The sequence below is a fragment of the Panthera onca genome, chromosome B3 (genome assembly GCF_046562875.1).
Source record: "Panthera onca isolate mPanOnc1 chromosome B3, mPanOnc1 haplotype 2, whole genome shotgun sequence".
Taxonomy (NCBI): Eukaryota; Metazoa; Chordata; class Mammalia; order Carnivora; family Felidae; genus Panthera; species Panthera onca.
In genome coordinates, this window is record NC_138344.1 from 52,069,567 (window position 1) to 52,294,608 (window position 225,042).

Consider the following 225,042-nt stretch of genomic DNA (forward strand, 5'->3'; position numbering starts at 1 on the left):
GCAGGCTCCAGGCTCTGAGCTGTTGGCACAGAGCCTGATGTGGGACTCAAACTCACAAACTGTGAGATCATGATCTAAGCCCAAACTGGATGTTTGAGCCCCTAGATAACTCATATTATTAAAGGAATATTCTACTTGGCATTATAGCTTACTTGCAGATTTGCATTTTTTAATAAAGTGTGAGATTCATGGAACAAAAAAATAATGAAAATAATAAAAAATAAAAAAGACCTCAAATCAACAATCTAACTTTACATCTTAAGAACTAGAAAAGGACCAAAAACATCCACAGTCATGAGAAGGGAATAATAAAAATTAGAGCAGAAATGGAGAACAGAAAAGATCAACAAAATCAACAAACCATTAGCTACCCTGAGAAAAAGAGAAAAGACACAACATAAATCTTAAGTGAAAAAAGGACAAGTTACAACTGATATACAGAAATAAAAAGGGGTAAGAGACTATAATGAACAAATTATATGCCAACAAACTAGATAACCTACAAGAAATGGATAAATTTCTAGAAACATGCAATCTACCAAGAGTGAATTGTGAAGAAATTAAAAATCCAAACAGACCTAGTAAGGAGACTGAATCAATAATCAAAAATCTCCCAAAAGCCTTGGACCAGATGGCTTCACTAGAGAAGTCTACCAAACAGTGAAACAATTAACAATTCTTCTCAAACTCTTCCCAAAAATTGAGGAGAGAATATTTCCAAAGTCATTCAATGAGACCAGCATTACCCTGATACCAAAATTAGACAATGGTGTTATAACTACAGGCCAATATACCTAATGAGTATTGATACATAAAGTCCTAAGACAAAACACTAAGCAAATCAAGTCCAACAGCACATTAAAAGGATTACACGATCATAATCAAGTGAGATTTCTGGAATACAAGAATGGTTCAACATATGAAAATCAATGTAATTCACCACATTAGGGACAAAAACCAGGATCATCTCAATATGTGCAATAAAAGCATTTCACACACCACCTTTTCATGACTAAAAAAAAAACACACACTCAACAAAATAGGAACAGAAGGAAATTACTTCAAAGTAATAAAGGCCATATATGAAAATCCACAGCTTAACATAATATCCAATGGTGAGAAGCTGAAAGCTTCCACTCTAAGCGTTTGTCTTTTTAAGGTTAACTGGAGTATAAATTCACAACATGTGACAATGATACTCATCCAGAAAATACCTGTATTTTTTAAAAGCTCTGAGAATCCAAATGAAATCAGTGAATAGGTCACCGGGAAGGTAGAAGTCTGAATATTAATAGAACTGGCTTTGTATATAAATAAGGAAGACAAATGGAAAAGGGAGGTTAAAGGAAAAGTGGTTTTATATTTGGATAGGTAAACAGGTAAGTTCTTGAACAAAGGAAACATGATGTACTGTAGAGCAAATACATTTAAAGGAGGTTCCTCTGCGTACTTCAAAGCCTCCAAGGGCACTTAATAGTTTTGAAATATATAAAACCTTATTCCATTTTAATGTGTGAAGGTAAATCAACAAGGTTTCTGTGTAGAGACAAAGAAGCTTTTTCTTTGAAGCCGTTTAGCCTAACATAGTCTAAAGTACAGCCACAATTTTGCTGAAAGGTGAGACTAGATAAAGAATTTGCTAGTAATTTTTACTTTTCCTGCACTACCCTAAAGAGTTCAACAGGAGCCATAGTTGCTGGCCATGTTTATTTGTCCTTTTCTTTGAACAGGATAACTAAAGATACCGACAGTATTCAATAAAATAAAATAGATGAAACAAATTCTAAGAGACTCCAACACCACATGCTATGTTTAACCTAATTTTATTCATGCTTGCCTTGGGATGGGGAACAGATCATTCAGTAAAAACATACAGTAAAAACAAAATATGTCTTATCATGTACAACTTTTAAACTACAATAATGATGTACCTTAATTACTTCCATGCACACAAGTCTAACATTACAATTTGTTTTGTTTTGTTTAAAAATAAACACAGTTAAGACTTCTAGGAGCATTTTATAATAAAGTAATTCCTAATGTTTCTTTGTAGATAGATCAAGCACCTCCAAAATACAAATTCCTATACACAGTGAGCGCTTTACTTAAAATGAATACGAAAGTAAATTAAGTACGTGGACAGCCTTAGGATGAGCCGACATTATATATTCAGCTAAGTAGGCAACAAACCATAGTGCCAAATGGAAAAAGTGTATTTGCAAATAAATTTCAAAAACTAAGTCAACTTTTTATAATTAAATACAGAAAATATACTGATTTTCTAAAATAAATAAGATGTGATGTAGTAACACTTCACTATAAAGAATGCATACCAGAACATTTATAAACGGTGCGTGAATCTTATTAATAGTTTACTACAATAAACGCTGGCTAAATAGAAGTGCATGTGTGAAGCACTATGGATGGTATATGTTTTGCCACATACTTTTGTTACCTTGAGGTAGATAACACATGTGTACCAAATTCGGCATTCATTTTCAGTTGCTGCTGGTATCATGTGTTTTAAGAAATGTGTACAGTATGAAAAACTTGAAAATACTCATGAATGAAAAATGTTTTAGGAAAAAAATAGATATTTTCATGCAATTATGTACAGTCTCACTGTGTAAATTTCAAGGCAAGATTTTTGTTTCCTGTAAAACAGATCATTGTTCTATGAGAGAATGTTTTTTACTTGTCTTAGTGCATTTCTTTTGTCTCCTCCTGCATTGCATTATTTTGCTCTATTCTTTATTTTTGTGTGCAAACGACATGCCAGTTAAAATGAAAACCATCTCACATGTAGAAAAAAAGTCTGGATTTTAAAAACCAAGAACTAATAAAATCCTTTCTAAATGACACCATATGATTCAAGTAAAAAAATGACTTAAACACTAGTAATAAAAAAGACAAAACACATTTCATGAAGAATACAAAGAGAAATGTCTGCTGAGTGTTTTAGTTCAGATGTTTCAGAATGCTGCTGTATGTCTTATGAGGAATCTGAGGGGAAGATTTCATAGCAGAAGGTGTTAAGGTGGCCTGGATTGACTTCAGTGGGGACCCAACTGGACTGTGAAACTGCGGGATGCCTATGGATTCGAGCTGCTTGTTAAAGAGGAACTCCCCACTGTTGTTCAGAAATCCTTCCTCATTTCCTCTCTCCCCAAGCTTCCCATCCTCTACTGGCTCAGTTTCTAGCATTTCGGTATCTTCTTTCCTGCTAAAGAACTTGTCCAGGTAACTGGTATAAGTGTTTTCCTTCTCAATTTGTTCATCCTTCCTTACCTCACAACAAAATTGATTTATAAGAAAACAGTCCTCCCCACCACCCACAAACTGGCTATCCCAAGACGACTGGTACAAGGCTTCTAACTGAGCCAAATTTGCCATGCCTTTTTCCTGTTTTTCTCGGCTTACTGACTTTGATATCAAACTTTTCAATTCTAGTTGGGACACTGAGCTATTCAAGTCATTCAATTTATCAACAACATCAGTAGGTTCATGTTGTGAACTAAGTTGAATAGTTCCTGCAATAAAGGAATCAAAGTCAAATCCCTGATTCTTTTCCCTTTCTTTTTCAGCCAGTTGCTGTGATGCTTCCTCTAGAGCTATCTGGGCTTTAACCAATCCATTCCTTTCACATTTTGACTTGCCTTTCTTATCAGACTTTTCTTTGCTTTGTTCTTTCCAATTGGAAAGATCTATGATAAGCTTGGGTTCATAATAATGGTTAACTTCACTCTCTCTCCAAACTAAGTTATCTAAATAAGATGATGACCTTGTTTTGTAGTTACAAGTATGGCTACACTCCAGATCACAATATTTGTTTTCATGATGATCTGGGTACTGCCAACAAGGCTCGGTAGAGTAATTCGTATCGAAAGCAGGATCCTCCAAATACTTCTCACGATCTCCATCCAAATATTTTCGAGGATCGACTTGTACTTCTTCTTCATCAGTGACATCAGACAGAGCTCTTGGGTCAAGCTGAACTTCATCAATATCAAAGTTGTTATGTATAGGCCAATCATGCTCTGAAAATTGGCAATCGTGGTACCTGAAAAAAATGAATACATTACTGTTAGTGCAGGGGTATGATTTCATTTTCAAATTCACTGAGTGCCTTTTAGGTGAAAGCACTCTGCTAGGTCTATGCAGGGATAACAGGAGCGTAACTCCTAACTTTAATGGATAGGTAAGATCTATTACTACATAAAGTAATAAAAGGCAATTTTGGTAATTACCAATGAAGCCTATGATTATAACAAAATTCTAAGCCCTCCATTTTTAAATTTAAGATGAAATACCATTTTACACTTATTCCATCTTTTCTCTATTTTTCATCCACCTCAAACACAGCTGCAGATAAACATCTGAGTGACTGGCATGTCTACGGTTCAAGTCCAACAGTTTCATACACAGAAAAAACACTTTGTGGCCACAAAATGAATCTCTAATCTTAATCAGGTCTCTTACAGATTTTCACTGTACTGGTACCAAGTCAGACTAGAAAAAAAGGAAGGCTTCCTAGAACTCATAATGAATAGAAAAAAAACCTCTCCATGTATAAGCACTACCAAATACGGTATCCTCTTACTGACATATCAGAGCGAGGTGACCATTCATGCCCAAGTAGCAGCAGACTGGGAGACACACACAAATGGTTGGGGGATGGGGAGGAGAGACTAGGAAAGATATTAGAAGACATCTGGTTATGTACCTACTATACACAGGTAGTAGAAATGTTCATGTGGACAAAATGGTCATTGGCAGAGGTGTGTAAACATACAAATACCTGAACATTTTAGGAGGAAAATGCAATGACTTCACAAACTAATTTAATGATTTTTCTTTTAAACAAAGAAATATATGAAATTTTAAAGTTTTACGACTGTCATTAGTGACTTAACACCTAGTGGCTAAATATCAAAATTATCTGAAGATTTTAAACAACATCGATCCATTATTATATGCTACAACCTTACTTTGAAGCAAAATTATACCTAAATTTCTCCAGAAATTTAGAAATCCTAAAAGAAAGCAGAGGGAAAAAAATCTTTAACTCAAATGTATGATGTTATCCATTTTGATATTTTATACTATTCAAAATAGAAAAGTCCCTTATACTGGACCTATGTTAACTGAAGTTTTTTTTTAATTTTTTTAGTGTTTATTATTTATTTTTGAGAGAGACAGAGAAAGACAGAGTACGAGCAGGGGGAGGGGCAGAGAGAGGGAGACACAGAATCCAAAGCAGGTTCTAGGCTCTGAGCTGTCAGCACAGAGCCCAACATGGGGCTCAAACTCACAAACCGTGAGATCATGACCCAAGCCGAAGTTGGATGCTTAACCAACTGAGCCACCCAGATTTCCCCTGAAGGTTAATTTTATGTCATTAGGAAAACAGATTTGAATAGCATATACCATGAATCAAAATAATTGCTATCCTAAGATACAAGAGATTATATGGAAAGATTTGAGACATTATGCAGATACCTTACTGGATTAAGGTTGAGTCTTGTCATCCAACATCTTAAATAGTAACTATTAATATTTAAATTACATAAAGGCTATTCAAAGATATTAAGTTTAGCAGAAACCCCAAGGGACCATCACTAATTATTTTTTTTAATTTATTTATTGTGAGAGAGCGAGCAAGCAAGGGAGGGGCAGACAGAATCCCAAGCCAACTCCGTACTGTCAGCACAGACCCCCACACGGGGCTCAAACTTTCAAACAGTGAGATCATGACCTGAGCCAAAATCAAGAGTCTGACACCGAACTGACTGAGCCACCCATCCAGGCGCCCCCCATCAGTAAATTTTTAAGAGATCTACATTGTCTTACCATAATTTAAAAATAAAACTCACATAATAAGTGGGCCGTGATCATATAGTAATTAGTACACTGTTGTGAAAATATAATAAATTGTATTTTTCTACCTTAGCATCAATTTACCTTTCCCAGTTATAAATGTGACTATGAGTTTCATCCATAAGCAAAATATCATCAACTTCATCTTCAATATGAAAAGGATGACTGGAAATTGGCTCATCCATTGGAAAAGAATATATGCTCATGTAAGGATGAGAAAGCGCTTCCTCTGCAGTCAACCGATCCATTGGGCTAAATGTCAGAATTTGTTCCAGGAAATCCAGTGCTGCAAAAGAAAGAGATAAAACACCTTAACTGTACTGGAGGTCTGCCAACCAATGTAGGGGGAAAAAAAGGGATTATACAATTAAAAGGTAAATTAATTTATCAGTGAAATAAAACTGATTTACAGATTAAAAAGATACCTATTCAATAATCTTAATAAATATTTGAAATGTACCCCAATCTCCTATTATGCTCAGTTACAAAAAAAAAAAAAAAAAGAATATATTAAGTTGAATCATCTGAAACTTCTATTTTTGTCAGTCAAAAATGGGCAAATGACAGCAATTTCATATGGTTCAACCTAATACTATAGGTCGTAATCTCAGCTCTGCAACTCACAAGCTTAACTGAATTACTCCCTAGCTGTCAAGAGCTAGACAGATTACTTAAACTTGAACTTCAGTTTCTTCATGTATAAAATGGGTATACTGACAGATATCTTATAAGGTATAAAAATTAAATGTAAAGCATAGTGTCTAGTGCTTAATAAAAAAACACTTTCCCCTTTCCTTCCCTTATCTCACTGACTAGCTGCTGTACTAATTTGTTGATCTCTGTCTCACATCAATCACTGGGCCTTCCTAAGCTGCTAACTCAGCGTGAACCACACTGTCACCAGCCTAAAGGTTACCCTTACACCACCACACACTTGTATGCCTTATGATTTATACCAATCTTCAACTTTGAGTGATTTCCCCCATCTACTTTCTCTGCTCCCTAGCCGTACAGGCCTGATGAAAGCTACATGCAAAATCACACCCACGGCTCACTACAAATTCATACTGTGGAATTGCAATTTGGCCTTTGCTATTGCTCAGCAATGTTCCACACCATCTCTTTACACTATCATTCTCAACAGATAAACCCGCTTCACATTTACCTCAATCCCTAGTTCTTCACTATGGCCTGTCACACACCCTCGTATCTTTACCTCTGTCTCTAAGGAAAAGATAATTCTTCCATTTTCAATTCCCGATTTCTCATTAATGTAAACAATAGCTGATTTTTTACAGCCTTTTATATTTTACAAAGTGTTTTCATATACATTATCTCATTCAATACTCAATCACTCCAATAAAGACTATAGAAACTAAGACTCACTGCTATTCAGGCCCTGCAGTGGCCCAGGGCTGAGGCCTCTTCCTCTCCTCCCCCTTATCCCCCTCTTATCATATTACCCTAATCTAGGAAGTCATTTCACAATACATCAAGCTGTTCTTGGTTGTCTTGCAAAAGAGTCTATCTTAATTAGCCCAGGGACCATGTGTCACAAGGCAAGAGAGACTCTAAGGCACAGTTATGAAGGGCTGACCCAGCACAATCACCATTCTCAGAGAGAAGGGAGATACATATCCCAATACACAAGAGGAATATACTCAAATCCCTAGCATTTGGGAACTGTAGGCAGCAGGTGGAAAGAGGAAGAGATAACAAAGAAACGAGCTAGGCTGAGCTCCCAAGTGCATGCAATATACACATACATAGACTATTTCCATAATTACAGAAAGTTCTATTGGACAGCACTGCTCTAAAGGAAATAAATCTATTTGCTATGATGGTGTTGAAGTGTGCTAAGACATAAAAAAAATTTTGATGTGAGAAAGCAAAAGGGAGGATGAGAGATAAGTATAGGGTGAAATGAAAAAAGATTATTTCATTGAAAGATGAAGACCACTAGGGTTCTGGGGCGCCTAGGTGGTTCAGTCGGTTAAGCGTCCGACTTCGGCTCAGGTCATGATCTCACAGTCCGTGAGTTCGAGCCCCGCATCGGGCTCTGTGCTGACAGCTCAGAGCCTGGAGCCTGTTTCGGATTCTGCGTCTCCCTCTCTCTCTGACCCTCCCCCATTCATGCTCTGTCTCTCTCTGTCTCAAAAATAAACATTAAAAAAAAAAATTAAAAAAAAAAAAAAAAAAAGACCACTAGGGTTCTTAATTGTCTTCATTATTACATGTTAATTCATATGTACTTAATCTTGTTTGGCTTTTTCCTCTGAAGATCATGAACAGAGTGGGAGAAAAGAACATGTATTTCTTATGAAGTCCCCATTGCCTCAGAATGTGCTCTGTTCCAAAAATAAAACTCCAATGTTAATCTTGATTAAGAAGAAACTGGTGTAGAGCACATCTACACAACGTATCTTTAGTCTCAGGAAATTTAAAAACTCTGCTATGCACTTGTATATAAGCATAGTTCCGCTACTTGTGAATACCAAGGATCTTTGGCTGATGGTTAATTAACCCATTATGAAAGACATACATCCCAGCCATCAGGCAAATATTCAAGTTGATTCAAAACCAACTAAGACATGGTCCTGACCCTAATGAGGGTAGGGGAAATAGAAGATTCAAGTTTGGCTAGCCTGCAAATGCTTCAACAGCAATGTCCTACATTATTACTAGCTTACCTCTGTGGATAAGACACAGCAATAGCGACAACGGCTCAAAGCCAATCAAGGTTATTCCTGAGCAATGTCTCTCAACCTGGCTGAGTGGGGCCACACCTGTAGAGGGCTTTAAAAACAGACACCTGCTCTACTCCCCACCCTACCTCTGGATTCTGACTGAACAGTCTGCATTTTTAAGAAGCTCCCACTTGGGACACCTGGGTGGCTCAGTCAGTTGAGCATCGGACTCTTGATTTCAGCTCAGGTCATGCTCCCTGGGTCATAGCATCAAGCTGAGTACAGAGTCTGCTTCAGATTCTCTCCCTCTCTTCTGCTGCCCCTGTCCCCATCTTGTGTTCTCGTTCTCGTTCACTCTCTCTCTCAAAAAAAATTCTCCCACAGAGGATTCTGAGGCACAGTCCAATGCTACGTGACTACTGTTCAGTTACGAAAAAGGGTGTCATGACATGGCTACAAGGTCAGGAGCAAGACAGCGCACTGGAATCTGAATGTGAAGATAAGACTTGAAGACTGGTTAGGAATGTAGAACTACTGAAAAGGAAGCCTACAAAACCTGCTGAAATTAAATACAGCTGCTTCCTCATTACTTAGGCATTTACAATATAGGTTCTAAGCACAAGTGAAGAAAACAAAATGTCATTATGATATCCCCATCCAGTGCCTATTTCTCAAAACACTTGCTACTTTAAAACACTTTGATACACACTAACCCAAACCACATATAGTGATCAGAGTGGGTAACATGAATAATGGATATGTAATTAAGAGAAACAACTATATATCCCTAACTTGATTCATGAAAGAACCATACAATACTGACATCGATGTATCTTAATATGATAATTCTTAAAAATATAAGACACAATCAACTTTTAAGAAAGATTTTCCTTATGTCCAATGCTCATCCTTAAAAAAATGTTATCCTGGGGCACCTGGCTGGCTCAGTCAATACAGCATGCAACTCTTGATCTGGGGGTTGAGTTCGAACCCCACATTGGGTGCAGAGATTATTTAAAAATAAATTAAAAAAAAATTATCTTACTACAGGTAACCACTACAAGAGTTAAAGACTTTTGTATATTATTTGTATCAACAAATCCTGAAGACATGTCACTCTTTTTTGAAACATAAAATTATTGTGTTAATGGTCAACAAAGTTTTGATTCTAAGTTCCTACCCCTTTCAAGCTTGCACAAATTCTCATATTTAGCACCTAATATTCCTAACACGAACCTGCAAACTCTAATGTAATGTGTTTGCTCATATGGAGTTTTGCTCTTTCCTCTACTTCCTTGCCCAGAAGCCTTTGCTTTCTCCCAACTCAATTCACTTTCATATGTAAATAACATGCATATTCATACCCAACTTACTTATCATATAACCCTCACAGAACATTCTAGCTTAATGAGGGACAGGGTTTCTAGATGCTCACCTATGCCAGAGAATCAGAGGTGCAAGCTAAAAAAATAGATGGAGTTAGAACCAGGAGAGGGGTTCAGTTTATTCAATTTGAAAAATTATTCAGAGGAACAAAAAAAGATATCCCTCTCTAAGATTCAGGGAAAGGGAAAGTAAGGGTTGAAATTTTAGATATATCTTAATGTCTAGACTTTTTGGGAATATAGAGATCCTGCTTGCATGCATGCATGTGCACACGTGTGCACGCACATGCACACACATACACACATACACCCCATTACATGATGGTTACTCTTGAGTAACAATACCTTCTCGACTAATTCCTGGAAGCAGCTGAGTTAAAGGTTTGTGTGGCTCAGTCATGTCATTTCTAATGTAAACTGGAATTACGCTGAGAAGCTCCTGACGATCTTCCTCATGTACTACAGGAATAGATTCTAAAATCAGCTGCATCTGTTCAAGTTCATGTGCACCTGAAATTAGATAAACATCAAATACAATATAAACATATTCCTCAATGCTTACTTATTTGAAAAAGACATTCTAAAGTTATAGGAAACTAACTTAAATACTGTAATGACCACTGGGAGGAAAACGGTTTTAACTGAATCTTTAATCAGCATGTTTCTTTACTTTGAATATCATCAATCTACTCAAAAAGCAGATCTATTCCGATTTCAGCTCACTGACATATTTACTTTTGGCTGCTTTGTTGCCATAAGAAATTGACCCTTTATGTTTAGCCTCAAATTAAGGCATCATAAAGTAGTGAAGAAAGCAATGAACTGGGATTCAAGACACATGGATTCTAGTCGTGGCTGTATCGCTAATTAACTGGCTATACCTCTGGACATACTTAAGATGATAAAGGCTTTCATCACCAGTAAAATGGATGGCTGGACCAGATCTGCACAAGAAGTTTTGTAGTTATAGGTTACACTCAGGTAGCCATTTCAGAACCAGTATTAAAGAAATAAAAGCGGGAAGAGGTGCCTGGGTGGCTCAGTAGGTTGGGTGCCCAACTTTGGCTCAGGTCAGGTCATGATCTCACAGTTTGTGAGTTCGACCCCGTGTCCAGATCTGTGCTGACGGCTCAGAGCCTGGAGCCTGGAGCCTGGAGCCTGGAGCCTGGAGCCTGGAGCCTGGAGCCCGGAGCCTGGAGCCCGGAGCCTGGAGCCTGTTTTGGATTTTTTGTCTCCCTCTCTCTCTGCCCTTCCCCCACTCACACTCTGTCTCTCTCTCTCAAAAATAAATAAGCATTAAAAACTAAATAAATAAAAGGGGGAACTTTAAGCTAAATGGTGACTAAAGAAAACCATTCAGTTTGCCTTTCCACGAATTTCTGGAATCCATTCAATCTCCCAAATTTTTCTTGGGGTTCCTACTATGAGCAAGGTACTTTAAAATACAGCTATGAGGGCACCTGGGTGGCTCAGTCGGTTAAGTGGCTGACTTGGGCTCAGGTCATGATATCACCGGTTTGTGAATTTGAGCCCCATGTTAGGCTCTTTGCTGCCAGCTCAGAGCTTGGAGCCTGCTTTGGATGCTGTGTCTCCCTTGCTTTCTTCCCCTCCCCAACTCACAATCTGTCTCTCTCAAAAATAAACATTAAAAAAAAAAAAAAGTTAAAAGAAATACACCTATGAAACAAAAAGACCAAACCTCTGTCTTCACGGAGCTTACAATCTAGTGGAGAAAAACAGATAATAACTCTGTCAACATTTATGTCAAATGCCATGAAGAAAAATAGAGTAAGCAGGGAGGATAAATAGCAGTGTTAGGGGCAGGATTATTAATTTATGCAGGATGACCAAGGAAGGCCTCCTTCCTTGGAAATGCTGAAAATTAAAGAAGTTGGAGAACACACCATGCATTCATATGGAGGAAAGGAGTTACAGAAAGATGGGGAAAGGCCCAAAGGCCCATAGGAGACAGAGGGCTTGTCCAAGAAACAACAATTAGTTAAGTGTAGCTGAAACAGAATGGCTGCAGGGAATAGAAGATAAAGTCAGAATGGTACCAGAACACAAAGGGTATACTTTATCCCGAATGTGATAGGGAGACATTACAGAATTTCAAGTAGAAAAATGGCACGTTCTGATTTATGTTTTCAGAGAAATACTATGGCTACTATGTGGTAATTAGGCTACAGACAGCAAATATTAAAGCAGGAAAGACAGTTAAAAATCCTGCAATAGACCAGGAGAGACACAGTGGTTGACTGAACCACAGGGAGGTGGGAAGCTAATAGAGATAATAACAAGCAGTTAGATTCTGAATATATTTCAAAGGAAGAGTCCATAGACTCTGTACTGACCAAAGTGAAAGATGAAGCCAAGATGTTTGCCTTGGCAACTAAAAAGTGGATCTGGTTTACACAGATGAGGAAGACAGCAGAAAAAGAAAGGAGGGAGAAATACCAGTTCAGTTTTGGATAGGTTAAATTTGAGATGGTATTAGACATTTCAGTGGGTGTCTTTTATTGCTCTGTTCATTTGAGGCCTCTATCTAATAAACATCTCCCTCATGCTGCTTTTGTTGAATGGCTCACAAATTTACCAATAAAGGAGAAGAGAATTAAAACTGGATCTTTCAAATCATTTTACATATAATTCTCATTAACTGTTTAAAGTTTACATGGGTGTAAGATCAAAATATTGTTATTTAAAGGTGTTGTTTAATCCAATTATTTTTATTGCTATACTTGAACAATTCTGAATATGTTGAATGAATAATCAATATAGCGTTAAGTTCTGACCCCATTTCAAATGACTTAGAGCATGATATAACAATTATAAACAAGCTAGTTTTCCTGATAAAATATTCATTATTGTGGCAGCATTAAAATATGTCCACAAATTTGGGTGCCTGGCTGGCTCAATCATTAGACCATGCAACTTTTGATCTCAGAATCCTGAGTTCAAGCCCCTCATTATGTGTAGAATCCACTTTATTTTATACTGTTTTCACGTTTATTTTTGAGAGAGAAAGATACTGAATGTGAGTGGAGGAGGAGCAGACAGACGGGTAGATGCAGAATCTGAAGCAGGATCCAGGCTCTGAGCTGTCAGCACAGAGCCCAATGCAGGGCTCGAACTCATTAACTATGAGATCATGACCCGAGCCACAAACACTTAACCGACTGAGCCATGCAGGTGCCCTGTAGAACCCACTTAAAAAAAAAAAAAAAAAAAAAAAAAGTCCACAAATTTTTTGGTACTCTTCCCTTCAAAAGGTGGAATCCAACTTCCCTCCCTTTGAGTGTGAGGTAGACTTAGATGACTTATTTCTAATGCATAAAATAAAGCTGAAATGACAGTGTGTCACTTTTGAGTCTAGGTCACAAAATGACATGCTGCATTTAGGGTCAACTGGTTTTTGACAAGAGGGCCAAAATAATTCAATCAGAAAGAATAATGTTTTCAGCAAATGGTGCTGGAATAACTGGATATCTACATCCAAAATAATAAAGTTAAATCCTACCTCACACCATATACAAAAATTAGCCCAGAATGGATCACAGACCTAAATTCAAAAGCTAAAACTATAAAATTCTTAGGGCTCAGGCAATAATTTCACATATATGACACCAAGCAAAAGTGACAAAAGAAAAAAAATAGGTAAAATAGACCTCATCAGAACTCAAATCTTTTGTTTCCAAAGACACCATCTAGAAAGTAAAAAGAGAACCTGTGGAATGGGAGAAAATATATTCAAATCATTTTTCTGATTAAATGATTTGTATCCAGAATATATAAAGAACTCTTATACCTCAAATATAAAATACAAACAACCCAATTTAAAAATACGCAATGAAGGGGCACCTGGGTGGCTCAGTCGGTTAAGTGTCCAACTTCAGCGCAGGTCATGATCTCATGGTTCGTGGGTTTGAGCCCCGCGTTGGGCTCTGTGCCGACAGCTCAGAGCTTGGAACCTACTTTGGATTCTGTGTCTCCCTCTCTCTCTGCCCCTTCCCCTGCTCATGCTCATGCTCTCTCTCTCTCTCCAAACATAAGCATTAAATAATTAAAAAACAAAAATATGCAATGGATCTAGATAGTTCTCCAAAAATGACACATTGTCAATAAACACACACTCAACATTATTAGTCATTAGGTAAATGCAAATCAAAACCACAATAAGATACTACTTCATATTCAAAAAGAATATAAGACAGACTACATTTTAATTAATGTTGGTGAGAATGTGGAAAAATAGAACCCTCATACACTGCTGGTGGGAATGTAAAGTGTTACAACCACTTTGGAAAATGGTCTAGCATTTCTTCAAAAAGTTAAACATAGAGTTATCATATGACACAGTAATTCTACTCTTAAGTATATACAAATCCAACAGAATGGAAAACATAAAACTACACAAAAACTGTTCACTGATGCACATGGTAGCATCAGTAACAATAACCAAGAAGGACAAATAACCCAAATTTCCAAAAACTGCTGAATGTATAACCAAAGTGTGGCACACACACAGAGTGGAATTATTTAGCCACAAAAAGAGGACATACTAATACATGTTATAACATGGATGAACCTCCAAAATATTACATTAAATGAAATAAGTCAGTCACAAGGCCACTTGTTACATAACTTATTTACATGAAATACCCAGAACAGGCAAATCTACAGAGAAATAAAGTAGCTTAGTGTTTGTCAGGAGCTAGAAGAAAGGGGAAATGGAAAGTAACTGCTAATGGTTACAGGCTATCTTTTAGGGGGGACAAAAATGTTCCAAAATTAGATGGTTATACAATCCTGTGAATATGCTAGAAAATATTGAACTGTATATCTTAAATGGGTGAAGTGTATGGCATGTGAATTACATACTGATAGGACTTTTTTTTTTTTTTTTTTTTTTTAAGATACAGAAGCTTTCTCCTTGCTCTCTTTTGGATCATTCATTCTGGGGGAAGCCAGCTTCATGAAGCCAACATAATGAAGACATTCAAGCAAACCTATAGAGAAGCCCATATGATGACAAACTGAGGCTTCCTAATAAGTCATGTGAGTAAGCTATCTACAAGTGGATCTTCCTGCCCCAGTCAAGCCTTCAGATGACTGCAGACCTAACCAACACCTTGACTAAACAAATCTGAGTTAGAACCACCCAGTGAAGTCACCTCCCAATTCCTGACACATACAAAGTATGAGATAATAAATGTTTGTTGTTTAAGCAACTACATTTTGAGACAGCTGGTCATACAGCAACAAATAATACAGTAATTATTCTACATATGTTGGAAGGTACTTGAGTATCAGGAATATAACCTCCAATTACAGTATTGTTTCTAGGAAAAGATTCAATCCACTCAAGCATTTAGTTTCCACGAATAACTGGTATTTTCTCAGTTTTCTAAATTGAAATTCAATCACTATGAGACATATCGGAAGAAATTTCAGATAAATTTACGGGGAAAACTACAAATGATTGGTCAATGTTACATAAGCTGAGTAGTGCAAATGTCAGCATTAAAAGAGAAAAGTAAGGGCATTTAGTCATACCATCCTTTCTTCAATAGTGTTCTCCTATGCACCCTTATCTTTCTTTTAGTAATCCTTCTTTTGTAAGCAGACCCTGCCCTTTCTTCTGCTCTTAGCATAATCTGGGAGTGGTGGGAGGGCCACTCTAAGTAAGATTGGTTAGAGAGAAAAACAATAATGTCCAAAGAGAGAAAAGACCTAAATCACCATCATGTCACTTCTCTAAAAAATCTTCAGTACCTTACTACTTCCTGTTTTTCCAAATGGAATTCTTCTGCCTACTTTCTAAGTATTCTGGCCCCATCTTAACTAGATATAGATATCTTCATTATTTGACACCTTGCTTCCATCCAACTTTTTGCACCAATTCTTGCATGTACACGATTTCTGTCATCAAACTTTTCTCACTGATTCAGGCTCATACCCTCATTTACATTACCACTTTTTTCTTTCTCTTCCTCTCACCAAAATTCTTCACTATTTCTATGTAGTGAAAAATCTCATAGCATCAAACTCAGCAAAAAATTCCTTGTTTCTGAAAGGTCAAAGGAGTCAAGCAACAGGACACGGCAGTTCAGGCAACAGGGATGATAGTAGACAAAGAATTACTGGGTTTTCAACAATAGCTAAAAATTTTGACTACGAGTGACAAATACTGACAGCATTATACAACTCAGGTATCATTTACCACAGATTACCAACAAGTATTATAAATCTAAAAATACAACATTATGTTTGGGGTGCCTGGGTGGCTCAGTTGGTTAAGCATCTGACTCTTGATTTTGGCTCAGGTTTCTCATGGTTCATGGGATGGAGTCCCACATGGGTCTCTGCACTGACAGGGTGGAGCCTGCTTGGGATTCTCTCCCAGCCCCACCTCCCGTCCCTCCCTTGCTCACACTATCTCTTTCAAAAAAACAGACATTGTACAAAAAAACAACATTATGTTTAAGATAAATACAAAAGAACACTAAAATTCTGACTATATTTGCTGTGTGAACAATTCAGTGAATATATGAAAAAGTTTTTTAAATTTTTTAAATATTAAAAACACCATTTTCTCTCTTAATATTCCAGACTACAATTGTTTTAAATCTTATATAAATCTTGCTTCATAGATACATGCAAAATTATTTCTCTTTTGGATAATTTTCCATATATTTTAAAATCTCTAACCTGCAAAGAGGGTTTTACCAGTCAGCATTTCAGCAAAGATGCAGCCTGCAGCCCACATATCAATGGCTTTAGTATAATTATTAGGAGAAAGTAAAAGACGTGGAGACCTGTACCATTTAGTAACCAATCCTTCAGAAAGATGACCCTGAAAAAGAAACAAAAACATAGTTCAGTTTTTTTCTTTAGCTGAAGAACAGTACAAAACTTGAATCCCTGATCTTAAAAACAAAACAAAAAACAATAAAAACGAATTGTGAGATCCTAACAAAATATAGCTGGTTTCTATAGTTTTAAGGCGCTTATACTTTTCTGGCTAAATAGGAGCTTAAACTCCCCCTGGGATATATAATCTATAAGATGATATTCACATGAAGTCTGCTGACCAAAATATACTGTAAGAATTTAGTGCTGATTCTAGGTCACACTTTCAAAACATGTTTCAAAAGAGGAGCTATTTTTCACTTCAGGTCTTAATTAAGGAGCAGGCATGTTTCAAATCAATGAGGGAAAGGTAGAGAAGAACACCAAAGGTGCTACTTCTAAACTAATGCCAAGCTCCTTACTGACAACCCACGGGACTGGCTCTACTACATATCCCACTCTTAATCAATTTTGCTACTTTACATTTATAAAGCATTTAACAAAAACAGTTATACATATATTGTGTTACTGCATCCTCAAAACAACCTTGAAAAATTATGAAGGTAGATGTTAACTAGGGGTTCTTTATAACCAAAGCAGCTCCACTTTATTATTTTAAAGATCAGGATCCCACAGATAATTTCATTTGAAAGTTAAAAGACCAAAGTTCAACTCAGAAAATACTCACTTCTTCTATGAAGGCAAAATGTTACCTAAAGTACAGTTACTATGAATCCCTTTAGCTATTCTTACTTCCCATTTTATCTTCATGCAAATTTAGATAGCAAACTAAATTAAGTGTGCCTAAATAAGGCATAACAGAATACTAGAGACTCAAAGGGACACAAGACATAAAAATTCTAATAGCATCCCCTCTTAACTTCAGATAGAACCACAATTCTGCCCTACACACTTAAGAACATATCCCAATTTTAAATAAGGGAGAGTTTCAGTTATAATAAATAACCATACACTTTTAAGAATTTTTATGTAATTAGGATCCCACTCCACCTTCCTTTTAAACACAGATTCTGACTGAAAGATCTGTATCAGAAAAAAAAAGGTACCATGGAAAGTTTAACACAGTTAAGGAAAAACATCTGTCATAATATAAAAGAAAATACAAGACCTATTCCTGATGATACACATCAGTTTAAAGATCTGTCTCAGCTGGCTTTGCACCTACCTTATGGGAATAATGGGGATCCATGATCCGTGCAAGACCAAAGTCACCTATCTTCAGCACCAAGTCTTCAGTATTAATGAAAAGATTAGCTGGTTTGAGATCTCTGTGCAGTACGTTTGCAGAGTGAATATATTTGAGCCCACGTAGCAGCTGATACATGAAAAGTCTGGCATGCTCTTCCAGTAAAGGGCCCTGCTCCAGCACATTAGCCAAGTCTGTCTCCATGTACTCCTGAACAATGTAAACACTGTTCAGTTCGGTAAGAGAGCCCACATCGTCTGTTAACTGGCTTCCACTAGGACCAAGAATTTCAAACACTTTCACAATGTTATCATGGTCAAGTCTTCTAATAATTTTGATTTCACGTAGAGCATGTTTGACACTTTGGGGATCAGTAAGGACAATTTTCTTGATGGCTACTCTTTTGTCACAGTCATTGTCTACAGCAGAAAAAACCAAGCCATTGCCTCCACAACCCAATGGTTTTAAGTCCATATACCTAGAGCCCAGATCAAAACCATGAATGTTCATGAGACTTTCAAATTTCTCTGCCATTTTGAAACCTCTACTATTGCCTTTTCCTTTCGAATTGTTGAACTTGTGTAAACAAGGAAGAAAACTGACATCAAAAGGAAAGATCTTTCAAAAAAGGAAAAGAAAAATAATTTTGCTTCCACAGCAAGATGATTTCTTGATGTTCATTGCATATGCCAACCAGGCCCGTTGAGTTCCCCTTAGATTTAAAGCTCAAAAAGCTCTACTCATATTGAGAATTAAAAAGATTGCAGTACTCATAGTTCAAGAAAGGGGCAGCAACTCTGCAGACATTTACAGAAAACACTCAAGAAACTCAAACGGAATGAAATGACATACTATGCACTCAGATTTACTGTGCTAAACGATTTAACATTTAACAAAAATGTGAATAAATATGCACACAACAGGCTTCTATGAACATTCTCCTCACAGTGCAGATACATTCAGTGTTGGACTGGTCCTGAGCAGCATCATTCTAAGGTGCTGGTAAGCACTATTTCCGTTATGCCTCTTTTCTTCCTTTGTTGCTGTGTATTTCAACAGGAAGCCCTGGTGGCTGTTGGTTAACAGAAGATGTCTTTTGTTAGTGATCAGGTGGCTCCAGCTCACCACAATCACAATCAAAGCTACCGTCCATCTTACTCTGATACAACCTAGAGGATGAGAAAAAAGAAGGAAAGAATCACCATTGCAGGAAATGCTCTTCTTACACCTTTGTTAAATGACACGAACTGAGCATTTAGCTATAAACAACTACTGGTACATTGAACTTATTTATTTATAGTCACCAAATGGAAAGATGACCCTCAATCAAAAATAGCTATCCATGTTGTAAGCAATTCACATGTACTAGCTCCGACTCTAGATCCCACCATACTAGATACTTTATAGTATTTACAGTCATTAGGTTGTACCATTTCTTAAATGCCAATGAATGAAGGAAGGTTCATAATTGTTTTACAGAGCTCTTTAGAACTTTTTGAGGACAACATTAGTAACATTTCCCTAAAACAAACAAAAAAACATAATGAGCCTGCAATGTGTTAGTCTTTGTTAAAAAAACATATTTACTTATTAACTATGCCAATCGATATCGAATAAACAAAAATCTAATAGTACAAATAAGAAATCTGCAGAGCATGCTCTTCAGTTTACAAAAGAGTGAACCTGAACAGTGAATAAACCAATAAAGGTGTTTAACTCTACCAGTAATTAGAAAAATCAAATTATTCGAGAAGAAAACATTTCAGATTAGAAAAACATTTTTAAGAGTTTGCTAATATCAAATCTGAGGAGGAATGTGGAAAAACAAGGACTTTCATACAATATTGGTGAGTTGAAATGAGTAAAAGAATGAGAAAGAGCACTTTGGAATAAATAAATATGTATATGAATAAGTACCATACCTATGATTTGGTAATTTTTCTTCAAAAAACATTCCCTAGAGAAATACTTGCAAATGAAAAAATGCCCACTTTTTTTTGTAGTGGCAAAATATTAAAAACAGCCTAAACTTTCAACAATTGGAGAATAAATGAACTATATTCATATAGGGAACCACTATATAATAGTAAAAATGAATAGATGGTTGAAATCGCCATACACTCAATTTAAAAAAGCAAACTCAAGACAGAAACGGACATGCTGAAACCAGTTATTTCAGGCTCATAAACAGGCACAATGTTACTTTATATATCTATGTCTATATAGATAGATATAAATACAGATATATGGCAAATGTATTAAAAACATGATTGGTAAGTAACAAATTCATGATAATCATTACTTTGAGCAATGAGAGAAGGGATTACCAACAGGGTGGGGTTACACAGTATGCTACAACTACATCTTTAATTCTTTTTTAAAAATATGTATGGAGGCATGACAAATTATTAAGAATTTAATAGAACTGGGAGGTATGTATGTGAAGAGCTCATATAGTGGGGGAAGACTGGCTGACAAATAAGCAAAACACAGATGTCAGATGGCAATAACTGATGTAAAGAAAATAAAAGAGAAAGGGCACAGGGAGAGTGGTTAGGGAATGTCTCTAGTGAGGTGATATTGACAGCAAAGCCCCAAAGCAGGTGGGCCTCAGGGGTGCTGTGTGGGAGTAACTGTTGTGGACAGAAGGGCTAGCACATCAAAGCCCCTGAGGGTGAGTATGTGTCTCCTGTCTGAGACACAACTAGGTGGCCAATGTAGCAGCTCATTTAACGCATGTAATACAGGCTAACTCTTATATGAAAAGGCTTGTTGTTGCTGCTGCTTTTTGATCTAATAGCTGGCAAAGGTGTACGTACAGTGTTATTTTCTGAATGGGTCTGAAGAAATTGGAAGTGGGACAAGTGCAATATTCATTTATTCAAAGGGCTAATCATTTAAAGGCAATGACAGACATGAAATAAAGCAGTCCATTCTGAACTTGAATTATGTGACAACTTTCAATCACCTTCAGCTGTGGCTTAAGAGAACTGCTAGCACTCTCAAACACATGAGCTGTTTCACAGTAGTGAAGCTTTTGTACAATAGGGAATCTGCCTTTATTTCCTGCCTTCTTCATATTGCCACATACCTCACATGTGGAAATACAAGATTCTGAAAAATATAAGGTACAGCTACTTGCCACAACCTGAGCAAACCACTTTCAAGAAATCCACAAACATCATAACTGTGTGAAAGAGAAACTGATGATACTGATAACTCAGAGTCTAGATAAAGGATCCTTATGGCAACAATTTCACAAAAATTGATATTTACTATCACTGAGTTCTTTTAGTAAATATGAGCACTTCTTGTATCTGATTAATGTTGTCAACAACATTAATAGCCTAACAGCTTTGTTTTACTCTAACAGAGATAGTTTCTTCTCTTTGCAAGCTTTTGTCTGCTTCTCAGAAATCAAGGAAAAAAACAAACAAGCAGACTCCGAAAGATTCTGTACCTTACCAGTTTGTGCAAAACATTTTAAAGTTAAAGTCTGCAAACAAACTTTTGAATTAAAGAATGTTTCAATTTTTAAAAGGCTTTAATTAATACTATCTCCCCTTCCCCTCAATTTTTTCTAGTTGTATACATCTTGGTACTTCCAATTCTCTACCAAATATCCTTTAAGAAACAGTACTTTTTTAATTTATTTTTTAGAAAAAGGGAGAAAGAGAGCACATGCGAGTGACAAAGACAGAATCTTAAGCAGGCTGCTCAGCCCACAGCCTGACACAGGGCTCAATTCTACGACCCTGGGATCATGACCTGAGCCAAAATCAAGGGTTGGACCTTCAACCGACTGAGCCACCCAGGCGCCCCTAAAAAAACAGTATTTTTTTAAGGCGCCAATATTTCTGAAATTTTACATTTCCAGTCTCCACCCCAAACAGAATGTTTGTTTCATACTTATCTTCTTGCCCTTGTGTAGACAATTCCTTAAATCTCAGTCAACTTTTAAGTTTTCGATAAATGTACTCAGTTCTACAGACTTGACATACAGAAAAATCTCTAAGCACTCTCTTAAGCTTCTAGTTCACTAGTAGAGCAATCATAGTCAAGCGCAAATAATTTAGCTTTGCTAAAAGTGACACCGCTATTATTGGACAGAATAGCACTATAACAGGAACTGCAGCCAGATGACTGGAGAGTCATAAGAACGCCAAGATCTCCACTCAAGGCCTCCACCCACATCTGCTCCCTTTAAATCGTAGTGAGACCCAGAAGCATCACAGACCAAAAACAACAAGGATGACAATGCCTTTTCAGATATCTGTGACTGGTCAGCACTTACAGGGGTAGACAGTGGGTAAAAAATCATATTGGGGAAGGCAAGGACTTGTAACCAACCTGAGAATCACAGAGTCCTCATTACAGATTCAGATGATGACTATACTGAAAGACTTGAACAGACTTTACAGAAACATGAGACCATTCTAGTGAAAGAAAGGAATGTTAATCACCAAAACTATAATTCTACAGTGAGGATTACACTAATAAAAAAAATGGGGGGGGGGGGGTAAAGCTATTCTTGCCCAGTGATCTACCTCACTGCTCTGTACTAGTCTTTAAAATCCTTCAATATCCATTGGACCAAAAGCTATTGGAGCAGGTTTTCATCCAGGAGCTTGGAAAGTAAGCCCACCTTAATCAGTAAGTTGGAGATAACGCTATACTTCTGCAAGATAAAGTGGATCCACTGAATGTTTCCAATTCATTCATGCTCCTTTCAGCAAGTATTTACTAATTATATGCTATGTACCTGTGAATATACTAGGTACTGGGGGTAAAATAGTAAGTAAAAACAGACTTGTGCCTTGACCTCATGGGGTTTACAGTATGATTGGAAACAAACAATAAACTAATAAAAGGAAAAAAGAGGAAGGCAAAAGGGGACAAGTGGTACCAAGGAATGGTACAGGATGCTGAGAACCTGCACACTGGGGGATCTGACCTAATTAAGGAGATCTGGATGTATGCCTCTGGAAGCCACAAAAAGGCAAAGGCCTCCCATGCTCACTCTTAGTGACCATGAAGTCAGTTTCCTCCTTATCACCCTGATACAAATCCTGATGTCTCCAACTACCTCCATCTTATAGGTCAATCATGGAGTTCTTTGGCCTGAATAAAAGCATGCAGTTACAACTTAACTGGACCAGCAGATTACTGCTCAGAGCACCCTCCATCCATATCAACAATCTCTAGAAATGTCCTATTTATTCCATTTCCTCTACCATCTTTCATGTTTAACTTCATAAAAGTCAAGTTCAAGGCCTAGACTCAGGAAAAGATACATATTCCTTCTTCATTTCCACATACTTCAAGGGAGGAAAAGGAAAACTAAGATGGGACAGTAAGTAACTTAAAATAAACCTTCCCAGCATCCTTCTAATTTCTCTACCTCCAAATGTTACCCACTCCTACCAAACCCAGTGCTGATACTGTGTTGCCTGGAGAGGGATCCTTAATTAATTTAAATTTTAATTAACATTAGCCAATGTTTTGTTTTGAACAACAACTAGGTAAATAAAATGAATTACAAGGAATGATTTATAAGAATAAAGATGGCTTTATGCTTTACCTTTGGTCTTCAGTGATCCACCATATAACAGAAGTAAGTCTTCTATGTAGCCTAGTTTGGGTACCAGCTTCCTACATTTATGACAGTTCCCTGAAACTGCATTGGCCACACAGATCTCCTCAAGCACTCCTTTCTTCCCTTAATCATCCTGCTTTCTGTCACTTAGCCTACCGCCAAGCCAAGAGAAATACAGGCACTGTGAGTCAAGCCTAAGAATATTCAGTAAAGTTATAAAATGACAAAGAAAGAAATAAAACAGTTAAATAAATAACTTCACTCTGCCCCATCTTCCCGTTCTATAGAAACTGGATTTTCCTTCCCTTCCTATATAAGAACTTGGCCCCCTATCAGAAAAGGAGTCTGGATGTACAAAGCAAGTTTGAGGTGAGAGACTTAAACATATAAAGGTTACTTATCTGGTTTTCTCTTCCATCTTCCACTCTACTGCTTATCAGGTTAAACGTTGACATGGGTCATCTGGCCTGATCACATGCACTGACAACTCTCCACCTCCCCCTCCTCAATGCCTCTTGCCTACTTTGCTCCTCTCTAGGGTCAAGTGAGTAACTTGAGTTACCTGGAATCCAGCCAACCTCACATCTCCTCAGCCAAAACCTAGCTGCTTTTGGAGAGAAGGGAAAGGTTGAGCTCTATTTACATTCACCTAGGACTATCTCTTAACCCTGGCACAGAGAGGTGTTGTCATAGCAAATTCATCCTCCCCTAAGATCATGTCTCAAGCTCTCATCAAAGCTACTAAGTTTCTAGGGCAGAAAAGGCCAAAGGTTACAGCTTAACTGCTTGTTCATATTCATTGACAATGCCCTTGCTCCTGATGTAGGGGAGCCCTAAGAGTTACCAGGGATCCCTCTCAAGATATGGAACTCAAGGAGGCTCATTGTGCAAACTAATGTCAATGAATGATCTTAGCCTTCTGGGGTGGGACGAAGGACCTTAAAACTAAAACACCAAAGCCTAACAGGCCTTGCCTACTATCAGTATCTGCTATAGAAGCAAACTTACAAAGTCAAAGAGGATTACTTGGCTTCAAAGTATCCAATTTTTTAACAACTCTTCTACTCCCAGCTTCTGTTCTTAAATTGTCTGATCCTTTGCCTGAATATACTTTAAGAATTTGCATTTGCCTTTAACTATTTAAAAAGCCATTATAAAATAAATGCCATTATGTTTATTTAGGTGCTTATCTCTACTTGCTATTTATTCTAGGGTATCCATATTAGAATATAAAAACACAGACCAGATAACTTGGTCAAAGAATCTCTCAAGACCCTTCCAACTCTAAGTCTATGATCTGTGGAAATACATACAACAGGTCTTTTACTTATCTGGTCTTTGTTCCCAAGCACTTCTTATGGTGGTATGCTCAGAATGGGGGAAATGTGATTGAAACTGCTATATACTAAACATTAAACAAATACAATCCTTTCTACAAATTTATGGCTGGAAATTTAAAAATAATTATAATAACCCTTCATCCCCTCTCCTATCTTTCTCTTGCCTGAGACCTCATTTCTAAGACTCCTCTCTTAACTAATGTTAAGGCAACACCAGAGCAAATATATAAGCAGGAGACAAGTGGGCAGCCTCCTCCTTCAAGTGCCTTTGGCCATATGAGGATTCCAACCAGATGAAAATTAATATAAATATCTGTAGTCAACATAGGTTAGATTACTGTACACTAACAGAAAATCCCCAACATCTCATTGACTTACAACAGAAGTTTTAAGTCATGCTCATGCAACAAGTCCAACGTAGCTGTCATCCAAGTTGCTGAAGGAACTACCAGCTCTGCCACTGCCACTCGATGGTGCCAGAAGGAAACAGAATGTGGGAATACCTCACTGGTCTAAAGCTTCCATCCAAAAAAGACACATTTCACTTCTGCTCACATTTTACTGATCAAGGCAGGTCACATGGTCAAACCTGCTTCAAGGGAGTGGGGAAATGCAATCCCAACATAGTCCCAGGAGCAGATAACCAAGATGTTTTGAACAGCTTTGACTGAAATAGCTTTAATTCTACCATCCATTACATTTTTATTCAACAAAACCTTACTGCATGCTTACCACATGCCAGACATTGTTTTAGGCATTAAGATATAGCAGGGATCAAAATAGTTTAAAAAAACAAACACCCTGACCTCATGGAGCACATACTCCTAGATCATTGTAGTAGATTCTTCCCTCGCCCACTAACATTTCTTCCCCCCCCCTTCTTTTCTAATAGTATTCTCCTTCCCTTGTCTTAGGCCATCCTTGCCCAATCTAATCTCATCTCTACTCTTCAGATCCCTCTACACTTCCAGGGCACCGTTCCCCTCCCCTTTGTTGCATGTAGCTCTTTTTTAAAATAAAAGGTTTGAGATTCAGTTGCTTTATTAATACTTTCTGAGCATAGTACCTGGTACTTGTAGGCATTTTAAAAACTGTACTGAGTGAATTAATGTAAATATCAAATTGTATTTGACAGTAAGAAGTTTTGGAGAAGATAAGCTCTATCCTCAATTTTTTCAGAATCAGATCATACTCTGACCTACCACAGGGGAACATCAGTGATGACTCCTAGATCTGGTACTTTCCTTTCCAGGCATTCCCCCCAGGAGCCTCACCCTATGGTAAACACACAGGTTTATCAACATGTGAAACAAGCTCACTCAGACTGAAAACAAAAACAAAAACCTTCAGCTTTGTTATAGTGCCTTTTTTTGTTGTCGAGGTAGTAAGAAGGGGTTGTACCACTGAAATAGAGTCTTATATTAGTAGACAAGCAGGATTCTATAGGAAGCCATTAGCCCATGTGATAGCAAGTAGGTATCATGAAGATATGGGAGACCTTGACATTATTCTGATTATTCTTCAGTTCATCCTAGCAGGCTCTATGGCATTTAACATCAAAGCTTTCCAGACTGCACATCAAACATAACTGCTGTCATTTTTCAGCTAACCCTGGTGAGGGTATGAAGAAGGCCATGCAAAACACTTTTGGACTCTCATCAAATGGACAGAACCACATACTTCATTGGAGAATAATACTCAATTAAAAAAAAAAAAAAATGAATCAGAATGGCATGTAACTTTCCTGGAATATCCTTCCTGGTTTGTTTCTCATTTTCTCCAAGGCTGAACAAGCTTACAAGATTAAAAAGCACAGTGTAAGTTTCCTGTCAGATTCACACTAACGTTTGGCACTACTGAAAAATTCCTGTCTGGGTTCACTAAGCCCATATTAAAAGGGGGTAAAAAATGAATTAAAGAGATCTGACATCTAGTTCAGGATTCAAGGCTAAATTAGCTGTGTATCAAAGTAGTCCACATTTCTAGGCCTCAGTTCCTCATCAGGAAAATGATGTAGCTAAACTACATGACTACTACAGCCTCTTCCAGCTCTAAAATTTTATAATTTTTTTAAGTTTATTTATCTTTTTTGAGAGACAGTGTGAGTGGGGGAGGGGCAGAGAAAGGGAGAGAGAAAATCCCAATCAGGCTCTGTGCTGCCAGTGCAAAGCCCAATGCAGGGCTCGAACCCATGAAACCGTGATATCATTCCTTGAGCCAAAATCAAGAGCTGGATAATTAACCAACTGAGCCACCCAGGTACAACCAAAGTTTTATAATTTTAAAGAAAGGTTCAGGATTTCCACTTCTGATTGGAATGCAGAAAATTACAAGACTCTATTACTCTCACCCTATAAACCACAATAAGTTGGATAAGCTACAATATTGCAGTTTTAAAACAAACTCAACAGGAAATCTAAAGATGCAAAGAAATCTAAATTCTAAAAAAATTTTTTTAATATTTATTTTTGAGACAGAGAGAGAGAGAGAGAGAGAGAGCGCGCGCGCACGCAAGCAGGGGGAGGGGCAAAGAGAGACACAGAATCCAAAGCAAGCTCCAGACTCTGAGATGTTAGCACACAGCCTAACACAGGACTCGAACCCACGAACTGTGAGATCATGACCTGAGCTGAAGTAGGTCGCTTAACTGACTGAGCCATCCAGGTGCCCCAAAGAAATCTAAATAAATTCTAGAAAACATTAAGCCCTTCATAAAAGAAGGACCATGGCATAACTATTCTCATTCCTGGCAAAGTAAATAATTTACCACTAACAAAACTGAGAAGAAACCAACCAAATTTATAACCAACTTTAATAGCTACATGTGGTTTCAGCAAACAGATTAGAATTCAGAGGAGGCCCAGCTTCAAGTCCCACCCGCCAACTCTTCCCCACAGGTCCTCACTGAGAACAAAAATCTGAGGGTAAGGCAGGAAAGCTGAGAGAGAATCTCATGAAGCATATGGGCCTCCAACACATCCAAGGCAGCTGCCCTCTGAGGGCGGTGGCGAGGGACAAGTCAGGAAGCAATGCATTCTGAGTATAAGGCAGATGTTCTTCCTAAAGCAAATAAACAGGGCAAAAACACAAAGTACAGAAAACCTGAAGTGGTACCAGAAAGCAAAGAAATGTCCAAGCAGTCCCACGAGCTAACAGCTAGGCTGAACAGACTCAGAAAGCTGACAGGGTAGAAATATATGAAGAGATAGTCAACAAAGACTTTCCAAAACTGACAAAAGACACCTACTCACAGACTCAACAACTCAATGCAAGGCAAGCAGGATAAATATAAAGAAATTCATACCTAGGCAGATCATAGCCAAATTGTTGAAAATGGAGGAGGAGGAAAAAAAAAAAAAAGAGCTCCTCTTAAAAGCAACCAGGTAAAAAAGAGTTAAATATATTAAGAGAAGAATGAATAGGATGGCTGATTTATCACTAGAAATGATGAAAGCCAGAAGACAACCTAACGTCATCTTTCAAGTGCCAAAAAAAAAAAAAAAAAAAGGAAATATTAACCCAGAATTCTGTATCTAGGGAAATACATTTCAAAAGTGAAGATGAAATACAGACATTTTCAAAGAGACAAAAGTGACAAGAATTGGTCTCCCTCAGACTTTTGCTAAAAAAAATGCTAAAAGTTCTTGGGCTGAAGGAAAATGACAACAAATGGAAGCTGCAGAAAGGAACAAAATCTCTGGAAGGGGTAAATAACTGGAGAATATAAAAAATCTTAAAACAAAACAAAAAACATCTACATGTTTAAATGTCTTTAAGAGATTACTGATTTAAAGCAAAAATAATAATGTATCATGGGGTTTACAGCACATGTAGAAATAAATTTTAAGACAACAAGAGCACAAAGTGCTGGAAAGGGGTGAACTGAATCATGCAATTCTAAGGTTTACAGAATTGGTGAAATAATTTATAATATTTTAAAAAGACTGTGATAACTAGTAAAAGGCTCACAGGTTATCCTTAAACACCTTCTTCCTTTTTGGTCATTATGTTTACTTAATAACATGTCCATCAATGGAGAGTAAAAGGAAGGGAAAAAAGGAAAACTAAATAAATCAACAACTGCAAGTAATGACTTAGTTTGTCAAGAGGTTCTTTTATACTTTTACATCAATCATAATATAAACCAATACATTAAATGTTACAGATTCATTGGTAATTCTGAAAGAAATGGAAATTAACCATGTTAATCAAGATATACATATTTTCATTGAAATAACAAACTTGATTAAGAATGTATTATGTGGCAACTATTGTACTGGACATATACTCTTATACTAAATCCTAACAAGGCTGTAAAATGGATTTTATGACCTTTATTTCAGACAATTTAAATAATGCATTCAACATCACACATCAATGAAAGAGCCATGATTTGAATCTCAGGTTGCAAACTAAAGCCCATGACCTTCTCTCAAATAATAATGCTTTTTTTTTTTTTACTGACCAGTAAACACTCCCCCACCTCTTACAGAGTACAATATATTTCCTACAGACAGGACACTCTTCTGTATAACCAAAAAGTAATCAAGATCAGGAAATTAACACTGGTATAATACTACTATCGAATACTCAGATCCCATTTAAGTTTCTGCAATTATACCAATAATGTACTTGAGAGCTAAAGGACCCAGGCCAGAATCACATGTTACATTGACAACACAATCTTTAATGTAGTTTTCCCTTTTAGAAGCTTAAAGGAATCAAACATTTTCTATAGTCCACAAAAATTTAATTTACTGAGTACCTGGCATGTGTCAGGCACTATTTGATATTAAGACAGTTAAGGTTCTTCTACTTCCAAAGAGTTTACAATCTAGTTTACAATCTAGTGAGGACAGATTAACAAAGAAATAACATAACTCCAGATTTATCTAAGTGCTATGATTGAGTGTCTGGGAAATGGCCATCTAAGAAGCTGAAATCTAAATAAGACGGTACCAGCATTGCTATGAGATGGGAGCAGAGCATTCCAAGCAGAAAAAACAGCAAATACAACCTAAAGAAGGAAAGAACGTGGTATTTTGGAGGAAAGGATGGCAGTGTAGCCACAGCATCCTGAGCAAAGAGAGGGGGGAGTGATGTGGAGTTAAAACTAGACAAGTAGAAAAATAACACATGAGGCTCTGAATTTTACAGTAAGCACAAAGGAAAGCTATGAAGGATTTAAGCAGACAACTGGCACAGTTTCATTTACATTTTAAAAAGATGAATTCTGGCTACTGGTAGGAGAATGGACTGAAGATAATAGAGTGAAAGTAGAACCAGTTAAAAGCTATTTTCAGTAGGCCAAGTGAGGTGATGGTGGCTAAAACTAGGATGGTAGCAATCAAGATGTAAAATAGGAGAGAGATTCAAACAATATTCTGGAGACTAAGAGAATCTGGTGATGGATTAGACATGGGGGGTAAGGGAAAGAGGATTTAAGGACAACACCTAGGTGCCAATTACTGAGATGGGGAAGACTGGAAGAATAATAATATGGGAAAAAGTTCTATTTTGGATATGTTAAGCCTATTTACATAGTGTCTGTTTAGGTAACTGAGTGGTAGTATCAGGTACACACTGGATAATGTCTGGAGCTCAGGTGAGAAGTCTAAATGTAAATCTGAGAATTATCCACAGTAGACAGTACTTAAGTTGAATGAGTCGACCAGCTGGGAAAAGAATTTAGAAAGGGTTGGGGGAGGCCCAGAACTAAACTCTGGGATATGCCAATATGTGGAGGCAGGTAGAGGACAGAAGCCTGTAAAAAATTTTAACAAGGTGTGAGGTAGCAGAAAAACAAGAATATATGTCTCATAAGCTAAGAAAAGCAGGTGAATATGCAGAAAACAGTAGTCAACTATATTGAATTCTATTACAAGATCCGGTAAGATGAATTTGGTAAATCAAAAGTCACTGGTATCTTGATTAGAGCAATTTCATGGGGTTGAGATGGTGACAGAAGCCAGTCTAGAGCAGGCTGAGGAGCAAAGAGGAGAGAGCACACAAAGACAACCCCTGAAATTTTGCTTCAAAGACAATCAGAGAAATGAGAAATTAGACAGTAGCTAGAGGAGAATGTGCAATCAATCAGGAGAGGGTATGTAACAGATTTCTATAGACATACTGTTCAATATGGTAGCCAATCAGCCACATATGGCTACTGAACAAATGAAATATGGTTAGAAGGCTGAGAAACTGATAGTTTTTCCTCAATAAATTTTTATTTAAATAGCCACATGTGGCCAGTGGCTACCACATTAGATAGTTCAGAGCACATTTATGTACTAATAAAGACGATCCAGTAGAAAGGGAAAAATTCATGATACAACCAAGAGATGAGTCCATAAGAAGTCAAGAGAAGGAAAGCAGAGCTCAAGTGGAAGAATCTACAAGGGATATGACACAAGTGAAGCAAAGCATGAAGTTACAGCAACCAGTGGAAACCAGTAAAATCTAAAATTACACTATGTCTTAAGCCTGGTTGAAATTTTAAGCATAAGACTAAATTACAGAAGGCCATAAAAGCTAACCAGGAGGTCTTAGGAAGGCAATTTGTATTTACTAAGTATGTATTAAGCGCGAGGCATTTTCAAAGTGACAAATTATTTCTGCTACTCAGAACTAGTACCTTGCAAATCTTATTTTACAAACAAAAGTACTGATACTCTGAGAGAGAAAACAACTTCACTGAAATCATATACATAGTAAATGTGAAGATCTGGACACTGGCCAGTCTGATTTACCTTAGGGTTAGTTCTTCCCTGTACCTAATGTGCGAAGTTAAGAATCAATCAATGTTTCTGCACCTGGAAATAATATAAAAAATGGCAGGGGTGCCTAGGTGGCTCAGTCGGTTAAGCGTCTCTTTATTTTGGCTCAGGGTATGATCTCGTGGCTTCTGAGTTCAAGCCCCGTATCGGGCACTCTGCTGTCAGTGCATGAACCCCTTTCAGACCCTCTGTCACCCTCTCTCTCTGCCTCTCCCCCACTTTCTTGCGCTCCTGCTCTCTCTCTCTCAATAATAAATAAAACATTTTTTAAAAATGGCAGATCAATCTGGCAGCTATCAACAAGTGCCAACAAGCCTGGAGGTACTAGACCAGAGGCAAAAACTATCCCCTCGATACTATCTACAAGATAATTAAGGCACATTTATTTAACAACTATTTTTAATTTTTTAATGTTTATTATTTTTGAGCAAGAGAGACAGGGTGTGACCGGGAGAGAGGCAGAGAGAGAGGCACAGAATCCAAAGTAGGCTCCAGGCTCTGAGCTGTCAGCACAGAGCCTGATGCTGGGCTCAAACTCAGAACCGTAAGATCCTGACCTGAGTCGAAGTCAGACACTTAACTGACTGAGCCACCCAGACGCCCCTTTAATTTTTTTAATCTGAGTGAAAATAACTTTATTAAGACAAACAGGAAAACATACATTCTTGCAACTTACATTATCTACTAAATACAACAGTATCAATCAGAAAACTGGCAGTACTTTATATTAACTACTAAAATCATATCTGGGTATAATGGAAAAGCAAGCAGTTAGAAACCATCTTTCCAATTTGTAAATGAAGAAGGAAATTATTTTTTAATATTTATTTATTTTGAGAGAGTGAGCGAGTGGTGTGGTGGGGGAGGCAGACAGGGAGAGAATCCCAAGCAGGCTCTATGCTGCCAGCACACAGCCCTACGCGGGCGGGGCTCAATCTCAGGAACAGTGAGATCATGACCTGAACTGAAATCAAGAGTTGGCTGCTTAACCAAGTGAGCCATCCAGGTGCCCCAAGAAGGAAATTATTAAACTGAGCCTAATCAGTTATTAAATTACACCTTAGATTATTTTAAATTTGGTGCAGGCAAAAATCATCTAGATCTGCACCGTCCAATATGGTAGCCACTAGCTACACGCAGCTATTTAAATATAATTAAAACAGGGGCGCCTGGGTGGCTCAGTCGGTTGAGTGTCCGACTTCGGCTCAGGTCATGATCTCATAGTTCGTGAGTTCAAGCCCCGTGCTGACAGCTCAGAGCCTGGAGCCTGCTTCAGATTCTGTGTCTCCCTCTCTCTCCGCCCCTCCCCTGTCTGTGCTTTGTCTCTCTCTCTCTCAAAAATAGACATTAAAAATAAATAAATAAAATTAAGTTAAACATTCAGTTCCTCAGGTGCACTAGGCATCATAAAGTGCTCAACAGTTACATGTGGCTAGTGGCTACCTCACTGGACAACAAAGAATACAACACTTCCATCATCACAGAAAGTTCTATTAAACAGTGATCAATTAGAGCTTCAATTTCCCTTTTGACTTTTTTCAGGAGACCCAATAAAAGGAGCAACTCAGAAAACCTGAATTTTCCAAATCAGTCACTAACCAGTTAAGCAACTAAATATACATCATTTAGCAGAGCTTCTAGAAATGAGTGTGCATTTGAATCACCTAAGAGTCCTGTGAAAATGTAGATTCTAATTCAGTAGGCCTTGGGATGGGGTGGAGAACTCTGCACTAACAAATTTCTGGGTGATGTTAATACTGCTGGTTCAGAAATAACACTGAGTACTAAGATGTTAGTTCTCTCTGGGCCTCGGGTTCCTCAGCTATCATGTACCTGGGGTAAGAAAATGGCCATGACTCCTCTGTAAATGCTAATATTTTATAGTTGATACAGAATTAAATGCAGAGATTTCATTCTCAGCAGAGGAAGTTTCTTCCCTGAAGTATTCTAACAAACAACTTTTGTGCTACCATTTTTTTCCCATGAAATGACATACTAACTTTAAATGAAAATCAATGGAAAAATCTGATTTGCTATATAAACGTTCAATCTGTGTACACTTTTAAATCCTTAAATAGATTTAAAGGGCTGACATGTATGAAAGACAAACCTTTTAAGAACCATCAGCGGGGCACACTATATTTTCTAAATACACAGCTTATGGAAGAAAAAACTTGATGCTGGACTCAGCCCATACCACTGTTACCTTAAAAGCATCAGCTCCACATGAAAAGCCAACTCCCTGGGAAAAGCCATTAACTACAATAACACTATGTTGTTTTGTTTTTGTAAAGTTTCAGTCAGGTCTCTGAGCAATAATACTGACCAAAATCCCCATACCACTAGCAAGCTACAGAGTAATGTTAACAGCCCACAAAACAGGCTGAAGGAGCTGACACAGGGCAGCCAACAATGCCACAAAGAACTTATTTTGAGACATCTATTTTAACAGGAGTCCTAGAGTAACACATGGTTCAAATGGGCAATGCGAACAAGGAACTGGACCGCAGAGGTGTGGCTCACCGTTTCATAAGGATCTCAAGGAAAGGAGACAGGCTAAGGTATCCAGTTTGTTCATAAATTCTGAATTATGAATGACAGGTAATTATCTATACTCTTAAAAAGATAATACTGCGGGGGGGGGGGGGAGCGCAGTCAGTTAAGCATCTTACTCTTGATCTCAGCTCAGGTCATGATCTCATGTGAGTTAGAGCCCCACATCGGGCTCTGTGCTGATGGCACAGAGCCTGCTTAGGATTCGGTCTCTCCTGCTCTCTCTGCCCTGCCCCTGCTTGTGCACCCACTTGTTCTCTCAAAATAAATAAATATACTTAAAAAAATTTTTTTTAAACCTGGAAATACAACATGTTCAACCTCTAGGTGATAGGATGTTTTGAAAATATACGATACTTTTACATTTGTATTTTTATACTTCCTTTAGTGGGAAATACAAAGTTTAAATTAAACTTCATTAAACTTCTGTATAAATCATGGAAGGATCTTCCAAAATCTTTCCAAAGATTTAATTCACATTAACAATACACCTTACTACCTGCAAAACTCTTCAAATAAATCACTTTGAGAAGAAAACCTAGGGGATGGGGAGTTTTTCTTCTCACTTTTAAAACAAACTGCTATTCTCCTCAATCTTTTTTCCCCCCTCAGTCTTATTTTAAGCCAACCTGCTAAATGGTGGCTTTAAAAACTCTGTCAAAATATCTTGTTACCAAATTTCAGTTTGAGTCCTAAATTTGGAACCTTACATTCTGCTGGTCTTTAAAAAAAAGACTGATGAGGGGTGCCTGGCTGGCTCAGTCAGTGGAGCATGGGACTCCTGACCTCAGGGTTGTGAATTCGAGCCCCATGTTGGGTGTAGAGACTACTTAAAAATTAAAAATAATTAAAAATAAACTTGGGGGAAAAAAGCACTGATGAAAAAGTGCCTATAACAACACCTACTTCAAGTTGTCTTTATTAAAACAGAAAATTCATGTAGATCAGGAGAAAGCACTATGTATAATTCTATCAGAGTGAAATGCTCATGTTCAGAGCTATATCCGATTAATATTTCTGCACCTTTACATTTATTTAAACTAACTTCTAGATATTAAAGATAACTTTTAAATTACCAATGAGAACATAAGGTTAATTTCTACCCATACCACAAAAGTTCTGTTTTTAAATAATCCTTAACAAATCTCTCAATAAGGGAAGAACTGCTAGTATCAAACGTTTAATCATAGCAACTGACCAGCAATTAATTTTACCTCTCAACAAACGTTACAAAATTCCACCTGTAGGTTATATGACCTTCTTTTAAAATGCAATTTAAGAAGCCATTACTCTTAGAGAAACTGTGGCTCCTCTTGAGAGAATTATGATGTGGACAGAAACATTTTAGCCCTATCATTTAAAAAAATACAGTGTATAAAAAAAAAAGGGCCACGTAGCAGTCCGTGGGCAGTATGAGTCATCATCCAACTCAAAACTTGCCACACTTCTAAGCTTCCTCCTACCAGACCCCATCCCCTTCAGTAATGTACCCTGAGTCAGCAAACCTTACTATTTTGTCAGTTATGAATTCTCACGATGCTTAAATGAACTTATGCAAAACACTGCAACACATTTAGTACTAACACTTGTCATGAGAACATGTGCTGTTTCTATCGCAAAATTAACTCATCTTCAAATCAATCTTCTTCAGATTCTTTCTTAATCACAAAGAGTAGCCAAACACTACATTTAATCCTCTTTTGCAAGTAAATGAACTCCAAAATATGGTCATATATAAAGGTTTTTATAAACAATTCCCTATTTCCCAGAGATTTTTTTTTTTTTTTTGCTTAACAGTAACATCTAAATAATAAAACATGTCCTGCTCAAATCTGGCATATTTCCTAGATGACTACAATTACTGAATTTAGAACACCAATAAGCAATTTTACAAGTTTCACCAGGCAATTCTTACTAAGTGATGTAACATATATATGTGAAAGGACTTTACACTCCTTGGCACACTGCAAGCAAGCCCTTCATAAACGTGTTTGAACAACGACTTGTTAGAGAGGTTAGAAATTCTTCCACCCAGTTCAAAATTACTTTTCACACATTAAAACCTGACATTTCTAAGAAGAAACTCTAGAAGCCGTTCCTTTTCAGGGCCAGGCCCTGTTTGGACCCTACATTCTTCCTGTCAGATTACTCTTTCCATCTCAGTTTCCCAACGCTTAAGAGAGAATATATCCAATCAGAACTTTAAAACAGAACAAGGCTAGAAGAAACAAGCAATCAGAAAATTACACTGAAGCTGTCTGAGCTCCATTTTGTCCCCCGTTAATTTTTTTCCCTTGACAAATCATCTTGCATCGTTAAAAAAGTTAATACTGACTTTTAAGAGCATTTTTAGCACTGAAGAAAACAACACGAATTTTGCTGCAAACGCAATAAAGCTTCTAATTCCACCACTTCATTGGATGTTTGCCAATGAGCAAGCAAAAGATAAATAAAACAGGAAAGGAATCAAAAAGATCCTGCTTCACAGAGCTCCCACCTAACACCTGAACCAGTTGAGTCTCGCTAAGCCAAGGAACAAAGGAGGCTAGAAGACCTTTACTTTTCAACGCACCTCACTAAATCAGATAAAAACGCACAGCCAAGTGAAGAGGCCCTTTTCAGTGAACTGACAAAACAAGTTTCCATTTGGGTACTTTCAAAGACCAATGCTCCAAGTCCCGAACGCAGCTAAGGAAAGGCTGCAGGGGGGGGGGGGGGGGGCTGGAGAAAAGAAATTAGGAATTCCGACTCGGACAAGTTTTCTGTACCTCATTTACAGCTACAACTCAAAACTTAAGCAGAAGACTTCGGGGCTCTGAGACCAGCCGGGTGAGTGGTGCGCGCTACGCAATTCGCCGAGTCCACTGGAGACTTTGCCCGGCCGGAGTCAGCTGAGGCCGAGTCACCGGAGTGGGATGGGGGAGGAGACGCGGGAGCATTTCGAAGGCAGCGTGCCAAGAAGGCGAGACTCCGCGCCACCTCACGCTCCCCGGGCCGCCCATCCCGGCCGCCGCCCCTCGCCCGTCGCTCGCCGCCCGGGGCGGGCTTCGAACCCGCGGAGCCCGGCGCGGGTGGCGGTGCCGCAGCGGAGCAGCGGGGCCCCGGGGCCGGCGGGCGCGGCCGGGCCCGGCAGCCTGCGAGGGGCGTGCCGGGTGGGAGGGGCGCGCCGGCCGCTCTGCCGGCCCCACGCGGGGACCCCGGCCCGCCGCCCGCCGGCTCGCGCGGGGACGCGCCGGCCAGGCCCGAGCGGGCGGGCCGGCGGGCGGGAGGGCCGGAGACGGAACAAAAGCGCCTTTGTTGAGCGGCGGCCGCCGGAGGGTCACACACAATGGAGGAAGGAGCCGGCTCCGCCGCCGCCGGCGGGCCCGCCGCGGCGCCCTCCAGAGCCGCCCCGCCGGCGCGCCCCGCACACGTACACACACACACACTCACGGGACTTCTCCGGCTCATCGAGGGAGTGCGGGGCCCGCGGACAGCCCCCAATGTCGGCTCAGGTCTCCGGCTGTGCTGGCGGCAGCGGCGTCTCCGAGGCTCTCGCTTTGCCGCAGTCGCCGCCATGTAACCCCGACCCGCGAGAGAGGGCGAGGGAGAGGGGGCGGGGTATCCATGAGCCACGCCCCCTCGCGTCACAGGCTCACTCCACGGGTTCCCCCGCCCCCGCTCGGCCCCGAGCGCCTGCACGCGCCGGAATTTCCAACGCTGGTGACTGGGTTCCGCGCGCTGCGGGGGCGGCGGGAGAGGCACGCGGTGTCATCAGCCACCTCAGGTGGGCTGGGCTGGGCCGGGGGCTGGGTGGGAGGTGGGCAGACGGGCCCTCTGTGCTCTGCCCTTGCCACATCACTATAGCACAAAGTGACCAAACTCCTTGCTAGTGTTTATTTGCTCACCTACTACGGGCAAGCCACTGGGCCATCCGAGAGGAGTGAGCCTTAGCCCGTGTGCTTAGGGATGGGCCGGGAAACAAGAAAGCCTGGGCCTGAAGACAGGTTGGCTAGAAGGTAGCAGCCTGAGTACGAAGCCAACACTGTTAGCGGCTAAAAGCTAAGAAGGTCATTAATTCTGCCTGAGGGTATGGAGGAGGGCTTCTAAGTGAGGTCGCCACGGGTGATCTTTCATCTGGACCAGAAGGAGCAGATATAACCAGAGGAGGCTCAGCTGGATCTGAAGGAGATATAACCAGAGGAGACGAGGGGGAGGGTGTTGTTGCGTTGGGAACAGCAAGAGAGCTAAAACAGGAAGGAGAGCACCTGGCTTGTTGCTGAGCTGGGACTAGGCCTGAATCAGAATTTGGGAAGGGGTGTACTGTGAGATGTAGTGGGAAATGTAGATTGGTGCCTTCTTGGGACTACTTGGATGAAAGCAAACTTAATTTTATTTACCATGACTTATTTGGTCCAAGGAGACTTTCCAGCATTTATGGGAAATTTATGTAGTTATTTATCAATTTAGAGACACGGGTCAGCACATTTTTTCAATGACTTAATAATTCCTGGTGAGGACCAAACGTTTGGTAGCCCCTTAACCATTATTATGCCCATCTTCAAGCTTGAGGCAAATAACCACTTTAAATATCACATAGTAGCTTGAAGTTAAGTGGTTGGGATAGAGCTGGTGTGTTCTATATGTTTTATATTTAAAACAGTATCATCTGAGTACCAGGTGTGAAGAGGTTGAGTAGATAAAACCAAGAGAAAGGGGGAGCCTGTTTCCAACCGCAAGATTTTGTGGATGCAGTCTCTCTGCAACAAGAGCTCCTTAGGTGTGACCATTACACATCCCTCCTGCCCCCGCAATAGGATACCCTCAGATCCCTGAGACACCCTTCCTTCCTTGTCCATCAATGTTTGATCACCAGCAGGAGATAGGAGGAAAACAAATAAATACTGCTTTTCCCTTGAGAGCTTGTAATGTAGTGTCAACTCCTGACATCCAGCAAAGACAACCAAAAGAACCTGTTGATCAAAGCCAAGTTTATTGCTTACAACAGTAAGTGATACCACTATGTTGATAGTCTTAGCATCTCAAAAAGGGATGTCATGCGTAGAATAGTTCTAAGATTCAGGGCATCTGGTTTAAGACAAGTCTTTTCAATGAAAGCATGATTGAGACTGGACTGAATTTATAATATCATTCAGGACGATTACAGGGAGGGGAGAGTTTTGAAGGGAGCCTAGAAGAGTAAACAATTGTTTGACAAATCCAAGAGTAATCTGTTGAGGAGCAGGCTGTTTATCCTGACGAAGGCTAGTTCAGTCAATAGTCTGTTGTTCAGATAAATGGACTTTGAGGAAATTCCTGAAACCGCAGTTAAGTTATTTGCAACTTCATCTTCTTGGGCAAGAATTTCTTGGAATTGAAGTCAAGTTTCTGTGAATGGTGGAGTTGTAAAGGCATGTTAATGTCATCGGTCTTCGTTCTCAATCCTATTGTGTGGCTGTAAATAGTTTCAGTTCTCAGTAGTTTTTCAAACTGAAGGCTATGATCCAGTAGTGAGTAGTGAAGTGATTTTGGTGGATTATGACTTGCATTTTTTCTTGTGGAAATAGAATAAAAAACTAGAGAGCATTGCCCATAATAAATGGTAAATACTGTTTTGTGAAACTTATGTTTCCATTATCTACTATATTTCAACAAATCTGAAATGTCATTAATCATGACATGCCATTATTTTATGTACTATTAAGAAAGTGAAAACAACACAAGTGAAAACTCTTATCAAAATATGATACTCTATTGCTGCATCCTGGTTTTAGAAATATTAACACAGAAGACCTATTTTCTTTTCATTGTTATTTTTGAGAGACAGAGACAGAGCACGAGCCAGGGAGGGGCAGAGAGAGAGGGAGACACAGAATCGGAAGCAGGCTCCAGGCTCTGAGCTGTCAGCACAGAGCCGACATGGGGCTAGAACCCATGAACGGTGAGATCATGACCTGAGCCGAAGTTGGACACTCAACCGACTGAGCCACCCAGGCTCCCCTAGAAGACTTATTTCTTAAAATTGATGAAATAAAGTATATATAAATGAGCCAATTGGATAACAGTGTAAAATGTATTTCTACTTATCTCTCATTATTGCTATGAACTATGCTGTTGTCAAAAGAGTCTGAAAGCCACTGTTGTAGTGGAGTCATGCAGGAGAGGATCGAGTAAGTACACCATAAAGCAGCATGAGATGATTACTTCCAGAACAGAAATGCAAATTACCTGCTCTTATTGGAAAGAACAATTAATGAGGACATCAGGAAAGCTTCAACTGGAAGAGGGAATATCTGAGCCTGGGCGTGATTCCATCAGGAAGGATCAGGGAAAAAATTTCTGAATGAGAGAGCAAAATGTACAAAGGCATGAATGTGCCAGGCACACTTTGGAAGTAGAAGAAATCTGACAGGCCTAGGGGAATGCAGACAAGTTAGCACCAGACTGAGAAGGCCTTGTTTGGATGCCAAAACTTTTGGATTTATGTTAAAGGCAGTAGGAGAGGCACTTAGATGATACAACGAGTACTTTAGAAAGGTAATTCTGCCATAAATGGGAAAGGTGGGTTAGATGAACAAGAAATTAGAGACAGGGAGAAGGTAGGAGAATCTATTGCTTTTTCTGCCCTGCATCCTTAATCTGGTAACAATACTCTGATGCCCTCTAAGGGCCACTCTTTACTGGGTAAGTCAGAATTCTGTCACAGTGACGGAAAACCCAATCCAAACTCTGGTTTAAACATGAGAGAAAAAGAAAGAGAGAGAATGTGTCTCTAGTGGGCACAGAAAGGGAATGACGATACAAGTGATAGTCTTGGGGCAGAATCAGCGGGAGTTGGTGAATGCTTAGATGAGTGAAGGGTAAGTCTCTAGTCACCCAGTTGCCCTCACTTCACCTGTTTGAATTTAAATTCCCTCATTAGACTACTTGTTTTATCTTTTTCCAACTCAATTACTATCTTCCTATTAAGATAAACTGCCAGTATCATGATTTGCAAGATGGAGGGCAAAACAGATTTTAAAAATACAGACCACTAAGCTTGATGCCAAACCCTGGAAATTTCCTAATATAAATCACAGAACACAGTGTGTTAGGGAAAATGTAACTATTAGTAGGAGTCATGGAGTCTTTTCAAGTAAATCATTACAAAGAAATACCACTTCCTTTCTTGATAGGATTATTACATTATTGAACAAATGTGTTGGTCATTTCAAAAAGTCAAGATACCTTTAGGTTGGGATGAGAGGATATGGGTTTATATTATTGCAGAGAAACGTTGATTGGAAGAATGCTGATTAATGGAGTGACACAAATCTTGAAGCCTTGCGTTCTCAAAAACAGCAATACACATTTTTCTTCCCCTTTTGCCCAGTCCTGAGTAATGTTTTTGTCAATGTTTTGAATTAAGATACTTAGCAAATTTAAGAACTCAGATCAGAATATGATAGACGACAGAATAATTACTCAAAATCATGGTTTTTACAGAAAGAGATGACATTTAACTGTAGTAAATATAAAGTATAGCCTCTTTGTTCAGAAAAGTCATTTGGAAAGGACGAGGACTTGGGAGATTCAGCTTGACTTGATAATATAGGGGTAAGTTACAGATACTCATGCGGTATGAGCAATCATAAAAAAATAATAATGACATGATGTAAATTGTGTTAAAGTGATACACCCAGCATTCAAATCACAGGGGTATCAGACCTATGCTGTTGAGCTCAGAATTTCTGAACTTTTTGTGTTCAAATATAGATATCACATAAAAAGTACTACCATACATAACAAATTAGGATTCTTTCAGAAGAGACATCCAAGAAAAGTGTGGAAATCTTATACTCTGAAAAACAGATGAGGGAATTGGGTCTATTTAACCTGCAGAAAAGAGATCTGCTAAAGGGTTGTTATGCAGAGGAAAGAGTAGATGTGTTTCGTGTTGCTTTGGAGTTCAGATCTAAACCATCAGGAGGGCTATTTCCAAGAGGAAAATTTTGGCTCAGTATAAGAAAGGACAGTTTTGGATATTGGAACTGAACCATAGTGGACAGGACTTCCTGGTGAAGTGCGGTGCTACATTGCCGGAAGCATTCAATCAGAAAACAATGGCCACCTGTCAGGGTGCTATAAAAGGAAATGAGGAAGGAGGGGCCTGCAGAGATGTGTAACATCCAAGGTCTTCTCTAACTTGAAGCTTCTATGTATCTATGTTTATACTCTTAATTTAAAATGATTGCTCTCTTAGACATGGTTTCTAAAAGAACACATTGTAATTTGATTTGTAAATAACTTTCCACTGAAGAAACGCATTGCCAAGTACAGTTGATTCTTTGTTCATGGTAGCTTTGTTCTATAAAGTCACCAAGAACACTGAATTAGTGACTGCTGAGCCATTGCTTCTAGGGGAAATAACAGGATTAGGATCCTGCAAAACTCTGGTCTCAACATTTTTGCCAATCAGTCATTGTATAATTTTGTGTTCTGTGTGTTTCTATTTAAAGACACCTAATTTAATATATATTGTTGATTCTTTAACATTAAACTCATGGCCAAAAGCACTATAACTCATGCTAAATGAAGAATATCTAACATATAATCTCTGAAAGGCATATTACACCTTTCTTATACTTAGGGACACTCGCCAGCACATCAGTATTATTCTTAGGGACCATTTTAAACAGCTAAATCGCCACCACCACCAACAACAACAAAACAAAAAAATATGGCACTAAATAGACCACAGAAAAGACACTTGCTTATAGTATGAGAGTTGATACAAGAAGGTAGACTACTGCCTTGTTCAACCTCTATGGAAACGTAGACATAAGGCAACAAATTTTTCACCACTCTTTGCATAACCACAAATGACTGAAAATGCTGAGTATTGATTTTGCTTTTCTTGTGTTATTAGTGGATTGGCATCTGGTTTACAGTGTACAGTCTTTGGAACAAATAAATTGAAGCAAGTAGTCAAGTTTGCAAACAGAATCTGCGAGTAACGAGAATTGACTATAGTTAAAAATTATGAAGAAACTGTCTTCAGTCAAAATCCATTAAAACTGTATGTAAAGTTCATTAAGAGGCAGATCAGTTGAATGCTTTTATGAGGTGGGAGACACCTATAAAGGAAAATCAAAGATCCTACATTTAACTTGATGGGACAACAAAGAGCTTACCCCTTGGGAGAATGGTAATAGCATCATTTGTCAAATTCCTACCAAGCAGCCTGTTTCGGGTAAACACTTTATAAACATTATATCATTCTCTTAGGCTATGATAAATGGGATTTTGTAGAAAAGCTGCAGTAAGTAAGCTACTTAAATTTTTTTAGATAAAGCCAGGCTTTCTGTGCAATAAAATTACTTTCTGAAACAAAAATTTGTACACTTCTTGAATAATGGTTATGTAACTAAACATTTAAGTGTACTGGGAAATACCTATTGGAGTAATTTTGAGAATAATCCGGGCTTCTGCCACATAACCACTGTAAATAGAAAGAATAGACATGATTTCTTTCTGCCCATCCACAGGGACTGATAAATATTTTCAACTGTGGGGACAAAGCAGCTTTCACTGTACAAGGTCATTCCCTTCCCTTTTGCATTCCAAAATAGACAAGCTATCTGTCACTTGGGAAAGAAGGTAATTACTATCTGTAACTCTAAGTAAACTTGTGTGGAAGATTTGTTTACATTCAGCATTCTGAGTACTCAAGTTATCAACTAGTATGTAGTATGATTTAGTAGGTCTGCCTTCCACAATCCCATCTCCCACCTTCTGTTTGACAAATATTTTGCCAGCTGGCAGTTGCCACTACTCAGACACCCTCCCCTGAAAATGTTATCATCCCTATAGATCCAGACCCACCTCTGGGGTCTTGACTGAAGCCATCACCATCTCTAACAATGCCCTAGGTATGGTGTCCTGAAACAAAAATAGCGAGGCCCTCAGGAGGCCTAAGATCCATCTGCCCACCCTGGGTGGCTCTATCTTTGTGAATGCCCGTGTTAGGCTGCCAAAGGCCTCTCCCCACCTCCCCCAACCTCACCCCCATGCCTCCCATACTCAGGGTGTTATACAGGACCCCACATTCAGAAAGACTATGCTTGTTTTAATACTCTACTGTTGCCATCTTGAAATTCCTAATAATTTTATCCTCCTTTTCTTAGTTTTTTATTTTTTGAGAGAGGGAGAGAGAGTACACACGTGTGTGTGTGAGCTGGAGAGGGGCAGGGAGAGAGAGTAAGAGAGAGAATCCCAGGCAGGCTCCTTGCTGGCAGTATAGAGCAGGTCTCAGGGTTTGATCTCACAAATCAGATTGTGAGATTGTGACCTGAGCCAAAATCAAGAGTCAGATGCTTAACTGACTGGGCCACCCAGGCGCCCCAGCTAATAATTTTATCTTTGAACTTCTGTTTTATAGTGCAGTTGATGGGACAATGGAGCATGCATGTGAGTAAGAGAAGCAATATGCACGTCCACTGTTCCTTGCTGCCCCATTCACAGAGAGCATTCTCCATGCCCCACAAGCACAGAATACTCATGGACCCACACTGTGCTGGAGTTCAGTGAAACAAAGCCAGTGAGTACAGGGGGTGTTATGCCCACAGCCGAGTAAGTGGAGGGGGCTGATAACTCCAAAAGGCCATGCTTTCCATTGAAACCAGAACTTGCTGGGGCGCCTGGGTGGCTCAGTCGGTTGAGCGTCCGACTTCAGCTCAGGTCACGATCTCGCGGTCCGTGAGTTCGAGCCCCGCGTCAGGCTCTGGGCTGATGGCTCGGAGCCTGGAGCCTGCTTCCGATTCTGTGTCTCCCTCTCTCTCTGCCCCTCCCCCGTTCATGCTCTGTCTCTCTCTGTCTCAAAAATAAATAAATGGTAAAAAAAAAAAAAAATTAAAAAAAAAAAAAAAAAAGAAACCAGAACTTGCTTTGAAACCAGAAAGAAGGCAATGGCATTCTAAGAAACACAAAAGACCAAGGAACCCTATTGTACCCTCTCTTGTGTTTCTTCCCTGTATTAGCCAACCACTTATGCTGAAAACATTTCCTTTTCCTTTCAGTCCTTTCTTCCTCCTCATGAAGGCAAAGGTAGACAGTCCTGGCAGAATGTGTATCAAGAAGTGAAATAATAATGGTTAAGTTAGTTTTCTGCGGTGTTCCACTGCTTTGGTAAGAACAAAATATATATGCATGTATGAGCTACGAAACAAATTGTGTCATTTTGGTGACTTCACATAGGAGTTAAATGCTCTTGTATTTCGAACTGGCATTGTTTATGGCAATATAAAAATTAATTGTGAAATCCATGCTAATAACAAAATATTTCCTTAGCACGATATTAAACAGTTATAATAAACTGTCTATCTAAATTTAAAACACCAGGACAAGTCGAGAGAGACCAGAAGGAAAGAAAAAACCTTTATGTTTTAGTACCTTTAGCTGCATTTGTTTTTTTCTTTTTGAACAAGGGACCCCAGAAATTATGTGTCTGGCTTTGATACAAAAGAATGCCAGCAGCCCTACCCTGAAAGGGGAAAGACTCCCTACCTAATGCCACTCCCCTCACTGGTGGGCTTAGGGCAGGAGAGGTGAGAGACTATCTGTGCCAGGTGGATAAGACATTCCAGTCTGCCACAGAGCCCAGCCACCCACACTAGGAGCTGCATTTCCTGTAGTAAACACACTGGCTTCATTACTCACGGAGGTAGGAAGTGGGGGAGGAAGGAAGACCTTGTTCAGCTGCTGGGGCCCATTTTCCCCATGGAAACAATGCCATGGTGTCCATTCTTCTCACAGAGTGGCATATGTGCTAAGTGGGCTCCTATGAGTGGGCCTGAGAACCTAACCCCGGTTTGTCACATTGTTTCTCTGAGGAAAGTGCATTTTCAGTTTCAAACAACCAAGTTAGAAATCAACTTTGGGGAACACATCTTGGTCATACAGGAGCTGTCTGTACCTTCCTCGCTCAGAAATGCTCACCACAGACAAGGATGGTGTCTGTCAAAACCTAGGTAAGCATTAAAGAGAAGGTTTATATTAAAAGTAAGAACTTTATCCTCTCGGTGGGATGAGGAGTCCAGTCCTTCAGATGTGTAGCTTGAAGAAGTTGATTGTAGGTTCACCAGGGATGATTGGTCTCTGGCAACCAACACACACCTACCAAACCCAAGAAACTGTGTACTGCAAACCAGATGCCAATCTACTAAGAACTTGAGAAAAACTGCCCAGTTGGACTAAAGATCTGTCTAGTCTGGTATTCTCTAATGATGGTTGTGAACCTCTGTTCTATTCATTGTGAACTCTAGTGTTGAGCATAGGCCCTGAATTTAATGTTCTCTCAATAAATGTTGAAAATGAAGTGGGGTTGCCTGGCTGCCTCAGTCGGTAGAGCATGTGACTCTTAATGTCAGGGTCATAAGTTCAAGTCCCACATTGGCCATGGAGCCTACTTTAAAAAAAATTGGGGTACCTGGGTGGCTCAGTCGGTTAAGCTTCCGACTCTTGATTTCATTTCAGGTCATGATCTCATGGTTCATGGGTTGGAGCCCTCTGTTGGACTCTGCACTCACAGTATGGAGCCTGCTTGGGATTCTCTGTCACTCCCTCTCTCTCTGCCCCTCCCCTGCCTCCCTCTCCCTCTCTCTCAAAATAAATAAATAAATGTCAAAAAAAATTATAAACAACACAGATGTTTAAAAAAAAGAAAATGAAGTATTTTTTAATATTGTAATTGCTCTCTATGACATAAAATTCAGAAAGGTAAGGATTTCCTCCAAATATCCACTTATTTAATAATTTTTTTAAAGCAACTTTCTTCGCAGGGAATCTGATTATTTTAGTTCCCCTTTATTACAACCTTATGTATCTACCAGGCTCTCTTTTTAAGGGTTTGGGGCAGAATTAGGTGCATGATTCCAGGTATTCATTATCATTATGTCAAATGTAGGATAAAACAATGTTTCCAGTTTTATTTTCCACATTCTTAGCACCAAGAGCTAGCATCATTCTATATGACTTTAGGAAACAGTCAACAATAACTCATGGTTCTCTTTCTTTCTTTCTTTTTTTCAGTAGGCTCCATGCCCAACATGGGCTTGAACTCCTGACCCTGAGATCAAGAGTCTCAGGCTTTACCAACTGGGCCAGCCAGGTGCCCCTGGCCTTTCTTGAAAATAAAGCATAGCTGCTTTCTTGTGGCTCCTTTCTTGAAATAAAGCATAGCTCCAAGCTCTTCTTTTAAGTATGCTTCAGATTAACAATCCTAAATACATTATTCAAAATTAGTACAGGATGAAACTTATTTGTCACACTTATGTCCACTCACATAGCTTTGTGCAATTTATCTTTTCTTCAGTTTGGATCCATCTGCTTGGTATTTAGTACCCCAGAGAGCTTCAGGACATCTCAGCCCAGTGACTTTTTTTTATATGAGTCTGCTTCCAAGCAGTCCCTAAAAGTCTTAAATAAGACAAGTCTTCCAGCAGTAATTCATGGGGGTTCCACTCTGAAATCAGAAGAATCCATCTGGTATCCTGCACTGACAATAGATAGCAGACCTAGGGACTGGTCCCAGTTCTGCCACTTATTAGTTGTTAGACTACAGGCAAATCATTTAATCTTATTATTTTTTAAAGTAGGCTTTACACCCTACATGGGGTTTGAACTCATGACCCTGAGATCAAGGCCTGAGCTGAGATTAAGAGTCGGACGCTTAGCTGACTGAACCACCCAGGTGCCCCTAATCTTATTTTTTTAATGGTATAAATAACACCTGCCTCACCTCCCTCCCAGGATTGTTCCAAGGATTACCTGAGACTGTGTCTGTGAAAGCACTCTGAAAATGCTAAACAACTGCATAAATAAGGGGTGTCATTAACATCGTCATTCAGTAGCTCACCTGGTTAAAACATGGTTTCCTGAAGGTAAGCCAGCTCTCTCTCCTTTCATTCAATCCATCCCACAGAGGTTCTTCTAGTGCCTATTTTATCCAAGATAGAACTTTTCCCCCACTTTCTTGGTAACTTGGGTAGGATTTCTTTTTCAATGTTTATTGTGTAAATTGGTAGACATTTTTTAAAAAGTGCAACGTCCACTCCGTGCTTATTTCTGTCTCAAAGAGATGTGGTCAAATAGTGAAGCAGGAGACACGCTTGAGCACGCTGCTGCAAAGGTGGAAGGCCAGAGCACAATCCCTACCCGCATCTCCCCCCAGAAAGCAGTCTTCTGCTACCCTCAGGCTAGGAGAGACAGAAAGGAAAGCCTAGAGGGGGTGCAGCAAAGCGGTTAGTGAAGAGAACACGAGGAATAACTGTATACAACCTCTCAGATCCCAACGATCAGTATTATAATAAATAGATTTACTTACATGAAAGCAGCTTAAAGCAAATCTCCTTTAATTTAGCCTGTGGTCCATTCAGCAAAGAAACATTTCTTCCATTTTTAGAAGCTTCTGATGGAGATTTATAGATACTGTTTCCAGAGGAAAAATAAAAGGCAAGTGATTCTCGGGGAAGAGAGGAAAAACACAAAATTTTTAAATGATTTAGCTGTACAGCAGGTTATGAAGGAAGGAAAAGGAAGAGATTAAAATGGTTCTTTCCCTCCTCCCTCTGTGACTCAGAGATTCATCCTAAAAATAATTTTCATTCCAGTTTGGGGAAGCTGAGCAAAGACTCACGTCTCCACATTCCAAGTTCCATGATGGCCTTGGAGAGGGAGGGAACCAAAGGAAGAGGAAAATGGGAAACAGTAACTATTAAAGGTAATCTGGAAAAGACTTTATCTACTCAGAAGAGGTGAGGTGAAATTAAACGCCAGGCTAGCTGTAATGAAGCAAGCATTTTCTGTTCTTGCCCTAGTCTGAGGTATGTCGTGTCAGCAAGGATGAAGCCTCAACTTGCCTTTCAGCCTTATTTCCTACCAGCTCTTCTGGTGATCAGTGTTTTACTCATTCAAATGAATTTTTGTCTTCTAACATCATTCCCCTTTCTTGTTTTTTTTTTAATTTTTATTTTTTAACTTTATTATTATTTTTTTTAGGTATAATGGGTCATTCCTCTTTCTTTGTATCAGCAGCAGAAGGTTCTTGTTTAGGTGTTTCTTTAGTCACATTTAATTGATATTAGTATGTTCATTTTAAAAAGAGATTTTTATTTTTAAGGTATTTCACACTTACAGAAAAGTTGTTCACGTAGCATACTGAACTCTTTTTTTTTTTTTTTTTAACCTGAACAATTGGAGAGTAACCTGACAGATAGCAACATGCATTGACCAGATGCCCTTCAAGGAAGGACTTGTTGCCCAGCCTTGGAGACTGTAGTCGGCACACAGCTGTCAACTTGCATTTCCTTCAGGGTTTGCCTCATCTGCAGAGAGCCATCTTGCCCAAGGAGATGCCCCTTTCCCAGGTGGCCCAAATCCAATGACTGATAATGGCAAGGATAGAAAGGCCTGGCTATTTTGGCCCTGTGGAAGACAACTTCAATGGCCATTTCCACCCGAGAGCTCCCAGTGGGGTTAGCTGAGGCTATCAGCCTGCAGCTCAGATCAACTTCTACCTCTCCCCACTCCTGTTTGCTTCCCCTCCTATCCACAGATGTTGATCCCAAGAGCTCTCCCTAATAATTATCCTGAAGACTAAAGTCTGCCTCAGAGTGTGTTCCTAAAACACCCAAACTACTACTCAGCCAGGACAGGTCTGAGAAAGCAGACAATAAAATGGAGTTTTGGATCTGCATCACTCACCATTCACCTGGTAGGAAGACCTCGTCACTGGTGATAGATGGAGGTCAGACGGTGACTGGCACAAGGTGGCAGCCCAGTTATTAAGATTTTCACCAGCGATGAATTGGGGTAGTATACCAGTGAAAGAGAATGTATTAGCTTTTGTACTGTGTGGAGGAGATAGTAACTACAAGGGGATTGAATGGTTATTGTGTAGCTCTCCTGAAGCTCTAGGTAAAGAAATGAAAAAGCTGAGAAAGTGACTAGCAGACAGCTGAAAGCCAAGTGTGAGAACCAGAAGGTCTCTTTCATAGCAAGTAAAGAGGCTTTCATAACCTGCAGTGGAGAGAACCGGATCGAGCTAAACCATTATGTAACCAAGAGCCAAAGGTTAAACTACCAAGTAAACTAGGTCTCCTATGCTAGAGATGCTGCTGTGGTTGAGAAGGAGTGAGACCCTGGCACATGGAATGGGGACGTCTGAGCTGATGCCCCCCAAAATCTTGAATTCCCAGATTTCTCTTGATCCTCGGAGCCTGAAGAAGTGAGCTACCCTTCCCTATTAAAAGCTGCACATTCCCTTCGCTTGAGAAAATAATGCCAAGGCCTCTCTCTGCAAGACAACATGTGACTCCTCAGTATCTGCCCCCACCTCCCCTCCTGTCCACTAAATCTATAACTAGGGTGACGTGACAGCATAACCCAGCTGGGGACATGCTAGGCCTGAGAAGCGAGCAAAGAAACTAGACCCCAAAGGAGCAAAAAGATCTAACCAGCATGGACTGCAGGAGGTGGCGGGAATACACATGGGACTAGATTCTGAGGATACTTGATCAAAGGGGATAGAGCATGAGATTAGATAACAATTTGTGTGTGCTCTCCCAAAGTCAAAGATTTACACTCTGATGTAAATCTTACTTGCCAGTAAAATGGCTTCTGTGAAGCATGGTAAAAGTGGTGGCCCATGCTGAGTGAGATCAAAATACCATAAATGTCTTGGCAGGTGGGAGAGGAAAGAATTAAAATGCTAAGAGAAATTTAAAAATAATAAAACATCTAGGAGTGAATTTAACAAGACTTGTACACTGAAGTAAAAAGGGGGGGGGGATAAATTTAATAAGACCTATACACTGGAGAGTACAAAACCTTGTTGAAAGAAATTAAAGAAGACCTAAATAAATGGAAAGATATTCCATGTTCTTTTATTGGAAGACTTACTGTTGTTTCAATGCTAATAACCTCCAAATTGATTTATAGATTCAATGCAATCCCTATCAAAATTCTGCCTGGATTTTTTTTTTCTTTCTTTTTTTTTTTTTAAAGTAACAGATCTTAAAATTCATATAGAAATGCTAGGGACCCTGAATAGCTAAAACAGTCTTTGAAAAGAACAAAGTAGAGTACTCAATTCCTAATTTCAAAACTTACTACAAAACTATTGTAACCAAAACAGCATGGTACTGGCATAATGATAAACATAGCATAAGAGAATAGAACTCAGAGTCCACAAACAAGCCTACATGTTTATGTGCAATGGATATTCAGCATTCAGCAAGAGTTCCAAAACAATTATTGAGGAAAGAATAGTTTTTTACACAAATGGTTCTAGAGCAACTAGACATCCCTATGCAAAAGAATGAGGTGGGACCGTTATCTCACAAGTGCACAAAAATTAACTCAAAATGAATTATAGATCTAAATTTATAAAGCTCTTAGAAAAAAATTAAGTAAATTTTTGTGACCTTGGATTAGGCAACAGTTTCTTAGACATGACATCAAAAACATAGCCAACCAAAGGTAATTTGGTAATTTGGGCTTCGTCAAAATTGAAAGCTTTTGTGGTTCAAAGAATACCAGCAGGAAAGTGAAAGGACAGCCCACAGAATAGGAGAAATTATTTGCAAATAATATATTTGATAAGACTCTAATATCCAGATATCTGTATCTATATGTATGTATCTATCTCTTTATTCAATAATAAGAGAAATAACCCAATTTTAAAATGAGCAAAGACTTTTAAGGGGGGCCTGGGTGGGCTCAGTCAGTTAAGCATCCGACTTCAGCTCAGGTCATGATCTCATGATTTGTGGGTTGGAACCCCATGTTGGGCTCTTTGCTGACAGCTGAGAGCCTGGAGCCTGCTTCAGATTCTGTGTCTCCCTCTCTCTCTCTGCCCCTCCCCTGCTCACATTCTGAGATACCATTTAGCACCAATAGAAAGACTGTAATAAAAAAAAAAAAAGGGAAAATAACAAATGTTGGTGAGGATGTAGGGAAATCGGAGCCCTCATATGTTGCTGGTAGAAATGTAAAATGATGCAGCAAATTGAGAAAACAGTGTGATAGCTGCTGAAATAGTTAAACATAAGGTTACCGTTTGACCCAGGAATTCCATACCTAGGTATATACCGGAGAGAATTGAAACATATGTCTGCACAAAATTTGTATCCAAATATCTATAGCAGCATTATTTACAATAGCCAAAAAGTGAAAACAACTCAAATCTCCATCAACTGATGAACAGATAAATAAAATATGCTATATCTGTACTATGGAATACTAGTCCGTTATAAAAAGAAGTGGGACTCTGATACATGTTACAACATGGATAAACTTTGAAAACATTATGCTAAGTGGAAGAAGGCAGACATAAAAGGCCACATATTGTATGATTCCATTCATATGGCATGTTCAGAAGAGGCAAATCCACAGTGATAAAGTAAATTAGTGGTTGCCAGGAGCTGTTGGTAGGAGAGAATAAGGAGTGATTGCTGACTGGCACAGGGTTACATTTTGGTGTGAAGAAAATATTCTAAAATTGATTGTTGTAATGGCTGTACAGCCTTGTGAACATACTAAAAACCACTTCAAAATGGGGAATTTTATGTATAGTTTGTGTTACCTCAATTTTTTAAAAAGGGTTCAGGGAAGTAGGAGTGCTGGTGTGGCCACATTATGTAAGATCAGAAAACCCACCAGATGACTGTTCCACAGGAGGACCTGGAGAATACAGTGTCTACCAAAGCAAAGAAGAATGTGTTGGTAAACAGCACTAGAATCACTGTGAAGTCTAGTGGTGGCTTGCTTTTGAAGGCTGGACTTATGGTAGGGGAAGCTGTTACAAAACTGATCTCCTCATTAGCAAGGGAGATCATATAACCCAGAAATGATTGAGCCAGGTGACATCACGCGACTGTCAGAAATCATGTGGATGCAATTAGGATAATGAGTGGCAAGATCAAAGTGGCAACCATGAGCACTTGACCTACAGAGAGTTATGGAGATAGTTAATAAAATATGGTGTCACTTGCTAGAAAATAGATGGGCAGCCAATAAGGGTACTACTCCTTCTGTATAAGCAAAAGAAAACAGAGGATGAAGGGAATGGAATATTTGGGAGCAAAGTTTTTATATACTGTTGAAATTAAATTCGTATAAAGATGTTAATTGTAATACCCCAAGGAACCACCAAGAAAATAACTCAAAATATACATATGTACTAAATAGGAAATGATGAGAGAATTAAAATGGTACATTGGAAAACATCTTTTTAGCACAATAGAAGGCAATAATATAAGAATGAAGGAATAAAAAAGACATGGCATATAGAAAAGAAAGCTAAGTGGCAGATGGGCAGATATAAATCCCTCATGTATAGAAGGACTCAGCCAGTTGATTTTGCCTCTGTTACTGACCACACTATTGCTGGCACAATGGATACGTGAATGAAGTGGCCATGGTGGCAGAGACTGAGGCTATTCTTGGCCCGATAGCATGGGTTCCCACTTCTCAGGGCTCATCTAGCTATTGCCACTGCTAAATGTCTAACTTGACAACAAGAGATCAATGCTGACTTCCTGATAGAGCACCAATCTTCAAGGAGACCAACTAAGCAATTGGTGGCAAGTTGACTACTTTGGGACCTTTCCACCTTGAAAGGGCCAGTAGTTCATCTTGCTAGGATGAAGACATATTCTGGGTAAGGGTTTAAATGTCTTATCTTCAGGCTTCGCCCTGGGCTTACACAATGTTTGATGCACCAGCAGAGGACCTCCCATAACATTGTATCAGATCTAGGAACCCAACTTACAGCACAAAAGGTGTGAGAGTGAACTCATGACAATGTTATCTACTGGTTGTTATCACTTATTTTAGCACTCCAAAGCTTCCAGCCTTGTAGAGCATCGGAAAGCCTTGCTGAAGGCACAGCTGAAGTATTAGCTTGGTTGAAATGCTATGAGTGCCATCTTCCAGGATACATTAAACCTATTGAATAAAAGATCTTTTGTGGTGCTGTAACCCCAGCAGGAAAAATACATGGGTCTATGAGACAAAATATGGAATTAGGAGTGGTCTTGCTTATCATCACTCCCAATGGCCCCGTGGGGAATTTATGCTTCCTGTTCCTGCTATTCTGTATTCTGCAGGTTCAGAGGACCTGGTTCCTAAAAGGAAAATATTTCTACCAAATGGTACAGCAAGAGTCACTTTGATTTACTAGCTAAAACTGCTGCCTGGGCACTTTGGGTTCCTACTATTCAGGAATAATTGGGCTGTAAGTAGAGGAACAATCTTGGCAGGGGTATTAACCCTGATCATCAGAAGGAGTTAGGTAAGGTTGCTGTTAAACAGTAAGGGTAGGAAAAATTATTTTAGCATTGAGACCATGTATCTGAATGCTTCCTGTTAGTCCCTTGCACAGTTACAATGGTAAATGAATAATGCAGCAAGGACATGGCAGTTAGGAACTCAGACCTCTCTGGGATGAGAATCTAGATCATGCCCCCAGGTAAGCCACTAAGACTAAGAGAAGTGCTAGCTGAGAGTGAGAGGGATTTAGAAAGGATGGTCAAGGAGGGAGGCTGTAAGTTTCAATGAGAGCCCTGAGACCAGCTACAGCAGGGCTATAGCTTGTCCTACAAACCTTCCTCTTCTAAGTCTCCCCAGGAGGAGAGGCTCATCAGAAACCTGGAGAAGCTACTCTTCAACAAAGATGAAGTGGATCCAAGAGCAGCACAGGGAATGAACATGGAGATGAGCCCCTGAGATTTCTCTTTGCAAGACTTCTTGTCCCGGCTCCCTGGAGGACTGTCAGCAGGCAGCCTTCAGTTCCCAGCTCCTGCTGCTGCAGACAGTTGCTTTATCAAAGCTCAGGCCCTTTGGGGCTAGGCCATAGCCAATTCTTGATCCAGGTCTGGGTTTAAAGCCCAGCCCTCTCAGCCTGGTTTGGGACAGTAATGAAGGGCCATTTCAGCTCCAGAGCTCCTCGTGGGGTTAGTTAAGGCCGCTGGGCCTTCCTTATACGCAGCTTGCTTTTTCCTTCTGTCTAAGCCTGTTTCTAAGCCTGACACCCTTCCACAGGTGTCAATACCAAAGGCACTCCCTAATAAACATCCTGGACACTAAAGTCTGACTCAGAGTCTTCTTCCTGCAAAGCCTAAACTGTGAAAATGCCTTGTCATCTCAAATGTGTTTCTTACTAATGAGAACTTTCATCTAGATCGCCCCAGTAGAACTATCAAAATCAGGAATTTAACATTGATGTATGAACATCGGTTCAAATGTCGTCAGTGGTCCCAATAATGTCCTTAGAGGAAAAGGATCTTGTCCAGAAATTATGCATTTTATTTAGTTGTCTCTTTAATCTTCTTCAATCTTGAATAGCTTCCTCATCTTTGCTTTCATGACCTTGACACTCTGTAAGATTACAGGCCTTTTTTTTTTTTTTTTTTTAAAGAATATCCCTCAATTTGGGTTTGTCAACTGTTTTTCAAGATTACATTCAGGTTAAGCATCATTGGCAGAACTAGTAGAGCAGTGATGCCATGTTCTTGTCATTGCATCCTGTAGGTTGGCACATGACTCTAATTTGTCCCATCACTGATGATGTGGACTTGATTAAGGTGATGTCTGCCAGGCTTATCCACTGTAAAGCCACCCTTTTCCGCATTATAATTTACTATTTTGCGGGGAAGTATTTTAAGGCTATAAAAACATCCCATTCTTCATTAAATTTCCTATATATTCTCTTATATATATCCATATTGGTTATGGAATCCTTATTTTATTCAGTGACTTATAATCCATTATGGTTATTATTTTGACACTGAGACTGTTACATATTTGGCCAGTGGGAGCCCTTTCTGGTTTGCTTCTTTATCCTTTTGACATACCTCCATTATTCTTTTTGCACTTCCTTGCTTGCTGCACAAGATAGTCCAAGCTTATTTTGTACTTTCTCTGCCCCAGTCCTAGAATCAGCCATTTCTTCATGGAGCTCTGGTTCCCTTTGGTGAAACTAAGGGCATTTAGAAACTAAGATCTCAACATTAGGTGTGCTCATTGCTATTGAGGTATCACTGTTCTCAAGCCCTTTCAATGGACAGAACTAGGGTCTATCTGAAATACATGACTGGATGTACATAAATACACATGTATATAAACATATACACATTTCTATAAACACATTTGCATCTGTATGTATATACCTATACATATTCAAAATCATGAGTTCACAATGATACCTCCAGTTCCAATTTAACACCAACTAATTCATTCTAGTTTTTCACATTTCATATATTTAACTACTGTCTCTACCAGTAAGAAACCTGACTCTCATTATCCTGAATATGATTACTTATTTAATTAATCCCTCTGCACATAAGCAACCTCCTGTGATTGCTCCTTTCCCTAGTGTGGACATGCTCTTCACCCTGCACCAGGCTACTGCTCCACCCAGATACCCACCACATCTTGCTTGGGCTCCAATGCCCCAAGATGGACCATCAGGATTTCCTCACCCTGATCTGACTCTGACACCTGTGCCAGGTGGCCTTCCTTCATGGATGCCCTTTCACCCAGCTGGATCTCTGCACCCACACTAGGCCTCCTCTCTTCCACTCCCCTTCCCTTGTACTATCTTACTGCCACTGAACTCCAACATCTGGCACCAGGCTGCCCCTCTGCAGGGACTCCATTCCTACTCTGCTCATGACATACTCTGATGTACCCCTCCTTATGGGAACACCCTTCTCATCCCACTAGGTCACTCCCTTCACAGATGCCCTTCTCACCCCTCCTGGGTTCTGACACTTGTACCAGGCTGCCCTCTTACCCAGATGCCCTACTTACACCTCTTGACTACCATGACTCCACACCCCTACCAAAGACATCCACCCTGCTTGGCCCGTGTAATGACTTTTGAATTGTTTTATGGAGAAAGAAGAAGAAAGAGAGTGGGAAAATGGAGGAAGAAGCAACAAAACATTAGTTCATCTTTTTTTTTTTTTTTAAGTTTATTTATTTATTTTGAGGGAGAGAGAGAATGAATCCCAAGCAGGCTCCATGCTCAGCAGAGCCTGACTCAGGGCTCCATCTCAGGACCGTGAGATCATGACCTGAGGGGAAATAGAGTCAGAGGCTTGACCAACTGAGCCACTCCGGGGCCCCTCAGTCATCTTTTGGTCAACTTTTAATAAAATAATTTTTCTGAGATTCACTTCCATTTTAGTTTTTGGCTAGATCTATTTCTGCCGTCATGTCTGTTAAATTTATATTTGTCAGGAAAGCCAAAGCTGCCTGCTCAGTGCATTCCTTATCTATGGTACCTACCATCTACCAGAAATATTACGGTTCACACAGGCCAATACATAACTGAAAGTCCTCCTCTCTCACCATTCTTTTCATTGGGGTTTTCAGGATAATATACAGTTACGGGCATTTATATTTGGGGGTAAGGGCATCTTGCTTCAATACTTTCTACTTTTCCCTGATTTCCTTTTTCCTCTTCCTAGCAGTACTCCATTAAGCTTGCTAGGTTGATTTAAATGGAACCTCAGTTGGTTTAACTTTGTGCTATACTTTTTCTCATAGGAAGGCATTTCAAATGTCCTAAAGCTACATATACCCCAGATCCCCATAAGAATGGATTATTTACCTCTCTTCAAATGTGTTCCAAGCTGTCCTACCTGTGTTTTTATTCATGCTGGGGCTCCCACCTGGTCCATCGTCTCATTGCTTCTCCAAAGTCAAAACCCTACATCCTGCAAGGTACACTTCACACACTACCTCCCACCAAAGCCTTTGGCACTATGCCCAATCCGGGACCTCCACAGAGCTCTGTATGCATCTGTGATGTGTATCCTTTTCCGACATGTTCTTTTTTGAAAAATATTTATTTATTTTTGGGAGGAAAGCAAGCTGGGGGAAGGGCACAGAGAGAGGGACAGAGGATCCGAAGCCGGCTCTGTGCTGACAGGCTGACAGCAGTGATCCTGATGCAGGGCTCGAACTCACGAACTGTGAGATCATGACCCGAGTTTAAGTTGGACACTTAACCAACTGAGCCACCCAGGCTCCTCTTTTCTGACATATTCTAATTACCATTCTTAGGAGACCAGAAGCTAGCTCCTTAGATACAGGTACCATTAATTTTTCGTATCTTTACCCCATGGAGGCCTTGCATGGAGTAGAAGCTCTACATATGTTTAATTGAAACCTAATAAGGGTTTGTATATTTTATATTATCTTTTCTTTGCATAGTACAGTCTTCAAAACAATTAAACTTCCTAGTAGCCCTTTCTGGCATGAGACCTAAATTTTCCACCTTACAGAAGAGAAAGATGTTTACTTTTATCATCCAAAGGACAAGAAAATGAAGCTGTTCATCTTTTTTTCCAACATGATGCAATAGGTTGCATTAGTATATCAAGAGATAAAATCTACTCTCAAAGCAAATTCATATTTGCCTACGGACACCTGTATTTTTATCCTGCCCAAATAGCACTCTAAGTTTTGAAGTTATTAAATACTGACATTGTCTCTAGAACATATGCATTTACTTTGCATAGTGAATAAAATTATATTTTCACCTGCAGAGAGATGGCCCCAATTCCTCACTCCCCATAGGAATTATGTAACTACAGTAGAAGACCGACCTGCTTCTTTTGTGTTGGTCTTAGCCTGGATTCTCATAATCTGTTCCAAAGTAGGGCATTATCAAAAATCTACTTTGTCCCATTTTTTTTTCTCCATTTAACTGTTTATTGCAAGGGCAATCCTTAGATTGTAAACACTTTGACTCAGAGGTGTCTTCTAACTCTTTTGCATTCTTGTGTGTGTGTTAATGGCACACTATATATCTGCAATGAATCATTTCACCGAATTACTCTTAGGGTGCTTTCTTCCCTAGGCTATCACTACAGATCTCACTATGTTAAATAGTCAAAACATGAACTTTCGGTGTTTTTCTCCTCATGCTTGATCCTCCTGGTTTTAGATCTCGTGTTCATCCCTACTGGTCTGATAGATATGGCACCAAGATTTTAGAGGCAGCTTGAAAAATTTTAAGCTCCTCTTTCTACATCATGCCACGAAATGGCAAAAACTTGGTGAAGAAAGAAGGGTTGGGGTCCATGAGGCGATCTCCTGTATACTAATAGAACTCTTGCTGACAGATACCTGTGGTAGGCTGAATCATGGTGCCCCAGAAAGACATCTATGCCCTAATCCCTAGATTGTGTGAATGTTACCTTATATAGCAAACAAGGACTTTGTAGGTGTGATTAAAGATTGTGAGATGAAGAGATTATTCTAGATAATCAGGGTGGACCCTACATACAATTTCATGTATCCTTTGAATAGGAAGACAGAGGGAGATTTGACATACAGAAAAGAGAAGGTAATGTGACCATGGAGGCAGAGATTGGAGTGATGGGATCACAAGGCAAGGAGTGTTGCCAGCCACTGGAAACTCAAAGAGGTAAGAAACCCATTGTCTTTATAGTCTCCAGAGGGAGCACAGTCCTGCTGTCACCTTTATTTAACCCAGTGAAATTGATGAACCTCTGGCCTCCAGAAATTGGAAAGAATAAATTTCTGTTGTTTTAAGACACCAAGTTTGTGCCCACCAGAAACTAATACTTAAAGACTTGGAGGGTGGGGAGCATAAAGAATAAACACAAACTCCATCCTTAAGTATCTATGAATTAAATAGGAGCAGTTTGTAAAATATTATGACCCAATGTGTGGTAAAATGCAAAGATAAATGCCAAAGTCAGGAAGTACTGGAGAAATTCAGAAAAGTGAGTAATCTTCAGTGAGGAGCTGGAGTAGATTAGGTGGGTTTTACTGCATAGGTAGATTGTGAAAGTAGGCCCTTGTACAAAAGGAGAAGACTTTAGATTTAATCCCCTGGACACTGGGAATTCAGTAACAAATTCTCTCCTCATTTTCTTTCTTTTTGCATTAGGAAAGTAATCTAGGCTTCTCTTAAAACATTTCATAGACATAAAAATTTGAATGTAAGATTCCCTTGTAATTCCAGTACTCCCAGAGAAAAGCTTTGCTAACAAGTTGGTATATATTCTCCCAGATTTTTTTCTGCACATATAGTAATAGGTTTATATAATTATTGCCAAAATGGGATCATGCTATAAATATTCTTTTGCAACCTGCCATTAAAAATTTTTGAACAAAATAAAAAGGAAAATCATATTTTAAGATGATTAACCTTTTGGCAACACTCATGTAGATCTCCCTAATCTGTCCTAATTACAGTATGTACTGTACTGAGGGGAGAAATGGAAACAAAGAAAGAGTAGCTAAAGGTTGTTAAAATAATCCGGGTAAATCAGGGTAGGGTCTTTGGCAATAACTGATAAAGTAAGGGATTGGAAATTTTTCTAGTGAGGGTCAGGAAATATATGTATGTATTTCAAGATCTTGGGCCACATAAATAAAAACTAATTTCTCCTTTTTACCTTTGAGAGAGGGAAAAAAAAAAAAGATTCCACTTATCCACATTTGAAGATAGCCATGCTCTCTGATTGTAGTAATAGCAATCCTAAAGGGAAGAAATTGCTTTCTAAGCAGTGATGGCAGGGCTAAGTATTTTATATACATTGATGTCTTTTCTGATTATGAAAGCATTACATAATTATGGCAACATGGAAAAAATTGGAAAGTAAAACAAAAAATAAAATTACCCAGAATTCCATCATTCCACTATAACCACTGTGTGGTTTTTGGCTTATTTCCTTTCAGACATTTTCCTGTGTAAAGGAATATATATGTGTATGTGTATGTATATATATACATATGAATATATATGAATATGTATATATATACATATGAATATATATGAATATGTATATAAATATATACACATATATACACACACACATATATATGAAGTTGAGATAATACTAGATACTGCTTTGTGACATGCAGTTTTTACCTGACAGTGTGTCATAAGCATTTTCCCATGTATTTCAATGTTCTTTTAAAAACCTTTGTTTCCCAAATTGGCATTTTGGTGGTGGTGGTGGTGGTTGCAACAGTGATACAATTTCATTATGAAAACTGGAAACAAACACAGCCGTATGTGAGGTGGAATATGAACACCTTCTCATAATGTCACGTCCCAGAAGTATAGAGATCTGGTGGAACATACTCATGCTTGGCTCATTGAGCTTCTTTCCCAAATCCATGTTCCATAACTATAGCTTGAAGTCAGTCATGGCAGGAATATTTACGCCATGGAAGTTGGCAAACATCAGTTATCAAGGCTTTTTGTCCTGGAGTGCTGGATGTTAAACTTTTACCACTACATCACTGTGTGTACCTTCCTAGACATTTAGTGTATATTTAAATATTTGTTTACATAAACATAGATGATTACCATAATAAGGTTAGTTATACATCATCTCAAATAGTTACAATGTGTGTGTGTGTGTGTGTGTGTGTGTGTGTGGTGAGAATACTTAACATTTATTCTCTTAGCAACTTTAAAATATACAATTCAATATATTTTTCAAAGATTTTATTTTAAGTAATCTCTGCACCCAACTTGGGGATTGAACTCACAATCCCAAGATTAAGAGTCTCATGCTCTACCAACTGAACCAGTCAGATGCCCCTACAATTCAATATTTTTAACTGTAGTTACCGTGCTGTACATTATATCCCTAGGACTTACTCATCTTATAACTGGAAGTTTGTACCTTTTGACCCCCTTCACCCATTCTGTCTCTTTTACTACCCCTGCCCCCAGACCCTGGCAGCCATAAGCTCGTTTTGTTTTTTTTTTTCTATGAGCTCGTTTTTTTTTTTTTTTTAAGATTCCACATATAAGGAAGATCATACAGTATTTGTCTTTCTCTGTATGACTTATTTCAACTTTGTATAATATTCTTAAGTTTCATCCATGTTGGGCATGGCAAAATTCCCTTCTTTTTATGGCTGAATAATATTCCACTGTGTATTTACCACACTTTCTATATCCATTCATCTGCTGAGGGACACAGGGTTTTTTCCATGTCTTGGCTATTATAAATTCTGCTGCAGTGTATATGGGGGGGGGGGGGCAAATATCCCTTTGAGATAGTGATTTCATTTCCTTTGGATATATACCCACAAATGGAAATGCTGGATCCTATACTAGTTCTATTTTTAATTTGGGGGGAACCCCCACACTGTAAAAAACATCCCATTTTCTAACCAGCTTTGGCAATCTAATAATATATAATGTTCCTCTCTTCAATACATATTCATGTACCTAATCTGTGCTACTTAGTATTTCACTGTATGACTGCATTATAATTTATTTGAACAATCCTCCACTGATGGGTGTTTTGAGTGGTTACAATTTCTGACTATTATAAACAAACTTTCAGTGAACATTTTGTCCACATATATTTGCATATCCATCAAATTATTTTCTCACGATACATACCTAGACATGGAAATGTTGAATCAAGGAGTATACCCATTTACAATTTAAATGGACGATACCAAATTGCCCTTTCAAGAGGCTGTCTTATTTTTCTACTACCTTCACCAGTATATGCACTGATACATATAATTTAAGTGATTGCATAGGATTTCAGTTTATGGATGTCTGATAACTTGTTTGATCCATTCCCTACTATGATGTTCCCAATATTTCTCATTTCTATGAACAATGCTATAATAAATACCCTTGTACATCTTCATGTGAATCTCTTATTTTCTCAAGATAAAGTCTTTGATACGGAATTACAGAGCCAAAGGTAAGAAATTTTTATGACATTTTGTCACTTTGTCATTTTGACATTATCAGATTCAGGTCAGTATTTGGAATTTAAAGTGGTGTTTAAGAATTTACTTGATGCTAAATAGAAATGAATACTTTTTTTAAAGTTTATTTAATTATTTTGAGATAGAGAACGAGCAGGGGAGGGGCAGAAAGAAAGGGGGACAGAGCATCCAAAGCAGGCTCTGTGCGGACAGCAGAGAGCCTGACACTAGGGCTCAGGCCCATGAACCATGAGATCAGGACTTGAGCCGAAGTCTGCCGCTTAACTGACTGAGCCACCCAGGTGCCCCAGAAAAGAATACTTCTTTTTTTTTTTTTTTTTTTTCAATATATGAAGTTTATTGTCAAATTGGTTTCCATACAATACCCAGTGCTCATCCCAAAAGTTGCCGTCCTCAATACCTATCACCCACCCTCCCCTCCCTCCCACCCCCCATCAACCCTCAGTTTGTTCTCAGTTTTTAAGAGTCTCTTATGTTTTGGCTCTCTCCCACTCTAACCTCTTTTTTTTTTTTTCCTTCCCCTCCCCCATGGGTTTCTGTTAAGTTTCTCAGATCCACCTAAGAGTGAAACCATATGGTATCTGTCTTTCTCTGTATGGCTTATTTCACTTAGCATCACACTCTCCAGTTCCATCCATGTTGCAACAAAGGGCCATATTTCATTCTTTCTCATTGCCACGTAGTACTCCTTTGTGTATATAAACCACAATTTCTTTATCCATTCATCAGTTGATGGACATTTTGGCTCTTTCCATAATTTGGCTATTGTTGAGAGTGCTGCTATAAACATTGGGGTACAAGTGCCCCTATGCATCAGTACTCCTGTATCCCTTGGGTAAATTCCTAGCAGTGCTATTGCTGGGTCATAGGGTAGGTTTATTTTTAATTTCTTGAGGAACCTCCACACTGTTTTCCAGAGTGGCTGCACCAATTTTCATTCCCACCAACAGTGCAAGAGGGTTCCCGTTTCTCCACATCCTCTCCAGCATCTATAGTCTCCTGATTTGTTCATTTTGGCCACTCTGACTGGCATGAGGTGATATCTGAGTGTGTTTTTGATTTGTATTTCCCTGATGAGGAGTGGCGTTGAGCATCTAGAAAAGAATACTTCTAATGACTACTATTGTTTTTGGAAACAATATCTCGTGGCTCTTGAATAACCTTTACATTATTTTCCCTTTAGTTTCTTCTTTGGTATTTTAGACCCAGGATTCTATCCTATTTCTCCTTCCAAATTTTGTTTCTGTGTAAAATGTCAGATAGAAAGTATATACATGTGTGTTTATGTACTGGAAATGAAAGGTATCCATATATCAGTATGAATCACTATTAACCTAAAATGTCACACCCATTTACAGGATTAACCCTGCCTGTCATTTCCTCAATGAGTAAGGAAATAAACTTCAGTCAAGGAGATAAAATCTTTCCTGGACTCTAAGAAAATTTCATCTTATGGAGCCTAAGAAATAAATTAAAATTTGCTACTTAATTCAAATGTATGACTTTAACAATAGATACATAATAATCAGGTACAAAAAAAACATTTTCTTGGTGTTTACCAGTCAGTCTTAAGAGAAAACAAGAGAAACCAAATGGTTTCTTCTAAGTTTTGTTAAAGGAAGTGTTTTTATTATTATCTAAAGTTAGTGTTTTTCAAACCTCTTCTCTCCTTCACACCACCCTCACTCCCCAAGTCAATTTTTTTGCTAAGGAAAAACTGATGGGGGTGGGGGTGTGCGCGTGTGCTGCTGGTTTTGCTGATGAATGAGGTCTCTGCAGGGTATACCATCACCATCTTGTGGCCTTTTGCCATATTACCACTAAGGGTTTTAATACGGGAATGCTTTTTTTTTTTTTTTTTTTTTTTGCAATTGCAAGCGTGAAACACACTGTAGCAATCTCTTTGTGGCAATCCCTCTGTGGATAAGATAAAATATGTTGAGCGCCAGAGCCAGGAGTTGCCACCCTTACAGGGAGATGATATCGCTGCACTTATGCTGATGATTCTAAAACAACCAACTGAATAAGGAAATCTAGTGAAGAGATTTTATTAGAGTAGCTTTACTGTAAAGTGACATTTTTCAGTTTTGCTTTGGGTTTGAGCCGAATTTGTTTTACTGCTTCCTTTGTAAAAATATTTGTAAAAATATCGGTTGGCAGGGCAGTTTGTAAATCTAACTTTTTTGTCTGTCTCTTTGGTTCTAACGTTGGGAGGGCGTTCCCACTTTTGTCTCAATATTCCCCCACCTTAGTACTATTTTATTATGTTCTTTTATAAAAATGTGTTGTTGTTTTTTCTCCTTTCCCTTTGTCTCTTTCATCTATTTTTCCTTCTTTTTTCTCCTGCCTCATACTTCCCATTTTGTTCCTTTGGTATCCTTGCTACGTTTCACTTTACTTAGCTTCCTGCATTAACACCCACAAGCACAGCGCCCCGCCTCCCCTTTCTGCGGCCTCCCCTTTCTTTGTTCCTTCTAATTCCTTCCCTGGGTGGTTGATGTTCCGGCTCTTTTAGTGTCTACTACACCGACGTCCTGTGCTTGCTGGGTAGGTCTTTTAAGGACATAGCTCCCTGGTAACCCTCAGGCTTCAGAGAGAAACCTAAATCCTACCTATTCAAGGAAGCCACTCTCTAAACCTAACCCTAGATTCAAGAGGATAAGTTTCAAAAGGACAACCTTTGCTTCAGTGCTAAGAAATGGTTCTTTACCTGACTCATTACTTCTTTTATTTTTTTTTTCTCAACTTAAATGCAACTTTTCATAGGAAGTGTACTGAGACATTTTCCAAGCCCATGTTTGCTGTCCAAACTCTCATTTGCATAGGGAACAATTATCAACTAGTGTTTTGCAGTTGGCACTTGGATCTAAAGTAAGTTAGTTTAAAGACAGCGAGAGGAAAAAAAATAAAGATGGTGAAAGGAAAGAGATTTGAGAAAAGGGTTTTCTATCATTTTGGAAAGCAGCTTAAATTTTATTATGAGATGTAGATTTCTGTCTTTTTCTTGACAGCCTGAAAACTCTCCCATGAGGTAATTAGGTTTACATTAAAAAACTTTTATAAATAAATTTATTTATTTATTTTATTTTGAGCGACAGAGAGAGAGAAAAAAAAAAACATGTGAGTGGGGGAGGGGCAGAGACAGAGGGAGAGAGAATCCCAAACAAGCTTCACACTGTCAGCACTGAACCGGATTTGGGGCTCTATCTCACTAATTGTGGTAGGGCATCTAGGGCTTGATGCAGTAAACTGTGAGATCATGATGTGAACCAAAGTTGCTCCTCAAATAACTTCTATCACTCCAACTGAGTAAACAGAGCTTCTATTAAAAAGTTACTTGAGGGGCACCTGGGTGGCTCAGTCGTTTAAGCATCTGCCTTCAGCCCAGGTCATGTTCTTGGGGTTTGTGGGTTCTAGTCCCTTTCCGACTCTCTTCTGTCAGCGCAGAGCCCCTTGGGATCCTCTGCCTCACTTTCTCTCTGCCCCTCCCCTGCTCGTGCATGCACCTACTCTATGTCTCAAAAATAAACATTTAAAAAAAAAAATTACTTCAGGCCCACCGTGGATTATGACAATAACAACTGTCATTTATTAGTCTAAGAACCCAATTGAGCCCTGGGTCGGCTCTGTGCTGACGGCTCGGAGCCTGGAGCCTGCTTGGGAATCTGTGTCTCCCTCTCTCTCTTCCCCTCCCCTGCTCACACTCTGTCTCTCTCTCTGTCTCAAAAATAAATAAGCATAAAAAAAATTTATTAGTCTAAGAACCCAAGATTTACTTATTCTTCAGAATCTGAAGACTTCTATAGTCATAGGATTCTAGATGCCAACGTAGTAAAAAAAACATAGTTGAATAAAGAATGTACTCTCTAAAGAAAAATTTTCCCCAATTATTCTAAAACTAATGCATGTTTATTGTAGGAGACTTGGAAAACATAGAAAAGAATAAAATACACTAGTCCCCTTATCTGCCTCCCAGTGAATGCTATATATATATACATATATATATATAAGTATGCTATATATAAATATATATACACTATGTTTTTTTCCTGTACATATATCTATGATAAAGTTTAACATAGAAATTAGCCACAGTAAGAGATGAACAAAATAACTAATAGCTAGCATTATTAGTAACTGTAGAATTCAAATATGAAGTTTTGTTTCGTGCTTTTTTATTATTTATGACAGTTTTTTCCTGCAGGATGACTATTTGTAATCTTTAGCTTGTTTACTCATTTTGCTGTTTTGGTTTCTGATCTGTCATGTTAATTAATATAGAATTTTGTGTGTGCGTATAGATTCTAAAACAAGTCTCACTCTTCTGACAACAATAAACAATGTTAATACAAAAGAAATAACTAATAGAACCATTATAGCAATGTAGTGTAATAAAAGTTATGTGCATATGGCCTCTCTCTCAAGTATCTTACTGTGCTGTACTCATTCTTCCTGTTGCCATGCTGTGAGATGATAAAATGCCTTCATGGTGAGATGAAGTGAGGTAAAGGATGTAGGCACTGTGACTTAGTGTTGGGCTACTCGTTACCTTTGGAGGATGCGTTAGGAGGGAGATCATTTACTTTTGGATGCGGTGACTTGACTGTGGGTACCTGAAACCTTGGGAAGTGAAACCAAGGAGAGGAGGGGACTGCTGTAAAATAAAAACCTGAGCATCCTGAGTTAACGAAGCAGTATTGACGTTTTGGTGTCTATCTTCTTACTATTAAATTTAATTGAATTTTGAACACAGTCACTGGGTATAAAACTCAAATGTGTCAGGAAGTACACAGTGAGTGAGGTTTTTCTTCTCTTCCCTCCTCCAGTCCCCTAGCTCCTTTTCTTGGTTTCCAGCTTTTGTTGCAGTCTTCCAGAGACAGTGTATCCATTTATATGGTACACACACACATTTCAAATGTGATGGTAGCTTTATATACACCATATTCAGAATGTTTTTCCCCCGGAACTCATGTGTCTTGGATCTTTCCATATCAAATGGTAAACTATTCCTCACTAAAATTATGACTGTGTGTGACATTTTAAAAGTCAAATAGTACTACTACACTTAAAATTCTCAGTGTTTACATAATTATGACCAAGCAAGTCTTATTAGCTGTGTAACCTAGGGAAAAACCACTTAGGTTCTCTGTTTCCTTCAGGTTCCTTATGTATAATATATTAGGAAAGAATAAGTTAGTTCTGGCCCAGAAGCCCTTAGCCACAATTCTGAAATCCAAAAGCTCTAAAATAAAAAGTACATAACATTTGGTAGCAAATGCTGCCGGGAACTGACCTAAAGCTATTTAAAGTTTTATCACTCTTAGTTTGGATTTTTGTACATTTTGCCATAGAAATTTAATTTTGATTTGGGATAGTCTTCAGACCTAATTAGATGTGTTGAGGAATAAATATATATGTGCTGTATTCCCTTTCTAAAATCTGGGAAAATATCCGAATCTTGAAACATATGTGGCTCCAAGAGTTTTGGATAAAGGACAATGGATCCATATAAAAAGCACTCACAACAGCTCCTAGCAGGTGTAGGTATTATGTGTTATCTCTTATTATTACCAGCTGAGCCACATAGCATTCTGTAGCCTTTGGAGGGCTACATTTCCTATTTCCTTGGAGGTAATAATTTCCTTGGTTTTCTGTTTGCTTAGTTTTTTTTTTTTTTTAATTTAAGTGTTTATTTATTTTTGAGAGAGAGAGACAGACAGACAGAGTGCAAGAAGGGGAGGGCCAGAGAGAGAAGGAGACACAGAATCTGAAGCAGGCTCCAGGCTCTGAGCCATCAGCACAGAGCGCAACACAGGGCTCAAACCCACGAACTGTGAGATCACGACCTGAACTGAAGTCAGACGCTTAACTGACTGAGATACCCTGGCTCTCCTCTGTTTGCTTAGTTTTAATGTGTCAGGTACAATTTTTTTTATACTCTAATTACAGGAAAATACCCATTCAAAATATTCAAACACATTAGATATGAATATACAAAACTAAGTGTATATATTTATAAATTTATTAGTGTATTATTTTATTGTGTCTCATCTTCCACCAAAATGCAAGTTTCTGAGAACAGATGCTTGGTCTATTTTGTGTTCTGTTGTATCTCCCGTGCCCACAATAGTTTCTGGCTTGGAGAAGGCACTTAAATCCCTATTGGATGAGTGACTGCAGCAGGTATTCCATTAGCTGTGCGTCCTTCTCAGACTTCTCTCTCTGGGAGCCTTCTGTGCTCTTGCTCCATTCTGGACCAGCAGCCTTCTAGGATCATAGGGAGTCCTTTTGCGTCTTTCCAATCTTGGGGTTCCTTTTCCTCTAAAGCTGTTCTCTTCCTTGGTTTAGTTCTTCATTTTGGTGGGTCACAATTCATAGACTGTCAAGTACTTTAGTAACTCTTCCAATTTCTATTGTTATATAACAAACTACCTCAAAACTTGTGGCATTCTGCCACAACACCCACTCATTGTTTTCTGGATTCTGTGAGATAAGAATTTCAAAAAGTCTCAGCTGGGCATTTGTGACCTGGGGTCTCTGACTGAGCTTGTCTTCAGACGGAGCTGGAACCACAGGAGGTCTACAGCAGCTGAAGGCTGGTTAGATATTTCTCTCTCTCTCTTTTCAGATATCTCTTTTTATGTAGTTGAGGACCTCTCCATTTGGTCTGTGTGTCTAGTTTGGGCATCTTCATGGTATGGCAGCCTTAGGGCTCCTTATATAGATTCTGGCTTACACAGAATATTATTATTCTTTCCTTGTACTTAATGATAGGTTGTTTGGATACAGAATTCTAGAATGAACCATTTTCCTTAAGGATTTTATTTTCTTTTTTTTTTTTTTTTTTAAATTTTTTTTTTCAACATTTATTTATTTTGGGACAGAAAGAGACAGAGCATGAACGGGGGAGGGGCAGAGAGAGAGGGAGACACAGAATCGGAAACAGGCTCCAGGCTCTGAGCCATCAGCCCAGAGCCTGACGCGGGGCTCGAACTCACGGACTGCAAGATCGTGACCTGGCTAAAGTCGGACGCCCAACCGACTGCGCCACCCAGGCGCCCCAAGGATTTTATTTTCTAACTTTCAGAATTGTTGTTGATAAATCCATTGTTAATTCCAGATCTTTTAAAGTTTTTATTTAATTTAATTTTTTTTTTTTAATTTGAGAGAGAGATGGAGAGAATGTGAGTAGGGGAGAGGAGGCGGGCTGAGGGGGAAGAGAGAGAATCTTAAGCAGGCGCCGCGTTCACTTCAGAGCCCAATGAATGGCTCAATCCCACAACCCTGGGATCAGAACTGAGCCAAAATCAAGAGTCAGACTCTCAAATGACTGAGCCACTTAGGTGCCCCAATTCCAGATCCTTTCTATGTCAGCTGACTTCTCTCTCTCTAGAAGCTTTTAAAATGTTCTCTTTATCCATAGTGTTCTGAAACTTCGTGTGAATCAGGGAATAGATTTAAGTAAAATAACATAAGTTTTGCTTTGTTGAATTTTACGTTCTGCTCAATTTTGTTTCGAAAAATGGGTTCCCTCCCATTACTTCAATAGTCTAGCTTGAATCAACCTGTCTTAGTCTACTTGGACAGCTTTGATAAAATACCATAGACTAGGCAGCTCATACATAACTGTATACACATATATAACTATATATACATAATTTGTTTCTTACTGTTCTGGAGGTTGGGGGGCCTAAGATCAAAGTGCCAGGATGACAGCATTCTGGTAAGGGTCCTCTTCCTTCCTCCTGGTTCACAGCCAGGACTTTCTTGCTGTGTCCTCCCATGTTGGAAAGGGCTAGGGAGTTCTGTAATGTCTCTTTTATAAGAATTTGAATTCTATTCGTGTGGGCTCCACCCTCATGACCTAATCACTTCCCAACTTCCCGCCTTCTAGTATCATTACTTTGGCATTGGGATTTCAGTATGAATTTTGAGGGGACACAGACATTCAGAACATAGTACTAAGAAACCTTTCCTGACAGACTGCCATTCATGTTGGTCATTTTCTGGCTTTCCATTCTTCAGGACCTGTATATAGTTTATAATTCTGAAACTTAAATTCTTCAGATGTTTTACACTATTTTCCCTCAAACTCGTGTATACACACACACACACGTTGCATAAACCATGTTTGCTATTATTTTTATATCCCTATACCACCCATTGCAGAGATCCAATTCAGCAAAGAATCTAATAAAGGCAGACTATGAGTGAGTGCTCCATAGCTTCCAAGAAATGAGCTGCCCCATTGTTGACTTATGGCTAGGGACAGAAACTGCAGGACTTCTCTCTTCCTCTCTAGTTCACACCAAATGGTTCTTTTTATTTTATTTATTTCTAATGTTTATTTTCTTGAGAGAGAGACAGAGCATGAGTGAGAGAGGGGCAGAGAGAGAAAGGGAGACACAGAATCTGAAGCAGGCTCCAGGCTCTGAGCGCTCAGCACAGAGCCTGACACCGGGCTTGAACTCACAAACCATGAGATCATGGTCTGAGCCCAAGTCGGACGCTTAATGGACTGAGCCACTCAGGTGCCCCACCAGCCTGTTCCTTTTAAAGGTTAGCTCTGGGGCACCTGGGTGGCTCAGTTGGTTAAGCTTCCAGACTCTAAGATCAAGCCCCTCTCTGGCTGCGTGCTGGGCATGAAGACTGCTTAAGATTCTCTCTCCCCATAACGCATCTGGGTGGCTCAGTCAGTTAAGCCTCTGACTCAGGTCATGATTTCATAGTTCATGGGATTGAGCCCATGATGGGATTTTCTGTCTCCCTCTCTCTGCCTCTCCCCTGCTTGCTCTCTCTCTCTCTCAAACTAACTAAATGAACATTACAAAAAGAGGGGGCACCTGGGTGGCTGTTGGTTAACTGACTTCGACTCAGGTTCGTGAGTTTGAGCCCCACACTGGGCTCTCGGCTGTCGGTGCGAAGCCGGCTTGGGATCCTCTGTCTCCCTCTCTCTGCCTCTAGCTCTTGCTCTCTCAAAAATAATAAAACATTTATTTTTTTTTTAAATTTTTTTTTTTTTTTTTTTTTTTTTTTTTTTCAACATTTTTTATTTATTTTTGGGACAGAGAGAGACAGAGCATGAACGGGGGAGGGGCAGAGAGAGAGGGAGACACAGAATCGGAAACAGGCTCCAGGCTCCGAGCCATCAGCCCAGAGCCTGACGCGGGGCTCGAACTCACGGACCGCGAGATCGTGACCTGGCTGAAGTCGGACGCTTAACCGACTGCGCCACCCAGGCGCCCCAAAAATAATAAAACATTTAAAAAAAAAAAAAAAAAGATTCTTTCTTCCTCTCCCTCTGCCCCTCCCTCACTGCTGCTTGTGCTCCTAGGCTTCTCTCCCTCTCTTTCTCTTATACTGTTTCAACTTGATGTGAACATAGAGTTTAAAAATCTTAAAGGTATTCTTGTTATTTTGTAAAAATACTTGTAATAATACAGTAATTGTGCTGTGTTATATAATCAGTCTAGTTGAACCTCTCTGGAGATATTGTGGGTGTATCAAAGGTCACAATTCTGAGGATCTATCTTCACCTTATGAAGGCAGAAAATGGGGAAAAAGAGACAACCTCTCAAAAATTTGGTAACAAGGTAAAGCTGCTCTGTAGTTGTTTTATTTAATCACACATTTGATAGATAAAATTCCCCATCCCTGTGAGCAAATCAAGAAATAATCTTAACACTCAAAATTAAATGAATGAAACACAGGGACACCTGGGTGGTTCAGTTGGTTAAGCATCTGACTCTTGATTTCGGCTCAGGTAATGATCTCATGGTTCATGGGTTTGAGCCCCATGTCAGGCTCACACTGACACTGCAGAGCCTGCTTAGGATTCTCTCTCTCCCTCTCTCTGCCCCTCCCCCACACATGTGAGCATGCTCTCTCTCTCAAAATAACTAAATAAAGTAAAAAAAAAAAAAGTTTTGAAAACACAAACCCAATAGGACGAACTTCTCTGAAGTGAAAAGATGATCTTAAATACTCTAAATATCAATGAAAGTGACCTGGGTGTAACCTCAGGCAAGCAGTACATCAATGATTGTGATTGATTTGGCTGAAATCTAGTTGACTGTATTGTATTTTGTATGAGGAAAGGCAATGAATAGAACAATGATCAGTATAAAGTAGAACAAAAACAAAAAAAGTAAAAAACCAGAAGTAATTTGTTTTGCATTTTTATTCAAATGAAATCAACACAAAGTCTATTAGTCACAAATATAGGCGCTGTAATTCAAGACTGAATAAGTGCACTTTTCAAAGATAGTACTCTGAATGAAAATGAATCACAAATCGAATACTTATAAAGTGATTCCGTCTACCTAGTCTTACACTTTCCATTTTAAACACAACAGCTCTAGAATTGATACCATATCCATTTGAACCCTGTCAGGCACTCTTATCTGCAACAAAAACATATAATCTCCAAATTAAAAATCCATATTGCTTGTCCAAGATCAAAACCCTTATATGAGACAAAACCCTTATCTGAACTAAATCAGGTAATAATTTAGCACAAGATGTACATTTTTTTAAAAAACCAAAATATAAGCTTTCTAAAAGAAGACCTAGTCTGTAACATATTCAAGTCAGTTCTTTCTTTAAGCTTCAGTGAAGCAAGAGGGTTTACCTAGCAGTAACCTATTATGAAAATTCTTACTGTCTGATTTTATAATGTACAATTATAGCCACATTTCCTACCAAAATAAAACATTTTGTCCGCAAAACGAACACAGTGGAACCCTCTGAATAGTGTTTTTCCAGTTGCATGCTGTAATCCACTAGTAAATCATGAAAGCAATTTAGTGGGTTCACTGCTTGCTGGCATTAAAACCAAAACAAAACAAAAGCTGAAATAGAATAAAGGAGAGTAGGAAATCTCAGGCAGCATCTTAGTGGTAAAGAAGTATTGTTTTGTGAAATATTTCATTTTATACAGTAAGTGTATAGTGGGTTAGGATGTAAAATTTGTTTGAGATACACTGCTCTGAAACTGTAGTTGTCAAAAAGCGGTCTGAAGAAGACCCTTTCAAGGGGTCTGAGAGGTCCTGTCTGTATGAGGCTAGATTTTCTTCACATGCCTTCAACCGAAACATTTCTCAGTAGACTGAATGTAGAAGCAGGTATGAGAATTAAGCTGTCTTCTAAGCCAGACATTAAAGATCTTTTCAAAACTGTAAAACAATTCCACTCTTCCAATTTTTTGGTTTTGAAAAGATTAGTCATTTAAAATTTTAAAATACTATTTATGTTAACCTGTTTGTTATTTACACATTTTGAATTTAAATTTAATATTTGAATTCAATTGCTTTAATTACTAATACGTTAAATAGCAACAGATATAACCTACACGAAATGCTCTATGGAGTTCTCAACAATTTGGGAACCGCTCGTCAATTTGAAACAAAGGACTTCAGGCCTGATTCGTGGCAGGTTTAACTCGGTCTAGGCCCTTCCGCCCAGCGACTCAAGAACCGCCCACGCCGCGGACACCCAGACGGGAGACGCCCCACCCTCGGTGAGAGTGCTCGCAAATAGGAACGGATATCGACTAAAGGGCGGGACTTATGCTCACAGTGGACCTGGTAGAGTCAATGAGCAGGCAAATACCAGGTCACAGAAGGAAAGGAGGCTTTCAGTGAATCTTTGCGACACTGTCGCGTTTCGTTGGTTCCTTGCCGTAAAGACAGCCGCGGAGGCGCCCCCAGCCGAGGCAGTGGCGGACGTGTGGGTCAATGGCGGATATGGAGGATCTCTTCGGGAGCGACGCTGATAGCGATGCTGAGCGCAAAGGTGGGGTCGGTTGGGCTTCAGGGGAGCGGTGCGTGTAGGGGCTTCTGCTGCAGGAGCCCGAAGGCGGTACGGTTCCGGGTCTGCGAACCCTGAGGCGCTACGGACCAGTGGTGGCGCTTCCTCCACGCCTGCCTCAGCGCCCCCTGCACTCCTGGCGGTACCAGCCTCCCTGGGCGGGAATCGGAGAGACGAACACGGAGTGTGAGGCTCGGGGTTCTTGGTGTCCTTGGACCATGCGGTGCTTGGGAGCCGGTGGGGTGAAGACGCGGGGCAGAGGTGGCGGCGCAGGAGAGCCTGCGCGGCCCGGGTAAGAACCTGGGGGTCCTGCTCTGTCCTGTTTTGCACAAGTGAGCGCAGAGTAAGATCTGTTTGTGAATGAATGGATAGTAGGTGCTCGGGAATATGGGTATGAGATGGACGAATTTGCAGAGGGGCTCAGAAAGCCCTCTTGATTGAAATCAGAGTGGCGTGATGCGGAGTTTGAGATGTCTGGGTGAGGAGGACTGGCAGGATACAGGGGTAGGGCTTTACATAGGCGTTATGCACCGGAGACGATGTGTCTTGTGAGAACGTGTGCAGAAACTGGAATTTCTTGAGTCTATGGTATTAGATGGAGAGCATATGGGATCTGTGTTTGGAGAGGAGAAAGGACTTGTTGATTAAATGAATGATTAGTGGTGCATGGAAGTACTTCTGGCACAAGGACTGTGGATGTTTGAGTTTGAAATATGAATAGGAGTTATTTGAAGTGACAAGGGCCCCAAGACCAAGTTCAGAATTCTTGAAAGCCCCCAGGCTCAAAGTAACGTTATCTGCTTTTTTTCCTTAGCAAAATGCATTATTGTTGTGGTTCTTTTTTTCTCTAACTCCAGTTTATTTATATTTTTTAGAGTGTAGTGAAGTGAGCACCAGGTGGAAATCTAGTGTGACGGCTCCACTGAGATGGGTATTCAGGAGGTTCCAGTTGGGATGAGTCTGGAAATACAGAGTCCTGTATACTAACTCTTGTTCCATTACCTTTGCTGGTGTTTTCTTTTCCCCCTTATTTTTACTTGTCTGTATCCCATTTACCTTTCAAGGCACAGTTCTATGTGAACTTTCCCATGACTCACTGTCATGAAGTTGTTCATTCATTCAATAAGTATTTATTGATCCCCTATTATGTTCTAGCTACTTCGGTGGGTGTCAGGGACAGAATGATGAAAAGGTTGTCTCCCCGCCCGTAGGCTTATGTGAATGCTTAATACATATTTGATAAGTAGTTGGATAGAAAGAAACAATAGTTTAGTAAGATGTACCCTGCATTGCTTTCCTGTTGCTAACCCAGTGTATGGAGAAGTGATGTGTGGAGATGGTTGCTTTTCTGGGCTTCGTGTTTTAATTTTGTGTGAGTCTGTTGCTGCTTTCTTCCATGTTACGGTTAGATAATAGGACGCTGTAGGATTGACTTACAAATCTGTCCTTGAAGATTGCTTTTGGTCTTGAAGGTAGTATGGATGTGACAGGGCAATTCCTGTTAAGCCTAGCATATTTCATTAGTAAGACAGTTGTGGAAAATAACTACACCTGACAAATATCTTGCTGTAACAATGGGTAAAATCTCTACCTAGGCTCAACATATTTCTTTTATGTATAATTGTGTCAGGTGTCTTATTTCTTTCAACAGTGTTTTGTAGCTTTAATTGTAAAAATCTTGCACCTCCTGAGTTCAATTTACTCCTAAGTATTCTAGTCTTTTGAATACTATCTCAGGTGAAGTTGTTATCTTAATTTCATTTTTGAATTGTTCATTGCTAGTGTATAGAAATATAACTGATTTTTGTATGTGTATCCTCTATCTTGCAACCTTGCTGACTATACTAGCTGTAATTGGTTTTTTGTGCGTGCATTCTTTAGGATTTTCTACATAAGAGATCTTGTCATGTGCAAATAGGGATAGTTTTACCACTTTTGCAATTTGGATGTTTTTATTTCTTTTTCTTGCCTAATTGCCGCAGCTACAACTTTCTGTACAATGTTGTATCCAAGTGGTGAGAATGGATATGCTAGTCTTGTTCTTGATCTTAGGGAGAAAGCATCCGTGCCATCACAATTACATATATTAGCTGTGGGTTTTTGTAGATGCCCTTTTTCAGGTTGAGAAAATTCCCTTTTATCCCTAGTTTGTTGAGTAGTTTTATCATGAAAGGGTGTTGGATTTTGTCAAATGTCTTTTCTCCATCAATTAAAATGCTCACTTTTGGGGGCACCTGGGTGGCTCAGTTGGTTAAGCATCTGACTTTGGCTTAGGTCATGATCTCATGGTGTGTTGGTTCTAGCCCCACATAGGGCTCTGTGCTCACAGCTCAGGGCCTGGAGCCTGCTTTGGATTCTCCGTCTCCTTCTCTCTGTCTCTCTGCCTCTCTGCCTCTCCCTCGCCTGTGCTCTCTCTCAAAAATAAACAAACATTTTTTAAAAATGCTCACTTTTCTTGGAGTGCCTGGGTGGCTTAGTTGGTTGAGCATCTGACTCTTGATTTCTGCTCAGGTCATGATCCCAGGGTTGTGGGATTAAGCCCTATGTTGGGCTCTGTGCTGAGCCTGCTTAAGATATTCTCTCTCTCTCTCTCTCTCTCTCTCCCTCCCTCCCTCCCTCCCCCCCCCTCCCCCCCTCTCTCCCCCTCCCCCCCTTTCCCCTCCCTTCCCCTCCCTCTCTCCCCCGCTCTCTCCCCTTCTCTCCTTCTGCCGGTCTTTCCCCTGCTTGGGCTTGCTCCTTCTTTCTCTCTAAAATTAAAAAAAAAAAAAAAAAATGCTTACTTTGCTTTAATTGGTTAATATGGTCACAATAATCTTGAACCACCATTTATTCCTAGGATAGCTCCCACTTTGTCATATCCTTTTATTTTTTTTTTTTATTTTTTTTTTTCAACGTTTTTTATTTATTTTTGGGACAGAGAGAGACAGAGCATGAACAGGGGAGGGGCAGAGAGAGAGGGAGACACAGAATCGGAAACAGGCTCCAGGCTCCGAGCCATCAGCCCAGAGCCTGATGCGGGGCTCGAACTCACAGACCGCGAGATCGTGACCTGGCTGAAGTCGGACGCTTAACCGACTGCGCCACCCAGGCGCCCCTGTCATATCCTTTTAATATGCTGTTGGGTTCAGTTTGCTAGTATTTTGTTTAGTATTTTTGCATTTGTATTCATAAGGCTTATTGGTCTGTAGTTTTCTTTATTCATGACATCTTTGGTTTTGGTATCAGGATAATGCTGGCCTCATAGAATGGATTAGGAACTGTTCCCTTTGCTTCAAAGAGTTTGAGAAGAATAAGCATTAATTCTTTAAACATTTGATAGGATTCATGAGTGAAGCCATCTTCTGGTCCTGGGTGTTTGTTGGTTTTGTTTTGTTTTGTTTTAATTTTTTTTAATATTTATTTATTTTTGAGACAGAGATAGAGTGTGAGCGGGGAAGGGGTAGAGAGAGAGGGAGACACAGAATCCGCAGCAGGCTCCAGGTTCTGAGCTGTCAGCACAGAGCCCAATGTGGGGCTCAAACTCACAAACTGTGAGATCATGACCTGAGCCAAAGTCGGACGCTCAACTAAATGAGCCACCCAGGTGCCCCTGTTGGATTTATTTTTTATTTTTTCCCCAGTAAGCTCTATGCCCATCATGGGGCTTGAACTCATGACTTTGAGATCAAGATTCAGACACTCTACCTACTGAGCCAGCCAGGCTCCCCTGAGATTTCTCTTTTTTTTTTATTTTAATTTTTTAAAAAATGTTTATTTCTGAGAGAGAGAGACAGAGTATGAGCAGGGGAGGGACAGAGAGAGAGAGAGGGAGACACAAAATCTGAAGCAGGCTCCAAGCTCTGAGCTGTCAGCACAGAACCCAGTGTGGGGCTCAAACTCATGAACTGCGAGATCATGACCTGAGCCCAAATTGGATGTTTGAGCCACCCAGATGCCCCGAGATTTCTCTTTTTTTAATGTAGGTGTTTACAGCTACAGATTTCCCTTTCAGCACTGCTTTCTCTACATCCCTTACCTTTTGGCATCCTGTATTTTCATTTTCATTCATCGGAAAATACTTGTAATTTGCTTTGTGATTTCTTCTTTGAGCCCGTGATTGAGTGCATTGTTTAATATCCACTTGTGAATTTTCGAGATTTGCCTCTGTTACTGAATTCGTTTTCATTCCATTATTGTCAGTAAAGATACTTCACATGTTTTCAACCTTCTTAAATGTACTGAAATTTGTTTTGGATCGTAACATATGCTCTAACCTGGAAAATGTTCAGTGTGCACTTGGAAAGAATGATGGTAGTGGAGTGTTCTATTGATGTCTATATGTGTGGTTGGTTTATAGTATTATTTGAGTTCTCTGTTTCCTCATTGATCTTCTGCCTAGTTCTGGCTGTTATTGTAAGTGGACTATTGAAGTTTCCAACTGTTATTTTTGGACTATTTCTCCCTTCAGTTCTGTCAGTTTTTGTTTTTAGGTGCATATATGTTTACAACTATTATATCTTCATGTCAGATGGGCCCTTTTATTTCATAATGTCCTTTTTTATCTTGTAACAATTTTGTCTTAAGATTTATTTTGTTTAATATTAGTATAACCACTATAGCTCTCTTTTCGTTACTATTTACATGGAGTATCTTTTTCCATCCTTTCACTTTCAACCTATTTGGGTATGCGGTTGCTGATGCATAGGGGCACTTGTACCCCAATGTTTATAGCAGCACTTTCAACCATAGCTGAATTATGGAAAGAGCCTAAATGTCCATCAACTGATGGATGGATAAAGAAGATGTGGTTTATATATACGATGGAATACTACTTGTCAATGAGAAAGAATGAAATACGGCCTTTTGTAGCAACGTGGATGGAACTGGAGAGTGTTATGCTAAGTGAAATAAGTCATACAGAGAAAGACAGATACCATATGTTTTCACTCTTATGTGGATCCTGAGAAACTTAACAGAAGACCGTGGGGGAGGGGGAGGGGGAAAAGTTACAGAGAGGGAAGGAGGCAAACCATAAGAGACTCTTAAAAACTGAGAATAAACTGAGGGTTGATGGGGCGGTGGGTGGGAGGGAGGGGAAAGTGGGTGATGGGCATTGAGGAGGGCACCTGTTGGGATGAGCACTGGGTGTTGTATAGAAACCAATTTGATAATAAATTTCATATTAAAAAAAATAATAAAGTGAGACTCTTGCAGATAATTTGCAAAAAAGTAAAAAATTAAATAGAAATTCATTTTGCCAATTCCTGCCTTTTCATTGGAGAAGTTAATCATTTCTGTTTAAAATAATTATTGATAAGGAAGCACTTTTGCCATTTTGCTATTTGTTTTCTATATGTCATACCTTTTTTTTTTTTTTTTTTTAAATTTTTTTTTCAACGTTTATTTATTTTTGGGACAGAGAGAGACAGAGCATGAACGGGGGAGGGACAGAGAGAGAGGGAGACACAGAATCGGAAACAGGCTCCAGGCTCTGAGCCATCAGCCCAGAGCCTGACGCGGGGCTCGAACTCACGGACCGTGAGATCGTGACCTGGCTGAAGTCGGACGCTTAACCGACTGCGCCACCCAGGCGCCCCTATGTCATACCTTTTTTGTTCCTCAATTTGTATATTGCTCTCCCCCCCCTTTTTTAAGGTTTTTATTTATTTATTTTGAGAGGGGAGGGAGGGGCAGAGAGAGGGAGACAGAGGATCCAAAGCAGGCTCCACGCCGTCAGTGTAGAGCCTGATGTGGGGCTCAGTCCCAGAAACTGTGAGACCATGACCTGAGCCAAAATCAAGATTGGAGGCTTACCTGACTGAGCCGCCCAGGCGCCCAGTCTATTTTTTTTAAGACTGATTTTCTTTTAGGGTACTATTCCTTCTTGTTTATTTTTCTGTATAGTTTTTAGTTTTTTTCTTAGCGGTTACTCTGGTGATTACAGTTAACATCTTGAATTATAATAATCTAGTTTGGATTAATATCAACTTAATTTTAGCAGTACAGGAACATTTTTTTCTACATAGTTCATCCTCTCTTGCCTTTGTTGTTATTGTCACAAATTACATCTTTATACATTGACTTCCCAGTGATGTGGTTTTATAATTACTGTTTTATGTTACTGTGTTTGAAATCTAATCAAGAAAGGAGTTCCTAGAAATACATTGATGTTAACTTTTATAATTACCTATTTAGTTTCCTTATTCTTTATTTCCTCACGTGGATTCAAACTGCTGTCATTTCATTTAAGCTGGACAGGCTTCGTTTAGGAGGCAGGCCTACTAGCAGTAAACTCTGTTTTTGTCTGGGAATGTCTCAGTTTTGCCAGTTTGTTTTTTATTGATGTGAAATTCATATAAAATTAACCATTTTTTAAATTTTTTTTAAAGTTTATTTATTTTGAGAGACAGAGGGAGAGTGCAGGTGGGGGAGGGGCAGAGAGACAGAGGGGTACAGAGGATCCAAAGAGTTCGATGTGGGGCTCGAACTCATGAACTGTTAGACCATGACCCGAACCTAAGTCAGATGCTTAACTGACTGAACCAGCCAGGTGCCTCTAAAATTAATGGTTTCAAAGTGAGCAATTGGGTATTTAGCACATTTACAATGTTTCCATCTTTTGGCTGTTTGAGTAGTGCTGCTATGAACTGTATTTAAGTTTATTTATTTATTTTTGAGAAGGAGCGAGCAAGTGCACAAGTTGGGGAGGGATAGGGAGAGGGGGCAGAAGAGCCAAAGCAGGCTCTAGGCTCAGCTGTTGGTGCAGGGCCGGATGATGCGGCACTCAAACTCACAAACCATGTGATCATGACCTGACCTGAAGTCAGGCACTTACTGACTGAGCCACCCAGGTGCCCCTGCTATGAACATTTGTGTACAAGTATTTGAATGCCTGTTTTCAATTCTTTTGAGTGTATACATAGGGGTGGAATTGCCGAGTCATATGGTAATTCTGTGTTTAACTTTTGAGGAATTACACCATTTTCCAGAAGGACCAGACCATTTTACATTACTACCAGCAATGTTCGAGGGTTTCATTTTTTTTTTCACATCCTCAGTAACACTTATTGTACATTTTTCTTTTTTTTTAATGTAGCCATCTCTGTTGGTGTCAAGTGATATCTCATTGTGAATTCAATTTGCATTTCCTAATGGCTAATGATGTGGAATAGACTTCTCATGTGCTCATTGGCCATTGGTATGTATGACTTTGGACAAATGTCATTTCACGTCCTTTGTCCACTTTTTAATTGTGTAGTCTTTTTGTTGAGTAGTAAACATTGTTTATGTATCGGGATGTCTGGGTACTAGACACTTAGCAGATACATGGTTTGCAAATATTTTGTCCTATTCTTTTTGTTGTTTTTTCAGTTTCTTGATAATGTCTTTTGTATAGAAGTTTTTCTTTTTGAAGAAGTCTGATTTCTGTATTTTTTTCTTCTGTCACTTCTGTCACGCTTTCATTCTGAAGTCTAGTTTTGCTGGGAATATAATTCTTGGTTGACAGTCTTTGTTCCAGTGTTTTGGATATGTTAACCCACTGCCTTCTCGTTTCCATGGTTTCTGACAAGAAATCATTGTTATCGAGAATTCCTTGTGTGGAACAAATTGCTTCTCTTGCTGCTTTCAGCATTCTTTTTTTTTTTTTTTTTTTTTGCCTTTGTCTTTAACTGTTTGATAATGCCGTGTGTAGGTGTGGATCTCTTTAATTTTATCCTATTTGGCATTCACTAAGTTTCTTGAATGTCTTTGATCACATTTGGGATGTGTTTGACCATTATTTCTTCAAATAATCTTTCTGCCCTTTCTTCTTCTGGGACTCCCATTATGTATATGTTGGTACACTTGATGGTATCCCACAAATCTTTTAGATTTTATTTTTCTTAATTTTTTTCTCTTCTGTTCCTCACTTAATCTTCATTGACTTCTAAAGTTTACTGATTCTGCCTACTTCCTGCTTACATCTGTTCTTTAGCTCCCTAATGAATTTTCACTTCATTTATTGTATTTTTCAACTCCAGAATTTCTTTTTGGCTCTTTTTAAATAATATGTTTAAAAAAAAATCTTTTTATTGATATTTTCTATTTGGTAAAACATCATTTTCATTGTCTGGGCTTCTTCTGGGATAGTTTCTAGCCTTTTTTCATACATATGGGTCATACTTCCTTGGTTCTTTGTATTTCTTTATAGTTTTTTTGTTGATAACTTGTCATTTTGAGTATTATAATGTGGTAACTCAGGAAATCAAATTCTCTCCCTTCCTCAGGATTTGTTGTTGCTGTTTGTTGCAGTAGTTATTGTTTAGTGATTCTTTTGAACTAGTTTAGTAAAGCCCACAATCTTTGTTGTGTGTGGCCACTAAAATCTCTGCCCTTTAACATAGTGGTCAGCTTGTGATTAGACAGAGATATCCTTAAATGCCTAGAACCAAAAACAAAACAACAACAACAACAACAACAAAAAAAACAAAATAAGACAAAACAAAAAAAAACCTCCCAGTCTTTGCAGTTGGGTCTCTGTGTTGGGCAGGCTTTCAACTCTCAACCCGGCAGTTTACAACCTGTTTTTGCCTTCATCTTTTGCTTTAAGCACAGAACCTGAAGGTCAACTGGAAGTGAGAGCTTAGTACCCTCTAAATTCTTTCCTGGGCATGTGCGCAACCCTGGGCAAGTATGTGGCCTTCCAGATCTCTAGGAATATGTGAGAGCTTGTAAAAGCCCTTACTCTCTGAATGATGTAATTCTCCAGCCTTTCCTCTTAATTACTTGCCCCAAAGCTTCTTAGTTAATTACTTGCCACAACTACTATCCATTATCCCAGGCAGTGGCAACTAATACATTTGCCTGTAAATGTTTTTGGTAAACATTCCTAGGTAGCTGCCTTTGAGAGACTTCTAAGTGAGATAAAGTCAGCCCTTTGAGCCAGTCCAGTGATCCACCAGGCAGATCAAAACTAACAACCATGATTCTTTGTGAATGAGGTCCCTTCTGCTCCCTCTAGTAGTGGTCCATGTACCAGAAATTTGGGCTATTTTTAAGGCATTATTGAGCTGGGGAGTTGGGGTTGGAGTGGAGGAACAGGATAAATTAAAACATCACAAAGTTTTATTGGAGTTCACCTGGTTTTTTTTGTTAAGAATTCCCCTGGTTGCTGCAGCTTTTGGTTAGTTTCCTGAGTAGAGAGAAAATTGATTCTGATGGTTTTTGACATGTTTTCTCATTCCTTTTATGTTGGGATTGACTTTTGGTGCTCTTTACCTTGCCTTTTTCACTGACATCATTCTGTGTTTATATGATCTCATAGATTCGGATTCTGGATCAGACTCGGATTCTGATCAAGAGAATGTTGCTTCTGGCAGTAATGCCTCTGGAAGTGAAAGTGAGCAAGATGAAAGAGGTGATTCAGGAAAGCCAAGTAATAAGGAACTGTTTGGAGATGACAGTGAGGATGAGGGAGCTTCACATCACAGTGGGAGTGATAATCACTCTGAAAGATCAGACAATAGGTCAGAAGCTTCTGAGCGTTCTGACCATGAAGACAATGACCCCTCAGATGTAGATCAGCACAGTGGATCAGAAGCTCATAATGATGATGAAGATGAAGGTCATAGATCAGATGGAGGGAGCCATCATTCAGAAGCAGAAGGTTCTGAAAAAGCACATTCAGATGATGAAAAATGGGACAGAGAAGATAAAAGCGACCAGTCAGATGATGAAGAAAAGATACAAAATTCCGATGATGAAGAGAGGGCACAAGGATCTGATGAAGATAAGCTGCAGAATTCTGATGATGATGAGAAAATGCAAAACACAGATGATGAGGACAGGCCTCAGCTTTCAGAAGATGAGAGACAACTGTCAGAAGAGGAGAAGGCTAATTCTGATGATGAACGGCCAGCAGCTTCTGATAATGATGACGAGAAACAGAATTCTGATGATGAAGAACGGCCACAGATGTCTGATGAGGAGAAAATGCAAAATTCTGATGATGAAAGGCCACAGGCCTCAGATGAAGAACACAGGCATTCAGATGATGAAGAGGAACAGGACCAGAAATCAGGTAATGCATTTATGAGAACCAAAATGGTTTAGTAGAAGCGTCCATATACAGCAGTGGTACAGTATCCATGCCCACCTTTAGTACCTGTTTTTCTCTTCTGTTCCTCCATTTCAACCCTTTCTAAGTGTACGTTTTGCTTTAAATTTTTCCCCCTAATAATCCATTTATTTTTATCTACCATCATTTGTTAATTGATGATAGATCAAGAAAAAAAGAGGACAGTCTTCAGGAAAGATATATGGTGCTTTAGTAGCTAGGTAATGAATGGAGTTGGTTCCATTTCTGTGGGTAACTGAGAAGCATGCCTCAGGTGAGAATAGATTTGCCTGGGGAAAAAAAGCAATGCCATTGAAAATCTCCATAGGGTAGTTGTACTGACTTGTAAATCTCATACTCCAGCTCAAGGTTTTTGAGATCCAAAATTTGATCATCCAGAGGTAATTAGGCTCCAAGGAGTTCATTCAAACTAGTCACTTATACTGATAGTATAAGAAACTAATTTATAAACATTGAATTGCAAAATTATTGATTTTGAGAGGAGCAGTTATTTCTCTCTTGTCATTGTATACTTGCTGTTGGGGAAAATCGACATTGGATACCAAATGGTAATATCAGGAGGTTGCCTGGGGAGTATAACATCCAGAAAATGAAAACGTGGCTGGATGATCTCAGTGAGCTTTAGTAGCTTGACACATGCATCCTCTAGAGAGATGTGCTTGGGTTAGAATACTTATTTCTTAAAGCTGCAGGAAACACATAGCCTAACTTTGGCTACTGACTCCCTTCTATAATAGTTATGTACACTGTTCTTCTCAAGTTAACACATTCTTCATATAGAATATTGAAATTTGGAGATCTTGTTTCTTTGCATTGTAAAAGTCACCTTGGTTAGGTTAGAATTCTTAAGTAATACCTAGATTGTTTCATTTCCATAGGTGATTGATTATACTCACATATTGATCCTGTCATCTTAGCTTAGATATGGGGGAGAGGGCCTTTAATCCTCTAATACATATTCACAGGATGGCATTCAAGACCACATTTTGGCATTATTTAGGAGGAGGCCAAAGAATTTCGAGAGATAGATAAAGGTCTATCTAGACTACAGGACTGCAATAAGTATTCAATAACTAGTTTTGGGTAGAGTTATTTGTACTGGTAGCAGAATCATTAAAGTTCATGCATTACTTCCCCAATAATAGCAGACTAACCTAAGGCTAGGGTTATGGTGGGGAATCTTATAGCTGGTTATTCTGCTTAACTCTTAACCTAGATCGACGTGGTTTTCTTGAAGTTGACAATTAGGGAAATAGTTGTACCATCCAGAGATAGTGACATACAGTTGACTCTTGAACAACATGGGTTTGAACTCTGTGGGTCTACTTATATGCAAGTTTTTCATTAAATATAGTACGTTATTATAAATGTATTTTATGATTTTCTTAATATTTTCTTTTTTCTAGCTTTGTTGTAAGAATACAGAGTAACATACCAAATGTGTGTTAACTGTTTATGTTGTCAGGAAGGCTTCCAGTCAACAATAGGGTGTCAGTAGTTGTTTTGGGGGAGTCGGACATTATTTGTGGATTTTTGACTGTGTGTTGTGTGTGTGTGTGTGGGGGGGGGGGGGGGCCCAGTGTCCCTAACCTCCATGTTCAACTGTATTTGTCTCTTCCATTGATTGCAATGTTTTTACCTCTGTTTTTCTTTTTTTGTAATGAGTCCTATATAAATTTGGTCATAAGTTTCAGTACCACTTTTTTCATTCTATCAGGTTTTTCTGCTTATAGAAAATAATGTTCCTTGAATTAATTTTATTTTTAAATTAACTACAGTTTGTATGTGTATGTACAGTTCTAGTAATGTTAACACATAAATATCTTTGTGTAACCATCCCACAGTCAGGACGCAGAACAGTTCTGTTAACCTAAGAAACTCCCTCATTCTGTCCCTTTTGTAGTCACATCCTTTCTCCACCACTGTCCCCTGACAATTACTGATCTGTTTTCTCACTGCACTTTTGTCTTTGGGAGAATGTCATTAGTAAAATGGAATCAGATGTAGTATGTAGCCTTTTTTCTTTAATTTAGACTTCTTTAACGTAGCATGATGCATTTGAGATTTATCTAAATTGTTAACATGTATCAGTAGTTCATTCTTATTTATTACTGAGTACTTTTCCATTGTATGGGTACACCACAGTTTGTTTATCCCCAGTGTTGCTTTTAAAGCACAGAATTCAAAGTTAAGATATGACTGTGATTATGAAGAACTTCTAATTCTACCCTTACAGAATCTGCAAGGGGCAGTGACAGTGAAGATGAAGTTTTACGGATGAAACGCAAGAATGCAATTGCCTCTGATTCAGAAGCAGATAGTGACACTGAGGTACCAAAAGGTATTCCAGTTACTTCTTTTACATATATATATATATATATTTCTGTCTCTTTCTTCATTTAACTGTAGTGCACTGTTGACTCTGGACATTTACCCCAGACTGCAAGATCCATGGGAAAAGAGTGTGGATACACTTAGTGTACACAGGGAAGTTGTACAGATATGAGAAATCATTTATGCTTAATCAGTTGGAGAAGAACCTGTTGCTGCTGCTTTTTTCTTCTTTTTTTTTTTAACCTAAGCTCTATGCCCAGCGTGGGGCTTGAACACATGACCCTGAGATCAAGCATCGCATGCTCTACTGATAGAGCCAGCCCCACCCCTCTGCTTCTTCATTTATAGTTAGATAAATCTGTTGTTAGGAGGCTGAGGCTTTGATTGAGGAGGCAATGTCCATTTCTTTAGTTTGACTACTGATAGTTTCAGGACAACTTGTTCTTAATTCCTTAGTAGGTTAATAACACAAGAAGGACTTGATTCTTTAAAGCTATGGGTTAGATGAAGAAGTCATAAAAACCCAGGATTAGGTAAGGTAGGTTTGTTAAAAGGATAAAAGATCTGCCTGTTCATCTCTATGGGTGACTGTTTCAAATGGCAGATTGCGGGGCGCCTGGGTGGCGCAGTCGGTTAAGCGTCCAACTTCAGCCAGGTCACGATCTCGCGGTTCGTGAGTTCGAGCCCCGCGTCGGGCTCTGGGCTGATGGCTCGGAGCCTGGAGCCTGTTTCCAATTCTGTGTCTCCCTCTCTCTCTGCCCCTCCCCCGTTCATGCTCTGTCTCTCTCTCTGTCCCAAAAATAAATAAAAAACGTTGAAAAAAAAAACAAAAAACAAAAAAAAAAACAAATGGCAGATTGCTGTACAATACAGATGTTAGTGTAAAAGTTTCCACAAACATAAATTTGATAGTTTCATTACACACAACCATTGTGTTAATGGTAATTAGGCATTAATGTTAAATAGCTTATATAAATTATTGTAAGTAACACTATAAGTAAAGCAAATAGAGGGTCAACTAGAGAGAAAAGGAGAGAGCTGGCAGAACAGGAAGTTGTGGGATTTACTTAAAGATCTTTGGATCTGTAGCTAGTGGTTATGTGCCTGGACTTTGGAATCAGATGATCCAAGTTAGAATCTCTGTGGCTCCACTTTTCAGCTGTATGAAGTTTGGTCAAATCAGTTATTTACTACCCTTCAGTTTTCTGATCTGTAAAAGGGAGATGATGCTAGCTGTCTTAGAGGGTTGGTATCAGAATTCGATATATTCATTCTTTTATTTAGCTCAGTTGTTTATTGGGAATCTGTGTACTAGTACTGTTCTGAGTGCTGGGAATGTAGCAATGATCAACATTCTGGTAGGGTCAGGGTAGGTTAGGGAGACTGATAATGACACGAAGTAAATTAAACATACAGTATGTCAGATGGTGTTAAGAACTAGGAAGAAAATGAATCAGAAGGGACATGAGTTGGGTGGTATTTTCATTTTGATTTTATCATACAGATGAACTTGGCAGAACCTGGACCTTCCTTGCCTCTCCTTTTTTTTTTTTTTTTTTTTTTTTTAATTTTAATTATTATGGCTTTATTTTTTTAGAGTTGTTTGTGTTTTAGAGCAGTTTAGGGTTCACTCTGGAATTGGGGGAAGATACAGAGATTTCCCACATACCTCCTGCCCTCACACATGCATAATCTACCTCATTATCAGCATCCCCCACCAGAGCAGTACATGTATTACAATTGGTGAACCTACACTGATACGTCATTATCCAAAGCCCATAGTTTATATTACGGTTCACTCTAGTTCACTCTTGGTGTTGTACATTTTGTGTGTTTGGACAAATGTGAGTGACCTGTATCCATCATTATGGTATCATATCGAGGAGTTAGTTTCACTGTCCTAAAACCCCTCATGTTCTACCTATTCATCTCTCCTTGCACCTAATGTCTGGCAATTGCTGATCTTTTTATTGATTCCATAGTTATGCCTTTTCCAGAATGTCATATAATTGGAGTTATATAGAACGTAGCCTTTTCTGATTGGCTTCTTTTACTTAGTAATGTGCATTTCCTCCATGTCTTTTATGGCTTGACCGCTTACTTTTTTTTTTTTTAGGACTGAGTAATATTCCTTTGGATGTACCAGTTTATCCATTCACCTACTGAAGGACATCTTGGTTACTTCCAAGTTTTGGCAAATATGAATAAAGCTGCTGTAAACATTTGTTTGCAGGTTTTAGTGTGGACATAAGTTTGCAACTCCTTTGGGTAAATACCAAGGAGCATGATTGTTAGAGCATATGGTGAGAGTTTGTTTAGCTTTCTAAGAAACTGCCAGGCTGTCTTCTAAAGTAGCTGTCGCATTTGCATTCCTGTGAACAATGATTGAGAGTTCCTGTTGCTCCACATTTTTGCCAGCATTTAGTGTTGTCAGTGTTCTGGATTGGGGCCATTCTAGTGTGTTGCCTCTCCTTTTTTTCAGGGATTTTTTTCTCCCCTTTGTCTCAGTAGCTCTCTCTCATGGTTTTATTGTAGACTATATCATTGCCAATGATTGTAACTGCTCTATAATCTCAGTTTCAAGCAGTCTACTTTCTGACCACCCTCCTATCTTTCTTTCACCCCCTCCTCTACCTTTTGTTTATTGGCTTATTACAGATTATTGTTGTTGTTTTACCAAACTTAGCTGAAGTTCTGCCTCTGATGAGAGGGGCCTGGATAGACAGGGGCCTGCATTTTTAAAACTTGAGGGACTGTGTAGAGAATAGGCCTGTATTGAGAGCTTGAGCCCCAAATGTGAGTATCTAGACTGTAGGAGGACATTTGGGCTCCTGGAGAATAAAGGAAAACGGAAGAACAGGTTGCAGAAAATGAAGGGAAAATAAATGTTTCCTCTACAGCCTTGCCTTTCCCTGAATTTGCCCCCTTCCCCCTCCATAGGTACTCTGGTCACATCTTTGAGAGCCAGGTTCAGAGTTGTGTTTGTGTAGTTTCCTGGTGCCTGGTCCAGAAACCTTGGGAATATGTGGAAGGGATAACTTTGAAGAACTTTTGTAATGTATATTAATACTGTGAATTTTCCCTCTATATTACAGATAACAGTGGAACCATGGATCTGTTTGGAGGTGCAGATGATATATCTTCAGGAAGTGATGGTGAAGATAAACCACCTACTCCAGGACAGCCTGTTGTAAGTAAAATTGCCAGGGTGAACTGTGCCCTTATTGAAGGCTAAGTAAATGTTTCAGAGATTAAGGATCTCTTTTATGCCAAGAAGAGGAAGTTGCTAACTCTTTTGCAATATAAAAGTACAATGAACAGATGACTTTCTTAGTTATGTAGGGAACACATGTTTATAAAGGGGAGTAGGAGTAACCACCCTGGTACATTCATCTACGGGAATGCCATTCAGCAATGAAAAGGTTGAAGTATTGATACACACAAGAACTTGGATGAAAGTCCAGGGTATGCAGTGTGAGAAAAAGCCAACCCCAAAAAGTTACGCACTCTATGATTCCACTTACATAGTATTCTTGAAATGACAAACTTACAGAAATGGAGAAGAGCTTAGTGGTTGCCTGAGATTTAGAAGGGATGAGGGTAAGGACAAAGTGGATGTAGCTATAAAAAGGTGATATGAATCTTTGTAATGATGGAAATGTTCTGTATTGATTATGTCAAGGTCAATCTGGTTGCTATATAGTTTTTACAAAGTGTTACCACTGGGGGAAACTGGATATAAAGAAAAAGTAAGTGCGTGCCTGGCATGAGGTTGGTGCCATGCTGTAAGAGAGGAGACTGCAGCGATCTGTGACTGGAAAAACTGATTTATTTTTTTTATTTTTTTAAATTTTTTTTAATGTTTATTTATTTTTGAGACAGAGACAGAGCATGAACAGGGGAGGGTTAGAGAGAGAGGGAGACACAGAATCTGAAGCAGGCTCCAGGCTCTGAGCACAGAGCCCGACGCGGGGCTCGAACTCACAGACCGTGAGATCATGACCTGAACCGAAGTCGGACGCTTAACCGACTGAGCCACCCAGGCACCCCTGGAAAAACTGACTTAAATGTCTTTCTTGTTCATGCCAAGAAGTGTGTACTGTTGATAATCTTCTCTCATTTTAATTGAAAGAGTGACTCTTGTTGGTGAATATGTGGAAGACAGATTTGTCACAAAAGGGTGTTTTTTTTTTGTTTTTTTTTTAAGACATCTTTTCTTACATTGATGCTTCTGAACTGATCTTGTTTCCCTTGTGGTTTTTGGTGGGGGCTGGATGGGTCGGGATGGGGACTGAGGGCTGTTTTAGCTCCAGAGCCCCAATATCCTTCTTGTCTACCTAAGTCATTAAAGTGTGGAAGTTGAGCTAGACTAGACCATTTCTAAGGTTCTATCAAGCTCTAAAATTCTGTTTCTTTTACTAGGATGAAAATGGATTGCCTCAGGATCAACAGGAGGAGGAGCCAATTCCTGAGACCAGAATAGAAGTAGAAATACCCAAAGTAAACACTGATTTAGGAAATGACTTGTATTTTGTTAAACTGCCCAACTTTCTCAGTGTAGAGCCCAGGTAAGGGGATCAGTTAAAAGTGTTTCTTTAAAAAAAAAAAAAAAAATTTTTAACGTTTATTTATTTTTGAGACAGAGAGAGACAGAGCATGAACGGGGGAGGGGCAGAGAGAGAGGGAGACACAGAAAATCGGAAGCAGGCCCCAGGCTCTGGGCCATCAGCCCAGAGCCCGACGCGGGGCTTGAACTCACGGACCGTGAGATCGTGACCTGAGCTGAAGTCGGACGCTCAACCGACTGAGCCACCCAGGCACCCCTAAAAACGTTTCTTAAAAAAAAAAAAGAAAAGAAAGCAAGAAAAAAGGCGTTCCTAGATGTTGGATAGAAATATGTGGAATGTTGATATTTTTCTGATTTTACATTAGTTGGCTAATCACAAAATGGAATATCAATCATGTGTCTCTGAAAAAGTAAGCATATCTGGTGATAGAAAAAGTATGGACTGATGTTAAAGGAGACTTTTAATGTTTGTAATTGTTTTTACCAGTTGATACGTTCTTATGAATTAATAGAGATTGCAAGCCTTTGGGTGTTTTTCAACTAGTGCAGCCCTGAAAAAGCTGAAATTGGGAGTGGTGGAATGTGCTAGAGATACTAAACGTGTCCACTTTAGCTGCCATTGTGGGTGTAGAAAAACTAATGGTTTGGGACAGTTAAACAGTGTTGATGGATATTATTCACTAAGTAACATATAAGTTTGGTTCATTTTTTTTTCCCTAGTAAAATGATGTAGAAAGCTAGAGCAGGTATGCCCTGTTCTTTGGAAGACATATAAAAGTAAAGAATATTTTGAATATTTAGCCTTGCTTTTCAAGCAGTATGTATTAGCACCAAATTTCAAGAAGGGGCAGTAATTTGAATACTTCCTTGAAATTGAACATGAAGATATTTATTTGACCATTATGATTTTTCATTATATTATGATTTTTAGTATAATGGAGTATGTTAATAGAGATGTTATTAGATAGCTGTAATGTTCCTTATAAAATATAATTAATAACTTTATTTTAAAAACAATTTATAGACCTTTTGATCCTCAGTATTACGAAGATGAATTTGAAGATGAGGAAATGCTAGACGAAGAAGGTCGAACCAGGTTAAAATTAAAGGTACTTTTCCATGTTTTACTCATTTAGTTTTTCCTTTTCTAAAGTAAAACCTGGGGATATTCACTTGAGACTTGAGCTTTTCAGAATAATTTATGTTTTTCTTTTCATAAACAAATTGTCTTTTCAGAATATTTTTAGGAAGGAAATATATAGCTTTTTCTCTGTAAAGGTGGCACTTTTCCATCATTGTTTTCACTCTTGTATGTTTTTGATGCTTAAATTAATTAGCTTTTTCCTTCAAAGTAAGTAGCATTGTGGTTTGGTGGTTAGAATGACTACCTCCATATGTACTGTGGGTTAAGTTCTAGCAACTTCCTGCAGGAGGATGTCCTTCAGGCTCTTTGATCTATGGATAAATAAATCATATACAAAAAGAATTTATTACTAATACCTTCTGGTTACCCTTTTGACTACTAGGAGAGATTTTTATTATGCTACGTTCCTATTAATGTTTCTCTTTGATATACTTTGTCTCTCCACGGAGGGCCTCTAATCTTTAATCAAGGAGGGTGTAGTTTAAGCAGATCTTTTAAAGTTGAATTGTACCAAAGAATTAGAAGCAGTTGAACTGGGGCGCCTGGGTGGCTCAGTCGGTTGAGCGTCCGACTTCAGCTCAGGTCATGATCTCACAGCTCGTGGGTTCGAGCCCCACGTCGGGCCTTGTGCTGACAGCCTGGAGCCTGCTTCGGGTTCTGTGTCTCCCTCTCTCTCTGCCCCTAACCCATTCGCATTCTGTCTCTGTCTCTCTCAAAAATAAAAATAAACATTAAAAAAAAAAAAAAAAAAAAAGGCAGTTGAACTTACAGTACTGTCACTGGAGCTATCCTTTTTCAATTCATAAATCCAAAAGATTGCCTATGTAAATACCTCATTTTTCAGTGGATATTGCATATGCTGTTTGAATGGTAAGTTGCAGTCCGGCATTCTTAAAATTCAGGGGCTGAATTTTTACAATAATTCCATCTCTTCAAGTGTGATAAATCTACAAGCATCTAAAGAACCTTATACAAGTTATTTCTCTCCAAAATGCATTGACTTCCAGAGCTTTTCAGTGAAATTTTACCAGTCCTTTTTTTTTTTTATTTTTTTATTTTTTTATTCCTTCCTCTTAATGGAAATATAAATCAAATGAGAAAATGGAAATAGACACCAATAACTTGCTCCGGGTCGCACAATTAATAGGTATAGTTTTTAGACTGTTATTTATTTACTTACTTTGCTGTCCTTTTTCTTGCCTCTTCCCTTCCCCCATTAGCTCATCTGTTAATATTTTTCCTTTGAGATTGTGTATCTATTGATATAAGGTTAGGACTATGAATTTTTCATGCTTGTTTTAGTGCCTCTAACATTATTTTACCACTTTTCATTATTTCTCATCATTTATATAAATTAATGTGGTAGTTTGTTATTAACTCCTTATTGATTTTTTGCATTTCCCCTTCTATTAGGGTACAGCAAATACCAATATATCTATTTTCAGGCCATAGAGTGTCAGACTCCAGTATAGGCATCAAAGATTATAAATGAGTGTTTTACTCTAAAACTTTGAGGCTTAGAGTACAAAAGGTTGGTGTGTAACTATTTTTTAATGGTGTGTGATGGAAAATAACCCTGGATGCTTTCTTTTTTGCTACATTATTTTTTCAAATATTTATTCAAATTTCAGTTAGTTAACATATAGTGCAATATTGGTTTTAGGAGTAGAATTCAGTGATTCATCATTTACAAATAACACCCAGTGCTCATCACAAGTGCCCTCCATCATCCATCTAGCCCATCCGTCACCCCCCTCCCACCATCAACCCTCAGTTTGTTCGCTGTCTTATTTATTTATTTAAATTCTCTTTAAATCCAATTTAGCATATAGTATAATAATTTAAGGAATAGAATATAGTGATTGATCATTACATATAATACCCAGTACTCATATCAACAAGTGCCAAGTGCCCTCGTTAATGCCCATCACCCATTTAGCCTGTCCCCCCACCCAGTACTCCTCCAGCAACCCTTAGTTCTATTTAAGAGTCTCTTATAGTTCGCCTCCCTCCCTCTTTTTATCTTATTTTTCCTTCCCTTCCCCTGTGTTCATCTGTTTTGTTTCTTAAATTCCACATATGAGTGAAGTCATATCATATTTGGGGCACCTGGGTGGCTTAGTCAGTTAAGCGGCGGACTTCAGGTCATGATCTTGCGGTTTGTGGGTTCAAACCCCACGTTGGGCTCTGTGCTGATAGCTCAGAGTCTGGAGCCTGCTTCAGATTCTGTGTCTCCCTCTGTCTCTGCCCCTCCCTCTCTCGTGCTCTGTCTCTCTCTCTCCCTCTCTCCCTCTCTCTCTCAAAAAAAAATAAAAATTAAAAAAAAAAGGGTAAGACTCATATCTAAATATTAAAAGAAATCATATGATATTTATCTCTCTCTTATTCCACTTAGCATAATACACTCTAGTTTCATCCATGTTGCAAATGGGAAGATTTCATTCTTTTTGATTGCCAAGTAATATTCCATTTGTGTGTGTGTGTGTGTGTGTGTGTGCGCGCGCGCATGTGGGTACACCACATCTCCTGTATCCATTCATCAGTCTATGGCCATTTGGGCTCTTTCCATAATTTGGTTGTTGTTCGTTGTGCTGCTGTAAACATTCGGGTGTATGTGCCCCTTCAAATCAGCATTTTTTTTATCCTTTGGATAAATCCTTAGTAGAGCAGTTACTGGGTCGTAAAGTAGTTCTATTTTAAATTTTTTGAGGATCCTCGTACTGTTTTCCAGAGTGGCTGCACCAGTTTGCATTCCCACCAACAGTGCAAAAGTGTTCCCCTTTCTCTGCATCCTTGCCAACCTTTGTTGTTTCCTGAGTTGTTAATTTTTCCCATTCTGACAGGTATGAGGTGGTACCTCATTGTGGTTTTGATTTGTATTTCCCTGATGATGAGTGATGTTGAGCATTTTTTCATGTGTCGGTTGGCTGTCTGGCTGTCATCTTTGGAGAAGTGTCTGTTCATGTCTTTTGCCCATTTCTTCCCTGGATTAATTTGTTTTTTGGGTGTTGAGTTTGACAAGTTCTTTATAGATTTTGAATACTAAACCTTTATCTGATATGTGATTTGCAAATATCTTCTCCCATTCTGTCGGTTACCTTTTAGTTTTGGTGATTATTTTGTTCTCTTTTTAAAAGTCTCTTACCTATTTTGACTGCTGTTGAAATAAAGAGGTCATGAAACCCAGAAAAAAAAAAAGAATCTTTTGTGTTTTTTTCCCTCTCTCTCTTTCCTCTTTCCTCTTTTTTGTTTATTAAATTTCACATGTCAGAGAAATATGGTATTTGTCTTTGTCTGACTTCACTTAGCATAATACGCTCTAACTTCATCCACATCATTGCAAGTGCCAGTATTTCATTCTTTTTGATGGCTGAGTATATTCCATTGTAGATATACACATATATATATGTGTGTGTGTGTGTGTATATATATGCCACATCTTTATTCATCAGTTGATGGACATTTGGACTCTTTCCATAGTTTGGCTATTGTTGATAATGCTGCTATAAAGATCAGATAATGCTGCTAAAAAGATCAGGATGCATGTATCCCTTTGACTCTGTAATTTTGTATCTTTTGGGTAAATACCTAGTAGTGCAAATTGCTGGATCATAGCGTGCTTCTATTGTTAACTTTTAAAAAAATTTTTTTTCTGTTTATTTTTGAGAGATAGAGCATGTGTGAGTGGGGGATGGGCAGAGAGAGGGAGACAAGGATCCAAAGTGGGCTCCATGCTGACAGCAGAAAGCCCAGGAAGGGGCTTGAACTCAGGAACTGTGAGATCATGACCTGAGCCAAAGTCAGATGCTTAACCAACTGAGCCACCCAGATGCCCCTATTTTTAATTTTTTGAGGAGCCTCCATACTGTTCTCCAGAGTGGCAATACCAGTTTGAATTCCTACCAACAGTGCAAAAGGGTTCCCTGTTCTCCACATCCTTGCCAACACCTGTTGTTTCTTGTGTTGTTAATTTTAGCCATTCTTACAGATGTGAGGTGGTATCTCATTGTGGTTTTGATTTGTATTTCCCTCATGATGAGTGATGTTGAACATCTTTTCGTGTGTCTGTTAGCCATCTGGATGTCGTTTTTGGAAAAATGTCTATTCATGTCTTCTGACCATTTCTTCACTGGGTTATTTGTTTCTTGGGTGTTTGATAAGTTCTTTATAGATTTTGGATACTAACCCTTTATTTGATACATCATTTGCAGATATCTTCTCCCATTCCATGGGTGCTTTTTTAGTTTTATTGACTGCTTCCTTTGCTGTGCAGAAGCTTTTTATCTTGATGAAGTTCCAATAGTTCATTTTTGCTTTTGTTTCCCTTGCCTCCAGTGACTGTCTTAATAAGAAGTTGCTACAGCTGAGATCAAAGAGGTTGTTGCCTTTGTTCTCCTCTAGGATTTCTATGGTTTCCTGTCTCACGTTTAGGTGTTTCATTCATTTTGAATTTATTTTTGTGCATGGTTTAAGAAAGTTGGACCCTTTGTTTCTTGAGTGATGTTCTGGAAACTAGCCTGAACATTTTTAAAGAGTTGGTTGGTGGTGTAATTCTTCAAAGAACAGGAATTGGGGTGGGGTGTCTGACTGGCTTACTCGGAAGAGTGTGTGACTCTTGATTTTGGGGTTGTGGCTTTGAGCCCCGTGTTGGGTATAGAGATTACTAAAAAAAAATAACCTTAAAATAAAGAGTAAGGAACCAGGTATGGTTTATATATTTCTATGAGGTCATCCATCTTTAAAGGTATTTTACTGTGTTTTTCATCCTGATAGGGTGGGACCTAGCAGTGTATTCTATCATAGCTTCATTCTAATTTGAATCACCTTGTATAATAGAAAACATTTTTCACAATGGCTTCTCAGTTAATAATGGCCCATATATGTGTGTATGTTTTTTTGTTTGAGAGGGAGGGTAGGAATAGGGATAGATTGTTTTGTTTTTATGTCTTTATTAAGGAAAATTTTAAACACATTACAAATATAATGAGAACTGTATAATGAACTCTGATGTAACCATCACTCAGTGGTTGGACAATTTTGTTTCATCTGTATTCCGTACCCCACCTTACCCAGACTTTTAAACAATCTCAGATATGTCATTGTATTTCATTCATGAATATTGAGTTCTTTCATCAGCCCGCTTGGTAGTTGTTTTAAGTTTATTTATTTTTTAATGTTTATTTATTTTTGAAGGAGAGAGAGAGCATGAGTCGGGGAGGGGCAGAGAGAGAGGGAAACACAATTAGAAGCAGGATCTGGGCTCTGGGCTATCCCATAGAGCCTGATGCAGGGCTCAAACTCACAAGCTGCAAGATCATAACCTGAGCTGAAGTCAGACGCCCAACCGATTGAGCCACCCAGGCGCCCCAGGTTTATTTTTTTAGTAATCTCTACACCAACCTGGGGCTCGAACTCATGGCCCCAAGATCAAGGGTCGCTTGCTCTTCCCATTGAGCCAGCCAGGCACCCCCCATAGTTGTTTATATAGAGAAGAATAAAAAGGAAAGTGGAAAAACTGGAAGGGAACCATTAGGACCGTGTTGCAAAGACAGTCACAGCTAACAGTGGACATCCAGAAAGTCTAAGTGGGAATGGGAGCAGCTGCTTTTCAGGTTGATGGTGGGGGAATAGGCATAGGGAAGCATGGGCTTAGATCAGTTTTCAAAATACTGACTTCTTTTTGTTGCCATCTTGATTCATATTCTCTTTATCTTTGTGAGTATATGTTTTTAAATTTTTTCACTCTCGTTTCAGTGGCTTTCCAGGATGCAGCAGTGATAAACTACATGCATTTAATGTGCTATGATTTCCTGGTAGTCCCATTGAGTTTAATTTCAGTAGCAGTGGTTTTCATTTTAGGAAGCTCTTGAATATTTTCCACATCTGCCTGCCATTTCCCCTACATGCAATTAAGATAATGTTAGACTCTAAACCTGCTCAAAAACTAGGGTTTTAATCTTTCCAGGGTGCTGCTTTTTCCTTACCCATATTTATTTATTTTTTTTTTTTTTTAATTTTTTTTTTTTTTTCAACGTTTATTTTATTTTGGGGACAGAGAGAGACAGAGCATGAACGGGGGAGGGGCAGAGAGAGAGGGAGACACAGAATCGGAAACAGGCTCCAGGCTCTGAGCCATCAGCCCAGAGCCTGACGCGGGGCTCGAACTCACGGACCGTGAGATCGTGACCTGGCTGAAGTCGGACGCTTAACCGACTGCGCCACCCAGGCGCCCCTCCTTACCCATATTTAGGGAGCTTCTCTATTTCCCTAGGTTTTTGGTCCCATATTTATTTGGTTTTTTAGCTGTGTGAAAGAACCTGCTTTATAGAGGAAGCTTCAGGTCTAAATTGCTACCTTCTGTGGCCTCAAGTCTTTATCTCTTGTCCCGATAGCTCTTATTGTGTCTTAACACATCCAGGGTTATGACAGACTTAGCATTAGCTCAAATGCTCTGGCATTCAGTCCCCTTTGTGATTCCAGCTCTAGGAGTTGAGAAATTCACTTAAGCTAATTGTTTTTCCTGTTGATAACGTTTCCAGCATCTCTAGGTGATTAAAACAAAAGGGTTTCAATGTTGTCTGTTTTTCTGTCACTACGTGTGTATGCTTATTCTACAATTCTATGTCTCTTGAGGAGAAAGGAAGCAGAAAGTACAGTACTCTAAGGCACTTGTGTTTTAAAACAGGTAGAAAATACTATAAGATGGAGGACACGCCGGGATGAGGAAGGAAATGAAATTAAAGAAAGCAATGCTCGGATAGTCAAGTGGTCAGATGGAAGGTGAGTCCAAAACACCTAGAATGCGACTAGGAGGGATCAAACTTTAGAATAAAACTTTATTTTTTGGATACCTCGTATTAAAGAATTTCCATTGCTAAGCCTTGGCATTGCACAGAAATCCTGAGGAAATAAATAGGTAGTTGAAGGTCGAGAGGGCTGGTGAAACACATTAAAAGTAGGCCAAAGATGTGATCATCCTTGCTGGCTATAGTATGGTTGTTTGGAAATGTTAGACCAGCTCCCCTCCCCATTGCATGCTGCTCAGAATAAGATGATGTGTCAGAAAAGCTACCTTCCACTGGGAAAGTAGTAGAGGCTGAGTAAATGTCATAGTATGTTTAAAGGCTGAATAAAAGTCATAGTATGTTTTCCTTCGGAACGTACTTCGTTGGTAAACATGAAAACAACATGTTTTGCTTCTTTGTAGGTTGTTTTTCTCATCCTGGCTTCTTTACTCTTTCCTTCTGAAAGTAGCAGTTGTATCACATTTTAAGTAAAATAAAATCGTAGAATGAAAGCTTTATGACTTTAATATATGAAGTGTTTCTTCTTTTCAGCATGTCTCTGCATTTAGGCAACGAAGTGTTTGATGTTTACAAAGCTCCACTGCAGGGAGATCACAACCATCTTTTTATAAGACAAGGTACTGGTCTACAGGGACAAGCTGTTTTTAAAACCAAACTCACATTCAGGTAACTATTATCAACTACAATATTTATTACGGTAAAAGCAGTGAATATAGATATTGTCCAAATTACTTGACTCCTGATTGAATATAACCTTCTGTATAGTTCACCAAAGACCAAGGTCTGGGTCTCAGCTCTGAAGATTCAAACGCTATTTTGTCAGGTACACTAAAAGTTGCTCTTTCACAGGGAACCAAGTCATGCTAATCGAACTTACAGGAGACTCTTATGTAAATCAGAATGTTAATTTATTCCAGTGGTTACTATAGCTTCCAGGGGGTCTAGAATACTTGCTGGTCAGTGTCTTTTTTTTTTCTTTCCCCCCCAATAAAATTGATCTGGAAGACTAACTGATAACTGGAGGTTGGTAGTGTGCATGTGGTCAGAGGAAAGGCAACGAGTTGGGCGTCAAGGCTGGGGTCCTGTTCTTTAGTCTGCTGTGTCCAGACCACTCTGGGGGTATGTCCCCCATGCAGCCCAGAGTACTCAGGTCAGCTGGTGAGAGCATTCCCCTTCTTTAGACTGTGTAGGCACTACGGTGAAATGTTCGCATTTTTCTTTTCTTGATTCTAAGCAAGTCATCCTCCTTGGGTAATGTTTATCTTTAGAGAGGACACAATAATCTTGATTGTGACTTAGCTTTTTGAAAACTGCAATTGTCAAAAGTCTAGTCTTCAGAATCAGACCTATATTTCAGTTCCATTTCCGCATATGCAACCTTGTGCAATTTTCTCAACTTCTCTGCCTCAATTTCCTAATACATAAAATCATTTTCATAGAGTAGCTGTGACAGTGAAATCATATAACTTGTAAAACACAAAACACTGTGCTCAGCAAATCTCCTTGAGTTTTTGTATTTACGGATTCTGGAGGGTGATAATGCCGTGTCAAGGCTTTTTTACTCCAGCTTTTGTTTCTTACTTTCTTTTGAGATAAGAAGGTTTCAGTGAGCCACAGAATGGAGAAATTTTGGAATCCTCTCACCTGGCGTGTGCAGTTTAGTGTCCCTGCCTATTTTTCCCTAGAGGATAAGAATGGTCTCTGGTCTGTTGTTTTTGTGATGTTGATGTGACTGGCTCACAAATGTATTTGGTAAACAGGCATTTTTGTTCATTTCTTGCAGACCTCACTCTACAGACAGCGCCACACATAGGAAGATGACCCTGTCACTTGCGGACAGATGTTCAAAGACACAGAAGATTAGAATCTTACCAATGGCTGGTCGTGATCCTGAGTGCCAGCGCACTGAAATGATTAAGGTACTTTTTTGCTAAGCTCTATCCTGGGATTTTGGGTACAGGCATACCTCAGAGAGATTGCGGGTTTGGTTCCAGACCTCTGCAATAAAGCAAATCAAATCGTTTTTTTTGTTTCCTAGTGCATGTAAAAATTATGTTTACATCATATTGTAGTCTATTTGAAAACAATTTTTTCATGTTTATTTATTTTTGAGAGCGAGACAGAGACAGAGCATGAGCAGGGGAGGGGCAGAGATAGAGGGAGACACAGAATCCAAAGCAGGCTCCAGGCTCTGAGCTGACAGCACAGAGCCTGATGCGGGGCTTGAACTCACGAACTGTGAGATCATGACCTGAGCTGAAGTCGGATGCTTAACTGAGTTACCCAGTCGCCCCCACCTTTTTGAAATCTTTTTATATCATACTGTAGTCTATTAAATGTTCAATAGCATTATACCTCCAAAAATATGTAGATACCTTAACTTAAACATATTTTTTGCTAAAATATGCAAACCATCATCTAAACTTTTTAGCAAGTCATAACCACTCATCAGAGATCACCATAACAAATATAATAATGAAAAAGTTTGAAATATTGCAAGAATTACCAAAATGTGACACAGAAACACAAGGTGAGCAAATAAATGCCGTAAGAAAAATTATGCCTATAGACTTGCTCAGCACAGGGTTGCCGTAAACCTTCAAAGTGCAATAAAATGAGGTATAGCTATATATTAAGAATAGTATTTCCCAAAACTTTGTTTCTCATCTCTTCTTTGAGTACCTTTTTTTTCTTTCCAGCTGACATGAACAGGAAGCTGGATCACTTTCCTAAGCATTTGGCAAACAAGAGTGATGTGGTGATGGTCATAAAACAGACACGAGGGTTTGGGTTTTCTCTGACCAGGTCCTCAGGGTTTAGTAACAAACTGATCACTGAAAGGATCTGAACTTTTGCATATAATTTCAAAGATTATTTAGTGAATCGATGTCAAAAGTTAGTGGAAATGCCAGAGATGTAGTCTAAAATAGAATAATAATAGACGAGAAGTTTAAGTGGGAATATGCCTCAAGGAGAATCAAGCAGAATAGCTGGTGGTTTTTAAGGTCTGTTTATAATGTTGTACCTACTAGGTTTTCAAATCCAATTAGCTACAAAGTCAATTCTGGGGCATTGTTTGTAAATGATGGGAGTATAATGCTTGTATCAACCCCTGTGGCCTTTTGTGCAGCACTTGCTTTAAGAAGCCGAATGCAGCAGTATAGTTTCATGCTTTCTCCTCTCTATCTTCTCTGATATCTGCTAGATCTCTCCCATTGCCCTTCCTGCTTGGTGTGGTTTTGTTCCTTGGTGCACCAGGGCACAGTGAGGCTAAGACACTCTGGTTGCCTCAGGGCCTTTCTTACCGATCTCATTATCAGACTCCTGTCAGACTCTGCTGATGATCTGGCCCTGGGCCCCTTATATTTTGTTCAAGGAGGCTGGTTAACTAAACCAGATTCATAGCAGTGCCTAACCTAATGGGGTGTAGGTACACTGGCTTTGGGGCCTGACTTCTTGCTCCACTACCCCACCTTTTCTGCTCAAGCCAACGCAGCTGGAGGAACCTTCAGACTCTAGTCTCAGCATGATTGGAAGAGCCCTCTGGATTACCTTACAAGATCCCCCCCCTAACCGTCTTCCACTTCCCCAGTTTCCATGAAAATGCACAAGGAATGAACTGGTTGGTTCTTAGTCGCTGTTATACTGAATACAATAGTACAACCTTAATGAAAAATTTGCTGCATAGAATGTTTACCAACGTATAGTTGTATGCAGTAACATAGAGCAATTAAATTAGAAATTCAAAGAAATGCCATAATCTCTCATATTGTGTCTCTGTCTTGTGAACACCAGTGTGTGGATCGCCAGGCAGAGAAGGGTGTGAAGGGTGTGAAAGTTCTACTTTGGGGCTCAGGGACCCTCCCCTGCCAGTACCTCCCCATCCTGTCATCAGGAGCGACGGGGAGCTCTCTGGGGTGAGGGGCCCTGACAGGAATATCTGAGCACCGTTGTACTTTGATGGAGCCTGAGCAAGTTGGGTTGTCTGTCTCAGGGATTAACAGAAACGGCCGCCCTCAGGCGTCCACTGGGCAAGGATGAGGTTCTTCAGGCTGGTTGCTGCTCTCCAGACTCTGACTGACGGGCAGCACAAGGGGACGCTGCAGCTCCCAGGGCCGTGCCTGTGCCAGTTCTGATCGGCCGCTGGTGCGAGAGAGCCCTCAGCCTCTTCACCCTGTGTTACCTTCACGCCTTAGAACTAAAGGGAGTGATCGCTGTGTGGTAACAGGTGTAGAATGGAGACAACTAGGTGTTATCCTGGGCTGGGCATTCACATATTCTTTAGAGTAAAAGTAGTTTCAGGTGGGCAGTAAACTAGTTCATTTTTCAAAGTTCACTATTTTATTTGCTTCTTTACAGAAAGAAGAAGAACGTTTGAGGGCTTCTATTCGTAGGGAGTCTCAGCAGCGCCGAATGAGAGAGAAGCAGCACCAGCGGGGACTGAGTGCTAGTTACCTAGAACCTGATCGATATGACGAGGAGGAGGAAGGCGAGGAGTCCATCAGCTTGGCTGCCATTAAAAACCGATATAAAGGGGGCATTCGAGGTGAGTGTGCAGAAGTTAAATTTCATAGTTTCAGGGTTCAGGAACTTATCTTTGCATTTGGCCTACTCTGAATGCCCAGTCACTGGACATTTCATCTTTAAGGAATCCGTGGAATGAGTGATACATTTCAAGAGTTATTGAACTAGACATTGCAGAATTCTTCCAGGTGAACCTGAAGGGGTGGGAACTGCTGCCTCATTCTTACTGAAGGAACAGAAACCTTGAGAGGTCGAGTAACTTGCCCAAAGATGCATAGTTAGTAAGTGGACGGTTCTTGAACCAGGCTCATCTGACTTCTGAGGCATCTGTCTCAGTCCCAGTACTGCATCCAGGGATTTCCTCACAGCCCGCGGCAAGGCAAGCTGCTGGAAAGCAGACTGAACCCGAGGTAGAAGACTTGTCCTGGGTTCCCGACCTGAGCCGGCTCTAGTCTCGCTTCTGCCACTCTTCTGTTGGATTGATGACTTCTCAAAAGTTACAATACCTACCTTCTATTAACCTCATTAGGAAAAAGCCAACCTATTAATAATAGTATTTACAATAGGAGGCTTTGAGAATTGAATGATGTAATACATATACAGTACTTTGCCCAGCACCTGGCACATTCAAGTACTAAAGAAATGAAACCTAAAACCATTGTTGTTATTCTTACTAGTCGTCAGCTTTAGGCAAATGACTTCATATCTCTGAATATCGTGTTCCCTTTCTGTAAAATGAGACCCTAATCCCCCCTAGGTCAGCCTGAGAGAGCTTTGGGAACCACTGTACAATGTAAGATACACCGTGGGTGACCATGCATCCTAGTTTTGTCCTTATTGAGTGACAGATTTTAAGAGCACTAAAATTTCCCCTCTGTCATCCTATAAAACACCTTTTTCCTTTCCTTGCAGTGACTGCATTTGTTCTGGTGAGCTATTTCATCCTTCTTTCCTACCTATTATTTTGGGACTACAGTACAGAGGCGATTTTTTTGTTAGTGCTAATTTCCCACAAAAAAAGATTAGTTACAGAAATAAACCACATGAATACTAAATAAAAACAAAAAAATCGAGGATGCTTTCAGTTCACGAGAGATTGAAAACCTACCTGACAAGTTCATTAGCATTCAGTTCCGTTCAGGCTCTGGGTTCTCAGACAAGGGGGTTGGTCTAAAGTCAGCTGTTCTTGATTCCATCCTGAGGTTCACCTGGGCTGGGGCATTAGCACAGACTGTTACTCCTCTCCATCTCCCTTTGAAACGGCCATCTGGCAACAAATGGTCTTCTCAGGACCGGGAGTCCATCCCTTGATTTGATTTTCAAAGCTTATTTTGGAATTTTTAGTTATCTCCCAGGAAAGAATGACTCAGGCGTCCATAGGTTATTCTGGAAGAATAATAGTGTTTGTGTCTTTAGTGACCTTGCACACAGCTTTTTTATTTTTTTTATTTTTTTATTTTTTTTAAAAATTTTTTTTTAACGTTTATTTTTGAGACAGAGAGAGACAGAGCGTGAACAGGGGAGGGGCAGAGAGAGAGGGAGACACAGAATCTGAAACAGGCTCCAGGCTCTGAGCAGTCAGCACAGAGCCCGACGCGGGGCTTGAACTCACGGACCGTGAGATCATGACCTAAGCCGAAGTCAGACGCTCAACCGACCGAGCCACCCAGGCGCCCCACACACAGCTTTTTTAATATTTAATAGTGGCCATTCTTGTATTATGAGAGGGTAGGTGCTTCATTTCAACATATTAAATCTTACATTTATTTTTAAATCCAAAAAATTTTAATGATTTGTTTCTTGCAAAAATATACAGAAGGAATGAAAGATATTCATCAGAAGAATTCAGAAATGAACAAATCACTGTCTGAAAATCACTCACAAATCATTCCTTTGCTTTCAGAGGAACGAGCCAGAATCTATTCATCAGACAGTGATGAGGGATCAGAAGAAGACAAGGCTCAAAGATTACTCAAAGCAAAAAAACTGACCAGTGATGAGGTAAAACCAAATTTGTTCAATTGTAGGGCGTTACCCTGTATGCTTGAGTCCACTACTGGAATGAAGAAGAACTCACAGCCCAGAAACACAGACAGATGTGTCTGTACACTTCACTGAGAAATAAATGTAGTGACAGGACCAGGAGTGACCCAGAGGGTCTGAGCCCTGTGATCAGGTGCGTGTTGGAAGGTTGCTCAGAGAGGAAGACCCCTCGCTGATGTTGAAGAAAGTGTTAGCTTGTGGGGCACATCAGCCAGGCGGGCATTTTAGGTGGATGAAAAGGCCTGTGAGAAAGTGTGCGGGGCCCTGAGATGGCAAGGCTTGACTAGAAACTAGATATCATTCAGTGTGGGTAGATCAGAAGGTTTATTTATCTCTTCTTTCTTTTGTCTATTTTCAATACATTTTTAAAAATTTTAATTTTTTAATTTACATCCAAGTTAGTTAGCATATACTGCAACAATGATTTCAGGAGTAGATTCCTTAATTCCTCTTACCCATTTAGCCCATCCCCCCTCCCACAACCCCTCCAGTAACCCTCTGTTTGTTCTCCATATTTAAGAGTCTCATGTTTTGTCCCTTCCCTGTTTTTATATTATTTTTGCTTCCCTTTCCTTATGTTCATCTGTTTTGTATCTTAAAGTCCTCATGAGTGAAGTCATATGATATTTGTTTTTCTCTAATTTCACTTAGCATAATATCTTCTAGTTCCATCCATGTAGCTGCAGATAGCAAGATTTCATTCTTCGTGATTGCCGAGTAATACTCCATTGTATATATATACCACATCTTCTTTATCCATTCATCCATCGATGGGCATTTGGGCTCTTTCCATACTTTGGCTATTGTTGATAGTGCTGCTATAAACATGGGGGTGCATGTGTCCCTTCGAAACAGCACACCTGTATTCCTTGGATAAATACTTAGTAGTGCAGTTGTTGGGTCATAGAGTAGTTCTATTTTTAATTTTTTGAGGAACCTCCATACTGTTTTCCAGAGTGGCTGCACCAGTTTGCATTCCCACCAGCAGTGCAAAAGAGATCTTCTTTCTCTGCATCCTCGCCAACATCTGTTGTTGCCTGAGTTGTTAATGTTAGCCATTCAGACAGGTGTGAGGTGGTATCTCATTGTGGTTTTGGTTTGTATTTCCCTGATGATGAGTGATGTTGAGCATTTTTTCATGTGTTGGTTGGCCATCTGGCTATCATCTTTGAAGAAGTGTCTATTCATGTCTTTTGCCCGTTTCTTCACTGGATTATTTGTGCTTTGGGTGTTGAGTTTGACAAGTTCTTTATCAATTTTGGATATTAACCCTTTATCTGATATGTCATTTGCGAATATCTTCTCCCATTCTGTCAGTTACCTTTTTGTTTTGCTGAGTGTTTCCTTTGCTGTGCAGAAGCTTTTTGTTTTGATGAGGTCTCAATAGTTCACTTTTGCTTTTGTTTCTCTTGCGTCTGAAGACGTGTTGAGTAAGAAGTTGCTGTGGCCAAGGTCAAAGAGGTTTTTGCCTGTTTTCTTCTCAAGGATTTTGATGGCTTCCTGTCCTACATTTAGGTCTTTCACCCATTTTGAGTTTACTTTTGTGTATGGTGTAAGAAGGTAGTTTAGGTAGGGGCGCCTGGGTGGCTCAGTCAGTTGAGCATCCAATTTCAGCTCAGGTCATGATCTCGCGGCCTGTGAGTTGAAGCCCCACATTGGGCTCTGTGCTGACAGCTCGGAGCCTGGAGCCTGCTTCAGATTCTGTGTCTCCATCTCTCTCCCTCCCCTGCTCATGCTCTGTCTCTCTCTCTCTCTCTCTCTGTCAAAAATAAATATTTTTAAAAATTAAAAAAAAAAAAAAGAAAGTGGTTTAGGTTTATTTTTCTGCATGTCGCTGTCCAGTTTTCTCAGCACCACACGCTGAAGAGACTGTCTTTATTCCATTGGGTATTCTCTTTTGCTTTGTCAAAGATTAGTTGGCTATACATTTTTTTTAATTAATGGAAACAGTTCTTATGGCAGGAAAACCTCTTTTCTTTTTCTTTAGATGAAGTACTATTTGAATAGTATTGAATAGTTCAATAAATTAAATTTCTATTGAAATAATAATTATTCCAAAGTAATTTTAAAATATCTTAATTCATACTTTTTTTTTTTAATTTTTTTTTTAACGTTTATTTATTTTTGAGACAGAGAGAGACAGAGCATGAACGGGGGAGGGGCAGAGAGAGAGGGAGACACAGAATCGGAAGCAGGCTCCAGGCTCTGAGCCATCAGCCCAGAGCCCAATGCGGGGCTCAAACTCACGGACCGTGAGATCGTGACCTGAGCTGAAGTCGGAGGCTTAACCGACTGAGCCACCCAGGCGCCCCTCTTAATTCATACTTTTAGCAGTAACCTTTTCAAATTGTAAGAGTACAGGTGCTGAAAATTTTAAGTCTTTTTTTGAGATATAAGTGACATATAACATTAGTTTTAGGTATTGTACAATATAGTGATTCAATCAGTATACGTATGTATTGCAAAATGTTCACCACAGTAAGTTTAGTTAACATTCATTACCACACATAGTTAACAAATTTTTGTTCTTGTGATGAGAACTTTTAAGGTCTGTGCTTTTAGCAACTCTCAAATATATAATACTGCATTGTTAAGTAGAGTCACCATGCTGTACATTCCATCCCCAGGACTTCTTTTAGCTGAGCCTTTTTAGATCTTTATCATTGGTGTTTTTGAATTGTACTGAGGTATCTATTTGGTTTTTACTTTTTCTTTTTCCTTTTTTTTTTTTTTTAAGTGTATTTATTTTGAGAGAGAGAGAGAAGGGCAGAGGCAGAGAGAGAGAGAATCCCAAGCAGGCTCTGTTGACAGCATGGACCCAACTGCTGGTTCAACTTCACTAACTGTGAGATCATGACCTGAGCCAAAATTGAGAGTTGGATGCTGAATTGACTGGACCACCCAGGGGCCCCTCCTTTTATTTTTCTGATTGGGATTTGTTCTGAATGTGAATTCATCATCAGTACTGAAAATTTCTCAGTCATCAATTCTTCTGTACTTTTCTTGCTGTCCTTTCTTTCTGAAGCCCTGATTAAATGCATTGTTTAAATTAAATTAAATGCATTTAAATTAAATTAAATGCATGTTACTCCTGTGTCCTCCACAACCCTCAAACCATCTTTCATGTTTCCCGTGTCTTCGTCTCTGCACTCTGGGGCATCTCTTCAGAGCTGCCTTCTAGTTCACTACATCTCAAGTTGTTAATCTCTGTCACTGAGGTTTTAATTTAGTTGTTTTAGTTTTCATCTGTAGAAGTTTAGTGTCTTTCTCAAATTGACTGTTGTAAAAACTCCTTCCCCAACTCGTATTTCCAATTTCTCCTTTTTATGTCTTAAAATGTTTTAAAGCTGTATGTAGTCTTTTATGTCTGATAATTCCAGTGTCTGAAATCTTTTGTATGTAATTTTATTGCCTATTTTCTGGCTCTATTTCTTGATGACTGACTTCTCTCACGTATTCTGTGATTAAATGATTGATTTACTTAGCTCAGCTCGATGGGAATTTTGGGTCCTAGATTGATGGGTTCCTACAAAGATGATTTAGATTTGCCTCTTCCAGGTGCATTGAGTATCAGCTACCTGGGATCACTTTAACCTATACTCTTGGAACTAGGTCTTTTTAGATTACCTGAAAGTACTAATTCTGACTTCATGTTATGAATTTTCTTAGAATCAGTTAATTAATTTTTCCATTTATTTTTTAATAATGACAGATATTATGTGATGGGATCATTCTGTGAAAGCAGCTTTCTCATACTACTTGGGTCTAGGTTATTTTTTTTCCTCCAAAATCCTGTTCATTCTTCAAAGAATTCAATTACATATAACCTTGTGAAAATTGAGAATGCCAGGTTTTTCTTTTATTTTTTTATGTTATTACTTTTTTAATGTTTGTTTATTCTTGAGAGACAGCACAAGGTGGGGGAGGGGCAGAGAGAGAGGGAGACACAGAATCCGAAGCAGGCTCCAGACTCCTAGCTGTCAGCACATAGCCTGATGCAGGGCTCGAACTCATGACCTGTGAGATCATGACCTGAGCCGAAGTTGGATGCTTAACTGACTGAGCTACCCAGGCACCTCTAGATAGAGGATCTTAATGATGCTTTTCCAGTGTGTTGCATTGTTGGCAAACGGGAATCCTCATCTAAGCAGATGCTGTTTTATTTCCTCGCAAGCAGAAACTGTGAACGAAAATTGAGAATTGCCATGGAACTTCTGTTTATTTCTAGTATTCTCAGAAATGAGATTATTAAATGTGATCCATGAAATAGCCTTCTTTTAGGCTGGAAAAACCTGTAACTGCCTGACTTAAAAATGCCTCTTGTGAATGCCTCCTGGCTGGCTGTTATAGGAACTGCCCTCTACCTCGTCCACATACTCTCTGTTAGGTGTCTTCCTATATCCCTCCCTTCCCCTTTTGTGACAACAAATTATTTCCTCTGCCTGGACCTCCCATCCCCTGGCCACTTTGTCCTCACTACCCCAGCTCAAGTTCTGGCTGTGGATTACAGTCAGGGAGAGGAGTAAGGCTCACACGTGCTCTAGGTCCCTCTCCCTGTTTGCGCACCAAACCCCATCCCGATGCCATGAGCCTGGGTGTGTCTTTGAAATGCAGGGGGATCTGCAGATTCTAAGTTCGCAGGGAACTGCCATTATCAGCAGAGGATATGGGGGAGAGGGCATGAGTCTGGATTGGAATGAACTGGACTATAGAATCTTGGCCACTTCCACGGCCTTGAACAAGTCATCGCATGTTTCTGCATTTGTTCCCTCATCTCTGCAATGGGATTTATATTTGCTGCTTGCACGGTTGTTGCAAGACCATAACATACGAAAGTGGATAGCACAGTGACATGTAGTATTTGAATAGGAAACATTAGTTTCCTTCCCCAACAGGGTCAGAGTTACAAAAAAAGAGAAAAATAGCTTTTTCCCCTCCCTTATTTTTGGAAGTGGTTACAACTTGAGAAAACCTAAATAACTTGAAAGGTAGAAAAATGGGTAAGAGGAGAACCTGTGGAAAAGGGACAAACCCAAGTGGAAAGAAACACAAAGACAGTGGAAGAGAAAGGATCACAGCCTGTTCTTAGCCTTCTCTTCAGATGGAGCAGGTGACCTGCTGAGAAGGATTAGAGTATGGTACCCAGTGGTCTGGTTCCTCTCCCTGCTTCTCTCATGGAACCTTCATTCTCCACATTGGCATCCCTGCCTTTCCTGTTAGAGGCCCTTGCCCTCTGTCTATGGGACCCTAGGTGACTTGGAACAGCATAGCCCCAGCTGCCTCTCTTTTGTAGGATTTCCTGTGATTGGGATTAGGAGTATATTTTCCCAGAAGCCTTTGACATTCTTGGTGTTGGTCTCATACTTTCAGACACTTTTTTTTTTTTTAATTTTAATTTAATTTATTTTTTTAATTTACATCCAAGTTAGCATATAGTGCAACAATGATTTCAGGAGTAGATTCCTTAATGCCTCTTACCCATTTAGCCCATCCCCCCCTCCCAGTAACCCTCTGTTTGTTCTCCATATTTAAGAGTCTCTTATGTTTTTGTCCCCCTCCCTGTTTTTATATTATTTTTGCTTCCCTTCCTTTATGTTTATCTGTTTTGTATCTTAAAGTCCTCATATGAGTGAAGTCATATGATACTTGTCTTTCTCTGACTAATTTCACTTAGCATAATACCCTCTAGTTCCATCCACATAGTTGCAAATGGCAAGATTTCATTCTTTTGGATTGCCGGGTAATACTCCATTGTGTGTGTGTGTGTGTGTGTGTATGTATGTGTATACACACACACACACACACACACACACACACCACATCTTCTTTATCCATTCATCGATCTATGGACATTTGGGCTCTTTCCATACTTTGGCTATTGTTGATAGTGTTGCTATAAACATTGGGGTGCATGTTTCTCTTCGAAACAGCACACCTGTGTCCCTTTGATAAATACCTAGTAGTGCAGTTGTTGGGTCATAGAGTAGTTCTATTTTTAATTTTTTGAGGAACCTCCATACTGTTTTCCAGAGTGGCTGCACCAGCTTGCATTCCCATCAACAATGCAAAAGAGATCCTCTTTCTCTGCATCCTCGCCAACATCTGTTGTTGCCTGAGTTGTTAATGTTAGCCGTTCAGACAGGTGTGAGGTGGTATCTCGTTGTGGTTTTGATTTATATTTCCTGGATGATGAGTGATATTGAGCATTTTTGTGTGTGCGTGTCGGTTGGCCATCTGGATGTCTTCCTTGGAGAAGTATCTATTCATGTCTTTTGCCCATTTCTTCACTGGGTTATTTGTTTTTTGGGTGTTGAGTTTGATAAGTTCTTTATTGATTTTGGATATTAACCCTTTATCTGATAGGTCGTTTGCGAATATCTTCTCCCATTCTGTCGGTTGCCTTTTTGTTTTGCTGAGTGTTTCCTTTGCTGTGCAGAAGCTTTTTATTTTGATGAAGTCTCAATAGTTCACTTTTGCTTTTGTTTCTCTTGCGTCTGAAGACGTGTTGAGTAAGAAGTTGCTGTGGCCAAGGTCAAAGAGGTTTTGCCTGCTTTCCTCCTCAAGGATTTTGATGGCTTCCTATCTTACATTTAGGACTTTCATCCATTTTGAGTTTATTTTTGTGTATGGTGTAAGAAAGTGGTCCAGGTTCATTCTTCTGCATGTCACTGTCCAGTTTTCCCAGCACCACTTGCTGAAGAGACTGTCTTTATTCCGTTGAATAGTCTTTCCTATTTTGTCAAAGATGAGTTGGCCCTATGTTTGTGGGTCCATTTCTGGGTTCTCTATTCTGTTCCATTGATCTGAGTGTCTGTTCTTGTGCCAGTACCATACTTCCTTGATTACAGCTTAGTAATACAGTTGAAGTCTGTAAGATACTCTTATTTATGTATATTCTTAGGTATGTTTTTGGTTAAACTCTGAGAGCTGGTTTATTAGTGTGAAAAAAATAAGCCTTAAAAACACTTAGTAATCGTAATTAGTCTTAAAGATAAATTGTTCGAAGACAGCTCCTTCAAAACCATGGGCAGCCTGTTGTGTCTGTATGGACTTGCACTTACAGCTGTGGCAGCAAACCTCGTTTCAGTGTGACAAGAGTAGTTTTGTCATTTGTTGCGTGTATACATGGCGCAGCGGTTTTCTGTAGCTCGGTTCAGTGTGGCAGAGTCCCACGTGTTTACCATTCACTGGCCTTTCGCAACCTCAGCCTCAGAATATTCACTCTGTTTCATCTTTGAGGAAGCTAGTTAAGCAATTCTGGAGTGTCATATTCTGGATAATTTAGCTATTGATATATTTGAACTCTATCTGTAAAAATTGTTTTTAGATAACTTCGTGAATTGTTTCTATTAGAACATCATATGTGATTTTTAAATTTTTTTTTTTAATTTACTTTTTTTAAGTTTATTTATTTTGAGAGAGCACATGCAAGCAGGATAGGGGCAGAAAGAGGGAGAGAGAGTGCACTCGAGGGAGGGACAGAGAGAGAGGGAGAGAGAGAATCCCAAGCAGGTTTTTCACTGTTGGCACAGAGCCCAACGCAAGGCTCGATCCCACAAACCGTGAGATCCTGACCTGAGCCGAAATCCAGAGTCGAACACTTAACCTACTGAGCCACCCAGGTGTCCCAGCATTGTACATGATTTTAAGTAATGCAAACTTGTGTAATAAGCTTTTAATTCAAATATTTTTAAAAAACCTTTATGATGTGAGTTTTTAGTATATGCAAAACAAATCATTAGTTTACAAAATTGATGGTCATTAAAATACTGAATTTTAGGTAATGAAGAGGTGAACTGCTGAGGAAGCAGAGAAAAGTTTAATCACCAGATCATTGTAAAAATATACAACAGGACAAGTGGCTATACAGGCAGACTTCTTTGGGAGAGCCTTGATCCTTTCCAGGGCAAACCTAGTTTCCAGTTTTCTGCATGCCCTTCTCCATGTACAAGGCCTTCCTTCCAAGGGATTGGTGATAATTGCTTAGCTCTTCCTTACAGCCCTGAAGTTGGGTTATTTTATAGTTACTTTGTAATTAATGCCGGTTAGTTGTCATTTTTGAATGCTTCTAGTACTTAGTAGATTTGAAAACTGGCCATGACCTTCACCACTGGCTTTATGCATCTGGTGAGTGTTCTTATTCTAAAAATTGTTCTGTTTTGTGTTTTCAGAGGATCATTCAGTTCAGAGCTACTTTTGACAAACCTTGTAAATATTCTCTATTGACTACTAGATTTTTAAAAATTTTCTTTGTGTAGGAAGGGGAACCTTCTGGAAAGAGAAAAGCAGAAGATGATGATAAAGCAAATAAAAAGCATAAGAAGTACGTGATCAGTGATGAAGAGGAAGAAGATGATGATTGAGGAAAAATGTGAAAACATTTTATGTATTTTTTGTACAGTTTATTAAATATGATGTAAACATGAGTTATTTTGATTGAAATGAATTGATTTGCTTTTGTGTAATTTTAATTGTAATAAAAAAAAATTTTTAAAGCCAGTCTCTGCTCAGGAAATCTACTTTTCTGAAAGTGAGTTGATTTTTGTATAAGCTTCACATGAGGCCTGAGGTTTCAGTGAACTCCTGCTGCTCTTTTCTTCTCCACCCCCTCATGAAGAAGCGTCCTGTTCAGGGCCAGGTGAGGCAAGTGAGGCATGCTTATGGGGTGCAGAGTTTTAAAGGCACGGAAAGAGCCTCTGTGATTGTTCGAGTTTGCGGGCTTCTCTAACACAGTACCACAAACTGGGTAGCTTAAAACTGCAAAAATGTGTTCTTTTACAGTTCTGAAGCCTAGAAATCCTAAGTCAAAATATTGACAGGGCCAGCCTTCATCTAAAGGCTCTAGGGAAGAATCTTCCTTCCTTTGTCCCAGCTTCTGGGGGCTCCTGGCAGTCCCTGGCATTTGGCAGTGTAACTCCAGTCTTTCCTTGGTCTTCACATGGCACATTTCCCCTTGTGTTTGTTCTGTGTCTCTGTATGTGTCCAGGTCTTCCTCTCCTTATAAGGATACCAGTCAGTGGGTTTAGGACCAACCCCAAGTCAGTGAACTTCGTCTTAACTAACTATATCTGCAAAGACCCTATTGCCACATAAACTCACATTGGGAAGTTCTGGGTAGATATGAACTTTGTGGGGATTGGGCGGGGGGAATCCCTGTTCAGCCCACTATAGTAATCAAAATAAATAATATCGTGATACAACATTTAAAAAAATTGGAACTAAGGCAAAATCCATGATGAACAAGATGTCATTTTTGTAAACAGCATCTGATGACTGGAATTAAGGTAAGGCAAGTGAAACGAGTTGCACAAGTACAGAGCTGGATGGATCCTCGCTTTACTTAAAATTTTAATATTTTCATGGGTTTTTCACATGGAGTTTTAAAAACATTGTGCTGCAGTTTAACTTGATGACTGAGATTCTGGCACCCTTTTTTCACCCACGGTGAATGTGTCACTTGTTGCATCCCTGTCCTGGCCCTCGTTTGTCACAGCATGATGCTTGGGATCCAAAGACAAGCACCCAAGAGAGGGAACCAGGGACAAGCTGTATTACCTTTTTTAGGTTTTGTGGCTAGAATGGAAAGTCACATTGAAGTCCAACACATTCTGTTCATTACAAGTGAGTCACTAATCAGAGGGAAATTTGAGTCGATGGAATGGCAAGGAATTTGCAGGTATGTTTTAAATTTAGCACGCACATATGTCTTTTCTGTGGTGTTCTTCTACATACACTGATCTTTCACTTATGAATGGATTCCACCCTACTTCTCGTGCTGTTGGTACAATCTGGGCGTGGTGGCTGTGGGAGGCTTATCCCGAAATCGGACCATAGAAAAGTGACATTGAAAGAGAAGGTCCTAAATCACCATTGTGCCACTTTCCTAACACCAAAACCTTCAGTCTCGTGCTGTTTCTTGTCTTATCAAGTTGAAACTTGTATGCCTGGGTTTTTTTTTAAGGTACTTATTTGGGAGAACAAGTGAGCAGGGGAGGGGCAGAAAGAGGGGAAGAGAATCCCAGGCAGGATCCAAGCCGTCAGCACAGAGCCCAACATGGGGCTTAATTGCATGAACCGAAAGATCACAACCTGAGCCAAAACCAAGTGTCAGGCACTCAATGGACTGAGCCACTCAGGCGCCCCTACTTTTTTTTTTTTTTTTTTTAAACTAGTAGGCATGTGGGTCCGTTATTATGCTCTTATCTTGCAAGCTTAGTGATGCTGGGACCAAGTTTCTGTAATCACATTTCATCTTTGCCAGTTGCCCCCTGTTAGGGGGCGCTGGAGGGAGACTGGAAGACTGGATAACAAATAAGAGATTGCTCCTTCCTGTTTGTTTATGGAATTTTCTAGAGGCTTCCTGTCAAGTTGCAGCTTTCCTAAGAGGCCCACAAACACTTCAGTCTCAGCAGAAGCAGTTCCTTCCCACAGCAGCTCTGTCCAATTTGCAGCTTTACCAACACTTGGAGAGCCAGCTTTATTGTACCTGCCCCTCCCAGAGGCATTAGTGCCAGCTGGACACTTTTCTTCCTCAGGTATGAGTTTCAGCTCCATACTGTAAGTTTTTAAGTTTAATAATTTCACCTCTTCTCTTTGTTCCCTCATTTCCAAAAGTGCTAACCTAAGTACAATTTAAAAAAATTTTTTTAATGTTTATTTTTGAGGAAGACAACAAGCAGGGGAGAGGCAGAGAGAGATGAGGGCACACAATCTGAAGCAGTCTCCAGCTCTGAGCTGTTAGCACAGAGCCCGATGCGGGGCCCGAACTCATGAACTGTGAGATCATGACCTGAGCTGAAGTTGGACGCTCAACCGACTGAACCACCCAGGCGCCCCAGTACAATTTTTAAAAAATTCTGTATAGATAACTGGTGTGTTTTCTCTTGCCCCACTTGGACCTGACTGGGTAGTCCAGGAAACAAATCCTCAAAGAAGCGATTGGTAGGTTAGTTTGGGTTTAAATGCAGGTCTGAGCTTCTCACCGACAGGCAATGGGATTGCTGGTAATCCATGATGTGGTGGCATGATGAATCAGATAATCTCCTATGTTTGAGGGCTTTAATGGCTGCTACACTTTGTTAGGCAGTAGTGATGATTATTTGGGCTGTGGTGTGGCATGGATGCTTCTGAGTGCTCTGGAGGACTTACAGAAGAAAATTACAAGCTTAGGTCTTTAAATATTCAGCTCAGGTCATGGTCAGAGAACCAGTGAGTTCATTACAGCCCTGAAAGAATCTTCTATCTCATAATCAGAAAGCCGAGGTAGCAGGATGTTAGACAACATTTAATTGTGCAATTGCAGAATTAAAACATTAATTGAATCCACAGCTTCTTGATATCTCTCATGTGAAAGGACATTGGATAGAGAAAGAAACTAGGAGCGGGGTGTCTGTTTAGATGAAGCTGAAAAGCTCGATTTCCTCGTCACTCTGAGAACTCCCTTGCTTTTGAGAAGTTTGCTTCCCTAGGTCTGAAGAAACTGATCTTTCCTTGCTTGAAAATGTTGTAATAATGTCACCTGGGGCAGTTTGTATTCTCCTCAAGGCTCACCCTTTGCATGCTGTCTGACCCACTTGTTACCAGCAGACCCAGCGCTACGACCTCCTCAGACTCTGACGAAGAAAGCACGAACTCCCAAATGAGGAAGAACTAGCTTCCCAAAAGAACGGCAAGATTTTGCTGATACAGGGAGAAGCCTAGGGAATATGTGTGGAAGTATATTCTAAGAATGTGAGATGAAGGACAGACTATAACACTAGCATGGGCCAAACTGGTTTGGGTACACTTAGGTACTCTGGATTTGATGCGTTAGCGCATATAGCACATAGTGAGACACGGCTCTGTAGCTGGTTGGTTAACTAAAACAAACTCACTGGTGACCTACTTGCAATAAAGCTTCCCTGGTATTATGTGGAGGGAATCCAAAGGCTTAGGGAGATGAGTGTTGGATTAGACATACCTTGTGTTACCTGCATACCATGCCTCACCTTCTCCAATTCTATCCCCTGAGAAGGCCAGATTAAAATAATAAACATTTAATATTTCACCATTTCTGAGGGTCATGATTGGTTTAGCAGGGTCGTTGTGGCTCAGGGTCTGTGATGAGGTTGCAATCAAGACATTGGCCGAGAACACACTATCTAAAGGCTTGCCTGGAACTGAAGGATCTGTTTCCAACATGGTTCACTCTTGTGCTGTTGGCAGGAGGCCTCAGTTTGTTGCCACGTGAGCCTCTCCGTAGCAGCTTGAGTGTCCTCATGGCAGCTGGCTTCCTCTAGAGTGGGTGACCTAGAGCAGGAGAGAAAGAGCAAGGCAGAAAAGCCACAATGTCGTGCCCTAGCCTTGGAAGTGAGGTTGTATTCTATCGATCGGATAGACCAGCCATGGTACGTGTTGGAGGAGACTATGCAAGGGCAGGAATACCAGAGGCAGGAACCACCAGAAAGTATCTTGAAAGCTGGCTGTCATAGCAGCTTTGCCTTCCACCAACCAACTTGGCCACCTTCCCTATCCAGAGACACTTGACGGGCTCCTGAGGGCTAGGCTCAGGGAACCAGTCTGAGGTTGGTTGAGTGGAGAGGAGATTTGGTTTATGAATCTTGGGAAAACGTCAAAGTGATGGGGTAAGAGCGTGTGAAAAACTTCAGTCAGAGAAATTAATGCTGTACATTTTCTCCCAACACTGAAAGTTATAGTAGGACCATGGATCTGTTTGGAGACATAGGTGACATTTCTTCAGACAGCGATGGGGACAATGAACAATCCATTCCAGGGCAGCCTCATGTAAGTACACTCAGTAACCTCAACAGGTCCCAGTGTTCAAAGTTAAACAAGCTTCAAAGCCTGATGGGTCTGACTCCTATGGGGAGAGGACATTGATAATTGAGTAGCAGTCTGAAACATCTGATAAATGGGTGACTTTCTCAGCTGTGTTGGGAATTTGTGGATATTAGAAGGCACCGAAGGAACTGCTCAGAAGAGGTTGATGCTAAACTTTAGGGGCTAAACTCTGAAAACTCATAATTTGAAAACCTTTGGCTTAAGTTTTTCTGAACCCAAACCTGTGCCAAAAAGCATGTGCTATTTGACTTCTCTGATTTTCTTTCTTTCTTTCTTTCTTTCTTTCTTTCTTTCTTTCTTTCTTTCTTTCTTTCTTTCTTTCTTTCTTTCTTTTTGAGAGAGAGAAGGAGAGAGAGAATTCCATGAGGGGCAGAGAGAGGAAGAGAGAAGCAGGGCACGAACTCACCTGCAGTGGGACTTGAACTCACAAACCGTGAGATCATGACTTGAGCCAAAGTCAGATGCTTATAAGCCACCCAGGTGCCCTCTTCTCTGATTTTAATAGTTACTTAGTACTGAGGGGTTGTACAGTTTCACAGTTCTTTTGTTTAATGTCTTATGCAAACTAGATATGCCAACAAAATAAGTATTTTTTTCTGGTAATGCAGGCTTACAGGTCTTGTTTCCCATGGTGGTATTGTTGGCGGAGAGGATGAAATTTTAGGGAGAGACTGGAGGGGTTACTGACTACTTTATTCCTAAAGTGGTGCCTGAATTTACTTCCTGTCACACCTGCATCTGCCTAGTATGGGAGAGCCGGAGCATTTCTATTTTTTTAATAAAATTCTTTTAACATTTATTTTTGAGAGAGACAGAGAGAGAGAGAGCATGCACGCACATGTGCACACGCACAAGAGGGGGAGGGGCAGAGAGAGAGGGAGACAGAATCCAAAGCAGGCTTCAGGCTCTGAGCTGTCAGCACAGAACCCAACACGGGGCTTGAACTCACACACCATGAGATCATGACCTGAGCTGAAATTGGATGCTTAACCAACTGAGCCATCCAGGTGCCCTCAGCTAGAGCATTTCTGATTTCACTTCAAGCTATCACATTCTGATTCTTCTCTTAGGAAGAACATGGAGTGCCTCAGGACCAACAGGAGGAAGAGCCGATTTCTGAAGGCAGAATAGAAATAGAAATCCCCAATGTCAACTCTGATTTGGGGAATGAATTGTACTTTGTTAAACTACCCAGATTTCTCAGCATAGAATCCAAGTAAGAGGACTGATTAAAGTTTTTTTTTCAAGATATTAAATAAAAATAAGTGGAATATAAGTGTTTTTTCTTATGAGTTGGCTAATCATAAAGATTAGACATTCCTCATCTGAAAGGATGATGCAGGTGTTTTTCACTAGCGTAAAGCTGAAAAATGAGGTTGAGAAAGTTTGCTAGAGAAATCATAAATGTTCAGTGCGAAAGCCACTGTGACTAGAAAAGACCATGATCTTGGACAACAACATAGTATTGGGTATTTTTCATGAAGCCTCGTGAGTGTAAGCTCTTATGCAATTAAACATGATACTTTCCTTTAAAAATGGTGAAAGATGGACCATATGTTATTTATATTTCAGAAAATGTAATTCTTCAAATAAGACTTCGAATTATTAGTCACATTTGGATTTTATTTCAGATGTGTTAAAATCAAATTTCAAGAAAGTACACTAATTTGCATACTTGCTTGAAGTTTTACATGAAGTGACTTGTCTACTGTGACTTTTTAAAAACACCTTGGGGCATGTTGTAAAGATTATTATTATTTTACAGCATTAACAATATTCATTACTAGATATGGCTAACCTGAGATTAAAAAACCATTTTTAGACCTTTTGATCCTCAGTATTATGAAGATGAATTTGAAGGTGTGAAAGTGCTTGATGAGGAAGATAGAACCATGTTAAAATTGAAGGTACCATTCTGTACTTGTTCCCTTTTTTTTTTTTTAAGTTTTTCATAAAACAGAGATAATGATTTGAGACTTGAGATTATGAAATGATGTTTTATGTTTACTCTTCAGTCAACAAACAACTGTTCAGACCAAGGTCTGAAATGTCTCTTCAGAATGTTTTTAGGGGGGAAGTTACATAGCCTCATAGTCCCTGTAATTGTCACTTTTCTAACCTTTTTTTTTTTTTTTTGCAGTTGTAATTTTTCAATGGAAGTAAGGATAAAAATTCTTGAAAATTGTTAGTTCATTTTTTAAAAATGTTTATTTATTTTTGAGACAGACAGAGACAGAATGCAAGTGGGTTGGGGCAGAGAGAGAGGGGGAAGCACAGAATCTGAAGCAGGCTCCAGGCTCTGAGCTGTCAGCACAGAGCCCGATGCGGGGCTCGAACTCACGAGCTGTGAGATCATGACCTGAGCTGAAGCTGGATGCTCAACTGACTGAGCCACCTAGGCGCCCCTAGTTACTTCATTTCGTATAAACATAGGTATATGGAACTGCCTCTACATGTTACAGTAGACTTCCCACAATAGAAATCTCTCAGGCTCTTTCTGGAAATTCAGACTATGTACAAAGAGATGCCTTGTCTTGAGATGTTTCCTCTTGAGAAGGCCTGGGATGGCTGTACACTCTACTGCTCACACAGGGCGTCACGAGCTATTGCCGGAGGCAGAACCAATTTTTACACTACCTTCATGATTTGGGGTTCCCTACTATATGGGTAGGACAAATTTGAACTAAAAAAACCCAAAAAAACAAAAAACAAACAGGGCAAAGCACAAGTCTTAATTGTTTTAATTGTTAAGAGTATCTTAAGTGTATATTCTTTTATTTACTTTTTTTTTTTTTTAACATAATGCCTAGAGCTTCCTTGTCTTACTAGGCCAGGCTTACTAGTCCTCCCTTCACTGGGTTCATAGCCCTTCAAGTGGACTTAACAGTAGGCAGAGATCTCTATGTTAACTGCCCATCTCATGTAGACCCAAAGCCTCATCCTTTCTTTGAACTTTTGGTGTGTCTGGTAATACCTCCATCCTGCATTGTCCTTGGCTTTTACCTCCACTGTTATAAACTAGAGCTTAGGAAAGATTAACAAATTTTTTTATTTTTATTTTTATTTTTGAGAGAGAGAGCACAAGCAGGGGAGGGCAGAGAGAGAGGGAGACACAGAATCTGAAGCCGACTCCAGGCTCTGAGCTTGAATGCACAGAGCCCAACATGGGGCTTGAACCCACAAACCACAAGACCATGACCTGAGCTGAAGTCTGACTCTTAACCAACTGAGCCACCTGGGAGCCCCAAGCTTAGGAAAGATTTAAACAAAATGGTTAGTTTAACCAATATCTCTAGGTATTCGTAGTAGGAGTGTTTCAGTGTTTCTTCATCAGCTATTTTGGAAGCTTCTTTTATCACTACATATGAATTCTTGGCACATGATTATAAGTCACTTGAGGAAATGAAGAACATGCAGTTTAGTTACACTCGTTTTGTAATGCCCTTGTATTTTGAACCAGGTGGAAAATACTATAAGATGGAGGAAACGCCGGGATGAGGAAGGAAATGAAATTAAAGAAAGCAATACTCGGATAGTCAAGTGGTCAGATGGAAGGTGAGCCCATAACGCCTGAAGAGCATTGACAGACCCGGAGGGAGGCCTGGGAGGCGTGGAGTTCTCCATGTGGGACCTTACTTTGGGGTCCTCTGTCACTAAAGAATTAACAAAATCTAGGCCTTTGGGAGGACACTTTAGAAATGGGACCAAGATGTGATCAGATTCATGGTATCTGCCTTATCCGAGTGAGCGCCCAATGCTCGTTCCCATGCGCCAGGTGCTACTGGACAGTATAAATTGGTATTTTGGAAAAAATGTTTCTGTTTCACTAATGAAATGGTAGAGATTGGGAAAGTGACAAAACTATTATGTCTCAAATGGGAAGGAGAAGGAGTTTTACCACCTTTTGCTTTAAAAGGGCATAAGTTGGGGCGCCTGGGTGGCTCAGTCGGTTACGCATCCGGCTTTGGCTCAGGTCATGATCTCATAGTCCGTGAGTTCAAGCCTCGCGTTGGGCTCTGTGCTGACAGTGCAGAGCCTGGAGCCTGCTTCAGATTCTGTGTCTCCCTCTCTCTCTACCCCTCCCCTGCTCATGCTCTGACTCTCTCTGTCTCAAAAATAAATAAAAACATTAAAAAAAATTAAAAAAAAATAAAAGGGCATGAGTTATTTACGGCATCTCTGTTTTTCTCACGAGTTCAGTGCACAGTTGCACAGCATTTTAAGTAAAGCCTATAGGGGAGAATGGGAATTGTAGGATTCGTTACATGTCCACCCCAGCACTGACCGGTGTCTCCTTTCCAGCCTTTCCCTGCATCTGGGCAATGAAGTGTTTGATGTCTACAAGGCCCCCCTGCAGGGCAATTACAACCACCTGTTCGTTCGAGAAGACACAGGTCTACAGGGACAAGCCGTCTTCAAAGCCAAGCTCACCTTCAGGTAACCTTCATACTGACGTGTTGGTACTGGCTGTTAAAGAGCAGCCAGGCCAAGAGGCCGTGCAGAAGGCCTGACTCAGCCCTGACATAATTTCGGGGTGCAGCTCACCACGGGACGTGCTCGGTTCCCATGCTGTTTTTTCACTTTTGCTACAAGTTGCTGTTTCTCAGGGAGCCAGTTCATGCTATCGAAATCACCACGAGACCAGTATGTAAGCCGGGAGACCAGTAAATGAATTCACCTTGGTCAGTGCACCCGGTAGGAGGCTTAGAGGACTGGTCTACGCAGCTCCGCGGGTCAGTGCCCTTTCCCGTGAGAGGAACACAGCTGGGAGGCGGGCCGATAGTGAGCGTGTCATTGGCGTGTGCATGCGGCAGAGGCGGGGGAGGGGCTGGACAGGCTGCGGCCTGACCCCAAGAGGATAGGCGCTGCACCCCTGTGCTGCGGCTGCCTTGTTGGGCGCTTTTCCTCCTTCGCTCCTTCGCGCATCTTGCCTCTGAAGGTTACAGCGCTGTTGTCCGTCTTGCAGCTCTCCTTGAAGTGGGGCACTTAACAGATGAACAGTGCGCCCAGGGTTTCTTTCTTGGGGTCACGGAAATGTCCTAAAATCAGATTGTTGTAATGGTTACACCAGTTGTAATTTAAAAAGTCGTTTACGCGGTGCTTGGGTGCCTCAGTTGGTTAAGCACCGACTTCGGCTCAGGTCATGATCTCGGGGTTCGGGGTTCATGGCTTCCAGCGCCCCGCCCCATCCCCCATTGGGCTCAGCTTAGAGGCTGGAGCCTGCTTCAAATTCTGTCTCCCCCTCTCTCTCTGCCCCTCCCCTGCTCGCTCGCGCTGTCTCTCTCTCTCTCTCTTTCTCTCTTGCGCGCGCGCTTGCTCTCTCAAAAATAAACATTGACAATTTTTTTCTAAAAAGTTTATTTACTTGTGTATTTACTTGTTTATTTACTTGTGTATTAACTTTCTAAAAAGTTATTTACTTGTGTATTAAAATGAGTGACTTTTATGATATGTAAATTATACTCAAATCTGTTGCTCTGTTTTAAAGATTAACAGCACTGAGGTTTAGACATTAACAGTGTCTGACTTCTGTGCAAGCTTGAAGAAGAGTCTCAATCTCACTAATTTTTAGTGTCCTTATCTGTAAATTGGAGATAATATCTACTTCACAGAATGGTGTGTCAGTTAAGTCAAATGATACATTAGATGGCATGCAGTGTGGAGACCTGGCATAATAAACGTTGTTCGGATCCAACCTCTTAATGAGCTTTTCTCCAGTGGTGTAAAAGACAAACAATTCTGCAGCGTGCTTTTTTCCCCGTTGTGCCCCGTGTTCCACACTCTTTATGTCCCATCTCTCGACAACCTCAGAGACTCTCCTAAGGATCATTCTTTCTTTCTGATGCACCACCAATCTGCCTCCCTTGAGCCAGGAATGTTTTCTGCACCAGCTGTTCCTGTCCTCTGGGCTATCGTGAGGCCTCCTTGCCTTGCCCTTCCTTCTAATTGTATTTCAGATAAAGAGACTTTTAGTTCTTGAGTCAGGACTTGTGGCCTCTGCACCACCCTCACAGACCTGAGATTTCACATCCCTTCTCTTTCTGCTTGTCATCAGGGATTTCTTTGTAAAAGCCCTTGACCCTGCCGCCTGCTCTCCTTTTTTCTCCACTTGGTGCTTCAGCCCCTCAGCATCCCCCCCGGAGAAGGGACAGAGGAAGGAACAAGAGAAGGAGGAAGCCTCAGAGTGCCAGGATCCGAGGCCCAGTGTCCTTCATCTGCTAAAGGGGAAGGGGTCATCGTCACAGCTGTTTGTGCTCTCGGTTTGATCACCTGTGATGTTCTTAGTCAACAGTGGGGCATTCTTGTCCATCTCCCAGCAGACCTCACTCTACAGACAGTGTCACACATAGAAAGATGACCCTGCTGCTTGCTAATAGATGCTCAAGGACGCAGAAGATTAGAATCTTACCAATGGCTGGTTGTGATCCTGAGTGCCAGCGCACTGAAATGATTAAGGTACGTTTGCTAAGCTCTATGCTGGGATTTTTTTTGGGGGTATTACAGGCTTACTCTCCAGAATATTAATTCACAATTTTGTATTGCCACAACCATTTTATTTCTTATAGTTATCAGGGAGCCAACTTAAACCTAAGTGTGTGGTTAACCCTAGTAATATCAGTGGCTTCTGGTGAGATGTAGCAAATCAGACACTCAGGTGTTCTCTCTCCGGTTCATGAGATTTCAGGGAGAAATCTGACAGGTTTTATGACAGGTATCATAAAACTTTGTGAGATATGAAGTGCTGGGAAGGTCAAAAGGACATTCCTGACTCACTCAACTAGGCTCTGTCTTGTGAACACCAGTGTGTGGATCGCCAGGCAGAGAAGGGTGTGAAGGGTGTGAAAGTTCTACTTTGGGGCTCAGGGACCCTCCCCTGCCAGCACCTCCCCATCCTGTCATCAGGAGCGACGGGGAGCTCTCTGGGGTGAGGGGCCCTGACAGGAATATCTGAGCACCGTTGTACTTTGATGGAGCCTGAGCAAGTTGGGTTGTCTGTCTCAGGGATTAACAGAAACGGCCGCCCTCAGGCGTCCACTGGGCAAGGATGAGGTTCTTCAGGCTGGTTGCTGCTCTCCAGACTCTGACTGACGGGCAGCACAAGGGGACGCTGCAGCTCCCAGGGCCGTGCCTGTGCCAGTTCTGATCGGCCGCTGGTGCGAGAGAGCCCTTGGCCTCTTCACCTTGTGTTATCTTCACGCCTTAGAACTAAAGAGAGTGATCGCTGTGTGTGGTAACAGGTGTGGAATGGAGACAACTATATTCTAAAGACAAGAATTGTAGTAAATGTAGGTTCAAGTGAGCACAGAGGTAGTTCATATTTTTAAGTTAAATGGTTGATTTGCTTCTTTACAGAAAAAGGAACGTTTGAGGGCTTCTACTCAGCAGACAGTCCATCTGTGGGAGGGGCAGAACCAGCAGGGGCTGGGTGTCCCCTACCAGGACCCCAATAGTGTCCATGAGGAAGAGGAAGGCATCAAAGCTGTGAAAAACCATAACCAAGGGGACCTTTGAGGTAAGCTGGGCATGGAGGTAACATTTCCTCATCTGAGGGCCACAGAGACTGATGGCCTTTTACTCTCTCTCCTGCTGTTACTTACTTAGGAAAACGGTACAAAGGCCTTTTGTTTTTATTTTGTGTTTGTTAGGGTCACTTTACCACAGAAAAGCTTAGCTGGGAAGGTAAGGCACCCCCAAAATAAAAAAATCAATTAAATAATTCTTGTTCTTATGGAGGGAAAATGTGTAATAAAGAGTTTGCTGCTCGTATAATTGACCCTTTATTTAAACGTTGTAGTTTTTTGATGTGATCATAAAACCTTTTGGGTGTTTAAAAGTGATGAATCTGAGAAAAAAACCTCTCATATCTGTCATTTCAGCATGTCTGCAAGTTATATACACTTTTTCTCATCAAAACTTTAAAAATGTTGGCTCTTCAAGGGAAAATGTAAGTGGGAAGCAACAATATTCAGAAGAAAAGCTCAGGAATAAACAGGTCTTCATCTTTGAAGTTCATTCCCACGTCTGGAGTTCGAGTTCTTTTGCTTTCAGAGGAATGAGCTAGAATCTATTTTTCAGACAGTGATGGGGATCAGAAGAAGAAAAGGCTCAAAGATTACTGAGAGCAAGGAAGGTCACCAGTGATGAGATAGAACCAAATTTGTTCAATTCTAAGGGGGTTTGTCCTGAACCCAGGAGCCAACTCCTGGACTAAAAATTTGCTCACAGCCCTGGGGCACAGACAGATGTTTGTATACTTCACTGAGACTCTGGGAGATTAATATAGTGACAGGACCAGGAGTGACCCACAGGAGGGTCTGACCCCTGTGATCAGGTGCATGTCGGAAGACTGCTCAGAGAAGAAGATCCCTCACTGGTGGTGAAGAAAGTGTTAGCTTGTGTATACACCGACCAGGCAGGCGTTCTAGGTAGATAGAAAGGCCTGTGAGGAAATGTGTGGGGCCCTGAGTCACCACCACACTCAATGGGAGAGGGACCGATAGCTCTGTGTGGTAGAGCAAGACGTCCATCATGTTCATCGTGGTAACTGGGCGTTCTTATTGTTTGGGTGTATGAGTAGTTGAGGATTATTCCATTTCCATGTTATTAAAATATTTTCCCTTTAATTATTTCCGTTTCTACTTATAAGTACAAATAAATTTTCAGTCTTAAATATACAAGGGAATCATATTTACCAAGTAAATATATAAGGGCAAAATGGGAATTATTGCCCATATGCCATATTAAAAAAAATTTTTTTTTAATGTTTATTTTTGAAGGAGAGACAGAACGTGAGTGGGGGAGGGGCAGAAAGCGAGGGAGACACAGAATCTGAAGCAGGCTCCAGGCTCTGAGCTGTCAGCACAAAGTCCAGTGTGGGCCTTAAACTCATGAACTGCGAGATCATGACCTGAGCTGAAGTCGGATGCTTAACCGACTGAGCCAGCCAGGTGCCCCTGCCCATATGCCATATTAATTAATTCACTGTTTTCTGAACACTTAACATGCTTCACTCCGGGTCTGGAATCACAGGTGGGAGTAAACATTTCAGTAACACAAATGTTGAGCATGTCAGTTAAGCGCTGGTCACCTGTCCAAGGGAAGCATTTGTTTTTCATGTAAAAAATAGATTTAAAACTTTAAAAGCATACTGAGAAAGCACATAAAATGCAAGCAGTCATTTTTAAAAATCCATAGGCTTTAAAATACTTTTAGATAGGGAAAGTGAAATGTTGAGGAAGCAGGAAAACATATTTTAAGTAGTATGATTGGAATGTCAGTACAGAGTGAGGAGGGAGTGTCCCTCCTGCCCTGACCACTGCCCGGGGGCAGCCCGGGGTTCGTATGGCCTGACCAGCTGAGACAGTGTCTGTGGAGATGGGTCGCTGCTGGGCGGTCACCTTCTAATATGAAGGACTGGCTCCCTCATCAGCTCAAGACTACTTTTTTGGGAAATTTTTATTTTAATTCCAGTTAGTTAACATAGTGTTACGTTAGTTTCAGATGTACAATATAGTGATTCGACACTTCGTGTGACACCCAGTGCTCATCACAGTGAGTGCCCTCCTTAATCCCCATCACCTACCTCCCACCTCCCCTCAGTTTGTTCTCTAGAGTTAAGAATCTGTTTCTTGGTTTCTTTTCCCCCCCCTCTTTGTTCGTTTGTTTCTTAAGTTTTACATGAGTGAAATATGGTGTTTATCTCTCTCTGATTTGTTTCACTTAGCATTATACTCTCTAGCTCTGTCCATGACATTGCAAATGGCAAGATTTCATTCATTTTTATGCTGAATAATATTCCATTGTATATACCACATATTCTTTATCCATTCTTCTAGTGATGGACACTTGGGGGGCTGCTTCCCTATCTTGGCTATTGTATGTAATACTGCTATAAACATCAGGGTGCATGTATCCCTTTGAATTACTGTTTTTGTATTCTTTGGGTAAATACCCAGTAGTGCAATTGCTGGATCATAGGGTAATTCTGTTCTTAACTTTTTGAGGAACCTCTGTATTGTTTTCCACAGTGGCTGCACCAGTTTGCAATCCCATTCACAGTGCAAGAGGGTTCCTTTTTGTCCACATCCTTGCCAGAACTTGTTTTTTATGTTTCTGATTTTAGTCATTCTACAGGTATGAGGTGATATCTCATAGTCCTTTTGATTTGCATTTCCCTGATGATTAATGATGATGAGTATCTTTTCATGTCTGTTGGCCATCTGTAGGTCTCCTTTGGAGAAAAGTCTGTTCATGTCCTCTGCCCATTTTTAATTGGATTTTTTGGGTTTTTTGGTATTGAATTTTATAAATTCTTTATATATTTTGGATACTCTTTATCAGATGTGTTATTTGCAAATATCATCTCCCATTCTGTAGTTTGCCTTTTTGTTTTGTTGTTTCCTTCATTGTGCAGCTTTTTTTATTTTGATGTAGTCCCAATAGTTTATTTTTACTGTTGTTTCTCTGGCCTCAGAGGACCTATCTAGAAAAAAGTTGCTGTGGTGGATGTCAGAGAAATTACTGCCTGTGCTGTCTTCCAGGATTTTTATGGTTTCAGGTCTCATATTTAGGTCTTTAATCCGTTTTGAATTCACTTTTGTGTATGGTGTGAGAAGGTGGTCCAATTTCATTCTTTTGCATGTGGCTATTCAGTTTTCCCAACACCATTTTTTGAAGAGACTTTTTTCCACTGGGTATTTTTTCCTGCCTTGTTGAAGATTAAGTGACCGTATACTTAGGGGTTTATCTCTGGGTTTTCTATTCTGTTCTTTTGATCTGTGTGTCTATTTTTGTGCCAGTACATACTGTTTTGATTACTACAGCTATATAACTTGAAGTCTGGAATTATGATACCTCCAGATTTGTTTTTCTTTTTCAAGATTGCTTTGGCTTCTGGGTCCTTTGTGGCTCCATACACTTTTACGATTGTTCTGGTTCTGTGAAAAATGCTGTTGGTATTTTGATAGAGATTGCATTAAAGATTTAGATTGCTTTGGGTGGTATAGACATTTTAACAGTATTTCTTCTTCCAGTATATGAGCATGAAATGTCTTTCCCTTTGTGTTCTCTTTCATCTGTGTTTTATAGTTTTTAGAGTACAGGTCATTCACCTCTTTGGTCAGGTTTATTCTTAGGTATCCCATTATTTTGAGTACAATTGTAAATGGGGTTGTTTTAATCTTTCTCCTGCTTCATTATTGCTGTTTAGAAACGCAACAGATTTCTGTACATTAATTTTGTATCCTGTGACATTGCTGAACTCACGTATCAGTTCTAGTAATTTTTTGGTGGAGTCTTTCAGGTTTTGTAATGTTTATTTAGTTTTGAGAGAGAGTGTAAATTGGGGAGGGGCAGCAAAAGAGGGGGACAGAGGATCCAAAGCGGGCTCTCCGCTGACAGCAGTGAGCCCGTTGCGGGGCTCAGACTCACAATCTGTGAGATCATGACCTGAGCCGAAGTTGGACGATCAAATGACAAAGCCACCCAGACGTCCCTTGGGTTTTCTATATACAATTTTGTGTCATCTGCAAATAGTGAAACATTCACCTTTTCCTGATTTGGTTGCCTTTTATTTATGTTGTCTAATTACTATGGCTAGGACTTAGAGTACTGTGTTAAATAAAAGTGGTGAGAGTGGACATCTTTGTCTTCTTCCTGACCTTAGAGGAAAGGCGCTCAGTTTTTCCCCATTAAGGATGATGTTAGCTGTAGGTTTTTCATAGATGGCCTTTATTATGTTGAGGTATGTTTCCTCTAAACCCATTTTACTGAAGGCTTTTACCATGAATATGGATGTTGTACTTTGTCAGATGCTTTTTCTGCATCTATTGAAATGATCATATGATTCTTATCCTTTTCTTATTGATGTGCTATATTAAATTGCAAATACTGCAGCATACCACCCTTGCAACCCAGGAATAAATCCCACTTGGTCATGGTTTAGTGAATGATTTTATTTTTTATTTTTATTAAAATTTTTAAAAATATTTATTTTAATCTTTATTTTTGAGAGAGAGAGAGACAGAGTGCGCGCAGGGGAGGAACAGAGAGAGAGGGAGACACAGAATGTGAAGCAGGCTCCAGGCTCTGAGCTATTAGCACAGAGACTGATTTGGGGACCTGAGCTGAAGTCAGGCATTTAACCGACTGAGCCACCCAGGCGCTCCAATGTTTGTTTATTTTTGAGAGACCGAATGTGAGCTGGGGAAGGACAGAGAGAAAGGGAGACACAGAATCCAAAGCAAGCTCTGGACTCTGAGCTGTCAGCACAGAGCCCAACGTGGGCTCGAACTCACAGACTGCGAGATCATGATCTGAGCTGAAGTCAGATGCTTAACCGACCGAGCCACCCAGGTGTCCCTATTTTTTAAATGTATTGTTGGATTCAGTTTGCTGAATCCAGTTTGCTAGTATTTTGTTGACGATACCTGAGAACTACTTTGGACAAAATTTCTGGAAATGTTTGATACTGAATTTTACATCTTATCTCCTATCTGTTTAGGAGGTGAGCCCTCCAGAAAAAGAAGAGCAGAGGTTAAAGAGGAAGAACATGACTCAAGTATGAAGTGTGTGCTCATTGTGTACAGTTGACCCTTGAACACAGATCTGAACTGCGCTGGTCCATTTACACACGGTTTTTTGATATAATGTATTTTCTCTTCCTTGTAGCTTTCTTAATAGCATTTTCTTTAGCTTACTTTATTATGAGCATAGTATATAATACATTAAACATGCAAGATATGTATTGTTATCAATAAGGCTTCTGGTAAAGAGTAGGCTATTAGTAGTTAAGTTTCTGGGGGTCAAAAGTTGTATTTGGATTTTCGACTGTGCAGAGTTTGGGCACCCCTAACCCCAACATTGTCAGCTGCATATTATTTTCCACAGTTTTTTAATAAATTTTTTAAGGTTTATTTTTGGGAGAGACAGAGCATGAGCAAGGGAGGGGCAGAGAGAGAGGGAGACACAGACTCCGAAGCAGGAAGCAGGCTCCAGGCTCCAAGCTGTCCGCACAGAGCCTAACGGGGAGCTCAAACTCATGAACCACAAAATCACAACAAGCTGAGGTCAGACTGGCTTCACTGAGCCACCCAGGTGCCCCATCAACAGTTTTAAAGCAATGATTAAATGACTTGTTTTGATTGAAATGATAAATCGAGTTGCTTTTGCATAATCCTAGTTGTGAATAAAAAATGTTCAAAAGCAAGCCTGTGACTTTAGAAGATCCATTTTTCCCAAGGAAGAAACTTGTTTTGGTAACTGTTTGCTCTGGGTCTTAGGTTTTTGTGCATTTCAGCTGCTCTGCCCCACCTCATCCTCCTGGTTGGGCCCAGAGGTGGGCTTAGGTTCGGGTCAGGTATCACATCTTCCCATATGTCCTCCTGTCCTGCCTAGCTGTGTTCAGGCCTCTTCTGTGCTTTGTCATCTCCACCGGCATGGCACCGCCACTGACCACCTCGCCCTGGATCTTGTCAGAGCAGGTACAGCATCGGAGGGCTCATTGGACACTGGGTGCTTTGCCTAGTGCTGAACTGGTCCTACCAGTTCTAGTCCTCAGAACAACGTGAAAGGTGGGTACTCTTATTTCCATTTTGGACCTGAAAGGTGGGGTCGAAAGAACTTTGAGACCTCTATCCAAAGCTTTTTCCTCCCAAGTAAAAAAATAAGCATTTTTGAGAGAAGGGTCATGAGCTTTTATATGGAACAATCACGAGGTTAAGCAGATACATTAGTGGCCTTCTGGAGAAAGACACCCAAAATACCTGAGATAAACAGTTACCATAAAATTTAGAGAAAAGAGCAGTGGGAAACAAAATACTAGATTTGACTCCTGGCTTTGTGACTGGCACACCAGGTGGAATATAATGGGTACCTGATAAGTATTTACTGAATGAACAAGCCAAAGGTCTTATCTTGGGCAAGTTACTTGACTTTCTAAAGTCCGTCTCCTCAACTCAGTGGGATTTGGACTTGACCATGTAAATCCTTCATGATTTACATAGTTTTTATTTCTCTAACTCCACAAGTTGATACTAATTGGATGTATTTTAAAAAACGTATTAGAGACTCATTCAGAACACTAAGCACCAGCACGGTTTAATCCTAAGGCCAGCTACTTCTCGCAAGGGTTGGCCCCAAGGCTCTGCTAAGTCTGCAAACAGGCCCAGGGCTGGGATCTCTAGGCCCTCAATCCTTGCAGATATAAAGGAAAGCTTCACATTTGAAGGACAAAAGATGTTTGGTGATTTTGGACCCATGAGTGGTCGGCCGCCCTCACTGGTCCCTAAAAGAGCAGAGGCCACTGCGCTAGGCCTAAGGACACTGTCTCTCCATGGCCACTCAGACTCACGGGAGCTGAGTCACCTGCCAGGGCAAGTGCCCGAGCCTCCTTACCTAGCCGAGAGGACAGGCAGCAAGACCTCCTGCAGGAGAAAATGAGCCCAAAGGCCATTCTCCCAAGGCCAGCCAATATTAAAGATGTAAGGGGACCGTGCTCGTTCGCAAAGGTTCCAGAGCTCTGAAAATGTTAATTTGCCACTTACCCCTAAAAGATTCCTCAAACCCTTTACAACACATTTCATTGATTTCCTCTTTTGCTTGGTAGATTTGGGTGACTGGTAATTAAGGTCTTTGCTGTAAAAATAATCTGTAGTTTATTAGAATTGGCTCCCATCAGGTCCAAAATGTGATGTATCATAGGACCCTGTTTCTTCACATTTGTCAGCTCAATTCACTTTTATGGACAGACCAGACTGAGAACTGATGGTATTTCAAGCACATGAAATTACTATTTTTATGGTTAGAAATGGTCAAGTATTGACAGTTTATGGTTTAATCTGAGTGGGATAGAATAACTGGGAAAATAATAAGCTTGTTTCTGAAAAGGCATGTAAGAAATGAACTTTAGGACATAGGAACTGAAGGGATTTTTTTCACACAGTCCAAGTGTATAGAATATTTGATAAACTTTATTGAAATTATTTCAGTATGAAGTCTAAGTTCTAAATGCCTACAGTACAGTTTTCAAAAGAAACTTGACTATTAGCCAAGTTTAATAATATTTTGTAATATTTATCAGTATATTTAATATCAGTAATATTGGAGTATCAGACTTAAGTGGAATTATAATGCAGAAGAATATAAGACCAAATTAAAATGATGTAAGAATATAAAAATCGTTGCTTATCAATACATCTTCTCAATTTAAAAATAGTGAAGTTTCTTTGGTAAGTAAGTCTTGTGGTGAGAATGACCGAAAAACATGAATGCTCAGCAAGAGCTGATGGAAGGCGCTTCTAAAGATGGTTAGACCCAAGAGCTCACAGCTTTGAGAGCAACAGTTGTTCTGGTACGTCCACATGTTTGGTTCTCGCAGGTGCCAGGTCTTTAGTTGAAGCCACTTCGCTTTTGAATAGTATTAAGGGCATTATACTAACTAAGGCAGAGAAAATACCATATGATCTCATTTATAGGACTATCTAAAAAAACTGAACTCAGAGAAACAATCGCCTGGTGGTTGCCAGGGCGTGGGGGTAGGAGGTGGAGGATGGGTGAAGGTGGTGAAAGCTACAAACTCCCAGTTATAAGATGAGTAGGTCTGGAGGATGGAATGTGCAGCATGGTGCCTGCAGGTGACAGTACTGTACTGCGTATCTCAAAGTTGCTAAGAGACTAGATCTTAATAGTTCACATCACAAGGAAAAATAATTTCGTTAAAACGATATGAGGTGACGGATGTTAACTAAACTTGGGGTACATATTTTGCAATATATACATAAATCATGTTGTGTATCTGAAAGTAATACGAAGTTATATGTTAATCATATCTCAGTAATACTAGAAAAAAATTTTTTTAAGTGAAGTGGCACTGTCATGGAGGAGCACGAGCACAGGACTAAACCTGCAGAGGTGGAAGCTACTGTGATTCCAGAGAAAGCACAGTCCTCAGACGTGTGGGAGGTGCTATGGCTCCTGACTCCAAGGGGAAAGTGAGACCTGCATGCCCTGGGAACACAGAGCCAAAAATAGAGAAGATTTTATGAAACCTTGTGAATCTTTTCATCTTATTTTTTTTTTTTTAGTGTTTTTATTTTTGAGAGAGCGAGAGAGAGAGCGCGAGCAACAGCGAGCAAGAGAGGGGCAGAGAGAGAAGGAGACAAAGAATCCGAAGCAGGCTCCAGGCTCTGAGCTGTCAGCACAGAGCTGACACGGGGCTTGAACTCACGAACCGTGAGATCATGACCTGAGCTGAAGTCGGACGCTTAACTGACTGAGCCACCCACGTGCCCCTCTTTTCATCTTATTTTAATGGCAAGGATTAAATATAATGTACAACAGAACATGACTAACATTTTATGAAAACAATTTTTCTTTTATAATTTTTATTATACTGTGGAATCCCCTTTTTAAATGAAGATACATCAGATACTGTCACTGGAAAAACCATTTACAAAGTTCTATTTACATGTAACTTTTCCAGAGTGCATCTATTGCACAAAGTGAGTATGTGGGTTACTTCATTCAAATAACAAGAATTTGCAATTTAATGACCAAGATAATTCTCCTTGAGATCTCTAACAATCTGTGAGTTTTTTATACACAAATGTATATTTGGTCTTTTAAATGACAGGCACCTTTAGGAATGTATTTCACCTATACTTAAGACTTCTACTAGATTTTAGCTACAAGTTTATAGCACCAAAATCCACTTTAATAATATCAGCATTAGTATTAATATTGATGTTTTTCAATACAATTTCATGTAGACATACTTGAAAAATGAGATCTTCAAATATAAAATTTTTCAAAATGGGCAATTAAAAGCCTTTAAACAGCAATTTAAAAATGCAAAGAATATTCTTTGATTAGATAACCAGGTAAGTTTAAATTGGTTAGCCTACAGAATGTATGGTCTTAGAAAAATCTTTGGTTTAAAAATCAAGACTATGTGAGAACCCTAATCTATTACAACGCTTTAGAGCTATATATAGAAATACTGAATGTTACTAAATGGTTAAGAGGTGCTGGAGTTTTAAAGATCAAAGTAAACACCAGTTTTCTCCCTTGTAGTTACAACTCTTGAAAAGATTTTCTGTATTCAGTTGGAAGAATGTTCAGCTTTAAAGATATTCATGAAATCTTTTCTTCAATTATGTAATGCACTGTCACAGCTGAGAACTGGAATGGTATCAGCTAAACACTTAACTTCTTCATACTTAGGTAAATAATCAGTGAAAAAGAGATTACCCGTAAGTACCATACACACACTATGTAGGGTCTCGCTTATGTCTATTAAAAAAAAACCTGATGATAGAAGGGGTAACATACTTATCAGTTCACTGACTTATAGACAAAGCAAGCAAGGAAGCCCTGGGTGCCTGCTCCGTGCTGACTCCCCATCCTGCTGGAAGGGTGCAGTCTCTAAAGTCAAGTACATTTCCAAAGTTGCATATGAAAAGGGGACACACACACACACACACACACACACAGAAACCCTTGCTAACTTGGAAAAAAAAAATCAGTGGTCTCTAACTCAAAGGGAATAGTGCAAAGTCGATCTTTGGCCCCTTTAAAACACTGGATATTGATTCAGAAAAACAAAGACACCCACTTCTTCTGAGGGAAGCTTTTGCCTGTTGAGAAGGGTTAATACCAGATCACACACAAGAAGCTGCCTAGCTCAATAAGTAAACTGTCCAGCCCAAGCCAAAGGAGTGACGTTTTATAATTCAATTTCAAAAATTCTTTTTAAAAGAATCAACACATCTATCCCTACTTTTAACTGGGATTCTTCCCTTTACTCCGTGTAAGTGATAGAGGATAGTCAGGCCTCAATTTTGGGGGTCAGGATTACTCAGATTTTTTCCTGCCTGCCCTCTGTAGCTGGGCCAACTCTGCCATCGTCTGCTCCAGGCGCTGCCCTGAACAGGTCCACATCCCACCATGGTACACCGTGCAAGTGCTCGTTTGAATACCGTGAGCAGTACGAAGAAACTTCTCTTGTGAGAGATTCCTTTTACACAATATGGACAAAAAAGCCAGATGATGAGAGGGAATATAAAAGTAGATGGATGAAGAACAGTTTTTCCTACTGGTTGGAAAATTCGTGGAGTGCCAATTCAGTGTTATTGATGTAATTCTGCAGTGCACACACAAACTTTCACGATACTGTGCCACAATTTATACACATGCCAGTTTCTAATTTACAGTAAGCATCAGTTTAAGTGACTATTTGGCATGTGCCTCAGACTTAAATTCCATCATGTTTGTTATCTTTGATGTCATGTGTTTAATAACCGCCTTTTTTCTTATTATCCTAAGTAACCAAGAGTTGACTATATGTATGCTTTTACAGGGAAGAAAACAGCTTGTCTACTTCGATGCTTTTTACTATGAGCTTTCACAAAAATTTAGTAATGCCCACATTATTGAAATAAAAAACTATAGTGAATTTAGCCATAACTGTCCTTTTAAACAAAGTACTAACCTGGCCAAGCTGATGACTTTGTTGAAACAAGTCCAGGTGTTGGTGCCACAGTGGACAAGTGCGGTGACCAGGAATGTGCAGAAGGCCCCTTTCTCTCCCCAACAGACCGGCTTTTCTCAGCCGATGACCAGATTTGGAGTCGTTTTAAAACTCTGGTATCTTGCTTTCTTGATAGAAGCAAAAAGCACACTCTTGCCAAGTTCATGTATTCTAAAACAGGACAGGGCTCCATGTGATGGAATAAGGAAAGCTGTGAATGTCTTGTACCTAACAGGTACAATAGCAATTCTAATGGCAGTAATGTCCCTTTTAGATTTAAAAAAGATCAGTCCTTAAAATGTTCATACTATCTACGTAAATGATTTCCTAAACTTTTTTTACAATTGCATTTTTAAACTCATGACTCCTCACAAACCATTTAAGCTAAATTAAAACTGATTTTAGCAGAAAGAAATAATGTTATAAAATACAAAATATCACCTACTATTGATTTTGCAATTTGAAACTGATAATGTAAACTAGAAAAAAGATACATGTAGTTAAAAAAAAAAAAAAAAAGATTTCCAGTCTTTTCCCTTCTATCCAGGAAAATTTTATATCTGACATCACCAACATGAGCCCTTGGTGACCTTTTAAAGTCTCCCAAAGATTGTATCTCGGTGGATTTACTGGTGGTCTCCTTCAACTCGTCTTTTGCGAACTGTGAAAAAAAAAGAGAGGATGTTAGAAATCCCTGTTACTTTGTACAGGGTTAACTTGCTTGTAACAAACAAGTTGCTGCAGAATCCAGTTATAGTTGTACTGACATGTAACGTCCATTTACTTGTTAAGCACTGAGGGGCTTCAAAATGAGAACAAAGACGTGTCCTCAGCTCCCCTGTGCTTACACAGCAGCATCAGAAATCTAAAATCACGGTCATCAATCACCTTTAAGTCATTGCACCCATTTGTTATTTAAAAAAATTGACACCTCTGTTAAAACGATGAATTATAAATTACTGTGTTGAATTTTGAAATGACATTCAGGAAGCTGGGGTTAGAAAGTATTAAAAGCAACAAATATTTGCATGCTCTCCTGATTAGGCATTACAATGTATCTCCTTAGTTTGTGAAAGAATATACCAAAAACATTTTTTTTTAAGTTATTTATTTATTTAGAGAGAGAGCACAAGCAGAGGAAGGGCAGAGACAAGGAGAGACAGAATCCCAAGCAGGCTCCGCACCATTAGCACAGAGCCCAATGAGGGGCTCAAACTCACGAACCATGAGATCATGACCTGAGTTGAGATCAAGAGTTGGATGCCTTAACCAACTAGCCATCAAGGTGCCCCAAACATTTTTCTCATTTTAAAGGTAAATGACTTGCTACTATTTCCCAAATTTTCTTTCTAGGGTCTCCTACAAAATGAACCAGGCTTTGACAAAACAACAAATACAAAGTAATGAAAGTCTCAGATCCTGGTAATGTGGTATAAGGTCACATGAGGGTACCATAATAAACTTTGGCCACCAAAGTGGTCAACTAATTCAGTGGATGGTGTACAGAAAGGCGCATATATCTCAGGAGTTCCCAGCCTCTTCACAGACTGATGACCCCAAACCATTACGCTGTACTCAGTAACAGTAGGATAGAGTCTTCAGGCAGACATGCAAGTGATGTGCATAAAAGCTTGTCTAGCTACTGGCTGGGTGCTAGCTAGAAAGTAAAAACCGGGAGATAAAAAGTATCAAGTTCCCACGAACATTTTTATAAATAATTAAGTACACCCCGGGCTCTAATTTTAGTTCATGTTAATGAAAAGCAGGTTTCCTGTGTTTACTGAAATACTAAGGGAAAAAATCAAATAGAGACTTGAGTCCTCAAATACAAACCTAATTCATATATATAGATCTCTGAAAAACAAATATCAAAAGGTAAATCAGATTAACTCTTTAGAGTAGAACATTTCCAAGAAAAATTTGAATTGCAGCAGGGTTTGGATGTTATTGGCAGACCATTTATGATGTTAAAATGCATGTTATAGGGGCTCTTGGGTTACCCAGTTGGTTGAGCATCTGACTCTTGAATTTGACTCAGGTCATGATCCCAGGATCATGGGATCAAGCCCCGTATGTGGCTCCTTGAGGAGTGTGGAGCCTGCTTCAGATTCTCTCTCTCTGCCCCTCCCCCCACCCACTCACATGCTTGCTCTCTCTCAAAATAATGTAAAATAAAATAAAATGCATGTTATTAAAAAATACATGTTGTAAACAAGATCTAAGACAAAGTGGAGCAAACAAGAAAGGAAGAAAATTAATTATGTGGTTAGCTAGTGTAAGGACAGTAATAGGAGACTCAAAGTTCAATCAAATATTGCAACATATACCATATAATCTCTTTGCTGCTACAGCTAGGACACTTCTTAGCTGGAGAGATGGGAGTAGGTAGGAGTATTTGGATGAACAGAAAATAATGAGAGGAAAAGATTATCAAAATCAACACTAAAGATCTGATACAGCCCGATTTGCAAGATGAAGAAAAACAATATGCCCAAGAGATTGTATGTTTCAAGTTTTGTTCTTTGGTATCTCTTTCTGGTGGCTACATAATTAGATTGCATATCAGAGCACATGTCTTTATGCTGGCAGCCTTGATCTGTGGGCAGCACTCAACGCAGGGCTCTAAAAAAAAGCTGCGGGTGCTAGAAGCACATAAAGTGCAAGATGGGTCCAAGAGCCATTTCCGACTCTTCTTTCTCACTTGGCATCTACTTGTTACAAGCAGGTCCTCGGCTCAGCCTCTAGACGAGAGGCTTATAAATCTGGCCCTATTAACAACTCTTTGGCAATTTCTTTCCAAAACCTACTCCACTAATACAGGTTCTCAATACTCTATGATCCATCAATTGCAAATAAGTTCTAACCTCATATCCTATCTCTGGAAGAGTAAATAGTTATTTTTTGAAGTATCATTTTAATCATGTATTTGGTGGCCTATAATGGCTCTCAAATGCCTCCCACAAAAAATCCAAAGAAATGAAGTTTCTTCCCATGTAATTTTAGTGCCTTCTACTAGCATTCCCTCTTAATCTGCTGACATCACTTTTTTATTCTGTTAGCTTTAAACAGCAAGTACTTATTGAAGAATTATTCTCAAGGCAGCATCCTGCAATGAGAGTCAGTTTTCAAACTCTACAAGCTGTCCTCAGTATATAAATAACTCGCTTGATCCCAAATCTGGGTTTTTATCCGCGCAATTCCCCCACTCCAGGAATGTCCTTATTCTCATTTCACGTCTAAAAATCTGGCTTGGATCAGAATGCAACAGCATGAGGTGGGGGTCTAGAGAGCTACCAACACAAAGCTGTCTGCTTTCTCTCAGTTCTGCTTCACGTCAGACCACACCTTCAACATGACCTCCTCATCTCTATTACACGTGGCCCCCGGCACCTACTCACCTGCATAATGTCAACTGAAAGCAGCCTAGGAAATAGTTTTTATGTGTTCTCTCATCTTTTGGTAGATTGTTGATTCTTGATGTAATTAGCGTGACTTTGCAAATTACACTGAGAATCAACAGTATACCAAACACACCAATTTCCTAAAATGCAAGAGGCTAAAATCTTCTATGGGAAACTAAGTCATTGAAGAACAGAAAGGGTTTGAACTAATACTCTTCAAAGTAATTTGGGTTGAGGGAAGGAGGCTGTAACATTTTCTGCATTTAAAGAATGCAAACTCAAATATGGTTGAAGCTTAAAAGAACTGCCTCACTTTGAAGTGCTATTCGGTTTAGGAAATGTTATTTTATCTCTTGTCTAAGTACCTGTTTAAAAAATCTTTCAGTGACAAACACAAAAGGTTCAATTTTTGGAAACATGTAGAAACAAAATTATAAGCATCATATTCTTTAATTCAGCCTTGGCCAGAACACTTGCATCAAACAGAAGCACAAGCCTCAGCAGTATTTCAGTGGGAACCAGGAAAAAAAAAGGGCAACGTCTGACGTTGACTGATGTGCACTGCGAGAGGACAACCTGCCCGGTAATGGCTGTGTCAGGGAGACCGGTAAGGACAGCCAACACTTGTGTGCCACACACTATAAAACTTGTATCAAAACTAGAATTACTCCATATTTTATCATGTAAAACTGGATTTCTGCCTAGGCCTGTTTGATAAAAAGGGCAAAAAACTTTCCTGTCATGTTGAAATCTTTAATCAGGAGGTGGCTTGTAACAGAGAACAAAATATTTGTTACAGGTAGCATTTATTATGTTTCTCGTAGAAAACCGTTCACTTAAAGCTGTGAAATATTTGTAAGCAGATCCACTAACCCAATAATCACTACAACTGCACTTAAACTGAACTCTACTTCAATCAATATAAAAAGGCTTGTGCAGATTTAAAAAACAAAGGCCAAGTAATTTGTGCAGATTTAAAAAACAAAGGCCAAGTAATCTGTGTTAACATTTTTTTTTAAAGTAAAAAAATGTTCCTCCAATACAGTAGCTTAATAATATAATTCAGAAATTTGATTTGAAATGCATATGTCTTACCTAAGTCATTGTTTTTTGTTATAGCATTAGCTGCCCTGGTTCGGGGTCCCTGCTGTGTAAACTGATAACCAAATTTAAGGATATTTGTATTTTCCTCAAGCATGTTGGCGATTTCCAATTCCACAGCTGTCCCCAACTGCTGCCTCTGGAATAATTAAAAATAAAGAACAGTATTAATAAACTAATTCAAAATATTTTTCGAGGTAAATCAAGACTAAGATATTCAGGTACATGCTGATTCTGTTGGTCTTTTTAAGTTTTCCCAATTCTTACAATATACATAAATAAGATAAACAAATCTTAAAGTTCAGTATATGATCATACAGACATCAAAAAATGAACATTACCAAAACAAGATACCACTTCATACCCATTATTACAGGATGACTATAATCAAAAAGACAATAACAAATGTTGGCAAGAATGTGGAAAAATTGGGAACCTCACACAGGCTGGCACAAATGTAAAATGGTGCAGTCGCTGTGGAAAACAACATGGCCATTCCTCAGAAAGTTAAACACAGCGTTACCACCAGACCTCGCAATTCCACTCCTAGGTATATGTCCATGAGAAATGAAAACCTATGTTCGTATAAAAATCTGTATACGAATGTTCATATCAGTATTCCTAACGTTCAAAAGGTAGAAATAACCCAAACAGATTATTTAGCCATAAAGATTAACTACTGATACATATTACAACATGGATGAACCTGCAGAATATTTTGCTAAGTGAAAGACAGTAGACACAAAAGACCGTATACTATATAATTCCATTTATATGAATTGTCAAAAATAGGTAAATGTGTAGAGACAGAAAGTCAATTAGTGATTGCCAGGGGCTGGTGGGAGGGGTGATGAAAATGTTCTGGAATTAGTGGTGATGGCTGCACAATTCTATAAATATGCTCAAAACCCATACTACAAATACTAAGGTAACATTCTGGATGCTTCAAATGTCTTCATCTGCTTTCAGGCCGCCACCTTCCCACAAGACTGCCCCAAAGCCTTCCTGCCACCTGCCTCCTAAACCCCCAGCCCCTACACAGCAGAGTGGGCTGGAGCTCCCACAGTTATCGCTGTAGAACACTGACCTGATTGTCAATCTTGAGCTCTGCCAGGGTTTCATTATCTCTCAAAGCATCAATCAGTGCTAGAATCCCAGCTCCTGTAATAAAGTTGGACTCCATATTTAAGCTCTTCAAATTTTTGTTCACTCTCAGCATATCTGCAAAAGCCTAGAAATTAAAGAAAGTATTTGAAGATAAAAATTGACAGCGTCTATCACATATTATACCTACTATAAACAAATACACTAATTAACAGAACAGCTTTGATGTTTCTCATTAGGTTGTTTTATCTTGACACACTACCTCACAGGCTTCACATGTATCTACTTTTCACAAGTACCCTGTCACAATATTTAGATTTGTCACTGTTGATAATATTCTCTGCTGCTGTTCACACTGTTATGTTCATTCACACCATATTCCTTGCTTCTTTCCCCTGTGTCTCTCAGTTTCTCTCAGTTTCTGGGTAGGACTAACTTCATCGAGGTCTCTTTGGAACAACTTTTCTTACTTAGGTCCTACTGCAGTTAGGTTACTGTGTCACCAAAGGAGGATAAATTGTGGATTGCTTTTCACGGCAGAGACCAGAAGGGATGCCTAAGGCAGAAGGCCAGAAAAGCTCACAGATAAGCAGAACTTAAAGTCAAGTTAAAACAACAGGCAAGAGGGGGCAGACAGAACTTGGGACAGGTATCTATTTCACTTTTGACACTACATAAAAAAGCTGGCTTTGAGATGGGAAAGATGGATGTGGGCAGCTCAGTGAGGAGACTACTGCAATAATCCAGGTGAGAGAAGATGGTGGCTAAGACTGACCAAGGTGGTAGTTGAGAAAGGGGTGAGAAGTAGTTGGATTCTGGAATATTTTGAAGACAAGGCTGGATATACATTTAAGGTGGTGAGAAAGGGAAGTCAAGGATGACTCCATTTCTTTCTGTCTTAAGCAAATGAAAGAGTGAAGTTGTCATTTAGTGAGACAGGAATGAGTGGGAAAGGAGCATGTGTGGGAGGGAAGTCAGGAGTTCGGTTTGGGACTATTTAGGATGTCTGTTAGACATCCAAGCAAGCTGTTAAGTAAGTAGGTGGACAGGAGTATGGAGTTCAGGACAGAGGCACCAACAGGGCATAATAACACTGGAAGTCAGCAGCATATATAGAAAATACACAGCAAAGAAACAGAGTGACATCAACTAGAAAGTGAGTGTAGACAGAGAAAAGAAAAGGGCCCAGGATTGAGCCCTGGGTCATTCCAATCCTTAGACGTTGGGGAGATAAGGAGCAACCAGCATAGGGACCAGAGAAGGGATGTTCAATGAGGAGGGAGGAGAATCAAAGGGAGTGATGGCCTCAAAGCCAAGTGAAGAAAAAGGTTCATACCTTAACCCAGGAATGCAAGGTTGATTTAATATGCAAAAGTTCATCAATATAATATACCAGATTAACAGAGTAAAGGACAAAAACCACATGATCATCTCAATAGACACATTGAAAGCAGTTGATGAAATCCAACACTGTAGATCCATGAATGAAATCCTCTGCAGATGTCAAAAGAAAGGTCTAGAACTTTATGCAGTGATATGAAAAGATCTCTAAGATATACTGTTGAGTGAAAAATTAAGTTGCAAAACAGCATATACTGCATGACTTCATTTATGTTTTTAAAAATTATAGAAAATTGGGGCGGCTGGGTGACTTAGTTGGTTGAGCATCTGACTCTTGATTTCAGCTCAGGTCATGATCCCAGGGTCGTGGGATGGAGCACCATGTTGGGCTCTGTACTGAGCATGGAGCCTGCTTAAGATTCTCTCTCTTTCTCTCTCTCTCCCCCCCACTTGCCTGTTTACACTCTAAGAATAAAAAATAAAATAAAATTGAAAAATTAGAGAAAAGAAATACAGGTGGGAATGCAAGCTGGTGCAGCCACTCTGGAAAACAGTATGGAGGTTCCTCAAAAAACTAAAAATACAACTACCCTACGACCCAGCAATTGCACTACTAGGCATTTATCCACGGGATACAGGTGTGCTGTTTCAAAGGGACACATGCACCCCCATGTTTATAGCAGCACTATCAACAATAGCCAAAGTATGGAAAGAGCCCAAATGTCCATCGATGGATGAATGGATAAAGAAGATACCACATTTTCTTTGGAGTGTTACCGGCAATCAAAAAGAATGAAATCTTGCCATTTGCAACTACGTGGATGGAACTGGAGGGTACTATGCTAAGTGAAATTAGAGAATGACAAAAATCATATGACTTCACTCATATGAGGACTTTAAGAGACAAAACAGATGAACATAATGGAAGGGAAACAAAAATAATACAAAAACAGGGAGGGGGACAAAAAAGAGACTCATAAATATGGAGAATAAACTGAGGGTCACTGGAGGAGTTGTGAAACGGGGGGATGGGCTAAATGGATAAGGGGCACTAAGGAGTCTATTCCTGAAATCACTGTTGCACCATATGCTAACTAATTTGGATGTAAACTTTAAAAAATAAAAAATGAAATTAAATAAATCAAATTATTTAAAAAAAAAGAAAAGAAATACAGGAACAAACCCATAAAATAGATTATGTACTGCTTAATAGCTAAATATCAACTGAAAAAAGAGTACGTCATGTTCATAAAATCAGTTTAGCCATCTCTGTAACATACGCTTGTATATAGCCATCATTTCAATATTATCAATAGTAGCTTACTTACAGCAGCAACAGGGTCATTGCTCCGGGTGGCTGCAAGACTGAAATATTTCACATGTGTGTTGGTTTCCAAAGCTTTTGCAAAATCTTTTAGAGTTGGAATTGGGATATTCTTGAAAGACAATATGTGAAATATTACATTTTAGTTTTCAAGAAATTCAGTCTATTAATTAAATATATTTGTACTTTTTTTTTTAAGTTAAATGTACTCAAATTATATACACATAGCATTTAGTCTACAAATGAAAACAAACAGCCTCCTTCATATCTATGTGATTTCTCTCTTATGGTACATCTGCTCAAACTGTTGATCTAGAGCAGAGTATATATCATTATTTCTCTAGCATTTAAAGAAATTTCCATTATTCTACACTCAACTATTTGGATTATAGGAAGTCAACACCTTAGTATTCAAAATGGATCCACTCTTCTACAGAGAGAGAAAGAGGTCACTTAGTTTAAGCTACAAGGCATTAAGTGAGATTAATCTTACACTACCTGAAATGTGGAAAGATAGACTTCTAGAAGGCACTAATTTCTTCCTTTAGTACCAAGACTACAATTCCCTGTAGCCTGGTTATTTTTTGACCATTACTGTTGATTTAGAATGTGAGGATTTTTTTTTTTTTTAATTAAAATTAGTGATCAACTAGAAATGTTAGCTTTTTCCAAGGCTTTCCTTCTTTTGCTCAGAGGAAGGAACAGCTGCTAAAGGAACAGAAAGGTCTTATTCTCTAGCTTCTTATAATTACCAGATGCTCCCACAGCCCTCAAAAGACATAAAATGAGGAATTAAAAAAATAATAAAATAAAAAGGAATTCTTAATGTAGCTCTTATACAATGACCATTACTCTAGAGATAATTTGAATTTACTCTTCATAAATTTAATTATCCCTAGGCCCTCCTACCTCATTTCTCCTTTACTCCAAGGAAGAGCTACATTTTTAACAACTCAGTAAGATCCCAGAAAGCCTACTTCTAGGTGTCTACTCAAGAGAAATGAAACATGTTTGCATGTTCATTATGTGTTTAATGGCTTTATTATAATCATCCCAAACCAGAGAGAATCCACAGGTCTATCAACTGGTGAATGGATAAACAAACTGCAGCATATCCACACAACAGAATACTGCTCAACAAACTGATACATCCAACCACAGAGATGAATCTCAAATGCATTATGCTAAGTGAAAGAAGCCAGACTCAAAAGACTACATACTATATGATTTCATTTGTAATGCATTCTGGAGAAGGCAAAATGATAGGGAAAGAAAACATATCAGTTGCTGTCAGGGGCTAGAGCTGGGGGCAGAAAATGATGACAAAGGGGAGTAACATGTTCTATATCTGTGGTGGTGGTGATCTTACAACTTATGCATTTGTCAAACTCACTGGACCTGTACATGAAATAGCGAGAGTTTCACTATATATCAATTATACCTCAAGAAACCTGATTAAAAAAAAAAAAAAAAAAAAAAAAAAAAAAGAACCCAAAAGACTAAAAAACTCTTTTTACTTTGAGAGCCAGAGAGATTTATGCTGACAGTCTGTAGGGTTTACAGGTTTACATGCTACTCTTTAAAAAGCAAGTCAGAAAAATATTACACCTTAAGCTCTAGGAATCTAAGCATACTGTTAGGACCAAAAACTTTACCTTTAAGTAGAAAGAATTACACTATATCAAAACTGCCCAAACTCTCATCCTACAGCTGACTCAAAGCAATTAAAAATTTTATTAGTTGCTTAGCATACCTACCTTTATATTATTCAAATTGACTTCAACAAGACGAACATCATTTTCTTTAATTCTCTTTAAAGTCTCTTCAACATTGGTTGGATTTGGTGGCTCATCAAATACTGGAAGAATCTTTTCACCTTTCACCACATCTGTAGTAACAAATGAAAAGAGTAAGTGTCTTATTGGCTGATACTATTACAGTGAATTCATATATGAACTTGATCACACACACATACATGCACGTTCAATAGAACTAACCAGAAAGCTCCCCCACCATTTCTAAAAGATCCGTTATGTGTTGACACATATTTAAAGCACTCAAATAAAATGTTATCCTCTTGTATTGTTTTCTCTGAGATTTAATTAGTAATTACTGTAAAAGCAGTAAGAATCACAGACTTGAAGAAACATAGCCTCGGTGAAAAGAGTAAAGTGAAGGAAGGATACATGACCTCTTTCTCTTACGGGGAGTACTGCATCTGGGGAAAGGGGGAGGACAAGCAGGAACAGGGAATGGGGAGACAGAGAAGCAACGGTATATAAAAGAGCTACTGAGACAGAAATCCCCCAAATTACTGCCCTCCTTCACTTCTATCCCCCAATCCTTCATCATGTATACTATACCCACACACATAGCCAAAATACAACTATGCAAAGTTGAAAGAGGACATAAAAGCCTTGAATCTTCTAATGAGATCTAAGTGCACTTTGATGTGTGTGTAAAGGTCTATGAACACGTGTAACAGGCAAACTTTTATGGATAAATTTTCTGGGGAGAAAACCTACAGCATCAGATTCACAAAGAGGCACATGACATAGAAAGATTGACAAGGTCACTGTCTGGCTTAGTTCTTCCTTTCTGCCTTCCTCTAGCTTTTTGTAGCAAAACTCATCTTAAGACAAAGTATACTGAATAAATTCCCTTCTTTCAAAATACCACACACATACACACATAGCATCCTGAGGAGATCAACTTAGATGATGGTCTGAAAATTATTTTCCTGAGGAGAGTTGAAACATCTGGGTGTATCTAGACTGGACATATATATTAAAAGGAAGTATGCACATTTTTTTCAGATTTATCCTGTAGAAGGAGAAGAGAGAATTTCAAGTTGTTCTGAAAGGCTGGATTAGAACAGGTGTAGGTTGCCAGGAGGCAGAATATGGTTCAATACAAGGACCAGCTTCCTATCAGAGCTCTGCTAAAAGGACAGAATGGGCTCCCTCTCACATAAGTTCAGCAAGGTAATCTTCTCCAAGACTATAGATCAAGGGGGCTGGAGAAAAAAGATTTCTTACCATAAAGAAAATTAAGTTCTATCTCAATTCTAAACTTTATAAAACCAAAATATTTCTTTCTTAATTCCACAGAATATATGTGTTTAAAAAGCTTTACTTCTGAATAAAGTAATGGATCCAATAAATGGAATGCTGAAACTATTAAGAAAGGCTCATGGGAGACTTTAAAATGGATGGATCAGGAGGCACCTGAGTGGCTCAGTCGGTTAAGCATCCGACCTTGATCTCAACTCAGGTCCTGATCTCAGGGCTGTGAGTTCAAGCCCCATGCTGGGCTCCACACTGGGTGTGGAGCCTACTTAAAAATTTTTTAAAAAGGGATGGATCAGGCTGCTAACATGTGAACACAATGATGACTTTTGGCACATTCCCCAAAGAGGAATGACCAGACTTGATATACGATTCAATTACCACTTAGGAAGCATTCTTGCCCCAAAAAACAAAAACCAAAAAGCTGCACATACGCCTCTAGAAAATAATAGTTTTCAGAAACATAGAAGACAGAGAAATATGTAAAATGATACCACAAGGGGAAGATGGTGATGGAGTAGGAGGACCCTAGGTTCGCCTCGTCCAATAAGTACAACTGGGTAACTCTCAGATCATCCTAAATACCCCAGAAATCAACCTGAAGACTAGCAGAACAAATCACAAGTAAAGGTAGAAAAGAGGCAGACTGAAGAAGGTAGGAAGGGTGAAGACACAGTTTGGGAGAGAAATGGATTTGTGGCCTCTGTGGTAGGGAGGGAGCTGTAATCAGGGAGAAGGATGAGAGGCAGACTAGCACTCAGGAAGGAGCACAGGATAAATGAGTCCCCACAAGCAACTGGCTTGGAAGGTGAGTGGGCTTGAATTTCATGAGTTCTTACAACCAGTGGGGCTTAAGGCCTGGATTTTTAAAGGTCAGTGTGCTTGGCTGTGGGAGACCTCGGAGGATATTGAGGCTGCTGGAGAGAAGACAGGCGAACAGCCTGTGGACATACAGCGTGGAAACAACAATCTGAAGAGCGCCTGGGACATACAGTTGGGAGGTTAGTTGCCTCATCTCAGATTGTGTCCCAGAGAAGCAGCATTTATGGACCTCTTCATAAAACCATTACCCTTAAGAAAAGGACACACAGCTGACTTTCCTAATACAGAGAAACAGGCAGAGAGACTTAGACAAAATGAGAAGACAGAGGAATCTGTCCCAAATGAAAGAACAGGGCAAGAACATGGCCAGAGATCTAAGCAAAACAGATATAAGTAACATGTCTGATGGAGAACTTAAAGTAATGACCATAATACTCACTGGATTTGAGAAAAGAGTGGAGGACATCAGTGAGACCATTACCACAGAGAAAGGGAATAACACACCAGAGATAAAGGGCTCAAAAAAAGAAATGAAAGACAGGCCTGAAGGAAAGAACAGGATGGAAGAAGCAGAGGAATGAATTAATGACCTAGAAGACAAAGTAATGGAGAGTAATCAAACTGAACAAAAGAAAGAAAAAATAATTATGCTTATGCAAAACGAAAATAGATGTAGGGAAGGCAGTGACTCCATCAAACATAGTAACATTCATATTATAGGAGTCCCAGAAGTAGAAGAGAGAAAAAGGGGCAGAGAATTTATCTGAAGAAATGATAGCTGAAAACTTCCCTAATCTGGGGAAGGAAACACATATCCACATCAGGAGGAACTGAGATCCCTCAACAAAATCACCAAAGAATTTCCACACCAAGACACATTGTAATTAAAATGGAAAAAAATAGTGATAAAGAAAAACCATTAAAAACAGCAAGACAAAAGAAGACAGTTACAATACAAAAGAAACCCGATAAGGCTATCAGAATTTTTCAGCAGAAACTATCCAAGCCAGAAGGGAGTGCCATGATATATTCAAAGTGCTGAATGGGAAAAACCTGTAGCCAAGAATACTCAATCCAGCAAGGCTATCGTTCAGAATACAAGGAGAGGGGTGCCTGGGTGGCTGAGTTGGTTAAGTGTCCAACCGTTATTTCGGCACAGGTGGTGATCTCGTGGTTCGTGAGTTGAAGCCCCACATTATGATCTGTGCTGACAGCGTGGAGCCCATGTCAGATCCTCTGTCTCCCTCTCTCTCTGCCCCTTCCCAGCTTGTGCGCTCTCTCTCTCTCTCTCAAAAATAAATATATTAAAAAATGTTAAGAATAGGAGAAATAAAGTTTCCCAGACACTGAAAGGAGTTCATGACCACTAAACCTTCCCAGCAAGATATATTAAAGGGGACTCTTTGAGTGGAAAAGAAAGACCAAAAGTGACAATATGAAGGTAGGAAACACAGAAGCAGTAAAAATGAAGATTTCTGTAAAAAACGAGTCAAGGAATTCACAAAATAAAAGGATATAAAATACGATACCATATACATAAAACATGGGGAAGACAGAAGAATGGGTTCAAACTTCACTACCAGCTTAATATAAACTGCTATATGCAGAAGACATTATATACAAACTTAATGATAACCAGAAATCATAAACTACAAACTGGGGTGTCTGGGTGGCACACTTTGTTAAGTGTCCAATTCTTGATTTCAGCTCAGGTCATAATCTCATGGTTTGTGGGTTGAGTTCTGCATCAGGCTCCACATTGACAGTATGGAGCCTGCTTGGAATTTTCTCTCCCTCTGTCTTGCAAAGTAAATAAACTAAAAAAAAAAAAAAAAAACCAAACTAATAGATATGCAGAGTAAAGACAAAGAAATCCAAATATATCACTAAAGAAAGCCAACAAACCATGAAAGAAAAGATCAGAGAAAATCTGCAGAAACAACCACAAAACAAGTAAGAAAATGGTAATAAATATGTACCTATAATTACTTTGAGTGTAAATGTACTAAATGCTCCAATCAAAAGACACAGGATAACAGCATGAATTAAAAAAACAAGACCCATCTATATGCTGCTTATAAGAGAATAATTCTAGACTTAACGACACCTGCAGATTCAAAGTGAGGGGATGGAGAACCATCTATCATGCAAATGGATGATAAAAGAAAGCTGGAGTAGCAGTGCTAATATTGGACAAAATAGACTTTAAAACAAAGACTGTAACAAGAGACGAAGAAGGACACTATATAATAAAGGGAATAATCCAACAAGATAGGACAATTGTAAATATTTATGCACCCAAAATGGAAGCACCCATATACATAAAATAGTTATTAACAAACATAAGGGAACTAATCAGTAATCATGCAACGATAGTAGGGGACTTTAACACCCCACTTACATCAATGGACAGATCATCTAAACAGAAAATCATCAAGAAAACAATTGATTTGATTGTCTGGACCAGACAGATTATTCAGAACATTCTATCCTAAAACAGTAGAATACACGTTCTTTTCAAGTGCACATAGAACATTCTGCAGAACAGATCATATAGTAGGCCACAAAACAAGCCTCAACAAATTAAAAAAGACTGAAGTTATACCATGCATCTTTTCTGACCACAACACTACGAAACTAGGAATCAACCACAAGACAAAATCTGGAAAGACCACAGACACATGGAGGTAAATAACATGCTACCAAACAATGAATGGGTCAACCAGGAAATAAAATATGAAATTAAAAAGTGCATGGAAACAAATGAAAATGAAAATACAAGGGTTCAAAGCCTTTGCAATGCAGCAAAATTGGTTCTAAGAGGGAAGTGTCTAGCAATACAGGCCTACTGCAAGAAATAAGAAAAATCTCAAATAACCTAACCTTACACCTAAAGAAGCTAGAAAAAGAACAAACAAAACCTAAAACCAGCAGAAGGAAGGAAATCATAATGATAAGAGCAAGAATAAATGATATAAAAACAAACAAAAAAACCCCACAATACAACAGATCAATAAAACAAGGAACTGCTTCCTTGGGGGAAAACAAAAACAAAACAAAAAAAACCTGATAAACTTCTAGCCAGAATTATCAAGAAAAAAAAGAGAAAAGACCCAAATAAAATCACAAATGAGAGAGAAGAAATAACAAACACTACAGAAATACAAACAGCTATAACAGATTATTATGAAAAACTATTTAAGCCAACAAACTGGACAACCTAGAAGAAATGGATAAACTCATCAACATATATAAATTACCAAAACTGAAACTGTTAAAAATGGAAATATTTGAACACAGTGATTATCAGCAAAGAAATTAAGTCAGTAATCAAAAAACTCCAAGAAATAAAAGTCCAGGGCCAGATGGCCTCACATGTCAATTCTACCAAACATTTGAAGAATTAATACCTATCCTTTTCAAACCATTCCAAAATATAGAAAAGGAAAACTTCCACATTTGTTCTGAGGCCAGCATTACCCAGATACCCAAGTCAGATAAAGACACCACAAAAAAAGAGAACTATAGTTCAAATCTCTGATGGACATAGATGTAAAAATCCTCAGCACAATACTAGCAAACTGAATTCTACAATACACTAAAAAAATCATTCACCATGATCAAGTGAACTTATTCCTGGGTTGTTGGGTGGTTCAATATTCACAAATCAATGTGATACAATGTGATGTGTCAATAAGAGAAAGGATAAGAAACATATGTTCATTTCAACAGACACAGAAAAAGCATCTGACAAAGTACAACATCCATTCATGATAAAAACCCTCAACAAAGTAAGTTTACATACCTCAACATAACAAAGTAAGTTTAAATACCTCAACATAACAAAGGCCATTGATGAAAAACCCACAGCTAACATCTTTAATGAGAAAAAACTGAGAGCTTTTCCACTAAGGTCAGAAACAAGACAAGGATGTCCATTCTCATCACTTTACCTTTCTTTTTTTTAAGTTCATTCGTTTTTGAGAGAGAGAGAATGCAAGCAGGGAAGGGACAGTGAGAGGGAGACAGAGCATGCCAGGCAGGCTCTGTGCTGCCAGCAGAGAGACAGATGCAGGGATTGAACTCATGAACTATGAGATCATGACCTGAGCCAAAACCAAGAGTTGAAAGCTTAACCAACTGAGCCACCCAGGCACCCCTCACTCTCACCACTTTTATTCAACAGAGTGCTGCAGGTCCTAACCACAGCAATCAGACAACAAAAAGAAATAAAAGGCAACCAAATCACAAGGAAGAAGTATAACTTTCACTATTTTCAGATGACAGGACACTTTATACAGAAAACCCAAAAGACTCCACCAAAAAATTGCTAGAACTGATAAACAAATTCAGTAAAGTCACAGGATACATAATGAACGTATTGGTTGTATTTCTACACACCAATAAGGAAACAGCAGAGAGATTAAGATGTCAATCCCATTTACAATTGTACCCAAAATAATAAGATACCTAGGAATAAACCTAACCAAAGAGGTGAAAGATCTGTACTCTGAAAACTATAAAACAATGATGAAAGAAACTGAGACAACACAAAGAAAGGCAAAGACATTCCAGGTTCATGGATTGGAAGAACAAATATTGCTAAAATGTCTATACTACCCAAAGCAATCTACACCTTTAATACAATCTCTATCAAAATACCAAGAGCATTTTTCACAGAACTAGAACAAACAATTCTAAAATATGAATGGAACCATAAAAGACCCAGAATAACCAAAGCAATCTTGAAAAAGAAAACCAAAGCTGGAGGAATCACAATTCCAGACTTCAAGGTATATTACAAAGCTTTAGTAATCAAAACAGTATGTATTGGCATAAAAATAGACACATAAATCAACAAACACAGTAGAAAACCCAGAAATAAACCCTTAAGTATATGGTCAATTAATCTTCAACAAAGCAAGAAAGAATATCCAACAGGAAAAAGGCCCTTCAACAAACGGTGCTGGGAAAATTGAACAGCAAACACACAAAAGAATGAAATTGGACCACCTTTTTACAACATAGCAAAAATAAATTCAAAACAGATTAAAGATCTAGATGTGAGAACTGAAACCATAAAAATCCTAGATTGAGCACTGGCAGTAATTTCTCTGACACTGGCTACACCAACCTTTTTCTAGATAGGTCCCCAGAGGCAAAGGAAACAAAAGCAAAAATAAACTATTGGGCTATATCAAAACAAAAAGCTCCTGCACAGAGAAGGAAACAATCAACAAAACTAAAAAGGCAACCTATAGAATGGGAAAAGATATTTGCAAATGACCTATCTGATGAAGGGTTAGTATCCAAAATATATAAAGAACTCATAGAGCTCAATACCCTAAACCCAAACAATCCAATCAAAAAATGGGCAGAAGACATGAAAAGACATTTTTCCAAAGAAAACATAGAGATGGCCAACAGACACATGAAAAGATGCTCATCATCACTAATCATCAGAGAAATGCAAATCAAAACTACTATGAGATATCACCTCACACCTGTGAGAATGGCTAATACCAAAAACATGAGAAACAACAAGCGTTGGTGAGGATATGGAGAAAAAGGAATCCTCTTGCTTTGTTGGTGGGAATGCAGACTGGTGCAGCAACAGTGGAAAACAGTATGGAGTTTCCTCAAAAAAGTTAAAAATAGAGCTACTCTACGGCCCAGCAATCACACTACTGGGTATTTACTCAAAGAATACAAAAACACTAATTCAAAGGGATACGTGTACCTCAATATTTATAGCAGCATTATTCGCAATAGGCAAGATATAGAGGCAGCTCAAATATCCATCAAGTGATGAATGGATAGATGTGTGTGTGTGTGTGTGTATGTATACACACACACACACACACATCTTTTTATATACATATATATGTACATATGTATGTGTGTGTGTATATATATATATATACACACACATACACACACATCTTTTTATGTACATATATATATATATACATATGTATGTGTGTGTGTATATATATATATAAAGGAATATTATTCAGCCATAAAAATGAATGAAATCTTGCCATTTGCAATGACTTGGATGGAGCTAGAGAGTATAATGCTAACTGAAGTAAGTCAATAAGACAAAGACAAATACTATATGATTACACTCCTACGTGGAATTTAAAAAACAAAACAAACAAGCTAAGGGAAAAAGAGAGAGAGAAACTAAGAAACAGACTCAACTATAGAGAACTGAAGGGTACCAGAGAAGAGGTGGGTGGGGGGATGGGTGAAATAGGTGATGGGGATTAAGAACTGCACTTGTGATGAGCAACAGGTGATTAAAATTAAAAAAAAAGTGATACTACAAGGTTGCAATCAGTCAAACTGAGAATGTGGAAAATTTGACATGACAACCCAGTTTCTTAAAGAAATGGATACCATGAAGAAAGGGGAAGAGAGGTTGAGGAGGGGAACTGTTAAGAGGGGGGCGCCTGGGTGGCTCAGTCGGTTAAGCGTCTGACTTCGGCTCAGGTTGTGATCTCATGGTTCATGGGTTCAAGCCCCATGTCAGGCTCTGTGCTGACAGGTCAGAGCCTGCAGCTTGCTTCAGATTCTGTCTCCACTCTCTCTGCCCCTCCCCCACTCATGCTCTGTCTCTGTCTCTCCAAAATGAATAAATATTAAAAAAAATAATAAATTTAAAAAAATTAAAATAAACTTAAAAAAAAAAGAAAAATCAAGTTCCAAGAAATATCTACAGTATGATCCCATTTTTGTAAAAAACAAGACTATGTAAACCGTGTGTGTGTGTGTGTGTGTGTGTGTGTGTGTGTGTGTGTGTGTATGTCTTTGTATGAACATAGTAGAAGTCTAGAAAGACATATACCAAACCGTTAACAACTAAGGTTAGGGGTGGGGAGAGCGAAAGGCATGATGGCTATGAACAAGGACACTTTTTCTTTTTTTAATGTTTATTTATTTTTGAGAGAGCAAGAGTGAGAGCAAGAGTGAGAGCGAGAGCGAGACAGAGTGTGAGTGGGGGAGGGCAGAGACAGAGGGAGACACAGAATCTGAAGGAGACTCCAGGCTCTGAGCTGTCAACACACAGTCTAATGTGGGGCTCGAACTCATGAATTGTGAGATCATGTCTTGAGCCAAAGTCGGATGCCTAATGGACTGAGCCAGGAGCCCCTGAACAGTGACACTTTTACTTATGTCATACACTTAGGTATTGCTCAAATGTGGTACAAAGATATGTATTACTTTGGTCATTTTAAAACATCCTATAAACTATTTTTTAAAAAGCCTTGCTTTTGGCTATTTAATACTGTAACAGATTAAAAGGTTCAGATTCGGGGGCCTGGGTGGCTTAGTCAATTAAGCATCTGACTTTGGCTCAGGTCATGATCTCACAGCTTGTTGAGTTTGAGCCCTGCGTTGGGCTCTGTGCTGACAGCTCAGAGCCTAGAGCCCGCTTTGGATTCTGTGACTTCCTGTCGCTCTCTGCCCCTCCCCTGCTCACACTCTGTCTCTCAAAAATAAACATTAAAAAAAAGAATAAAAAATAAAAAAATAAAAGTTTCAGATTCAGATGGTTTCTCCTGAATCTGATTTTTATAACATAGTTTCTTTGTTAACATTGTTGTGGTTTTCTTGAAAATCAGTAACACTGAAAATAAAATCTCAACAAAAGCCAAAGTGTGATTAGCTTTCATAGTGTTTACCACTAGTATTATTTATATATTTATTTTTAATTTTTTTTTCTAGTGTTTATTATTTTAAGAGAGAGAGATAGAGTGGGAGAGAGGCAAAGAGCGAGGGAGACACAGAATCCAAAGCATTCTCCAGGCTCTAAGCTGTCAGCATGAAGTCTGATGCAGGGCTTGAACTCACGAACCGTGAGATCATGACCTGAGCCAAAGTCTGATGTTTAACCGACTGAACCACCCAGGCACGTCCCATTAGTATTATTTAGTGAGGTGAGAATAGTTCCTATTACATTTGCTGACACATTAAGAATATTTAATACTCTATTTTCAATAGTCTTCTATGTCAATACCATCTAACTGGAATCTTAGGTTTCAAGTACTTATGTGTAACATTTGGTATGTATATACTGAAGTTGATACATGAAGATAACAAAATATAGTACATTTAACAAAGGGTTCAAATTCACAACACAGTACATGTACTCACTTGAGAAATGTTCTTGGTCGACACCATTACTACTTCCCACTATATTACATAACTGTGCATTCGTTATCAAATTGTGCATCCCAAGGATAGCTATAAATATAGAAAAAGAAAGTTATTTTTATTTCCATCAGTTTTAACCATAAAGAATTGGTTTTTCAACCAAAATTTTCTGATTTTAACGTTTTCTGAACATTTTCCTACTCAATTAAAATACAGATTTTGCAGCCCCCAAAAAAGGAGACAATGTGATTAAAAAATCACCTACAATCCCTTTCTCATTAATACTCTTTTATTTTCCTCTTCATTTTGGAATTTAGATCTCCCACATTTCCAAATTCAGACCTACAACTGGAGCCAGACTAATCTTAAATGTTAATCTATGCTTAGCTCCATTTGGTAGCTAAGAGAGAATATTGAAATGATCTGTGTTTGCTGTTAATACTTCGCATAAGGTTTTAGGAACAGTGCAAGATAGATTTTCAACCTAACCGTTATTTTTACATTTGTTAACTTTCATGTTAATTTACATTCATATTTTAGTTAAGGGTAAAATACCAAAAGTATAGTTGAACTCTCATCTGTGAGATTAACTAGCATCCCTCAAAAATGACAGGAGAGATAAATTTGGTTTTTGGTTTTGATACCCTTTTTGCACAAACATGGCAGAAGCTACAGTATGCCCCCAGCCCACTCCACCCTGATGAAAGCACCATTTACCTCAGTCCTGAGCACCCCAAGGAATAAGACACCTGCTCTGGCTGTAGACTACACTTTGTCCCTGTCCTGGGTCATTCCATAAGAACCATCACTCTTCTTTCACACATGTTAGCTCTTGGGGTTAGTTGGTGCTAAGATATCCCCATATGTCATATTTTTCTACCAAGGAAAATGGGTGTGTGCTGAGGCTGGTGGGGGAGATACTTGTCCAGATAAGAAACTGGCAATGATGAAAACAACAGGGCGGTTTGGAGTGTTCCGTATATACTTAAGAAAAGATGGGAAAGTGGTGAGTATAAATGCTTTCCAGTTATTCATCTTGGGGTCCTCTTTTTCTTCAAAGTTTATTATTTATTTTTAGTAATCTCTACACTCCATGTGAGGTTCAAACTCACAATCCCAAGATCAAGAGTCGCATGCTCTACCGACTCAGCCAGCCAGACGCCCCTCATCTCAAGGTCTTCTGATAAAATGGGACAGCAGTTGATGCTGGAGACTCTTTTTCAATGCTTAGATAGGACAGCTTCTAGCTGAGCACCAGCTGATGAAAGATTTTCATAAAGACTTTCAAATATGGTAACATGGGAAAAGATGTCAAATAATACAATACATTCCATTAACATAAAAAGTTCACCACTGACAGTATTTTAAAAACTGAAATCCTTTATGTCACATTTATAGTGTACAAAACAAAGCCAAATATGTGGTCACTGATTCAACAGCACTTTGCTAGGCAAAGGAAGCATCTGTATGACGTATACAGGGATGTGCTGGTACTCCCCTCCCCTCCACACTCATTCACAAATGTGTTTTAGGAGATACCTGCAAGGTCACACAATTCTGTATCAGAAGCACTTGTCAAAGCTTCTTCTAATTCTGGGTCAAGAGATACTTTTTCTTCTGGGAAAGTCTGTACAGGCTTCTGTTTAGGGATAAATATTTTCCCTGTAAAATAAAGCAGTTTGTTAATTCCAATACTACTGCTATGAACTAACTTATTACCATTTATTCTTCTAACAAAAATTATGAAAAGTACAATTGAAGCTGAAGGAAAAAGTCAACAAGATAAACAATTACAATAACATTTCATCTTCAATATGTATTATAAGTTTCCAGGGCAATGTTTGGCTGTACAAGTTGAAATGAAGAAAAAAAAAAACACACCTGAGGAATTCTATTTGTGAAATTAAAAATAGGATCTTTTTGGAGTAATTATGAATTACTAAACAAATAGCAAATTAAAAGATGAATATAGGAATAAATTTTAAGAATCTATAAAACTTTAGAGAGATTTAAAAGACCCTGCAAAATCCACTTTTTTTTAATTATTATTTTTTTTAGTTCTTATTTATTTAAGAGAGACAGAACAAGCAGAGGATGGGCAGAGACAGGGGGACAGAAGATCCAAAGCAGGTTCTGTGCTGACAGCAGAGAGCCTGGCGTGGGGCTCAAACGCAAAAACTGTGAGATCATGACCTGAGCTAAAACCCAGAGTCAGACGCTTAACTGACTGAGCCATTCAGGCACCCCTCCACTTTTTTATTCTTAAGCAACAAGCTGTTACAGTCACTTAGGGGATGGCAGAGGCAATTTTGATTCCAGAAATTCAAGATCTAATTGCAAAGAAATTCCTGTATGTTCTAAGTGGTTTCGTGAAACTTTAGGTCACCGTTCATCTAAGCCTCGATGGAAACTAACAAGGGTTACCTGATAAGAAACTATTATGTGAAAATCAGTATTTTGTTACCATATGTCCAAAGCAAGATTGAAAACATGAAGAGAATGAGAAGTGATAATGACACAACTGCTGATCAAATAAGATGTACTCACATGGCAGAGCCTGAGTTACTAAGATTGCCTCCAGTTTCTCTCCCAGGACACAAAGTGATCTGGAAAAGGCCTATGCATAGATTCACAGATGTGCCAAAGAAACTACCAGAGAAATATGAAAGAATATGTGGCCTGATGGATCTATGCAGTGCTCTATCAGAAGAATGTGGGTTTAGAATCAGTGAGTGTTGTGTACTTCTTCAAGGTACACATCAATTAGTGTACCCATAAGGAATCCCACCACAATAGACTGCTCCCAGGACTCTGGCCAAAACTGTTCAGCTATTTTCTGCTAAGCCCATCTAAAGGATCTTAATTTCTGATATTGTATGTTTTTTATGTTTAGCATTTCCATTTGGTTCTTTTTAAAAAAATAGTTTCCATGTGTCTGCTGAAATTCCTCATTTGTTCATGCGTGCTGTCTACCTTGTCCCTCAGATTTTTTGGCATTTGTTACAGTTATTTTTAAAGTCCCTAGCTGATAACACCAGGATCTGGATCATGTCTGAGTCTTCTATTGACTGTTATTTTCTTGAGTATGGGGCTATGTGTCTTATGATCTTTGACTACAAGCTAAGCATTTTTGTGTAAAAGTATGGCAGAAACTGAAGGAAAATCTGGCCTTTGTTGCAACTTTAGTTTGATTCAATTCCTCATTGGCCTCAAACATTTTGAATATAGGATCAGGACTTTCTCTTCAGCAAGGCCTTGTATTATAACCATGGTGAGGTTCTGGAGATGTCCTGAGCATCTTCCCTTTTTGAATGGTGAACTTTGAGAGATTTCTCTTGATATGTGGCCTAGGCCATCAGCTTTCTGGATGACTGCGGAGCTCTCTTTGTTTTCCAGTCCCATCCCCTAATTTTGGGGCCTTGGCAGATCTTTCAGGCCCTCTCGTCTTATCTGCTTTATACTCTGTGAAGTTGGGGTTGGCCTTAAAGGGATTTGTCCCACCCCTCCTGCCTCTCCCTCAGTCTCTCCCAGCTGAAAACCTATGCCTCAGGAATTTTCTCTTTGCTCTACTTTATTGCGTCTGTTCTTGTAGTGTCCCTGGCACTAAATGAAGACCTGCAGGAAAGAACTGGGGGTGCTGCACTATCCAATACGGTAGCCACTAGCCACATGTGACTACTTAAATTTAAATTAATTAAAATTAGAAATTCAGTTCCACAGTCACAGTTCAAATACTTGATAGCTACATTTAGTTAGATGGAGCTACCACACTGGTTAACATAGACACTGAATATTTCCATCATGGCAGAAAGTTCTAGTGGACAGCACTGCTCTAAGGCTTCTCTGGATTCTAATCTATCATCCAATCCATACACAGTCATTAAAAGTTTGTTAAAAGTAAGGCTGATTTCTCCTTACTCCTTTCTATGGTAGTTTTCTGTTTTTCCCTACATTTCATTCAGAAAAGAGAGAAGTGGGTCATCAATCTCAAAAAGGGTTTGCCACTTTCTAGAATCATTTATGTTTTGTGTCCTCAAGCTCTCCGATAGCTTTTTAAAAACTATAATAAATGCACTTAGGGGCACCTGGGTGGCTCAGTCAGTTGTGTCGGACTTTTGATTTCAGCTAAGGTCAGGATCTCACAGTTCGTGAGACTGAGCTGAGCCCCGAGTTGGGCTCTGTGCTGATAGCATGGAGCCTGCCTGGGATTGATATTTTCTCTCTCTCTCTCTCTCTCTCTCTCTCTCTCTGCCCCTCCCCTGCTCACATACATGCATGTGTTCTTTTCTCTCAAAATAAATAAATAAACATTAAAAAAACCTGTAATAATGCACTTAGACTGCTTGTTTGGGTTGGTATGTAAGAATAATAGTCTCTTGCAACTTTATACATCTTAGAAGTCTTTCTGGTCAAGTATTTTCTTATTTAAAAAATTGTATTTGGCCAATTTATAGTGTATTTGTATCAGTAAGGATGTTTTTTTTGTTTCCTTTTTAAAGTTTATTTGTTTATTTTGAGAGAGAGAGAGAGAACAGGGGAGGGGCAGAGAGGGAAGTAAAGACAGAATCCCAGGCAGGCTCCACACCATCAGTGCAGAGCCCAACTCGGGGCTTGAATTCATGAACCGTGAGATCTTGATTTGAGCTGAGATCAAGAGTCAGATGCTTAACCAAGTGAGCCACCCAGGCACCCCAGTAAAGATGTTTTTAACTGCATATAACAGAATACCCAATTAAAAGGGGTTGAAACTGGTGCTTCTCAAGCTTTAATGTGCACCTCACTCACATGGTGATCTTTAAAGTACAGATTCTGACCCACAAGTCTGATATGGGATGAGAGTTAACTTAACTCCCAGGTGATGCCGATACTGAACTACAGACCACTTTAAACAGCAAGAGTTCCAACAATAAGTATTTTTATCATCTCAGTAACTCCACATGTAGGTGGCTATAGGGATGGTTCAGCAGCTCAGTGCTGACATCAAGGATCTAGGCTCTTTCCATTTTTCTCTTTGGCTTTAATCAACATAGAAGCCTTTGTTCTCAGGCCATCAGTCTCAAGACAACCTTCGTAACACTAAGTATCAAGCCCTCAAGCAACAAGGTCAGGACAGGAAGGAAGGGCACAATTGTCAATTTTTATAAAGAAAACTTTTTATAACGTTTATAAGGAAAATTGTCCAGATTTCTCCTCTGGTGTCATGGACCAGCAATGGTCGTATGTCCAGTTGCAAAGGTGGCATTTTCAGTCTATTTCAGAGACAGGTTGTGCCAGTAAGAATGAAGGGATTTTTGCATTGTTACTTAATAGGCAACTACAGACTGTATTCCAATATTGCACCAGCTGAAGTACACCTCTGTGCTCCCTGGATTCCCTGAACATTTCGCTATAGCTACACAGACACATTCTGCATATTTGTCTGCCTTCTGTGAGCTTTTCAGGGGCATGGTTTATGTTCTCTGTTTATCCCTGTATCCTTGCCTGGCACAAAACGGGCAAGACAATCTATTGAATAAATAATTTGGTGACGACCTCCAGTTCAATCACCTCATTTTATAAAGTCTAACTTAAATAACTTACACAGCAGAGTTAATACTAGAACACAGGAGTGTCTCTTCCAATAAACTGGTGGCTTTCACTTAAAAAAAAATTTTTTTTAACATTTATTTTTGAGAGAGAGCTAGAGACAGAGTGTAAGCAGACAAAGGGCAGAGAGAGGGAGACACAGAATACGAAACAGGCTCCAGGCTCTGAGCGGTCAGCACACAGCCCAATGCGGGGCTCAAACTCGTGAACCACAAGATGGTGACCTGAGCTGAAGTCAGACACTTAACTGACTGAGCCATCCAGGCGCCCCTAAACTGGTAGCTTTCAAATTAACTTTTTAACAGTAGACTTTTTCCCTCAAACAAATACCTCAAATATATAATGGCATCCATAACTGATCGTGTTAGTACCAAATTTTGGAATTCTGATGATTAGACAATCTTTTATTATTGGTTCACAGACAAAGGCAAATCCAAATCATTACATCCTGATAATTCCATAGCACTTTTCTCAGTGGTTGATAGTATAATTAAAGTAGCATACCATTCATGCCTTTAATTGCCATTTCAGGATAATTACATTTTTCCTGAGCTTAGTCACTACATTTTCAACTGTCTATGGGAGGGGCTTCTAAAGATTGGCTGCACACTGGATTCACCTGTGGAACTTTAAAAAATTGTGATGTCCAAGTCCCAGAGATTCTGATTTAATTGGTCTGGTGTGTGAGACATCTGGATTTTTATAAACTCTCTAGGGACCTTAATGCATAGCAGTCAAGGTTGAGAACCACTAGATTATGGTATTCACTTATGAAACAAAATTACACAAACTATCAAATAGCTGCCCATGTCTTATTCTAGGGACCAATGGAATTTAAAGCATTATAAAAATCTAAAATGTTTATTTTTGTAATCCTCATCTACATTCCATAGAGGCATTATTCATATCTAATTTTCCCATAAACTTTTGCCAAACTTATAAATACAAAATTAATCTCATCATAAAAAAAACAACAAAGCAAAACAACAAAATTTTGAGGGCTTATGGAAATTTTCCTGTGATATACAATTTTTCTATTTTATACAGCTCTGAAACAGTTTGGTACCTCAGCTGGTGCTCCTCTTTATAATAAATTCTCTGTATATAGAGATTTTTGTTGTAGAGGTATTTAGTCTATACGATATTGTTTTTAACAGTATAAAAATTAAGTACTTCATATTCCTTCAGGGTTAGCTTAACATTAACGCTGTAAGACTTGTATTTTAATGCATTTTTACAAAATCTCGTTATAGAAAAGTAACAGTAAATAAATTTAACTTCATAACAAAATAAGCTAGGCAGAAATGAAGTTTAATATTATGAGTACAAAACCTAAGGAGATCCCCCCCAAATTAATTTATAGACTTAAACACTCCCTTTCAAAATCTCAGCTGACTTTTTTGCAGAAAATGACAAGGTGATGCTAAAATTCATATGGAAATCCAAGAGACCTAGGACTGCCAAGTAACCTTGAAAGAGAAGAACAAAACTGAAGGACTTACACATCCCAATTTCAAAACTTAATATAAAACTACTGTAATCAACAGTGTTATGGTGCATAAGGAAAGACATCTGGATCAATGGAATAGAAGTTGAGTGTCCAGAAATAAACCTTTTTTGTTAATGGTCAATTGAAGTCTGTAAAGGTACCAAGGCAATTCAATGGAGAAAGAACTGTAAATGATGCTGGGAGAACTGGATAACTACTTGCAAAAGAATGAAGTCAATCCCCTATGTCATACTTACCATACGTTAATTACCATATTAATTCAAAGTGGATTACAGACCTAGATGTAAAACCTAAAACTCTAACACTCATAGAAACAGTGATAAGAAGGGTACCTGGGTGGCTCAGTCAGTTAAGCATGTGACTCTTGATTTCAGCTCAGATCATGATCTCAGAGTCATGAGATCGAGTCCCGTGTTGAGATCGAGTCCCGTGTTGGGCTCTGCACTGAGCGTCATGCTTGCTTAAGATTCTCTCCCTCCCTCCCGCCCCCTCCCCCACTTGTGTGGGTTCATTCTCTCTCTCTCCCTCTCTCTTTCCAAAAAAAAAAAAAAGCAGTAAGACTAAATCTCCATGACCTCGAGTTAGGCAAAGGATTTTTAGATATGGTAGTATAAGCACCAGAGAAATTAAGTAGATAAGTGGTTTCCTAGGGCTGGGAATAGAGTGAGGAATGAAGACTGACTGCTCATGGATACATACATGGTTTCTTTTTGGGTGATGAAAATGTCCTAACCTGAAGACTGTGGTGATAGTTGCACAACTCTGCAAATACACCAGAGGTCATTAAACTGTATACTCCAAATGGGAAATTTTATGATGCATACTTAATAAAGACATTCAAAAAATGTACTAAATATAGGTTTTCTGCCTGCCTGAGTAAACTTATATTCACCCCCTAAAACGTAAAGGAAAAAGATAATTTTCTGAGACGTACTGAATCATACAGCAGGTTTGTACTTCTTAATCAAAATCAGCTGTTTTCTGAGAAATCATTAGCAAACTGCTTCGATCCCATAAAACAGGAAATGCCTTTCTTAACATGTGTCCTAATTTAGTCTTTCATCAGTTAGACTTAAGTTAAAAATCTTAATGACCATGAGATGCTGACAAATATAATAGATCTTTATAATGGTTAGTTTGGTTTGCGCCCCAAAATCGTGCAAGATGAGTGAAATGATAGGTATTTTGTATGGTGGTGTTTTTTGCAGAGTAAGGAAATGCACAACAAATTTGATACTGCTTTTAAAAAAAATTTTAAACTTATTAGTATTCCACTTTATTATGGTTATCTTGATTCCTTTGTGTTTTTTCAAATCATGGATGATTTCTTTAAAGAATTCTCCATCTCATTCTGATAAAATGATTTAATATATATAAAGGAACTGGTATATAATAAACATAATAGACACATTAATTCTTTTTTAATTTTTTTTAATGTTTATTTATTTTTGAGAGAGAGATAGAGCATGAGTGGGGGAGGAGCAAAGAGAGGGAAACACAGAATCTGAAGCAGGCTCCAGATTCTGAGCTGCCAGCACAGAGCCCGATGTGGGGCTCGAACCCATGAACTGTGAGACCATGACCTGAGCTGAAGTTGGACGCTCAACCAACTGAGCCACCCAGGTGCCCCAACACATTAATTCTTTATTCTTATTTCCCCTGGAATTTCTTGCATGTGTGTGCATGTATGTGTGTGTGAGAGAGACAGAGACAGAGACAGAGAGAGATAGAGATAGTTTTCCAAGACAAACTAACAACCCAATAAGATTAAAAAACATAAAGCTCCAAGTATCTTTATCAGTAGTTCTTAAACTTCAGGGATTGGAAACTGGTTATGCATGGTATTTCTGAGAAAGTTCCCTAAGCGATTCTGATAATTACTTATTCAAATCGATAACCACTAATCTGGATGATTATAGTTCTGAAAAGATTAGTATGAGTTACCCTGGACTAATCTAATTGGTTTTCCTCTCCTTGAAATATGGTCAAAAAAGCCCTAACTTATGACTCTATCTATCTAAGTGACTTTAATTTCTTTATTTAACGTAACAAAGTCTAAAACTGCAACTTTTAAAAAAATGAAATGACAATTCTTTATACTGAGGCAAAATAAGACAATAAACAATGACTAGGTCAGAAAACATCTCTCAGACAAGTATGAAATGACATGCCCCCCCAACCCCCAAATGAAACAAAACAAACAAAAACAGAGCTATGACTCTTGGTTGCTAATGTTAGAACAGTTCAGTAATGTTTATGTAACTACAAATGACAGCTAAGGAAATAGAAGAAACCAAGATAAGAATTCATGTAATAGTGATTTAAATGCATGGCACTTACCCAAACTCATGTTTGTGCCAAGAGGGAAAAAAAAAAAAAGGGACGATCTTGCCAAGACCGTTGTTTTTGTCACCAATCAGTAAGAGATACTGTTAACCATGTTAACAATTTTATTGCCGGGACCTTTCTTCACTAGTCCTCATCTCTTCTCTTTTGCTGTGATATCAAGTTACAGCTACCACAAATGTTAAGAAATTATCTTAGTCATAGCTCCCAGCCTTGGTGAGTATATAAAAGGTATAATAAAAAGAAACAGAGATGGCTCCTATTTATTTCATTTCTACAGAGGTGAAAGGCCCCTAGCTAGCTAATTTTAGTGTTTGTTTAAAAGCTACCTGTTCCAGAATGGATTCTAAGCAATTAGGCCACCTTTTGATCAGATGCACATAAACTTCAAATCAACCAAACTCAAGAATGAAGGGCAGATCCTGGAAAGGCATTTTTATTTTCACCCAAAGACACATGAACTTACTCAATACTGCAATAAATGCTCATTTATTCAGCAAATGTTTAGTGAGTTTGTATATACTAGATAATGAGCTAGAAAGACACTGTACGGAAAGTAAGAGATCTTTATTTTGGGGAGATAGAATTCTAGAGACTTCCATCTGTGGCCAAAATGAAATAATAAAGACAGGATTTATCCACATGCCTGAAACCCCAAAATGGACAAGATATGTGAAAGAAGTTTTCAAGATACTAATAATCATCACACAACCAAGGGCAGCGATCCCAGAGAGATGAGAAACAAAGGAAGCCCTGTGACTGCTCAGCTTCCTACCTGGAGAAAGTGTCTAGCTGCAGCCCAGGGAGCGGGAATCCAGGCAGGGCTGGGAGAACGTTCTGAACCGAGGAGACAGAGCTGAGGTCCAGAAAGACCAAAGTGGCTGTGCGAGGAGAGAGTTGCACAGAACTGGAGCTCCGGAGCTCTGCAGAGGGCTGCCTTTTCATACCCAGCAGAGCAGTATTCAGCACATGTGTGTGATGGAACTACTTGGGGCCAAGGAAAAAACACCTGAAAAAATTACAGATAATAGTGCCTGTTCTCATACAGGGCTGAGAGTAAGACGTGCTCCCAGCAACCAGACTATAAAACCTCATCATTCATAGAGCATTGGGTAAGCAGCTCACAAGTTACTGCAGTGGAGAAAAATTTAGCCCTAGACTGAATGAATACTGCTCCAGTCTCATCCAACAAATCTTAAAAACAAGTCCCTAGGGGCGCCTGGGTGGCTCAGTTGGTTGAGTGTCCGACTTCAGCTCAGGTCATGCTCTCACACTCCGTGGGTTCAAGCCCCATGTCGGACTCTGTGCTTACAGCTTTGAGCCTGAGGCCTGCTTCAGATTCTGTGTCTCCCCCATTCTCTGCCCCTCCCCTGCTCATGCTCTGTCTCAAAAATAAATAAAAACATTTAAAAAACAAAAACAAAAACAAGTCCCTAAAAATCAAACTGTTTCCAAGTGACTTAATCATGTCCCAGAAAGAAACTCAGGAATATGTACAGGGAAACCAAAATATCCAGCACCCAACAAGTTAAAATTCATAATGTCTAAATCCAATTAAAAAAATAACCAGAATGTAAGAAGCAGGAAAATTCCATCCATAAGCTAGGAAAAATAATCCAATATAACTGACTTAATAATGACAGATGTAAAATTAGCAAGTAAGGACATTAAAACTGTTATTATAATTATATTCCATATATTCAAAAAGTTAAGCAGAGACATGGAAGATATGGGGGAAAAAGGAGGAAAAAGGGAACAAAGAACTGATGAGACAACAGAAAAGATATTCCATACTAGCACTAACAAAAAGAAAGTAAGATTGGCTATATTAATATAAGACAATGTAGATTTCAGAGTAAAGAATACTTTGCCAGGGGTAAAAGAATACCAGAGTAAAGAATACTTTACCAGGGGTAAGGAAGATCACGTCATTGTGACAAAATGGTCATTTCATCAGGAGGACTTACCAATCCCTAAATGAACAAAAACTAATAACAGAGCTGCATAGTATATGATTCTGGAACAATTAATTGCAGTATTCTATATAGTATGTAAATTATACACTAAAATGTTGGAGGCAAAGGAATATGCATTCCCTGGGTATGGTTATCCAGGGGAAAGTTTCCATAAAACGAGGTCTTAACATGAGCGACGAACGATCCATCTGGCTAACTCCTGACCCCAAAGGAATAATGAGTAAATCATTCAAAAAGACAGTGATCGGTCTGAAAAGGAGACACCAGTCTGTGTTACTAAACTTAAGCAGCCCACTTCAAATACCAGCTTCATTGGTGGGGAAGAGCACTTTATACAGTGTCGGAGACGACCACTTTATATAGGTGCATATAAGGGAAGTTTAGATTTATAAGACATGAATACAAAAGTAAGAGCCCATCTTTATCTTCAAATTAGTGGCAACGAATTACCCACTGGCAGTTACATAAGCCTGTTGATTCAGGCAGGTTATAATCATGATCTTTTTGGTTTATAAAGGGATGAGGTCTGCCTTTTCTCCAAAGAAATCATGTACGCAGCAAGGTGAGGGAAGCCTCTTTTAGTGTAAGAGTAACTACATTAAGTTTCCTGGAAAGCTGATATAATTATGAATAAATAACTTGGAAAGTGTATTAAGAAGTTTTTAGTTTAAAACAATAAGGTTAAATTCACCTTTAGTAACAAGCAGGGAAAAAGGTAGGGCAGGTGGGATTTGTGACACTAAAACCCAAGGGCATTCCTTTCTCAGGGAGGGGAAGGAAAAACAACAAAAAGCATTGATGGCTCTTCCCTAAGGGCCAACAGGGAGAACAGGAGGCTCTGTGAGGAATGGAGGAGCCCTATCTGGGTGAGTCAGTGGCTCAAATGGAATTCTCTGGTGCACCTGAATGTAGTATACAAGGTGCAGCATGGCTCTGGTTCATGTGTAAAATAAGGGACACTTGGGGGACAAAACTCAGGCTAGGTAAGGGTGAAGGGTGATACTAGAAATGCAGAGGAAGACTCCTGGCAAAGAAAAGCAAAATGAGAGTCGGTAAGAAATATTAAAGAGTAGGGCAAATTAGTTCTCCAGGAGCCAAATTCATGGCGAAGATCTATGCCTTATCTATCCTGGAGACAGAATATTCAAGATACGTAAAAATATAATGGGAAATGCTAATCAGCTATATAGCCAGCACTCTGCATTTTCACTGTTTTCAGGAATGAGAAAGAATAGGATGAACACTCTCCTTCACCCTTGTCTTGGTCTCTACCACAGTTACGTGTTTTGTAGAATTTCAAGGAAAAAGAGGTAAAAAGCTTCCAAACATTTCAATATTATGTTTTTAAGTAAAAGGAATGAATATTGGAATGTTGTTTAAATTTTCTTAGGTGCTTTGTTTCTCAACATTTTGAACACAGTAGACTCGTAAGAAAGGCATTTTCTTTAATACTTGCCAAGATTACTTGTTACCATATCATACCTAGCACGAGCTTATTAGATTTAGATGAATTTAACAGATGCATATATGCATACTGTGAATTCTACTGTAATGATGCACTTAAAAACAATCCTTAATACATCTTTTGTTAGCTATCCCTTACTGGCTGCTTAAAACCTTCGTTTTGCTATTAATAAAACTACACTATTGGGGCGCCGGGTGGCTCAGTCGGTAAGCGTCGGACTTCAGCTCAGGTCATGATCTCACGGTTCCTGAGTTTGAGCCTCGCATCCGGCTCTGTGGTGACAGCTCAGAGCCTGGAGCCTGCTTCAGATTCTGTGTCTCCCTCTCTCTCTGCTCCTCCCCCACTCATACTCTCTCTCTCAAAAATAAACAAACATTAAAAAAAAAATAACTACACTATTAAAAGCAGAACATTTACTAGTGTAGGACACAAAATGTTCCCCCAAATGCATCTAGGATTAATTCCTTCTTCTCAGACGTTGGCATACACTTTCAATTTGTAAAATGTACAATTATAAACATTTCCCATATCACAAAATAAAATTACTTATTTATCTATATATAACCACTCTCAAGAATCCTTTTTAGTCTGTGATATCTTTTTAAAACATTTTGAGGGGTGCCTGGGTGGCTCAGTTGGTTAAGTCTCAGACTCTCGATTTTGGCTCGGGTCATTATCTCACAGTTTGTGAATTCAAGCCCTGCAGTGAGCTCTGCACTGACAGTATGGAGCATGCTTGGGATTATCCCTCTCTCCCTCTCTCTCTGCCCCTATCCCACCTGTGCTTGCTCTCTCTCTCAAAACACACACACACACACAAAACACAAAACAAAAACAAACAAAAACCAAAAAACAAACCATTTTGAGATGATCTAGAAAAACAAAATTTGGCATGAGTATACAGTTTCTGTCCAAAGAAAAAATCCTGAAATGTCCAATTTTCAGTTTTACGTTGATTCCCTTTGGTCACACCAATTCTGTGTAATTTTACCTCCACAAAGAGGGCGTGTCTTTCAGTGAACAAGTATAATTAATCATTTAATTAGTCTCAGAATAGGAGAAGCAGTCAACTTTAATGATTGGATAATCCTTTTAGTGGTTCCCAATTTTTTGCTTAAAAAAATGAGTGGTCATCTTTTTCAATCTTTGACAATAATTACAATGTGAGATCACTGTGTGATTTTGGCACATAACTTGGAACTAAGGGACATTGCTATAACATGCACTGGCAAAGACAGCTAATACTGTCATTGGGCACTGAATTCTGCAACATAGCATCTCAGTGTAAAAAAAAATTTTTTTTTTTAAGTTTAGAGATTAATGGCAGATTTTACATGTTCTAACTAGTCCAAGTACACAAAAAAGTAAAATACTTGCCTTAACAGGTTTGCAAACTTTTTTAACATAAAGAACCAGGAGAACCTCTACTGCCTAAAAGCATCCTCAATCTGAAAATCTATCTCCTATGAAATAAGCTATTAAGAAATTTGGGACTCAATCTAGGTATTTAGGATAAAAAGTCATAGGAGAGGCATCTTAAAAATCTTAAAAAAACATACACCTTAAAAAGAAAGAAAAGCTTTGGGATGTTCAGAGCTAAGAAGGCGATTCACATTTAGCTCAGTTGGAAGGTATGCTAATAAGATGTAGATGAATTATTCTCAGGATCTTCTAGAAAGTGATCAAGATCTTGAGGATGAGACCCAAAGAAAGGAAGGCATATTAGTGACTAAGGATAACTAAAGCTAACTGATTTAAGGATGAGAGCCTAGGGTAGATTAGAGAACATGAGCTGGCTTTTAGCTCTACAGTATTTCAAAGTAGAGCTCTACAACGAAAGTCTCCCAGTTGTTGAAGACTAATTTGTGCTTCTCCAGGTCTACGACACTGTAACATGGCTTCTAAGACTTGACCCACCCAGTCTAGGGTGGTAGTATTTGCTCCCATCACATGGATTCCTGAAATTCAAACCTCATTTCTGTGGTCCTGGACCACTCCTCCATGACAGAAATTAAAGTCCCTTGTTTGGTAATAACATCACACTTACGATCCTTTAAAATGACTACACCACCACAGAGGCACCTGGGTGGCTCAGCTGGTTAAGCATCCAACTCTTGATTTCAGCTCAGTTTATGATCTCACTGTTATGAGTTGCAGTCCCGTATTGGGCTCCATGCTAACAACATGGTGCCCGCTTGGGATTCATATTCTTTCTCTCTCTCTCTCTCTGCCCCTCCCCCCACTCACAGTCTCTCCCTAAATAAACTTAAAAAAAAAAAAAAAAATGACTACACCATAAAGGATTTTTATGGTGATTTCACTATACCCATTAACGAATCTGGTCCACACAAAAACTGTATGAATGAGGCAAAGCAGATATTCAGCCTGTATGATGCCTTTTACATAAATTTCAAAACAGGCAGAACTAATTTATTGTATTAGAAGCTAGGATGGTTGGGCACCTGGGTGGCTCAGTCAGTTAAGTGTCCGACTCCTGATTTCAGCTCAGGTCATGATCTCACAGTTGTGAGACTGAGTCCTATGGTGGGCTCCATGCTGAGTACGGAGCCTCCTTTGGATTCTGTCCCTCCCTCTCTCTCCTCCCCCACCTTACTTGCACATGTGCAGAAACAAAGATAGAAAGAAGCTAGGATGGTGGTTACCTCTGAAAACAAAGAGAAAAGTGGGAAGAAGCCGGGTAGCGACTACATGGCAGTGCTCACTATATAATCCACCAAGCTATATCCTTCTGATTTGTGCATTTTCTGTAAGCATGTTATGCTTCAGGAAAAAGTTCATTATTTTTAAAAATGCTAGTCTTAGTCATTGCATCATAGCTGCCCATAAATAGTATTCGACAAAGCTACAAGAAGCAGTAAAAATAGTGAATGTATTATAAAAACTGACTATGAATGCAAAATTACCTGCTTTTTAACTCAACTACTTCTGTTTACTTCATACCCAGCCAAAGTCTAAGAAATGAGATAAAAATTTTTAGAAGTTAGAAAATGGGGTGCCTGGGTGGCTCAGTTGGGTGAGCATCAGACTTCAGCTCAGGTCATGATCTCACGGTTTGAGTTAAAGCCCCACACAGGGCTCTGCACTGTAAGCTTTGGCTGCTCAGTCTCCCTCTCTCTGCCCCTCCTTTGCTCAATCTCTCAAAATAAATAAACATTAAAAAAATAATAATAAAATCTTTAAAAAAATATACAATTTTAGGGGCACCTGGGTGGCCCAGTCAGGTAAGCATCCAACTCTTCTTGGTTTCCGCTCAGGTCATGATCTCATGGTTTGTAAGTTCAAGTCACACATCCGGCTCTGTGCTGACAGCGCAAAGCCTGTTTGGGACAATCTCTCTCTCTCTCAAAATAAAATAAATAAACTTAAAAAAATAAAATAGGGGCGCCTAGGTGGCTCAGTCAGTTAAGCATCCGCCTCAGTTCAGGTCATGATCTCGCAGTCTGTGGTTGGAGCCTGTGTCTGGCTCTGTGCTGACACCTCAGAGCCTGGAGCCTGCTTCGGATTCTGGGTGTGTGTGTCTCTCTCTCTCTCCCCCTCCCCCACTCATGTTCTGTCTCTCTCTCTCTCTCAAAAGCAAACATAAAAAAAAAATCAAAAATAAATAAATAAGTTATAAAAAGAAACAAAATTATTACACACTCCAGCTGAAGGAAGATACATTTTTTTTTTCCTTGCCACCCATATTCCTTGCCTCTATCATTTCTCCCCTCTGATATTTTCTTGTTTTCCACAATTCTTCTCTACCTTCTTTCCTACTCCCTCTAATCCTCCAAGATCTTTCTCTAGGCAACTGGAGATTATGAAACAAGAGCATACTGGGAAGCTTCCTGGGTCAATTTAGGACAAACACGGCTCTTTCACATCTCTTATTTTCTCTTTTTGTCCTCAAATTCCTTATTTTTTTCTGCCATCTCTCTTCTCATATCTCTCCCTCCATTTCTACCTCCATTTGAGTCCATCTAAAACATACATAATAGTAAAATGTGATCAACCAATGTTTATTCTCATAGAGTCATACTCTCCTGTATAAATGGGATTGAAGCTATAAGCACTGTGACGTTATAGGTATGGCTGTCTGGATGAAAGCATAACCAGTAGTCTTTTCTGTTATAAACACAAAGGAACTGACATTTTTGTTCATCTCTGTGATTCTCCATACTTCAAAACTATGTATTGGTTTTCAATCCTTTTTCTGGCCCTAAACATTTGAGGACAAGACATTCCCATCTCTAACAGTAGTGTGATGGTTAACGTTATGAGCCAATTTGGCTGGGCATGGTGCCCAGATAATTGGTCAAATATTATCCTGGGTGTTTCTGTGAAGGTGTTTTTGAATGAGACTGACATTTAAATCAGTGGACTTTGAGTAAAGCCATATGTGGTGAGCCTCATCCAATCAGCTGAAGGGCTTAACAGAACAAAGACTGATCGTCTCTGAGCAAGAAGGAATTCTGCTAGCAGACTGCCCTTGGACTTGAACTGCAACTCTTCCCTAGGTCTCTAGGCTGTCGGCCTATCCTGCAGATTTCAAACTTAATAAGCCTCCATAATCACACGCGCCAATACCTTAAAATAAATCTCACCCCCTCCCCAACACAGAGCCTTTTGGTTCTGTTTCTGTTTCTCTAGAGAACTCTAATGAAAGTAGCTAAGATAATGATGCTAAACTAGAGATAAAGGGCTGAACTAGATAAACTAGTGAAAGAGCAAATGAGTTGGGGATGATAGATAATTTTAAAAAGGTTTAATGAAGACCTCGTGAATTACCCACTCAAAAATCATTCACTAGCCTTCCTCTGTTACAGAGGCTAGAATGCTAAAATGAATTTTCAAGTTTCCCTTGCCACTAAGGGGTAGCCACGTGACAGAGCTGTGGCCAAATTCCTGAGAAGGGCTTCCTTCCCAAATAAAAAGCTAAAGCCTAACTAGAAGAAAGCACTATGCTCTAACCTTCTTTCTGTCTGGATTACTAAGGATTCAGGTGTAAAAACAGTGCCTGGAAGAGGTAATCTGCAGATCCTGCAACCGCTGCCACCATTCGCCAGTATTCCACACATGATCTCCTCAACAAGGGTGCAAGCAGACTCTGGCTCTGCAGGCCAACACGCACTGAAAGCTGAGTAGCTTAATCTACTTCATGTTGTGTTATATATGGAACTTTAAAATATATGGCTATACTCAGTCTCCACTGAGGCTACCTAAGGTCAAACTCTGCAATGGGAGGGGCCTGGACTAGAAACTCTCCTGAAAGTAATGGTTATGAAGCATTGACAATTATAACTATGAATTACTAAGGAAGGCTGTAGGGTATCCTTTAAAAAGAGTCTTTGAAAATATGGCCTGAATTATTTTATGACAGTTCTCCTTAAAGACAGGAGTTAGAACAGAGCACTGCTTTGACATCATTTCCATTCTGAAATATACTAGTGAATTAAAATTTTTACCTCAGCACACTAGAGTGTTATATAAAATCACTGTATAATAAAATCTCAGAAATCATTCAGAAGGAACTTACTGGCCAAGTTGATGAAAAATGCAAATGAAGTGCCAGATTACTTGACAAGTTTCTAAGTCAACAGTGTCAGATGCATCTCTAAAAACATTATTTCTCCAGACCTACCTTACCTATAAAAAGAAAAATCAAATGCTATCGAATAATGACTTCAAAGTTTACCTTTTTTTTCTCCAGTGTAGGGCACATAGTCTTCCCTGTCTTTATGCTCCAATGCCTCCTTCTCCAGGTATGAAAGGAGGTGTTCTCTATCAAACGGCCCTGTGGCGGACTTTGACGTCTGGTTCTTCTGCCGGAACCCTGCAGGCAGAAGGGCATTCTGCCAAAGAGAATGAATCAGCCATTATGACCACCAAGAATGCCAACATTATATGCTTCCACAGATCACCCATTTAAGAAAGACTTATAGACCAGAATGTGATACTGGCATTAAATGTTTCATTTTAGGGCAGCAATGTAAAAGTGTTCTACACAAAGTTTTCTTTATTAGGTAGAATTCACTTACATTATTAAAATAAGCACATAAACATTTTCTTCAGAAAGTTCTACTAGAAGGAAACACTCCTTACTTTTTAAATGTCCTGCATGGTAATAAAAAATAGTTTTCTTAATGATTAATAACTGCTCAGCATATAAGCATATACAGAAAATAATTCTATTACAAAAGAATTCTAAATGATATATACACCATATTCCTTCATAACGACTTCTATTTCGTGGTAAAGGCTTTTTCATATAAACACATGCATTCCATACAGTAGGATATCAGAACATTAATGTGAAAGGTTCACTGTATGTATAGATGTACATCAGCACTAGGATGTACTGCAGCAACCACCGCCATTGCTACTCACGCACCAAGGCACATGGATGTCCTCCTAACAAGAGCTGTATCTCTGGGGTTCCATGTGGGTACAATCTTTTTGAGAGCATGGAGGGACTGAGAGTGGGGAAGGGGTGCAAGGTAATGGATTAAAGTTGTCTCTTGTAGTTCCTACTCTGAATTTTCACGAAGTCCAGGAATAGCAAGTGGCGATTAGACAATGTGAGCTCCATCCTTTTGCTCATCGAAAGGCAAGAGGTGGGGCACCCGGGTAGCTCAGTCAGTTAAGCCTCTGACTTCAGCTCAGGTCATGATCTTGCAGTTTGTGAGCTCGTGCCCCGCTTCGGGCTTTGTGCTGACACCTCAGAGCCTGAAGACTACTTCAGATTCTGTGTCTCCCTCTCTCTGCCCCCCCCCCACCCTGCTTGTGCTGTCTCAAAAATAAATGTTTAAAAAATTCTGATAAAAAAAAAGGGGGGGCGCCTACGTGGCTCAGTCAGTTAAGTGTCTGACTTCAACCCAGGTCATGATCATGATCTCTTGGTCTGTGAGTTCCAGCCCCACCATGGGCTCTGTGCTGACAGCTGAGAGCCTGGAGGGAGCTTCTGTTTCTGTGTCTCCCTCTCTCTCTACCCCTCCCCTGTTCATGCTCTCTCTTGCTCTCAAAAATAAAAAAAAAAAAATAAAAAAGAAGAAAGAAAGGCAAAGAGGTGATACTGCCTTGTCTCACTGTTCCTAGATATTCCTTTGCTTTAGAAATGGAAGGCAGCCCGGTAAGTCACACAAAAGGGCCAGCCTTCTTTTGCCAACACCTTCCATAATGCTGAATCTCATGGATTTTATAATTTTCATTATAAAGGGAGATCTTATATAGATAATAATAGGGAATATACATTTTATAACTAGAAAATACAGCACTTCAACTGTGGCCATTTGCTGAGATCCATAATAATTTTCATAAAATTCACCTTTGTGCTCTCCTCATGTAATGGTATGCATTATACAGAAAGGTCATCTATAAATATGAAATACAAAGGAGGTCTGTTCCTAACCCTGCACTAAGAATGCGTTTTGTAATTCAAAATTGTCTACAGGAAGATAATAAAGAAACAAGACTTCTACCCACCAACTCGGAAATTGAGAACTATGCATGAAGAATCCTACCCATTTTTACTTCCTAAAAAACTCATTTGTCTATTTACTTCTCTCCGTCTCCAACATCATTACTTTGGTCCAAGCTATGATCAAGCTGGCAGGGAATATTATACTAACTTCCCGACTGGTTTCCCTGGATCACATCATCCCTCATTCCCATTCCATTATCTCTTACCTTAGCCTCACCTCACATACCCTCCTCATTCTAGCCACACTAACCCTAGTTCCTTCCCTGTGCCTGCCACACACTTCGTTCTACCAAAGACCTTCTCTAGAATGCTCTGTCCACCATTTTTTGCTAGTCATTTTTAAGACTGCAGCTCCATTCCCCCAAAGAGGCTTTTCTTAACCTCCCATTATATGCTCTTATACTAATATGGTACGATTATTTAATTAATGCCTACCTCCCCCACTCCTACCAATCTGCATCATGAGGGCAAAGACCACATTTGTTTTGCTTACTCTTTATAACCTTAAGCCTAGCATAGTACCGGAATCTATTGGTTGCTCCCCAAATATTTACTGAATAAAGATTTGAGAACACTTTTAAAGAAAAATGCTCATTAAGGCAAATTAATCAAAGTTACTTCCCATCACCATCAATAATACCTACTGCTCTTTCATGGGGGTAGTAATGGAGTTGCACTACTCCACCTGCCAGGTCAAAATCATGTGAAACATAGGTTGTTTGGTGGTTTTTTTTGTAATTTTTTAATGTTTATTTTTTAGAGAGAGAGAGAAAGACAGACAGACAGACAGACAGACAAACAGCACAAGTGGGAGAGGGGCAGAGAGAAAGAGGGAGACACAGATTCCGAAGCAGGCTCCAGGCTCTGAGCTGTCTGCACAAAGCCAACGCAGGGCTCAAACTCACAGTGAGATCGTGACCTGAGCCAACCTCGGATGCTCAACCAATTGAGCCACCCAGGTGCCCCGAAACATAGGTTTTAAATGATACATTAGCTGGAATCCTGGCTCCTTAAATACATTTTTGAACACAAAATAAGTGACAGGTAACTGGCTTTGGAGGCTATAAACTCATCAACCATGCTTTATTAGGAGTATACTTTAGTCAAGTTACTAGATCATAATTATTTCATACCAGGTAAAGATCTCATTAAAATGACTGCCACTAAAAAGTATGTTTCTTCCTCACAGTACAATTTTGTTGTAATGATATATACTCCAAGCCTTGGAAATAATTTAAAAAAAAAATTAGCTTTTGCCTAGGCTGGCTGGCTATCTTGTAGAGATAGATGTTTTGAGAAAATGCAGTAGGTTGGCAAATAAATATACTGAATGCAGCATATGGAAAGTAAAACAGCCCTCCAAAATGTAACAAGGAACCATATACAACCTCTATCTGCCCTTCTCTTATCTTCTGAGATTTATAAGTTACAGTGGCTTTTCTCTGCCAGAAGTGGACACTACTACCCTTGCACTCTTTTCATACCTCATCTTTCACTGGCACTCTTGCCCAAAACTTTACCCACAAGCGGCATGCTGTCAATAAACATCGTTCTTCCAGTCTCAACTAACAGTATCTGAGGTTGGGGGAGTTTCAACTGGGGTTGAGGAACTGGCAAAATACACCCAGAGGTTTGAACTCAAACCTCCCCATAAACGAAGCAGGCCTCATGGTTTTGCAAGTAAGAAAATAGAAACCATCAGTTTTCACATGTATAGCATAGTCCAAGTATTAATAGGGGACTCACTGCAGTTTAGCAGAAAGGTCACTAGACTCTGCCAGGGAGCCATCAGGCAGTGAGGGATCCAGTCTCAGTTCTTTCCTTAATTGTAGTAACTGAATCAAGTCACCTAACTTTTGTTTTCTATCTATAAAACACAGGCAAGTGCTAGATCAATGTTTCTCAACCAAGGTGCTCCCACAGGGGACAAGTGGCAATGTCTGCAAACATTTTTGGTTGTCATGACTAAGGGGAGGAAGCATTAATCATGTTTTCTATTTTCTGTATTTTATGATGCTTTGCCATCTTGGGAGCTGGCTAATTCCTAAGGATAGCAAACAACTTCCTCGGCCCTCCACCCAGCAGTGGGCTTTCCAAATGAAAACCAACTAATCTGGAGCCCATATCCCAACCACCTCCTTTATCTCTCACCCAGCAAACCATTATTGCTCCTGCCCTAAATCACCCAGGACCAGGTAACTGGACAACTGGAGACTACTCCTGTGGCCCAGAGACCACTGAAATTACTCAAATTATCCAATCCTAAATTTGCTCAAACTTGCCAATCCCGTCTCACCCATTTCTTCCCTCGGAAACCACAAGAATGGTTCTGGGCCATACTTGCTCCTTGCTGCTTCTGCTTCCTGACGAAATCAGGTGTTTTCTCATGTTCCCTCTTGAGGACTATAAGAAATACACTCTTTTTTCCTCCATGTCTGTAATCTTACCAGAGCTAATTAAAAAAAAAAAAAAAATCCCAGGTACATTTGTAAACAGGGGGATGTGCTATTGGCATGTAGTGAGTAGAGGCCAGAATGCTGAACAACTTAACAATGCACAGGACAGCCCCCATAGCAAAGAATTATCCAGCTTCAAATGTCAGTAGTGTCAAGGTTAAGGAACTCTGGACTAGATGAGCTCTTAGGCTCCTGCCAGTTCTACAACCACTTGATTGAAACAGGTCTAAATAGGTTGAACTGTTTGTAGAAGAGACTGCTGTGACAGGATCAAAACAGCACTGTTATCCTCGGTTACCCCCAGACTTATGAGTACCACAAACTTTTCCTTGTGATAACAATTACAGTTAAGGGTTTTGATCTACGGTATAAACACATTAATGAAGTGCTGAAGTAATGCTGAAAAAAGGAGAATTTTCAATAAAAATTCAAAAACATTCCAGCAGGAAATAAATGTGTTGTAGTAACAAGAATAATTTTATAAAACAAACTCTATCTCAATTCTTAAAAGACACTAAAAATCAATGTCTCAGCATAAAGAAGCATGTAGTAAAGAGAAGAAACCTAGCAAATGACCCTTACCTTCAGGGTAAGTAGCCATAACCTTAGGGGTCTCCCCTCAAGGACTCCCCGCCCACCCCCCACCCTGTACATACCAGAGAATAACAATTCAGGTGTTAAGGGACTCTACCTTAGCCTTGTGTAATTTATAAGACAAATAACACCCACTTTGCAATTTTTTTTTTAAATTTTTTTTTTTTAACGTTTATTTATTTTTGAGACAGAGACAGAGCATGAACAGGGGAGGGGCAGAGAGAGGGAGACATAGAATCTGAAGCAGGCTACAGGCTCTGAGCTGTCAGCACAGAGCCCGATGCGGGGCTCGAACTCACGGACCGTGAGATCATGACCTGAGCCGAAGTTGGACGCTTAACCGACCGAGCCACCCAGGTGCCCCCCCACTTTGCAAATTAAAACGTATATACATATATTCAGGTCTGTTCCATATGGACTGCAGTACTGCTGAGAATCTACTTAGGTCTACTCTACTAATGACTAGAAACTTACTCAATTTGGTCAGCAGCTTTTAGAATGGTAACAATTAGATTTAAGGTCACGGGGCGCCTGGGTGGCTCAGTTGGTTAAGCGTCTGACTTTGGCTCAGGTCATGATCTCTCCATTCCCAAGTTCAAGCCCCGCATTGGGCTCTGTGCTGACAGCTCAGAGCCCGGAGCCTGTTTCAGATGCTGTGTCTCCTTCTCTGTCTGCCCATCCCCCATTCACATTCTGTCTCTCTCTCAAAAAAAAAAAAAAAAAAAAAAAAAAAGATTTAAAGTCACAAAGAACCTTCTAGAGACACTCTACACAAGGGCCATCATAGTATAGAAGCTCTGAAGAGGCACAGAGGTTGACATAAATCAAAGACCTAATTATCTGCTTCATTTTACCAAAAACATTGCTCCCTGCCCAAAGAGAAAAGATTTCGTAGAGGACAGGAAATTTCAGATGTTTGAAAATAAGGGTGTTGGTGAAAATGGTTTAGGATATATTGGCATGTGAGTGGAGAGGTGGGGGCAGAAGTGAGGGAACTAAGAAGAGGCAAAAAATTCATTTGGATAAAGAGAAAATGTAGGGGTATCTGAGAAAAGTCATGAAAAAGCTAACTGCTCAAATAAGTTACTTAGTTTCAAAGGGTTTGAAAAGTTATTTCATTAGCACCTACCTCAGGGTCAAGATCATCAAGAACAGTTTCCAGTTGTTTCAGTTCTACTTCTGATAGATTTCCAAGGAGCTCATCTTCATCCAGGTCCTTGTACTTTTCTAAGTCCTTCCGGAATGGTAGTGCCATGATTTGCAGTACAGGAAAAGTCACTTAATTTTTGCTATTCAGTACAGTCAGGAGTGATTTCTACTTTTTCTTAAAGCTATGGAGAGAAGAAACAAACATTTAAAAATATTAAGTCATCTCCACCTACTTAGATCTATTATTAAGTGAAATGTAATTTCTATGTGTCATATAGTCTCTATCCATCACACATTACCCTGGTCTATGAATCATTCAGTGTCCTTACCTCTTATTCAAATGTATTAAAAGAACCATTTGATAGAATTTAGAATTTCTGATAACTTAGTTTTAGGAGGAAATAACTCATTATGTGTGCCAAAATAAACATTTTCTCATCAGTGACTTTCAAATTATTGCTACCAGAGAACTTTGCTTAAGCACAATATGTTTAAGACACATTTGTTTTACTGTAAATTGTGTAGGAGAACATTATCTTCTGACTCACCATTAATAAAGGGGGATATTAATACACTCCCCATTGAGGAGTAGCCACTTGCCACTGGAAAAAAATAGGTTTTGAAAAGGCACAAAAGATTTTTTTGAAAAAGTGTTTTTACAGGAAAAATTACAGCTTTCTGAAAATGTTTCTTTAAAACCATGCTGGGATACGTCACCCACTGACTGGCAAAGGTGGTCAGCAAAGTCTCATTATAGGAAAGGACCTTTGTCATTTCCTCACCATGTGAATCTTTCCCAAATGAGGTAAAACTCAACAAGCAGCCTCTTTCCAGATACAGAACTGTTCCATAGGAAAAGATACTTTGTTTTTTTTTTCAATATATGAAATTTATTGTCAAATTGGTTTCTTTTTTTTTTTTTTTTTTTAATTATTATTATTTTTTTTTTTAACGTTTATTTTTGAGACACAGAGAGACACAGCATGAACGGGGGAGGGGCAGAGAGAGAGGGAGACACAGAATCGGAAGCAAGCTTCAGGCTCTGAGCCATCAGCCCAGAGCCCGACGCGGGGCTCAAACTCGCGGACCGCGAGATCGTGACCTGAGCTGAAGTCGGACGCTTAACCGACTGAGCCACCCAGGCGCCCCGTCAAATTGGTTTCCATACAACACCCAGTGCTCATCCCAAAAGGTGCCCTCCTCAATACCCATCACCCACCCTCCCTCCCTCCCACCCCCCATCAACCCTCAGTTTGTTCTCAGTTTTTAAGAGTCTCTTATGCTTTGGCTCTCTCCCACTCTACCCTCTTTTTTTTTTTTTTTTTTTTCAGGAAAAGATACTTTGAATAAATTCCACAAAACATGCAAAGTAGAAATAAAGTATTTGTTAAGTTCTAGCCATAAATGTGGATCATTTGTTTCATAAAATGTTCCTATGTGAACAAGAAATAATCCTTAGTCTTAGAGATTTTGCTCGATTTTACTCGGCTGCAGAACACTCAGTACTTCAAAGTGTGGATGTATTCCCTTTACTACTCCTCTCTCCCAAGGTTTTCCAACTTAATATCTAAACTAATATATTTTCCTTCTCAAACCAGTAACAGTTTATGGATCCTTTTACGTGTTTTCATCTCTTAAGAAGAAAGGAACATTCACCACAGGGGTCTGTCAGCTAGTGCCCTGACTAGCAGCCACATGGGTCCAGTAACAAGCAAATTAACAGAAATGTGCTTATGCAGATGTTAAACTGCAGGCATTTTGTGTAACTGCCCAAGACAGGTTTGGCTTATACCTGTTCTACTTGGCATCTCATCTGTCTTGGCTTAGCAATTATTCCGGATTTTTTTCAGTGTGGTTTTTTTTTTTTTTTTTTTTGAACATATTATCATCATTGTTATCATTACTAAGTTTGGTAAACCTCCACTGTATACTTCCAACTTTAAGATACTAAGCTCACAAAGTATCTTGAGAATATATCTTCTCAATTAAAAGTAATACACTCTGGGGTGGCTGGGTGGCTCAATTGGTTGAACATTTGATTCAGGTCATGATCTCAGGGCTGTGGGATTGAGCCCCAAGTTGGGCTCCACGCTCAGCATGGAACCTGCTTGAGACACACACACACACACACGCACACGCACACGCACTCTCTCTCTCTCTCAAAAAAAAAAGAAAAAAACACTCTGCAGAGAAGATTCAATAGAAGGTATAAGCATTTTCAAATATGTTAACCAACAAATACAACCTTGAAGGTGGCAGGCAATTTTAGGGGGAAAAATTAAAAAATAAGAACATTTTGAAAAAATATTCCCTTCATAGGAGTGCCTGGGTAACTCAGTTGGTTAAGCGTCCAACTTCGCCTCAGGTTATGATCTCATGGTTTGTGAGTTAGAGCCCTGCATCAGGCTCTGTGCTGACAGCTCAGAGCCTGGAGCCTGCTTCATATTCTGTGTTTCCCGCTCTCTCTGCCCCTCCCCTGCTCATGCTGTGTCTCTCTCTCTCTCTCTCTCTCAAAAATAAATAAACATTAAAAAAATACTCACTTCATAAAAATACCAATGACATGGTATTTGAGACAGGTAACTGTTAAGAAACTGATAAAAGTATATGAACACATACCAAGAGTAATTATTTAGCTTATGCTATTTTTTTAATGTCTAGACAATCATTATAAAAAAGTTTTTAATGTGGTTTAATATAATTTATTTTGGGGGTTACAAATATTTGGGGGTTACAAATATTTCCAAAGAAATATTATTTTAATTATTTTGAGCATCCCCTCCCTTTACTCTCAAAGGTGTTCCAGTAGGGGCCAAAAGTTTAACAGTCATCCTACTAGTAAGACACTAGTGGACACTGTGGACAATATGACAGGATGAATACCCATGAATGCACTATCCAGCTTCAGAAAGAGAACATTACAAGGACTTGCATGTTCCCCTTTCCAATTGCATCTCCTTCTCCCAAAAAAGTAGCGACTGGATTGAATTTTGAATTAACCATTCTTTTAACCACTATTAACCAAAGAATTAACCATTTTTTTGCTTTCCTCTTTGGTTTTACCTTACATGACATGTCCTTAACGGTTTTAGATCTGTTCTTTTTTTTGCATTTTATACAAATGGACTCATACAGCATGTATTTTTTGGTGACTTGCTTGTTTCACAGAATACTGTTTTAGAGCTGCACTTCCATTTTCATTTTTGTAGAGTGTTTCATTGTATAAATGAACATTTGACTGAACTTGTAGTTGTCCCCTTCTATTTTTCTGCTATAAACAATCTTGTTACCTATTTCCTGGTATACATGTGCAAGAGTTTCTCCAAGTTATTGAAACCTAGGAATGGAATTGCTAGGGAAAGGGTATGGTAATACTCAACTGTACTAGGTAATGTTAAACTGTTTTCAAAGTGGTTGTATCAATTTATATTCCTAGAAGATTCAGTGCATGACAATTCAAGTTGTTCATCCTTGCTAACTGTTGGTATTAATGGTTTCCTTATTTATGTTGCCACTATCCTTGTATATACCTCCATTATAACCACAGATTATACCTCAGTATCTTCAAAACTTAAGGGTATAGCTGATAACATCAACATACAATGGTAAGAGATTGTTTCCCAAAGAAGCAGATAGAATAAATTACTACAAAATGGCAGTAACATAACTAAAGAAGGCAGTAAGCACGCAGATGTAAGAAAATGCAGTTCATCAAACAATTGTGGCCATGTTCATTAATCACAAGGGAGGCATGGTGTCCTGACCAGCAAAGTGATTAGCTCCCACTGCAGGTACAGTCCTGGTATGGAGAAGCATCAGACAACCAAAGCTTGATGTCACTTGACATTTACATCACCCCATTACTTCCCTTTATTCTTCTCCATGCTAAGTAATCTTCTAATTAAAACTTGGCTGTTCACATAGCTTTCCTCATTGTAAATTAATAAACTGATATTTTGGCTTATGCACCACTCTTGTATGTGCATGGTTAGCATGGGTCACTTTTTTTTAAAATTTTTTTTAATGTTTATTTATTTTTGAGACAGAGGGAGACAGAACATGAGTTGGGGAGGGGCATAGAGAGAGGGAGACACAGAATCTGAAACAGGCTCCGGGCTCTGAGCTGTCAGCACAGAGCCCGATGTGGGGCTCGAACCCACGAACCGTGAGATCATGACCCGAGCCGAAGTCGGACGCTTAACCGACTGAGCCACGCAGGCGCCCCAGCATGGGTCACTTTTTAAGATATTAGGCACCTACTGGAATCAGGTTTCTACAAAAGCAAGGCTGAGGATCACCATGTGAAATCTTACACATGGACTGGCTGGCCAGTAACTCCTAAAGATATCTATCTCATGTCAAACCAACAATGACCCCATATTAGAAATCATCATTTGTCTCCCTTGCTAGACACAATAAGACCCTTAAAGAGCAGACATTCTCTCCTGTATCTCCCTCCTTACTGGTTTGCCATCACCAGGGACAGTACCTGGTGCATGTAGTTAAGTCAAATTTGACTGAATTGGATCATACATCAGGCTCTCTTTCCCATTTTTGGTAGTTCCCCCTTTTCCCCCCCAGATATCTAGTGTCCTTCTCCCTAACTCTATTCCCCTTATTGCAATTAAAAAAGCACTGATAATTAGTCTTTGATACTTCTGCTAATCCTATGGAGCCTCTGTATTATTCACCTTCTCTTTCCTCATGTCAACCCATTTTGGCTTGTTATTCAAAGTTCTCCACAGTCTAATTACCCCAGTTAAAACAAAGCAAAACACATCTGATTGTCAGTCATCAGAGCTCTGAAAATTTGATTTTCTTGGGGTGCCTGGCTGGCTCAGTTGGTAGAGCATGTGACTCTTGATCTCAGGGTCATGAGTTCAAGCCCCACGTTGGGCATGGAGCCTACTTTAAAAAATAATAATAATTAATTAAATATTTTTTAAAAATTGGGGAGGGGGCACCTGGGTGGCTCAGTCAGTTAGGCTTCTAACTCTTGATTTTGGCTCAGGTCATGATCTCACAGTTTTTGGGTTTGAGCCCTGCATCGGACTCTAAGCTGATGGTGCAGAGCCTGCTTCGGATTCTCTCTCCTTCTCTCTTTGCCCCTCACCTGCTCATGCTCTCAAAATAAACAAACTAAAAAAATAAATAAATTAGAAGTAAAATTTTTTAAATTTCCTTTTGGGTAAAGAAACGAGTTTCCTCCTCAGGAGGCACCAAGCCTCACTCTTCAGATGTACCAGGCTCAAGACTGTGCATTTTTTCCTCAGTGGCTTCTTCTAGGACCCCTGGATACTGAACTAGGTTACCTACCAGATCAGAAATTTTTCTCTCAAGATCCCATATGAATATTTGTTTTCCAATACATTTACTGTTCATTCAACAAATACTTTTGAGCTCCCTGTACCTGGAATTGACTTGTTTCAAACAACAGGCATTCACAATATACAAGACAGATAAGTTCCTTGCTCTAATTTACTTGGAAGGTGGCACACAGACAAAAAATGACAAAGGAACAACATAATATCAGATACAATAGATACTACAAATTAAAAACCAAGGACAATGCTATGGGTGAGATGAGGATCAGGAAGGTTACTTTCAAATGGTTCAGAAAGACTGTTCTAGGGATGCTTGGGTGGCTCAGCTGGCTAAGCGTGACTCGATTTTGGCTCAGGTCATGATCCCAGGGTCGTGGAATCGAGCCCTGCATCAGGCTCAGTGTGGAGTGTGAAGTCTGCTTGTGATTCTCTCTCTCTCTCTCTCTCTCTCTCTCTCTCTCTCTCTCTCTCTCCCCACCCCCCCCCCCCCCCACCTTTCTCTGGCCCTCTCATGCTTGTGCTCTTTCTCTCTCTCTCTCAAAAATGAATAAACTTAAAAAAAAAAAAAAGACCATTCTGAAAGGTGACTTTTGAGTCAGGACCAAAAGGTCCCTAGCAGCTCTCCCACTCTAGGCCTCTACTATTTAGGTGAGAAGCAATGGTTGTAGGGTTGTAGCTGTGGATATGGAGAGAAGTGGATAAATGTGTGACAGATTTTGTAAGCAAACTAAAAGGACTTTTCACAGATTCGTTATCAGAGGTAAGGACAAGATATACAAAGGGAGGAGCACCTGGGTGGCTCAGTTGTTTAAACATCCGACTTGATTTCAGCTCAGGTCATGATCACTCTCACAGTTCATGAGATGGAGCCCTGCATCAGGCTCTGCACTGACAGTGTGGAGCCTGCTTGGGATTCTCTCTCTCCCTCCTTCCCTGCTCCTCCCCAGCTTGTGTGTGTGCTCTCTCTCTCTCAAAATAAATAAATGAACATTAAAAAAAAAAACAAACAGTATTCTTTAATGTTTATTTACTTTTGAGAGACAGAGAGAGACAAAGCATGAGTGGGTAAGGAGCAGTGAGAGAGGGAGACACAGAATCCGAAGCAGGCTCCAGGCTCCAAGCTGTCAGCACAGAACCCGACGCAGGGCTCAAACTCACGAACCTCAAGATCATGACCTGAGCCAAAGTCGGTGCTTAACCGACGGAGCCACCGAGGCACCCTAAAAGTAGTTATTCTTTAAAAAAAAAGAGAGAGATGTACTTAGGAACGACTCCCATGTTATTTTCAGTTAATACTTAGTATTAATTTTTTGTTCCATACCTGTTTTTTTCTGAAGAGTTTAATATGGCTCTATGTCACCTCTATTTCTCAGTCTGGTTTTAAAACAAAGTTTCTTGGCTAGTATTTTCAGGATGGTTTTGAGATTCACATTGTGAACTGCTCTAATATGACAACTGTTGAATAATTTTTGGACAAATTTTTGAATATCCACCAATGAACTGAACAAATAACATAAATAAGCCAACTACAAATTACTAAATAAAACAACTGTTGGCTACGGTCTTTAACATATTTGTATGCTAAACCAAAGCACGTGTTTTGGTTAATACCATTTCTGGTATCATCTTCTGCAAAGAGCTAAATCTAAAAAACGAAAGAAGCAAATAATTTGTCATGATTCTTAAAAAAACATTATACAATTACTCTAACTTCTTTCCTTTCCAATATTTTCCATGCTTAGAGTCAAACTGCTAAAGAAGAGATGGTCATGAATTTGGTACCCAGCAACCAGCGATTTTAAGATCTACACAGCTGACCCTTCCAACACCTCGACTCTGAGTTCCTCGACCTTCTCTCTTCTGATGGTGCAGTCTTTGCCCTGCCTCAGACTGACATCCCCATGGTTGTAACCTAGTCCTTCTCATTACCAATAATTATACCCCTCCACAACTTTTAACAACCTTTTAACAACAGCCTACCTGTCTCTGAACTCCTCTGGCAAAACCCCAAACCTGGTTAAAACTCTCTTCCTACTCCTCCCCTGCACCCGGGTGGCAGAGCAAGTGGGAGAAAAACATACATACTGACTGGTCATATTTAAAATTTATCACCACTGGGGCACCTGGGTGGCTCAGTTGGTTAAGCGGCCGACTTCGGCTCAGGTCATGATCTCGTGGTCCGTGAGTTCGAGCCCCGTGTCGGGCTCTGTGCTGACAGCTCAGAGCCTGGAGCCTGTTTCAGATTCTGTGTCTCCCTCTCTCTGACCCTCCCCTGTTCATGCTCTGTCTCTCTGTGTCTCAAAAATAAATAAAACGTTAAAAAAAAATTAAAATTTATCACCACTAACATGCCTGGCAATCCTTGGCATGTCCCTAGTCCAGTCACTCTCCTGCTCTCTTACAGGACTATTTGCCTCTTTTCTCTCAAACCTTTAATATTTATCATTCACTCTCAAAGACTCAATCTTAATATTTCACTGAGATTTATAGAAACAATTGTAAGAGGGCAGACATCTAAGCTTCCACTGCTACACCTACCACCCTACCTACATCTATATCCATATACTGTACCTTCCCTTTTGCTTCTACAGATGAACTGTCCATACACTTATATAAAGTCAATCTCACCTCCTGTGACCACATCCCATCCCTGCTTCTCTATAGATGACTGCTCCAGTAACTGTGACCTTTCTTTCCTGGATCATGCCCATGAGCATACAGGCTGTAATATATCCCCCAAAGTGACTTCATAACCCCTTCCAGACACTACCTTATTTCTTTGTTCCTCTTTACAGAAAACTTCTTGAAAGAAAATTTCAGTGTCCCTAGCCCTCTCCCTCTTATTCTCTCAAACCTTCTCCAATCTAGTTTTTGTCCCCAGCATTCACCCCACCCAAACTGATCTGGTTAGCAGTAACCTGCACGATGTCAAATCCAATTGTAAATTCTTACCCTGCATCTTATGGGACCTGTTGGCATTTGTCAATAGATCACTCCTTTTGTCTTAAAACACTTTCCTCAGTTGGCCCTGGGGACATTATTTTCTCTTGGTCCTCCTTTATTTCTTTACTTCTTTGGCTATGCCATCTCATTCTCCTCTGATGGTTCTTCCTCATTTTTCCTATCTTTAAGTGTTGGAGTATCCCCAGGACTTAGTTCTTTGGACAGCCTCTCTTTATACTCAATCCCCAGGTGATTTCACACATTGACAATTCTTGGATTTATATTCTCAATCTGGACCTCCTGATTGAATCCTGAATGCCAGACAGGCTATATAACAGCTCTACTTGGATGACTACCAAGTATCTCAAACATAAATGTACAAAACAGACTCCTAATTTTCTTCCCTGTACTTGCTCTTACTGTATTTTTCACCATTTAATAAACAACAACTCCATTCTTCCAGTTGGTTGGGCCAAAAATCTTGGGTGTTTACTGTGACTACTCTTACATTCCACATCTGATCCATCAAGCAAATCCTCTTGGTTCTAACTTTAAAGTATTATGTCATACTATCCTCACTGCCTCCATTCTGGTTCAAGTCATCACTTCTTACCTGGCCTACTGCAACAGCCTAACTGGGAACCATGCTCCCACTCTAATGGCCATACAGCCTATAGTCTATCTTCTGCAAAGGTGCCAGAACGATCTTGTCCTTTTTAACCGAAGTTTTTTATTGAGATAATTATAGATTCACAGGTGAGCTGTAAGAAATAGTAAAATAGTACAGAGATCTCTTGTACACTTTTTCCAGTTGTCCTCAGTGATAACATTTTGCCCAACTAATGTATACAACAATGAGCACATTGACATTTATACAGTCTGCTGATCTTATTCTGATTTCCCCAGTTTTACTGGTACTCATGTGTGTGTGGGGGGAGGGGGGGTCCATATAATTTTATCACCTTGTAGGTTTGTATATCCACCACCACAGTCAAGATACTTAAAAGTTTCAAAACAAGCATTCCTCCTGTTGCCCTTTTGTGACCACCCACCTTCTTCTCTTAACTCCTGGCAAACTCCTGATCTGCCCTCTATTTCTAAAATGTTTTCATTTCATAAATGTTATATACATAGAATCATATAAAATGTAATCTTTAGGAATTGGTTTATCATTAAACATAAATCTCTAGAGATTCATCCAAGTTTCTGTATCAGTAGTTCATTCCTTTCATTGTATTCCAGGGTATATACATACCTCAGTGTAACCATTAGGATGTTGAAAAACTTCGAGAATGATTCCAACTTTTTACTATTACAAATAAAGTGTCGATGAACATTCGTGTACAGGTTTTTATGTGAACATAACTAGTGGGATCAGATTAATTCTACTGCTCTCAATCTTTTAATGGTATCTCATCTCAGAATAAAAGCCAAGTGGCCCACAAGGCCCTACATGATCTCCCTGCAAGCCCCAACTCATCTCCAACCATTCTATCCCTTGCTCACAGCACTTGATGTTCTTGTTCTTCGTCCAACAAACTGGGCACATGTCTACCTCAGGGCCTTTGCACTTAATGCTCCTTCTGCTTACAACAGTCTTCCTTGATACAGCTAAATAACCTGCTCAGTCAGTTAAGTGTCCAATTTCAGCTCAAGTCATGATTTCATGGCTCGTGAGTTCAAGCCCCACATCAGGCTCTGTGCTGACAGCTGAGCCTGGAGCCTGCTTCAGATTCTGTGTCTCTCCCTCTCTCTCTGCCCCTCCTCTGCTCAAACCCCACATGCTCCCATAATGCTGGACTAGGCAATCTCTTCTTACCCCATATTTCCCTTTATATCATTACCTGACATTACATATTTATTGATTCATTGTCTGTACTGTCACTAAAATCTAAATTCTATTCAAGCAAGGACTTTTTGTTCACTACTGCATCATCAACAGAGAACAGGTTGTGGCACATGCTAAGTACTAAAAAATACTCAACATAATTATTTTCAAGGCTAACAGTAAACTTATGAAAGTCATTTACATTAACCTGGAGTCATCCAAGATTATTGAAATTAACTTCTTAACTCTATATGATAGTAACTTTGTTTTAGGATGATTCTTCCTAGATCAGATTTTTCTAAATTAGGAAGCTATTTAAGAAATTAAAAAAATCAAGAATGTTTATTTCTTCTTTACACTAAGAATTAATAGGAAGCTTAAACCTCGATTAACATGGGTAACTCCATATTCTTAAGTTTCTCATGTTAAATTGCTAAGCCTAGGTTTGTTTTCTTCAAAATTTGCCTTTTTTTTTTTTTTTAAGTTTTATTTACTTAAGTAATCTCTACACCCAACATGGGGCTCAAACTCATGATCCTGAGATCAAGAGTTGCATTTTCCTCCAACTGAGCTAGCCGGGTGCCCCCAGAATTTGTCTTTTTAAAAATAAATATAGGAGTGCCTGGGTGGCTCAGTCAGTTAAGCGTCTGACTGCAGCTCAGGTCATGATCTCATGGTCCATGAGTTCAAGCCCCATGGTGGGCTCTGTGCTGACAGCTCAGAGCCCAGAGCCTGCTTCAGATTCTGTGTCTCCCTCTCTCTGGCCTTCCCCACTCACACTCTGTCTCTCTGTCTCTGAAAAATGAATAAACACTAAAAAAAATTTTTAGATAAATAAATACACACACACACACCCCTCCAGCATGGCTAAAATAAAAATGATGACAATACCAAGTGTTGACAAGGACATGAAGCAACTGAAACTCTCATAAATTGCTAGTGGAATGCAAATCAATTCAACCACTTCAGAAAACAATTTGGCAGTATCTACTAGAACTAAACATACTCAAATCATAATGATATAGCAATTCATATGCCCAAGAGACATCAGTATTTGTTAATAAAATAAGATGTACAAATATGTTCAGTGCAGCTTTATTCATAATATTCCCAAACTGGAAATGATGCAAATGTCCATTACTATTTGTGTATACAAATGAATTGTGGTACAGTCACAAACAGAACACTACACAGTAATAAAGTACTGGACATGTGCAAACACATGAATGACTCTCACATGTAATATGTCAAAAGGAATATAAAAAACTGGACATGAAATAATATATACTGTGTGCTTTTATGTATATGAAATTCAAGAACAGGCAAAACTAATCGATGGGGATGGAAATCAGAACAGCTACTGGGGGATATAGGTTAGGTAGGGACACTGGAAAACATTCTGAGGTGATGAAAATGCTATATCTTAAAGTGGGTGATATATATGCAAGTATATATACATGAATAAAATTTATTAAGCTGTCCACTTAAAATTTTCTTCCTTTACTCTAAGTTATACCTCAAAATATTTCAATATACACCTGCTTTGTGCAAGTAACTACGTATCTGATGTTGAGAATTAAAGTCCCCACATAGAACAGATTGATTTTTCTTTAGCCATGGTAACAAGTAGTCATAAAAAACAAAACCAAAAAACAATTTGCCTTTGTAAGCCAATCAATCACCATCAGTCTCACTTCTGAACGTCAGCCAATCAGAAAGAGACTCACTCTTCTAGTAAACACTCCTGAATGCCAACCAAATCATGCCTCTACAGATGATGTCATTATGGCCTGGGAAAAGTTTGCCAGGCCTGAAATTCCACACTTCCCGAAAACCCTATATAAATAAAAGATTGGTCTCATCTGCTCAGATAGACTATACCTAGCCAACAAAGTTTTCCCTCATCATAGTAAGTATTGTTTAGCTTTGTCTTCTCAGTTCAGATATTGACTACTGACTGATAGTCTCATTATCCTTTCATGCTAAAGAAAACTTCTAGTCCTTACATGTGTTTATTTTTAAATAAAAGTATTTCAATGTTGATACATAGCAGATAATAGTAGTTAGGATCAAAATATTCCCTCTAGATATATACCCATGTAATCATTGGAACTGGATATGGCTCATCATCCAATAATTCATAAGTATCTACTTCAACTTGCTTTGGTTAAAAAAATACTCAAATTAGAGTGCCTGGGTGGCTCAGTCAGTTAAGTATCCGACTCTTGATCTCAGGGTCATGAGTTCAAGCCTCATGTTGGGTTCCATGCTGGGTGTGAAGCCTACTTAAAAAAAAATAAAATAAAATCAACATTGCATTTTCTTTTTTTTTTGAACCTGGCTTCAGAATAAATTTGGAAACAATTTTAAAGTAACTTAATTCCACCTGGAGATTTTAACATTTAAAGCATCTAAAATGCTCTCTCATTTATTATTAGACTTGAGTTTCATCTCTGCTGTTTTGAGGAACAGTCTCTTTGATGGAGAAGACTGGAGTAAAGAAAGTCATCTATTTTTCTTGGCATTATTAAATCAGAGGCTAAGTATGAATGTTTGTCAGGGACAGTGTGCAGCAGACTCTTCAACTGCAAGAGAGTTTAAGAGTCTCATAAGATCATTTCCCTTTTATGAGCTTATGAATTCTAGATAACACTAATTATAACCCAAACATGTATTTCCTGTCCACTGCATCCAAAGCACTATGCACACAGTATTTACCTTCTAAAAAGTAAAAACCATTTTATTTTAGTTGTATATAATATGTATTACTTTTATAGCAAATAAGGCTTTTTTTTAAGGGAAAAATGGATGCTAAATTCATCCTTCTGTTCACTATATCTTCTATACAATGAAGGCTAAAAGACAGTACATTTAAATAATTTTGTAGCATTCTTGGGATGCTACTGTTGACCTAGATGAACACACCTTGGAGAGAGGTAGTTGCTTTGCACACAGAAACTTAAGAAAATGGTGGTTGATTATTCTGTGTAAAAATTCCACAGAAATGAACCAACCCACATATGAGATTAGCTAAGTAGCCCCATATTTCCTGCCACTGCTACCGATGCCACCTCGAATTTTTTAAAATGAGATCTATAGATCCCAAAAGCACAAAGAAAGAAAATAAAATCTGAAGTCTGGAGGCATCCCAGATATACTTGTTAGGGCCAGAAAAAAGAAGAGATTTAATTGGAAGGTCACTGAGGGCATCCTAAAAGTAGAAAGCAGCCAGATAATTTGTGACTATTACAAGAAAATACTTCACAGGTTACTCACAACACTTCAAAAACAATCTTTCTTTTTTTTTTTTTTTTTTTTTTTTTTTTTAACGTTTATTTATTTTTGAGACAGAGAGAGACAGAGCATGAACGGGGGAGGGTCAGAGAGAGAGGGAGACACAGAATCTGAAACAGGCTCCAGGCTCTGAGCAGTCAGCACAGAGCCCGATGCGGGGCTTGAACTCACACACCGCAAGATCGTGACCTGAGCCGAAGTCGGACGCTTAACCGACTGAGCCACCCAGGCGCCCCCAAAAACAATCTTTCAATAAGATTACTGAGAGACTCTGTGGTCCCATGTACTCTGTGGCTCACATGTCAATGTGCTCTGTGGCTACTTCCTTCTCTGGTTCAAAGCAGCCAAACCAGCTCCCAGTCCTAGCCTACCTCCTCTCTTTTCATTCTTCTTGGTGGTGTTGTGGCATCAGGGATAAAAGGCCAAGTCAGAGAGGAACCCACTCTGTGCACACCACTGATGAATGCCAAAACAGCCACACCCTTAGCATACTCAGTTCCTCAGGACCAAATATTTTTCAGTCTTCTCCTTTTCCTTGGTTTGTTTATTTAATAAACTGGATAGGCTAGGAAATGCTGGAGCTTTTCTAAAAATTGTTGTAAAGTCAAAAATCTTAAAATAGAAATGACATCATATGAACAAGTCTCTTAGGGTAATAAGGTTACAGAGCTCTTTATCTTTGCTGGTTAACCCAGAGTCTTCTACCAGTCATACTGTGGACAGAACCAAATATGATATGAGGTAGCTAGGGGAAGCTTAACAGTGCTCAGCCATCAATCAAAATGCTGAATCCATTCCAAGTATATAATGGAGAGACCAATCTGAGGGCTTTCTTTCTTTCTCTCCCAAAGGGAAGTATCACTATGACTCATTGTTCCTCTTTCAAGAATTTTCTTAATCGACAGAGTTAGTAAGCATTGAACTATATACAAAACCCTAAAATAAACGAGGCTAGGTCTAAAAGGAATCATGCTGAGAGCAATCTGAATTTCATGCAGTGAACAAAAGGTGAATGGTAACATCTTTCTTCAGTTTCATCCCTTCTGAATTTCCTGGGCTTCAGATCAGATTCTTTTTTCCCTTCATTCTGAAAAGCTCTCCTTTTTCAACCTTACCAATTTCCACATTTTTAAATAAATATATATTTGTATGCATTTATTAAGTGTCTATTACATACTTGTTTTTCTCCCCGCTTTATAAATGCTTCTCAAATGGCAATTTAAGACATCACAAGAATCAAAGATGGCACAAACAGGGCACAGAAACTGTAATACTCAATTGTAGATTTAATGTTAAATGTAGGTACATACTTAATACTTTTAATTTTCTTTTGTTACACTGTTATTCTCTCTCAATTTTCAAAAGTAGTGACCAGCAAAGTTGGACATACAGCAAAAGTAAATCTGATTCTCCCTTGGCCTCTCCTGCCACCTTCCATCAGAGTATCGCCTGAGTGGCATACCGAAAAGAACCCATCACTGGGATGTCTCTTTCTTCACTCCCTTTTTCCAACCACAGGTACGCATAACTCTATCCTCTAGCAGTGCTATATATCAACAATTGTGCCACGATAAAGATTAAGAAGCAAATTGCTGTTAAATTGAAAACATGTTTATATGGAAAAATATACTTCCAAATGAGGAAACTATCCTGGGAGAAATCAACTATTTTCAACAAAATGTGCCTAGATGAAGATGTATGTGATGGTTGCTGGCAATACTTGCACATCTGCTGATTAACAGTTAATAAGGCATCAAAATATTTTGTATGAGTGCTATCCCAGCATTTTAGAGACTGTAAAAATGTAAGATTTTGGTAAAATATGGGAGGAAGTGCTCTAAGGGATTACCAGAACTAATCTAGATCACCAAAATAAACCCACAAGATGTGGAAAATATTTTTTATATGAAGATTTTCCAAATCAATGACCATTAAAAAAGTACTAATGTATATACAGTATATAGCTACTATTGTTATTTGTGTTGTTTACTGTTATTTGTATTTGTAACTGCAAAATAACACACTACCTTGGTCAAAATGGCAAGCAATTCAGTAGACAAATGTCTAAAATAAAAAGTTCTTAAAGTATCTCCCTATTCTGTCTCATTCTACTAGTGTTTTAATCCTTCCTGACCAGATTTTGTTTTGAACCAACAACTGATCTTCAAATAAAATTCATTCTTTCGAAATAAAATTCTACTTTTCTCCCTTTTGGGAGAAGGTGGGTCTTATTGGATTAGAATGGGGATAATACAGTAGCAAGTTTTAAAATTTTAATGGAAAAGCCTTCAGTCTTAAAAACAAATGAAAAGAAAATTCTCAATTTTAGGTAGACTATGTAACTCAAGTCCCTTTTCTCTGCTAGCATAAGGAAAATCCTACCTTTAGACTGTCTGATGAGTATTTCTCAATCTTTCCTGAAGATATAACAAACTAGAACAAACTTAAATAGCGGATAGAATTCAATTATTACTCAAGGAAGAAAAACGACAACAAAGAATCCAGAATACCAGAATTCTTAAGGAGAAAACACCTAGCACTTAGCTCCTAGCACTGAACTGGAAGTCTGTAGATCTACGGACTTAAGAGCTCTGTGACTATGAGCAAGTCTCAATTTGCTTGGGTACATGAAGAATAACTAAAATATGGTCCCAGTTCTGAAAATGGACCCATCCACAACGGACACAGCAAATCAAACAGCCTTTTCCCCAGGGAACGCAGACTCGGCCTCAGTCCTTGGGCAGCCATTACCAACAGAGGACAAGTGGCAAGAGGATGAAGCCTGTTCAGTTTAACCATAGGCCTCAATAGTCTCTGGTCTCTCCTAGCTCTAGTAATCTATTACCTTAAGGAAACCCTATTGAACTCAACCTTGGAAAAAAATAGCAACGTGCTCTCATCACTGCCAAGATGAACAATGTTACAAGTAGGAAGGAAATATATGAAAGCTGAATCATGCCAGATAAGCACAAAAACAAAGTAAAATATTTCAGGAAAGGGACTTGAAAAACCAGAACAGATAGATTAAACAATGAAAAAAGTAAATAATGAAGTCAAACATGGGCCAGTGTTGTTGTGTAACAGAGAAAAAGTTAAAGTGAAATGACCATACTAATAAATGTTTTCCTGAAAAGTCACCAAATAAAGCAAATTTTTATTTCCTATTTTCTTGTAATAAAATAGAAATGTTTCATGAAAACATGTATTCCCAAAACATCATAAATCACAGGAATAGATGCAAAAATATTTTAGTTGCAAATTATAAATTTTATTAATACAGTAAAAACACTAGAGTAGTATTCATTTCTGCCTTGTTCTTTATTTCATTTTCCCTTTTTAAATTTTTTTTTTTAATTTTTCAAGTTTATTTATTTATTTTGAGAGAGAGAGAGAGAGAGCAAGCATGGGAGGGGCAAAGAGAGGGAGAGAGAGAATCCCAAGCAGGCTCTGTTCTGCCAGCATGGATCCTGACGCAGGGCTCAAACTCACGAATTATGAGATCATGACCTGAGCCGAAATCAAGAGTCGGATGCCTAATGGACTGAGCCATCCAGGCACCCCCTTCTCCCACTTTTTAAAATTCAAAAGTATCTAACTATTGTCACTATTTTAATTAAATTTTAAAACCAAGACACTCAAGAGCAGACAGTACTGGAAGATATTACCAAAAAGACTTTAGAGTAAGGAAAATAGGTTAGGAAAGTATATTTGGAATTTAGGAAAGAGATGTGTGGGAAGCAGTCTTCATAAAGGCTTTAGCTGCAGATGGTGATATCCTAAGGAATTTTAGACAGGTCAACCAACCCCATTATTCATGTACATCCATTCCTCAAATATGATCCACTTTTCTTTTACAATGAGTAACTGTAAGGGTTAACAAATGACTCTTAAAATCCTTCCAGATCTAAGAGTTTAAGATCATTCAACTTTTAAAAATAAGTGCAGCGGTGCCTGGGTGGTTCAGTCAGTTATGCATCTGACTGTGGCTCAGGTCATGATCTCATGGTTCCTGAGTTGGAGCCCTGCATCTGGCTCTGTACTGGCAGCTCAGAGCCTGTGGAGCCTGCTTCTGATTCTGTGTCTCCCTCTTTCCCTGCCCCTCCCCTGCTTGCGCTCTCTCCCTCAAAAATAAACAAACATTAAAACAATAATAGAAATAATTTAAAAAAATAAAAAAATAAAAATAAATGCAAAGTTCCACTTTGGTGTAAAAGCAAAACAACAAAAAGCATTAGCCATCAAAGTCCTACTAAAAGAATTTCAGAATGTTACTTAAGAAAAAACCTAACAATCTATGAGACCAATATTCCCCCCAAGTTTCACAGCTTGGGACCAAAGGCCCTCTAATTGAAAACTCTGAAACTGGGATTGAGGCCAGTTTTAGGATGTTTTTTCCTTTTCCCTAAAGAAACATCAAGAGAAATAACTTCAACTTTTCTGAAGTTATGCGCAGGTCTTCAAAGCCTTGTGTTTCTGAACCCTGCCCCTTCCCAGGAACGATTCCAGTACCTAGTGAAATTTCTGGAGCCTCATAATGAAAGGAAGTAAAAACAATGCTTTACGAAGCCCTCTCTCCCAGGGACAAGCAAACTCCCTGCCTAACTCTAAGCTCTTGTTTTCCTGCTCTAATGAGCTTGCTTACAGTCACCTGACTAGGCTTCCTGTAATAGTGCTTTTACATTTCATTCCTTTGCTTAGAATCTTTGATTTGTTAGGTGTTTGTATTTTGACAGTTTCTCAGGTGGTTTTGATAAAACTCTACCTTCCTACTTTCACTAAGAATTACTAGGAATCCTTGGGGAGCCTGGGTGGCTCAGTCGGTTGAACATCCGACTTCGGCTCAGGTCATGATCTCACAGTTTGTGGGTTCGAGCCCTGAGTCGGGCTCTATGCTGACAGCTTGGAGCCTGGAGCCTGCTTCAGATTCTGTCTGCCTCTCTCTCTGCCCCTCCTTTGTTCCCACTCTCTCTCTCTCTCAAAAATAAATAAACATTAAAAAAAAAAAAGAATTACTAGGAATCCTCTGCTCTAATCTGGCTGGCTTCCTTAGAGTCTCACAAGTAAGTCTCCTAAGTTCACTACACCCCTTTGCCTCATTTGCTTCCCACAACGGTCTGTACTTCTCTTCAACAATCCTCCCTACCCCATCCTCAAATTTCACTTTTACATTCTATCCAAACTCTGCACACCCTTCCAAGACTAGCTCAGGTCCACCCTCTCCAAATCACTTCCTAGCTCTTCCAACCCTACTTGGTCTCTTTTCTGAAGGTCAACAATGCTCAGGATGCACGGCATTTAGCCTCAATGTTTGCCAATATTTGCACCAGGTGTCTGGTGCCCTGACTGATATGAATGCACGCTCCTCTAGACTACGTCTCACGCCTATAATGGTGAAGACATTTCATACACCTTCACAGAAACAGCACACTTGTGACTCTTAAAGATACTACCAGTTTTACTCTAATTAATTTCAGGAGACTAGGGTCATACTAAGCTCTGCTACAGCAATTAAATTAATTTTCAGGCTAACATGGAAAGCAGTTACAATGGTTTAAAAGGCACATGCCTACAATATGCATAATGTGTCTTGATGTCTCAAGGGGAAGATGGAGCCTACAGAACCATTCAAGGGGATTGTAGGCCCTGGAGTGAGGGTATAATTATCTTCAGGTGAAGAACATTGAGAGTAACTTACACCAGTCAATAGGCAAAAAGGAAACATTCTTCAACAAAATGGCACTACCCCCTCAACCTTGACCTTGAGTCCCAAGTGTAGATAACCTCGATCTTAACAAGTTACTATATTATTCAGAATGAATAATCGAAGCAATAACCAACAGATGGATACTTGTAAGTAACCGCATGGCAACCAGGAACAACAGCCACACATCCCACATAAGTGATCTTGGGAACAAAACGGGAAAAGGGCAACTATCATCTTCTAGACCAAAGATAGCACTGAAGAGTTTTTGATAGGAAAAGTCATTTGGTATTACTGAATTGTACACTTAAAATGGATGAATTTTATGGCATATTAATTAAGCCTCAATAAAATTGTTTAAAACAAATTTGGTGACTTGACCTGGAGTATTTGTATGTGGTGAAGCATCCACATAATATTACAGGTTTTTACTGGGGTTTCAAGACAGAAGGCAAAAAAACCTCTGGTACAAAAAACTGAAATTTTTCATGATATTAAGATAAGAGAGTTCCCTATACATAATTAAAACTACAAAAAGACAACCTTTGAAAAATACATATAATAAAAACTAAACCACATAAAACTACTGAAATAATGAGGACCATGCAACTAGTGGGAACAGTTGCTGGGAAAGGAGAAATGGAAGAGAGTGGGGATGAAATGAAAAACTAATATTTTAAGACTGATGATAGCTGAAAAAAGCAGAACTGATGAAAGAAGGGAAGTTTTAGAAATTATTGCTATTGGCCAAGAAGCCTGGTTTACTGCCCTCAGGGTCATAAGGTTTGCCCTGGAACAGGTTCTTTTAAAAGGGGATGATGGAAAGTTTTCCTTTAAGAGCAAACAAGGGAAATTGAGAGAGTCACATAGAAGTAAAGGCAATTTAATGCAGGGAAGAAGAGGATGTTGCTGAGAGGACCCAAAACGAAAGTTGAGGATAATTTTTCTCAAATTAACACTTATCATACCAACTGAAAAAATAATATTTTTAAGTGAGAGAATAAGACTGTCTTTATCTTACATCTTAACACATTTCTTTCATTTACCTGAGTTTCTCATATTAACGAGGAGGCCATATGCCATATTCCAATATAATGGGGGCAGTGGGGGGGGGAAAGAATCAACTTCATTTGCATACCTATTATATGCCAGGTACTTTGCCATATACATATCCTCATAAAAACTCTGCAAACTATTACTATCCCCATTTCATAAATGAAGAAACGGAGGCTAAGACAATAAAGAGCCTGCCCCAGGATGTATAACTTCTTTCTCAACAGTGGATGTGAGATTTAAACATGACCCTAACACCCATGCTTTTTACACTGTATCACACTGCCTCTATAAAACACTTTCTACCATGGTTTTACTTTTATGTTACAACACACTACACATTAACAGAAGCAAATTACTGAAGTGACAGTAACTGTCAACAAGAAGCCACAGGTGGACGCAAAAGGGAAGGCCAAACTATAAAACACAAAAGTGTGAAACTATTTAATGCAATTACCAACAGCCTATAAAAGTCAACAACCTCAGAAGGCAAGTCAATAGGACAGAATAATACCAAATGCATACAATGAATTCTAACTTCCATGGGGCGCCTGGGTGGCTCAGTAGGTTAAGCCCCAGACTTCGGCTCAAGGCATGATCTCACAGTTCATGAGTTCGAGCCCCCTGTCCAGCTCTGTGCTGACAGCTGGGAGCATGGAGCCTGCCTCAGATCTTGTGTCTCCCTCTCTTTCTGCCCCTCCCCTGCTTGTGCTCACTCTCTCTCTCCCTCTCAAAAATAAATAAACATTTAAAAAATAAATTCTATATCCTCCAAATGATTTTGGTTAAATTTGAAGGACTCCATTTAAGATAGTCATCAACAAATGGTGCTGGAAAAACTGGACAGCTACATGCGAAAGAATGAAAGTGGACTTTCTTTCACATACACAAAAATAAACTCAAAATGGACTAAAGACCTAAATGTGAGACCTGAAACCATAAAAGTCCTTGGGGAGAGCACAGTCAGTAATTTCTCTGACACTGGCCATAGCAACGTCTTTCTAGATATGTCTCCAGAGGCAAGGGAAATAAAAGTAAAAATAAACCACTGAGACTCTATCAAAATGAAAAGCTCCTGCACAGCAAAGGAAACAATCAACAAAACTAAAAGGCAACCTACAGAATGAAAGAAGAGATTTGCAAAACATATATATGATAAAGGGTTAGTACCCAAAATATAAAAAGAATTCATACAACACTCAAAAAACAAATAATCCAAATAAAAATGGGCAGAAGATATGAACAAACATTTCTTCAAAGAGGACACACAGATGGCTAACAGACACATGAAAAGATGCTCAACATCACTCCTCATCAGGGAAATGCAAATCAAAACTACAATGAGGTATCACATCACCCCTGTCAGAATGGCTAGAATCAAAAAGACAAGAAACAAGTGTTGGAGAGGATGTGAAGAAAAAGGATTCCTCGTGCAATGCTGGTAGGAATGCAAACTGGTACAGCCACGGTGGAAAACAGTACAGAGGTCCTTCAAAAAGTTACAAATAGAACTACCTTATGATCCAGGAATTTGGGTATTTACCCAAAGAATACAAACATACTAATTCAAAGGGATACATGCACCTCTATGTTTATTGCAGCATTATTTACAATAGCCAAACTATGGAAGCAGCCCAAGTATCCATCAATAGATGAAGGGTTAAAGATGTGGTATATATACACAATGGAATATTATTCAACCATAAAAAAGAATGAAATCTTGCCATTTTCAGCAATGAAACCTCCCAGGTGGAGAATACAAATTCTAGGATGTTGGTGGGAACAGATGGTTACCAGAGGGGTGGTGGGTGGGGGGATGGCTGAAATGGATGGTGGGGATTAAACAGTACACTTATCATGCTAAGAAAGAAAGAAAGAAAGAGAAAGAAACAAAGAAAGAAAGAAAGAAAGAAAGAAGAAAGAAAGAAAGGGAGGAGGGAGAGAGGTAGGGAGGGGGAGAGAGAAAGAGAGAAAGAGAAAGAAAGAGAAAGAAAGAAAGAAAGAAAAGAAAGAAAGAAAGAAAAAACTTTATAATACTTTTTACAAAAAATGACACTTAGGGGCACTTGGGTGGCCTAGTCAGTTAAGCTTCTGAGTCTTGATTTTGGCTAAGGGCATGATCTCAGGGTTCATGGGACAGAGGTCTGCATTGGGCTGCATGTTGACAGTAGGGGGCCTGCTTGGGATTCTCTCTCTCCCTCCCCTGATCACACTCACTGTCTCTCAAGATAAATAAACTTTTAAACAATGACATTTAAAATAGATTTAATGGGTGTGTGGGTGGTTCAGTGGGTTAAGCCTCCGACTTCAGCTCAGGTCATAATCTTGTGGTTACTGGGTTCAAGCCCCTCGTCAGGCTCTGTGCTGACAGCTCAGAGCCTGGAGCCTGCTTCAGATTCTGTGTCTCCCTCTCTCTCTGCCTTTCCCCCACTTGCATGCACACATGTGCATGTGTGCTCTCTCTCCCTTTCTCTCTCTACATTACAAATTTTTAAAAAATAAATTAAAAAAATATTTCAACCTTCCTACAAAGATGTCAGTTTATAACCTTGGACAATAGAGTCAACTATCTTTTGTCCCTCTGTTTTCTCATATGCAAAACAAAAATAATAATAGTACCTATCTCATGAGGCTGATATATTGATTCATTAAATGGATACATATAAATCACTTAGAACAGTTCTTGACATAGAGCAAGGGTCTGCTGTTAGCTAATAAAGTCATTATTAATTATTCTCAAAGTTCATTTTTAAGAAATACTTCATAGTTCATACTAGGTATATGAGATATTACTATGCTGTGATCCATACAATACAGTTGATTGCAGAGACAGGATGAGAGAGATAAAGACTAAAAAAGAGAATATAAAAAAGTGAGAGATGGGGGCGCCTGGGTGGCTTAGTCGGGTAAGCATCCAACTCTTGATTTCTGCTCAGGTCATTCATTAACTCTGCTCAGGTCATGATCTCATCATTGTGAGATCAAGCCTGCTCATGAGATTGATCGGGCCAGGGCTCTGAACTGAGCATGTAGCCTGCTTGGGATTCTCTCTGTCCCTCTCTCTCTGCCCCTCCCCTGCTCAAGCATGCATGCTCTCTCTCAAAATCAATACACAAACTAAAAAAAAAAAAAATGTGAAAGATAGATATACACAAAGACAACAGTAGAACGGAGGTGCTAAGTCACCACCTTGCCCCACTTCTACCAAAATTTATCTCACCATACTATTATCAGCTATGTTGTATCTGTTTCCTTTACAGGCTATGAGTACTTTGAAGACAGGCACTTATTTTTATATTATCAGACCATCATTGGGCCTGCAACATAATAGATAATAAATGTATAATAAAATAAGGGGGGGGACCAGTAAGCTTTGAAATCAATGATGAGAGTAACTGATTTAACCATACCCTATTTGGGCCAGTGTCAGTCAACAAAGGCTGATTATCACTTTTTGCTCAATTGATTATCAACATTCTATTTTCCCTTTCTTTCTGAACCAGAAAATAAGTTTCAAAAATGTTTAAAAAATAGTTAATTTGTTCTAAAATTAGAAACCATCCAAATGATGATAAAACACATTTCAGTAATTTATTTTAAACATTAAAAATATTGTTCTGATTAGTCTGTTATGCCCAAAGTTAATCCTAATGGTCAAATGGTCAGAGAATCATAGCAATAAACGGGTACTAAATAAGAGACACAGGCACCTTTCAGCTGTTAATCTGCTAGATGCAGTGCAGGTACAAAAAAGTTAAGGCATACTCACTTCCCTCTGATCTCAGGTACCAAAGCAAGCACATTCGAGGATGTCCAAACCTAAGCCCCCTTGTGTGGGACAACCTTTACCCTAGGCCCTATTTAGTATACAGCCTAAGCAACCATCAATGCCTCCTCTCTCCCAGATATTTGGTACAAGTAGGAAAGATCAAGTAGGAAAGATCAAGTAGGAAAGCCCAAGTAGGAAAGATCAAATCCAATTCTTCACCAGGAATATGGAAAGCTAAGAAACAAAATCTAAACTGAGAGATCACATGTCATCAGTCTAGGAGCAGCATCATAGTGAGTTTAAGCCACATTTAAGCTGAAGCTAAGGGGTAAGCACGAGCCTCGAAAGCAGAGAAAGCCAGCCCATAAAGGAGAGGATGCAACAGACTGGGGCTAGGGAGACAGAGAAGAGCACTTGCCTCAGGTGCAAGATTTAAGAGTGCCAAAAAACTCAGTAATCAAGAGAGGTAATATTATGGGGCGCCTGGCTGGCTCAGTTGGAAGAGTGTGAGACCCTTAATCTCAGGGTCATGAGTTTGAGCCCTACATTGGGTGTAGAGATTACTTACAAAAAAAAAAAAAAAAGATAGGTAATATTGTAATGCAAAGTATTCATAAAAATCCAAATCAATGTCCTATAATGGAGCACAGGCACAGAACGAGGCTGAGGAGAATCCATGTACACTGCAGACAGAGGAGGGAGCACAGGGGCTTTCCAAGGGCCTGCTCTGGGTTCCAGCTGAGAACCCAGCTAGCTATAAGGGAGCTCGGTTGTCTTACAATAACAATCCACTACAACTCCCAGCCCTGCCACCATACCTTGTGAAAGGCTAGCTTTAAGTGAGTTGTGTTCCCTGAGACCTAAGAATCTTGACTAACACACTCTATTTGAAAATGAGACATGCACACAAAGCTTTTTTTTTTTTTTTTTTTTAAATCAGAGCAATATAAAATTAACTGACAAAAGAATGGGACTGGTAATTAGTACTAGGGAAGTTCAGAGATCACTGTGGGTGGTCAGGGAAGGATAGATTTAGCTAGATAGAAGAGAGGTATATACTAAGCAAAGAGATCAAAGTACATGCTGGGGGTGGGGGAGGAATGAGAAGGGAGCCAGGGAAAGGAGTGGAAGAAAAGTAAAGGGGAAGGAGTGATCTCCACACACCCTGTTTTCTGGTGAAAGAAGTACAGTTCCATGCTTTTCTGCCTCCAACCCTCAGATCACAATGTTCATTACACCTGAAATACCTTTCTCCCCTTTTCTCGTGTTCAAATCCTTTCGCATCTTTCAGGGACCAGTTCAAACAACATTTCTTTGAAGAGCCTTCCCTGGTATCCTACTTAAAAGGAAATATACACCAGAGCTAAGGTTTTGGCAGTGGGGGGGGGGGGGGGGGAAGGGGGAAGAAGAGGATATGGCAGGGGGAAGGCTAAGGGGCTGAATGCAGGGATGAGTACTACACTCTGGAGAGCAAACTATACCCAGGAGTTCACCCGGGAACGCAGTCTGATGTCTTAGGAAAGTTAGAGATGGTTTGACAAGGAGTAATAATGGGGGCTCAAACAAAATGGCAAAGGAAAGGCAGGTGTAAAGGGTGTGCTGATAACTAATAAGGCCTTGCCAAGGTGAAAATGGGTGCCTGACTGTCAAATAATCACATATTTATTGACATTTCCTAATCTAATTAAGCATTCTGCCCCACTGCCATCCCACCCCCACCTACTCCCACTCTCCCACTAAGCAGGTATAATACCCCAGTGGCTATATTAAAGAGGAAACAAACAAGGAAACAAAAGAATTCTTTAAGAATACTAACTTGGGTTAATAATTACCCACCAAGACCAAAAATAAATCTTGGGGTTATTATTTCAAATTGTGCCATGCCTGCTCCAGGGTAAGAGCTGCCTGAATAGATGCCAGACTTATAATGTATACATTTGAGGGGACTCATCTCTTTTCACTGTATGCATATCAAAGAAATATTCCTTAATGACTCATTAAAATGGTAACACCACACCCAGAGAACCAAAATATTCTGTTCGTTACAGTTTTCCATATGGAAATCCTTTACCTTATAATTACAATTAATAACAACCTGCTCAAAGGGACTGCTATGCAATAGACTAAGGAGCTCCAAGACTCTTACTTGTATGCCTATATACATATTAAATAAATGTCAGACTGTTGCTTCTGTACACGTTAAATAAATTCAACTTGCCATCACATTCTCATGTCTCTTGTCTTGTGTGAGCCCTCATTTTCTCCCAGCTTGCCACGTTTTCAACCGTCTTCTCTTACACACTTCAGGAACTGTGTTCACCTAGATGTACTTGTAGTGGTATTAGTGCTTAGATATGTTCTGATATGAAACTGTTTATTTGGAAAGGGTTATCTCTATCAGTTACCTTAGTCTGTATGTTTGTCTTGGTGTGTTTGTGTTTTTTAATGAGTAGATGTAGGTGTTTGAGCATATGTACCTGAGGGAGTGTATACCTTTACAGGTCAAAAAGCGTGCACATCTGTGAAGGAAACTTGCTTGTCCGTATTTCAATATTCTCAAATTATTAAGAGTATAAAGGCAAAAGAAATCAGTCACAAAAGACTATACTGTATGATTTCATTGTTATGAACTATCCAGAATAGGCAAATCCATACAGACAGAAAACAGATTAATGGTTGCCTAGTTTGGTGGGGACTGGGGAAAGCAGGTAGCAACTGCTAATGGGTAGGGGGTTTCTTTTTGGTGTGATGAAAATGTTCTAAAATGGATTGTGGCGATGATTGCTCAACTCTGTGAATATACTAAAATTCACTGACCGGTACTCTTGCAATGAGTGACTTATGTGGGATGTGAATTTCAATAAAGCTGTAACATATTAAAGAGAGAAAATAAGGAAACCAGAGTTGTCCTATATTTCCATGGAGGGGTAACATGTCTTTGAAAATCTTAACTTTGCTTCTATTTTACTTAAGCTTGGGTTCAAGATTCCCCACTGCTAAGTTTCCCAACTGGTATAGTCTCTGTCTCCAGCTGTGTCTTTACTAACAAGGATAACACACATGTGGCAAAGTGTTTACTGATTATCACTCAATGTCTGAACAGAAAAGAACAGATACACTATGATTACAACCATATAAAAATATGTAAATGGATGAACAAAACCTGGAAGAAAATGAGGAAAAATTAAAACAGTTACACTGGAGTAATATAGTTGAGGTGATGTCTTTAAAAAATAATACTGTTTTCAAAAATAAAAAATAAGAAAAATAATAATAATACTGCTTTCGGGGCACCTGGGTGTCTCAGTCGGTTAACCATCCGACTTCGGCTCAGGTCATTATCACACCACTGGTGAGTTTTGAGCCCCACATGGGGCTCGGTGCTGACAGCTCAGAGCCTGGAGCTTGCTTCAGATTCTGTGTCTCCACCTCTCTCTGCTCCTCCCCTACTCGCACTCTGTCTCTCTCTCTCAAAAATAAGCATTAAAGAATAAAAAAAACAATACTGCTTTGTGTTACCAGTCAATAAAATCTGGTAGAAACAATAACCAACCTGTCTCCTTAGAAATTATTCCAGGACACATTCAGGAACTGTTTGTCACGAAGGACTGGACTGGAGTAGTGTAGTAGAAAGATGGAAACTAAAACACGTGGATTATATATATTTACATCGATTTTGACCAATCAATAAACAAGAAAATATTAAGGTCTCTACAGCTTGCTCTAATAGAGTCCTAGATGATCTCTCTGAGCTTGAATCTCCTTCCTTCCCCGCCCCCCCCTCCGCCCCCCCCCCCCCCCAACAGCCTGGCTTATGGATAGGGTACAAGCAATACTGAAACTAACACTGCATCCATTACTTCAACTGCAGGAAAGCCATTTCAAATTCAAATTCATTATTAACGTTCCTCCATCAGAAAATATATGGTAACCAGCCCTGGATCAATCTCAATGTAGCTACAGTCTCAAAGAGGTGCATAAAAGTCTTTTTTTGTATTTTCCTTTTGTGTTTAAAGATACAGGGCCCATGCTTAAGAAACTAAAAATAAAAGCACAACCAAAATACAAAGTAGCTCTATTAATTTTCAGTTAAGATACCAAGTTGATCTAATGGAGAAAGGAAAAAAAATTTTTAAACCTACATTGCTAGAACAACTAGATACCTGTACAGAGGGAAAATGAACCTAAACCCCTACCTCCCATCTTTTTTTTTTTTTTTTTTAATTTTTTTTTTTTAACATTTTTTTTATTTTTGAGACAGAGAGAGACAGAGCATGAACAGGGGAGGGGCAGAGAGAGAGGGAGACACAGAATTCGAAACAGGCTCCAGGCTCTGAGCGGTCAGCACAGAGCCCGATGCGGGGCTCGAACTCACAGACTGTGAGATCATGACCCGAGCCGAAGTCGGACGCTTAACCGACCAAGCCACCCAGGCGCCCCCCTACCTCCCATCTTGACACAAAAATTAATCTGTGACAGATCACAGACCTAGATGTAAAATCTAGAACAAGAATGCTTTTAGAAGAAAACTGAGAATATCTCTGCAACCCTGGAGCTAGGCACAAAAAACACTAACCATAAAATTAAAAACTGATAAAATGGTAAAAATTTTATAAAAAGTAAAAATTTCTGCTTATCACATCATCATCAAGAAAATAAACAGAAAAGGCACAGACTGGGTAAAAAATATATATCTAACAAAGGGCTTATACTCAGAATATATAAAGAACTCCTATGGGGGCGCCTGGGTGGCTCAGTTGGTTAAGCATCCCACTTCAGCTCAGGTCATGATCTCATGGTCCATGAGTTCAAGCCCCTCATCAGGCTCTGTGCTGACAGCTCGGAACCTGAAGGCTGCTTCATATTCTGTGTCTCCTCTCTGACCCTCCCCTGTTCATGCTCTGTCTCTCTCTGTCTCAAAAGTAAGTAAACATTAAAAAAATTTTTAGAATATATAAATAACTCCTACAAACAGCAATAAAAAAGATGAACCATCCATTGGAAAAAAAAAAAAATAGGCAAAAACTTTAACTGATACTTCACAAGAAAAGTGAAACCAACTGCTACACAGTAAAGCATTCAATATTTTTAATCATCAAAAAAATACAAATTAAAACCATACTGAGGTGCCATTTTACAGCTTCTAGTGTGGTAAAACAAAAAAGGCTGACAGCATTAAAATTAGGCAACATAAAAAATGTGAAGAAACTGGAAGTCATATACAAACCACCTTGGACAACTGTGTGGTGGTTTTTTAATAAAGTTCAACATATAGCTACCCTATGACTCAGTAATTCCTCTCTCAGGTGTTTATCAAAAGAAATGGAAACATCTATCCATAAGAGACTTATAAAGGAAATATTCATAACAACTTTATTTCTAATAACCCAATCCTGGAAAAAAAAAAACCCAACCATCCATCAAGAACAGAACAGATAAAGAAATTAGGGTGTATTCATACAATGGAATACTAGTCTTCAATAAAAAAGAACCAACCACCGATATACACAACAAAGATGAATCTCAAAAACATTCTATTACAGGGGCGCCTGGGTGGTTCAGTTGGTTGAGCTTGATCTTGGCTCAGGTCACGGTCTTACGGTTCATGAGATGGAGCCCCATGTCTGGCTCTGGCTCTGTGCAGCCAGTGAGGAGCCTGCTTGAGATTCTCTGTATCCCTCTTTCTCTCTCCCCCTCCCCTGTCCCCTATTCACTCACTCTCTCCCAAGTCCCCTCTCAAAATAACAAAAAAGCATTATATTACATTAAAGAAGCTAGACACACACAAAAAGCATATACTGTATGACCATTTATGTCAAGTCCAAGACTAAGCAACAAATCTATGGCGTCAGAAATACAATCAAAAGTGGTTGCCTCTACTGGAGGAGGGTAGGTGAGGGAAACTGGAAAGGATCATGAGGAAACTTTCTATAGTGATGAAAATGTTTTCTATCTTATTTTGGCTGAAGTTACAGTGTATAAAACTTTAGAACTCCTTGAACTGGACACATAACATACGAATGTTCAGCATTTTACTGAATGTTAATTATACCTCAATAAAAATACAAAGTAGCACTCTGCTTCAAGATAAAAGCTAATGATTTTGTTTCAAATAAAATTCTAGAATACGACAGAACAGACACATACATTCTCAATTACTTGCCACTCTGGATTATTCACATCTCTATTACTGCCAATAACAACGGATTACAGTCACATACAGGCAGATACATATAGTATACATGTTCATGTTTCATTTTTCATAAATAGCAAATCTAGTTTGGTTCTTCACAATTTCAATATGTACCTAATGGACTGTTAGACGTCGAGCAGACTTTTCTGTTTTCTATAGCATTTTCCTCTCAATAAGATCTTATAGTTGTGTGAATCTGAGATAAAAATGAGAATAAATGGGGCAGCTGGCTGGCAGTGGAGCCTGCGACTCTTGATCTCAGGGGTTGTGGGTTCAGGACCCACGTTGGGTGTAGAGATTACTTAAAAGAATAAAATACTTTTATATATATATATTTTTTTTAATTTTAATATTTTTATTTATTTTTGAGAGAGAGACAAAGCATGAACAGGGGAGGGGCAGAGAGGGAGGCAGACACAGAATCTGAAGCAGGCTCCAGGCTCTGAGATGTCAGCACACAGCCTGATGCGGGGCTTGAATCCATGAACCATGAGATCATGACTCAGATGCTCAACCAACTCAGCCACCCAGACACCCCTAAAATTTTTTTTTAAATGAGGATAAGTGAGACATGTAAATCAAATGTCTTCAAGGAAAGTCACTGACAGAACAGTGCTTTAGCCATTATGACAGCCTCAACTATTGCCCTCAACTATTTTAATCAAGACAGAGTCCACACATATTTAAATTTAAGAGCAATTGAAAAGCTTGATGAATAGTTTCCCAGCTAATTTGATCTTTAAAAGATAACAGAGCCTAAGTAACAAGAGCTAGTACATTAGTACATCGGACTGACACTTGAAAAGCCACAGAACCATTTTCTCCTATTGTTTTACTAGGTCCTCCTTGGTCTCTTTTTCTTCATCTTTTCCCCTCCCTCTTTTGGTCTCTTTCCAGGTGTATTTTTATCCCTTATTGCCTCTCACTCCCTTGATATTGCTCTAAATGATTTTCATATAGCCAGCTCACCCCAGAATCCAAATAAATACATTTACAAAATCTTACTGTATTCTACGTAGATTTGTCACACAACCAAATAGTACAGAGGCTATAGCCTAGGGACAGTGATGGGAGGTGAGTTGAAAAAAAGGTGATTTCATTTGTTCCCCACCCCCACAACTGTAAAAGATCTCTCCTTAACACCCACTGCAGGCTTTTATTCGCTACACAGGGCTCATACAGTGCTCTGAACTATAAACAAGTACACGTGCCCAGTATCAGAGAGAGTAAGCTTCCAGACAAAACCCAGGTCTTATATGTCTGTATTCACCAGAAGCCTACGACAGCGCCCTGTACAGGATGGGGCAAAACATGTATTTGTTGAATTAGTGAAATACTGAATTAATGGGAATGAAAACAGCTGAGGATGGATGAGGATGAGAGGGGAAAAAAGCTCAAAGTACACAGCAAAGAGAAAAGAAGAAGAGAGGAGGAAAAAAGAAGAAAGAATAGAAAAAACTTGTGAAGGCAATTATTTCTGTTAGAATGAAGAGGATTATTTTAAAAATTTTTGAGAACTGAGAAAAGCCATTGCTATGTATCTAGTATCACAGTAATCAGCACCAGTCATAAAACGTCCCATCCTTGATATTTAAAGTGTGAGAGGGGCACCTGGGTAGCTCAGTCAGTTGAGTGTCCAACTCTGGCTCCGTTCATGATCTCAGAGTTTGTGAGTTCAAGCCCCACATCGGGCTTGCTGCTGTCGGTGCAGAGCCCGCTTTCAGTCCTCTGTTCTCTCTCTCTCTCTCTCTCTCTCTCTGCCCCTCCCCCACTCACACCCTCTTTTTCAAGAATAAAACATTAATAAATAAATATATACAGTGTGAGAGACTACAGCATTCCTTATGTGACATGCAGGGACCCTCTTCAAACCTACAAGATCCCGGGTCATTTATGCATATTAAAGTCTGAGAGCACCACCCTACACCCTACAAGTCCTTTCTGTTGTAGGGAACCTACGCTTTATTTAAATGGACCAGTAGCTGAGACTTGAAAAGTCTCCGAATAGAGTGAAAACCAATCATTGTAATGGGATGTGACCTGCACGTATTTAACTTTATGTATGTATTTACGTATTTAACTTTATGTATGTATTTAACTTTAGGTGAAGTTTTTAATTGCAAAATAATTTGGCCTGGAGGGTATACCACAAAACTTTTAAATTAGTCAAAAAATATGATTAAAAGAAACTGAGGGGCGCCTGGCTGGATCATTTGGAAGATTATGCAACTCTTTATCTTGGGGTTGTAAGTTTGGGCCCATGTTGGGTGTAGAGATTACATAAAAAAAATCTTAAAAAAAAAAAAAAAAAAGAGGGCATCTGGGTGGCTCAGTAGGTTAGGCATCAGACTTCAGATCAGGTCATGATCTTATGGTTTGTGACTCAGAGCTGCATCGGGCTCTCTGCTGTCAGCACAGAGCCAGCTTCCAATCCTCTGTCCCCCTCTCTTTGCCCCTCCCCAGCTCACACTCTCTCTCAAAAATAAATAAATTTAAAATAAAAATAATAAAAAAGAAAAAAGAAATTGAGCACTGGGACAGTAACATCCTAAGGAAAACATTTTTGTTCCTTCAGGCCTACCACAGGGCTTGGAATGACAAATGTGGCCAATACTTCCTGAATGAAGAGAATAAATGAATTCTAAAAATCAGAGACATTTAGGGCTAGAATAATCTTGGGGTCACCTGGTCCGATAACCTCATTTTAAAGTTGAGCAAACTCCAGACACCTGGCTGGCTCAGTAGGTACAGCATGCAATTCTTGACCTCCGGGTAGTGAGTTTGAGCCCCAAGTGAGGTGCAGAGATTACTTAAAAAAGTAAAATAAAGAGCAAACTAGGAATCCTGAGTGGTTGGAGAGCAAGCAGGCTAAAAGATTTAGAATATACTGGATCTTACATTTTAATTATCTTTTTGTTTCTTCACTAGAAATGAGTTGGAAAGGGGATTTTAAATATTATAATAAAAGCACTGTGGACTCTGAAAGAAGTGGTAGGGTAAAATGTGCCAAAGACTAGGAGGAAGAGACTAGCAAAAGTAAATGAGGCTAGACAAAACTATTTTTCGAAGCCCGATATATTTTTTTGACAGGCCAATTAATTAATCAACCTAATCTGCCAAAAAATTAATCTGAAGGATTCTCAGAGAAAGAAACATGAGCTGCATGAAAATGTTACAACCCAAGGGAGACTGCACATAACTAACTTAAATCTCCACAGGCTTATTTCCTGTTCAAGTATGACCTCCTGGGATAAATTTTACTGCAGTGGTTCATTACCAGACAACTTTTGGTTTTAAGAGAAGCCAACGGCAAGTTGGAAATGAAATTCTTAACTAAAACATTAAAAAAAAAAAAAAAATGGCTGTTTCCCATTTGTTTGTAATTAGATTGAAGGCTTGCAGAGGAAAGACACCAACCTCATAAGCAAAAATACAACGACCCAGTCACGTCCTCAAAACACATCAACACACAAACTTCACAGCCGGATCCAGCTGTGCTGCGCAGGAGCCAGGAATTTATTTTAAGGCAAAGGAGATAGATCAAAACCGATGAATGCAAGACCAGCCAGATTTTAGTGCCCGCCCCCCCCCCCCCCCAAGGGTGTGACCTAAGGTTTTTTTTCTTTCTTTCTAACTTTCAACTAGCAGAAGCCTTTGCAGGAGTCTGGGTGAGAACACCCTTTTACGAGGATCGTCCCCCCAGCTACGCCTGGGTGGAGTGGAAGGGGCGAGTAGCTACGGCGAGCTCGCACAGCTTCGACAGGCGCGGGCTCCGGCGGGAGGGGAAGGGGCCGGTCCCGAACCCGAGAAGGCTGGGCCCCCGAGTGATTCATCAGCAGCCGGGGGTTAACGCGCCTCCGGGCGACGCCCAGCGTGCCCCACGGCCCCAGACCGGGCCCGTTCGCCCCCCAAACAGCACCCAACCCCTCCCCGCTCCCGGAGAGACCAGGAGGTAAGGAGGCCAGGGCTGGCGTCTGGAAGACAGAAACCTCTCCCTCCTCAGCCACCATGGCCGGTGAGACTCCCTGTCTGCGCCTGCAGACGGACTTCCTGGAAAGCACCGGGCCGAGCGTACCTGACTGGCACCCGCTGGAGCTGCTGACCTTCACAGACCCGCGGGGAAAGCCTGCCCTTCGTTTTCCAGCACCCGGCACCCGCCGGCCCGCCTGCGTCTGCTTCTTGGGAGTTGCCGGATCCACTCGCCGGCTGCTGCCCCAATCCGACGGCTCTGTCCGTGCGGCCAGTTTCCCCCTCCGCTACGGACGCGCGTGCGCACTCCCCGGTCGCGGGGCATCTTGGGAGCTGTAGTTCGAGCGAGGAGAGCGACGCTCAGCGCTGATCCCGGTTTTTACAATCTGCAGGACGTTGGAAGTGGCTGCAAGTCTTCGTCCAGCCGGGGACAACAATCTTCACTAGTGGAAATATCTCCCCTTGACCCTCTGGGAGCTATAAACAGCAACTAGGGTCTCCTTGGTATAGAGTTCCACTTTGCTTTGACTAAAGAGGCACATGAGGCAGGGCTTATATTTTACCTTTGCTTGCTAATGCCAGCACGCGACATGGAGCCCTATAAACTCATCATGAAAAACTGATAGAAAAGTAAACAAAGGGGGCGCCTGGGTGGCTTGGTCGGTTAAGCGTCCGACTTCAGCTCAGGTCATGATCTCACGGTCCGTGAGTTCGAGCCCCGCATCGGGCTCTGTGCTGACAGCTCAGAGCCTGGAGCCTGCTTCCGATTCTGTGTCTCCCTCTCTCTCTGACCCTCCCCCGCTCATGCTCTGTCTCTCTCTGTCTCAAAAATAAATAAACGTTAAAAAAAAAATTAAAAAAAAAAAAAAAGTAAACAAAGGCGAAGGAAGAGAGGGGCATAAACCAAGCACATGTCATCTCAAGGGCGTTGTGACCCTAGTAATTTCCTTAAGCATACAACCAGGGATAATGTCGCAGCTATAGCCCCAATATTCCCAAGCAGTTTTGGCTCCAACCTATCTTCCCATATCAGCCTCAAGCTCTACACCAGATGGTGAAGCTCAGCTAATAGAAGTGGGAGAAAAAAAGCAAGTGCTGCTCAAAGGAGGGTGCTGGGGCGGATGGGTAGCCTGGAGGGGAAGACGAAGAGAGTAGCAATACCTCAGAAGACAGTTCTGTGTGTTAGGAAATGGCTGTCTTTTATGCAGGGCTCTGTGGAGAGAGAACGGCAATGGCCTTCCATTCATTCCCTTAGTCACTCATTGGTAGTTTTTCTGGCCTGCTCTTCATGACTAAACCATTCCCAGGAGTAATGCTTAGTTTTGATATGCCTTCTTTCAAGAATGCAGCCAGGGGCACTGGCTCAGTGCTCAGTTGGTTAAGCGTCTGACTTGGTTTCTGCTCAGGTCATGATCTCATGGTTTGTGAGTTTGAGCCCGCATCAGGCTCTGCACTGATAGTGTGGAGCCTGCTTGGGATTCTGTCTCCCTCTCTCTACTCCTCCCTGCTTGCTCTCTGTCTCTCTCTCAAAACAAAAATAAACGTAAAAAAAAAAAAAAGTAGCCAGGAAGAGGATGAAGTGCCTGCTTGAGGTACATTCCAGCCAAACCTATTGTGGAAACCAACTAATGGTTAAACCTTTCCTGTCATTTACTTCTGCCCTTGAGAGCAGGAAGCACCCTAGGTAAACACCCTGGAATTTTGTACAATAGCACACATTAATCCCTGAAATGAAGATCACTGATGATTTGGAGTTTTTAAGAAAAAAAAAAAAAAAAAACCCTCCTAAATTGCAAATATTCTTAGAGGACCATCAACATTACACCTTGTGGCCATTGCATCGTATTCTCTATAGCATCTTAGTGTTTATTGACTTCTCAAATATTCTTGGAGATAACAGCTTTCTGAGAGCAACTTCCTACAGAATTCAAATTCAACTAATACATTTCTTGTGTACTTAATCCACACCAAGCACTGTAGCAGCACTAATATTTCATCCAATCCTCAAGATAACTCTACGAAGAATATATGAGTATACTCCATTTCTACAGATGAGAAAACTAAGACTCAGAAGAGTTAAGTAATTTTCACAAGAGCACACAAGCAACAATTGGAGAGCCAGAAATAAAGCACAGATATCAACAATAGCCAAATTATGGAAAGAGCCCAGATGTCCATCAAGTGATGAATGGATAAAGAAGATGTAGTATGCATATATACAATGGAATACTACCCAGCAGTGAAAAAGAATGAAATCTTGCCATTTGCAACAACATGGATGGAACTGGAGGGTATTATGCTAAGTGAAATATGTCAGAGAAAGACAGATATCATATGTTTTCACTCTCGTGGAATTTAAGAAACTTAACATAAGACCATGGGGGAAGGGAAAGAGAAAAAAATAGTTACAAACATAGAGGAAGGCAAATCATTAGAGGCTCTTAGAATCAGAGAACAAACTGAGGGTTGATGGGGTGAGGGAAGGGGGGAGGGGAAAATAGGTGATGGGCATTAAGGAGGGCACTTGTTGGGATGAGCACTGGGTGTTGTATGTAAATGATGAATCACAGGAATCTACTCCTGAAGCCAAGAGCACACTGTATACACTGTATGTTAGCTAACTTGACAATAAATTATAAAAGAAAAAAAAAAAGAAAGAAATGAAGCACAGATATTCTGACTCAAATTCTAGCATGCTTTCCACTGTTGATCAGACTTATGTGTCTCCTAAATCTCATCAAATTCTTTACGCTTCATCTTAGCCAAAAGGCCAAGAGTGATTCTCATCAACTTCTTTAAAGTAAGGTGATCTGTGACCATGTCCATGGTATACGAATAAAATTCTCTAACAGCCCAAGGAGATTGTACTCTAACTGGATGAGGTGACTTATTTGATCTGGATCCATTTGATAGTTCTATATGTCATTATAAATTAACATATACGTATTTTGACTTGCCATCAAGTCTTGAGAATTCCTGCAACAGCTCTGGGGCATTGCTCCTGGGGAAAGTGACAAAATGGAATTCCTGCCAGATATGGTTTGTTTTAAGAAGGCTTTTCCTCATGGGACACCTAGGCGGATCAGTCGGGTAAACATCTGACTCTTGATCTTGGCTCAGGTCATGATCTCACGGTTCATGATTTCGGCCCAAGCTGGGCCCCACGTTGGGCTCTGCACTGATGGCGTGGGGCCTGCTTGAAATTCTGTCTCTCCTTCTCTCTGTCCCTCCCCTGCTTGTGCTCTCTGGCACTCTCTCTCAAAGTAAATAAATAAACTTAAAACAAAAGAGTTTCGCCTGCAATACGGCTTCTTTTACTTTTTTTTTCTTTTTTTTAAGGCAGAAAGGGCTTTTAATTCGGTGTCTGACTGACTTAATCTATGACACATTCTCTTACTGATCTTGCAATATGGGGTGTCAATGTATTCAATGTATTTTCTCTTTTAACTAGCTATTCGTTCCATTTAATTATTTATTTTTGAGAGACAGAGAGCATGAGCATGAGTGGGGAGCAGGGAGGGATGGAGAGAGAATGAATCTTTTTTTTTTAATGTTATTTTTTAGAGAAGGAGACAGAATGCGAGCAAGGAAGGGGCAGACACACACACACACACACACACACACACACACACACACACACACACAGAATCCGAAGCAGTCTCCTGGCTTAGAGCTGTCAGCACAGCCGGACGCGGGGCTCGAACTCACAGACTGTGATGAGATCAGGACCTGAGCAGAAGTCAGATGCTTAAGTGACTTAGTCATCCAGGTGCCCCAAGAGAGAAGGAGTCGTAAGCAGATTCCATGCTCAGCCCAGAGCCCAATAAGGGGCTCAAGCTCATGACTGTGAGATCATGACCTGAGCTGAAATCAAGAGTCGAGGCTCAACCAAGCCACCCAGGTGCCCTGCTAGCTCCTCATTTTAAAGTTTTCCTAACAAATATCTAAATACTATTTTAGTTGCTTTTTCTAAAATAATGTGATTTGGTGCTGGGGTTTGCTCCATTCTTCAGACAAATATTAATGTATTATAACCACAAGGTTTACAGACATGAATCTCCTAAACCCATGTGTACTAAATACTACACGTGGGACCAAAGGTGTTGAGAACAATACCCTAATATTGAATAAAACTGTGAAAAATTGAACCTTCCTAGCTGCTTCCACTTTTGCTACAATCCATTCCCTGAGGTTTGTCCGTCCTGCCAAGTATATTCCCACCTCAGGGTCTTTCTTTGCACTACACAGGAGGATACTTTTCCTCCCAAATACCCATGGCTCATGCCCTCATTTTTATGAAGGTTGTACTCAAGGTTCACCTCTGAAAGGCCTCCTCTGATCACCTTACCTTGCCTTTCTCCCCTTTCCTTACTGTCTTCATAGCACTTCTCACTCCCTGATATCATCTTGCTTGTATACTTCGTATGAGCTCCTGGAGGACTTTGTGCTGCTTACTCCTGTATCCTTAACATCTCCAACAGTGTATGACACGGCACATTCAATAGACATTCAATAAATATTTGTAAAAAAAAAAAATGAATATTGAATCCTTCCCTCCCCCTCCTCTTCTCATTTTGGGACACAGAACAAGAGGGTTTGCCTCTAAGTGCCGGCCAGTGACGTGATGCAGGTATAAACACCAGCTTTGAGAGAGTTGGCTCCATAGGACAAGACATAGTAAAGTTCATCCTGAAATGGAGGCAGAGCTAAGACTATACTTTATGGGTTGCCATTAGTAGCTTACAAGTTAGAGAGACACAATTCTTAAAGAGGAAAAAAAAAAAAGGAAAAACCTGAAAATTAGATTGACATAAGTAAGTGAAAAGATAAACCCACTGAAGGTCTGTGGTGGACTGAAATATTGTTGCCAAATATTTGCTCTCCTCTAAAGGACAGAACAGCCGTACCCACTGCTATGTGACGTGCAGTGCCTCCCTGTAGACATGGTCAGGCTTGGCTATGATCTAGTAACGTGTTTTTCCGTCTTTCTTCATACAGATGTTGTCATATTGTAATCCCAAAGTTTACAAACATGGACGGACCTTGTTTTGGCCAATGAAATGTGAATGGAAGAGACAACAGGACAGCTCTGAGTGGAAACTTCAAGAGTCACTGGTGTTTCCCATTAGCATGCTTCCTCTTTCTCTCCACCAAGAGAATGACATGTCCCAAACAGAGGCTGATCCTTCTGCCGGGGTCGTAGAATGAGAAGTTACATAGATCAGTGTCTCGGCCAAACACAGGTACTGACATGTAATGTGACAAGAAGTAAACTGACATTTAGGTTTGCTTGCCACTGGAGACTGACTTAGCCAGAGTGGACTGCTACAGGGTCCATTCAGTGCAAGGCAATAGAAATGGGAGCAGTATGGCACCCCTCCCCCACAGTTAATCCAACTCTGCATAATGGAAAACAGTAAGGTCAGCATACTGCAGAGAACAAATCTGAGACTGTTAGGTAAAATATCTGAATAAAGGACAGAATATGGTTCCTATTAGTTTTCAGGGTTTGGTCAGAGTAAACATGATTGATAAAATGACACTGTAACTCTACTTAATGTAGTATAAGCCCTAATTACTGTTTTCTTTAAACTTCCAGCCAGAATAACTCATAAAGCATGTCACGCTGAATCAGCATATGCAAATCAATGTCAGCAGCAATTCTCTTGTTATCAAAGGGCTCCTTTAGGAAATAGTTTCCTTGATACACTTAAGTATTTTTTTTAAATATGTATTTTATAGGAGAGATGAGAAATCTTAAGCTAAAATGTAAATATTCATATGTTTACAAATAAACTTGAAAGTAAAAGGTAAGGATTTCATTCTGGGAGCTTGGAGTTGGTTAAAGTGGGAGGTAGGAATCAGAGAAGACAAACACCATGGTTGGGACATACAATTTCATAGAAAGGATTCAAGCAAACTCTTCAGCTTGAAATGTCCTTAACTATCACCCACCTCCGTCTGTTAGAAGCCTCCTCATGTTTCATTGTCCTCTCAAATGCCTCTTTATCACTCAAACTTCCCTAATGCCATCTGGAATTAATATTGCTGTTTCTCCTATTTTCATACCCTATTATGCCTTCACTGGGATGCACTGAATACATACTTCAGCCAAATACCAAAGAACTGAGAACTGAAATTTTCAGTTGAAGCCAAGGTTGCTGACAAATATCAGTATCAAAGAATAAACTTCTAGAATACACAAATAAATCTCAAATTTTATGCCAAAAGTTAAATTATTATTTTAATATTATTACCTAAAATGTCAGTTCTAAAATTGTAAAGTTTAACATTGTAGTATAGGAACAATTTTTTCCCAGTACTGTCAGCTGTTAGACTCCTACAGACACTGTAGAGTGAAATTCAGCTGATTTAAGAGGATAAAGAAGATCCAGGCCCTAAAAGGAATTAAATAAGAACTAAATTCTGGTTTTAAATTATAAATGCAAGTTATACCAAACACTTCTACAAAGAACACTTATGATATGATGTAACTTCTACTTATTCTTATATTATTTTTTAAAAAGTTCTTTTAATGTTTATTTTTGAGAGAGAGAGAGCATGAGCAGGGAAGGGGCAGAGAGAGAGGGAGACACAGAATCTGAAGCAGCCTCCAGGCTCTGAGTTGTCAGCACAGAGCCTGATGCGGGGCTCCAATCCATGAACCATGAGATCATGACCTGAGCTGAAGTTGGACGCGTAACTGACTGAGCCACCCACATGCCCCTGTATTATTTAAATTTTGATAAACATTTGTTGACTAAAAAAAATATGCTGTTCTTCCTAAGTTATCTAGCTAATGCATTCTCTCTTTATATTTGTAGTTATTGTCAACTAATTTCTGTTTATTTACCTACTTGAAATTTCTTTTTAAAAAAATTTTTAATAATATTTATTTATTTTGGGAGAGCACAAGCAGGGGAGGGGCAGAGACAGGGGGACAGAGGATCCAAAGCAGGCTCTGTGCTGACAGGCTGACAGCAGAGAGCCGGATGTGAGGCTGGAACTCAGGAACCATGAGATTAGGAGTTGAGCGGAAGTTGGACACTCAACCGAGTCACCCAGGTGCCCCTACCCTACCTACGTGAAAGTTCTTAATAAATTTTTAATAATTTTGAATTGATTTTTAACTTAGTTTTGAACATAAAATAAACCTTTCACAATCAGCAATTATTATACATTTTATTTATCCATGAATTAGTATACATTTATACTTTGATAGAATTTCAACAAATAAATAATATAGAGATTTTTCACCTATATTATATCTAGAACACCTGTCTGTTTCTGGAAATGAATATTCATATAATAATAGCAAATATAAATACATATTTTGTTTATATCAGTGACACTGTTGACTGATTAGATATAAGAAGAACAACCCTTATAAACGCATAAACACTTACCATGCTAAAGTTCAAGGAGGATGGAAATAATATTGAAGTAGATATTCCAAAAGTTGAGGCACAAAGCCCAGGACAAATAGGAGATTTGGGACCAAATACCAAGATTCTTTGTTTAATGTGACTTAAGATAGACTTAGCTTTTTAGGCAGGACATTCTACTTCTTATTCACAGTTAAGCTTTTAGTAAACCCCCAAATCTTTATCCACACAGATGGCAGTTAAGTCATATTTTTCCCATTCTATCTTTTGCAGTTTATATTTTCTGTCTTAAAGGTAGACAACTATACTGGTACTTGTGTTATATTTTACTTGATTTCATACAGGCTTATACTGGCTTGTCAGATATTTCTGAACCTCTCAAAGTATTCCTTGTCCCTCCCAGTGCCCCACTGGTTGAAGACTCGGTGGGTATTCTATCAGTATTATATCCAAATTAGTGTTAAACTGCTGATCAAAACATGTCAAGGAAAGAGCCCTGTGGTGCCTACTAAGCCCTTCTGGTTGAAATTCTTCCACTCATCAGCATTTATCATCAAGAGTCAAAAAAGATTGTTTAAACCAGTCATTTTTAACTATTTAATTGCACTGTTATGCAACCCACATTTCTCAAGGATGTTGTGAGACTTTGTCAAATGTCTTGCTGAAAAATATAGTGTGTTCTTTTCCTTGGACTCTCATGATTTCCTATCATTTACTCTAAATGAAACTGTGCTTCATTTTATAGACCACTGTTTCACTTCTAAGTGCTCAAAAACCACTAAAGCAGATGACATATTTTTCTAAAATTTTGGTAAGTTCAGTGGTCTACAATTTGGAGAACTCCACCCTCACACACATATATTTTGAGTCATGAAACTGCCTAATTTTCCTATATCATCTCCTTATGTTGGTTGGGATCCACACAGAGCCCAATCTCGTTCAAACTCACATATATCTAATTCC

At 39.4% G+C, this 225,042-nt stretch overlaps 4 protein-coding genes and 1 non-coding gene across 12 annotated transcripts; 3 read left to right on the forward strand and 2 right to left on the reverse strand.

The window, feature by feature from the left end:
* Positions 1 to 1,807: 1,807 nt before the first annotated feature.
* Positions 1,808 to 48,733, reverse strand: MAPK6 (mitogen-activated protein kinase 6). Of its 4 annotated transcripts, none has more exons than XM_078448620.2 (6): positions 48,615 to 48,733; positions 17,988 to 19,177; positions 16,661 to 16,805; positions 10,295 to 10,459; positions 5,962 to 6,163; positions 1,808 to 4,060 (listed from the first exon to the last, which is right to left on the reverse strand). In XM_078448620.2, exons 2-6 carry the CDS (start codon positions 18,540 to 18,542, stop codon positions 2,959 to 2,961), a joined length of 2,169 nt encoding a protein of 722 aa, XP_078304746.1. In that variant the 5' UTR covers positions 18,543 to 19,177; positions 48,615 to 48,733; the 3' UTR covers positions 1,808 to 2,958. The 4 variants fall into 4 exon arrangements, with proteins under 4 accessions (XP_078304746.1, XP_078304744.1, XP_078304745.1 ...); XM_078448618.2 differs by lacking the exon at positions 48,615 to 48,733 and adding an exon at positions 37,706 to 37,818; XM_078448619.2 differs by lacking the exon at positions 48,615 to 48,733 and adding an exon at positions 37,692 to 37,803.
* LEO1 (LEO1 component of Paf1/RNA polymerase II complex) lies at positions 37,937 to 114,797 on the forward strand. Of its 5 annotated transcripts, XM_078448622.2 has the most exons (16): positions 37,953 to 38,039; positions 44,673 to 44,831; positions 48,041 to 48,171; positions 48,901 to 49,010; positions 59,615 to 59,732; positions 84,141 to 84,896; positions 87,190 to 87,294; positions 90,383 to 90,477; positions 91,710 to 91,855; positions 92,879 to 92,963; positions 99,684 to 99,778; positions 100,336 to 100,470; positions 101,588 to 101,723; positions 104,164 to 104,350; positions 106,232 to 106,329; positions 114,630 to 114,797. In XM_078448622.2, exons 5-16 carry the CDS (start codon positions 59,663 to 59,665, stop codon positions 114,732 to 114,734), a joined length of 2,013 nt encoding a protein of 670 aa, XP_078304748.2. In that variant the 5' UTR covers positions 37,953 to 38,039; positions 44,673 to 44,831; positions 48,041 to 48,171; positions 48,901 to 49,010; positions 59,615 to 59,662; the 3' UTR covers positions 114,735 to 114,797. The 5 variants fall into 5 exon arrangements, with proteins under 5 accessions (XP_078304747.2, XP_060474494.2, XP_078304748.2 ...); XM_078448621.2 differs by lacking the exon at positions 44,673 to 44,831 and having other exon boundaries at positions 37,937 to 38,039; XM_060618511.3 differs by lacking the exons at positions 44,673 to 44,831; positions 48,901 to 49,010 and having other exon boundaries at positions 37,937 to 38,039.
* A 5,442-nt stretch (positions 114,798 to 120,239) lies between these two features.
* Positions 120,240 to 132,116, forward strand: LOC132669110 (RNA polymerase-associated protein LEO1-like). Its single transcript, XM_060618516.3, has 7 exons — positions 120,240 to 120,427; positions 121,034 to 121,118; positions 122,672 to 122,766; positions 123,514 to 123,648; positions 125,532 to 125,667; positions 126,565 to 126,724; positions 131,714 to 132,116. Exons 2-6 carry the CDS (start codon positions 121,104 to 121,106, stop codon positions 126,721 to 126,723), a joined length of 540 nt encoding a protein of 179 aa, XP_060474499.3. The 5' UTR covers positions 120,240 to 120,427; positions 121,034 to 121,103; the 3' UTR covers position 126,724; positions 131,714 to 132,116.
* Positions 132,117 to 137,270: 5,154 nt separating this feature from the next.
* Positions 137,271 to 216,993, reverse strand: TMOD3 (tropomodulin 3). The gene is made up of 10 exons (XM_060618514.3): positions 216,801 to 216,993; positions 182,601 to 182,802; positions 176,637 to 176,793; positions 159,598 to 159,720; positions 158,059 to 158,148; positions 147,766 to 147,896; positions 146,013 to 146,120; positions 143,327 to 143,470; positions 142,234 to 142,378; positions 137,271 to 138,398 (listed from the first exon to the last, which is right to left on the reverse strand). Exons 2-10 carry the CDS (start codon positions 182,724 to 182,726, stop codon positions 138,364 to 138,366), a joined length of 1,059 nt encoding a protein of 352 aa, XP_060474497.1. The 5' UTR covers positions 182,727 to 182,802; positions 216,801 to 216,993; the 3' UTR covers positions 137,271 to 138,363.
* On the forward strand, positions 187,447 to 187,519 carry TRNAK-CUU (transfer RNA lysine (anticodon CUU)). Its single transcript has one exon. It is a non-coding gene; the product is annotated as a tRNA-Lys (tRNA).
* Positions 216,994 to 225,042: the final 8,049 nt, after the last annotated feature.

What these genes read in the sequence shown, in the direction of transcription:
- MAPK6 (XM_078448620.2), bottom strand. Translation starts at nt 18,542, where the DNA reads ATGGCAGAGAAATTTGAAAGTCTCATGAACATTCATGGTTTTGATCTG. An exon ending in ATCCCCATTATTCCCATAAG is followed by an intron (nt 16,806 to 17,987) that starts GTAGGTGCAAAG and finishes TTTCTTTTTCAG; the next exon opens with GGTCATCTTTCTGAAGGATT. An exon ending in CACATTTATAACTGGGAAAG is followed by an intron (nt 4,061 to 5,961) that starts GTAAATTGATGC and finishes CATTTTTTTCAG; the next exon opens with GTACCACGATTGCCAATTTT.
- LEO1 (XM_078448621.2), top strand. Translation starts at nt 59,663, where the DNA reads ATGGAGGCAGAGATTGGAGTGATGGGATCACAAGGCAAGGAGTGTTGC. An exon ending in CTACTCCAGGACAGCCTGTT is followed by an intron (nt 90,478 to 91,709) that starts GTAAGTAAAATT and finishes TTCTTTTACTAG; the next exon opens with GATGAAAATGGATTGCCTCA. An exon ending in AAAAACTGACCAGTGATGAG is followed by an intron (nt 106,330 to 114,629) that starts GTAAAACCAAAT and finishes TTCTTTGTGTAG; the next exon opens with GAAGGGGAACCTTCTGGAAA.
- LOC132669110 (XM_060618516.3), top strand. An exon ending in GTCAAGTGGTCAGATGGAAG is followed by an intron (nt 122,767 to 123,513) that starts GTGAGCCCATAA and finishes TCTCCTTTCCAG; the next exon opens with CCTTTCCCTGCATCTGGGCA. An exon ending in AGCGCACTGAAATGATTAAG is followed by an intron (nt 125,668 to 126,564) that starts GTACGTTTGCTA and finishes GCTTCTTTACAG; the next exon opens with AAAAAGGAACGTTTGAGGGC.
- TMOD3 (XM_060618514.3), bottom strand. Translation starts at nt 182,726, where the DNA reads ATGGCACTACCATTCCGGAAGGACTTAGAAAAGTACAAGGACCTGGAT. An exon ending in CGACCAAGAACATTTCTCAA is followed by an intron (nt 147,897 to 158,058) that starts GTGAGTACATGT and finishes TTGTTACTACAG; the next exon opens with ATGTGGTGAAAGGTGAAAAG. An exon ending in AACAAAAAACAATGACTTAG is followed by an intron (nt 138,399 to 142,233) that starts GTAAGACATATG and finishes TTTTTTTCACAG; the next exon opens with TTCGCAAAAGACGAGTTGAA.